This window comes from Mya arenaria, chromosome 13 (genome assembly GCF_026914265.1).
Source record: "Mya arenaria isolate MELC-2E11 chromosome 13, ASM2691426v1".
NCBI lineage: Eukaryota > Metazoa > Mollusca > Bivalvia > Myida > Myidae > Mya > Mya arenaria.
Window position 1 is genome coordinate 50,744,901 of NC_069134.1, and position 230,691 is coordinate 50,975,591.

At 35.1% G+C, this 230,691-nt stretch overlaps 12 protein-coding genes, 2 long non-coding RNA genes and 1 pseudogene across 25 annotated transcripts; 10 read left to right on the plus strand and 5 right to left on the minus strand.

Moving 5' to 3' along the window:
• Positions 1 to 3,248: 3,248 nt before the first annotated feature.
• LOC128214611 (uncharacterized) lies at positions 3,249 to 6,787 on the plus strand. Its single transcript, XM_052921175.1, has 2 exons — positions 3,249 to 3,361; positions 4,365 to 6,787. Exon 2 carries the CDS (start codon positions 4,368 to 4,370, stop codon positions 6,528 to 6,530), a length of 2,163 nt encoding a protein of 720 aa, XP_052777135.1. The 5' UTR covers positions 3,249 to 3,361; positions 4,365 to 4,367; the 3' UTR covers positions 6,531 to 6,787.
• Positions 6,788 to 11,274: 4,487 nt separating this feature from the next.
• Positions 11,275 to 66,449, minus strand: LOC128213981 (mutS protein homolog 5-like). Its single transcript, XM_052920131.1, has 28 exons — positions 66,152 to 66,449; positions 61,625 to 62,379; positions 57,395 to 57,518; positions 51,950 to 52,030; positions 49,124 to 49,189; positions 46,030 to 46,151; positions 45,510 to 45,619; positions 44,746 to 44,781; positions 44,155 to 44,243; positions 40,208 to 40,253; positions 35,794 to 35,932; positions 34,394 to 34,456; positions 33,689 to 33,760; positions 32,748 to 32,804; positions 31,979 to 32,051; positions 31,264 to 31,373; positions 30,825 to 30,914; positions 23,086 to 23,131; positions 20,923 to 20,964; positions 18,490 to 18,586; positions 18,029 to 18,118; positions 17,167 to 17,293; positions 16,655 to 16,804; positions 16,372 to 16,446; positions 14,178 to 14,321; positions 13,310 to 13,447; positions 13,011 to 13,084; positions 11,275 to 11,558 (listed from the first exon to the last, which is right to left on the minus strand). The coding sequence occupies exons 2-28, from the start codon at positions 62,321 to 62,323 to the stop codon at positions 11,453 to 11,455; spliced, it is 3,066 nt and encodes a 1,021-aa protein (XP_052776091.1). The 5' UTR covers positions 62,324 to 62,379; positions 66,152 to 66,449; the 3' UTR covers positions 11,275 to 11,452.
• On the plus strand, positions 26,395 to 29,940 carry LOC128213979 (uncharacterized). Its single transcript, XM_052920129.1, has 2 exons — positions 26,395 to 26,469; positions 26,804 to 29,940. The coding sequence occupies exon 2, from the start codon at positions 26,807 to 26,809 to the stop codon at positions 28,955 to 28,957; it is 2,151 nt and encodes a 716-aa protein (XP_052776089.1). The 5' UTR covers positions 26,395 to 26,469; positions 26,804 to 26,806; the 3' UTR covers positions 28,958 to 29,940.
• LOC128213980 (uncharacterized) lies at positions 37,999 to 39,839 on the plus strand. Its single transcript, XM_052920130.1, has 2 exons — positions 37,999 to 38,128; positions 38,342 to 39,839. The coding sequence occupies exon 2, from the start codon at positions 38,372 to 38,374 to the stop codon at positions 39,284 to 39,286; it is 915 nt and encodes a 304-aa protein (XP_052776090.1). The 5' UTR covers positions 37,999 to 38,128; positions 38,342 to 38,371; the 3' UTR covers positions 39,287 to 39,839.
• A 257-nt stretch (positions 66,450 to 66,706) lies between the features above and the next one.
• On the plus strand, positions 66,707 to 69,258 carry LOC128214773 (transcription factor Jun-like). Its single transcript, XM_052921411.1, has one exon. It carries the CDS (start codon positions 66,923 to 66,925, stop codon positions 67,742 to 67,744), a length of 822 nt encoding a protein of 273 aa, XP_052777371.1. The 5' UTR covers positions 66,707 to 66,922; the 3' UTR covers positions 67,745 to 69,258.
• Positions 69,259 to 72,610: 3,352 nt separating this feature from the next.
• On the minus strand, positions 72,611 to 110,747 carry LOC128214561 (sperm flagellar protein 2-like). 4 transcript variants are annotated; one of them, XM_052921089.1, is made up of 42 exons: positions 110,619 to 110,747; positions 109,542 to 109,644; positions 108,287 to 108,539; positions 107,438 to 107,655; positions 106,797 to 106,890; positions 105,947 to 106,020; positions 104,803 to 105,010; positions 103,841 to 104,029; positions 102,941 to 103,128; positions 101,579 to 101,744; positions 101,335 to 101,451; positions 100,980 to 101,082; positions 100,569 to 100,651; positions 100,238 to 100,280; positions 95,840 to 95,932; positions 93,048 to 93,166; positions 92,693 to 92,796; positions 91,992 to 92,257; positions 91,644 to 91,779; positions 90,814 to 90,955; positions 90,132 to 90,206; positions 89,632 to 89,707; positions 89,153 to 89,176; positions 87,250 to 87,399; positions 86,874 to 87,022; positions 86,349 to 86,476; positions 86,048 to 86,114; positions 85,102 to 85,271; positions 84,288 to 84,444; positions 83,685 to 83,959; positions 82,310 to 82,493; positions 81,469 to 81,661; positions 80,895 to 81,123; positions 79,493 to 79,592; positions 78,381 to 78,488; positions 77,985 to 78,113; positions 77,307 to 77,489; positions 76,783 to 76,908; positions 76,339 to 76,460; positions 75,091 to 75,277; positions 74,267 to 74,392; positions 72,611 to 73,538 (listed from the first exon to the last, which is right to left on the minus strand). In XM_052921089.1, exons 1-42 carry the CDS (start codon positions 110,674 to 110,676, stop codon positions 73,473 to 73,475), a joined length of 5,781 nt encoding a protein of 1,926 aa, XP_052777049.1. In that variant the 5' UTR covers positions 110,677 to 110,747; the 3' UTR covers positions 72,611 to 73,472. The 4 variants fall into 4 exon arrangements, with proteins under 4 accessions (XP_052777049.1, XP_052777052.1, XP_052777053.1 ...); XM_052921092.1 differs by lacking the exon at positions 95,840 to 95,932 and adding an exon at positions 97,811 to 97,876; XM_052921093.1 differs by lacking the exon at positions 95,840 to 95,932.
• Positions 110,748 to 114,690: 3,943 nt separating this feature from the next.
• Positions 114,691 to 148,670, plus strand: LOC128214023 (transmembrane protein 8B-like). Its single transcript, XM_052920238.1, has 14 exons — positions 114,691 to 114,774; positions 128,101 to 128,269; positions 129,057 to 129,267; positions 131,317 to 131,447; positions 133,268 to 133,542; positions 134,520 to 134,622; positions 135,456 to 135,609; positions 137,959 to 138,164; positions 139,693 to 139,847; positions 141,047 to 141,225; positions 142,188 to 142,331; positions 142,586 to 142,711; positions 143,108 to 143,315; positions 143,889 to 148,670. The coding sequence occupies exons 1-14, from the start codon at positions 114,738 to 114,740 to the stop codon at positions 143,975 to 143,977; spliced, it is 2,187 nt and encodes a 728-aa protein (XP_052776198.1). The 5' UTR covers positions 114,691 to 114,737; the 3' UTR covers positions 143,978 to 148,670.
• On the minus strand, positions 115,001 to 125,273 carry LOC128214024 (uncharacterized). Of its 2 annotated transcripts, XR_008257856.1 has the most exons (4): positions 125,159 to 125,256; positions 124,351 to 124,961; positions 115,546 to 115,633; positions 115,001 to 115,370 (listed from the first exon to the last, which is right to left on the minus strand). It is a non-coding gene; the product is annotated as an uncharacterized LOC128214024 (long non-coding RNA). The 2 variants fall into 2 exon arrangements; XR_008257855.1 differs by having other exon boundaries at positions 124,351 to 125,273.
• Positions 148,671 to 152,109: 3,439 nt separating the features above from the next.
• On the minus strand, positions 152,110 to 164,545 carry LOC128214443 (uncharacterized). Of its 7 annotated transcripts, none has more exons than XR_008257919.1 (8): positions 164,293 to 164,544; positions 159,426 to 159,678; positions 158,141 to 158,268; positions 156,870 to 156,955; positions 156,338 to 156,457; positions 154,328 to 154,452; positions 153,877 to 153,989; positions 152,110 to 152,780 (listed from the first exon to the last, which is right to left on the minus strand). XR_008257919.1 is itself a non-coding variant. In XM_052920913.1 (8 exons), exons 1-7 carry the CDS (start codon positions 164,349 to 164,351, stop codon positions 153,927 to 153,929), a joined length of 834 nt encoding a protein of 277 aa, XP_052776873.1. In that variant the 5' UTR covers positions 164,352 to 164,545; the 3' UTR covers positions 152,110 to 152,780; positions 153,899 to 153,926. The 7 variants fall into 7 exon arrangements, 5 of the variants coding, with proteins under 5 accessions (XP_052776873.1, XP_052776875.1, XP_052776874.1 ...); XM_052920913.1 differs by having other exon boundaries at positions 153,899 to 153,989; positions 164,293 to 164,545; XR_008257920.1 differs by lacking the exon at positions 153,877 to 153,989 and having other exon boundaries at positions 154,271 to 154,452.
• A 2,942-nt stretch (positions 164,546 to 167,487) lies between these two features.
• Positions 167,488 to 169,678, plus strand: LOC128214743 (uncharacterized). Its single transcript, XM_052921371.1, has 2 exons — positions 167,488 to 167,639; positions 168,158 to 169,678. Exon 2 carries the CDS (start codon positions 168,249 to 168,251, stop codon positions 169,233 to 169,235), a length of 987 nt encoding a protein of 328 aa, XP_052777331.1. The 5' UTR covers positions 167,488 to 167,639; positions 168,158 to 168,248; the 3' UTR covers positions 169,236 to 169,678.
• Positions 169,679 to 170,705: 1,027 nt separating this feature from the next.
• On the plus strand, positions 170,706 to 173,031 carry LOC128215529 (leucine-rich repeat and death domain-containing protein 1-like). The gene is made up of 2 exons (XM_052922212.1): positions 170,706 to 171,546; positions 172,015 to 173,031. Exons 1-2 carry the CDS (start codon positions 171,406 to 171,408, stop codon positions 172,834 to 172,836), a joined length of 963 nt encoding a protein of 320 aa, XP_052778172.1. The 5' UTR covers positions 170,706 to 171,405; the 3' UTR covers positions 172,837 to 173,031.
• Positions 173,032 to 185,037: 12,006 nt separating this feature from the next.
• LOC128213216 (MARCKS-related protein 1-A-like) lies at positions 185,038 to 194,537 on the plus strand. 2 transcript variants are annotated; one of them, XM_052918776.1, is made up of 3 exons: positions 185,038 to 185,134; positions 185,711 to 185,838; positions 193,021 to 194,537. In XM_052918776.1, exons 2-3 carry the CDS (start codon positions 185,739 to 185,741, stop codon positions 193,155 to 193,157), a joined length of 237 nt encoding a protein of 78 aa, XP_052774736.1. In that variant the 5' UTR covers positions 185,038 to 185,134; positions 185,711 to 185,738; the 3' UTR covers positions 193,158 to 194,537. The 2 variants fall into 2 exon arrangements, with proteins under 2 accessions (XP_052774736.1, XP_052774735.1); XM_052918775.1 differs by having other exon boundaries at positions 185,049 to 185,162.
• Positions 194,538 to 199,948: 5,411 nt separating this feature from the next.
• Positions 199,949 to 201,529, plus strand: LOC128213334 (uncharacterized). The gene is made up of 3 exons (XR_008257714.1): positions 199,949 to 200,008; positions 200,960 to 201,076; positions 201,363 to 201,529. It is a non-coding gene; the product is annotated as an uncharacterized LOC128213334 (long non-coding RNA).
• Positions 201,530 to 221,301: 19,772 nt separating this feature from the next.
• LOC128215345 (uncharacterized) lies at positions 221,302 to 222,289 on the plus strand (annotated as a pseudogene).
• A 7,111-nt stretch (positions 222,290 to 229,400) lies between these two features.
• LOC128212857 (uncharacterized) lies at positions 229,401 to 229,971 on the minus strand. Its single transcript, XM_052918234.1, has 2 exons — positions 229,937 to 229,971; positions 229,401 to 229,770 (listed from the first exon to the last, which is right to left on the minus strand). Exons 1-2 carry the CDS (start codon positions 229,948 to 229,950, stop codon positions 229,452 to 229,454), a joined length of 333 nt encoding a protein of 110 aa, XP_052774194.1. The 5' UTR covers positions 229,951 to 229,971; the 3' UTR covers positions 229,401 to 229,451.
• Between the last annotated feature and the right edge of the window lie 720 nt (positions 229,972 to 230,691).

Genomic DNA, 230,691 nt, shown 5'->3' on the forward strand with positions numbered 1-230,691 from the left:
CATGAAAAATAACAAAGGGCAAAACTCTAAAAATATGGAAGCAAGAGTAACAGTTCTTGTGCACTGCACTTGCCCTCAATTAGATCTAGGTACATATGAAGTTTCAAGTTGATACCACTAATAGTTTAGGAGATATACCCCAGACAAGCGAAAATGGGACGCGGACGCCGCCGCCGCCGCCACCGCTGCCGCCGACAAAAGTAACCCCTATATGTCGTCTTTTCAGGCGACACAAAAATGGTGGCTTATATCTCTATGTTATAGCAATTAAAGAAAGTTGGGTAAAATAATAATGTTAACGCAATCAATCAAAATGGGTATTAGTATAAGAGCAATTAAGGAAAGATCCTTTTGGATCCAAATAGAATGAAAGTTATTGAACTAAAACTATTGTTTAAGCTGTTATACAATCATGGCTACAATCATGGGCATCACTCATAGAAAAATATGATGCTGTGATGATATCATATAACAACAGCAAATTAAAATTACAGAATGGTGCATGGGCGTTGGCCCTGACGCACATACAAACAGGCATCAGCACATCGATAAAAGAAAATAGGAGGGGGGGCATGAAAAGGGAGATATGACAAGGTTATGAATTATATCAAACATTTGAATGATTATAGAAATGAAACAAGTTAGCTCTTCACATAAGTTACCTACACATACCATTTAACCACTATCCATCTATCATAATTTATTTCTAGTAACAGTGACCTTGACTTTGACTCCACCCTCCTCAAAGCAATTGCACCAAAGCTAGCTCTTCACATAAGTTACCTACACATCCAATTTAACCACTGTCCATCAATCCTAATCTATTTTCAGTAACAGTGACCTTGACCCTAACCCTTCACAAGCAATCCAAATCTAGCTCCTCACATAAGCTACCAACACCACCAGTGTCATCAGTATCCATCAATCCTAAAGTTATTGGTCGAACACCATTTTTCTATTTGAAGTAAGTGACCTTAACCCAATACCACTCAAAAGTTATCCCGAACAAGCTATTCACATCAGCTACCTGCACACCAAGTTCCATCAATCCATACTTAAGTTATTTGGTAGAAATCATTTTTCTATTTTGACCAACAGTGACCTTGACAATAAAGCCACTCCCCTAAAAAGCAGTCCCAAGCTAGCTCTTCATATACCTGTAGGCAACCTACACAACAACTTTTCATCTCTGTCAAATTAGGCAAAATTAGTAACCAAACGGTCAATCTTTTTTTTTTTTTTTTTTTTTTTTTTTTTGGCGGCGAATTATGTTTAATAAAGCTGTTGTTGGCTTTACTTCAAAAACACATTTTGTGTAATGATAAAAATATATATATATATATATATATATATATATATATATATATATATATATATATATATATATATTGAAAAAAAAACAGGAAAAAAATGTTTTTGCAGATTTTGAATAAATATGGCTGTTGACTTGTTGTGACGCAGTTCTCCCGCTGGCACATCCGAACAACGACATACGTACGTCATTCTTAAAATCAGGTGTTAATTTGTCACCTTGTGTAAACAAGGATAAAATGTGCCTCTCAAGAGAAGTAAAAAAGTAAAAAAGTAAATCAAGGGTCATGTATTTAGGGTTTTAATTTGAAATTTTGTTACCTAATGGTGTGAAGTATAAATCAATCGAATGAAGGGACTGGAAGTAAATAGTGAAAATTTTAATTTGCCCTAAAACTCAAACCGAACACAATGTGCCATACAACTTTAACTTAAATTCCTTAGTGAATCAGGGGCCATGATTTGTATTAAGGATTAAATGGTGTTATGCAAAACAAATTGTTAAATGGTTGTCATGTCTTGAAGTATTAAGTCAATTGAATAAAGATCCTTTTAGAGTATAGACATTATAAGTAAGTAGTAAGTAAGTAAAAATCCCTACTTGGCCTAAAATTATAACCCGACACATTCTGGCACTAAGTGCCATAAACTTTAACTTAGTTCCTAGTTGGTTCATGGGTCATAATTTGTATTTAGAATAAAATGGAGTGACTGTATGAAACCTCATTGTGTGATGGTTCTGAATAACTGTGTAAAGTATTAAATGCATTGAATGAAAGGTATTCTCATGTTTAATTGAAAATGCAAGCTGACCCTATAACCTTAACAGGACACAGACACCTATGCACACGCCAATGTTGATGCCTACGCTGGGGCTAGTATTAAAGCCTTATTCCTTGAATAGTCAAGCTAATAAGCCAATGTTTTATTCCGTCTGATTTGACTGCCAGCCCAAGACAGTCTCATTCTTATAAGCAAATTTGTTGAATTTATCACCCCCTCCAGATTGGGCAAAGTAAATGGCATAGAAATGTTGGTGAAATATACAAACCGAAACATCCAATAGGGCAACAGAGTGATGGACTCTTAAGTATTTTGGATATGAGGTATGAGTTTGTTTGCAAATGTTTGAAATAGAAGAATATTGTATACAGTGTAGCATTTATATTTGACTTTGTAACCTAGTTTCTGACCCAGGTTACTCAGTTCAACCCAAGCCATGATTACATGGAGGCAAATATTGCCTCTGTTCTTATCAAAGATTTGACCTGTTGACCCCATTTGACCCACTTTAAAGTTTACCAAGATAACATCAAAAAAGAAATTATGACCACAGTTTGAACAAAGTCTGACCAAACAATACTTATATTTGATTACAGAAATATTTGACCTAGTGACCTAGTTTTTGACCTCATGTGACCCTGTTTCAAACTAGTCATGGATTAAATCAAGGAGAATGTTCTGATTAAGATCCATGAATATTGGACCAAATATAAGTTCTTAATGTTTTAAGATTTTTCTAAGGTTTGACATAGTGACCTAGTTTTTGACCCGCATGTGACCTACTTTCACAAGAGATTGAACGGAAACGTTCAGACCAGTTTGACGTTTGAACATTCCAGAAGGAAAAGGATCTGGTGGGCGGACACAGACAACGCCAAAAAATATCTTCTAAAGCCTTTGATTTTATAGGGGATATTATACCAGTTTTCATTGAAAACCTGTTACTCATTTATGACTAACAATTTAACAAGTCTAAAGAATATTGGTGTGCTTCACCTGATGTCTGAAAAACCCGCTTAAAATGAATATATATCATAATTTATTATAAACGTTTGTCCTTGTATTGGTTAACAATTACTTAACGTACAACTTAATCTGTAGAGAAGGAAATAAGGAAGGAAAATCGGAATTTCAAATTTTACTAAACTCCATCGAAATGAAACATTTGTATTCACAACCACTTAAACTTACAAACTTTGGGAATTCCAATACAAGAATCAAGTAATTCGGTTGGATACTATCGTAATAGTACGGATTTAGTTGAAAGGTAAACTTGCAAACTCAAAAAATATTTGCCTTGTGCATAGAATTTATTTCAAATTATACAATATTATGTTGAAAGTATAATCATTGTTGTTCATTCAATTTATTTTCTTTAGGCATCATTGTTTGACAGGATTTAACAGGTGTGTTTTGTTAAAGATGCACTCTCACTCACAAACAAAATCAATCTCAATGAATACAATTGTTTTAATTGAATGAATTAATATAGAAAACATTATGGTTCCTCTGAAATATACCCTGTTTAATTTGAAAGAAAGGTGCAGAAAACACGGTATTGCTACCTTATGAGACGATAGTTTATCACTGTAATTATTTAAGCACTCAAAAATCATTTAATGATTGTGCGTTTTCAGCTATTAAATGCAATGTTTCAATCTTATTATTATTAATTATTATTTTACATAAAGGCATAATTTAGTTAGTAGTTAAAGGTTTATCACTCAAAATGTATGTTTGTTATACATGTGTACCAGTGTATGTACGTCAGTGTCACTTTGTGATTCAGTGTGACAGTACTTAATATGATGAAACTTGACAACCTGACCTGTTTTATATTTATAGACTTAGAATTCCATTATGTCAATATTCTTTCAGACATTAAGGTTTGGAAAAAAATGTTTTAGTAATTCTTTTGATCGAAATGTAACGATAGGTCTTAGTGACATTTGATGGTTAATTTATGTTAAAAATAAATTTCAATGATTTTTAATTGATTAAATTGATACTATTATAGTATATCTGCTTCAAAAAAAGTCCTTTGTAAAAAGATCCTTTTAAAATGACCTTGTCACCTCTTGGAAATAATATATCAACTGTAAGGTATCTCTTCATGTTTGATTTGGTTAAATACATCTTACTCTGTGAGTCATAACCCAAGAGAATAATCAGAATTGTATAAAATTAAGATTTTGATCTTATTAACAAACTCAAACAATTTACAAATCATATTCAAAAATAATATGTATGAATTATATTGTTTTCTCCAGACCATGGACAGAGAGAGTATGCAGCAGCTATCCCTGCGTCTGTCCAGGGTGCTGGAGGACATTGGGGTCAGCAGGTACAACCGCACCAGAAGGAGAAGAACATGGCTGATGAGGGAGATACTAGAGAGGATCTCAAATGAGTTACATGGTTTCAACATCACTCCCTATATCTTTGATAGCCAGACAGAGGGGACCACTACATGGGGGATGGAGTCAGATATAGACTCATTCATGTGTAATAACTACATGCCAGTAATACTTGACTGGAGTGAATGGAGGCAAGGGAGAGTGAATCTTCTTGTGGTAAAGACTGAACAATCTCCACCCCAGCACTGCTGGCTTCAGTATGTGAGACCTGACCTCCCATTACCACTGACAGAGGTGATCATGACTTATGACATGGTGGAAAGTGAGGGCAAAGTGCTGAGGACCAACACTCAAATTGAGACGCATGAAGAAATGAGACAAATGAGCCAGCCTGGAGAGATGGTGCAACATGGTCCGTCAAGAAGCTGGGATGAAATGCTTGATTATATAATTGCATTTCACTGTACCAGCCTTCCTGAAGAATGCAAGTTTCTATTCTGTAGGCCACGCCCTGGTCACTGGCCCAGACCTGACACACTGTCCATGGCAAGGCAGACTGGAGTGTTCCTGGTGCCACAAGGATACACTGAGGATCCTTCAAGACCAGTCAAGTGCCGGTCCACAACATTTCTTGTGCCTCCACAAAACATGTACTATCCTCTACATAAGTGGGAGTGGAGATTTTCAACTTCAATCATGGAGAGACTTCTTGTATTTGATATGAATACAATACAGCATAAGGTGTATGTATTTCTAAAAATGCTTAGAAAATCAACAATAAAGCATGTCGTTGATGACCGTTTCAGCACATTTCACATGAAGACTGCAATTCTGTTTACAATAGAGACATATCCACCAAACATATGGAGTGAAGACAACCTTGTACAGTGTGTGATCTACTGTCTGACCACACTTCTCAGATGGCTGAAGATCAGGTTGTGTCCACACTACACCATCTCAGGGGTGAATCTGTTCACCGGTAAGCTGTTCAAACATGAACAATACAAATTGCATTCCATGATAACAGAATTTATAAACAACAGCTTCCAGTGTTTATATACAATTAAAATGGATAATCTTGGGAGAAGAATGTCATCTGTTATTTCATCCAAAACTAATGGGGTTGGCACTAGGCGTAAATACAATCAATTCCAAATGTTTTTTTTGTACCATGGGTTGGCCACACAGGTAATCGATGAACATGAAATTTTACTTTTCAACGAGATAAACAATTTAGATAAATCTATGACAGAACATTTGGAGACACTGAATTTTAAGAAAAACAATGGAACTGAAATAGAACAAGAGGCAGCTTCCTTGTTAATACCATTAGTGTGTGGAACCCTTGCCTCCATCCAAGCCTCCAGGTGTATCTACCAAGAACAACCTATCACACACAACATTTTCCAGCTGTACCAACTGTCCTTTGACTCAGATCTGCTGTCCAGCAGACTGAAGTTTGCCTCCATGTTGTACTGCAGTGGGCAGTATGAGGCAGCAGCAAACTGCCTGACCTACTGTGAGGGCCTGCTGGGGCCTGCAGTATGGCAATGTTGTGAATGTAGAGGAAGACAGAAAAGACAACCAAACAATGAGTTCATGAAAAAGATTGTAAGCACACCATTCAAGGATATGTTACAGAAGTATAAAACCTCACATGTTATGTTCACTAAACATGAAATCCATTGTGTTCCACTACATCTGGTGTATGAAATGGTCAGAACAGTAGAAGATGAAGACAGGCAACAGAGTCATCCAGCACATCTTTATGCATGGATGAACCACATTGTGATTGACTGTGTCCCATTTCTCAACTACCTGCAGTACCTCACACACAGGCAAATGAACCAACGTCATAGAAAATTGCGGGCACTGAACAACCTTTATTTCTACATATCTTCAAGTGAAGGTCATGGTCATATAGACACTGCCTGGAACATGCTGGGCCACTGTTATGAACTGGAGAACAAGCAGGACCAGGCCTGGTTCTGCTACAACACGTCACTGCAACTCTACCCGAGAAACAATGCAGCCAACTGGCATATGGCTAGGATCATGCATCAACACTTAAATGGCTGAGGTCATAATAATCTTATGAAGTTTGGTGCACCATTCTTGACAAGATGATCATTATTCCAACTTACAGTTCAGTGCTTCATGAATGTTGTTGTACTTTGATGAAAATGATGTGTTTAATTTCACCGAACCATGGTAAAAAGTTGTTGCATGCAGAAAAACACTAAATAAAAGATAATTAAGTTAATAATCTTCTTTTATGCTGTACATTGTTTACAGAGTTTTATTAGTGAAATACAAAATATGTTTCAAACACCAACTTTTTGTGTTCACTGAGGGAAAAAATATTGCCACCCTTAACCAAAATAAACATTTATCATCAGTAATGTATGTTTATATTATTAAAATTATATTTATACAGTTTGGACTAGAAACACCTAAGGTCTTTAGTCCTGGTTGCTGCGCCATCCAGAATTAGTTACCAACAACAGCTGTCGCAGTCACATGAGACAAATGACCCCAATTCGGACTTTTCAAACAGATAGCCATTATGGCAGGCAATTACTCATTTTCCATAAGGTAGTAGATACTGTATAGTTATCAACCATAACTAAATATTATAATAGGAAATGATAAGCTAAAGTTTCCAGTACAACATTTATGCAAGCTCCTGAGAAAAGTAAGTTAGGAAAATGGATAATACGTTAGTAAAATGGATAATGTGAAATTATGATAATGGGCATTTCAATTTATGCAGTAAATTTATTCCTAGCACCAAGTTTGAGGATTATCGGTCAAAGCATTCTCTTTTTATTGATCGGATTTTTTTTTATGCTGACCTCAACATCGATACATTATAGGGGTCATCTGCAAGTCATGACCAACCTCCCTCAAGATTGTGAGAACCTATGGTACCATATGATCAATTGGACAAGGATTTTGTGTTCAAAGTCACTGTCACTGTGGCCTTTGTCCTTTTAACCCCAATTATTTTTCTAGTCAAGGTCACTAAAACCACGACATTCACCTGTTGATTCCCGATGCACATCTTAGTATTCCTATAAAGTTTAAACACTTTTAAAGATACATGCAGCACAAGATTTTGAGATAGATGGCTGGAAAATGTAAAAACAAATATCATTCTACGGAAACTGCTGAAGAAGAGGAAAATAATTATTGTTAAAGCTGAATTCCTATAACTGTTTCATACTCACCACAAATTTTAGTTCTTCTATTTCATATATCTTCTCTGCCCTGTTAGGATCGGTGATGGCAGACTCAGGTATGGCTAACAGATATCCAATCTGAAACAATTCCTAACACATGTAACTTGGTGCAATTTGTACAAAGAATTGAAGGCTTATCGTTCTAGAATAATAAGACTTTTGTCAGCAAAACTAACAAAAGTACAGCAAATAGGCATATCTTTTATAGTTGATCAAGGGCCCATAACCCAACAATATGACATATATGGACCAAGTTTCTAATGCATATAATGTCAAGTGTAACATGTGTACCAAGTTCCATCCATGTAAATTAATATATTTCACTCTTTTTCAATTATTGTCGAGGTTTAAGATTCTGCAAACAAAAACGGACAAGCTAAATTCAGAGCACCTACGACTTACCTGGGGCATATAGAGTACTGAGCACTCGGTTACGTAGTCCTCCAACTTGATCAGTTCATCCCGAGCTACTTTGGTCATCACCTCTGGCAGTTCGCTAATCGCTTCTCTGTAAAGCAGTCATACAATTGATAATGAATTTACCTTGATATTACTGACTTAGTTATTAAATGTGTACCTTAAGATGAATCTTTTTGTACAGAATTGTACAAGAATATACGCATAAATTTAAGCTCCACATTCAGACGCTTTTCACATGTATTGACCTTGACCTTAAAGGTAGGGTCTTGGGTAATGTGCAAAAAAACATCCTCATTCTATGATGTTCACTTCTGCCAAATATTTTTAAAATCCGACCTTGTATTACAAAGATATAGACTGGACAAAAATAAAATGGAAGAATGGACGGATGCATGGACGTGACAAGGCGCAAGATTTCTATATAGGGATTGATATTGTTATTTTACCACTGCACCACCAACACCAAGGCATTACAGATCAACTGTTTAACTTTCATAAGAAATTGGCTGAAGTAGACAAAATGAAGTTCAACTCTCTTGGAAGAATGAGCAATGCTCTAGCTCTCTGGTTGTATGATTGGTGGGGATTCTGATATATTTATATTATGTAATACAGCCTTCAATCATAAGGCAATTTGTCCATACTCTGGTCTACCTGTTCGTCAACATCCGACTTCACTACAAATCTGCCCTGTATACAACACTCCTGGAAGTCTACCTGAAAACACAAATACTTCATGCAAAATTGCGATATGATTGGTAAGACATACGAGTCGTTCATGTCATACTGATAAACAAGTAATATAAGCTGCATCAGTGTAGCAAAGTCTTCATGTTTTCAAAATTCTGAGAAAACCCCAACCTTTGTAAGCAGAATGTATACCCTTCTTCAGAATTATGTGGATATTTGTATTTGTATCCATGTTTTAAAGGCCCATTAGTTGCTGTTTTGGTGCAAGTAAATATAAAACTTTTCTTTGAAAAAAAATATATATCAAAAATTGTTGTCATTGATGAATTTGCAATCTTCATGTAAAATTACAGTTAATCTTCTCCGCTTCGGGCACTGAAAACAAGCATTTTAGAGTTACCCAAGTGGGTAACTGTATTTTGCGGAACGGAACGATTATTTTTTCTAAGATAGCAAAAATAAAGATACCCATATATAAGTCCAGCTCAATTGATGTTTTGTTTTTCGGGAAGGCAATATTGTCTTCTGTGCTTCGAACACATGTTTATAAAGCTGGTCTTAATTAAAGCGCATGTAATCAGTGACCGAAGCCTTGCATATTTATTCTTCGATCTCTAATTCCTGGCAACTAAAATATTTGAATTTAAAGCAAATCTAACACGCTTGTTTTCAGTGAAAATATATTTCATATGAATTCTCAGAGATCTATTTCTTGGTATTTCACAAACAACAAATGGAAAACAAAATATTATATTACACAAATAAAAGAACCTACATAATTATGTCATGAACACTTGTTCTATTTTCGGGGAGATGATATTTTTCATTGCTTCGAAATACACACACATATTTAAAGCTCCCCCGTTAGTCAAAAAAGCTTGGCATTTTTTAAATCTATTTGTGTTTCGTTCCGTTTCGCAAAATACAGTTACCCGTGTGGGTAACTGTATTTTGCGGAACGGAACGGAACAGTATTTTTTTCCTTAGATAGCAAAAAGGTACCCATATATATGTCCAGAACAGTTGATGTTTTGTTTTCGGGAAGACAATATTGTCTTCTGTGCTTCGAACACATGTATAATTATAAGCTGGTCTTAATTGATGCGCATGTTATCAGTGACCGAAGCCTTGCATATAATATATTCTTCAATCTCTAATTCCTGGCAACTCAAAAAAATGAATTTAAACCAAATTTAACACGCTTGTTTTCAGTGAAAATATATTTCATATGAATTCTCAGAGATCTATTTCTTGGTATTTCACAAACAACAAATGAAAAACAAAATCTTATATTACACAAATAAAAGGCCTACATAATTATGTCATGAACACTTGTTCTATTTTCGGGGAGATGATATTTTTAGTGCTTCGAAAGGCCCACACATTTATTTAAAGCTAGTCTTAAACGTCTGGTATTTTTGTTCTGTTCCGCAAAATACAGTTACCCGATTGGGTAACTGTATTTTGCGGAACGAAACAAAAATAAACAAACTCAAAATTAACGTAACATGTTTATTTTCCAGTTAATTGTACATGTATCGAGTTAACAATGACCTGAGTTGAGTAAACAGAACGAAAGCTTCTGTATTATAGATTTCCCCTCACACAAACATTCCCCGTTTTGTGCCCAAACTCTTGTTCCGTTCCGCAAAATACAGTTAGCCATGTTAAACTAATTATTTGGCCTTAATTCAAGCTAATGTTGATCTAAATAATAGTTACATGAAACATTTTATAAACAAGATAACAAATGTGAAGCAACTCCCAAAGATCTCTATTGATAATATATTGAGTTATGACTCTTGACAATCTGAGCAAAGCTAATTAATTTTGGCATGTTATGAGGGCTTCGTTTTACTATTATATTTGTTGTCATATTGATTCATGTTCGAAGTTGATACAATAGATTAAAAGCTGTAATGAAATATCAACTTGGTCTTACTTATTTTGTTCTTTTCTACAACAGACAATGAATATCCAGGTCAAAGGAGAAAGCTGCACTCTCTCAAGTTTTTCAATTTTTACTTTAAAGTTGTACTTGTAGGTTTGTTGGTATTAGCATCAATCAAAATGATTCATTTCTGTGTTATCCTACATTTACACATACATGCCATGTAGGCATTTTCATATTCGCAATAAAACATACATTCATTCGTGACTGATGTAATGCACAGAAAGTAGCTCACACACTCGTATAAGTAGTGTTTAATTTTTAGCGGGATTGTAAAGCTGTTAGCTGATATAGATCACTCTGAAGTAAGTTTCCTGGCCTGTGACAGACGAACTGTGTACTTTTGAGACACCATGAGAAAGCACCCCTGGTGGGGCTTGAACCCACAACCTCTTGGTTGAGAGGCAGACTACTATACCACTAGATCACTCTCAACCTATTTTGCAGCCTCTATTAAACTAAAGAGTATGTATTGACCCGATTTCAGATTTCTAATGTGATACAGTGAACAATTACAATGTAAAAACATAATTTGTTTAATAAGCACTTCAACATTTGTAATGCCAACACGATATACACACAATTTATCTTCACCATTGTTAGTATAAACAATATTGTTCACAGTTTTCCTTTGAATTTTAACAAATTCTAGCAAATAAATGTGTTCACAATTTTCCATTGGGCCTTAACACATATGATCACAGTTTTCCCTCTATTGTTGGAAGCACAAACTGTGATAGGAACGAATTAACGTCGGCTGTTTCCAAATCCAATGTCATAAACTTGCTAACGATCGCCTCACATCTGCAATAAACACACAAAAATAGATGTGTTGTAAATAACAATCATACTGGTACAATTCTATATATCTGGAATTGTTTCATTTAATACACAGTATATATACATGTAAATATATAATAACACATTATTCTATTATGCCCACAAATATACAACAAGCGATCTTTGATGTATAAACAAACAGACTAAGTAACACATAGACTTAAAAGGCACACAGTAGTGTAAAATGGGGGAAATTGCAATGAAATGGACCCAAAACAAAAGCAGCTGCATCACCAACAAAATATAGCTATCAAATCGTCAATGTGTTTGGACCAAATCAGAACAAGCATTGTAAGTGGTAAACTACAACAAACAAGAGTGCCAAGGAATAAATTATAACTTTCGTCTAAAGTTTTCCGTCAAAAATAGGGCATAACTGAATAATTATTAAAGTCAAAGTTATGGACTTTGTTGTTTAATTTGAATTGTCTCTGGCAACATGTGTACCAAGTTTCATTTGGATATTTTGACGGTTTTTTGTACTGCCCCGTCAAGTGTTTTGCTGGCAGACGATGACAATAATGCCAAGGAGTGCTATATATAACTAAGCATACTTTACTGCTATACTAGTTTTGAAAAATGTCATTATAAGGAATATTTGATAAATGTTTTTAAATTATCTATTGAGTTCAAAGTATTCAGTACCAGATGCAAAACTTTGAAAACAAGAGCTGTCACAGAGACAGTGCAGTGCGCTCGACTATTTGCTTTTTAGTGTAAAAATTGAAAAGTTTTGGTGAAACATGCATGGATCACTGTTAGATTAGATTTCAATGCAATACATGATGTGCTGAGATATTAACATAAAAGTGGTAACATGGAACATTTTAACTAGAATTTTTAAGTGTAATAATAAAGGGCCATTATTTGCAAAATACAGTTTTATAACTTGGTTATTCAATTACATTGGGTGGTTGAATACCATTATATAAAGCCTCAATGCAATACATCAACTAGTTGCTAAGATATTATCATACATGTGCTAACATGCAAGCCCTTAACCAGAATTTTAAGTCGCTTAATAAAGAGCAATTATTTGCATTAAATGCAAACAAAAGTTATCTTTCTTGGTTAATTAAGTAGGTTGGATGGTTGAGTGCCATTGTATCAAGTCTCAATGCAATACATGTGTACTTCAAGAAGTTGCTGAGATATTAACCTATGTGTGCTTGCAAGCAAAACCTTAACCAGAATTTTTAAGTCGAATAATAAAGGCCTACTATTTGCATTAAATGCGAAGTAGAGTTATCTTACTTGGTTAAATAAGTAGGTTGGATGGTTGCAAAACCTTAACCAAGATGTGACGCCAACGCCGACTCGGACACCGACGCCGACGCTTGGGTCAGCAGTATAGCTCTCCATATTCTTCGAATAGTCGAGCTAAAAATGGGCCAAGATTTCTGTAACTCCACCGACCTCCTGTACTGTGTGTCTGTGTCTACCGTATCCACTCTCTGCACAGGCTTACACTGGCGAATAAGCTCTGATGCCTGAAATGGATTAATTCAGTCTTAACAAGACGTGATATTTGAGTTACATTGGATGTATTCTACAGAGAGAACACAAACATATAATTCAACACCTCTCCTGATGCTGACCAGGATAGGGACAGCCTGGTAAGCCACATGACAGGTATAGCTCGAGTTGTATGGCCCTCAGCTTACTATCACAAGAGTTTAAAATGCCCTCAAATGTTATATACAACATAACATTACCTCAATACCCCTCCTTATGATAGCTGGGGGAAGACCAGCCTTGGCAGCCACATGGCAGGCATAGCTGGAGCTGGTGTGGCCCTCCACTAACTGATAGAGGAATACTAACTCTTCACCATTATGCAAGCTCTCTAAGGTCTGAAAGAAATGGAACAATGCAACTATTACTCCAATATCAAATGTATCACCCTGGAGAGTGATGTTTGGATAATCTTACTATCTAGGTGCTCTATACATGTCTCAGGTACTCATACAGGGCAATATATGCATCTTTTATGAACTTTTCACATATTTCAGGTACTTTACATGCATGTCATGTACTGAACTAACATCAGTTAATCATCAAATCTGACAGGTATGCTATATGCCAGTTAGGAACCCTATGCACCTGCCAGGTATACTACATGCTTGTCAGCTACTCTACACAAATATCAGACTCTCAACAAGCCAGGACGGTACTCATCCAACCTGTGAGGTACTCTACACAGTTGTCAGTGACTCTACATACATGTCATATATCACGTCATGTACTATATGTACTATATACACTAGTTAGGTACTCACCAGGCATTTGATGAAAGGGGACCTAGAAAGGAGGTGCTGTTGTATGATGTGGTAGAATTGAGTGCTCACAAACACATAAAGACACTGGTCTCCTTGCTCCACCCAGTGGCTGATACTGGCACAACAATGTACAATATACACAGGTACTCACTAGGTATTTAATGAGAGGCGACCTGGGAAGGAGGTGCTGTTGTATGATGTGAAAGTGAGTGCCAACAAACACATGAGGGCACTGGTCTCCTTGCCCCACCCAGTGGCTGATACTGGTACATTAATGAACTATGCACCCCTGTTAAGTACTCACCAGGTATTTGATGAGAGGCGACCTGGGAAGAAGGTGCTGGTGTATGATGCTGTGAAAGTGAGTGCTAACAAACACATGAGGGCACTGGTCTCCTTGTCCCACCCAGTGGCTGATACTGGCACATAGCAGGGACAAGCCATCAATCTGATAATAAAGACTCAATCTTTTACAGGGAAGATGCTACCTAAAGGTATACAAACAAATTCAATTAATATGCACCATTAAAAATGTGAAAAGTAGTTAATGGTTTTTAATGAATGATGAAACAAATCTTTTTAAAAAAAATTAAAAAACAAGACGCCAATGCGGCAACGCCGCATTAAAGCCGGATTTTTTATTTGACGATGCAATTTTGCAAACCTAGGATTTGAGCTAGTGACCTAGTATTTTTAACCAAAAAGACCCATATTTATACTTATCGGAGTTATCATTCATACAAATAACCTGATCAACAGAAACTATTCCATTTGTGTGAGGAAAAATGAACATTTTATAAATACATCAGCTTTTCCAATAAGCTCTGTCCCAGATATCTAGTTTTTGACCCTAGATGACACACTTTATCATCTAAGATTTTGAAAATAAGCATGATATTATACAGACAAATATTCTGACCAAGTTTCATCAAGATATGAAAAAAATCTTGTATATATGACATGAAAATATTTTTCCTAAGATTTGACCTAGCGACCTAGATTTTGACCCATATCAAAAAATATAAGTGGTTACATGCAAAACCTTAACCAGAATTTCTATGTCAAAAAAAGGGGCCATTATTTGAATTAAATGCAAAAGAGTTATCTAACTCGGTTAATTAAGTAGGTTGGATGGTTGAGTACCATTGTATAATGTCTCAATGCGATACCTCAAGAAGTTGCTGAGATATTAACCTATGTGTGCTTACACGCAAAACATTAACCAGAATTTCTAAGTCAAATAATAAAGGGCAATTATTTACATTAAATGCAAATTAGAGTTATCTAACTTGGTTTGTTAAGTAGGTTGGATGGTTGAGTACCATTGTATCGAGTCTCAATGCAATACCTCAAGTAGTTGCTGAGATATTAACCTATGTGTGCTTGCACGCAAAACCTTAACCAGAAATTCTAAGTCAAATAATAAAGGGCAATTATTTGCATTACCGGTAAATGCAAACAAGAGTTATCTAACTTGGTTAATTAAGTAGGTTGGATGGTTGAAAACCATTGTATCCAGTCTCAATGCAATACCTCAAGTTGTTGCTGTGAGATATTAACCTATGTGAGCTTGCACACAAAGCCTTAATCAGAATTTCAAAGTTGAATAATATTAGCCTATTTAATTAATTTGCTTTAAATGCAAACTAGAGCTGTCACAGGAGTGACGAATACCCCCAAATGCCGCCTGGACACAGGAATGGCAAACCATTCCTTTGAAAAGAGGCCATAACTCCAAGGTTACTGCACACTGCATCTTCTTTTATCATGCATGTATTGCATTATTTAAATCTGTTGAGTAATTTAGAAGTTACACTGCTGACAAGAAAAACTAGCCTTTCAAGAGTTATCGTCCGGAAACCGTTTTTCTATTTTAAGTAACAATGGCCTTGACCCCACCAGCCCCAATATCGAACTTGACCTGTATCTTCTGATGTTACACCTGTGTACCAAAAATTGTTCAAATCTGTCAAGCCTTTCAAGAGTTATCGTCCGGAAACCGTTTTTCTATTTTTAGTAACAGTGACCTTGACCTTGGTCCCACCAGCACCAATATCGAACTCGACCTGTATCTTCTGATGTTACACCTGTGTACCAAAAATTGTTCAAATCTGTCAAGCCTTTCATGAGTTATCGTCCGGAAACCATGAAAACCGACAGACCGACCAACCGACCGACAGTTCGACCGACCGACCAACAAGCTCACTCCTATATACCCCCTCAAACTTCGTTTTTGGGGGTATAACTAGAGTTAGTTTGAGACGCCAACGCCGACGCTTGGGTGAGTAGTATATCTCTCCATATTCTTCGAATAGTCGAGCTAAAAACTCTTGATTTCATTACGTTAAATGAAAACCTAAATGCAGAATTGTTAACGACGGCCCGCACAGACCGATCATTCTCCCGCCTGCCCGTTTTCGCCATTCTAAAACACCTAATCTTTCGATGAAAAAAAAAATGCTAAAAAATTGGTCATACAGTAACTTATGGATCCTTACCATGTCTGTTCCCTTGCCAAACTCATCAATAATACACAGAGACCTCCCAACAGCACTTCTCAATGCCTCAGACATCTAAAATGTTACAACAGTTCTTTAAAGATTTCTTAATGAAAACAATGATTTAAAACTATATTCTGCATGACAAAATGAGACAGGACATGTGAAGGATATAACAATATCAAAAATGTTGTTCTTGCGAAACAGAAATGCTAGAAATTGAACAAACTTAAACCATTAAAGTATTAACAAATGGAGAAAGAGAATTCACCCCTATAAGTACCTGGTTTATGTCAATCATGAATGTTGAGAGGCCCACAGAAACACTCTCTAATGAGCGGACTCTTGTAAAAATCCTATCAACCAATCCCAGTCTGGCCTCCTCTGCCGGTATAAAACTGCCGACCTGGGCTAGAAACACTATCAGGGCCACCTGAAGAATAAACAACAAAATTGCAATCCTTAGGGTACAAGGTCATTAAGGTCATACCGGTACTTCAAAGGCCAAACAATAAAGTTCCCACTGTATCTCATGTCCGGTTTCTTGGCATCAAAACTTTAGCCCTTACTCAAAACAATGACCATTTTCTATTTACAAACCTTGTTTGGTCTTTGGAATAAGATCGGATCGAAAATATTAATTTTATCAAACAAGATTCCAAGACAAGCAACTATCCATTGTTTTCAACAAAGTTCTTGACAACTACCCTTAAACTGAGAAAAGGATTTTTCTAATCTATTATGTTTTCAAGTACGGTAATGCCTTTAGACTCTCTTTTAATTCATTACTGTAACCTGTTTGAGATAGACAGATTTTCCACAGGCATTGGGTCCAGTCATGATCTTGACTCTGCCATACTCTGAGTTACTCTGGACATCATTGGGTACAAAAGTACTGCAACACATCTCCTGGATCGGGTGTCTAAAACAATATCAGAGCATTAGTTTTAACTACTTAATTTACAGTGATCATTATTTATAACAAAACTCATTGTGAATAAAAAACAAAGACAGATATTTAATAAAATACATTGGACCCCACAACTGTTTTGTTTGTAAGCCCGGGTGTATTTTAAAGCGCTTGTGGTCATTTTGGAATTCCCAATTTTAGTCAAAATGAGGCATAATACCCAGCCCGAAAGGCACCTAATAGTAAAATAGATCAGTAGCGCTTAACTTATTAAAGTCTCCTACCTTCCAGCCACAACTTAGAGTACACATAGACCGCAGTAACATAAGCGCAGTCACATAGTTAAAAGGACTATTTCATGGTCTGTAAAATGCACTTTTTCTGGACAAAACAATTATAACGAAATGAAGTATGGAAATTATAAGGAGTGTTAAAACTAAGATACCGACGGCTGACACCCTTCAGCAAATGCAGATTTATGCTCAAGTATTGTCTTTGAGGTCCATGAATTCAGCAAAAGGCTGTAGCTTATTACCGTAGTTGATCAACATTATCACAACAATTTTTTTCAATACTTAAATTGTAATTTTTCTGCAATATCGATATCAAAAAATAAAATAAAAATTATTAAAGTATTTTCTGATGCATTTCCGGGAACATAATGCTAACAGCAACAGTTAACATCAGACCTACTAATAACCAAGACCAATTTGGCAATACATCTGTATGAAGAGCTCAACCTCCTACCTTCCTGCCACAATTTCTAAGACATTTTCTTCAGTTATTATTGGCCTCACATAGTTGTACTCTCTGGCACAGGAAGCTAATGACAGCAAACTGAAACCACATGGGGGATAACCATGACCAATAATCAAGAATAATCACAGAGTCAGTTCAATCAATCATCAATTATATAATCAAAATTTTTTCAGCAAGAGAACAGAAATGGTTATCAATTGTAACCCATGAAAAAGACATACAATAGTTAACATTACTGTTATAAGCTGGTATAAATTTGTTGGATACCTGTGGTAAATGAGAAAGAAATCTTGGGCCAATCAGCAAGGCTTTCTACTGTCATACCTCACAGAGTTAAAAGTCAAATACCGTAAATTGTACTTGTATTGAAGTATAGGTTCATCTTAAATGTATAGTTTTTCTATAAGAGACCAATGATTTCTGAAAACCTTATTATTGAATCAGTTTACCAGTCCAGTTCAGCGGCCAGGTCTAGAACACTTAGTAGAACATTGGAGTGTTCCAACACAATGTTCTGTAGTTTGTGCATAATGGCAGTCTCCATGTCTGTAAACAAATGACAGCTAGTCACCAACAATCAGTGGTATCAATGGAGGAAAAACATTCTCCCTTCACACTGCTTGGCAAATGAATTGTGTTTTTGTTACACTTACATGTCCTGGGGTGGAATTGAAAAAGCTCTAAGAGACATTCGATAAAGATAAATAAAAACCTTAAATGACATAAGATAAAGGAGAAAACCACTAAGTGACAAAAGATATAGGAGAAAACCTCTAAGTCACATAAGATAAAGAAGAAAACACAACTAAGTGACATAAGATAAAGGAGAAAACCTCTTAAGTCACATAAGATAAAGAAGAAAACAACTAAGTGACATAAGATAAAGGAGAAAACCACTAAGTGACATACTTGGATAAAGGAGAAAATGACTAAGTGATAAGGATAAGGGAGAAAACCCTTAAGTACCAAAAGATAAAGCAGAAAACCTCTAAGGCACATAGGATAAAGGTGAAAACCTTTAAGTCACATAAGATAAAGGAGAAAACCACTAAGTCACATAAGATAAAGAAGAAAACCCTCAAGTGACAAAAGATAAAGGAGAAAACCTCAAAGTCACATAGAATAAAGGAGAAAACCTCTAAGTCTTATAGGATAAAGGAGAAAACCTCTAAGTCTTATAGGATAATGGAGAAAACCTCTAAGTCACATAAGATAAAAGAGTAAACCACTAAGTGACATATGATAAGGGAGAAAATGAAAAGAGTTACGTAAGATAATGAAGACAACCCTTTAGTTAAATTAGATAAAGAAGTAAACCCATAAGATACATAGAATAAAAAAGAAGAACCTTAAGTGACTTCAGATATTAATAAAACCTTAAGTGGCATAAGTGGCATTATAGATATGAGAAGAACCTTAAAGGACATTAGAAAAACAAGACAAACCTTAAGTGACATAAGATAAAGAATGAAAATCTTAAGTAACTTTAGATAAAGAAGAACCTTAAGTATTATTAGTTAAAAATTAGGATAATATAAAGGAGACGAACCTGAAGTGAAATCAGATAATGAAAAGAAGACATGTTTAGATGGAGATGAAGAACCTTAAGTGACATAGGATAAAGAAGAAGGACCTAAAGTGACATGTTTAGATAAAGAAGAAGAACCTTAAGTTGCAGTAGAAGAAGCAGAAGAAGATGAAGAAGAACCTTAACTGACATAAAATAAAGAAGAAGGACCTAAAGTGCCATCAGAAAAAGATGAAGAACCTTACGTGACATAGAAAAAAGAAAAAAAGAACTAAAGTGACATGTTTAGATAGAGAAGAAGAACCTTTAGTGACATAGAATAAAGAAGAAGGACCTAAAGTGACATGTTTAGATAAAGAAGAAGTATCTTAAGTGACATAGAATAAAAACAGACCTAAAGTGACATGTTTAGATAAAGAAGAAGAACCTTAAGTGACATAAAATAAAAAAGAAGAAGAAGAAGAAGAAGAAGAAGAAGAAGAAGAAGAAGGACCTTAAGTGACATAAGATAAAGAAGGAGAAGAACCCTAACTGACATAAGACAAAGAAGAATAACCTTCAGTGACATAAAATAAAAAACCCTTAAGTAACATTAGATAAAGAAGAAGAAGAACCTTAAGTGACATAAGATAAAGAAAAATAACCTTAAGTGACACAATATAAAGAAAAATAACCTTAAGTGACACAATATAAAGAAGAAGAACCTTAAGTGACATAAGATAAAGAAGAAGAACATTAAGTGACATAAGATAAAGAAGAAGAACCTTAAGTGACATTAGATAAAGAAGAAGAACCTTAAGTGACACAAGATAAAGAAAAACCTTAAGTGACAAAAGATAAAAGAAGAAGAACCTTAAGTGACATAAGATAAAGAAGAACCTTAAGTTACATAATATAAAGAAGAAGAACCTTTAGTGACATAAGATAAAGAAAAAGAACCTTTAGGGACATAAGATAAGGAAAAGGATATCAATAACCTTAAGTGTCATAAGATAAAGAAAAAGGACCTTAAATGACATCAGAAAAAGAAAAAAAACCTTTAGTGACATTAGATAAGGAAAAATAAGTGGCATATACGATAAAAACAGATCCTTTAGTAACATACCTTAATGCAGAAGAGCCTTTAGTGACAATTGATAGAAAGAAGGACCTTAAGTGACATTTTAGATAAAGAAGAAGAACCTTAAGTGACATCATGTGAGATAAACAAGAAAATTTTTACGCCTATAGCATGTATACTGCTAACCAAATGGACCTTATACGAAGACAAAGATGAATCATTATCAGCCCAACACCCCAAACTAAAAAGATGATAACAAGTAAAACTATTGTAAATGCAACTGAATAATCTCACCTGTTATGTCACATCTAGTATCTCCAAGCAACGAATCCAGTTCTACAATATGAGATTAAGATTGTTTTTACATTAAGTGCTTAACAATTATATCATATAAAGCTTTAAACAAGAGCTTCATTATGGAAACACATATTGTGCGATTTTTTTTAATTTATATGTTTCTTCATTGGTCATGGCATACATCTACAAACTGACAATGCTGAACAAAAGTGCTGCCGGGTAAATGACAAGACTCACCTGTAATACTTCAACTGAAAAGGGGGCATAATCAACAATACTAACAGCCAGAGTTATGGGAGTGCTTTTCTTGTTCTTATCTTTTCTGTCAACATGTTCACCAAGTTCCATATATTTACACCTCAACTTCCATTCCTTAAATGAACTGCCTTTCGGCAATTGCGTTTATCAATCGATGAATGCAGCATCTTCGGATATGTTCGGATCGCATTTATTCATCGCATAACAATATACATGAAAACTATTGATCTTGTTATTGTTTGTATTGTGTCAGCAGGTCCCGTAAAATATAAATCAACATTTTAGAAAGTGCTAGGTTATTAAATTTTAAACCTTTTGTTGCCAAAAGTGTTTCAATTTTATGTTTAAAAGTGATTTAAAGTGGTTGATCTTTTCCCGCGTTATTGTGACGTCATTTAAAAAAAATGTTTCTGGTAACAGGCGAGTCGTCCTATTTACAGAATGGGTAAGAAAGGAATACTGAAAGGTAATCTGAAATGAAATGAAGTATTTTTTTAACGTTTCTTGAATAAAATAATGAATTATTGGTGTAAATATAAGGATGAATTGCTGGGTTGATGTCATTATCGGGGATATGAACGCAATTGGGCTCAGGTCAAAGTATGCGTGGAGTCCTCCACACACTTAGACCTGCCCGATGCCCAATTGCATTCATACCCCGATAATGACATCAACACCGCAATTCATTCCTTAAATATTTACATTAACACTTCATTCCTTAACGATGGTAGTTGTTTATCAGTTTCACATTATTTCTGTTTAAAGTGCAATGGCATTTCCATCGATATCGCGTGCCTTTGTTCGATACTTCTGTCCTGTCATTGGGCGCAATAATACTAATGGGCGGGGCATATTTACTACGGAACTATTTTTTTCAATGAAATCGTAGTAAAATTATTTGCAACATGCAAAACTGTAATCTGCAGTAAAGCAGTTAAAATAAAATAAGCAACGATAATATGATTGATTTTAATGTAGATGATTTCATGATGGATGGAACAGTTGAAGAAATATTAAATTACCAATGATGAAGACTTATTGAGGAATTTGGAATTGACATTTGGTAAAAATAAAGCATCTGACAAAACATGAAATCCAGGAAATGAAACAGTAACATATTGTAGTGCACCCAGCAACGTCCATAAGAAAGAGCCCAGTTCAACACAAAGTCTTTTCGCATCCTCTAGTTGGCTTTTCTTCCGCGAAAGTTCAAGTTACCCCACCCACCGCCACTGTCATTTTCACATAGACGTTCCATCCTCATTGAATGATTACTTCCAAAGAAATGACAATGCACTTGCTGATTTGTCCAACACCGTATTCCAACATGATTCATACACCAACTGATTCTTCAAAATAACGCTCAACAAGTAAATAGACTGGAATTTCTCTCCAATTTGAAAACTTGATCGTGACTTAACAAACGCTAGTATCGCGAGATATAATGAGAACTTTGTAGGTGGCAATATTTTTGTTGTTTTCTTATTTTTGTTAATTTTTCATTACTCACGTTGTATTTTTCTAGTTTAAATGCAGTTATAATACGTATTTATAATATACTTGACCTTGAAAATATAGAAAATAAACATATAAATAAGGAACTATTTTTGGATTCCACCCATTTTGAACAGCCCCATTGCATACCAACCCCCAATAAAGTGCAACATGTCGAATTATAATCCTTAAATGAATGACATGAATGGTGTTTATGATTTGGGCAAGGGCAAAGTTTTTGCACTATGATATCGAAGCTGATGGCAAAGCACTTGATAACGACAAGAATGACACAAAAACTATGACAATACCTTGACTAAATTGTTATGAACAACAGAAGAGGTAACAATGAATGAACTGTAAAATAGTCACTTCAAGGCATGCAATTAACAGCAATAGGTTCAATACCCCTGGTTCCTGCACTTCTGTAGTTCAGCACATTGTTCGAGGCAAACTAGAGGATATGTTAATGGGATATGAACAAACAGCTGAATTGTATGGGTTTAAGAGTTCATCTTTAACTATTATACAACCTTCATGTAAAAAAATTAAATCAAACAATTCCAAAACAAAGAAACTGACTAAATAATTCACAAGTAAAATTTGAAACATGGTACATGCTGAAATGCAGTTATGCTTAATTAAAAGGTGTAGGAAAATAAAACGAGGGATGAATAGGCAAACTGACAAAGGTACAATGTAACTCTCTTTTTGCTATGAATGCTTATAAACTGCCAACAATATTATGGCGGCATGATAATGATTTATTGGTGTATGAAGTTTTAAAAGGTCCGACAAAAAAATATATATATATAAAAGTACCAAAAGTTTAAAAATCAGAATCTTGAAAATACTCATTTGCACTCCACTGCTTCTGAAGACAATCTGTGTATAAAGTTTGATCACAAAATGCGCAAATTAAAGGAGTTATGAAAAAAGTAAAAAAATGGGTATCAAAAAAGTAAAAGTGTAATAACTTGTATATCACTCACAAAATAAAGGGTTTTTGCACTACTCCTCAATCAAGTCAATATGGATTAAAGATTGCAGTAAATACATATACAACATATGGACTTTTTGGAGAAAATTAAACTTCCGGATGCCACAGGACAGACAGACGGACTGATGTGCAGACAGACGGGAAAATGTGATTCCTATATCCAAAATAGTGGGGGGCCCACTGGGGTATAGTTTGAGCCGTTACAGGATGTGATATGAGTCCAAAATATTTGCATATCTGACAGAGGGAGCAATTTGCAAGAACCTTTAAATTTGGTAGACTATGCAAATGTGGGCCATAATTAGTATTTAGGATAAAATGGTGTTCTGTAACCAAATTGCAAAATGGATGTCATGTCTTAAAGTATTAAGTCAATTGAATAAAGATACTTTAAGAGTATAGAAGTTATAAGTAAGAAATAAGTAAGTAAAAATCCCTACTTGGCCTTAAACTTTAACCTGACACATTTTGACACAATGTGCCATAAAACTAGTTGATTCATGGTCCATAATTTGTAAGAGGAATAATATTGAGTTACTGTATGAAATCTCATTGTGTGATGGTTCTGAAAAACTGTGTAAAGTATTAAATGAAATGAATGAAAGGTATTGGAGTTATAATTGAAAATGCAAGCTTGCCCTTAAACCTTAACAGGACACCGACACCTACACACGCCAATGTTCTGACAGATGCCGAGCTGGGACGAGTATTAGAGCCTTATTCCTTCAATAGTCAAGCTAATGAACCATTTATGTTTTATTCCCACCGTCTGATTTGGCTGCCAGCCAAAGACAGCCTCATTCCTATAAGCAAATGTGTTAAATTGATCACCCCCTTCAGATTGTGCAAGTAGATGGCATATAAATGTTGGTGAAATATTCAAACCGAAACATGGGATAGGGCTACAGAGTGATGGACTCTTTTGAATGTTGGATTTGAGGTTTGAGTTTGTTTGCAAATGTTTGAAATAGAAGAATACTGAATACAGTGTAGCATTAATATTTGACCTTTTAACCTAGTTTTTAACACAGGTTACCGAGTTCAAACTAAAATATTTTATCAAGGCAAATGTTCTGATTAAGTTTCATGAAGACTGGACTGAAAATATTGCAAAAATATAGCCTCTTAAGAGTTCCTTTAGTTTACTTAGATTTGACCAAGTGACCTAGTTTTAAACCCAATGTGACCTAGTTTCAAATAAAGCCATGATATCATGGAGACAAATATTGCCTCTGTTTCTTCCAAATATTTGACCTTCTGACCAAGTTTTTGACCCCATTTGACCCATGTTAAAAGTTTACCAAAATAACATCAAGGAAAACATTCTGACCACAGTTTGAACAAAGTCTGACCAAACAATACAAATATTTGATTACAGACATGATTTACGAAATATTTGACCTAGTGACCTAGTTTCTGACCTCATGTGACCTTAGCTGTTTCAAAATGGTCATTGATTAAATCAAGGAAAATGTTCTGATTAAGATCTTGAATATTGGACCAAATATAATGAGTCTACTATGTTTTAAGATTGTTTCTAAAGTTTGACATAGTGACCTAGTTTTTGACCCCATGTGACCTACTTTCACAAATGATTAAATTCTCATCAAAGGAAACGTTCAGACCAAGTTTGAACATTATCTGACAATTCCTACCAAGATATGGCTCCAGACAGAAAAATGTGGTGGACGCACACAGACAAACAGAAAATGCCAAAACAGTATATTACTCTTCTGAAACCTTTGGTTTCGCAGGGGATGTTACGGTACCGGTTTTCATTGAAAACCTGTTATTCATTTATGACATTTTAACAAGTATTAAGAATGAATATTGGTGTGCTTTATCTGATGACCGAAATCCCCGATGAAATGACAACATATCATGTTACACACCTGTTTTCTTGCAATTGTTTACAATAACTTTATCATATAACTTAATCTGGAAGGAACAAATAAAACAGAAAATTGGGAATTTCAAATTAAACAATGCACAACCACTTAAACTTACAAATGTCAGGAATTCGAATACAAGAATCAAGGATTTCGGTTGAAATTACTATGGTATTAATATATCAATATCTATAGATTAAATTAAAAGGTTTACTTGCAAATTCAAAAAATCATTGCTTCATTCACAGAATCTGTTTCAAATTATACAATACTATCCATCAATGTAGATCATTGTTAAATCAATTTATGTCAGCATTTTATTTATGCATCAACTGTGTTTGAAATAATTTGACAGGTGTGCTTTGTTAAAGATGCACTCTTACTCACAAACAAGATGTAGCACAATTAATGCAGTTGTTTTAATTTACCCAAAAAGATGAATCAATACAGACAACAACGATTCTTGTGAAAGATATGGTTCTTATGAAAGATATCGTGTTTAATTTTAAAGAAAGGTGCGACTACAAGGTATTTCCACCTTATAAGCCAATAGTTTATCACTGTAAATATTTTAGGACTCACAAGTCATTTGATATCTGTGCATTTTCAGCTATTAAATAAATGTTTAAATCTTGTAATTATTAATTAATATTTACTTTAAAGGCATTGTTTAGTAAGAACTTTGTTATAAGTTGGTAATGATGTATGTTTGTTATGTATGTTCTGATTTAAAATAGAGTATCACTTTGATATTCAGTGCAGCATTACTCAATGTGATAAAACTTGACAACCTGACCTGTTTCTATTTATAGACTTAGAATTCCATTATGTCAATATTCTATCAGGCATAGGATTGGGAAAAACTGTTTTAGTAATCCTCAAATTTGATAGAACATTTTAAAGGTTGGTCTTAGTGACATTTGATGGTTAATTTATGTTTAAAATAAATTTCAATGATTTTGAATTGCTCAAATTTCTACTATTATAGTATATCTGCTTCAAAAAAGTCTACTTTTCATTTTAAAATCACCTTGTCATCTCTTGAAAATAATATATCAACTGAAAGGTATCTCTTCATGTTTGATTTGGTTAAATACATCTTACTCTGTGAGTCATAACCCAAGAGAATAATCAGAATTGTAGAAAATTAAGTTTTTGATCTTGTGAACAAACTCAAACACATTACAAATCATATTCAAAAATAAAATATTTGAATTATGTTGTTTGTTTTTTTCAGACCATGGACAGAGGGAGTATGCAGCAGCTGTCCCTGCGTCTGTCCCGGGTGTTGGAGCACATTGGGGTCAACAGGTACATACGCACCAGGAGGAGGAGAACATGGCTGATGAAGGAGACACTAGATAGGATCAGAAATGAGTTTCATGGTTACAACATCACTGAGTATACCTTTGGTAGCCAGACAGAGGGGACCACCACACTAGGGATGAAGTCAGATATAGACACATTGATATGTAAAAATGACTGGCCAGTAATACTTGACTGGAGTGAATGGATCCAGGGAATGGTGAATCTTCTTGTGGTAAAGAATGAACAATCTCCGCCCCAACATTGCTGGCTTCAGTATGTGAGACCTGACCTCCCATTACCAGTGACAGAGGTGATCACTAGTGACATGGTGGATAGTGAGGGCAGAGTGCTGAAAACCAACACTCAAATTGAGCTTCAAGAAGTCTGGAGACTAAACAGTGAGTCTGGAGAGGTGGTCCAACATGGTCCGTCAAGAAGCTGGGATGAAATGATTGATTATATAATTGCATTTCACTGTACCAGCCTTCCTGAAGAGTGCAAGTTCCTGTTCTGTAGGCCACGCCCTGGTCACTGGCCCAGACCTGACACACTGGCCACGGCAAGGCAGACTGGCGTGTTCCTGGTTCCACAAGGATACACTGAGGATCCTTCTAGACCGGTCAAGTGCCAATCCACAACATTACATGTTCCTATAGAAAACATGTACTATCCTCTTTATAAGCGGGAGTGGAGGTTTTCAACTTCAATCATGGAGAGACTTCTTGTATTTGATATGAATATAATACAGCATAAGGTGTATGTATTTCTGAAAATGCTTAGAAAATCAATAATAAAGCAGGTTGTTGATGATCGTTTCAGCACATTTCACATAAAGACTGCAATTCTGTTTACAATAGAGACATATCCACCAAACATTTGGAGTGAAGACAACCTTGTACAGTGTGTGATCTACTGCCTGACCACACTTCTCAGATGGCTGAAGATCAGGTTGTGTCCACACTACACCATCTCAGGGGTGAATCTGTTCACTGGAAAGCTGTTCAAACATGAACAGTACAAACTGCATACCATGATAACAGAAATCATTTACAGCCATTTCCAGTGCCTATATACAATTGAAATGGATAATCTGGGGAGGAGAATGTCATCTGTTATTTCACCCCAAAATATTGGGGTTTATACAAGGTGCACACTCAATCAAGTCCAAATGTATGGATTGTACCAATGGTGGGCAATACAGGTAATCAATGGACATAAAGTTTTACTTATCAATGACAAGAACAACTTATATCAATCTTTGATAGAACATTTTGAGACATTGAATTTTTTAAAGAACAATGGAACTGAAATAGAACAAGAGGCAGCTTCCTTGTGCATACCATCAGTGTGTGGAGCCCTTGCCTCCATCCAAGCTTCCAGGTGTATCTACCAAGGTCAACCCATCACACACAACATTCTCCACCTGTACCAACTGTCCTTTGACTCGGATCTGCTGTCCAGCAGACTGAAGTTTGCCTCCATGTTGTACTGCAGTGGGCAGTATGAGGCAGCAGCAAACTGCCTGACCTTCTGTGAGGGACTGCTGGGGCCTGCAGTGTGGCAATGTTGTGCCTGTAGTGGAAGACAGGGAACACCACAAGACTATGAGTTCAGGGAAAAGACTGTAAACACACCATTCAAGGATATGCTACGGAAGTATACAGCCTTACATGTTATTTTCACTAAACATGATATCCATTGTGTTCCACGACATCTAATGTATGAAATGTTCAGAACAGTAAGAGATGAGGACCGGCAACAGAGACATCCAGCATTTGATTACAAATGGATGGACAAGATTGTGATTGACAATGTCCCATTTCTCCACTACCTACAGTACCTAACACACACACAACTAAACCAACCTGAAAGAAAATTGCGGGCACTGAACAACCTTTATTTCTACATATCTTCAAGACATCACGGTGGTCATAAAGACACAGCCTGGAACATGCTGGGACACTGTTATGAACTGGAGAACGAGCTGGACCAGGCCTGGTTCTGCTACACCAAGTCACTGCAGCTTTACCCTAGAAACAATGCAGCCAACTGGCATGTACTTAGGATCATGAATCAACACTAAAATGGCTGAGATCATAGTAATCTTTTATAGTTTGGTGCACATTTCTGGACAAGACGATCATTATTCCAACTTGACAGTTCAGTGCTTCATAAATGGTGTTGTACTATGATGAAAAACAGGACGAAAACAGGCTCCTTACTGAAGACAAAAACTGTGCTTAATTTCACCGAACCATGGTAAAAATTTGTTGCTTGCAGAAAAACACTAAACAAGAGCTGTCACAGAGACAGTGCGCTCGACTATACCATCGCTTTTCAGTGAAAAGTTTTGGCGAAACATGCATGGATCACTGTTAGATTAGATTTTAATGCAATTCATGATGTGCTGAGATATTAACATAAATGTGGTTACATGGAAAATGTATTGCAAAATACAGTTATATATCTTGGTTATTCAATTACACTGAGTGGTTGAATACCATTCTATAAAGTCTCAATGCAATACATCGAGTAGTTGCTGAGAAATTAACCTATGTGTGCTTACACGCAAAACCTTAACCAGAATTTCTGTGTCGAATAATAAAGGGCAATTATTTGCATTAAATAAAACTAGAGTTATCTTACATGGTTAATTAAGAAGGTTGGATAGTTGAGTACCATTGTATCGAGTCTCAATGCAATACATCAAGTAGTTGCTTTGATATTAAAATAATGTGTGCTTGCACACAAAACCTTAACCAGAATTTCTAAGTCGAATAATAAAGGGCAATTATTTGCATTAAATGCAAACTACAGTTATCTAACTTCGTTAATTAAGTAGGTTGGATGGTTAAGTACCATTGTATCAAGTCTCAATGCAATACCTCAAGTAATTGCTGAGATATTAACCTATGTGTGCTTGCACGCAAAACCTTAACCAAGGTGTGACACCAACGCCAACGCTGACGCTTGGATGAGTAGTATAGGTCTCCATATTCTTTCAATAGTCGAGCTAATAAAAGATGGAGTAAATAATCTTCTTCTATGCTGTACATTGTTTAATCGAGTTTTATCAGTGAAATAAAAACAAAATGTTTCAAACACCAACTTTTCGAGTTCACTCAGGAAAAAATATTGCCATCCTTAACCAAAATAAACATTTATTATCAGTTATGTATATTTATTTTATCAAAATTATATTTTTTACAATTTGGATAAGAAACCTAAGATATTTAGTCCTGGTTGCTGCGCCATCCATAATTAGTTACCAACAACAGCTGTCGCAGTCACATGCGACAAATGACCTCAGTTTTGGGACTTTTCGGACAGATGCCCGGTAGCCATTATGGCAACCAATTAGTAATTTTTCATCAGATAGTAGGTATAGTTATCAACCATTACTAAATGTTGTAATAGGAGTTGATGAGGTAATGTTTCCAGTACAAGATTTATGCATGCTCCTGAGAGCAGTTAGTTGTGAAATTAAGATAATGGGATTTTCAATTGATGCAATAAATATTCTTAGCACCAAGTTTGAGGACCGTGGGTCGAAGCATTCTCGTTTTATCGATCAGACAAGCTTTTTATGCTGACCTCAAAATCAATACATTAGAGGGGTCATCTGCAAGTCATGGCCAACCTCCCTATCAAGTTTGAGAACCTTAGGTACCAGGTGATCAATTGGACAAGGCTATTGTGTTCAAGGTCACTGTCACACCCCATTTTATTTTCTACTCAAGGTCACCAAAACCATGACATTCACCTGTTGATTACCGGTGCACAGCTTTAAACTCTGCTTAGCATTCCTATAAAGTTTCATCACTTTAAGAGATATATGCAGCACAAGATTTTGAGATGGATGGATAGAAAATATCATTCTACCGAAATCGCTCAAGCAGAGGATAATAATTATTGTTACAGCTGAAAGCCTATAACTGTTTCACACTCACCACAAACTTGAGTTCTTCTATTTCATAGTCCTTCTCTGCCCTGTAAGGATCAGTGATGGCGGACTCAGGAATGGCTAACAGGTATCCAATCTGAAACAATTCCTAACACATATAACTTGGTGAATTTTGTACAAAGAATTGAAGGCTTATCATGCTAGAATAATACAAAGATTTTTGTCAGTAAAACAAAGAAAAGTACTCAATAGGTATTTACATACCTTGTAAATACCTTTTTTAGTTGATCAAGGGCCCATAACCCAACAGTTTTGACATATATGGACCTAGTTTCAAATGCATACATGTATAATGTCAAGTGTAACATGTGTGCTAAGTTCCATCCATGTAAATTTATATATTTCACTTTTTTTCAATTATTGTCAAGGTTTAAGATTCTGCAAACAAAAACAGACAATCTGAATTTAGAGCACCTACGACTTACCTGGGGCATATAGAGTACTGAGCACTCGGTTACGTAGTCCTCCAACTTGTTCAGTTCATCCAGAGCTACTTTGGTCATCACCTCTGGCAGTTCGCTAAATACTCGCTTCTCTGAAAAGCAGTCATACAAATTGTTAATGAATTTACCTTACTATTACTGACTTAGTTATAAAATGTGTACCTTAAGATGAATCTTTTAGTAGAGAATTGTTCAAGAGTATACTACTAAATTTAAGCTCCACATTCAGATGCCATCTCCTGTTCTCTCAAACTGTTCACATATATTGACCTTCACCTTGAAGGTAGGGACATGGATCATGTGCAACACACATCCTCATACTATGATGTTCACTTCTGCCAAATAATTTTAAATTCTGACCTTGTATGACAAAGATATTGACCGGACACAAATAGGATGGAAGAACGGGCAGACACATGGACATGACGAGGTGCGTGATTCCTATATAGGGTGATAAAGTTATTTAACCACTGTACCACCAACACCAAGGCATTACAGATCCACTGTTTTACTTTCATTAGAAATTAGCTGAAGGAGACAAAATTAAGTTCAACTTTCTTGGAAGAATTTATATTAAACAGAACACCCATTGAGCAAGAACATTGACAATGCTGTAGCTCCCTGGTTGTATAATTAGTGGGCTGTCATATATATACTATGAAGTACGGCCTACAATTATAAGGTAAGTTGTACAAACTCTGGTCTAGCTGTTCGTCCACACCTGACTTCACCACAAATCTGCCCTGTATAGAACACTCCTGGAAGTCTACCTGAAAACACAAATGATTCATGCAAAATTGTCAAGACTTATGATAGTAAAAGAATGGTTTTCAGCACACTGATGAACAAGTTACATAATCTTTGATTAACTTTTTATAGCAATTAACATATACATTACAATCAGTTCCATGTATAAACATGAGAGTAAGAATCATTCTTGAATCATCGACGAAGGTCTGATATGGGATCAAACCTTAGGACCATCTTATTCAACGGTGTTGCCATCAATAGATGGTAATTCACTCCAGTAACCAGCCTACCACACAATCATTTAACCAACCAACCAACAACGTTAGTTGCAATCTTTACAATCATCAATTCTCTAAAATTCTCTGAGCTAATATGTTCAAATATGAATGAAGATGCAGCAAATAAAGATGCAGACATCACAGTTATCAAGACACCGATTGACACAATATTTCCACCTAGTTATGTTGAGATGATATAATCTTAATACTAGTTTGACCATATAAACAGCTATTTGATCAGTTAACAAAATCAAACCTGGTGTTTTATTTTTTGGACAGATAAAAATAGTTATTATCATAGTTATTATTACATTACAGATACATGTATGCAGAAGGAATCTGAAGACAAAGTTCCCTTAACATATGATTTATATTACTTAGTTTTTCATTATAATAAAGTAGAAGAACTAATATCACCATTGCACAACATGTACTTACAATCTTGTTGATGAAGTTGGTAATTCTGTGTAAGTCATCACTGAAAGTTTCAGTTATCTGAAAATATGAAGCATTTAACTGATAAGCACAATTTTTAATAGTTTAATTTAACCTTTTCTTGAAATAAAGTTTCCAATGTTACCAATACATCTATCAGGCATCACACTTTCATGTATCGCACGTAAATGTTTATTTAAAGGGGCTGTCTCACGTATGATAAAAAAGCGAAAAAAAGAGAAAATTGTCAAAAACTGAAATAAACTTGGCATCGATGTGTACAATGCATTGAAACCACATAGTTTACAATTTATTTAAGTTTAGCAGTTATTTTGTATTTTTCCATTAAAAAAGATTACTGGGTATGTCTACCAGGTAGAATTCATTCCTTATGCGTGATTGGCTAGTCGAAGTTATCACGTGATATTACCGAGGTAGGTGTATAGCTTAATTATGTCACCCGATTAGAATAAGCCTTTGTAGCTTAGTGAGTAAAACGCTGGACTTCAATTTTGGCAACGCGGGTTCGAACACGGTCTCCGACACAAATTTTTTTTACATTTTGGTACTTTTTTTACAATTATGATATCAAAGCGTAACACATTCTATTAGATAATTGTCCTGAGATTTGTTACAGAAAAAAACATTTTTTGGTGCCATTCTGTGACACATTCCATTTCAGGCAGCGTTTGACACGAACAGTAGTCTGGTAGTTTGAGATTACAGGTGCTTTGCCAGGCTACAAGACATTAAAGTCAATAGTCTTAGTTTGATCCTGCCGAAGCCGTGAATTTCTGGTATACTAACAGTGAGAGGGCGAGGAGACCAAATTGCATGAAAAACATAATGATGTCCCCCCAACAATGAGCTTAATTGGTCAGTTTAGGCAAAGTGTATTTGACTTTGTGTGCTGCTTTAAAATGCTATGTTGGGACATTTTTTACCTTCCTGAATATGTCCACAGACTGTGACTGCATCTTGCAAATTTCTTTGAGACATGTAGCATTGTAGACAGTCTGAAAGCAAAATCATTAAAATTCCTGTAGACCTCAATCGTTTTTTCTCATATTTGCAAACATGCAACATGATATAATATCAATACCACTAATATCAATTCTAAACAATCTTTATGGGACTGAAATGCTACTAGCCTACTTGTTTTCTGAAATACATTTTCAAATATCCTGAGTGATGGCTTATCAAATTGATAATGAATGGGTTGGGTGCAGAGGGAAGATTTGATTGACTTATGTTTTATCTAGCATATGACATCGCCATACACAATTATATCTACAATAACATTCTGCAGCCAATTATATTAAGCTTTAATTTGTTGTCAGCAGGTGACTTAAGGCTATCTTTAGGCACGTTTGCATGCACACATGATTTGATTGGTAAATACAATTTTTTTTAATAATTATTGACCAATCAAACAATTGTTAGCTATCTTTAATCATACAAAAGAGTTAGTTTTATACATATCTGCAGGTGAGTTAAAGAATCAATTCGCTCCACCTATATTGTCAGGTTTTTTTTCATCCTCCATAAATGGAGAGAAAAACATATATACATATAGGATATGAAAAGGATAGCTTTTCAATATACACAGATGTACATGTAAATATGCACAAGCATCTCCTTTTACAAACCTTGTAGAGAGCCTGCCAGTCCCCAATGGAAGCCTGGGATGTCAGCATCCTGGCCAGAATTTTCTGAAAATATACAAATACACAATTACACTATGCTTCATACAGTGGGCAATTTGGCAAGGAAAATTTCGTAGTCATGAATAATTAATGAGGCAGTTTCATTGGTTACCCAAGGAACCAGATGCTACAATATTCTAAAGACAGCCTAAATTGATATGGGTCCACCTTTTCTGTACAATAATTTTGACAACAGTCAAAACCACTCAGCCACAAAGGCCACTGTTCTATGGGGCTATGGAAGAAAAATTAATTGATAAATGCAAGTTCTTTCAGTCAATCATGTCCCACGGTTTTTATGATGTTTAACAGAATTAAGTACTGAACTGTGATTGCCCACGATGCATCATGGACGGAATTTTCTGAAAATATTCAAACTGCAATGTTAGCGCTCTAGTCAGAATTTTCTAAATATACAAATTGTGATGTCAGTATCCTGGTCAGTATTTTCTGATATGTACATACTGCAATGTCAGCATCCTGGCCAGAACTTTCTTAATATATATACATACTGCAATGTCAGCATCCTGGCCAGAACTTTCTTAATATATATACATACTGCAATGTCAGCATCCTGGCCAGAACTTTCTTAATATATATACAAACTGCAATGTCAGCATCCCAGTCAGAATTTTCTGAAAATATCCAACCTATATGGAACTACAGCCAACATGTGTTAGATTACTCTTTCTTTTATAGAATCATAAGGTGTACACTTCACCAGTGACGTACGTTTAAGGACAAAGTCTAATGCACTAGTCAATTGTAACCATTGCCCCCAAGGTCCGGGAAATAGCGGGGACTTTGACTTTTGGTCCAGCCAAGCCCTAGTAAAATCCCAACCCTGCGGGACAAACTGCTGGTCAAATCCCCGCCAAATGCCCCCTCACCCCAGAGACCCTAGGTAAGGCCCATTCCCCGCTATTTTGGGCGCTAAGACAAAACTACCACGTTCACCCGGCTTTGCAGGGCCACCTGGAAGGTAAAAACACGGCCCATTTCCCCGGCTATCCCCAGTATACCCCTGAACCTGAGGGGGCCGTGGTTACAATTTACTGGTGCATTCATTACTCTCATGATCAAACATGGAAATGCCATAACTTCAGGTCTACATGCATATAATATGAAAACATAATGTACAACAAACACAAATGAACTGATAAAAAGTTCAAACACAACAAAGCTAGCAAAAAAAAATATTCATCTCAATTAAATTCTTAGATAAAACCTTTATTAGATCTCAAAATTCATCACTAAGCACTGGAATATTGTGTTTTAAAGTTGAATGAAAGTAAATTTTCCAAATGTCTTGAACAACATTTTAACCTATAAGAATGGCCTACCGATATGTTTTTCATGTTTTTAACAGCGTCCTCCAGTGACAGAACAAGCTCCACATGTTGGGGATTGTTGAGATACGCAATCGCCGTCTGACGAGAATTTATCTTCTCTGCATTCTTCAACGGTCTCTGGAACCATGTCCTATAACATGGGACACTTATAATTTTTCAAAAGCCAAAGTACATATATCTAAATATCATACTTGTTTTGCACCTGACATAAATTTGACTGGATCTCTCAGCTGGATGACACCGGATATTCCTGACATATTTCTGTGTATTATACACAAGAACATCAATTGTCGGCTTTTTAATCCAGATGGGTCTTTTTTATGATAGGGGTAATCAAATTTAGATCGATCCCAGCATTTTATTACTCTTTGATTTAATGCAATTATGACATTTCAAAGAAATGTTACAATTCAATCTTGGAAATGCATTCACAGATGAAATAAAATAATTTAATATTTCATCATTGACACCATTTATTAGATAATTTAATTATCTATAAAAAATGTATTCACATAAAAAAGATTTGGACACAATTATTTGGAGTAATATTGATTTTAAGGTCATACTGCTGTATTCATTTGCTCATTTTCAAATCTCCTGAAAAGTACCTATACAGATAAGGACTGCTTATCAGCCCAAATTCAATACTTGGCAGATTACAATACAATTCAATCATCATACTCCACTAATTGCAAAGCTGGCTTTGCATTTTATTAGAAATGTGGAAAACAAAGAAATTTATATAGAAAGCCTAATTTTTCTTCACTTATTCATAACTTTCCTTCAAATGCAGCATGTTCCAAGACTTCACCATTTGCCACTCATATTCCTCATCCAGTTTATGTCAAATTTACAGACAGGTCATGCAGGCCCCAACTTCTCAAAACATCTTAAGCCTCTAATATATCAGGATTAAGTTAATCTCACTATATTTTATTTGATAAAATTGTGCAATATTTACATTCATAACAGTTTTTGGACTTATAATTTATATTTGTATCAAGATAAGCGATTTTTTATTCAGTCAAATTACAATTAAAGTGACACTCGTATTAAAAACCAATACATACTCATGTATAACAAACATAAATTTTGAATGATGAACCTTAAAATAATTACTAAGTAATGCATTTATGGAAACTATTAATTATTGATAACAATATTGTATTTAACACACAAATATTAAATTACTGGTGAGTGCTAAAAGGATTTACAGTGATCTACTATTGTCTCATAAGGAAGAAATACTGTGTTTTCTGCTCCTTTCTTTCAAATTAAACACAGAATCCTTCATAAGAACCATTGTTTTTTATATTCATTCATCCTTTTTGGTACATCAAAACAATTGTGTTAATTGCCGCAGATCTTATTAATGGGAGGAAGAGTGCATCTTTAAGCAAGAAGTTGGGCAGAATGCAATAAGCTGCTTAAGGTGGTTACAGAAATTGGGGCCAGGTCTGGAAACAAGGATAGCTTTAACTTCTGACTGCCGATGTATATTGTTAATAACAAATGAAATGTTCATGTTCAATTTAACAATAAACATTCTTTTCTGCTGTTGAATGCTGATGAAGTTTTTACGGGATCCTTAGCTTTTGTGTTTCACCTCAAAGAATTGGACCAAATTTCAATATTTAGCAGACATCTAGTCCTTTTTGGACATATTGTTATAGTTAAATTTATTCCAATCGCAGTGTCCATGCATTTTTTTCCAAATCAAGACTTCTTACCTTGGGTCAAAAATATTGATACATTACAAAAAAGACAATTTCAAGCAACATCTTATACTTAAAAAAAATATATTTCAATTTATTCTGCGATTGTGATTTTTTGGTTTAAGCAGTGAACATACCGTATGTATCTTTTCTGTTTAATATTTATATGCGCCTCTAATCTGTTCTAAAATAATGCCATAACTAGCATTCATTTAAGACAAACTAAACTTAACACAATCAAAAAAGTTAACAATCTTATCTTTGTTTAAGATCAGAAGAGTACATAATAAGAACTCATGCTTTGGATAAATTACATTGAAACATCTTTGAAATCTATAAGCCACTAAGTTAAGTCAGAGTCAAAATACTGTCAAATATTTCATAAAAATAATCCAGTATCATATTTAACACAAAGATGACTAAAGGTTGGTTAAACCAATGCCTATAACTCAATCAAAATCATTTATCAATGAATCAAATATTCTTCTATAGAACAAAAGGAGAAATATTTACAAATAATTTAAACAAAGGTTTAAATACACCTTTTTTGGATCTCAGTTGCACAAAATGATTTATGAATAATGCAATGGGCTTTAAAATTTCAACTACAGGTTCATTTTGGGTACAAAAAACTTTAAAAATATTCTCTTGCTAAACACTGAATGTGAGATTTTGACAGAGTTGAAAAATACATAAGAGAAGACTTTAGTTAATCATTCTGATAGCAATGAACTTGTGAGAACTAAAGCAAAACAAATCCAGGAAAATCCAGGAATATTTTAGCTCCATGGATATTTGACACAACCATTTAAAATAAACTTCAGATTTAAACCACAGAGCATAATGACAGTGCAATGGGATGCTACCAATCCTGTTGTTGTCCTGGTGATCCTGCAGCACTACCGGAGGGCCAGAAACTGTGTAGAACGCTTTTCTGCAGTTCCAAACTACCAATTATGAACCAGAGGAGGAGCAAGGTCTCGGGTTGCAGTTACATGGACAATGGGTTTCTAGTCATTGTTGATGCTAACAACCACAGGGTTAAACTGTACGATCAGGACCTAAAATGTTGCTCATTTGTGGATTTGGAATTCAGGCCTTACGATGTATGCTCCATTGGAAGTCAACTGTTTGTGACGTTACCGAAACATCGAAGTGTGCAAAAGCTTAGTGTGACCTTTCCGTTTGTGTTTGTGAAGAGAAAACTTAGAAAGAAATCCACATTTAAGACTGAAGCTGAGTGTCGTGGTATTGTCGGATATCAAAATGATCTCATTGCTAGTGTAAGGTACTCTACACTAACAAATTCTGAAACCACAGAATCTTCTTGGCAGATTCATATTTTGTCTACCAATGGTACAGTCAAAAGACGTTTTGCAAACAATGCAGAAGGATCGCCTTTAATCCACGATGCAAGGTACATTTGTCTGACTCATGATAATAAAGAAATCATCATATCTGAGGCTGAGGACAATGGAGTCAAATGTCTAAATATAGAAACAGGGGAAATCACCTTCAACCAACATATGGAGGACCCAAAAGGAATCACTTGTGATAAAAATAGCAACATCTATGTTTTGGGGAAACAGGGTTCCATAAGATGGATACTTGCTGATAGACAGTGTGTGAAAATACTTCTAAATGGAACTAAGCATGTGAAATACTCAAATGCCCTTACATATTTTCAAGGAACACATACGCTAGCTCTTCCGAGAAATGAAAACAAGATTGACTTGTACAGGGTAAAAAATTCTATACATGACCATTGAACTGTTAAATAGGCTTTGTTTCATTAATACTGCCTGTGCCGCAGTGCGTTAAAGTATACAATATATCAAACAGTAATTTCTATCAGTTATTTTCACTATAAATATTAATAAAGTATGATTCAACAGTGTAGCAAAGCAAACGCCATAATGCTCTTCTCAACTTTAAAGTCTTAAAAAGAGTATAACTCAACAATTATCAAAGTTGGTGTGAGTATTGTCTCTGGAAACATGTGTACCAAGTTTGATTTGGACATCTTGGAAAGTATTCTTGTTACAGTGATTCAAAATTTTCACAACAAAGCAGACGACAATGCTGACAACAAAGCAGACGAAAATGCTGACAACTACACCATGGCAATCACAATACCTTGACTATTATTACACATACACTTCTTATATTAGACCGCGTGATTAGATAACGTTTTTAAAGATTTATAGCTTCATATTTCACAGATCTTTTTTCTATAGAACGATGTTATTATTTTATCTTTGGAAATTTTTTGTTAAAATGAATACATGTTTGTCTTAGTTGTCATTAAAGAATTCAAAATTCTGTTTGCATACATTTTAAATTCCAATTTTAAGTCAAGATTTGTACATATTTGCCAACATTGGCCAGATGTGGGTTCTGTCTGTACAGTTGATATTCAGCTCCAGGAAGAAAGGTAACAAGTTCACGATGTTTAAACATTGTAAACAAGACAACAAAGTTCAACAAAACACATGCAAACTCAACATAACCACAAGGAATTTGATTTCTATTAGTATTTTCCTACCAACAACCTTACTAAACTCTTAACTTCCTCCTTTGTGAACAACATGCAAAATGTCATGGGCTATAAAAGATTTGGTATTAACAAGGAAGTATAAACAAACATGACAGACACTAACATAAAAAACAGAACAAATCTAATAGCTTGCCTTAGCATCCTACTTCCAATCTGGGACTTGGTTCTGTTCATGATGCCTTTGTTTAAAGAGCAAACTTATTAAATAAGTTGACATAAGCACATGTCAACCTAACGGAGCATGTGGAAATTGTTATTATACAAACTGAAACAGAAATTTACATATTGATGGCCTCACTTCCAAATGTCAAAGCTACAAAATCCGAAAATGTTTTCGATACCAACATTTTTAGTATTAAATCTTGATAATTAGATCATACATTATTATTTACAAAATGCTGAAGTTATAATTTTTGTAGCTACAATTTCTGAAGTAACTAGAAATGTGTCCATAGGACACGGATGCCCCCACTTCGATTTTTTGTCCCAGAAAATAAGCCATAATGATTATTCAGGATAATCTGCACATATAGGATAAGTTGAGTTGAGTTGGGTTTTACGGCATCGCAAGACTGTATAGGTTATATGGCGCCATTCATCCTTTTCAAAAATTAGATCGGATAAGATATTTTTTAAGTATTGTTGGGAAATAAAGGGCCCTAACTCCTAAATGATTAAAGCGATTTCCATGGCTATCGAACTTGATCAAGATATTATGGTCACAAACATGTGTTAAAAGTTTGGTGAGGATTGGACAAACAGTTTTCAATAATTAGATCGGAAACAATCTTCGGGACGTATTTTTCAAGTCTTTTTTTGCAAATAAAGGGCCGTAACTCCTAAATGACAAAAGCGATTTCCATGGCTATCGAACTTGATCAAGATATTATGGTCACAATCATGTATGTAAAGTTTGGTGAGGATTGGACACATACTTTTCAAGAATTAGATTGGAAACATATATTTTTGAAGTATTTTTGGCAAAAAAGGGCCGTAACTCCTAAATGACTAAAGCGATTTCCATGACTATCGAACTTGATCAAGATATTATGGTCACAAACATTTGTTTAAAGTTTGGTGAGGATTGGACAAACGGTTTTCAAGAATTAGATCGGAAACAATCTTCGGGACGTACGTACGTACAGACAGACAGACGTACGTACGGACAAGGGCAACCCTATATGCCGCCACTTTGTGGGGGCATAAAAATTCTGAAACTGAAAAAAATGCAGTTTCGGCATTTTGATGTGGGGCCATTGATATATCATTGTGTGTATCAACTATAATACCCATAACAGAAAACGGTTACAATTAGTGGCTCGCCTGTACAGGGCTTGTGATTATATCATGCATAGGACACACTTTTTTACCCCCAATTCGCGTCTTAAAAATTGCCTGCGTCCTTTCTATGCTATTAGAATTTCATCTGTTTTTTTCCAAGTCCATTTCAGGTCGAAAATATCGGACCGGGGAAGAACGCGGTAATAGTAAGTATCTGTACTGCGTCACCGAAAAGAACAACTGACATAGGTAAAATCACGCAAGTGAACACACGCAGAAATATATTGAATGTTTACTTTAAAATGATTTATTGAGAAATAAATTGAAAAAAACACGAGTGTTTACTTTTTTATAAAAGGGACGCTACTCACAAAATCTCGATGTGAGTCAGCACTTTAACTGGATTGAGTTATAGCGGTAACGGAAATCGGGAAAGGAGGTAAATATCAATTAATCGTTGTTTATGATTTTAATGTTTCGATATTTTACAAAACATTTTGTATGTAACTGTTTTAAAAAATTGATTAAGGAATGTGCATAACGCAAAGTAGCATTATTGTCCCTATCAAATCTTTTCAAATGTGCGAAGGTGTGAAAAACACCCGCTGTCTGTCATTAGAAAAACATCAATAGAACAAACTATTGTGATGGTAATACCTTATGGTTGTTTGTTCGCACTTTACCCGATGTGCCTTCCGCTGGCAAGGCTAATTACCGACACTTAATTATGCCGACATGCTTTAATCCGCACAGCGACAAGCCTTATCAAAACAATCATCAGTTTTGTTGCGATTGCAACGGTTGCAACTGTTGACTGTCATTCAGAAGGCATGTCGAGACTATTGCAACGGTTGCAACGGTTGACTGTCAGTCGGAACTATTACGGCATTTGTAGAAGTCTTATAATATGCGTAAATGTTCTCAAAATGTCAAGACATATATCACTGTTGTGTACGCTAAATTACCAAAATACGACGATAATTATCGAAATACACAAGACAGTTATCAAAATATGCCTCATATACAATTTTTTGTTTGTTTTTTACTTCAATATATATGTTATAAATACTTGACCAACCTCAATTTTTCGGCTCCGATTTTGACATTTTTCTGCTGCGTCCTATCTTATATATTAAGGGTTTTTACCCGTTTTCTCAACTATTTTTTTGCCTGCGTCCTATCTATGATAGCGTCCTATACATGATATAATACGGTAGAGATTGCTTTTTTGAAAAATGGCATGTCTCCCCCATTGTGTGGTCGTAGGTGAGAAATAATCAATGATGGACATGAAATTTATACTTCCTCCCTACCAAGTTTGGTGAACCTAGGTCAAACCATTCTCAAGATATTGAGCGGAAATGTTTTATTACATTGGGGGTCGCCGCGACCTTGACCTTTGACCTAGTGACCCCAAAAACAATAGGGATCCTCTACACCTCATGACCAACCTCCCTACCAAGTTTGGTGAACCTAGGTCAAACCGTTCTCAAGATTTTGAGCAGAAATGTTTTTTATATTGGGGGTCGCCGCGACCTTGACCTTTGACCTAGTGACCCCAAAAACAATAGGGATCCTCTACACCTCACCGTCAACCTCCCTACCAAGTTTGGTGAACCTAGGTCAAACCGTTCTCAAGATTTTGAGCAGAAATGTTTTTTATATTGGGGGTCGCCGCGACCTTGACCTTTGACCTAGTGATCCCAAAAACAATAGGGATCCTCTACACCTCACGACCAACCTCCCTACCAAGTTTGGTGATCCTAGGTCATGCGGTTTTCCAGTTATCGATCGGAAACGAACAAAGCATTCTCCTGATATTGCACGGAAATATTTTTTTACATTAGAGGTCACAGCGACGTTGACCTTTGACCTTGTGACCCCCCAAAATATAGGAGTTTTCTAAACCTCATGATCAACCTCCCTACCAAGTTTGGTGAACCTAGGTCAAACCATTCTCAAGATATTGAGCGGAAATGTTTTTTACATTGGGGGTCGCCGCGACCTTGACCTTTGACCTAGTGACCCCAAAAACAATAGGGATCTTCTACACCTCATGACCAACCTCCCTACCAAGTTTGGTGAACCTAGGTCAAACCGTTCTCAAGATATTGAGCGGAAATGTTTTTTACATTGGGGGTCGCCGCGACCTTGACCTTTGACCTAGTGACCCCAAAAACAATAGGGATCTTCTACACCTCATGACCAACCTCCCTACCAAGTTTGGTGAACCTAGGTCAAACCGTTCTCAAGATTTTGAGCAGAAATGTTTTTTATATTGGGGGTCGCCGCGACCTTGACCTTTGACCTAGTGACCCCAAAAACAATAGGGATCCTCTACACATCACGACCAACCTCCCTACCAAGTTTGGTGATCCTAGGTCAAACCGTTCTCAAGATTTTGAGCAGAAATGTTTTTTATATTGGGGGTCGCCGCGACCTTGACCTTTGACCTAGTGACCCCAAAAACAATAGGGATCCTCTACACATCACGACCAACCTCCCTACCAAGTTTGGTGATCCTAGGTCATGCGGTTTTCCAGTTATCGATCGGAAACGAAGTGTGACGTACGGACTGACGGACTACCGGACTGACGGACAGGGCAAAAACAATATGTCTCCCCCAGAGAGGGGGAGACATAATATCATTGTGAGAAACTAGAAAGCCAAATGTCATGATCTCTAAAAAGTGTGCGGCCAGTATGGGTATCAAACCAGAAACTCCATTTCCAAGTCATGTGATCTTACATTGATCTTAGTGGCCCTGATTACTCACACACTTACTAGTGTGACACTTACCAAACAGACTGAGTCCCTCTTTGCCAGCATTATTAGTTCCCAGTTTGTACACAGAGGGATGGGATTCTCTTTGGAAGATCTGCAGGGCACTGAAAATATCAAAGTGCAATTTTCCAGAAAAATTCATGAAAAAATGCATCAGAATTATAGACCTATGGCCAGTTGCACAGTTGTTTTTTTATCCAATCTAGGTTTATACTCAATGGGTAATCCTTTTTAATCCTATAAACTCAGTTAGGGAAAGTTGAGCAACCGGCCATTACAATGCCTGGCTTTAAATATCAGTTGCATGCCTGCTCATACACATTCACTCGGCTTTTGAAATTGAAACAAGCCTATGTTTGCTATTCAAAATGCAGATTTTCTTCAATTTTGGCAATGATTTGCTTACTACAGGGTGTGCAGAATGTTTTAATTTTGACCACTGAAGAAGTATTTCAATTTAATTTGGCATTATACTGAATGGGTTACGTACTAATCACTAAGTCTTGAAAGCTAAGCATTCATTATTACAGTCATTTTTTCATTGTTGCTTTAACAGAGGTAAATGTAATTTATACTTGTAATAGAAATTAATCGAGCAGAAGATACCTGTATGCTGTATCGTCCAAGATCATTTGGCTTTCACTACAATGGAGAAATATCGAAAAGGAGTTAGATTTCAAATACCAATAACCAATGTACAAACTAATTCGAACATAGTCATTAAGTATTCACGCAAAGTTATGGCAAAATTGACATGACACTAGATCTAATTAAGACAAACCTCGATAATGACCTACTTTGGTTAACATAAATATATACTGAATCCAGGTTTATGTGCATTTGTTTTTCCAGGGTTATCATTTGACTAATTTTAAGTAAAATCTCTTCATTGAATAAAAAGTTATGAATATTTATATCAGGGTGATTTGGCGTCATGTCAATTAGTTCATACATATCTAATTTATTTACATTGTAAAGACACCGTAAAGGCACAAATTTAAGACCATCTAAAATATACCAGCCCCAATTTCTCGAAACTCATTAAGTCCCTTATAACAGGATTAAGCTAATCTAACTATTTTTGTTGTTCTATAAAATGTGTAATATTAACTTCTTCAAGAATTTTTAGAAATTATGTAGGAATAATCTGTATGATTATCAGAATAAACCATTTTTAATTTATCAAAATCCATTTTCAGTATGTATTTTGGCTAATTGAAATAAGCGACTTAAGCCTGTTAAGCTTAAGATGTTTCGAGAAATTGGGGCCTGGTGTATATTATATGAGTGGCCAAGAGAATGGGCCTCTGGTTGGGCTCAATCCCATTCCTCGATGACTTGTTGAGCGAGAGATGAACACTAACACTTACAGTGTGAATATCTTTACATCTAGTACCGGCAATTTGGTTCCCATCTCTTCAAGCTCGATGCCGATTCTCATTTTTTCAAGGTACTTCAACAGACCTCCCATGGCTCGAACCTGCAGGAAAATCAAGAACCTTTGGTGATTTTGGCCATTGTGCACTGTTGAGTGCTACTTAAAATATACAAATTCTAAACTGAGAGATACACATGTACATATGCATATTTTATAATTTAGTGCGAATATTTTCACATGAAAGATGGATGTCTTCTTTAAAATGTTCAATTCTAGAGTGATTTCAGAATAGTGTTAACTGCTGAGTGCTACTTTAATAAAAGTGTTGTCTGCAGCACATCTCCCAGGTATTGAAAGTTGCCTTTTATTTTGCATGTATAGATTAATATTGTCAACCCAGTGAGGAAATGGCAGATACAAAAAAGATGCTGTGTAATGATACCAGAAATTTAGTTCCAAACAAGTCAGAAACTGTCAACACATCTCTGAAGGGCTATAAACTCAAAACTCACCATGCACAAGTTTTCAAATGGTATCAGTGATGATATACGGAGAGTTCTCTCCTCATATGTATAGTGAGACGGTATGTAGGGGAGGTCCATGGACAAAACACGTCGCTTACAGATCTCGGCAGCTGGAATTTAGAAATATATAATAAATGGAGATTTCTCTCCTTGTATGTGTAGTGAGACGGTATGTAGGGGAGGTCCACGGACAAAACACGTCGCTTACAGATCTCGGCAGCTGGTATTTAGAAATATATAATTAATGGAGACTTCTCTCCACATATGTGAAGTGAGACGGTATGTAGGGGAGGTCCACGGACAATACACGTTGCTTACAGATCTCGGCAGCTGGAATTTAGAAATATATAATTAATGGAGACTTCTCTCCACATATGTGAAGTGAGACGGTATGTAGTGGAGGTCCACGGACAATACACGTCGCTTACAGATCTCGGCAGCTGGAATTTAGAAATATATAATTAATCGAGACTTCTCTCCTCATATCGAGGGCTCAACGCAATACTGTCGTAACTCTATTTACTATGAGGAGAGAAGTCTTATGAGAAGAAAACACTTCATTTCATACATGTTCATAATTCAAGTGACTGAGATCCGTAAGTGGCATGCACTGTCCGACCTCTCCTTCATTCTGTCAAACTACACACATGAGGAGAGAACTCTCCATTTAAAAATATTGTATCATTTCAGCTGCTGAGATCGGTGGCTCACCCCTGCATACAATCACACTAGGGAGAATTCTCCATTTAAATGTATTTCTAAACTCCAGCTGCCGAGATCTGCGGCTTGTATTGTCTGTTGAACTCCCCTACAAACCATCACACCACACATATTATGCCCTATGTTGGTTACAATTAAGTTAATGGTCGCAAATAAAATAAGGCACAGAAATTTTTTAATATTTCTAAAGTCAGTAGTTAGAAATCCACACAGTTCTTGGCAACTGAAACAACTAAATTAACACTTAAATTCAGCCTTAATCTCATATATTTCAACTCTAATGTTTTTTATAAGTGAAAAATATAAGTTGAATTCAAATCACAAATACAAATGCATAAACTCCAAAGCTTATGTCCATTTTTGGATTTGTTACACTAGTGCAGGGCATCAAAAGTTTGAACAAAATCATGAATTTGAGCATGCCCGAAAAACATTTTACTGGTGGAGGGCATGCAGGCAAGTGGGCTTGTGCTTAGTTCTAGGATTGCAAAAACTTGTGTTTTCATTGGCTTCAGTCATCTGTTGTTTTTACAATAATTTATATACATTCAAAATATTGTAAAAAAAAATATTTTTATTCTCATCATACCCAACAACTTCATGTAAATAATAAAAGAAATGCACATGATCTGATTTTATTTAGAAATTAGCAAGGGACTTAACTGCATTGAGTTATTTCTACATTTTTTTATATCAAACATCAGTGACCTCCCTTTACCCATTCAGTAGCTTAAATGGGTATAAAACTAGAAGCAATTTAAACCGCTCCCTCCCTCAAGGTCGAAACACTCCATGAAACAGCTGGTGTTTACAATATAAATGAGAGGCAGTTACTTTCATGTTTTACATGAAATTCACATTTCTCTTCATAGGCAAAGCTTTATAATGTATGTTTTCATATAATAAAAAGGGAAAGTTTAGGTACAGTATAACAGGATTATATTATATTCATCATCTCTATAGACCATAACATATTATTGTATTATTAACCATTTTTAACAAGTAAAGAAAAATAAGAAAGTTTGAATTTAAGTTTCAAGTATAAAGCACCCTTTTTTAAATCAGTGGTCAAAATTTGCGCAAGCACGCAAGCCCTGTACTAGTATATTGCTTTCTGGACTTGCTCAAGTTTTTGATAATATATAGCACGGCTTGTACAAGGTTGAAAATGGCAAGCACTAAAGATTCCGGCCTATTCACCCAAAAATCTTATTTCAATGACTATTAAATAAATAAGATGTGATCAAAACATAATGATGAAACACATTTTAACATTACTTGGTCTTGACACAGATTCTGGGGTAATATCTGCTGCATAAACCTGGCATTTTGGCATTAATAGCTGTCTGTCTGATTGCCAACAGAGAAAGATAAACATTTTAACAATAAAATGAGCAATGATAAGTACAGACTTTCTTACTGAATCCTGCAGCTCATGAATGGGATATCAATGGTCTCTCTTCTAAATGTCGATGGCCTTACTTCTAAATGTCGAAGCTACATGCAAATCCAATGTTTTCTGTAGCAACGTTTTCTGTATTGGTAATTTGATCACACATTTTTTTTACAAAATGCCGAAGTTACAATTTTTGTAGTTGTACAATTTCTGAAGGTTTGGCATTTTTGCATCTCTGTGATATGTCCAATCATTGTTTGACATTTTGATCACATGATGCAACACTATTTTCTCATTGGACTATTAACTTGGTAGTAAGATGCAGCTCGCCTTTATGATTTTAGTGAGGTAAAAATTTTGAAACAGAAAATATGGAGCTTCGGCATTTTGAAGTTAGGCCATTGATATATAACAATCAATAAGGCCTGAAACAATAAAAGTGTAACATATGCATAACAAAAAAATGAAATAAAATAGGCAAATTTCCCGTGTAAAGCAAGTATTGAATGGAACAACCAGGACCAATTCAAAATTTATGAAATTATAATTATTTAAAATGTCTTTGTTAAATACATATTTTATTATTACTTGTTTTCTCATTTGTTTTATTTACATATTTGAAGAACGTTGAGTATGAACATTTTACATGTTCACTGTAAAAGGACACTTAAAAATGCTCATCTAATGTTCTCAAGCAAAGTGGCTAAGGGGTATTACTCCACTTGTAAGTCAGAGTTGCAGGACTTGCTACACATGTGCTTTTCATCATAGTGAATCTATGTACCAAGTTTTGCGTTTTTGACCTAATCAGTTTAGAGATTTTTAAACAAAGCCAACAACACAAAGGCTTTGACAGTATCTAAAAGTTCTTTCCGAAAACATAAACAGGTTACTGTTTTTGAACTTACAAAAGCTGAAAAGCTATCAAACTTCAGCTGGGCTATAGCCATTGTTTTCCATACTTACAAAAGTCATTGCTGGGTAGAAACTGCAGACTGGAGTTACCAGTCTCTGGACTATCTGAGCCTTCCACTGAAATGGTAAAAAATATGTTCAGCTGACCATCTGGCCCACCCTGACACCCCTTCTGCAATACCTACCCCCCAAAACAAGCAGCTGAAAGACAATAGGGGATGTTTATTATGTTATACTAAAGAGCGTAAGTGTGGTCTTATGTATAGGTGTCTGCCTCTCACCCAAGAGGTTGTGGGTTCGAGTCCCGCCAGAGGATAGTGGTCTAGTGGTATAGGTGTCTGCCTCTCACCCAAGGGAGGGTGATTCAATCTCCACCAGGGCAAGAGTGGTCTAGTTGTATAAGTATCTGCTTCTCACCCAAGAGGGTGTGGGTTTGAGTCCCGCCGGGGTGAGAGTGGTGTAGTGTTATAGGTGTCTAGGTTGTGGGTCCAATCCCCACCAGGGTGAGAGTGGTCTACTGGTATAGGTGTATAGCTCTGGCCCTAGAGGTTGTTGGTTCCATATCCACTAGGGGTAATTTCTCATGGCCTTCTTAAGTGGACACCAGTACTTGTTTCTTGCCAGGAAACGGAGTCAAGAGAGATTCTATGATCTATTAGCTTTTGTCACAATCATGCTTAAATTAATTGGTATTTATAAACTATTATTTTTATGTGAATAAACTGCTTGCTAACAACCGAAAATGGCCTTTGACAATTGGCTCAGGAATCTCCTTCCAAATTAATTTGATCTGATTTGTTTGGTAAATACTTACATTATTTGAAATTAAAGCGTTATTTTCCCAAATTAAACTGACTTTTTGTTTCTTAAACCTTAAAATTCTTCAAAATAATTTATTTGTCACAGAACTAGTACAAAATAGATGATAGTTTACTACAAAAGCAATATGACCTCATCATATACTTTACTATCTCTTAACCATCTACAAATATTAAGATAATCATTAATTATTTCATAGTATAAATGGTTATCATAACTGTTATCAAATTAACTGTCAATTAATCAGAGTCAAATGTAAAGTACATATTTGCAAATAAAATGGTTGCAGTGTTGAAAGGTGTAATGTTCAATTGTCAAAATATAACGTCAAAACTGTCAGCAATTTTAACTTCTATTTAATAGTTTTAACTTCTTTCCTTATTTAAGAATTTAGATGAAAAAAGCATGATGAAAATACTTGTCATTTTTGTAAGTCAAGTACATCCGTCTTATTAAGGAGACAAGAAATTGTCAAGAATTTCCCTTTTTTCTTACATTTTAAGGAAAATACACACAAAATAAAAAACATTTCGACAGCTCAATTTCAATTACTCATAAATATTGACATGTACACAAATGTTATCAATTGAATAAAATCCCGAAAGGCAATAAATGACAAGATAGCTGTTAAATAAGATGGATTTAAATATGTACCATCATCTTACACATAATAAACAACGTAAACCTTGAATACACATTCTTTTCATTTTCTAGTTAGTAAATAAAACTGTCTTTTTGATTTAAGTAGACAATTTTCCTTGTACTTCTGATGTTAATCACCCACAGCAATTTGTACATATTAATTTCATTGCATGTTTTCAGTGCAAGATGACAGTTAAAAATATCCATCAACAGAGCCTGCTTGTTCATTTTAGCAAGCAAAATTAATGAGATATTGTCATTGCGCACGCAAACAAGTTAGAATAATTATTGTGAGATGAGCCTTAAAGTTAAGCAATGATTTATTGTGTTTCCCCCCTTATTTTACAGCCACATTGTAGACGATAAGTAATTTTCATTAGAACATAATTTTTATTGTGTAAAATCTTAATGATTGAGATCGGAGAGTGAGCCCTTCTTAGTCATTATGATTTTACACGTTTATGTTCGAACTTACTTAGATTATAATGTGTTTTCTGCATGCAAATGATGACTCCATGTCTCTTTAAGTTGCAATATTGCAAGTCTTAGTGATTATCAGTTAATTAGCATGGTTCTTATTGGAGGCCGATTGGCAATTTCATTAATAGGAAATGTTATAATCTAATGATGAATTAGATCATACGCACATGATACAGTATGTTGATTGGGTTTTTTTTTAAATTTCAAAAACATTTCTAAGAGCCTACCTCTAAAGGATTCTGAACCATGATCAGGTGTTGGGTCCAGGTTCGATCCCTATTCCAGTTACTGATTATAAACTGAAATCTGCTAAGAAAATAACCAAATAAATGGTTCTGAACTAAATTTTGAAGTATGGCATGTAGCAACAGATATATATTTTTATGCAAGTCCCTATAAATAAAATATCAACTTACAAATAGCAGCTGGTATTAAATCACTCTATCAGTGTTACTGATGTAAATCTACCCATGATGAAATTTATCAAATACTGTTTTGCCTTGGTATTATTTCATACATTTTTTTTTATCTTAATGTTAGCAATCTTAGTTTAGAAGTTAAATGTTTCTTCAGATCCGTTCCCAGCATTTTTTCACCAACTGATTGAATGAAATAATGAAGTTTCATATTAATGGAAAAAGTCCATCTTCAAAATGCATTTACAGATGAAATGAAAAAAAATAATATTTTATCATTGACACCATTTATAAGATAATTTAATTACCTGAAAAAAATATTGTCGCATAAAAAAGATTTATTGCGCGTAATATTGATTTAAAGGTCATACTGGTATATAAATTTGCACTTTTCCAATACCCTAAAACGGGCCCGTACAAATAAGGACTGCTTATCAGTAATTAAGTTGGCTATTGACTGGAATGTCATCAGTGGCCACTTGCCTATAGATGTGCTAAAACAAACCAATACAGTACTTACAGTGTTCACGGAGCACTTTGAGGAGTCTCTCATCTTGTTTGGAGCTTACTATCACCTGGCCGGGCCTCAGCTCCTCTATAACTGAAATAAGGCAAATTGATTAGGACATTGATTAATGATGTTGTTGTTAACTTTTAAACCGGAACTGTTTGATGATGCGCTAACATGTTTGTATATACACATGTACAATTGAATCATGAGTGTATAAGTGAAACTTTCCAATCAATAAGTATTTAAAAGTTAACGACAATGATGTTAACAACGTTGTAAACTTTATTAAAGTTCTGAAAAAAAATGGCCCTTTATCTGCTAAATAATTTTCAATTAAATTTATCATACAAAATTGACCCTGTATAAAGCTGCATTCTCACAGATTGACTATTATTTTTTTTGTCTTGGAATGAGCCAAATTTTGTGTAAATGTCTGAAGAACCGGTGATTCAGGACTGCTGATAAAAGATCAAATAGACTTTTTAAAACTTAAGCTCAAAAATTTATATTTTATGGCTAAAAACGTTCGGCTAAGGCTTTAAGAAAAATGAAGATTCGGCAGCTTTCCAAACAATTGAGATCTGTTTATTGTGTGTTATCCTATATGACTAATTTCAAAACACTGATGCCAAAATCAGCTAATGCTGAGACAAAATATGAAAAAGTGGTCAAATTGGCCAATATGTGAGAGTGCAGCTTTAAAGGTACAGAGACAGTATCTCAAAACCATCGCCAGCAGAACAAAGCTGCTGTGCCAAAGCTTCTCTTTGTCTAAGGGGATTAACCTAGAAATATAATAGTCATAGGTGGCAGTATCAGTCAGATGGTGAAAATATTTTCTTCAGATATAGTTATACATAAAAAGCAAGCTCTGATTGATATTGCCACCTCCGGTTTTAGCCAGAGTAATGAAACTGCAATTGCTTCTTCTTGATGTATTTCATTGTGAACATAATATATACTAAGTTTTAAAATATCTCAATGATTTTCAATGGGGTAATGGTCATCCCAGGCATTGAAATGAACATATGATAAAAACAATGTTGTTGACAACATTAAGTATATTACACTTTAAAAACATATACTAAGTCTAGTTCTTCGGGCTCACTCAAATTTACCATTGTAAGTCAGTCAGGCCCATATTTCTTGAACAATCTTAAAGATGTACTCTCACAGTCATACCCTTTTTTACAATTTTTTATTTTTTTATTTTTTTTTTGTCAATTTTAAATATCTGCAAACCAATGATATAAGATTGCTGACATAAAATCTGCTCGTAGATTTTCATATTTCAATTAGAAAATTAATGTTAAATCGTTACTAACTGTTTAAGAAAAAGGCATAAAACAACATTTTTTTAACTGACATATAAAAGTCTGCGATCTAATATTTTTTCAGCAGTCTAATATCACTGGTTTCCATGGATTTCCGCAAAAATTGGCTCATTCCGAGACAAAAAAATAAGTTGTCACAATGCTCAATCTGTGAGAGTGCAGCTTTAAGTCCCTTATAACAGGATCAAGCTAAGCACACAATTTTTGTTTCGGTATAAATCATGTTATATCTTCATTTTGAAGAGTTCTTAGACATTTAAAGAAAGTTATCATTATGAGTATCACAAAACACTAGGGGGGGGGGGGGGGGTTGTAAAATCAAGGTAAAGTAAGTAATTCCACTATATGAAATAAGATACATCAGCACATTATGCTTACAATTGTTTTAGAAATTTGGGCCTGGCCACTGCAAACAAACATATTTTGAAGAATGGCCTGGCCTACGTGCATGTACTGACATGCTGGTTCATACTTTTATGACCACATGTGTACGCTTTTTTTCATCTTTTGTTCTTAGCTTGAGACAGATTATTCCACAGGTATTTATGTAACGCCATACCTCAAATAATAGATATGCAATAAGCTCTATGCAATCTCCTTTATTATTGGAATAACTCACATTCCTGGCTTTATTATGTGTTATGCATGTCAAATTCCATGTCTTACAACAAAACTTACATTTCTATGAAAATCACTGAGTTTTTGACAATCACATACCCAAGTATATAGGTTGCAAAAGATATGGAAAAGAAATTTAATTATTTCAGATTATCATTAAGAATTTAATACTCAAGTCGTACCAGTTGGATTTAAAAATAAAAAATATATATATTTTTTTTTACAAACCAAACACAAGTTTGCCTCAACAGAAAATGTACAATAAATTATGAAATATATTATTATCAGGGCTTCCGTTAAAGGAAGTTTAGAAGTATATTACTCCCTAGAAATGGGTTAAAACTTCCAAAATTGATTCCTTGGAAGTACAAAAACTTCCATAATTTTGAAGAAAACTCCCAAAGTTGGAAGCTTGGAAGTTCAAAATATCAAAACCTTTTGTCAATATTACTTTTATAGTCGTAATTCAATCAGTTTAAGTGTTTTTAAGTGAAATGAATTATAATAATACAAGTGCAAATTATTTGATTTTAAATATATTTGTTATATTAATAGTTGAAAAAGATATTGTATTATGGAGACTTTAAAACTTCCACATTTCAGTGAAAAACTTCCAAAAGTGACTGACAGGAAGTTCATACTTCCAGTTTCAAATTCTTAATGGAAGCCCTGTTATTATATAGTAAGACCTGCATTGTAAAAATCATTATTCATCATAGTTTATTCAAAGCCCAATGATGAATAAGAATAACAAACAAAATAGTATAACACAAATCCATTCATTATCGTTACCTTGATGATTTTGATATACATTAAGATAATTGTTTTTACATCTTGCCATCACTGTTTCACCAAGAAAATCAAGGAAGCTATTCATTATTGCTGAATGCTGGCACAGACACCAATGTTCCGACAAAAAAAGCACCCTGGCACTGGATTTAACTGCAAGTAGTCATGCAGCACATTGCAATATTATGTGCAGCGAAATTTCAGTCTACCATCAATACCATTTGCATTATTAAAGGGACTTGCTCAGGTTTTGTAAAATGCACTCTTTTATGAAGAAATATTTAGTGGCAAATCATTGGGAGTTATAAAACTAAGATATTTGACGGCTTGAACCCGTCATCAAATATTGATATCAGTCATCAAAATTAGACTATAAGATGAACAAGCCTGAATTCTTATACTATAACTTGGAATACATTTTTTAAACATGCCCTGCTATATAAAATTCAAAATTTGAGCAAGACATTTTACCACTCACTGTGCAAGGCTTGCAGGCTTGTGCTAATTTCAACTACTGTGATATATGCTTAAATATTGTTTTTACAGTCCATGATTTTGAATAGCTTAAATAGTATCCCGATTCAACTAAAGGCTTATAAAGGTTAACTTATCCCTCAACTTTAGTACGAGTTCTTGTAGGTGAGAAGTTTTGGTGTCAGTTATCTATTTTTTCTTGACTGTTCCAGCATGGGTTTGATCCACAAGACTTTCAGCAGGTTTGGGGCTTTTTTTATACTTTTTTTGTATTTTTTTCTACAAATTTCAGTATCAAAGAGTAAAATAATTATAATATTAGTGTCTTCAGGTGCATAACCATGGAAAAAAAGACAAAAAAATTGGTCCTTAAATATGAGCGAGTCCCTTTAACAGAAATCAATGTCATTAAAGTTGAAAGCTTTGAAGTACCCTCAACATTGTTTTCAATTGATTTTGTTTTGGTATTGATTTGCATCAAGATCAAAGGAAAAAGAGTGATTTTTTATTCCTTAAGGGGCAATTCGAAGACAAAAGAATCATTTTTAGTGTTGATCCTCTCAATTAATTAAATATACAAAGGATAAAACATGAGTTTTCTTAAATTGATAGAAAAAAGTTTTGGCCATTTTCTTTTAACTATTTCTAACAAGTTTACATTAATGTGATGATTGATGCACCAGTCAATTGTAACCACGCCCCTCCCCCCCAGGTCCGGGGGTATACTGGGGATAGCCGGGGAAATGGGCCGTGTCTTTACCTTCCTGTTGGCCCTGGGTGAATGCGGTGGTTTTGTCTTTGCACAAAAACCACCGGGGAATGGGCCTTACCTAGGTTCTCTCGGGTGCGGGGGCATTTGGCGGGGATTTTACCAGCAGTCCGGGGTTCTTACCAGGGCTTGGCTGGGCCCAAAGTCAAATTCCCCGCTATTCCCGGACCTGGGGGGGGGGGGGGGGGGGGGGGGCATGGTTATAATTGACAGGTGCATTACGGCACTAAATACATAAAGCATTGATATACATAGCTAAGCAGCACATTTTCAACACTATTCATTTATGATAACTACACAAGTAATATATCAAAAATATACAATAATGCTTTTCCATGATGGGGATTGGGGACTTCATATATGATATAAGATAACATCAATAATGATTTAACAATACGGTTAGTATTACATGTACAATTGGTAGACTTCTCCTTTCTAAAATTTCACCCTGAAAAAGTATTTCACAAAACAGTTGCATATGTGCCTGTCATAATAGTGATATTTTTAACAAGGTCTTATTATGATGCCCCACAACATTTCTTTGCTTGGGGCTGCCTCACAACAAATTTCAGCCCAATGAAAACACATGCATGGGCCATTTTATCATTGAACAATAGACTCTTTGACTGAAAATTTCTGAGTAGTAAAGATAATTTCTTTAATGCATATACCATATTATACTGTGTATAGGACATGCTTTTTCACCCCAGAATTAAACAAAAAAAATGGCCTGTGTCCTATCTGTACTGTTGTTTTTTTGTGTTTTTTTCTCCAATTCATTTCATGCCAAAATTTTCTCAACATTGACGAAGGGTAAGTCCACTGAAGAAACAAAGTGATGTAGGTAAAATCACTTAAGTAAACAGGTAACTGTATGTTGTCAGTTAAGCCAAGGCCATGTCGATTTTGTGAATAAAACTTTCAATTTAGTTTGTGAGAATGTCACTTGATATTTCAATTAAATTCTTGATCTCACGAGATGATGGTTCCACTTTGTTTAAGAAACGTAAATTTTCAGCCCTGAATATGTCCATTAACATAATTTACATGAAATCATGGCTCACTGAGTCTGATGTCAAAATAATGTCAAGGTCAAACTTGAACACAGTCAAGGTCATTACTGACCACATGTAGCCAAGTATAATATGACAGCAATTTTAGAAGCGAAACCTGATTGACTTGATTTTAAATTTTTATCGAGTTATCCTACACTTTTGTGTGTATTATAATAATGGTTGTGTCAAGGTCGTGACAACATGGCAACAAGCGTACCATGTTCCATTTGAATGTTTGTTTTCGTATTGTCAAGGTTAAAGCATTTTGCACTAAAATGACAACACCTTTTACAATGCTTTAAAGGCTAATCACAATACCCGACATTTTTCTAAGAAAAGCAGACAGGCAAATAAAAGCCAAATATCTCCGCCGTTCCATTAAAGTTGATTATTTTAAACATTACAAAGGACCTACCACTGAGGAGAAATTTGAAGGAGTCATCTTCCTGGGCATCTAACATCACATGTATGATGGTTGTGTCAAGGTCATAGTAAGCCACGCCAAGTTTCCCGCCATGCCACAATACTCCCATGTACGCCTGAAACAGAACAAGATATACAGATTTTGGGTTAAATGGATTTTTTTTATACATGATATTACAATGAAAGATGCACATTAAATTTTAAAACGCAGATTAAGTGGTCAAAATTATATTTTGTCTAATGGGACACTTATAACTACTTTGGAAAATTCACAGCCGGTCATTATTGATTTTAATCATGTGAATTGGTAGTTATGATTAGTGGCTGGGCCAGTACACAAAATATAATCTCAAGCACTAAGTAGATAAAGGTATGTAACCTGCATTTACCATAATAATGTGATAATGTGTCATGCGTCACCTGTCCCATTTAACTATATTTTTTCTTTAATAGGGTACTCGTAAACTTAAACCAATAATGGTAACTAATCATGACGTTGGGAACACTTTGATGGCCATTTGCATGGACCTTAACAGTTTTGTTTGACCGCTATTTTAAAAGTTAAAATGGTAATCAAACCGTATACGGTATTAAATAGAACAGTTCTAATTTTATAATATGCAAGAAAAGTACATCGTAAGTCATGTGCTTTTAGATTTAATGATAACAATAATATAGATGGCTCCATAACATTAGAACACTGAGTAAAGATATTCTGACTAAAACAGGATATTTGTACTTAACAAACAAGAATCAATTTCCTCCCATCAGTAAGGTTGAATAACCCGCGTTGACACCAGCAATTGGGATGTGTTTGTTTTCAAGTACTTAAGATGTCATGAAAGTCAAAAATGGTATCATTTTCTAATAATCTGAAAACCATAATTATATACTATTTGGAATAATGTATCCGATGTTCAATAAGCTTTTCGTTTAAATATGCCATTGATTTTAATGTTAAATTTTGATGCCTAAGTGACCCTATATAATTTAGATATCATTTGGAGGCACAATTCTTACTACTGATTACCGAGTGATATGTAACACAATTACCGAAAATACAGATAAAGATAAAGCAGTTTGTATTTTTTGTTCTTAATTTATCTAAATTCAAAAGTGAAATTTTCTATTTTTTAATTTAAAGTGACACTCTTATTCAAAATCAATACGTACACATATATAACAAACATACATTTTGAGTGATAAACTACTTACTAAATATTGCATTTATGGAAAATATACTGATAACACAATTGTAACTGTACTTAAATAGCTGAAAACGCAAAATATTAAATGATTGGTGAGTGCTTAAAGATTTATTGTGGTCTACTATCGTCTCATACGGTAGAAATACTGTGTTTTCTGCACCTTTATTTCAAATAAAACTGGGTATCCTTCATAAGAACCATTTTTTTACATTTATTCTTCCTTTTTGGTATATTAAAACATTTGTTTTATTGACTGGTAAATCTTATTTGGGAGTAAGAGTGTATCTTAAATGTTTCAATGTCAAAACAAGAGTGTTTGCAATAGTTTTGATGGTATTATATTAATATATTCTTTCTCTGCATGGTAAATCCTAAAGGATATGGGGTCACTAGTCATAAAAATGTCACAGTATTATTGTACATCGGATACAGTAAGATTTCCCATTGCTAGAATGCTTGGCAGTGTTTTCCTTGTGATTCATTTACCCACTGTCCCCAATACCCACACGCCTACCCACCCACTCCTAAAAAGACATATCAAAGATCATATAACCCTCGGGCCATTATTACAGAAGCAATTTATTGATACCGGTACTGGTTGAGAAGCAGTTTCCGACAGTTTTTATACGTTTTTATTGAATTATTTATACGTGTTTAAATATCTACTAAAATTGTTCACAATTTAGATAACTCCAGCTCACTAAGCTGCTATTGTCGATATATTTTTCACATGTGTGACGTCACATATAGTGTATCTAATAGGGACGCAAAGAGGGTACTTATACTGTTCTGATTAGCTTGTGGTAAGAAGCAGTTTCCGACAAATCGAATGCCGGGCAGATTTAAGGTGCCTATGGTGTGTTTTTACTATTTGTTTATTCGATATACTAAATATAAGAATGAAATGAGATAAATATTATTTAATTTTTCAACATTAACGTAAAATTTACGACAGTCAATGCATACTCGATATCAGGCAGACACTGAATTTCAATGATATTTTGATTCATTTTTGATAGAAACTTGTGTTTGTATACATTTAAGTGAATGTGGGTGCAAAACAAGCATGACACCAATGTTCACAAATATGTACACAATGATCATCATTTGTATAAGTCAATTTAGGAAAACCTTGTAGCTATTCATAGATATGCAAATTAGGTTCACACGCATGCGCAATACACTGCGCTTGCCGATTCCCCACGTGCAAGTTTGTGTACAAAATGAAAAATAAACATTAAACATTAAATAATAATTAAAGTTACTTACGTGTCTCAGTAAGAATTTCCAACTTTTGATTGCCTAGTTACCATATAGTTGAATTGCAGTACCTTCTTTATGAAGATCTAAAGAAAGTACGCAAAAAAGCGATTTGTCGGAAACTGCTTTCTGTCGGAAACTGCTTCTCAACCAGTAAGTTAAAATTGTACCTTTTCATCAAGTTTTATTCCACAGATATAAAGTGTTAAGCTTTTCAGCAATTGCGCATATTTTCTGATTAACACAAGATCTTTGGATCGCAATTCATCGGGTATTTATATTAATTGAAAAATTGTTTATCTTATTATTGTTTGTATTGTCAGCAAGGCACGAAAAAAAAATTCAACTTCTTGAAAACTGTTAATTTATTATTTGTTAATTGTATTGTTGTCATTAGCATATCAATTTTAGGTTCAAAAGTGATTTAACATAATTTTTATAAACTATGAAGTGATTAATTTTTTCCCGCATTAGTATGACGTCATATGATAAACTGTTTCTGGTCATTGTCAATTCGTTCTATTTACAGAAAGAATTATTATAAGGTTTTCTTAATTGAAAATTAAGTACTTTTTTTTAACAATTACCCCCATAATAACATCAGTCACATGCAATTCGTTTGTTGAAACAATACAAACATTTACATGTAAAAATATTTAAGACAAGATTGGCAAACTGTGACAAATATACCAGTCAAAATTATATAAAAAAAAGTTTAAGTTTGTGTTATTCTAGCAATTCAAGCATCATAACTCAAAACGGGGCATATTGCTGGTTATAGAACTTGGCTGAGATATTCTGTCCATACACATATTGTCAAAGTTTGGTGATGATCAGACAAAAGCTAATCGAGCACAGACAACATAGTGAGCCACAGATGATTTCATAATACATCCCATCTCATTACAGTCCTATCAAAATCTGAACATGCCTTTAGTATTTAAAATGCCCCCTGAACCTATTATAGTATAAGGAAATTTCTTAAATTTCAATTAATGACAGTTAAACAAACCAGACATTATACTAATAAAACATGAGGTCAAAACTATTCTTAACAGAATGCACATGACAATGCATTTTCCATTATAAATCATGCCTGCACATTATGCAAATAAATACTAATTTACATTCACCCATAAATATCACTGGATCCTTGTATTTAACGTTTTCTATCTGCAAGAGCAAATGTTATACACATAGGTTGAATGATGATGAAAATAATATAGATCTCTCTAACCATTGATGATCAATGAATTCATTTTGTTTTCTGTATTAACATATAAAGCTACCTTCATGACAACAAATAGCTTTAAAGCTGCACTCTCACAGATTTACCGTTTTTCCAACTTTTTTTTATTTTTTGTCTTGGAATTTGAAAAAAATGCATAAAAATCTGCTAACCAGTGATGAAAGACTGCTGACAAAAGATCAGATCGCAGATCTTCATATTTCCATTCCAAATTTCATGTTTTATGGCTTAAACCATTTCTAACGGATTAAGAAAAGTGCATAAAACATCAATTTTGGGACGGAAATATGTAAAGCTGCGATCTGATCTTTTGTCAGCAGTCTTTTATCACTGGTTTGCAGATAATTACGCATAAATTTGCTCGTTCCAAGACAAAAAATAAAAAAGTTGTCAAAACGTTCAACCTGTGAGAGTGCAGCTTTAAAATAAGAATCACTTTAAATTCATTTGCAAGTTACTCCTTAACCACATAATTTTAGATTAAATGATAAAATTACTTAAGTACCTGGGTCTCATCTGAAGATTCATTACTTCCATGCATACCAGCATGATGAGGACTCACTTCACCATCTGTAATCTGTTCAGTCTCATCTGACCTTGACCTTGATTCAAAGGTCACAGTGCTTGGCCTTGAACTAGTGGTCCTAGATTTTGACCCCGGTGTGGATGCCGATACAGGCATTCTTCCTTTCTGGAAATACTCTGATGAAGTGGTACCCATACTTGTGCATTCGGAGTATGGGTTCTGGAGTTGTCGAATAGATTCTGTATTGCATGAAGTCATAATGGATGACCCCATCTGGCGGGCAGTTGCCAAAACCATGGGAGTTTCTTGACTTATACATGGTGTTTCCCTGGAGGTGGGTCCCCTGCTTTTTGTACCAGAGCTTGAAGTACAAGTATGACCAGCAGAAATCTTCTGAGGACCAATCCCACGTGACGAGCCAATACCTTTTGATGGTTTGGGGGCGAAAGCAGATCTAGGATTCTTCATGACAGATTCGCTACTCACACTTTCTGACATAGTTTTCCTCATTGTGCCAGGGTTATCAGAGGACCCCGGACCTGCACTGGTCACTGACAAGAATGGCGTTGCTTCCTCTATACTATGGCTAAAAGGTCCTGTCCCTCGAGCAAAAGAGCCAGTGAATTGCAGGTTTTTGACAGAGCCAGTGAACTGCCTTTTTGCAGGTGTAGCTGACATATTGGTTTAATGTTATATAATTCTTGTGTCAACAAAATTTGGAAATAATTCTCAGTCTGAAATTCAAGTAAGAAAAGAATTAAAAACTTAAAAATTAAATCTAAGACAGATATACTATACATAAAGATACTTATCTATTTATGTTTTTAAATTTTGACCTGACTGAGGCTTTGTTTGATTCTGATGGTATTTATCAGAAACAGGAAAGAATCAGGAAACCAGTAGTCTGAGCAGATAAATTACAATGATGCTTAATAGATTATATAAGCATAAGATGTACTTATTTTCACAATATGCTTTACAATATGTAGGAAAACAGTTACTACAAGGGAACACCCATCCCTTGTGATTGAAATTATAGCATACTGTTGTTTTGCGTTTCTTTTGCAAAAATTTGATAACAAGGTAATGGGCACAGTACCTTATTACTTGTTAAGCCAAACAACCAGGATTTTGACAATAGGGGAAAGTTGCGTAGGAATAGTGCTACTTGAGTTCCACATATTTAGAGCCCTCTTCACCTCAGAAACAACCTAATGCAGATTTTCTACACAACAACCTGATTCAAAATAATGCTTTTTGTGAGGCAGCAAAATTCTGGCAATTTTGATCTAAGTGGCGCCCTCTTCTAACGTTCCGTTGCTTAGGATTTGGTTGTATTATGAGCACACGATAGTAACCAGCTTAAACAGAACATGTATCTTCCCATTAAGTACCGGTATGACATTTGTATGAAATTCAAAAACCTTGAGCCATGACATTTTGACACCCGATTTAGCTCCGTTTCCCTCCAAAATACTAATAATATAACTGAAATCCCCTTCCGCCTTGTATATACATGAGGAACCTAATAAATGCCTAAAAAAATAAGTAAACTGATGAAATGAAGACTGTCATTAAAAAAATGAAACTGTTATGGTATTTAAAATTCCACAACTAGGTTGCTGTTGGTTTTGTGTGTGTGTGATTTGTGTATTAAAATAAATTTACATATTTAACTGCTTTGTTCTGTGATTGATTTTTTAAGCAATAATCATATTATAAATCCAGATACATGTAGATATTGTTGTTTGCATTCTAATTTAAAATATGTATATATCAATTAGCTTGGTAGCATACCAGGATAGGGGCAGGTATTCATTAATGACAGGGGCAATCATTCAATTTCCATATCAATTTAAGTGACATCAAAACTTTTCCTTAAGACTACACAGGATTGGCAAAGATATTCATGAAAATTGTTCAGGTATATATATATCAGATACCATTTGCTTAATGCTCAGTTAATTTAAGCTGGCTTTCGTCCAATAAAGTTAATGTATTCTCTTGTCATTCAAATGTTAACACTGCTTTATATGGTAAAAAGCTATATATAGGTATAATTCTAAATGGCTTTACGTTTCATTTATGACCCATAAATATCTTTCCAATATCAATATTACAAATTATGAAATAAAATAAAATATCATCAATTTATGTTTTTCATAAACCCCCTATAATCAGATTTCATATTTATAAAATCAGAGAATTAATTATAATAATTATGAATTCATTACAGAACACAGTGTTAAATTTCGTAAATGTTCAAAAGTCATATTTAAAAGACACTATCACCTTACAACCAGGGTAGGGTTAGCCCAGTGACAATATTATGGCCTATATTTTTCAGACGCCCACCAACACTGTCTGACTCATTATCACATTGTAAACAAGATCAGGCCATGTGCTAAATTTAGCACCAAAGGATTTCCCTTTGCAATACATATTTATAGATGAATATATAAGTAATCTCAACTCTTGGATAAAAATGTAAGATTTTTACTGAAAACAAAGCCTCATTAGCTATGAATTTTACATAAAATAAGCCCAAACTGTTGTGTGTTTTTTCCCAACATTTTTAAAGAGATATATTTTAACAAACTCATGTAGCATTTGTTCTTACGGGGGGGGGGGACATGAGGCCCTGCATGGATGACAATAAATGAAAATGGTACATGTATTGTAATTTGTTTCATTATTCCGATTTTAAAGAAAATCTAAAATTATGTTAACCTCTGATATAGATATCATAAATGCTGATGTTTGTTAAATTATTACAAAATTTAATGCTGAAAGGACAAGATGGATAGATAATTCTTTATGTTATCCTCTGATGAAGAAATTAAACTAATCATACATATAATATGCATACACATAAAAATGACTCTAAAACTAAACATATATACACAAGACATGATAATAAGAATGAATAAAATGTAAATTGAAATATAAATTAAACAAAAATTATGTCAATTAATTGTATGTTTGCCATAATTTAAATGAAAAGTATTACAATAGAAAAAACGGATCGATAAATGCATGCAAAAACTCATTTAATTGTGAAGGATAAATGTTGCATCATTAATTAAATATTATACAATTAATCATACAATATTTCTATTTGTTTTGTTCATCACTTTGTGACAACACTCTATGTCTAATTGAAGCAAAGGCAAAATTAAATAAGACAAAAGTATGGCCATCACAAGATCATTTTAGCATTTAATCGCCACATTTAAACTTTTCTGTTTTTTGTTCGACCTAAAAGAGTTTTCGGAACACAAGTTATTTTATGATTTAATGTCAGAATCTGATAATGACTTTGAACAGAGATACATGGTATTAAAGGTGTATGACAGATTGAAGTCAGGAAACCAGAATACAAAGCAACTATTGAGTTCTTGTAATTTCGCATAAAATTGCTATGCAAAAACTTTATTTCCTACATACAATGAAATTTACACCATACCGTAATTCTTAAATATGTAAAAACTTATATTTCACATTTGATACATTTCTTAAATGGGGTACAAGGCATTGCACAAATTATGAAATTAAAGTTTGTTATTTTTTCTTGGAAGTAAATTATGACAGCCTATGTTTCGACATTTTAAACTCATTGAAAAATACACATTCTAGGGTTTCAATAATAAATCACTTTCTATCAGTGTATTGAACTTCATACAGTGCTTTAAAAAGGATCTCAAAGTTGAATATGACAAACATGCAATGCAAGGGATTTTGATTGAATAGGTGACACTGCCTCCTACAGTGGCCACGTACATATATGTAATGGCCTGACTGTTGTAAATGTCAGAAATGTTATTTATATTTAAAAAAATTAGTAAACTGTAGTTAACTGGAAGTCTTCAGAGCTGAATGAGTTGCAAGTCATAATCGTTGGTTAACGATAATGGTTATTATAATAATTGGAGAACTTTTTCTAAATATTATACCCAAATTATTACATTCCAATATGAAAAGATCATAACCCTCAAGCTACAAGGGTGAAGAAAAAAATTAATGACCTAGACATTACGCAAACACACACAGTGTCACCAAGTGTTAAGAAAAATTCATTAAATGAATAAACACTAAACTTTATACATATGACCACAGCTCACGCCACTGCTTTAGCCAGGCTGATTTGTATTGCTCGTGGAGTTGTTCTAGGAGTGTACGCTGTAGGCCCTGCTTGCTTACAATATATACACAATTGGTGTTGTATATTTAATTTTCATTGAATAAGAGTTAAAGAAGCTTTCTGGTCTGTAGTATTTAGTGGTTTACATTTAGATGATGATGTAACAATGTCATTTTAATGTTGAAACTGGAACTAACAGTTATATACTGATATCAAGATAAATTTACTCCAATATCTAAACTGCATCATGACAAAGCTTTAATTATTTATTTCTTTTATCAGATTTAATCTAGACTTTGCTTGACTTTGTAGCGTTTAGTATAGTACAATATTATCTTTCCACCGTGTAAAAAGTTCACACCCACCATTCATTGAAAAAATGTCATTCATTAAAACGAAACTAGCAACCATTTTACATGTAAAGCAGTACAGCGATTGGATGAGTGAAGGACGGGCCTCAGAGTCAAACAGCATATTTTATATTTTGCACTACTATTCAGTTTTATCTCAAAAAGAACAACTGTCGTTAATTTGTGGGAGTGAATTTTAAGTTAAAACAACTATTAGAAGCGAACTTTCGTCCGACACATTAATGGCAACCATTAGTTTGTGTAAATTCGCTATCTTCTTGTGTTGAACTCTTCTCGGTTCGTCTGGTTTCATATCCGCCTCGTTTCCATTGAATGGGAATTCCAGTGTGACGTAGAGTTGACGTAATGAATGAAAATAGATTTTCCATATATGGAATATGCGTATCCCACAATGCACCGCGTTTCTATAACTACAAACTAATCAGAATGAAGCTACAAAGTCACATGCAAAATGACGTCAATATTGACCAATGAAATTATATAGAAATGACGTATTACTATTTTTAGTTCCTTGAGTCATGTCATATAAATTGTTGTACTAGCTGTGTATTGCGATTAGTCTACGCACCGCTTACAAAGACTTCAGACAAAACTGAGAAAACCTGTGACTCATTTCTCGATTTTTGACTCATCGGATTGAAAATAGTCTGTCGAACTGACATTGAAAGTTGGGAAACACTGTGAGTCAGTGGATTGTGGCAATATTTTTTACTAGAATCTCGTGCTTAAACCGAAAAAGTGGCTGCAAAATTTAAACACAGGACGATGGAGACGACGATGTATAATGACGATAGCGCTGGTCGAGAAAACACGTTTGGGAGTAAACTGAACAGTATGAAGCGCTCAATGACTTTGGATTTTAACTGTTCAAATGGAATTTCAGCCTCTAAGAAACAAAAAATTCAGACTGCTCTTTTACAGTCACCAGATCTGAACATGTTGAAGTTGGCCTCGCCTGAACTTGAAAAAATGATTATTCAGGCCAACGGTATGGTGACAACAACGCCAACACCAACACAGATACTTTTCCCAAAGTTTGTGACGGACGAACAGGAAGCGTATGCTCAAGGATTCGTGGCAGCTTTGGCGGAACTTCACTCAAAGCCGGAAGATGAAGATTACGTTGTTGGAACCACTGCGTCAATGACTTTATCATCAAGTGACGCATTAAGAAACATTTTTACAACGACAACATCTCTTCCAGGATGCTACAACACAGCGAGCTTGCCGGCCAAGTCGTTACTCAATGGTTCGCAAACCATGGTTCATATTAAGGAAGAACCTCAAACGGTGCCTTGTGGTCTCAACTCCCCTCCGCCATCACCAATCAACATGGCTAACCAAGAAGTTATCAAGCTCGAACGTAAAAGAGCGAGAAACCGTGTTGCAGCTAGAAAGTGTCGCACAAGGAAACTGGAAAGAATTGCCCGACTTGAAGATAAAGTGGCAGAAATAAAAGGACAAAATAATGACTTGTCTACCCAGGCGTCGAAACTCAGGGACGAAGTGTGTAAATTAAAGCAAACAATCATTGACCATGCAAACAGTGGATGCCAGATTATGATGTCACATAACATTAATATGTAATTGTGGAATTGTGTATAAATTAGGATATTTTAATTGGATTGGAACGGGTTATGGACCATTGTTTATGTCAAAATATTTGGATAAATGGCCAGAATCCTAGCATAATTTCATTGTTATGTATAATTCTCTGTTTAAAGTTGCACAAAACTTCAACTATAAGGACATTTATGATTTTCTTAATTATTTGTTTATTGATGTTGGCAATAATGTTAATAGTTAACAACATTTTTAGGTGTATAACAATTGATTATTATACCATGTGAATGTTTTTTAACCAAGTTTGTGGAAGCAAGAATTTTTTTCTCAAGTTTCTGTTATTTTTTCGAAATGTTCTATTCAAAGTACAGTATACAATAACTATTAAAACAGAAAAACACATGGTATGATATTCATATAATATAAGTTAATGGGTCAAAGGTATTGACTACAAAATAGCTTAATTTGTGAATGTTTTTGTTGTATGTATCATTTAAAATCGCCAATCATTTCATATACATGACGAACATTCATTCATTACACAGCATAAATGATCATTCTCAGCCATTCGTGTAAAAGGTGCTTTAAATATTGTTAATGCTTGTTTTTATATGTTTTTATTATGATTTTTAACAAGATCTTTTTAAGAATAAAAAATGGAAACTATAAAAACCTCTGTCTGATTTGCTTTGATGATTTTGAACTTTGTTTCAATAATACAACTCAAAGGTGATGATGACGATGATGATGATGATGATGATGATGATGATGATGATGAAAAGGTTAATCAAGATGATGAAAAGGATAAAGATGATGACGATTACGTATTCAAAGCCTCAATTTTATTGATATTCACCTTTCTTCAACTTGAACATGATGGTGATCACAAATAATCAATCACGATAATAAACTTAAAGATCTCGAAACTTTCAAAGGGACTTGTTCACAGGTTTTATGTTCGTGACAACTTCTTTTAAACTTGTTTAAATTGATGTTTTTACCTACTTTGATTAAAAAACATCAAATAGCAAATGGCAGATACTCTTCAAACAGAATTTGTATTTTTTAGCTGAAAATCGTTCAATCTTGATAGCTTTACTGACAACTTTTGGCAAAACATGCCATTTAATGTCGGATTTCAGTATCTGTCTACATTAGCTGTTTATTTGAACTTAAGATGGTGTTTCATCATTGTTACACGCATATAATTCGCTCACATTTCTCAAGAAATAAAAATAAAGATGGCTGACCCTTTAAAACGTGGACAAGTTTCTTAAAAGCTGTTTATTTACTTAAATACAAACATACTACTAATAGGCACACTCAGTGATACAAATTACAGCGTACATGTATATATGATTGTCGATTTCACTTTCACACTCGACAAATTTAAAGTTTCAGTTTTGTGGGAATTTCGTTTTGCCGTACAGTTTTATAATTATCTGTGAGCAATAAATGTATTGCACCCAAAACCAAAGTTGCATATATGTCTTAAAGAAACTGATAAAATGATGTCAATAAACATGTATTAAAATGGGGATACGACCTCAATGTCACATCCAATGTAATTGTACTTAGTCATATACAACCGTGAACGCATTGTTCTAAAGGTCCGGAAACTATTTGTTTCCCAAAGTTTCATATATCATTTCTGGAATCCCCAGCCCTGTTTACCAAGTATTAGCTGTATTTCAAAATATAGAGTATTTTGCGTCACTCCTATTTGCAAACAATAATACACACATGTAGGTCTACTTGGCAAAGTATCAAGTATTCATACTACTTTAAAGTCCTGCGTTGTTCGGGCTGAAAAATACAAGGACGTGTTTTTAAGTGGACTGAATTGATATCAAATGTTGTCCATAACGTTCGCACTAACAGCCTTAATTAAAGCTATAAGTTTAAGTATGAGATAGTTAATATTTTATTGTTTTAGCTTTAAGCCTGATAAGTTTCATATTTGTATGGTTTATGGAATGCGAAACTTATAGTGAAACACTTTCGAACTGACAAACGAGAACTACCGTTTTAAAAACAAACAAACAAAAACCTGAAAGTTAAGGAAGGATAATCAGCGACTTGATTACAATCATTAAAATGTCACCACACTTTGTTAATAGGTTAATGTATATCTGATCATGTTCAGAGCGAATCTGATTGGTAAACACTTTGTCACGATCGAGCATGTGTTGTGCCCGCGGTTAACCACATCATTTACGTCATGACTAACGTCAACGCCGCCGTAAACGCTACGAGGCATACCACGAAATACAGTAGGCCGCAGTGTATATAATCTATGTGTCTAAAGTGTTGAATTATATCATTTCGAAGCCATATAGTTAGAACAACAAGAACAAGTTTGAGGACATTAATTCCTTAACGGTATAATAATCACAGATGTACACTGAGCCGACTTTAGATAACCACAATACATTTACACCTTGGTAAGGTCAGACGAGTTGCGCCCCTTGCAAATATTGTGGCGGCAAAATCATCGAATTTTACCGTCGGGTGGTGAAACGTGTTTATTTACTCAGTATACGGTACTAGATATGAATCATAATTTTGCGCCTTGAATAAAGAAACAATATTGAATTTGTTGTACTTAAGATGTGCTCTTTAATAATACGTCTTATCACGCAGCTTATCGTAAAGATGTACGTCTACTTTTCGCACGTGCGTTTCGTTCTCAGTAAGGGCGTTAGATTTGCATGGGTGAGACAAAGAAGTATTAAAGGACTAAACGAACTTAAGATTTTTTTTACTGCAAGAATGCTGAAATTCCAAAAGACAAACTCACAAATCTTTCGGAACGGTCCCTGGTTTTATTTTAGCCACATTTTTTAATGTTAACGTGTAGGTGGTTTTAATAGCATTTTAGCTTTGTCTATTGCCCCAATCCCCATCCCTACTAAACTATTTTGTCTCTTTGTTTAATAAGGTTAAGATAGTCGTTTTGTCCCATAGAAAATGACGGGAGTTGAGCGCGTCTATCTTACATAAAACTGTTGTGATGTTTTTAAGTAAACACTAATTCGGGTTTCTACGATCATCGACGATCGATTGAAAATGCGTCAACTCTTCAAAGACCTTTATGATTTTGATAATCTATGAAATGTATGTACATGTATATAGATATAGTTGTGGATACTTCGTTGATGGCTCTTCAAACTGTGATACATATATTAGTATTTGTTTCAAAAGAAATTCGTGCACACTCATGACAATCACGCCAGGGACGTCGATCTTTGGACCACGTTTATCCGTTTTGTTTTAGTTACATGTTTATCGTCCATTTAAGGAATGAATTGCGGGGTTGATGTCATTATCGGGGATATGAACGCAATTGGGACCTTCGGACTCCACGCACATTGACCAACCCAATTGCGTTCATACCCCATCGATTGATGAACGCAATTGCCGATAGGCAGTTCATTTAAGGAATGGAAGTTGATGTGTAAATATATATCGATATACGTCGACGTAAACTTGAAGACAACGCCGCAAAATCGGAACACTTTCGGCACTATTTTTGAAATATTTTTAGTTAGACTTGCACCACAACCACAAAATTTTCCATCAGCTTAATAGGATTCAAGACCAATTGGTTGATATAAATGGCATTTTTCAAGATACTACCAATCTGCTTGAAAAGTACTTCATTAACCGCACAATTAAGGACTGCCATTTTCGTCCTCGGAGTACCTAAATATGGAACAGCTTTAATTCGTTATTTATTTTTATGTATTCTTTAAAAAATATTGCTCCATGATTTGTTTAGGTAAATTAATAATTTATGTTATTTCCAGCTTGTTTTTTTTCTGTCATTTTTGTCAGTAAAATTTAATGGTTTCAATAAAAATCAGGCTGTACCAGTATGTTGTGATTGTGGCAAGCATGAAGTTTTTTCCCCGCAGGCCATGTATTGACATTTGAACATGAAAAACTTTAAATGATAGGAGTATTTGAAATACTTACCGGAGAATCGTGTTCCTTGGAACTTGTATCTGAAGCAAGCATCTTTATTGATTAAAATCGTAAATAAACTGATCTCGATCGGAAAAACACTTTTATAATGGCTGTTCCATATTCAGGTACTGTTCCGATTTAGATGCATACTAGTACAATAAAGTTACACGATAAACGTCGAGTTAAAATTAAATTCAACGCACGCAAACAGAAGAGTATATAATAAATCTTATCAAACATAGGTACATACTAGTGTAATAAAGTTACATGATAAAGGTCGGCGTAAAATTGAATACAACGCACGGAAAAGAGCATATTAATCTCAATAAGCATAGCTACATACTAGAATAAAAAAAGTTACATGTCCGACATGTACATAAATGCCTCGAGTTTGTGACCTTGACCTTCGACCAACGACCTTGATGCCGCGGTACGCAACGTACAGTCTTTACTACAGCCACGGCGTACCCATGCCCTCAGTGGAAAGCGTTTGGAATGCATAACTCGTCAAAAAGCACGTAAAAGCATGTTTATCATGAAAAAAAACCCTGTTTACTTCGGCACACGTCCAAGATTTTTGATGTGCAAACTTGTGTGCAATTGACCCACTCCCTCGTGTTGCTGGGTGATTTGTGCATCTCAAAACAGCAGGTATTATTAAGTGTAATGTTCCGCAATAATAGCCCTGTGCTGTTGCAAATGTGATAATCTAATTCAACAACAATGAAAATGCTCATAAAACAATATTGAATTCGCATGTAAAACAGAATATGTAAATATTATTCAAATATTCACAATATTTATGATATTAAAATGTCTGGATTTTTTATGAGGCTTAAAATGTATAAGAGAATGTATGACCCTAGAATGATCTAAACTTAAGACTTCCACCAAAGTGAACGCACAGAAATCACACAGTGCTATTTCTCGACCATTTATTTCCAAAAAGATCTAGCAAGATTTTCAATCATAAACTTATTAACAAAATAGATGACATAAAATTTAAAAGAAATATTATTTTGGACGGATTACTTAATACTTTCCATATATATTGAATACTTGTTTAAGATAAAGAAAGAATAGAATTAGCTAAAAATATCACAGATAATAACATATATTAATCAAATTGCACTTTGCAAATCAATACACAAAAAAACGTGCAACCATCAACAACATATTAAATGCAGGTAAGTATTAATAAATGCAAATTGCAAACAAGCGTCAAATTTAACACACAGATAAGCATTATAATATTAAAATAAAAATCCAACTGATATAAATGAAATCAGTTATCTGTACATAAATGCAAGTCATCTGGTACAAGTTGACTGTTTAGACAGATAAACATTATGTTTTTATGAGGAACTCGGTGCAAACTGTTCCGAGTTCTAAATTTCAACCCATCAACAATAAACTCCTGGCTAATAATGAGTACAATAAAAATAAGAACATATTAGCTATTTTATTTTTATATTCAAACATTGTAATTTATAACAATTTTCTATTGATAATATTTCAACATTTTTGTACTGATATAATTTCAACATGTCTTGATATTTCAATATTTCATATCATAGTTCAACACTTTAGTATTTATATTATTGCAACATTTATATAAATATTCCTATGCTTTATTCAAGTGTTTCCAAAAACGAAATCCTTCAGCAAAAAATACAAAAAATGTCAATTCTATCAAGATCTCTTTTCTTTTAGTTGCTGATATTGCCGATAAAAGTACATGTATGATATCACAGTTATTCATTTTAAGCACAAATGTGTTTATTTATTCTCCTGTTTTGGTGCTTGTGGCGTCCATGTTGTCAGATGATGACAGTATTGTTTTCAGATCCTGAAAAATATATAAACGACAGATTGAGGAATAATAATTCTCTATGTACATGATGTGTTTGTTTTTTTTCTTAAAATTGTACTGAAATCAAAATTGAAATAGTTTCATAACCAGATTGATCAGCCTTTTAAAAATGACATGATTCTATAATCGGAGTATCAGGGTATTGCTGCCTTCAATAATTATAAAGTTTAACTTGACAACATAATCCACTCAATCCAAGTGCATTTGTTAGTCCAGGTATCTCCTCAATTTTCTTTGGTCTAACTCTTATGAACACTCATACTAATTTACATATCGCCAGAATAATAATGTTACATAACTCCCCAACACTTGACAATTATGTTACATATTACAATAATTATGTTACATATCTCCTTATTAATTATGTTACACAAAAATTATGTTACATTTTTACTTAATAATTATGTGGCATGTCTCCTTAATTATTACAGTCGAAACCTGTTGGCTCGATATTGCTTGTCTCGATTTCCTCATTGGCTGAATCTGGATGTAATTAAAGGACCAATTTTGTTTTAGTCTCTGTAAGCATTCCAGCTTGGCTTGATATTCCCGAGACTTGAAGTATTTTGGCTGGTCCCTGGGATATCGAGCAAACAGGTTTCGACTGTATGTTAAATACCCTTTGAATAATTATGTTTAAAATGTAATCGGGGAAAAAATAATCAAAAGTAAATATTAAAAAAAAATTAAAACAAGTTTCTTACAAGAGATTTAAACGTCTTGCAAGCGTTGATAACATCCTGGATCAAGGGATGTTCGACCAAAACTTTAAAGGGCACACTTTCAAGGTTATCATTGCCAAGCTCCTGATAAACACTCGCCAACCGCTCCTGCAAATGCAATGTAAACTTTAGGTAAAACAATCAATATAAGTTTTGCATTTGGGAAACAATGTGTTGGCGAGATGATGGTCACAGCTGTTCCATCTAAAATATGATAAAAGTACATTTGTGACATTATTTATGTAAGTTTAAAGTACATATATACAATTGGACCAACTCAGTGTACAGACACATTTTTTTCTGAGCTTGTAACCACTTTCATAAGGCGTAAAAAAATTGTTTCCACAAACCTGACAGACCCTATTTTTCCTGCCGACCCTACAATTTTTTTTGGCGTACTGTGGAATTTTTCAGTAATTTCCTAAAAAATGTTCATTTACGAGTGGACATGCTAAAACTCACCAATTTGTATTTAAACCTTTCTACAATAGTGATATAACCTTGTTAAAGGTTGGTTTTGAACAGAATGCTGGTTCTCAAAAGAAAGAAGTAATTCCTATCTAACAACCCCTTTTTTGTGAAGATGTTAGTGGAAACAAAGAACTTTTCTTTTGGCCTAAAATTATCTTACAAACATGTTGACAGATGGTATAATCATGCATCAACTTAAAAGTCATCAATCAGAACTCATTTTTCTTTTTTTTAAACACAATGTAGAGTTTTATTAGTTGTATTGCACTGCCTGTAGTTAATTAATGGAAAAATGAACCCCAAGCTCCGAATAAAGTATATTCTCAAATACTTACCCGAGACGTTGCATCCTCAGGGTCAGCAGTGACGGAGTATCTGTGACTGTCACCCTTGGGTGTCTCCCCATGGTGCAGAACACGGTAGAGTGCATCAAGGGGTACAACTGCGTCAATGGCTTCAGACGGGATGTCCTCCGGCGGTGGCATTGGAGAAACATCCTCCAGGTCTTCTGGGATCTCTGGGCTAAAACAGAATGGCATTTTTGACAGTTTATATGCCATCTGATTATAACCTTAACTTTCATAAAAGATATGGATTGGACAAAAAAGTACAGAATAATGAACACATACTAAGATCAAAAGGTTGCTGTGACCTAGACCTTGAATGTAAGGACTTGTGCGCGACACAGCTTCATGCTATGGGGGTCACTTCTGCCAAATAAATTTGAAATCCAACAATGAATGAGAAAGATATGGACCAGACAAAAAGGGTGCAGATGAACCAACTGGGTGAAGTGACAAGGTGCGTGATTCCTATATAGCCCCCACTTCCTTTGTGAAGAGGGGGTATATGATAACTATCCTCATTCAGCAAAATTAAGAATTGACAACAGTTGCACTGCATTGTTATAACAGAGTGCCAATCATGAGAGAAGTCACATTATCGCAACACCAGGCCTTCAACAAGTGACAAGCAATTCCAGCTAGCAGCATAGCAACTAGTTGTTGCTTTGTAAACATTCTTTCTTCAACTGCACTTGATCATTGATTGGTAACTCTTTTTATACAAAAGTGTATCTTAGGGTTTGGGAGGTGATTTAAGGACATGGGGCATGTGGCTGATAGCCGATATAATGTAGCCCCTTCTATACATACCTTAGTGTGTCCTGAGGTTTTGGCAGTGATTTTAGGAGGCGGGGCATGCAGGTGCTAAATGATACACTGTGACTTCTATACACATACCTAAGTGTGTCCTGAGATTTTGGCAGTGAATTAAGGAGGCGGGGCATGTAGGTGCTAAATGATACACTGTGACTTCTATACACATACCTTAGTGTGTCCTGAGATTTTGGCAGTGATTTAAGGAGGCGGGGCATGTAGGTGCTAAATGATACACTGTGACTTCTATACATACCTTAGTGTGTCCTGAGGTTTTGGCAGTGATTTTAGGAGGCAGGGCATGTAGGTGCTAAATGATACACTGTGACTTCTATACATACCTTAGTATGTCCTGAGGTTTTGGCAGTGATTTTAGGAGGCAGGGCATGTAGGTGCTAAATGATACACTGTGACTTCTATACATACCTTAGTATGTCCTGAGGTTTGGGCGGTGATTTAAGGAGACGGGGCATGTGGGTACCGGCTGATACACTGAGAGCCCTCATGAAGCCTTCCTGTGAGCTACCAGCCGCACTAAAGTACAGCAGCTGAAAAAGATGGACAAAGGATGATGAAAAAAAATTCAAACATAATCATTTGTGACTTCATTTACTGATGGTTGTTTAATAAAGTTCAAGATGCATCCTCTATTTCAATTGGCTCCATATTATGCAGGTTTTTAAAGATTATATTTTTTGGTTCTTGAAGTCACTGCAGTTATATAGTAGGTTCTTTAAGTCACTGCAGTTAAACAGGTTCTTTACGTCATGGACAATCTTTATATAAACAAGGACAGAAGCATTTTGCTTTCACGTCATGAATTGCTGTCGTGAAATTATGCGATTGCTTAAAACAGTGTGAGAGCCTTACCATGCCTATGTAGTCAACCACTGGTGGGATTCTTCCATGGTTGGCAAAGATGTCAAACAGAGAGGCCTTCAGCATGGACAGACGGTTATAGCCGTTACTGTCCGAGGGGCTGAACCACAGGTCCATCTAGGGAAATTAAAGGGACAAACATGGGAAAAATTTCAGGTTATATTTCATATATATACATGTTGCAGTACATATACAGTATATTTTGTATCAGGTTTCCGTATAGAAAAAACACATCATTTTTTTTTAATCAAAGCAAATGAAAAAAAAAATGCCTAAAACTGGTGGACCTTTCCATGGTCTGATAATCAACTATATTAAAAATTGAAATGATTTTTTATTTGTCTTTATTCTTGTGCAAAAGTCAATTTTAGGAAGACAATTATATCTCTTCCCTATAACTAACAAATACATCTAGTCCATGAAAATATAAAAATATCATTTTCTATCTGTTTTATAGGTTTGCTGTGGAATTACAACAGTCAATTAAGTAAGAAAACAACCTTCCCCTCTCTTACCCTATCATACTGTTCCCGTGTAACGAATCCAGTTGATTTCTGGTCCATCTCCTTGAATCTGCCGAGAGTCTCGAGCAAGTTGGATTGTGTCGGCGTTGGTATAGGTTGGGCCAGCGCAATCAGGAACCGACGCCAATCAACATACTCATTATCAGATGAGCAGCCATTTGCTATGTCCTGGATCTGCGAGGAATAAAGTGGTATTTTGAGAGCAGTTACTATAATATAAATGTGGGGAATGGGGTGGAATACAGGCTATCATTTCTTGCGTTATGTATTGCATGTGGATTTGTGATTTGTATATAATATAATAGGGTCATTAGTACTGAGTTTTGATCCAGGAGGTTGTATTCGATTCGAGTGTATTTTTGCAGAGTACTCGAGAGTCGAATACCACATTCCGGATCAAAACGCAGTACTAATATCCCTTTTATTATATACATTACTGGTTAGATCACTTAAAGGCCACATGTGTTCATAATAAATGTCATTTTTATGATGCACTATTCTGTTTCATGACGTCATTTTAACATCGCCCAACAATACTTGTTACGACGTGACGTCACAAGAGTGGAATACGGCTGAATACGGACTACCGTATTTTGCATTATGTATTGCATGTGGATTTGCGATTTGTATATCATGTTAACCATTATTAGCCATATTTCGTTCCCTTACCTGTTGGGGCGAAACATTGAGCCAGATATCAGGAAGTTGTTCCATGCCGTGGGTGACAGATACCATGTTCTCAAATGTCTCCAAGAACGACTTGTTTGACATCACACCTGTCGGAGCTGTGGTCGCAAACTGTAAAAGACATTCAAAGATATTGGTGGTTTAATATGAGGAAAATCAAGCAACAAAAGCAATTTTTTAAAAGCTGATTGTTCTAATAATGAAAATGAAGGGATATTTAAGCATTTTAATCATTTATTTGAAATGTCTATAACATAACTCTATTATATAAATAACAAATATATTTTGAAATCAAATACCATGTTTTAGGAAAAATAATACAGCCTTCAAAATAACACAAATAAGTACATTTTCAATGAAATGAGCAAATAACCAAACCTGAGCAAATAAATTCATAAGTTGCGCCACAGTAAAACAGTCAGATGTGGGGGTTTCAATTTCCTTTTCAGGGGGTGGGGGAGACGGGGTCTTCAACACCGCCAGGTCCTGGTGGGGAGAAATATAGAGGTTATTACACATAAATTCATGAGTTGGCAGTAAAAAAAAGTCAGATGTAGGAGTCTTCACTTCCTTTTCAGGGGGTGGTGTAGACATGGTATTCAACACTACAAGGTCCTGGTGAGGAGAAGTTAAAAGAGGTTATTACACATTTGCATTGCTGTAAAACAGTCAGATGTGGGGGTCTAGTCTCTACTTCCTATTCAGGAGTGTACACATAGTGTTTTGAAACGTCCCTCTTTCCTCAGCTATTTCCCTGTCATAACGTAAAACAAGTGTATTAACACAAATATGTGTTGCCATTGTTTATTCCATGTTGTGAACAACAACTGCATAGAAGGTCATATCTATGACTTGCGGGTCCAAAAAGACTCTATACTTGTATAACAAAAAACAAACACGAGGATAAACAATTTTGTTAAACTGTGTATATTGAAGCAATTTAATATCAGCATGGCATTTATGAATACTAAACATTGCAGATGTGTACCAGTACATAAAAAAGGACCTCACTTTCTTAAAGCATTGAATCTATGGTATACTTATCAATTTTCTTAACCCCCAATGACCCAATTACAAATTGAAGATGAGCCAACTTTCATACTTTCTTCATTGAGCACCATATTAAAAAATGTTTTAATAAAAATAAATTTCAATGTTCTTTTAAGGGACTTTGAAAGATTTCATGTTGGTGAAATGAAGCAATTTTATTTATTATCATAAAGATACACCAAACTGTAAATAACAGATGAAAAAAAACATCAATTCAAGCCAAAAGCCAATTATTGCTTTTTGGCAAAATAAAGAATTTTCTGTCATAATTTCAAGTATTTATGAACATATGCCCATTAACAGAAACTTATAACAAAAACTAACCATTGTCAATAGCAGTTTGTTCACATTTTATACTAAATCATTTTTTTTTCAATATCTTGACCATATAAAATGTGAGAGACTCTCTTTAACTCCCAAATTTGAAATTCCCGCCTCACCTCGTTCATAAGGAATTCCTGCTGCTTCAACATCAACTCCTGCTTGATCTTCATCTTGCTCTCAATAGCGTTACGGACAATCTCAGACATGTGGTCGATGCTGAAAGTAAACAAAGAATGTTTTAAAAAACTGTCCATAATGGTAGGCAGAGATTTTCATTCAAATAATTTGTCCTTTACATTTTCATATTAATGTATAAGATACATTTTCATACATTCAATATTGGTGAATATAATACATTTCCATACCTTTTATGTTAGTGTATCAGATACATTTCAATACCTTTTATATAAGTATATAAGATACATTTCAATACTTTTTTATATTAGTGTATAAGATACATTTCTATACCTTTTAAATAAGTGTACACGATACATTTCAATACCTTTTATATTAGTGTACACGATACATTTCCATACCTTTTAGATTAGGGTATAAGATATATTTCCATACCTTTTAGATTAGGGTATAAGATACATTTCCATACCTTTTAGATTAGGGTATATGATACATTTCTATACCTTTTAGATTAGGGTATAAGATACATTTCCATACCTTTTAGATTAGTGTATAAGATACATTTCCATACCTTTTAGATTAGTGTATAAGATACATTTCCATACCTTTTCGATTAGGGTATAAGATACATTTCCATACCTTTTATATTAGGGTATAAGATACATTTCCATACCTTTTATATTAGGGTATAAGATACATTTCCATACCTTTTATATTAGTGTATAAGATACATTTCCATACCTTTTATATTAGTGTATAAGATACATTTCCATACCTTTTATATTAGTGTATAAGATACATTTCCCTACCTTTTATATTAGGGTATAAGATACATTTCCCTACCTTTTAGATTAGGGTATAAGATACATTTCCCTACCTTTTAGATTAGTGTATAAGATACATTTCCCTACCTTTTAGATTAGTGTATAAGATACATTTCCATACCTTTTAGATTAGTGTATAAGATACATTTCCATACCTTTTAGATTAGTGTATAAGATACATTTCCATACCTTTTAGATTAGTGTATAAGATACATTTCCATACCTTTTAGATTAGTGTATAAGATACATTTCCATACCTTTTAGATTAGTGTATAAGATACATTTCCATACCTTTTAGATTAGTGTATAAGATACATTTCCATACCTTTTAGATTAGTGTATAAGATACATTTCCATACCTTTTAGATTAGTGTATAAGATACATTTCCATACCTTTTAGATTAGTGTATAAGATACATTTCCATACCTTTTATATTAGTATATAAGATACTTTTCCATACCTTTTATATTAGTGCATAAGACACATTTCCACACCTTTTATATTAGTGTATAAGAAGATATTATAATATATCTTAACCAATCCCCCCCCCCTCAATACCTTTCCATCTCCTTCAGGTAACGTGCTCCCAGCCAATCATTCATGTCTTTGAATGCTTCATCTGCCTTGTTCTTCAAATCATGCATCACGGCCATCGCGGTGACCTTGACAAGCTCCATGCGAGTCTTACATGCCTTCTCCTCCTCAGCAATACTGAAGAAATACTCCTGCTTCATGCGATCGCGCACATCACGCCTTTGCTGTTCATCCTCCGACACTGGCTCAGACGCTGTAATACAGAGACACAATGTCATGTAAAGATTGAAAAGCATACATTATAATGTTATGATCTATTTTAGGGCAGACTGCAATGACAATTAAAAACATTTCTTGAATTACATTAAAATGGCTACAATATTTCATTACAATACATGTATACAGATATCTGTATGATATACTCATAAACAAAAGACTCCTTTTTTTGAGTCATTTTTTTTTAATTCATGTGTTGTAAGAGTTACGAGTTGTATTAAATATTGCTTCAAACATAGTTTAGTCGTCTGATATTTCATTTTAAGAATCAAATAATTGCATATAACTTTATCCTATAATTCCGAACAAGATGGACACTCACGGACTGGTGTTGGTGCCCCCTCTTCCTTCCCCTTGCCTCCTTTCTTGGGAGAGGGGCTGCGGCTCTTTTTTCCCTTGCCCTTTGGCTTTGCCTTGGTTGCCAAAGCAGCAGCTGCTGCTTCCTTCTGCTTCTCAGCCTCTTTATGGCGCTCCGCTTCCTCTGCGGCTTCTCGTGCGGCCTCCTCCAGAGACATCTACGAAAGGGAGAATATATCAATAACTCTTAAAGGGACTGTTCACCAGATTCGCACCAAAAAAAGTTTTTCTGTAACAAATCTCAGGACAATTATTTAATAAAATGTTTTTCCTCTTTGATATCATAATTGTAAAAAAAATCCAAAATGTTAAAAAACCACCAGACAGGCAAAATCATTTCAGGTCAAGGGTGTTGTTGCGGGCTGGACACATATTCACTAACTTCTAAAGTTTGAGAGTCAGACTCAGAAATTGCTGAAACTGTCACAAAAAAAATATGTTTTACAAATTTAGTTATATTATTTTGTAACATTCAAAAATTCAGTTTTCTGAGTCAGATTCTTAAAATCAGCCTCAATGTGTTGTTGATTACAGGCCGTAGTTGGTTAAGGCCATCCAAACTATTGATTGTGGCCTGAATATTACAGAAACTGCCATTTTGCGCATTTATTATTTTATTATTAGTTTTTAGCTCTTTGATTTACTTTAATTACTTTTCATTTGTCAAGGACACCAAAAAACACAGAAAGGGTCAAGCCAAATGCAAGTCTTAAACATCACCAAACCGAATTCAAAGGTTTAAGAGTGAATAAATTAAATACGTAATTATTTAGATCTCAAGCTCAAAATTAAACTGAATTACTTACTATGGTGCTGATATTGGTTACACCCATCTGGAAAGCGTCAAAGATGAGTTTCTCATCAGGATCCGTCGGCGGAACGGGACTCTCGTAGCCATCATCTTTTTTCTTCTTGTCCTTCGTCTTTGCGACTTCCTTTGATTTTGCTTCTATGTCCGCTGATGTCGGACGTCGAGGGATCAAAGGAATTCTGGGAAATATGCAGTATTTCATCATGAGTAAAGTTGTTTTCTCTGAAATTCTCTTTGAATTTTGGCAATCAAATTTTTGTTAGCTCAAATATAATACATAATACATAACCAAAAACAAAAATACTGGTTCACCAATATTATTATTTATATTGTATATTTCAGACAATTCAGAAATTGAGCATGTGAATGATAAGATTTCATATATATATATATATATACATGTATTTTTTGTATATATTATCATTGTTCTGCTCTTTTTTTCTAAATTCTAGGCATTTTTTTTTCAAGCAGACAAAGATGAATGGACAAATTTTTCAAAGTGTTTTAGGCTTAGTAGATAAGAAAAGCCTTTTGTGCTACAGTTTCAACTGAAAATTCATAAGGCATAACAAAACAAAATACATGCATTTGTTTCCTGTTTCCCAAACAGACCCTAATTTTTCCCACACATACACATTTTTATCATTTATTCTTTTTCCTTTTGGGTAAATGTTTTTGGAAGTTTAATTTGCACCAGAAAGACCCGTAAATGGACTGTTTTAACACAGCGTTCAAGTTCACAATGACCCAGACAAAATGGCTAAAGTTTTAAGACAAAAAATGATATTCAGATACAGCTTGACCTATAAAAATAATCAATCCTACCAGACCCTATTGATGGGGCAAAGAAGTCCAAAAAAACTTTTTTTTATTGGCCTAACAACAATACAGAACTGATCCAGTGAATAAGTAAAGTAGTGAAAAACACAAAATCACAACATGAAAACATGAACGTTCCCCTGCCTTGGTTGGTAAACAAAAAGTACTACTTTCTTGTCTAATTCCCCTTCCTCTGCAGAGCTACAAACATTTAACACTCTGTTATAACCTTCAGCCAGACTCTTTTTGTATTATAACATGGACTATATATACATGCATAGGTACCTCTTTTCAATATGGATGGAAAAGATACTGAAAATCATACATACATTTTTAAAAGTTGTAAGGTCTCATCAATATTTTCTAATATTGTCCTAACCTATAATGTTCAAAAGACCAAAAAAACTGCAGCCTAGCATAAGTGTTTGATTAAGGCGAGTCGATCCAAAAGTTTTATTACAATTACTGCTTGAATAATGACAAAGACATTTTTTAATTTAAAAAAAAAGTCAAACTCGTAATAATGATGCATGTATTTTTTTGGTACATACCTCTTGCCAGGGGGTGTTGGCAACGTTGTAATCTCTGCCGGTTTTTCTTTCTCCTTACTCTTGTCCCTCTTTTTTGCCGATGGTGTCCTTGACCTTGACTTGCTTCCCTTCGGGGATTTCTCCCGCGGGGATTTGCTCCTGCCCCCCTTTGGTGACCGGGGGGATTTTGAACGGGGACGGTCAGATTTCCCTGTCCCTGGTCGATCATCTGGGGTTGGCGTCTGACGACCCTCACTTCCAGCCTTTTCCGGGGATTCTGGTCTCTCCACAGGGAGCTGTTTAATATAAAGGTTCTTGTTTTTAAAGACAAATCAAATATATCTCAAAATTACCAATACTAATATTGAACGAAAATATAAAGTTTCGTTTTGACAGAATGCATGAAACTTTATTGAACATGTGTATAAAATAAACACAGAAAATGATTATAATGATATGGGTATATTTCAACACACTTTTTAATATCACATGATATCTAATTTTTAAAACCCTAACCCTCTATTCACTTTAAAACCAGTAGGTATGCTAAATATACATTGCAGGCATAGAAATATGCTTTTAAGAGTCATATGTAATTTCACAGTAGATTTAATCAATCCTCACCTCAATTAGAGGCAGCCTAATGTAGTTAACGTTGAGCTCGTCAGGAATTTCTCCCTCCATTCCACGATAATAATCCTTCATCATGCGAACCGTATCTTGGAAGCGGTCAACCTCCGTCTGCATCAGCGTGATGTAGAAGTTGCTCAATACTCCCAATCTGGAGATAGAGAGGTAAACAATACAACATTTATTTTAAGGATTAACATAAGGTAAAAATTAATCAAAGCACCAGGTCTTGGGATATAAGGACAGAAAAAACATCTGATGTTTTAGAAGATAGAATTCATACAACATCAGTTGGACTCTCTGCTTAGTAAGGCTTAAATTATCCAATTGATGTGATGTTGTAGTGCACTGACATGAATATTTATGACTGTTACAATAGGGGTGTGTGAAAATAATATTCATGTCTTTTTTTTTGCAATTTTTATAGCTGATATTCAGTCATGTGTCCAATGCTTAAAAGTAAGTTTTTTCCTAAATATTAAATAGAAATACCCAATCAGAAAAGTTAACAAAAATTTTTTTCACAAAATTCTGTTAGTATATATTTTGTTGACGCTAAACAAACACAAATAAATGGCTTAAATGTGTTTCTGAGTATATTCAATCTTCAAGATTACTTTGATAAAATTCCCAAATATGTGAGAGAAAAAAATATGCGAAAATTTAGATTACCAAGGGTATTGGTCTGTTCCGAAAATAGCGGCAAAAAAACACTTGCATCATATCTTTGTAAGATAGCTGCCTTTTAAAACATTTAGAAGTGAATCAGACAATTGTTTTAACCCCAACAATTCGCAGCCACACATACCTGTCATCGAGCCAGCCATCATTTATAACGGTTTCCCGTTCAGACTCAGCCTGCTCCTTGCGCTCATCACAGATGTTCCAGAGTCGTTCACGGAGATCATCAACACGCTGGTGAAGCTCCATTTTTGTCTCTTCATCTTCCCGCATATCGTCAGGTACATCGTTGTATTCCTGTAGGGGGAGGTTACAACATATTATAGTTTTCATTTATTCATTTTGGGAGCTTTGACCATTACATATTATTTGGGACATATCATTAATTATGACACAAATTTTATATCATTGCTAGGAAGCAAGGACACAACATAATTTTCCCCACAAACATAATATAAGTTACAGGGTTAGTAGGTGACCTTATGTGGGATATGGGGCAAAGGTAACCGTATCAGGTAAGAGCATAGCTGGGAATAAAAGTTATTATGCATATATCACATTGACTACCTGTTTACATTGATCAATTCATGAGAAATATTTTATATATCCATTGGCATCAGGTATCAGGAATAAAAAAATAGAAGTCATTTTGGTACGATATAAAGATTAATATGGGTTCAGCGTGAAACAAGTCCTGGACCAATGGCGTTGCGTCATTTATGTTGGAGGCTTTACATTCACTATCAACTGACCTATTGGGGATTGTATGTCAGTTCCAAAAAGATCATGTATATATCTAAATCTCTGCATCAATTTACTTTTACCCAGGTAATCCAACAAAACTTTACAATAAGGCCACAAATAAAACTGCTTAGTTTGGCCTCTCTTGACCCATATTTTAAAGTAGGATGGTAGGGTTTTTGTTTACTTGTTATTCAGTAACAAAGAATAGGAAAAAAATATGACTACTGGAAAGGCTAAAAATCCTTTGGTTTGAGGGAATTTTTGAGTCAGGTAAGGCCATAAAACAATTTAATGTGGTCAAAGAAAAGCATTAACTTAAGTGATTTTACCTTTTGGAATTGGGAGACAAACTCCTGCTTGTGGTCTGGTCTCCTTAAGTATGCAAGGTAGTCCTTCCTGGGAAAAGAATGTTGAAGATGAATATAACTATCAAAAATGACATAATTTTCATTCATGCATTATGGTTAATCATTTTGGTAATTTCGTAAAATTGTTACAATTGTAAAACATGTTTGAACTATGTTTCATACAAAAATCAAACTTTAATTATCAAAAATCCTGATAATGTTGTCATATTTTATGGTGAAGGCAAGCCATTTTGGTGATAATTGTCTTATAAATGCAACCCACCTGATCTGGAAGAAGTATCTGTAGATGTTTTCCCGCTCATCTCTTATCTTTCGGAAGACAAACTTGCCGTCCTGAATGTACATCTTCTCAACAGCTTCCCAGTGATCAGCAAGAATCTTGGCAAGTTCCTGCAAATAAAAGATTTTGAGTATTTTCTGTTTGTTCATAGAAATATCTTTGAATATAAACCTTTATTTTAATTTTTAATGTAAAGCCAGTAGCTGAATATTTGATTTTTTTGCTACACATAGGCATGTTTTCACTGGTAAGTTTTGTTACAACTTTTATTTTAATATAAAGCTTTTACCAACACCATTGTTTTGACAATACCTACTTGTAAACTTTTTTTTTCTTCAAAAAAACAAACCAGCTTAAAATCGTCCAGATTTTTGCAGTGTTTGCAATTTAAACAAAGTGAGGTATCATGAATTTGATTTGCACAGGTCAGGGAGGGTAGTCAGCTCATTTTGTTAAGCTAAGCACCCAATAATCAAGCACCTGATAACCATTGAACCCATCACCCACCTTCTCCAGCTCTTGGTCGACAAACTCCCACTCCTCAGAGCCAGGCTGAGGGGGCGGGGGGCCTGTGGGCTCCTCTGGAACTGGTTCAGGTTCCGGTTCAGGTGTCTTGCCCTTCTTACCAGAACCCTTCTTGGACTTCGGAGATGCACCTGCATGAGCGTTGATAAAGGTAATAGATGTTTCTCAAGAAAGTCTTTTTTTAAAGAAAAACACTAATTTTAATCATTTTTCAATGCTGTGCTAAGACAGACAGGATCCAAATGCATACAAAAAAAAGATATCAAAGAATCTTACATAATCTAAACAATTGATAGAAAAAAGAAAACGCCAAAAAGAGATGTTTTTACAAAATAACAAACAAATATTTCAAACAAACCTCTGCTTTTTTTGCCACTGCCAGAGTCTGATTTCTTTGGGCTGGCCCCTCGTTTGGGTGAGCCACTCTTGTCCCGCTTCTTGTCTTTGTCCTTGGGCGATTTGCTGCGAGACTCCTTCGAGGAGGAGCGAGAACCCTTCTTTCCTGAACCTTGGAGTAAAAGTTAACAAATAATTAGAATATGAAAGATTATATTAAAACCTAGTGTGCTAAGTTAATGATGAACAGCAGTATAATAACTTGATAGCTACCAAAAAAAAATCAAAGCAGAATGTTAGTAATTGTCTTTATCGGTATAACTATATATATAGTGCTATAATTTCTTCTGAATGTGTGGTAATTTCTTATCCCATTCTAAGTTTGTTAACTAAGTATGCATGGTGACCCCATACTATTTTGATATCATTCGAAAGGGTAATATGTGAAGAGCAAAAATATGCAAAAATTATACCCCATATGATATTACAAACAAAATTTTGGAGCCTTTAAAAAATTGCAAAATCGGTCATATCACCACCGATTTATTTGAAATTTTATATCATGAGTGACATCACCATTGAGAAATAACATCATTATATATTTTGATATATAACTAGTGTTATAACTATCCAAAAAGTGTGACATTACATTACATCATTAAAAAATAGTGTTGAAAATAGTCACGCTATATTGGGATGTTGGCAGAAAAGTGTTTATGATATAAATACAATCTAACATTCCTTGTCATTCAATATGAAATTTATTAAACTCAATTACAACAAGAGCACCGCCTGCGGGTGCTGAACGCTCGTCTGATTTTATCCTTTTATGGTTTATTTATTTCATATTGTACATTTGATAGTAAACAGGTATTCCAAAGTTTGAAAGTGATAGCTTTGATAGTTTGCATGTAAGTGACCGAAGCACAAAACTTAAAAAATCAGACTAGCTAAAAATTACAAAATCCAAAAATACTAAAATATCCCCAACCCTCCCCCTACCCTTCCAAATGTGTGACTTAAAAATCTGTTTGATATATTGTTTGTGTTTTTTGTCTGTGGAAAAAAATTGTAATCAATCCAACAAAAATTGAAGAAGCTATGTCCAATTCTCAAAATCAACCAAAATCCATAAATATTCATGTTTTTTACCCCCCAGGTGAGACTCAGCATCTTTAGGGTACAATGTGAAGAAGGGTATTAGATGCGCAAGTTCTCCAAGTTTCAAAGTGATAGCTTTGATAATTTCCATGTGACCTAAATGATGACGACAATCAAGTGACGACAATAGCTCGTCATTTTTTTCAAAAATCAGACGAGCTAAAAATGGCAAAAACAACTTGCCAAGACCTTTTTATCAATTTTATAAAACTGGTTAAATATATTTCGTATTAATTGGCCCCTCATATGAAACCCTCTATATATTCCACCAATCAGTAATCAGCAAGCAATTATAACCTCTCAAGTAATGTCAAATTTATTTTGGGTTACCGACCATCAAAAGTTCAACAATATCGCAAATAGCAAGATAAAATGACTAGCTTATTTTTAGATCAGGGGCCATATTCATAAAGCATCTAAGTGAAAATTTTCAACTGAAAAAAAGAAAACTAACAATGTATTTACACCAAAAATATGAAATATGGCAAGAAAAAGGTCAAATTGATAAATGTCTGAGATTAAATTTGATGAATAGTAGAGAATATTTAAGATATTTATTGTTAAAAAAATGAAAAATAAAAATTCACTAAGAAGCTTTATGAAATACGACACCTGATCCCTGAAGGTCCCTGAAGGTCCTCCGTTTCAATGCATAATACATTATATTTCTAACAATCTTTAAATGTCAATAAATTGATTGGCAAATCACACAAACACCAGCTGCTTGCTTATGTATTCTCTTCAAACAGTGCTAAACTACTCACCGTTAGAGGCAGGATCGAGAGAATCTTAAAAAGTACCAGTATTGGCATACTTAATGCAAAAAAAATATAACTGGTGAATTATAAATATGCATATTGCATGGATAAAAAATCTCTTTTATCTTTAATGAAGACATATTGCACTGAATATGTTTCTTCTGCAATATCTAATGGAAGCAGTGTATATATAGTTTACAATGTTCAATGCACAAGTTCCTTTATCACATCTATGGCACAGTCACATTCATGTATCAACATTGCAGGTTGTCTTTAAGAAACATTCTATCGGACAAATTTCTCAAGCAAGCTTAAATCGCTTATAAGACAATAAAGCTTAGCTCACTTATTTTTTTATGGCATAATTTGTGTAATTTTCCATTTTTAAAGTGTTTTGAGACTTTTGATTAAAAATTAATTTAAAGATAATCATGATGAAATAATTAAAATTTCTTCTTTTAAAATTACTACATGTATACACCAACCTTTCCTGGATGAGGGTCTGCTCGACTTTTCCTCAGGGGGTGGGGTTTTGGGTGGCTCTGGTGCCGGTGCAGGGGGCTGGAATATTATATATCAGTATGAGACTGCTTGTAGATTAGCAATTATAGATGAATTTTATAAAAACAACCTTTAACATCCTTATTTACGTGATTTTGAAAAAAAATCTTTGGCTCATTTGATAAAAAATGAGTTCATCAATGATTCCATTTTTAAACAATAGTGAAGGGGGTCAAGACGGGGGGCCCTCCCGAAAAATCATCCAAGTTTACTTTTTATGTAAATATTGGAGAAAAAAATAAATAAATTACTCTTAAAGTGCACCATTTCAGACTAAAAATTGTTTAAAATTTATTGGGTGATACTGACACCTGGTTTAAAGTCGTATAAACAGTTCAAATGATGAATATCACATTTATCATCATGGTGTTTCAATACTACAAAAAAATCATTATAAATAATCTATGCTAAGAACCATAGTTACTTCCTCTTTCTTCTCCTCAACTGTCTCCGTCTGCTCCACAGGCTGCTGGGAGCTCTCCTGGTCCTTGCCCTGCAGCTGAATATGTAAAACACAAGATAAAAGAACATGCCCTGACCTGGTCAAGGATTTGGATACTAAAAGAAGAAATGCTGTTCTCAGAAATCTTGGATTGCTCCAGTTATAAACAGGCAATGGATAAATACTAGGGAGCTGCAGAGTAAATGCTAATGCTCATCTGTTCATGTTTTCTTTAGTCAAACAAGGGGGAAAACTGTGCAATCATTCAAGGCAGAGTTTTTGGCCTTGCACTAAATGTGCACATTGTATCTGGCAACATCTGTTCCAAGTTTCATAGGAATATATTTCTCTTTTATTAACAGAGGCTAAGGTTTTTGTACAATAATGGCACTGGCAGTAACGACTCCAAGTGTGACACAGTAACCAATAGAACACTGAGTCTTGAACATGTCCCTGTGTTTATTCAAGACAAAGTTTATAACGCAAAGTAGCGTCATTACATAACAAGGTATCATCCCCCAGGTGGTTGGCTAGATGACCTGCTGGTTATGTAACAAAAGGCTATGACAAAACCTTTACATTTTTTCTTCATAAAACAAACAAGCTAAACACAAATGCTATAAAAGTACCATGCATATAAGCTAACAGTTATTTAAAGTCTTACCCTGTTGAGTGTGTCCTCCAGTATCTTCTCCACCTCGAGTTGCACGCTCTGTGAGGGAAGGGAGGCGTCCACCTTTTGTAGAGTACCAAACTTGGTAAACCACTTCTCAAGCTTGGGCCAGCTGTCCAGGAAACCAGTGATCCTGGAAGAGCAGTGTGCAATATGGACTTGAACTGAGGTAGTTGCAAGATTTTTGTATTTACATGTAGCATGTCTTCAGATCATAACGAATAATAGTCCAGACACGAAATGTGTGCTTGTTGTCTTAGTTTCACCTCAAAACGGGAACCTTGGTCTTTCAGCTACATCCTTGATTTAACTCACATTCTCTCTGTGTCCGTGTAAAGTCCAGTTATTACAATATCTTAAAGCGGGACAAAGCTATCACCCCTGTACAAAATAGTGTGGCCAGACCGCCTTCCATGGACGGAAAACAATGCGTCTACAACTTTGGACAACTTCCATGCTGATAGTGTAAGATAAGCTCATCCTAACCACAGCGTAGGGCTTTCTTGTGGAAAAGAAGTCAACCGAGTTTCTGCAGAACATCCTGCACATGGACTAGGATGAACCTATCTTACACAACCAGCCATGGACATGCTTTTTTTCCCAACTAAGTAAAACAAAATATAGCAAAAAATGTTTTTGCTCGAACCTTTTTTTGTGTGTAGTAAAAAAAAAAGTTCCATATGTGGTTTTTTATCTTGACTCACTTAAGCAAGATAAGGATTACCAGCATTGCCAAATATTGGGATCTACCGTACTTATTTGGCATGGGAGAAATTTGATTCTTCCCTGTTTTACAGGAAAAACAGTAACTGTTGTCTTACCTGTGCTGGATCTGTTCCTGGTCGTGTGCCGGGTCCTCTACTTCCACAACTTGCTCCTGTTTTCCCACCCCTGTGGCGCTCCCCTCCGGTGGGGGGTTAAACTCCTGCTGGTATTCCTTCTCTGATTGGACAGCCCCTATTGATGGATTATGTCTTTTATCAATGTATTCATTTAATCATCTTTAATTTAGATTGTGTACAGTAAAACAGAAAAATTCAGGGTTGGTATTCATAAAACACTGTAAGTCATTTCTCAACTCAAGCCAATTTCCTACTGTCAAATTTAAATAACAGTATACATGTTTTTTTTACTCATAAAATAAGCTTTTAAACAAAACAAAAACAAACTTGTTCTTCCTGCAGCCCTTTTTAGACACAGTTCATCATTAGCATCAAACATGATGACAACATCAATCCCGCTCGCAGGGTCAACAGGGGTCGGGGGTGGACGCGGGTCTGGTGCAAGAACAGATTTCTTCTGCTTGCTTGCACTTGGTCCCTTTCCAGACTTGGCTGCAGCATCATAACCACTCAAGGCTTTCTCAAGCATCTTTGCCTGCGCATAATTCATCGGGAAACCATCAATGACCCAGCCAGTGCCCTCTGGTACACGTCTGAAAACATGGGAATACATTTGGTCTTGATTTTCTTTTTTTAACTGAGTCTTCCACTTACCCACCATTTCTCAATCACCTTCATTAACCCCGCTCCATCTCCCAAACAATTTTAATTTGACTGCCACTTTCAGTATATCATCAAGGATTTTATCATCCAATGCCAGACCTTTTATCAGGAGTTTCTAGGCCTTGCTCTTTTGCTCAGTCCACTACCCAACCATGCCCACACCCCCTTTTAAACCCCTCCTCTCTCCTAAGCTATTCTTTCCTGACTGACTCCACTATACCAACAAGAGCTTGGTTATTGCCTGTCTGGCCTCTCTTTAGGAACCTCTGGGCCTTGGTCCCTTGCCCAATCCACTACCAAACAATGCCCATACACCACCGTCCCCCTTTATTAACCCACGCCCCGCTCTCTCAAACAATTCTTACCTGATTGACTCCACTAGAATATCAACAAGAACTTGATCATCCACAGCCTGGCCTTTCTTCAGGAACCTCTGGGCCTTAGCTCCAAGTTTGGCTCTTGGTGTTGGCTAAAAAACGAAAAAAGTTGGCATGAATTTAAACTATGAAGAGTTCACCTTCTCCAGTAGTTTCTACATATTAATAAAGATAACATGTCAAGACATAAACCAAACCATTCTTGGGTTAATGATCTTGAAAAAACTAGAACAAAGATTCATGTCCTGATATGAATGCATTATAACTGTTCATCTATTACAATTAGTATTAAGAAAAAATGCATTAAATTCAGAAAACAGTAAAAGGTCAACTGTTTCAGTACCAATTCCTTTGGTTGTTTTGATCTAACAGGGGTTTTCCTAGATGATTTAGGCTCCTCTTTGGTGACGTCCTGTTGGGATTCCCTTCCCTCACCAGCCTCATTCTGGTCTTCCTTGGGTGCTATAAATAGTAACAGAATTATTGTTTTAAGGGATTGATCATCTCTGGTATATATTTTTGTTTTCAACACCAGTGGCAATTAAAGTAAGGACAAAGGTATTATATAGAATTATAGTTTTAGCTTTTGAATTGTAAACAAATTGTCTTATATATATAATTAATACATTTTAATAAAATTAAATAATAATTTTAATTAATTTAATTTTTTAATTAATAATTAATTTGGAGGGCGTCATTTTAAGTAGAAACAATTCAATTTGCCTGCCACAAGTCATTAGACACCCAAAATAATTTCTTCTTTACTATATGTACCAAGTTACTACATTAAATGACAATGCGTCTTGGAACAACTAACAGGTGCCTGGTACCAAGCATGTCGAAGCATGTATATTGAAACTCACTAACAGCATACCTGCTAAAGAAAAGTAGAAAAAGGCAGATGAGTCTAATGCCTTGCCCAATCAATTTGATAATCTCTAAGCACCATAAATGGTTGACATAACCTAAACTATAGTGATTCATCTTCTGTTTTGAGTTGATAGTAATAGCAGTAAACAAATGCTCAGTGAAATATCTTACAACATGTACATTGTATGATGAAGATTGTTTGTTCACACTTCAATGGCCATTGGTGTATTTTCTCAAAGCATGCAGTTTCAACAAACGTAAGTATGACATATAATTTTCATTTTTTACTGATTGTTTCAGGAAATAAAATTTAGGTTTAGTTTTTCTTGCTGCACAAGTTTATATCAGGAATAAACATAGTTACACTTTTGACCAATCCTTTTTAAGGAAACAATGTAAGTAATCAGAAATAAGACTGGAGAGGAAATTGCTGAAAGAAAAAAGAGCATTATATAACAGGTATATTGACAAATTGTCTACAAATGAACTAAATGGTTACAGCAAAGATGGACCAGAAATTCTGACCCCAAATCTATAATTGTAAGAAATAATAATCTGACAGAAAACAAGCACCAACAATCAGCTCTACCACCTAAAGACTCATATCAATAGGGATAGGGGGAAGAAACATTAGTCAAATAATATGTTATTAAAACACCTTCAAACCCAGTGGTTTAATGTAAAAGTATTCAATTATTTTATTTGAACCTTGCATTTACCAAAGACAATTGTCTGCTTTACTCAATATACATAAAATGGTACTTTTTGAAAGAAAACTTAATCTTTTCTTAAAACATTTAAAAGTATGATATTCAAATTGAAAAAATAAAATTTTATTTTATCATCCCTTAATCCAAAAACCGTAGCGGAGTCATACAAAGTCATTCGGAGTCATACAAAGTCATACAGAGTCATACAAAGTCATACAGAGTCATACATATTACAAGAGCCAAACTAAGCTGTTTAACATGATTATAAATTTTAAAAATTCTACTGCATCAGTTTTCTAATTAAATTACATTTTTTTACTAAAAAGGTGCATTCAATTATTTTTTGAAAAATATGCATGAGGCAAATAATGATGAGACAATATTATGCATATAGATTTTTTTTCCCATCTTAATCATGTATCTTTTTATTAATGAAAGACATATATATATATTGCTAAAAGATATAAAAAGTAAGTTAAGTAAATATAGTTGAGTATGCTCAATCTATTTCCATTAATTTGTTTTTTTAGGAAACAAGATATTCAGAACTCAGATGAACGAAACCAAAGTTGAGTCGCAAAATGGCTCGCTAAAACTGAGTGTAAGTCTGTGCAAAATGAGTATTCAGAACTTCGATCAACGAAAAGTTGCAGAGAAGCAAAATGGCTTCCTAAGAGAGTGCTAGTCTGCGTGAAATGAATCGGCCTCTTTTATATTATGGCAAATATTCACTTACACCTTGAGTTTTAACTTGATACTCGGGCTCAACAAAACAACAAATATTGAAATGTTATAAATATCTACAAGATAGTTAATTTTGACAAAATATGTGTCAATAATTATAAAAACAGGCCATTTGTAACACATTCAGAAATGTTTACTGTCATTCTCAGAATGCAAATACAACTATAAAATATAGATTTGAAGTTGCGTTTCATGAATCTCAAAATGTTATCGAATAATGGCCAAGAGTCCAGTGCTTCAGGCTAGCGTGGTTTGTACCAAATCCTATAGGCCTTTCTTTCCTTTGGGCCTGAAGTTTGTTTTTCTCTACAATCTACAAGACCCTCATGACTAAGCCCCAATATCACGAAAATACTTAAGCCAATTCACAATCACAAACTCAGCTCATTTTTACATATAACATCACAAGTTCATTAAAAATCATATATGTTTTAACACCTTTTAAGAGCCCATTCTATCATCAAATATGATGATTAAAACCCTTGGTCAAGATTTTAATGAAAAAATATTCTATAGCCAAAATAGTGTACAATCCATTATTTTTTTACAATTACCGGTACTCAAGTCCATTTTTGGCTGTAGAATTATTTTTTCTTCAAAATATTGACTTTTTTTTATCAACACATTCCATTAAAAAGTATGTTTTCAAAAAAATAAAAACATGCAAGATTTTGCATCATACTATGCTGAAATATGGTAAAATGAGTTGAGTGTAAGATTGAGATTTGACTGCAGTATTTACATAATATTGGGGCCAGCCCTTTGAGCGTCATTTCACACAGACTATGTAAGTGCAGATGTCCTAGTCTACCTTGGACTTCCGGTAAGGGGACAGGGGTGTTTAAGCCTTCTCCAGTAGGGGCACGAATCTTTATTTGTATGTTAGTTAGCTTGGAGGAGGGATCTGGTACATAAAGCAAGCGGTGTAAGACAGCAACATTATCGGAAAATAATAAACAAGCACATGGAGCACACACATACCATGTGATTTAAGAAAGCCATCTATCATTAAAGTTTCATTTAAGAGTAACAAAATGTTGCGTTTCCTTATTTTAAAAGTTTTCACTGGGAGCTTTTTTTTGATTTAAGCTTAAGAAAAAAATATAATAAAATTGCTATATAACCATAGTAAATTATTGTTTTATTACCTCCATTTAATTTATCATATAATAGTAGTGTCTTAAAGCTGTACTCTCACAGATTGACCATTTTAACAATTTTTTTATTTTTTGTATTGGAAAGAGCAAATTTTTGCGTAAATATCTGCAAACCAATGATTGCTGACAAAAAATCAGATCGTAGATTTTTATATTTCCGTTCGAAAATTAATGTTTTATGGCTTAAACCATTACTAGCGGTTTAAGAAAAAAGCATAAAATATCAATTTTTAAATTTATATATAAAATTCTGCGATCTCATTTTTTGTGAGCAGTCTTATATAACTGGTTTCCATGGATTTTTCGCAAAAATTGGCTCGTTCCAAGATAAAAAAATAAAAAAAGTTGTCAAAATGTTCAATCTGTGAGAGTGCAGCTTTAAGGGTGTTATTCAAAAATGTTATCCATGCAAAATAAATATAATGATTAATCAATATAAATTAAACATAAATATAGTCTTGATGTTAATACCTAAAATGCACTAACACATCGTTGCATCATAATGATGAATGGCTAAGTACCTTAATTAAAAGTCATACGTCAACAGAAACTTAATGCGTACTTCGAACATTTTTCAAAAACATTTGCTTACTCATATATTACTAAGTAGCTAAACTCATTTCTGTTTTGTAAATATTATGTTTTAACTACCAAATATTTGCCTTTTTATTAGCTAATTATCAAAGTATCATTCGATGTGTCAATTCTTTCTATACTGATTAGTTTTATGTATCAACACGACTGCATTACTAAATGCAGTTGAAACTCATTGGCTCAATATCGCTTGGCTCGATTTCCTTGTTGGCTCGAACTGGATGTAAACGACCAATTTTGTTTTACTCCTTGAAAGAATTCCTGCTTGACTCAATATTCATGAGGCTTGAAGTATTTTGGCCGGTCCCTGCGACAACGAGCAGGGAGCCAACGAGTTTCGACTGTATGCAAAATTTCTATAAAGTAGTTGAATTCATAAAGAAAATAATGATTTAATAATGAATCTCACATGTAATAAATGAATAAACGTGATAGTAAATGCTATTGCAAGCAGTAGCATTTTTTATCAAGAATAATGTCATTGTGTCGGCTTAATCTATTTCTTTATAACAATAAAGCAAAAATAAATATAACACATTAATTAATATAAACAATGGTTACAACTAACATCAATTGCAGCCTTCATTCACAACGATAATCTTGGACCTTAAATTAAACATGTTACCGGTAATCTGGAACTTAAATATCTTCATTCTTAACAAGATGATTCATAAAACAGTTGCAAAAAATAATAGAACAAAAACACAGCTATTTTTTATTAAGCATGTTAATATTTAAAAATCTGCAGCTTATTGTATAAAAATGGTTAATTCTTTGGATTGGTCAAAGTTAAAACCAGCCAATCAAATGATTCAAACATACAAACTTATCAAAAGTTAACCAGTCTGTGCGAACAAAACTTAACCATGTTTTATACAAATGGTTGCAGGCAACTAATTTTCTACACAAAATCTAAGGCAACACATACTTGTTAAAAGAACAAGGCTTAGTATAAACAGTGGTTATTTGGAGTTTACAAAAAGGAAAGACAACAATTGAGAAAAAAGGGCAACTACTCTGTACAAAAGTACCTTCTAACTCATCAGAATTATCCTGGACAACCGGAGTATTCTCCCTTGGTGTGTTTTCTTCAGATTCTACGGTAGTTTTATATTTATACGTATAAAATACTACATCACTCAGATGTTACTAAGACATGGTACAGATTTCAAACAAAGTAACAGTAGGGGAGTAGTTCTCGGACATTAAGTGAGTTATTTTGACATAATCTTTCAAAATAACTTCATTCTAAATAAAAATGTTCTTCAATTTAAATATCAGCTTCTCTGCTGGTAAAATAATAACTGGAGAAAAATGACTTATTTTTGTTTGGTTCGGAATAATGTAAACAAAATGTCAAATTTTGGTTTGACAGTAGAAGTTCTTGGGATGCTCTCTAAAATTACCAACAAAACCCGGAATCCTGTCCGTAATGTCTTTTCTAATTTTGATATGTGTAAAAAGTTACTATTATGAGCAGAATAAAAGATTTAAGCATTAATTTGCCATTAATATAACAATGATGATTTTGTTAAGAGGAGAGTTTTAAAAGCAATCTGTATAACGTACATGTCATTTCATTTATGACATTACCTTGTTCATCTGATAAGTATTAGGAGCAGGCGGAGTAACATCTAAATTTGCTAAAAAGTTTTTATTCCTTTAATTTAAATTTTAATCAACATTTTATAGTTATTTTCTAAGATTTGAACTACCCTTAAAATTTACAGCAGAAGTAAAATATGATTATGTAAACAGCGATAAAATTTTTGCATTTACTTAAAAATAATCCTTTCTTTTGGAAAATATTGATACCTACAGATATATTTCAAGCACTTTACTGATAATAACCAGGCGTTTGATATATAACTTCCAAAATGATACGAAAAATTGTGACTCTCTGAGAACTGCAGAATTAACTGTCCAAGATCGACCACTGTCCGAGAACTACTCGCCTATTGGTAAACAATCAAACTTTCATGTATCTTAAGGTGTCCTATGTACAAATAAGCTTTTCCTTTAATTTAGCAATGGGTGATAATGTTAAAATTTGGTGCTTGGTGACCCAATATCATTTTGGTACTGCATGCTGATTAGTTTATAAGTAAAATAAATGTCAAAAAAAATATTAACGAAGTTATTGTAGTTTAAATTATTGTTTTTATTTCATCTGAAATCAAACATGAAAATGGCCTGATATTATCAATCTTCCAAGAACAAAAAGTTTGTAAACAATTGTTTTTGGTAAAAACAAAAATTTTGTCATTTTTTACATCATTAAACCATTTAAAGACATTATGAGGCGACCAGGCATCCAAAATTTAAATACTTGTACTTTAGGCACCTTAACATAATGACAATTTGGATGATCGTTTAAAGGAACTAGACACCAGATGATTTGATACGAATTTGATATGGTTGTGTTCAACACATTACTTACTGATTTATTGCAACGCTTACAACACAAGTATCTTTTGCAGTTTTTGCGTATTTTTCCTATTCGAAATTTACTGAGTTTGTCTACCACATAAATCCCCGTTAATTTAAAAACAGCATCGGTATTTGTTTTTTTTACTAACTACAAGACCTTCACATGTTAAACATACTCTCTATAAAATGGGAAACCATAATGGGATGATTATAAACCAGTAAAGCGACAAAATATTCTTTTTATAAAGTAAAATTATGTATTGTCGGCTTCATGCAAGCTCGTAATTCAATTCTGGGTTTGTTTTGGGGAAATTATTTTCCAATTTTAACAGCCACAGAGCAAACATCAACAACCATCTGATATTGTTTTTAATGTGAAAAAGGGGCATAACTCAACTATTTAAATAAACAGAAAAATACGGCCTTGCTATATATGTGAAAATTATCACTAGCAACGTCTGTACCAAGTTTCATATGAATACTTTAATGGTTTTTGGTTAATAACAAGGGTTCAAGTTTTTGCACACAAGACGAGGTTGACAGCGCAGTGACACCAAGGGTATGCAATTACTTCCAAGGGCAGTAACTCAGAAAAGAGATTGAATAAAGAACATGAGTTACATTTCTTACTGATAAATTAAGATTCAGATGTTTATTTAAATACTAAATGAATAAGGATTGCTATAAAGGGTATAAGATAAAAAAAAAGTAAATTATATGACAAATGTAGATTATCTAACATATTCTATTGAAAGAATTGGAAATTATAAAAAATATAAATAAACAAAATCAGAGAATGCAATCCTACAAAGGGACACAAACAAAATCACTAGCTATCTTTAACTGAATGCAAGATTATTATCAAACAAAACATGTTTATCTCATTCAAACAAACTTTTTTCAAACAAACAAACTTTATCACACGTCCTTAACTAGGAAAAAGGGCACACTCTTTGTTCTCCAGGGCAATAAAGCAGGTTAAAGGCATTTCAAATCAATCAATAAATATCATAGAACAATTTTCTTACCAAGATTTTGGGTCTCAGCCGAGCTCTTTTCTTCTCCAATTTCCTGGAAAATTCGAGGGCTGATATAAAATTTTATTATCAGAATAAACTTCTCAACATATTTTTTTTATAATGGTTTAGATTTTTTATATAACAACTTGAGTTAGAGATATGAGCAATAAACCATATAACACATATACCACTATGTTTCATACAAATATCTTAAACAGTTTGACTATTTTTTTTCTTTCTAAAATTCACACTCTTGAACAGCCTGTTGCTTCCAATGCCTTATACTTTATAAGACAGAGAGAACTAAACACAGCAGTTTTTCAAATAGATTTAAACCTACCGCAGGCATAACTTCTCCAGCTTTGCTGGCTTCTATAGCTTCATTTACAAGATGGTCGACATTCAGAAGCTGCAGACGATGTTCTGAAATTAACAGAAAGATCAGATAGCTGAAGTCAAAATTTGTTCACACAAATGGGCTTTACCATGCAGTCCTCCAGCTAGGCCTTAATAGCAGGGTGGGGCACTCTACTGTCATTTTTCAGCACCCTGTTGCCTTTTATAAAAAAAAAATATACATAATTTTGACACCAAAGTAAAGATAACAGCTAAGGTGTTCATAACAAAGTATTTGTTTTTAAAGAAGTTAGAACATACACAATAAGAACTGAACATTGGCCCTTACAAGGGTCCCATTAAGGCTTATTCATTTGCCAGCAAATGTCTTGCCAAGGAAAGAGATTTCACTCACCATTTGCGATATGTTGGATACAGGAGGACTTGCCAGCAAACGCCTTGCCGAGGACGCATGCTCGTATCGGGAATGGCGGAAACTCTGGTGGTGCAGGGCGAGCCTGAGTGAAGATTTTGGAACAAAGTATATTTAAGGGGCACAATATAGGTCAATGCAAGGTTCCAAAAAGTGTGACATAACGTCACTAACAAATAGCGTTGGAAGAGGAGGCACAATAGAGACGGTTTATGTATTTAGCGCTGTAAACTGGCACATAAGTATTTAGGATATAAATATAATCTCACATTTGTGGTCATTCAATAATAAACTTTTTTTAAAAAAGCTTGCCAAGGCTCGGTTTTGAAAAGGTTACCTGAGCTGGATAGACCATGTTCATGAGCCTCTGTACCACATGGCCTACTATCGGGTTGTCCCGGGGTAGATGGATTGTCTCACTGCCTTCTGGAGGCTGCCATTCTCCTACCATGTTCTGAAATAAAAATTTATTGTAAGCAGATAATGGGCAAACAAATTCCCAGGTTAAAAGTACCGAGAGGGCATTACACAAGTACAGGGCTCCAAGGCTTGTGATAATTTAAACCACTGTTTATTCATACCTTATATTCTATGAAGTCTCCCTCATCAAGAAGGTTTAACCTCTCCTCCTCGATCACCTGCTCCGGGGTCGGCCCTGTGTCCTCTGTTATGGCCTTCTTCTCATACAAGGGGATTCCCGCCTCAAACTGAGCACGCCAATCCCGCATCAGCTTGGCGGGAACTAGGCTGGAAGGACAGAAGATACATAATTATCAGTGTTTTAAATTAGCCCGAATGAACCCAAACCTCGTAAATATTTTGGGTCATGTGATGTGTTTATGTAGTTATTTTGTAAAATAAATAGAATAAATCTGATTTTTTTGTTCCTTGATAAAAATGCTTCACTGTGTCTAGACTAGGGATGGAAACCAGATACCAAATCGGTATCCGGATATTCGTATCAAGTATTCGAATACTATCTGGATACTCGTATCAAATTGTTTTCATAATAAGTAAATTTCCTATTATTTGTCACCCACCTTCTGTTATTTGACATAATTGTCCACTTAATTTATCATTCGTCACATGGCACTTTCACGTTTTCATTCATTCTTTCTGAGTCTTAATTATTTATAATGTTATAATCAAAGCTAAACAACTTATTTTACGTCATAAAACTCATGATGAATACCACATAAACACCTCGCGAATTTGATAGTCACTTCGGCCGAGGTGGTTGCTTGGTTACTGCCACGTGCTTTCGAGTTTGTTATTTATCAGCAGGTTTCATGTTAAATGACGCTTTGATTATTTGATAGTCGATTGTAATTTTATTTCATTACATTGTTTGATTTTAAGCAATACCTACAATTTCTGCGGTGTTTTGTAATGAAGGATATAATTGCAGAAAAGATAAGAAGACAAAATGGATTTGTATTTATTGTTCAGATAGCAATAATTTCTTCATGCATATTCATCAAAAATACGATTGGTCATTAATAGCTTTGATTATTGGACGATTAATTCCTACGGATTAATGATCAATCCGTTTAATATCAACTATTGCCAATTAGTGTCAATTAAGCACATCTGAGATCAACAAGGTCATAGAACTTCACAGGGTGCTGCACAAGGACACAATATCGATTTGTGACAAATACCCGCTTCGCGACAGACACTGTTGATCACCTGAAATATTTCATCTGAAAAGTTTTAAAACAATTGCTATGTCTCTGCTAAGCTATTTCATTGAAATTTTAATTCTTAACGAATATTCGAATACCCATTTTGGTATCCGAATACATGCGTGATATCCGGATATCCGGATACTCGGATATTCGCTTCCATCCCTAGTCTAGACTCAATTCAGAGTGTTTGTAATCATGGGGCCCTGACATCCAATATTCCAACATGTATATATCTGATACTTTAACCCAACCTACTTGTTAGTAAGTTCCCGGTACTCTGCCACCTTGCCGGAGAAGTCCACTATCTGATCAACCACGCCTTGACACATCTCGTAATGTCTGCGGTACTTGGCCTCGGCGCGCTCTGCGGCAATCTTGTCGTGTAGCTCCTTGTCCATCTGCGTCTGCTCTTCGTACTCCTGTTTGGCAAGTCTTGCCATCTCCTGGTAAAGGATTATGTATAAATCAGCTTTTCATTCGTTTAACTTACTTACTCATTTTGTGCAAACTAATTTACCTGTATATCATTTTGCGCTTCAGATGTGAATAAGTTCAATATCAAAGCTTTTCTTAAAAAAAATCTACCAACAACGAAATAAGGACGTGTTTAATTTCACACATGGATTTATTAACTAATGGTTTATTAATCTTAATATAATTGATATAAATTTACTACAAGTATCATTAAAACCATCATTGGGCAATTGTAAATGATCGCCAGATTTAAAAACCAAACCAAAAATGAGTTTTCAAAAACTATATATAATTTATTGTAAAATTAGCAGACCCACTCAATTTTAACCAGACTTAGCTAGTGTGTCAAACAAAAATAATGAGAATTGCTTTGTATATAACACTTTGAAGGCACCCAAGCCCTAATATTTCTATAAACCTTTTAAAATACTAATTACCGGTAGTGATACAGTACTTGTAGAGTACATTTAATAAACATACCGGTAATCAAAGCTCAAGTGGACAGAAAATTGGAAAATAAAGAAACAAAAATAAAACAATTTTTTCAAGTGGTGGAATTTGGCTGATTTTCGAACTCGACTTTTATTTTTTGAGATACTTCATACATTTCCAGTGCATAAGAATGTTTACGGATATATTTTAAAAAGAAGATGGCTGATTCTAAACAATGTACCAACTTACAGCCTCTCTGTTCATAGCCTCCTCGAAGTCCTTCCTTCTCCGTTCCTCGTACATCTGTTCGCGGAGGATACGATTTTTCCTGATCACTTCTTTCTCATGGCGAGCCTGTAACAGTTGTACGGCAATACGACGCTCCTGCTGGGACTGACGCATGAGGCGATTTACCAACATCTCTTCACGATGTGCCTCCTAAAATTAAAAGAATATATTCCCTATTGGATTAGACTATAAGGTAAATATTCAAAACCTTTGCTTTTAACATGTAACTGTTTTTGCCATTGGAAAAGAGATCAATTGGGCCGTATTCCATAACCAACTAAGATCAAGCTTTAGTTTAAGAATAGAATCTGAGTGTTTTGATTGGACAGTAAAATTAATTGGCCAATAGACTGAATGGAATCACTGAGCTATGATTAAGGACAAGGATAAGAAGGATATTGAATGCAGCCCCAGATCATTTGTAAGAATAAGGATAGGAATAATATTGAATACTGTCCCCGAAAACACAACAGTTTCAGTATATCTACTATTTACTTGCTGCTTTTAAGGCAAGGATAGTAAGAAAGGTATTGCTTTGATGATGTTCAACATGATTATGGCGGTAAAAGCTGGTTGAGCATAAAGATCAAACAAAAATATTGTAAATTCCTGTTTCATACTGATAAAAAACAGGCTGTGGAGGGAAATAAGTTGATGTTGGACAAATATTTTATTGGGTACAAACTATATGAATATCATAGTATTGTTGACATACATACACATTCTGGCATTAATAATAAAGTAACACAATACAAGTAAACTGCATCACCTTGTTCACATTCTTTTAATATATTAAAAATAAAATAAAATAGGGTTTGGAATTAAAAATTGTGTTGGTCAGCTAACCAGAATCACATAACTGTTTTTTTGCCTGAGTGTTAACATTATATAACACAAAAGTTTAAAATAGACCACATCCTCACCTCCTGGGCCTCGTGTGCTTTGATTTGATCCACAATGACCTTCCTACGGCGCTTTTCCCGCTCGGCTCTCGCTGATGAATCCTCCTGCAGACGTTTGCGGATTTTGCCAATGTATTCATCATTCGTACGCGGCTTAATGAGGTCCGCGTTCTCTAGGTCACTCTTTTCATCTTCACGAGCCAGGAGATACTCCATTTCAATACCCTCGCTGAAAGTGTTAGGTAATTTTGAACAAAGGTCATGGGTTTTAAACCTTATATAGCAGGCGACGGTTATAAGTGTCCTCCCATTTGTATTCTTTAAATCATTCACTTTTCCCAAAATTTTGAAGCCCTCTCTTAATATGGCATGCCCATTTAAAGCCCGATTCTGTCCCCAATTTAGAAGTAAATTACAGGCAGTTTCCACAACCCTGAGTAAAACCACAATTTAACATTAAACAAACTGAACAACCTTGTAAGATAATTATTTTTATAGTCGTAAAATAGCAGAAGTGGTGTACACATATTTTTTACTCATTTTTCTTAAATTTATATTTATAGATTCCATTATTCTAACTTGCGACCAATGGGACTTTAACATGACCAATCAAAGGTAATCTTTCAAAAGTAAACTGTTATTAGTCAAATCTTGTTGGAATACATGAATAATATATAAGACGAGAGTTTCTATTGTTGTTTTTTTTGTTACTGTGATCAGCCAACCCCTATGGGAAAAAAATAACAGGAAATTTCAAACTTGAAAGAAAATTGGCATTTCTTCATGCACAACAATGCTGCAAATCAGTAAAATACTCAGATTTTTTTTAATTTTTTTGGTGCATTTCACATTTTTACATCTTTTTAACATTTATAGAACTTGACAGTGATTCAACAGAATCAAATCACCAAATAATGTCTTTATTCCATTGATATTAGATAATTAAAGAGTTCATTTTGAACTTAATTAAAAAGGGACACTGACACGTATTGAAAATCATTTATTTAAAAAATAAAAGAAATTCTCCTCCTGTGGACAGAGTTTTCTAAGAAGAATTTAAAAAAATGCTATATTAAAGAGCTAACTTCATGTATAAATTTTTATAATTGTTCATACAATACAGCAACACATGATATTCTTTACATAGAAAAAATCTAAAACCTACTCATCATCATCTTTTGTCGGAGGCATAGACAGCTTCATTCTCTCCTCAAAGTCACTGATGGCTCGCACTGTATCCTGGTAACAGAAATTGATAAAAAAAATCACGAAGCACATATACAAAATAAACACAACAATGCAGGAAAGAAATCTACATGTTTGTTTGTATTTTACAAGATGTATAGTGCAAATGTCACCTCATGCACGATTGATGGTTTGATGGTTTGTAACATGTTTCAGAGTGTTTGCTTTGTTGGTGTTAATGCACAAACTAGGGTTACTCTCATATCTGGACAGTAACAAGAGGCCGAGCCTTAATGTTCAATAGCTAGCATGCAGATAAATTAGAATGCTATTTACTTATACTGCACACTTCTTATTGAACACAATATGTGAGAACATGGTACAATACCGTTAACTCATGCTGTTGGTGCAGTAAATAAAGTGTACTCTAACATTCATGGCTAAAGATGATGTTTAAAAGACTATGAAATTCGAATCATATTTAATGCAGCAGTGAAAGTTTCGCAAATCTGTTTCGAAGCAAATACCGATTTTCCACTCCTAGATAAACTGCATGGGGATTTTTTTCAAATAAGAAACATGACATCCTGCACATCTATGACCATTAGAAGACCACTAACAGTTTCCATGAAAATTAATATCCATTAGAGTTTAAAGGGACGGCATACAGACAAGTTCCGATAGATCGTTGACTGTTGAATATTTGACTACTGCATACATGCATAGCAAACTTACAGCTAATGGTACTATCAAAGAAGCCAGAGCCTTATAATGCATTATATTGAGGTTAGCGGAGTAAACAGCTCGGCTACAGTCCCACATTAACATACCTGGGCAATTTTCCTCCTGCGTCCCGTCGCCCTGGCTTGCATTGCTTCCACGGTCTTCTGGGGTGGAGGCTTAGGTATCTCTACAGTAGCAGCCCTGAGGGAAACAACATTTATTAGTTTTATTCATAAGGTTTTTCCACCTTCTTAAGCATAGGCTGAAATTTGGTTACTTCAAAATCGAAAAAATATATAATTTTTCCAAATTCAAGACATTGTTTTCCCAAAAATTATTAAAAAAGATTTTTTTTTTAAATCATGGAAACATGTTTGCGCTGATGGGATAGTTCTGTTGCTCTTTTAACTGTCTGTCAATGTGTCATTAATATCTTGAATAAATGAACTGAAAGTGTTTATGCACAATTTTTCTCTATTTGAAGAGCTTAAAGTATGAAATTCCCTTAACCGAAAAGGGCAGGTCTTTTCCAAAAATGTCATGATGATTTTGATTTTTCTGTTTGCCTGAAACAACCATCATTACAAATTTGAAATCTGGTTTCCTAATACTGTTTATAAGACGCAGGCATTTTTTTATTGGAAATCTGACAGAAAAAAGTGTGTCTTTTAATCAGTCAATTACGGTACATGCGCTCCAAATGCTTAATGAAGCTTGTTTCATCAGTAAATATGATAATCAAACCTACTGTATTCTAGCAACCATTTCGCTCTGTTTAAGCTTCATGGCGCGGGCTCGATCGATGAGAAGCTTGCGTTCCTTTTGCTGCTGTTCTCGGATTCTCTCCTGCTCGAGAAATCTCTCCCGGAACGCAACTTTCTCCATCTCGATCTGTTTCTCATGGAAACGGTTCACAACGTCCTGGAGTTCCAGGTCACTCTGCCTTGGCGTCATGTGCTTCAGTCTCTGAAGTGTTAAGAAATTCAATTAAAGGAAAGTATAATCAATGGTTTCCAATATCAAAGGATGATATAAAGGCCATATTAGACAGTGGGAGCAATTTAGAGGCATGTTAAAAGGCATGTGTAGGGGCTTGTAAGTAAAAAGCTGCTTACAGATCGCAATCATTTTCTCTGAGATATTTAAATTTGCATTAAATTATATTTTAAGATCTTAGCCTGTATATACAATAAAGGTATGTTTAAAGTATAACAAGAGCAATTATTCCAGCTTGTACAGGTGGATTGACAAGAATTTTCAGTTGGATAATGCATTTCAACTATGTGCTATTATTCATTAGGCAACTGATTATTTGCATGACAACTGGTGACAAGTCAATTGTTGGAGTACCATACACTGCTTGTGCCATTTTGTAGAATAAATTTACAATAATCATATAACAAATTTAGCATTGACTACAAGTAACCCTAACATCTGCTATTGGTTATAATGAAAGCAACTAAAAGAAAATCATTTCAATGGTTGAAATTAAAGTAAAATAACTCACATCAATCTACTTTCATTTTGTAAAATGCAATTGACATTTCCTACGTCAAAATAAAGATGATGAATTCATATATGGTATTTCAAATCTTACATCCTTGTAGATTCCTGATTCCACAGCGTTCAGTTTCGCAGGAGCAGCCGGCCTCATTGTTTCCATGGCAACACCCGTCAAGTTTGACTTCTTCTTGTTGGTGAGGGCGATATAGAGCTGGTACATGAGACGAGTTGCCACTCCATGGGTCTCCGTCATGATGGCTCGAGCAACATTTGTGTCAAATGGGATGGCCAACAAATGAAGTGTTGGCTCAATCCTGGTGAAATTGTTGAGCTTGGAGTCTGATGTCCTGTAATCATTCAGATTTTATATTTTCAGATTGTGTTGAAATTTTTCCGAAATTAGACCAAATTTTACTATCGAATATGAGAAATTAAAAACTGATAGATGATCCTTTTTTTTTTTTAATGCTTGAACAAAAACTTCATAATATTTTTTATCTTAAATAACAACAAGTATTAGTAGCATCACTCATGCATTTGCTTATTAAATTATGTCTGTTTTATTATTTTCGTTAGTCTGTAATTGAATAATCATATTAACCAATTTAAAATAATAAAATAATGGTTTGGGGAAATTTCTTTTTAAAAACATAAAAATTAAAACTTATATATATTTCAATAATTGATTATGAAAAAATCACTGTCAATAGTTACCAATGTTGAACTTTTCCATCATTTTCGATTATATTCAATCATCGGAAAAAACACTTCTCAATTATTTTTTTAAATCAATGCTAAAACCAAATTTACCAAAAACAACATAATGACAAATATTACATCCATTCTATCAAGATTGTTTTTATCTTTATACATAACATATTAAACTCTGATTTGGTTTTATGGCAAGTATTCAGTGTAAAGATAAGTCAAGAAGAACAGTCATGATACAACTTCTTTATAAAAATATACACTTGTAACTCTGTGGTTGTCCAGTTAGCGCAGTGGTTAGCGCACTCGCTTCTCACCTAGGCGACCCGGGTTCGATTCCCGGCCTGGGCGCATGTGAGTTTGATTTGTGGTCACCAAGCTGGACAAGTGGGTTTCCTCCGGGTTCTCCGGTTTCCCACACAACACAAGACCACACTCTCGCGTAAAATCGTGCCAACGAGAGTGATTAATATAATGTTGTAAGAACTTCTTTTACAATTTTTGTAAAATAAATATGTTTAAACTAACTCTGCAGATCAAAAATGTTCAGATGACACATGTTGATGTCCTAAGCTTTTCATATGAGATGGAACTGTTCTTGAAGATTTCAAAACCTGATTGGTTTCAGAAAATTTACTTACTTGCTCTGTGAAAATTTATCAAAATCATTTTGCAGCTGATATTTTTCTAAAACTTCTCCAATCAAAAACCCAGAGGCAAAATCTCTTTCAAATGTGGTTGGGTCTGAAAATAACAATAGACATTTATTAGCATGCAGCAATGAACAATGGTCTTCACATTATGAAGTCATACACATATAAAACTATAAAATATTTCCCAGAAATGAAACACCACTTGCCCAATTTAACATTAATATATGAATAGAGGTCTTAAATATAGCCTCCAAATTGACCATGGATAAATCCAATGCAGACATAATCTGCATTCTACCTTGGGTTTACATCTTGTTAACTGAAGGTCTCAAATTAGATGCAATGACAAAACTGTATTTATTTATTTTTTGAAATTATATTGAGTGCCTTTCTTTGTTTTACACATTTCAGAACCATGGGTCCAGAGCAAAAAATTGTGATGCCCAAGCATAGTTTTATTAAAGAATTACTTGCATTCTGATGGAGCGCATGCTTAAGAAAAAAAGGCCCTCAAGAGTAACAGCTAGTATGCGACTCAGGATTGCGCAGCAAAATGAATCACTACACTACTTATTTACTACTTCCATTTATACATGCAGTGCACGTATATATACATTAAAACTTGGTGTTCTTATCATTTTCATAGAGCCCACGTGGAATTAGCGAACTCTGCTTTTAATTTGACTTCCACTCAAGGAATTGTGCAACCTTTAGCAATCACAATATTTAAACTTCAGTGGTATTTTGCAAGCATAAGGAGCTCAATATAAAACCCTACTGATAAATCCATTTTTTAATCCAAAGGTTGAACACTGGAAAAATTGACCGGGAGAAAAATATTTCTTTTTTCAGGGGTCGGACTTAGATACCATTTAAGAGTTGTCTAGTTAAGCAAAGAGAACATAATATAATATGCAAAACTTTACCAAACAAATGTAGAACAATGTTAAGGGCAACAGATGTTAATACAATTCCATTATATCCGAATGTTGCACAAGTCCGAATTTTCTACATTTTGGACATTTGTTAAAGACTATTTTAAAAAGAATAATACAATCATTTTACCTGCTCGTTGTGATACTTTCAGCTCATCGTTGAGCCATCTACATAGAATATCAGTCATATTGGTCGTTTAATGAGTTACAATAGGGGAAATAATATTTTGTTTTCCCTAGGCATCCATTTTCAACGCGGTGACCAAGGAAACTAACAAGTGCCCGTGTAAAATAATATTGCGTGGTAATAACAGCAAATGATCAGAAAGCAGAAAAATAATCTTACGCAGTGAGCTCCCTTGACAAGAATACCAGTAAATACTTTAGTGCAAGGGAGTTTTAGTATTCTACGTTTTATCTTTAAGTACAGTAGAGTTGTTCTCACAAAAATAGTACGACAAAACAAGACTGGTTGAGTTTTGAATTTAAACTATTGTGATATCCAAATATTCTTGGAATAAAAATGTTAAAAAATAACAAAAATGTATCCTCAAATGAGTCTACCTGGTTTGCGGTTCTGAGTAAAATTTATTTGATTGAATAGAACATAGGTTACTATATGTTTGGTCTGAAATTGATTTTCAAGCCATCTGACGCAAAGTACCGACAGTGTGTGTGCCAAGGATCCTGACAATCACGATAATGTTAATTTTGATGCCAGGTTATTCCCATATAATTATTTGTGTAATATAGTATAAGGCATGTCATTTATTACCAGTGACGTACGTTATGTTAGAAAATTCTTTCTTATATAAAACAAGTATGTCTATGATATCAATACATAACTGCATTTAATGCACCATATATTAAAAACTGTAATAATCACATTTATATGTAGCTAGTAAATATTGGTTCCTACATGTACATCATGGGCAAACTATCCCTATATCAGAATTGAAATGTGCTGTATGATAATTTTTAGAATGCATAATTGAACATGTCAGTAAAATTGATTTGATCCGGAGTTTTAAAAACCTAAGGAACTATATATTCAATCTGCAAACAACTATATAAGCCCATCAAAATATGATTTCATATAATTAGTAACTCCGAGTTACAAGTACTCTGCAAGCGGGTGATATGGTATCGCAACCAAATCGCTTGTTTCTCACTCTGTTTCTTTAACTCTGCTGTCCATTAGCATACGATGTGTTTACATGACATTAATTGAAGAAAGAGAGCTAGTTTGTATTTCAAACAAAATTGAATGTGAAACTTCCTCTTTTATGCTACGTTATACGTTAAAGACTTAAAACAAAGATAACTTTTCTTTTTCTACACCATTTTAATTGAAACAAAGGACAGTCTATGCCGCTTAAAGAGCCCCGCCTTCCTTTTATTACCGGAGTTTGATAAGGTAATTAGTTTCTTCAAACACTACGACAAACCTGTTTCCAAAATAATGTTTAAACAGTGCCTCATCAGGCAGCGGTTTTGCGAAAAGGTTTTTCGAAGTGTTTTAAGAAACTAAATTCTCAATCAAACTCTGGTGAACGACCAAAGGCGGGGTTCTGTAAGCGGTGTAGACTGCGCTATGTTTCATTTAAAATGGTGAAGACATAGTAAAGTTACCTTTGTTTCAAGTCTTTATTCGAAGCAAAATATTGCCTTCCGACGTAGCATTTATGACGCAATTTATCACGTGGTATACCCAGTGTATATGAACATGTTCATACACAATATGGCTTCGATGTTTTGAGTATGACTTTGGATTAAAATTAATGGTTTGTTTCACTGTAGAATACGATTCGTAAGAAACACATCATTATAAAGAGAAAATGAGCAACCTAACAAACGCTTAGGAAGATGAAGAATACGTTTTTGACTTATTTTATAAGTGGGAAAAATCACCTATTTCCAGTATAAATCTATGGAAGCTGTCCCAAAAGTTGGCACTGAATGTGTCATTTTCATATTCTTTAATTTCAAGCAATAAAAATACAGTCGACCGGTCCAAACGATTTCGACATAGCGAGTTTTGACTGTATTGCAAGAAATCACCCTCTGAATACCAAAAGTTAGTAGTTCATATAATAATTTTTTTTTAAAGTTTCTAAAGCACATTCCAGGCCGCATCATTTTTAAACATAAACATAAATTTCCACTACGCTCTCAAAAAGAAAAGGTCAGAAATGTTCATTTAACCATCAAACTCACATACACCAAATCTTGGTAAAATAGGTCAGAAAGGTGATGCGGGAAGAGAGAGAGAGAGAGGAGTGGAAAGGGAAATGGAGAGAGGAGTGGAAAGGGAGATGGGTCAGAGAGGTGATGCAGGAAAAAGAGGGGAGTAAAAAGGGAGATGGAGAGAGGAGAGGAAATGGAGAGAGGAGTGGAAATGAAGATGGTCAGAAAGGGGATGCGGGAAAAAAGAGAGGTGTGTGAAGGGTGATGGGTAAGAAAGGGTATTTGGGAAAAGCGAGAGAAAGAGAGATGTGTAAAGGGAGATGGGTCAGAAAGGGGATGCGGGAAGAGAGAGAGAGAAAGAGAGAGAAATGGAAAAGGGATCTAAAAGAATGTATGGCTACAGTGGGAAGACTGGAATAGGAAGGATAAGGAGGAGAAAGGTGAGAAGATGGTTTAGAGAAAGGGGAGAGGAATCGTGTGCGAGATTGACGGGTTGGTATGAGAATTGTTAGGAACAGTCAGTGAATGAGAGAGAGAGAATTTATCGGTAAGTGTTAAGGAGGGGATTGCGAATCGTGTGTGTGGGGTGTGCTGGAGTAAGAATAAAGGAAATCTGAATCTACTGGACAGTTCTCGTACCATACGCGACCACATACGCATGTCCGACGCTGGCTCTCAGAGCTAGGAGAAAGACAGAAAAGAAGACAGATCTCGTACCATGCACGATAACACGTACGAACGGTGGCTCTGAGAGCCAGGTTCGAAAAATAGCACCGCTAGTTTCCGTACAAATTTATCCCAGATTAGAAAAGCTGGAAAGTTGTTTGTTATCATACGAATATTTGGGTTTAAATGACAAATATCTATATCACTTTCCGTGGAAATGAATATATTATTTAAATGCATATAGTGGCGAAACACACTAACATGTTATTACAACTTATTTTTAGATGTTTGTTTTGAAACAATAATTCATCAAAACTAATTAAGTTAGTTATCATATTTCAGGGAATTATTATATTGTTTTGCCTTCCGGTTTTTGCGTCAGTCAACTAATTTATAATAATATTCTATAAATAAATGTTATATCACTATAACAATGCTTTGCTGTATTCAATGAATAAAAGGTGCGAAAAATGTACACGAATAAAAGAAGGTGTAAACATTGAAGCGATACCGTCGCATACATGTAGGTGGCAGGGATATTGAAAAAAAATATATATAACGGTAATAAAAAAGTCTCCAAGACCTTTCGCCCCGTACACAATCAACCTGAACCTTTCAGTGATGAAAAAACCATTACTGATAAGCGCAAACAAACAAACATATACCGCTGCTTCGAAAAGCTTAAAAATGGTGTACGAAAACTCCTGCGAACATATTTAAAATTTTACAAAAAAAAGGTCATTACATCCAATATTTACACGTGTTTTCGCAAAAGATTTTTACCACAATCAGTGCAAATCCAACATAAGGTAAATCTTATTAAAGAATACGGAACTTCATTTTTTAATAGTGTGGACAGTTAAAGGAGTGTCCGTTATTGTAATACAATTTTAAGTATTTAATTCTCTCATGAAATGGACAAAATGTAAGCTTTTATCAACGAACGTCTTTTTAGTTTCTGGCATTCAGCAACAATATAATGGTAGCGACTGCGAAATAATTACGTAATGGTGTTGAAATATTCTATTATATTAATTGTTAAAAAAAATGACGTTGTTGTTACTGTTTTTGTCTGGGACCAATACTACTACATGAGATGAGCTGAGATGATTATCGTTTAGTTATTGTATAATATTTTTTATCGATACTTATTTTGAAAGATTAATGCTGATGCTGCTGTTTTAAAATTATTATTTTAAATGACAAAATTTGCATTTTGCCTATCCGAGCATATCCCTCAGTCCGGGGTTTCCGGCCTGCAGTCCGGGGAATAAGCCTTTTCCTCATTGGCTCGAATTAAGTAGGTCACCAATTTGCTTGGAAAACCTGATTCTATTCTTAGTACCAGCCTCGTTTTCAACTCGGATCCAGTATGGTTGATTGTTGAAAGTCAAAGATGAATCCAATTAATTTGCTTATTATTTATTTATCTGGTAAGTTGGTTTAAACGTACGTGGTTGCAGATCATATCCATGTTATTGTGCCCTTGAGTGCGCGAAAGTACAAATTTGATGGCTGAATGAAGATGTATGTATTATAAAAATAATTGTTTACATATTATACTGTAATTCATATAAATTGTTTCTAAATAATATTAAGTCTCTACACACCCTTAACAAAAACATAAGCAAACACACACTGCTTATGAGACTCGTTTTATTCGTTTTGGGCAACAACAGATACATGGGGGTGACAACAAAGCAATAGCAAAACAACTAATGCTTGAAAAATCATACTTACAGTACAGTACTGTAGACTAGTCCAAATAGTTGTACGTTTACAGATTTTTTTTACGATTTTTGATATGGCAAATCCTTCATGTATGTAACTAGCCGACGTTTTCGTAAAGAAAGTTCTGATCGACTTGTTGGGGGAAGGTTCAGATATATTGTCCAGGGACTATTAAGGATGTGTCCATTTGTGGCTTAAACAATCATAACACGATGTATCGTCTATATATATGTATTCATTCGTTCATTCACAATGGTGATGATAACAAGTCACAAATCACAAGTCACAAGTCAACATACTGAAAATAAACAATGGAATAGTAGTGAGTACATAATTAATATAATACATCGTATAGTTTTATATATTACTATTTAACAATAACACTTCACAATAATTACTGAAGTCATAATGTGTCTAGAGCTAAAATGATAAAAGAGAATAATATGACCTAACAGTATACAATGAACACTTACAGGCGTGTGGCGCCAAATGTCAAATATATATGTCTCTCAGTCTTCTCTGCTCTCAACCCCAAGACCGTGGTGTCAATGTTCTGTTAAACTGTAAACCAACAGGTTATGAACGTGTGCAAAATGTGCAACAAATAGACGAATGAGAAGTCACTGCTGTTTTGAACAAGTAGTTTACCAGAACCACGAAAATATGTGACTTACTATAAAAATACAAACAAAGCATCCAATACACTCATTTAACCAAATGCAGACTTAAACAATTGAGAATTAATACATACCAGATCACATTATACTTAGGATCCAATCTTAAAAATGTAAAAAAGACAAGATGTCTGTCAAAATGATAATTTGAACTCAAAAAACAAAGTGCGTGAAAAAATGCTGATTTCACAACATCTTATTATTTTAAGGGAATAGGCCAAACGGCAAATTGGCAATGGGTTACACACACCCCTGCTTTGAGTAAAATGACGTCCCGTCATTTATCTATACTGTGCAAGTACACACTACATCACTTCAACTTCAACATATTTACCAATACAAGGTCATTACCTCTTCTACAGAATAACTCGTCGCTACACTATATATATCCAAACGTAAACAAGTATGCCTCGGATAATCTCTAATTTCATCTGGAATAACAATCTATTTCTCCAAACTATTTCAAAATTTCAAGCCATTTCTCAACAAATTCAAATCAAATGCCAGATTTAACGAAAATACATTTTCTTACCGTTTTCTCCCCGCCAAACAAAAAAACGTCCGCGCTTTACTTCATATAAATTTAAAGTTTATTTCAAATTAATGCATACAATTACAAACATAAAACCCGCGAAAACAAAATTCAGTTCCATTTATTTAAAAACACAGTCCACTAGTTTCTGAGCCATGACACTATCTATATTCTTCAATATCCCAGAATTCACTAACTCTTCAAGAGTTTGTATTCTTGTATCTGTTGGGCGTGTTACTACTGCACTCATCACATAATCTCCATATTTGGATGGTGTTTTTTTCTGTCTTGAAGATCTTCGTACCTCAGTATGTGTTTCGTCTTCTAAATCATGTTCTACCTCTATACTTCTCGCTTGACTTTTACTTCTGTTTCTTCTTTCAGAACTTCCCTTTCCTGATCTGCTTCTAGATCGATGAGCTTGTCCTCTTTCAGGTTGTCTAACGTCTGCTCTACTTCTTGATTGGTCTAGTGCTGTCTGATCCTGGTCTACATCCGGCACTCTACCTACATTCTGATCTTTGTGTTCTTCAGTTCGTCTCTTTTCTAGAGTTTCATCTCTGTCTTTTAAAGTTCCTGTTTCCTTCCTATTAGTCTCTTCAATAATCTCTAATTCCTTTCTGCTTGTCTGTTCACTCCTGATACCACTTCTTTCCTTTGTGTTCTCATCGTGTATCTCCTTACGTACTGTGTCCTCTGGAGACTCAGTTTTTCCTACTTCAGGCCTGATCTCTGATATTTCTTGTCTTGTAGCGCTACCTAGTTCATCTTCCACTATTACAATCTTTAAATTGTCATCCTTTCTTGCAAGCTGACGGGCGTCCCCATCTTTATATGTAGGTGGTACATAGTAGTAACTTGCTTCATCATCGGAATCGGATTCCTCTTCTGTGACGTCACACTGTTTCTTTGCATCTCTACTTTCTTCTAATTTTCTCGTTTCTTCTTTCTTTTCTACCTGTACATCGCCATCGTTCACTGTCGATATATCTTCAGGCTTCTCATCAGCAAGGTCCCTATCTATATCGTACCCGTAATCTACTAGAACTAGATGGTTCCTATGCAATGTCTTTTCCTTCTTGGTATTTTCGCTTCTTAGCTTGAACACAGGAATTCCTTCTCTCGGTTGTTCAATCACATCATATATCTCCTCTTCAAATTTGTCTTGAATCTTGTGTTTGCCTTCATGAGCTAAAATCTTCACTAACACTCTGTCACCAACTTTAATCTTCACCGCTTTTGCTTTTAAGTCATAGTACTTCTTTTGCTTGCTCTTGGCTTTCTCCGTGTACTTTTCAACGATCTCACTTGTTTTTCGCATCCTGTCTTTCATGTCAGCAATATATTCCTTGGCAGTTGGGGTATTTGCTCTAACATCTCTTTCTATGTCAAATGCAGCATCTATTGGTAGTTTAGGCCTTTTTCCAAACATCAACTCGAATGGGGACACCTTTGTGGTCTCGTGCGGCGTGCAGTTGTATGCGTACACTAGCGGTCCAATATATTTCTTCCAATCAGTCTTCTGATTTGGTTCTAATGTCCCTAGCATGCCGAGTAGTGTCCTGTTCATCCTTTCCGTTATCCCGTTGCCCATTGGATGATAAGGTGTAGTTCTCGATTTCCTAATGTTAGTCAGTGAACATAGTTCTTTGATGATTTCGGATTCGAAGTTTGCTCCTTGGTCTGAATGTAAAATTGAAGGAATTCCATAATGGAGTAGAAAGTTGTTATATAAAGCTTCTGCTGTAGTTTTGGCCGTCTGATTCTTCGTGGGGATCGCTTGGGCAAACTTCGTATAATGATCGGTTATGACAAGGATGTTGGATATGCCTCCTTTGGATGGTTCCAGTGTCAGGAAGTCCATGCAAACCATCTCAAGTGGGTATGTGGTGGAAATGTTTACTAGTGGAGCTCGGGTGTTCATCGGAGATTTCCGCCGTAGGCATCGGTCACACCTGCTCACCCACTTGTCAACATAGTTTGTCATATTTGGCCAATAATACCGTTCTTTTAGGAGTGCTAATGTCCTTTCTCTTCCGGGGTGTCCAACATCATTGTGGAGGCCTTGTAGCACTTCACGTCTGTATTGTTCAGGTAGTACCAGCTGATCTTTCACTCCGTCCTCTTCATGTACTTCTTTGTACAATACGCCTCGTTTCATCTTAAACCTTTTGAAATGTCTCTTCATGATAGAATCTTCTTTGGTGTTAGTGAATCTTGGTAAAACATTATCTATCACGGCCCTTCGCCATCTCTCAATCAAATTATCTTCTCTCTGCTTCCTTCTTACTTCTCTTAGCTCTTTCTGTGCCATCGTCTGTCCCGGAACCTCCGTTGCATCAATAATGTTGACACTGAATGCAGGTAAAGTATCGTAATATGGTGGTTGTATCATACCACAGATTGCCTTTACTGTTTTCTCCTCAATTTTCACTTCTTTTCTACCTTCTGTTTGTTCTTCTCTGTGCGGGTACCTACTCATACCGTCCGCATCGGCGTTCTTCAGTCCAGCACGGTAAGTAATATCAAAGTCGTATTGAGCTAATGCTGACGCCCATCGCTGACCGGTTGCATCAAGTTTCGCTGAAGTAAGTATGTAGGTTAGTGGGTTGTTGTCAGTCAGAACTTTAAAATGCATCATCTTTAGGTAATCAGAAAATTTCTCTGTAATTGACCACTTCAGTGCCAAATATTCTAATTTGTGTGCAGGATAGTTTTTTTCTGATTTAGTGAGTGATCGGCTGGCATATGCAATCACTTTCTTGTAGTTGTCTTGATCTTGATAAAGAACAGCTCCAAGTCCTTGGTATGACGCGTCTGTGTGCAACTCGAACGGTAAAGTGAAGTCCGGATACGCGAGTATTGGAGGATTTGTCAGTATCTCCTTCAGCTTTTGAAATGTTTCCTGTTCAGTCTGTTTCCATTGCCACTCTTTTGTAGGTTTCTTCGTCTTACTATTCTTGCCCTTCTTCGTCGCAGTTCCTGGTAGAAGGTCTGACAAGGGCCTTGTGATTCGACTGAAGTCTTTGACAAACCTTCTGTAGTAGCCGGCAAACGCAAGGAAAGATCTTAATTCATCTGCGTTGCAGGGTGTTGGCCAATCCTTTACCTTCTGGATCTTCGCTGGGTCAGTTTCAATGCCCTCAGAACTGACAATATGTCCCAAGAAGTTTACTTTTTTCTGGATAAAATAACATTTTTCAGGCGAAAGTTTCAGGTTACATTCTTTTAAGCGGGTGAGTACTTTATCGATTCGTTCAAGATGTTCGTCGTAAGTGTTTGAGAAAATTATCAGATCATCCAGGTAGATGACACAAATGCTCATGTTCATATCTCCCAAGCATTCCTCCATAAGTCTCTGGTAAGTCGCAGGACTGTTACTAAGGCCAAATGGCATTTTCACATACTCCCAGAAGCCTAGGGGTCCAACTGTAAATGCAGTCCTTTCTTTGTGATCATTCTCTACTTCTACCTGGTGGTAACCCGCCTTCATATCAATTGTAGTGAAGTATCGGCTTCCATGCAGTACATCAAATACTTCTTCTATCCTTGGAAGAGCATACGCATCTTTGACCGATCGATTATTCAACTGTCTATAATCTACACACATTCTCAACTTTCCATTCTTTTTCCTGACAAGTACAACATTTGATGACCATGGTGATTTAGATTTCTTAATTATTCCTGCTGCTAGTAGTTGCTCCAAGTGTTGGCGAACTTCTGTTATCATGTTAGGTGGGATTCTTCGATGGCGTTGCTTAAAAGGAGTTTGAAATTCAGGTAAAAGATCTATCCGGTGTTTAATTAAATCACATCTGCCAATGTCTGTGTCACTGGTAGAAAATATGTCGCGGTGTCTCTCAAGTAGTTCCAAAATCTGCTTCCTCTGTTCATCAGTTAAGTGTTGGTCTTCATCTACATGTATCTCTTTCAACACGTCCTTCTTAGTCTCTTCTTCTATGGAGGTAAGTACTTCTTCATCAATCGTCACAGGTTGGAGTTCGCATAGTATGGCTCTTGGTGGTATAGTTACTGTTGTTGTGGTCACGTTCGAAAGGTTCACTGTTATCGGGGTCTTACTCTTCTGCTGGTAATGTATAACTGCTGGTGTCACATCAATGAAATCAGGTAGGTATGCTTCCGTTGATTCTTGTATAAGGGCAGCTGTGTTTCCAAACTCAATTTCTCGATCAGTATATCCAAGTATATCAATGCTTTCGTTTGGTCGTAAAGTTACTTTCTCAGACAACGCGCTTCTGATGACTGCAATACGATTCTTATTTTTCTTTAGGTCGCGTTCCCTCATGGCAAGACAGCGAAAGGATAAGTACCAAGGTGAGTATAGGTTGGCTCGCTGCAGATACTGCTCCCCAAAGTTCTTCTCACATTCTTCTAGAAGTTCTTTTAGAATGTTCGTACCAAGCAGGACAGGTGTATTTTCAGAAAATGGTGTGTCGTTCGTGATTAGAAATAGACATGCATGCTTTCCTGATTTCTGCAGACCCTTTTCAACTGATAGGTTGGCCTCTATATAACCTAGGTATGGTAGTTTTCCCCCATCAGCACACTCTATTCTCAAGATATTCTGGACAGGTAGTAATTCTAGGTTGTTCAGGTAAGAGTCATAAAAAGTCTTCGTTATTGTACTAACGCAGCTTCCTGTGTCTATCAGAGCCCTTGCTGTGGTATCATTTATCTGAATTTCTGCTTCGTTCGTATCACCAACCAACTTAACTTCCTTCTTTGACTTAGTGTTAGTCATGGACTTTATAACAGCGTTCGGGCAATTCTTGGCTATGTGACCCTTCCTATTGCATTGATAACAAGTGGGTTGAAATGATGTTGGTCTGTGAGGAATATATCGCTCTCTTTGTCTGAATCTGTTCCATGGCTTATATCTCTTGTACTGTCTTCCAATGGTGTAAGAAGCTCTCTCTTGATAAATACCTTCGCTTTCTCTTTCCAGTATCTCAATTCTGTGGTACAATTTCTTCACAAGTTCTGTCATCTCCTGTATTTGTTCACTCTTTACTTCGGTATCTCTATCTTGGGCTAGGTTACATGCGGTATGATGTTTCCATTCTTCCTCTTCCTTCATGTCGGCTTCTAATCTTCGCAACTCTAACCTAAACTTCCCATAATCTTTCTCTGTGTCAAGCTTGTAATATGACCTTAACTTCAATTCTTGTCTAAGCCCCTTGTGAATCACTTGTCTAACAACCTCTGTATCTGTCCTTCTCAACCCACCTAGTCTCACCGCTTTATCGAATAAAGTATCTGCCCTTGAGCAATAACTGTTCACATTTTCCCCCTCGTGTTGAGAAATTGAATAAAACTGCCCAAGTATTTCTTCCTTTGATTCTAAACTCCCATAGTCAGCATCTAGCTTCTTTAATATTTCATCAACAGTAGCTCCAATTCCAATTCTCCTTAATGAATCTAATGCCTTCCCCTTTAGCGACCTCCTTATCCCGAGTTGTATTTCTTCTTCGCCATACATGCCTCCCTCCATGAGCATCTCCAGCTCAAACTTGTAGCTTTCCCAGCATACTTCATTTCCATTATCCACCCCACAAAACATGGGTAACCTAGGATGGATGAATGACTCATGATCCCATTCGTATTCACTATCACTGGCATCTTCAACTTCAGCCATTGTCAATGTTCACTAAATAATAATTTACACAAAATGCAATCTAATGGTCTATGTTCACTTCCATCAGGTCACTGTTTATTTATCACCAGGGTATTCTCACCTAAGTTTTCATAGTATTTCCTTTTACAATAATTTACTGTAAATAATCACACATATCTATGTATCAGCATCAATTATTCACAATATTCACTTTCACTTGTACATTTATGGCACAAATGTTCCACCATATCATAAATTTTAATTCATCTCAATGCACTGCACTATTCGCTTGTAGCATGGCTTAACAACCCTCTAATGTCATATGCTTCAATGTTCACTAATGTCAAAATTCACTTATAAAATGATACTTTGTCTCAACTGTATCACTATACACACAAAGTGTCAGTTAACTATCACTATTAGCGAAATGTCCTATTTTCACAATTTTCACATAATAATTCCATCACCACGGACTTTCTTCAAATAAGTTCACATCACTTCATTTTATGACACAAATAATGCACCATAATTCAACTTCAACTAATAACATTCACAGATGTCAACTGAATTGTCCCAAATAGTCTTCCATAGTTCTGATTGTTTATCACACGATATTATCCATCTGACATCATTACACAACATGTACATCAAAGTTATATCATGCATGTGTCTTCACTATCATGACACTAACTGTACACCGTACATTCAATTTCAAAGTTCCATCTTTTGACCATGTATCTTCACATGTAACTTCATTCAATTCCAATAAGTATTCGGCGTCAATTACATATGTCCAATTTCAAAAATAACTTCATAACCCTCAAACACCAAAGTGCCGGTATCAATTATATCAAATAATACCTTCCACAAAGTTGTAGTCAATTCACATGCAAACAACAATAAATTTTAATGAGCCTTCACACAATAATGCTATGAGCCAAAGCTTATTTTACATCTCACTTACAAAGAATATATAGGCAAAGTATTCAGTTATCCCTAAACTAAATTAAATAAATGCATATAAGATTTACAAATTCACATCAAAACTAATCAATACTGCAAGTTGTAAAAGACTATCAGACAATACAACATTTATCTAATAAAAAATATTTCAGATCAATGTAATTAATTAAGTGGACTAATTATAAAATGCAAAAATACTGAAACTATTCAATCTTCAAAATTATTCCATTAATAAAATTTGAATAGAAATCTGCCTTTTTATTCAAAAATATATTAACTGAATTTAAAGTGTGAAAAATAACAATACGCAGCACACTCAATTCCCAAAAATATATAAATATCAACAAACATTTATCCCAATTTTCAACAAATTTTCTAAGTATCTTGTTGTAGGTTTTTTTTTTTTTCTGGTGGTGTTGTTCAACAAGGAATACAGAAGAAATTCAATTCTTCATAATTTCAAAATCATTCACAAAGAATACAGAAGTATGTCAAATAACATCTTCATTATTCTCTGCAACTGTAAATTTGTTCAAATTCTGATACTTCAAAGTACTCTAAATTAATAAATAATAGTACTAATAAATAACTACAGTAAATTATTCAAACTCAAATAAGTATTATAAATTCTAATTGAACTATATTTGACTAATATATCTTAGTTGTAGTATTAAAATGCTAAATTACCAAACACCCTAAAGTATCATAAACTTGTCTATACTGTATGCACTACACTGTGTCTGTAGTATTCATTACATTACTATCTAACAGAGTTCCGACACTGTGATTGACCTACTTCCAAATATGGTAATACTACTACTAAACTGAGCACGTGGTAACCAGGGGTGTGTACTCAATAACCAATGAAATTTTACAACTACTTATGACATCGTGTGATTTTCCCAAATGAAAACCAATCAAAATTGGCGTTGCATAGAATTGCAATGGCGGAAAAAAATATGCAAAGTAACCAGTTGCGAAAAAATAGCCCCGCAATCTAACGAACTGAATATTTTGGTAAAATGCAATGAGATTTGGAGCAAAATATGACTTGGACAGCGAAATGTCACTGAAATCAAATGAATGCAATCCTTATTTGCCAAAATAATCCTTAAGCTACAAAAACTGCACGTAAACAAAAAAATGTAGGTCAATGAGTGGATTGAAACCGGTGTCAACATAGAAATCACCATCAAGTTGACAAATTTTGTAAACAAACAAGTAAAAATACCTGTCAAAATAGCAGCATGTATGAAATGTGAACAATATTTAAATTGTTAAAAGAAGAGGGAGGAATAAGATATTTCTAAATACCTTCACCAATTTGTTAAATCATGCAAGTGCAAAATAGGCTCTCAGACTCAATCACAAATGCTCACTTGCTCAAAATTATTAGGAAATGTCTTTCAAAAATTTAAAATAAATAAAACATGAAATCATACAAAATAATAGTGAATAATTATTATGTACTCACAAATCTGTTGAACCTCGGGATACTGGATTTATTTATATTTTAAACACAAAATGTTTTAGTCTTAATAATTATTAATATTGATATCACTAAATATAAGTCCAAATCTTCACACTTCACTTGATAATAGTCCTAATCTTCACAAATGTGTTTTTAATCACTCTGTCTCTAAATAATGTTCAGCAAAATGAGGTCCTCCTTCCTGTCTGTTTGTTCCAACCAATTGCTTGGGCTCCTCCAGTCTTAAAATGACGTCCGCGGCATTCCACTGGTAACATCAATGAACTGTACATGCCTCTGCCAGGGCCAGGTTGCAATGTTAATGGCAGGAAACAAAAAGTCATCCTTCATGGTTATATGGTATACTAGTTCCTGAATTACTGTTCCACAATGTTACCAGTACATAAAACTGTCTGTTATAAAAAAATCACAAAGCCGTTTATTTCTGTACGACTGTTCATTATTGGTATGTCCACAAAATTCCAAAATAATCCACACTTGTTGGGCGCCATTTGTAACTAGCCGACGTTTTCGTAAAGAAAGTTCTGATCGACTTGTTGGGGGAAGGTTCAGATATATTGTCCAGGGACTATTAAGGATGTGTCCATTTGTGGCTTAAACAATCATAACACGATGTATCGTCTATATATATGTATTCATTCGTTCATTCACAATGGTGATGATAACAAGTCACAAATCACAAGTCACCAGAACCACGAAAATATGTGACTTACTATAAAAATACAAACAAAGCATCCAATACACTCATTTAACCAAATGCAGACTTAAACAATTGAGAATTAATACATACCAGATCACATTATACTTAGGATCCAATCTTAAAAATGTAAAAAAGACAAGATGTCTGTCAAAATGATAATTTGAACTCAAAAAACAAAGTGCGTGAAAAAATGCTGATTTCACAACATCTTATTATTTTAAGGGAATAGGCCAAACGGCAAATTGGCAATGGGTTACATGTACAAATTGTTTAGTATCAAAAGTGGGTAGTTATTCCGATCGGGATTCCGGGTTAAAGCATTTAGCATCTAAAAAATATCATAAAAACAAGAAATATTACCAGATTACGTTATTTTATATCAGTTCCATACATAAAAATGTCATATCCTACGAATAATTATGAGTTTGACGTGTTTTTTGTCATTTCTTGCTGTCAAAACATATCGATATATACATGAAGGGCACCTGCAAGGCTTCAGGGCACAGTTTTAAAACAATCGGAACATTTCGGCCATGGCCGAGTTGTTACGTTTGTATCTAGAGGTCTATCTCGAAGCTTGTCGTAGGTGGCCGAGTTATTACGATTGGGTCAAGTTGTTCCGATGGCATAATTGTTGTCTGTGTCCGTCAACTTTCGTTTTATTGGAAAGGTAAATAATGTGATTTAATGCATTAAATGCTTGTTTTGTGCAAAATAACTTCTCAATTACATGGTAAAATATGAATATCAACCTTAAAAACATAAATAACTTAGCTTATTACAATTTCAATATTTTTCAAATCACACCCGTTTTTTGCACAAACCCGTTTAGACGTTAGGGATTGGAAGAATCCCGTATAACACGTCTATTATTTTAGACTAACAGTACACATATCCGAGTGTCAAATATTCCGATCAACAATTATCAACATGCTCCATTTTACAGATACAAATATGATTTTATCATCTATATAATTCACCTTCTCACCTATATTTTACAATAAAATGAATTTGAATGTTTTAAAAAACTTGATGTTCCCATGACGAAAGTCTCTGTAGAAATGACACGCATACACCCTTTCCTGCCTTTCAGTTATCACTATCACGTGACAAAAACTGCCCAAACCAGTTTTGAAATGGCCACGTTGAGACAAAGGTTCTCCCCTATAGGATGTTACGTGGAGAACTTTATATATTTGAAGTTGATGAATTGCTCCTGAATCAAAACTCTTCATGGGAAATGGCTGGGGAAGAAAGGACTTGAGATATCCAATTTGATGTCAGACAAGTAGGAATTTGAGAAATTACCATCAAAACACAGAGTCTTTTACATTTAAGCTCATTTATCCTTTTCGCAGTTTTCCATTTTGGTCCATTGGTTCGGTTTTTGGAACCAACAACTACGGCATACAACCCACAAACACAAATGATGTATTAAATACCGGCATACAAACCACCTTGAATACTATATTGTATATATACTTATGAAAATCAAGGGTTTTCCAGGTTTTCCATGGTTTTCGGGTTTTTCGGTAATTCCACCCACCCCTATTGGTTTAGTTTTTTTAAATCCATTTTATTACATGTAAATTTTACATACATGTTGCCTTGTCATTTACTTGGGTCCTGCTAGAGGCCTCTAATAGCTAAAAAGAACTATTAACTAATGCACCAGTGAGTTGTAACCACAGCTCCCCCAGGTCTGGGGAATAGCGGGGACGTTGACTTTTGGTCCAGCCAAGCCTGGGTTATATATCCGTCCTGCGGGGACAAACTGCTGGTAAAATCACCGCCAAATGCCCCCCGCTCCCGCTATTTTCGGAGCGAAAACAAAACCACTGCATTCAATCGGCACAACAGGGCCACCTGGAAGGTAAAAACAGGCCCATTTCCCCTGCTATCCCTGGAATACCCCTGGACCTGGGGGGGGGGGGGCGTGGTTAAAATTGACTGGTGCATAAGAGCTACTAAGACATACTGTTAGAGCTACTAAATTTCTGAAATGACGTTAATTTGCATACAAGTTGGCGCCCTTTTCTGAACAACTACAATTAACTTTCCATTTATATCCCTTTTAGGCATATGATAAACAGAAAAAAACTGTTTGTTTGTTTGTTTGTTTTAGTGTAAGATTACAATATTATGTTTTACCTTGTGAAAAAGTATGTGAAATAAATAAGTGTGATCTTGTATACACTGACACAAACAATTATCCTCTATATATGATACTATTTTAAACGAAGAAAGGAAATTTAGCCTAAAGTTGTTTGATGTATTTGCATATAAATAAAAAAATGTTTATGAGAATCTTCTTCAATAACAGGTTGTCAATGGAGGCATAATCATATTGTTATATATAAAATTTACACAAAGGGTAAAATGAATTCAAAGGACTTTTATGTTACGGGTCGAAAATGGCCTGCAAAATTGCATAATATTTTATTATATTGCTAAGACTTCTTGGTGTCTATATATTATGAAACTCAGAAGTTAAGAGCGCGGATATTAAATTTACGAGTATATTTTAACATAATTGATTAAACTATTACTCTTAAACATGCTACATGTACCTCATAAAATTCCTTTTAAAAAAGTTCATAGAAGCTCTCGGTGGTTCCTAAAAGCTCTAAGCTGCATTCTATTTTGAACTATTGGTTCATGTTCTTTGAGAGTGTGTAACAGTGACATTCATAGATGGAAGTTGTAATTATTCTACATATTATGTGAACATCCTCTGACATACATGCCATATTTCTGAGAGGCTTCCCAGGGGGTTTTGGTCTGAATTCCAGGGGATTTTGATATTACACCAGGGGATTTTTATACAGCGAAATTTTGCCCAATATCTACATTTATGACATAAGAATATTTACAATAATTTTTGGACTTAGTCACCATGGTCCTTGATGGAATTCACACTCATAATATTATGGATGCTTTCCAATGTCAACCTTGAGCTTGTTTAAAAAAAAAATCAAAAAATCCAGGGGAATGTAAAATGATCTTAATTTTGTGAAAATTCTATATTTCAGTTTGCTTGGCAAATGAGGTATCCGACTTCACTGTAATCTACCAATATGATGATTTCAGCAGTACTTCTCCATTTCTCCATCAGGTTCCGGAAAATACAAGAACGGCCTCCTGGAGCTTTCAGGCTGAAAACAAATATCCCCACAGCTGTGATAACCTAAATGTTACTGTGTATGGAATGACATTTTTTATTTTGATAACTTTATAAGCACAATATGTACACAACATTTTAAAGCTGCACTCTCACAGATGGAACGTTTTGACAACTTATTTATTTTTTGTCTTGGAACGACCCTATTTTTGCGGAAATCCATGGAAACCAGTTATGTAAGACTGCTGACAAAAAAATAAGATTGCAGATTTTTATATTTAAGTTAAAAAAATAATGTTTTATGCATTTTTCTTAAACTGTTAGTAACGGTTTAAGCCATAAAACATTAATTTTCAAACGAAAATATTAAAATCTATGATCTGATTTTTTGTCAGCAATCTTAAATCATTGGTTTGCAGAAATTTATGCAAAAATTTGCTCTTTTCATGACTAAAAAAAAAAAGTTGTAAAAATGGTTTATCTGTGATAATTTGAAATAATAATAACTTGACTTCATAAGTCGTGCACCACACATTATAAAGTACAATATTAAGTTTAGATAAAATGCTAAGAAAGATAATATGTGGGAAAAATTGGGTAAGAACTCTTTAATACTATATTTGTTTAGTACGCTGGGAAGTCCATTTAAGAAATATGTAAGGTAACCAATAAGAAGAGTTATCCATTACATATGTTGTAAGAAAATGAATCGCACAAGGCAATCTAGTAAACATTTTACCAATTCACACAAACAAAATAAATCAATGAAAAAATATGGGGATATTCATTTCCCGACAGTAAACCGGGGCTGGAGTGAAATTGAGTGTTTAAAAATCACGTCTTCTATGACCATGTATATATTTTCAGTGTATTGCAACATGGCAGCTTACCAGTTATCAATCCACTGGGTGAAATGCATCCGAAGAATTTTTACATCGACAAGAAATGGGCTGTCCAAGCCACGTTCAATGTAACAACAACTAACCTCACAATGGAGTCGACTCTAATCAACCCAAAGCCTGGGCCTTGGTACAGTGTTGCCTACCTGCCTGAGCGAGACGGGAAAATCTTACCCGCTGTAGGTGTTGCACTTTCATTGTTTTTCTTTTGAATTTGGCATTAAAGCTGCATTTTTAACAAATTTTTTTGTGTTGGAACGAGCCAAATTTTGCGAAAATCCATGGAAACCAGTGATACAAGACTGCTGACAAAAAAATTGATCCCAGATTTTTATATTTAAGATAAAAAATTCATGTTTTATGCATTTTTTTTAAACCATTAGTAACGGTTCAACCCACAAAACATTAATTTTTGAACGGATGTATGAAAATCTATGATCTGATTTTTTGTCAACAATCTTATATCATTGACTTGCAGATATTTACGCAAAATATTGCTCTTTCAAAGACAGAAAATAAAATAGTTGTCAGAACGTTCAATCTGTGAGAGTGCAGCTTTAAGAAACTAAAGGACTTTCTTTATTATACTTAAGAAGTTTAATGGATTAATTCTTGAAAATACATTTACATTTAAAGTGCTATAAGTGAATTGACGTACCAACTTGATGTTCAAGACTGATGCATGCTGTTATTGACAGTATCAGCGAAAACTGGAATGATATTTACTGTTATTGGTAGTATGAACAAAAACAAGGATGATATTCATCACTTTTGGCAGTGCCAGTTTGAACGAAAATTACACTTATATTAACTTCTCTTGGCATTATAAAACTAGATAAATATTGACTGTTATTGGCAGTATCAATGAAAGCTAGACTGATAATTATTGTTAATGACATGACCTTTGAAACTAGACTAAGAGTATGAATGAAAAAAAGACTGATCTTTACTGTTTTTGGCAGTATGAACGAAAACTAGACTTATATTAACTGTAATTGGCAGTTTCAATTAAAACAAGACTGATATTTACTGCTTTTGTGCCAAAACTATACTTTTATTTACTGACATTCATAATTGCCAGTATGAACGAAAACTAGACTTATTTTTGGCAGTATGAGCAATGAAACTAGACTGATATTTACTGCTATTGGCAGTATGAGCAATGCAACTAGACTGATATTTACTGCTATTGGCAGTATGAGCAATGCAACTAGACTGATATTTACTGCTATTGGCAGTATGAGCAATGCAACTAGACTGATATTTACTGCTATTGGCAGTATGAGCAATGCAACTAGACTGATATTTACTGCTATTGGCAGTATGAGCAATGCAACTAGACTGATATTTACTGCTATTGGCAGTATGAGCAATGCAACTAGACTGATATTTACTGCTATTGGCAGTATGAGCAATGAAACTAGACTGATATTTACTGCTATTGGCAGTATGAGCAATGAAACTAGACTGATATTTACTGCTATTGGCAGTATGAGCAATGCAACTAGACTGATATTTACTGCTATTGGCAGTATGAGCAATGAAACTAGACTGATATTTACTGCTATTGGCAGTATGAGCAATGAAACTAGACTGATATTTACTGCTATTGGCAGTATGAGCAATGAAACTAGACTGATATTTACTGCTATTGGCAGTATGAGCAATGCAACTAGACTGATATTTACTGCTATTGGCAGTATGAGCAATGCAACTAGACTGATATTTACTGCTATTGGCAGTATGAGCAATGCAACTAGACTGATATTTACTGCTATTGGCAGTATGAGCAATGCAACTAGACTGATATTTACTGCTATTGGCAGTATGAGCAATGCAACTAGACTGATATTTACTGCTATTGGCAGTATGAGCAATGCAACTAGACTGATATTTACTGCTATTGGCAGTACATGTATGAAGGAACAGCTAGACTTATGTTAACTGTTGGGCAGTACATGAATGAAGGAAAACTAGACTTATGTTTACTGTTGGGCAGTACCTGTACGAACGAACACTAGACTTATGTTTACTGTTGGAAAGTACATGTATGAACGAACAACTAGACTTATGTTTTCTGTTATTGGCACTATAAGAGAAAAATGGTCTGATATTTACCATTATTTGCAGTATGAAAGAAAACTTTCTACGCTAAGTATTCATTAAAAAAATACGTTTTTTGAATGCTACATGTAACGAAATGTTATCACTCAATTTGCCTTCTTCAGGATCTGTTTGTGAAGTGTGTGTACAGGCTGCGCAACTGGTTCTCTGTGCGGGTGGAATCGGCACCGCATGAGCTGACGGAGGACACACTACACCAGGTTCGCATGCCGCCTCTCTCAAGCAACTTGTTCAGGTAACTGAGTGTAGGTTTTACCAATGAATATGTGAATTTATTATTGCTGGAACTAAAGGTTCAAACCTTTTTTGCACCCTCTACCAAAACGTGGTTGTATAGTTTCAATAACAAGTCTAGTGGGTAAAGTAACTATTATATAGTATCTTATCAAGGATAACGTTCAAAAACTAATGTGCTAATAATTGTTATAGCATTGAAATTCATATGCACGCTTCTTATTACACAGTTAGAACTCTGCCTGTTGGTTACCGCTCTGATGTGAGAACCGTTAGAAAGGTTACAAAACACCATGTGTATGTATACTTGTACCCGTTGCTCTGTTGAGTTTAACAATCATTTGCTAAATTTAATAGGATCGCTGGTACTGGGATTAAAAACTTTCCACGTGTTATCTCACATGCTGTTCTAAATTTGTACAATGTACATATACCTTGACGACAAGGTAGCCTACACATACACGTACAGGCACATGTAGTGTTTCGCTACCTTTCTCATTATCGAAGGTAAACCAAGAACCACTTTCAGAAAGTAACCTACACATACCCGCACATGTAGTGCTTCGTTACCTTTCTTATAATCGAAGGAAAACCAAGAACCACTTGCTCCAATATGATGAAAGTACTGGCAGCAGCAGAGTAGTTAAATGGCAACGAAGCCATTTTATCAATGAGCGTATGACAAAATATCGGAAGGTGAACAATTTCAATTAAAAATAAAGCGGTATTTACAAATCAAAATGAGAGTTGAGCTAAAATGAAATAAACTGTTCCCAAACTGACCAAGAAAGCTGTTAGTTTCTGAATAGATGTAATAGCTACTATAAATATTTATTCGAAATAGCGATGGTATGATACGGTAAGTGTGATAATAAGATGGTCCCATTATATGTAAGACCATGGCCAATATTCAATATTGATCTTATACTAAGACATGCCTCAGTGATTCCATTCATCCTATTTGTCAGCTAAATATACAGACCAATCAAAATGCTTAAATTCTAATCTTTAACTTCAATCTAAGGTGTTTATTGAATTCTGCCCCATAATTCTGCCTGTCATTAGATAAAGATAAAAGAAACTGTTATTCAGGTTAGAAAGTTCTGTAGCCATATTCATAAAACTTCATTCCTTAACTTCAGTTTCCTTTTCAAAGTCAAATAAAAAGTGAAAAAAGTATATTATTAAAGTAATTTTAGAATAAGAGTATGTATATTCAATAACATCAATGAAAGTAAAGTATTTGAGATATTATTAAGTTATTATATTTAATGACTGTGAGATACTTAAGTTATGAAAATCACAGGAAATATATGTTCTTCAGATGTTTTATGAAAACTAACCTCATTTTTTTAATGATATAATTCCTCTGTCAACATTTATTTATACAAAAATGTTATCATAAAATGTTGTCACTACCTTGGAATATATTTATTATATTTTTTGATATTTAACTTGAAAAACTTTGCCATGATGTCATAAATAAATAACGTTGTAAATTGCATCAGTTATACAGCAACATTTTAGGTTTTAGCACTTTAGACAATATCATTATGTATAATATCAGATTTGCGATCATTCAAGTTGTGTACTATAATTGATAAAAATTCACTGACCTGTTTGTTTTTATCTATTTTAGGAAACTGGTTTAATAAATTCTGTATTAAATCACCTCTCATGTATTAAATTATCTTCTATTCATCTTTTACATTCTTTGATAATTTAGCATTAGTCATTATACTTATTTTAATATCAAATAAACCTAGCATCATATGATGTGTTTATTAGAACTGTAAATTTATTGTCAGATTCTCATCATAGGTTCTTAGTACCAGTAGAGGTCTACAAATATCAGGTGATACTTCAAGACTGTTACTCTAGCAACAACCAGACTGGGTGTGATGTAACCATAGCAACCAGAGGTCTGGGATTTCCAGGACCCAGCAACTCAACTGTGAAAACAAACTGTGAGTGGAATGTAACAACATGTGAGGTTACCATGGAAGAACCAAGTGTCGGCGTGTGGAATTATTTGGAAATCTTTTCGCACAGTACTAATGAAACTATAAATGCATCTGTGGACGTCAGATTTAAAGGTAAAGACATGTTATCAACAATGTACTATTACCAAAATATGTTAAAGATACCATTAGGGAGGTAGATCTTGGACACTTTATGTACAGATAAATTTTTTTATTGAATTGACGTGGCCACAAAGTCCCCAGTTAAAAAAGCGCCAAAATATTGCTAATATTTTTTACCTGTACACTCATCATAGCCATTTTTAGATTTGATCATTGAAGTCAAACGAGTAAAACATAATAATGCTTTAAAATTAAAAATGATAATTTTGCATCATCCTATATTGTGTGCCCTTAAAGTGACACTCTTATTCAAAATCAATGTATAACAAACATCAATTTTGAGTGTTAAACCTTTAACTACTTCTAAATGATGCATATATGGAAAATATTAATTACTGATTACAAGATTGTAACCATGTATATAATAGCTGAAAACGCAAACATATTAAATGATTGGTGAGTGCTAAAAGATTTAGAGCGATCTACTATCGTCTCATAAGGTGGAAATACGGAGTTTTCTGCCCTTTTCTTTCAAATTAAATTCGGTATCCTTCATATGAACCATTGTTTTTGACATTCATTCATCCTTTTTAGTATATTTAAACAATTGTATTAATTGTGGTAAATCTTGTTTGGGAGTAAATGTGCATCTTTAAACAAATAGCTGCTTATCTATTTTGTTGAAGTTGAGGTATTGCTGCAGCCGTGATAATTTGTTGTTGTTCAAAAACTAATTTTGGCCATAACTCTTAAACCACTAAAATGAAACTTGGTAGGCTATGTTTCAAGAGACATAATGGGCGCTTAAACCAAGGACCATGTAACTTTGGCTTTAATAAGTATTGAGTTATGCCTCCTGTTTAATAAAAATCCCAGACAAGGTTTGGCAATCGTCCACGGTGTTCTTTTTCATATTTCCATTTTTTTATTAAAAAACGTGCAGTGCAGAAAGGTTGATAACAATGATGTCATTTATATTTTGCTTCTAGCGTGTAAAACCATAAAGACCTACAAAACCAACGAGAAGGACCTGACCTGTCAAATGCTTCCATTACTTGACAAGTTTACACACAACTCCAAGTTCAAAAACAGGTTTGGGGGTCTATCTTTTACTCCAAGTTCAAAAACCAGTTCGAGGGTCTATCCTTTACTGTAAATTCTGTTTTAAGAACTTTTAAGGTTTGCAATGAAACTTAATATTCATGGAAATGATCAGCTAAAATCATATCCACATTAATTCTTGGCAGTTTACGAAGTTTTTGTTCAAAATCTCTATACAGTATATGTTTAAAAATATTGTATTCTGCTAAAATTATAACTTGTCAGTTGAAATGATTTTTTTTCGTTGATTGTGAGATCTTTTTTATGTCTGCGAAGCCTTGATGTAGAGTCTTGAAACTTTGTATGCATATTACTTAATGGCCACATGATCTGCCAATTTATTTTTGGTGATGGTGAACCTTACTTAAAAGTGAAAGTTCCCAATAGTTGACAAATCTCAAAAAGCAAAATTCTAGTTTGTAAATTTTAAAAAAGAAATTGAATATGAATAAAATAAACCACACAAACACGTAAAGTTTATTATTTTAAACCTTTTGGCGTAATGCCTTCATCAGTAGATATAAACAAACAATATTAACAGGAAGTTACGTCAACGTCATATACCTGTCGCATGTCATTGGCAGCAAAATAAGTGAAGTTGCTAAATACATATGTATATATATGATAAAGTAACGTACAAATAAAAATAATATTATTATGGATCATTAAGTAATACAATAGCCTATTAGAAATAGTGTAGTAAAATCATAATATTATGAAAAAAGAAATTGCAATTTTCCTCTGTAGTACCTGTTGTTGGCTGGTACTAATCTTGTTTTTCTGTATATCAAACTAAAAGCTTGAAAATGATTTTCTATGGTCAGGTATGGTTACATGAACGGGAGTGAGGTGAATGGAGTAAACATCAGCCTGTCTGACGACAAGACCCATATAGTGCCTTTTATTGTGAGTGATGGACAGGATAATGGTGGAAGTCTGGAGGTGCGGGCGGGCATACAAAATGTGGTTAGCTTGCAGGTGAGTTAACAAAAATCTTATTCTCTTTTTGAATAGGTACATGTATTGTATACACGATCATTTTAGTATCACAGTCTTAATTATTTAAGCGATGCTTGGCTGACACACATGGATTGCTTTGTCTGTCAATGCAGCATATACATCAGCATCACACTGTCATTTCTGATCAATATCTTTTGAATGACTTGATCTCCAGTGTGGTATGCAGATTTGTCATGGATTTTGATTGAATAAAAGAATAGCCATTACAATAATTATGCCCCCCTTCGAAGAAGAGGGGTATATTGCTTTGCACATGTCAGTCGGTCAGTCGGTCCGTCGGTAGACCAAAGCTTGTCTGAGTGATAACTCAACAATTCCTGGATGTATGGTCATCAAACTTGACATGAAGGTTGGGCCTGACCAGTAGATGACCCCTATTGTTTTTGGGGGTCATCGGGCCAAAGGTCAAGGTCACATTGATCTTGAATGGTAAAAGGTTGTCCGTGTGATAACTCGACAATGCCTGCACCCATGGCCCTCATACTTGACATGGAGGTTGGGCCTGACCAGTAGATGACCCCTATTGTTTTTGGGGGTAATCAGGTCAAAGGTCAAGGTCACAGAGATCTTGAATGGTAAAAGGTTGTCCGTGTGATAACTTGACAATGCCTGCTCCCATGGCCCATATACTTGACATGGAGGTTGGGCCTGACCAGCAGACGACCCCTATTGTTTTTGGGGGTCATTGGGCCATAGGTCAAGTTCAGAGTGACCTTGAATGGTAAAAGGTTGTCCGAATGATAACTCGACAATGCCTGCACCCATGGTCCTCATGCTTGACATGGACGTTGGGCCTGACCAGTAGAGGACCCCTATTGTTTTTGGGGGTCATTGGGCCAAAGGTCACGGTCACAGTGACCTTGAATGGTAAAAGGTTGTCAGTGTGATTACTCAACAATGCCTGCAACCATGGCCCTCATACTTGACATGGACGTTGGGCCTGACCAGTAGATTGTTTTTAGGGGTCATTGGGCCAATGGTCAAGTTCAGAGTGACCTTGAATGGTTAAAGGTCGTCAGAGTGATAACTCGACAATGCCTGCACCCATGGCCCTCATACACGACGTTGGGCCTGACCAGTAGAGGACCCCTATTGTTTTTGGGGGTCATCGGGCCAAAGGTCAAGGTCACAGTGACCTTGAATGGTAATAGGTTGTCCGAGTGATAACTTGACAATGCCTGCACCCATGGCCCTCATACTTGACATGGACATTGGGCCTGACCAGTAGATGGCCCCTATTGGCTTTAGGGTACATTGGGCCAAAGGTCAAGGTCACAGTGACCTTGAATGATAAAAGGTTGTCCAAATGATAACTCAACAATGCCTGCACCCATGGCCCTCAAACTTGACTTGGAAGTTGAGCCTGACCAGTAGATGACCCCTATTGATTTAAGGGGTCAAAGGTCAAGGTCACAGTGACATTGAAAGCAAACCCGACAATTCCTGGACCTATGGTCATCAAACTTGACATGAAGGGTGGGCCTGACCAGAAGATGACCCCTCTTCACTTTGGGGCTCATCGGGCCAAGGTCAAGGTCACAGTAACATTTAACGCAAACAAGTTAACAATTCTTCTCCCAGTGATATCTCAGCAATGCCTGAACCTATGATCATCAAACTTGACATGGAAGTTGGGCCTGACTAGAAGATGACCCTTATAGATTTTAGGAGTCATCGAGTCAAAGGTCAAGCTTACAGTGACCTTGAATGCGAAAATGTTTCGAGTGATAACTCGACAATGCCTGCACCCATGGCTCTCAAACTTGACTTGATGTTGCGTCTGATCTGTAGATGACCCCTTATGATTTTAGGGGTCATCAGGTCAAAGGTCAAGGTCACAGTGACCTTGAATGAAAAAATCTTGTCTGTGTGATAACTTGTCAATGCCTGCATCCATGGCCCTCAAACTTGACATTTAGATTTTTTGTGACCAGCTGATGACTCCTATGGATTTTGAGGTCAAAGGTCATGGTCACACTTTGAATGGTTATAGTCTTAAACTGCCTCAACGGCATCCAATGTCAGTGACAAACCAGCTGTCATTTCGGTCCATGCATATTTCATTCAATTGTCCATATAATCCTGACAACTTGGCGCTCAGGGGGGCATAATGTTTGACAAACATCTCTTGTTGTAATGTTGTATATCATTGGTTAAATGACATTGCTCTTAACGAATCAGAGTGCAATATGGAAATAAACAATGAAGTTATAATTCCTTTTTTGTTATACCAAATGAATGTCAATTTTTCTCTATAAAAAGACTATATAAATGTAAATATTAGCTTATAACTAATTTAATTTTCAGGAGAACTACTTGCATGCTCAGGTGAATATCTGCGTTCAAAGAGAGGTCCTGCCATATCAAGAAGGGGCCTCAAAGTGTTCTGATGGTTTCCATAGCAACATGACTTCACAAGGAGAAGATCAGGTCAAGGTCATTGTTCCATATCCACAGGCCGGCCACTGGTTTGTCGGAGTGAAGATGAATTGCTACAGAGTTCTCAATGACAGGTAAAGGGTTTAATGTGCAAAATATATGACTCTTAAATTGGAATACAACTACAGTGAAATTTTTTGGTGCAATTTACCGCCTTATAATGGCTGTTTCCCCTTGCAAAACAGTGTTCATTTTTCCTCAAATATCATCATATTTCAATACAGATTGAATAAAAAAAGGAATGTTTTTCTTGAACAATAAACAAAATGTTAAAAAGGCTAGCCTTTCTACAGCATACTGTAAGCATACTAAAGTAAAAACAAGTATAGTTTGGTTTGATTTTAAATTTTACCCAAAATAATTTTTTTTACCTAATTTGGAAGGCACAGGCGATGAAAATAATTCCAAAATTAAATCACTGAACTATCCTCAATAATTGTACCTGTGTTGTTTAGTGAAAGAATACTTGGTACGAAAATCCATGTGCATTTATCTGTCCAGGGTTATCACGTGACTTCTAATCTCCCTCTTCATTGAACGTTTATAAATTGTGTTTAAGGTATTGGTTTATGTTGATATCAGATATATGTGTGAAAACAGTACACTGTCTTTCTAAGAAAAGTAACAACTACCCAACTATCATCTTCAAAAATTTAAAACGTTATGTGCTTCCACTAGAAATATTTGTTTTACAAAAAATAACGTCTTATTAGTCAAATAATAGGTATTTGTTTTTCATACGATTTCTTTTTATGCCCCTGAATGCTGCATATCTACAATTATTTAGAGTGTAGTTGGTTGTATCTGGGCTTTAACATTATCATGCACAGTTGGATTTTTAAATAACTTGGAATTTTATGTTCGGTACATGTAGCAAATGTGTTCGGTGCATACAGCAAATGTGTTCGGTACATACAGCAAATGTGTTTGATACATACAGAAGATGTGTCGCCTACATAGTCAAACTTACAGGTTTCTCATTATGGAATGTTGCATGTATGTTCATAGAGAATTAAGTTGGTTGTGTCTTTGCTGTATCATTGTCATGCAGAGAGGTATTTTAAAATTACTTGGCACAAGTGTTTGATACATAAAGATAACGTGTCGCGTGCATGACAAGAACAACATCCCTACTTTTTAGTTAATTACTCCTCCATACTTGAGGTCAGCCATAATGGGGTCTGGCGTATGTTCATATGTGCTCCTCGTGAATGTAGACATATTGGTATTTGCATAATCCATTTAACTGCCCTGTGCTCAGTGAACATGTTTGCAAAGAACGTTTGCTGTTTGGTTACTGGTATTTGCATAATCCATTTAACTGCCCTGTGCTCAGTGAACATGTTTGCAAAGAACGTTTGCTGTTTGGTTCCCCGCTTGCAGTGTATGCGCTGCATTTCAACTAGGAATGCACAACAGTTTGCTAATGTTAAGTCAAAACATTCCCTACTGAACACATTGCTGGATGGGACTTCGGGGAAATATGTGTTTCATTTTCTGTGACAGCTCTTGTTGGCTTCTGCTTTTGGGTGCAACAGAGCATTATTAACCAGCATATAACTTAATCATAGGGTCTGATAGACTAATTTTTAAACGTTACAGTGACACAGAAGTGATGCCATGTGGTCAGTTGTCAGCACAGGTGAATGTTTCCGTGATGACAGATGCCTGTGTGGGTGGAGGATGTAGCCAAAATGGCCGATGTATCAACTACCTTAATGGCCATGTGCTGTACACCACGTGCAGATGTGTCGAGGGTAAGTAAATGTTTCAATGACAGCAGACAGGGGTGTGGGTGTGGGTGGGGTTGTAGCCAAAATGGCCAATGTATCGATTACCTGAACAGACATTTGTTCTACACCACATGTACTGTAGATGAGTCAAGTTAGTGAATGTTTCCATGACAACAGACACAGTTGTATCACTAACATGGTCAATTTATCAACTTCCTTAATGGCCACATGATCTACTGCATGTGCAGATGTGTGGATGGTTAGTGATTGTTTGAATATCATAGGGATACTGCAGATGGATCTGATAAATTAAATATTCAATGCACAGCAATATATGTGAGTTAACAAACATAATGCTTTTTGAAAATCTTGAAGAGAAATTTGTTGTTATTGTTGGTTATTCTTAAAACCTGTTTGCAAAATGCGATATGGACTGATAATTGACATGACACTTAATCGGTTGTTAACCACATCGTTGTTAACTTTCAAATCCTTACTGCTCTGAAAGTTTGATGGATACATGTGTGATCTGCGGTGTTCCAAACAAGATTTGAGACAACTATTTCAGCTGTATTTGTTTTATTTAAGCACATCACATATTTGAAAGTTAACACCGATATGTTGTTAACCATGTTGTTAACTTTTACAAAGTTCTGAACAGTTGGCCCAATGTTTAACAAAAGAACGTATTAAACGAAATCCTCATGCATTTGTTTGTCCAAAAAGATCTCATACTATGCCTTGTAAATCTCTTATTGGTTTTATAAATTGCAGATATTTATCTAAATGTAACTAGAGGCAGGTTTTGCATCATATCCATTAGCTGCAAATATTTATAGAAAAGAGCTTTGTTAAACAAATTAGTTGCTTTCAAAGATTTTCTTTTACTTTTCATGTACATGTTTCAGGTTGGAGGGGCTTATGTTTTTCTTTACATGTTCTTTATAAATAATTTCCTAATCCATGTGTCAGGTTGGAGGAGCTTATTATTTTTTTCTTTACATGTTCTTCATAAATGTTTTCCAAATACATGTTTCAGGTTGGAGGGGCTTCATTGGTTTTATGGTTATTGATATTGATCTCAGGGTGGTTAGTATTTTGCAAATAAGCTGCAAATATTTATATGAACATGCTACACTGTACACCTTTGTTTATTTGCTTTCAAAAATGTCTTTTTCTCGTATTTACTTAAAACATAAATGTTTTCCAAACCCATATTTCAGGTTGGAGGGGCTTTGACTGTTCTGATGGCTCGGACCTGGAGTCAGACAGTTACCAGCTGCAGGAACTACTTTTATTGACGCTCAGTAACCTTGTGTTCATACCCGCCATTGTGCTTGCCTCATACAGGAGATATTATGTTGAGGCCCTGGTGTTTGCTTACAACATGGTCTTCTCAGCTGTAAGTACAGTGCATTTTCATACGCTTGATAATTTTTTATGGAGCTATTTTTCAAACATGAATTCAAGCCTAAATAGCCATAAAGGTCTATTAAAGGTGTGTGTCCAGTGTTGATCCATGTAGTCAGGATATGTGGCTTTCTTCCATCAGCTTAGTAATACATGATTTATTTTGCTGCTGCACCATGATTTGTTTAGTTTAAACATTATATATTTTACAACGATTGTTAAAAAAGTTATGATAACTTATACTAAGTCACTTTCGTTGACACAAGTTTGCGTGAGAGTGTGGTCTTGCGTTGTGGGGAAAACTGGAGTTCCCGGAGAAAACCTACTTGTTCGGCTTGATGACCACTAACCAAACTCACATGCTTGGCTAGGCCAGGAATCGAACCCTGGTGAAAAGCGAATGCGCTAACCACTTCATTAACTGGACAACCATGATGGGTTTAGCGACTAGAATTCTCCATGCCTCCACTGCTGATCTAAGCGGTCAGTATATGTGACTTTCTGTTGTCTGCTACTGTCGTTTGTTCACAAAGAATAATTAATTTATCATTCTTTCCACAGATATACCAAGCATGTGACGAAGATCGGAAGGAGAAAATCTCTATGTATCTGCTGCTGATCAACTTCATCAGTTTGTGCAACTTCCTGTTGTCTTGTCTGGTACTGCCATCTGTTTACAAATATATTATTTCTTTTCATTGCTATACCATACATGTGACGGAGATCTGAGAGAGAACGTCTTGTCTGCTGCTGATCAAGTTCGTCAGCATGTGCCACTCCCTGTTTTTCTGGCACTGCCATTTGTTTACAAATATAGCATTTCTTTTCACAGCTATACCACTCATGTGACAGAGATCTGAGAGAGAACTTCGTGTCTGCTGCTGATCAAGGTCGTCAGCATGTGCCACTCCCTGTTTTCTGGCACTGCCATCTGTTTACAATTTCTTTCCACAGCTATATCACTCATGTGATGGAGATCGTAGGGAGGAATTTTCAATGTGTCCACTGCCAATCAATGTGGTCAGTGTATGTGACTTCCTGTCATCTGCGACTTCCATATGGATTACCCTGGTTGCCATGGCCAGACCTCCGCTTCAGGTAATTGTTAAATGGAAGCTTAAAGCAATTGTTTGAACGCAAAGTGCAAAAGAAAAAAACAGTTTGATATACGAAAATATGTACATCCATATTTTTGTGTTATTTCAATAAACAGAATGTGACAATCTCCATTAGTTACGTGCCAAACTGTTTTTCACTATTTTTTACTATTGTCTGTCTATAAGTTTTCTGTAGGAAAACCAGTGATTTGTTGAAATACATATATATATATTATGCCTTCGATTAATTTTCAGTGGAAGAGTCTTATCCAGATGGCTGGCCCACTAGCTCTGCTTGTTGGAGTATTGTATCGGAAAACCAGTGCCTTTCTCTTCCTTGTCCCAGCTGGAGTTGGGCTTATCATGCTTCTTATTTCATGGGTATAGAATGTAGAATGATGTTTGCTCTGATTTATCTTGGACTTAAGTATCCAAAAACACCATACAAATCAAAACTGAGATGCTTTGAAGGAATAGAAAGAGGAAACATATTAACCATTACTGTTGTCATATAGTTATAACAGTCAAACAAGCTACCGGTATTCATGGTTTTTAAAACTGTAAACAATTATCTACATTGCGATAAATTCTGTCATTTATGTTTATTAACCATTGAAATATTTAAGTCTGAAGTATTGACATTTTACACTGGCATGTTGGCTGATATATTCTAGAGGTAAAATACATTTAAAAGCTCACTTAAATTACTACCATATTCATTTCAGTTTCCATTATAAATTTTCTTGCTTAAAGAAGTGTAATCCCTCTCTATGTCAGGTGTGCCGATGTTGCTACCGTGGAAAATGTTACCCGAGCAGGAAACGCTACCTTCTATTTCTGGTTCCTGGCCTGCTCCTAGCTGCAGGGGGTCTGTGTATCTTCACATTTGTTGAGCGGGAAGACAACTACCTATACACGCACAGCGCCTGGCATGTGTGCATGGCTCTCAGTGTTTTACTGCTTCTGCCACCTAGGGACTCTAGAGGTAAGGGTCAAGGTCACACTAAAAGGTCATAGAGGTAATATCAAGGTCATTTTTCAGGGACATACAGGTTAGGTCAAGTTACACTTCAGGGTCATAGAGTAAAGGTCAAGGTCATATTTAATGTCTTAGAGGTAAGATTAAGGTCAATTTGCGGGGTCAAAGGTGAGAAAGCCTTTTGAGAGCTCTAATTACTAGTGATAAACACTTAAATCACTTGAAAGGTCACGGTCACACTTCAGTGACAAAGGTCAGAGAGCCTTTTGTGAGCAATAAACACTGAAGCACATGAAATGACTTGTCAAATATTAACCATGTTGAGATGAGTTGTATTTCATACAATTGTTTAAAGTCAAGGCTTGCATGAAGGTCAGACGTCTGATTAATTCGTAGTTGTTAACAAAGATACTCTTCAAAGTCAAGGTCAAACATGGATCAATGGTCTTGGACCTATTTATACATTAAGGTGAAACTTTATTGCCTTTATTCTTGCAAGCTCACCTTGTTGTAGTTTGTGACATTTATTCTTGTAATATTTAAATGTTGATGCTGCTATTCTTTTCTACCATTTTACAGTTCAGTACAAAGTGAAGGATCAAAATGGTACAAGCCCAGGACCAACCTACCAGCCAATCAGCACATTCGATAGGCCCCGTCAAGTATAATGGTCTGCATGGGAGTAGCTAGGCTAAGGGGATGTTTGATGAGCCAGCGGAATTGATAGAATTTAAAAAATTGAGATTACCAGAATTCAGCTCCATCTGCTCAAATTGAGAAGAGGGTGTGTGAAAAGAACCAAGATGGCCTCTTACTTGAACTTATGTATATACTTACTAGGGATGAAAAATTGATAAAATATTCTTGAAATTTGAATGTTTGCCTCATTTGGCAATAATTGATTATGATTTTCAATATCATTTTTTAAAGAAATAAAATCATATCATATTACTTACATTTACTTTTATTAAGGTTTTTATTCTGAAATCTTGTTGATTTTTTACAAAAATTGTAATTTTTACCAATTATGGCTCCCTGGATGGATTTGACGTCCAGTTAGTGTTACTATATTTTTCAAATCATAAGTTATATTTCTGAGTGACGAAGATATTTACAACTGCTCCTTCTCTTACAAACTTTAAGATTGGAATATGATCAAAATAACCACTCTGTTTATTTCCAATCATAGATAATGGTTTTGGTCGGATTTTCAATTCCTATTGCATACTTGAAGTTATTTTTTCTAAATTAACATATGATAAAGTGGCAAAAATCACAGAAAAATGAAAATCAATCAAAATAGTTTATTAGTTTTTCTGGTACGCATTTGCTAATAATTCTTAAAATTTATTTGACTAATACTAATTTTGAGGCTATTAGAATGGTTGAATGTGTGTAACTATTAAATCACAATTCTCTTTTGACTATTCAAGCATTACTATAGGAACTTATGTCAAAGTTGTACGGACTTCAAAATAAAGGAGAAAGGATAGGTGTAAAATTTGACTCCATGAAATATGACTTTGATATAGCGATTATTTGAGATAAAAAATCTACATAAACAGATTTGTTTTTATATAGAAACAGGAGGAAATAATTTGGGACCCTGATTAAAGTTCAACATAACTAGAAAATCGAGATATCAGAATTAGACATAACAAATTTAGACTATACTTGCACTTAAACTCAGAGACATCTTCATGATCAAATCTTCATATCTTTAACTAAGATTGATAATTGTTCAGGATTTATACTTTTTTCAATGCATTTAATTGCTGATTTAAATAATTATATTGATACTGATGATTTTTGTGTCAGATGCATTTTTTTAACAATTTATATATCATTTTATATTATACCAGTGACATTGTTTATTTTGTGTATTTTTTTTACAAGTTGTTTTTATGATGTTATATACACAAGAAGATTTACATTAAAATATTATCTTTTCATTAAAACATAACTACAAAATGAGAAATATCTTTAAAAGAACTAGTTCTTTCCAAAATGTCTCAGAACAAATTCTATTTGATTCTTGGACTATTATAGTTGAATTATTACTGATAAAGCCATTAGAACCAGTTCTTTTCAAAAATGTTTCAGAACATGTTTTTTTTAATCTAGTACTTTTATAATTAATTGTAAATTGAAAAGGATTATTTCAAGATTTGACAAATTTTTCATAGGTTGATATTTTCCATAACATATTTTTATAATGCCCCCTGTTTTTTTTTAAAGGGTGCCAATATAATATTCACACTGTTAATTTTTCTGTGTGTCTGTCTGTAACACAACTTTGTCTGCAATATTACTTGAGAATAGTTTGACCTAGGACCATCCAACTTCACTGAAAGGTTAACCATGACCAGTAAAAGACCCATATTGTTTTGGAGGTCAAAGGTCACACATTTAAAAGTCGAATGAAAACCTTGTCTTCAGAATAACTCTTGAACGGTTTGATCTGTTACCATCAAACTTCTATGGAAGGTTGCCGTAAAGGGGTCCTATTGATTTTGTGTTGTTTCAATTAATACACCTCAATAAAATCATCTTTCAAATGTTTCTGACAAAGTTGGTTATATAATATTCGACAAACATCTCTTGCAAGACTAATGGACACATTTTTTTATATTTTTTAGCACTTGTTTTTAACGTTTATATTTTGCACGCATATTTAACTATTATATTCCAGGTGTAGTTATTTTAGAAATCATTTTTATATATCTACAAAATATTTTTACTCAAGATCACAAAGAGGCATGGTTGTTTTTTTGCATTGTTAAAGGAACATGACACCAGATGGTCCCAAAATCTGCAAAAACAGTATTTTCTCAAAACAAGCTTAGAATAATCAAAATAAACTAGTCTCACATGAGGTCGATAATACAATATTTTACGTGATTAAATAATATTTTATCACTATCTCAGCTGTGTTTACCCATTTAAAAATATCGCATACTGGTTTCCTAGTTTATAGTGTATATATTTAGCATGTGAAGATCCTGTGATTAGTATAGATACACATACCGACACTTTTTTAAATTTACTGGGATTTATGTGGTAGACAAACCCAGCAAGTTTTGCATTGGAAAAATACGCCAAAACTATGAAAGATACATGTGTAGTAAGCAATGTGATACATCAGTAAGAAAGGTTCAATGCATTGTACACAACCATATCACTTTTATGTAAATTTATGACAGTTTTCTTTTTTTTTAATGGCAATGGTATCATCTGGTGTCTAGTCCCTTTAATGACAATGTTAAAATGTCATCACTTTTTATACTGATAAGCATGTTAATATATTCAGGTAAGCATGAAATCAATCACCACTATGAAGTTCAAGTACATGTGTATCACAGTTGTTCTTTAATTTTTTAGAAAACACATACACAGGGGCGTAGCTACCTCTAGGCCATCAAGGCTGTGGCCTACATTTTTTTCCCCAAAAAAATGAAAACACAAATTTGCACATAATTATAAGGTTCTAAAGTTTTATGTATGGAAAGCGTTGTTCTAGTAAATAACAGTTACTAAATATATTTACCAGTTGTTAATATTCCTGCACCCCTAAGAATCTAACTGAAACTAAATTCGGGGGGATAGGGGGGCATGTCACCAAACCCACACAAACGTTGTACTACACACCATTTTTAGCCAAACTACGCCCCTGATACACAAGAAGAACATTCCCTTATATAACCTTGAAGAGATTTATGTATGTATTTTGTTCCAGGCTTTCTTCTTGTTATGTTTTTTGTCTGCATTTATATATTTTTATCTATATATACATTGAAGAGTCTGCAATGTGCAATTATATGCTTGAGAATTGATATGACAATTAATTCTTCATGTTTTTTTCTAGCTTGTCTGTTTTACAGAGGAAACTAGTTGAGCTAGAGTCATAGCCTTGATGTGGTCAAGGGAATCATCTTGGCCAAAACTCATTATTGTTTCAAGATGTTCAAATTAAAAATGTTTTCATGCATAAACATTAACTGTGGTCATTTAAAAAGCGTTCAAAACGTTATCATGAAACTTGGCACAAAGTGAAAGTATACACACGTGTAGCAAGGCCCATGACCCTGGATTTCACCATTGTTGATTTATGCCCCTTCATTGTTTGAAAAAACAAACAAGCAACAAAAAAAACTTTACATAATAACCATTTAAGATACTCATATGCAACTTCAAATATTACTAGTAGCAATGAGCACATTTGTGGCAAGGCCCATTACTCTGGATTGGATGGTTCTCAAGTTAAGCCCCTTGTTTGACTAAAAAATTTACAAGCGGTGAGTGTCGGTGTTTGCTCAAGAGCGCTGTTGGTAACTCAAGTGATATATAACTTTAATGTTCAAAACATTTAATTGGTTTTATTTGTGATTTTTACAATTTTTATTCTTATATTATTGTTTATATCATTGTTATATGAACCACAGAAAATTGCCACAATATTTGCCACAGTTACAAACTTGAAGCTGCACTCTCACAGATTGACCATTTTGACATTTTTTTTTTTTTTTGTCTTTGAATGAGCCAATTTTTGCGAAAATGTATGGAAACCAATTTTTTTATAAGATTGCTGACAAAAGATCACATTGCAGTTTTTAATATTTACGTTTTGAAAATTAATGTTTTATTGCTAAAGGTGTTACTAGCGCTTTAAGATAAGTGAGTCTTTCAGCAGTTTTCCAAACAATTGGGATCTGTTCTATTGTGAGTTACCTTATATGACTGATTTTAGGCATTGATGCCAAAACCACCTGATTCCGAAACCAAAAATAACAGAACAATCAAAGCTGTGATAGTGTAGCTTTAAACTACTACATGTAATGAACAAATATGTGTTTTGGGTGAAATATGTAGTGTATATGTCTGTGTTGAAAAATATTTGACTTTCATGCTCAAAGCATGTAAATGTTTTTGTTTTTAATTTTCAATATTATAAACTGAAACTGTGTTTTTATACCAGTATGTTATATATTGCACAAATATATAGAATATATAACACATGCACAAGTATGTATTTATATTAACATATATAAACAAACAGGTAATAATTGCTTGATTTAAATTTTAAAGGGTCATGATGTTTTAACTATTTTCAATGCATTTCAATATTATAAGGCGAAAGGCATGAAGATACAGTCATAAATCGCTATGTCCAAGTCGTTGAGACCTCTAAAATGCTTCGAGATAATGAACAATCAATAGAAACAAAATATATTAAGAGAATAATTTAACTGAAAAAAAATGTTTAAAAAAAGTTTGACATAACCAGAACATGTAGATAACAGAGTTCAACATAGCAAGATTCAACTGTTTGTATATAATATCTTATGTTAAACATTTTGAACTTAATAAAGAAAATATTCATTGAACCAACATCTATTCTCATGAATTAAAAGCAACATTGTCTTGTTATGATTAAATCAATAACAGGAGATTTGAAGGACCCACACTTAAGCATGTTCTCAGAAAACTCCATAAATGTTAATGTTAATTTGTTATGGCTGATGACCAGATATAATTTTGTTATCATTTGGAAGGGATATGCATATTCGTGACTAACATGTTAAGTAAATCACCTAGACTGACCATAGATTGATGCCAGTATATTGAACACTCAAAGTGACATTTTACTTATGTAATGTTTATCAAACTTGTATAATGTTAATATTTAGTATGTAAAGTCACAGGTTTCCGGTGAACATTTAAATAGCAATAACATGGTAGCTTGTCTTTCCTCTTTGGCATTCCTTTCATATTGTCTTAAAATTCTAATTTCTCTAAATTTTAGTAGAAAACAAGATTTTTTAATTTCTTACTTATAAGCTACCTGCATTTTGTCTGAAACTCTGTGACGTTGTTAGTTGTGATTAATGTTATTGTTTTCCGTTGCCATGCAGAATAAGTCTCATTGAAGTTATATCTTTTACACGTTATCTTATATAAACATGAGCTTTACAATTGTTTAATAAAAGGAATTAACAGAAACTTGTCCCTTGTTTTATTTTTTTGGTTATATTGTGAGAATACTCCATACACACACATGTCCTTGACAGGTCATTACATGAGGATGACCCTGTGACTCATAGTCGCCCAGGGAACACATAATGGCGCAGCTGACTTAAACCCGGTCAGGTGATTCACTACAGCCAGGTGGACTCATGATGGACAATGTGACTGATACTTGTCTTGGCGATTTATTACATTTAACGTAGTATGTAATTCATAATTGCCTTGAAGCAGTCTATATGACTCAAAATGACCCATGTGACTCATACACCCCATGTGCTTTATAATGACCCATTTGACTCCTAATGAACCTTTTGACTCCTAATGACCCATGGCACTCAAAATGACCCATAGAATTCCTTATGGACGACAAGACTCATAATTACCTCACGACTCATAATGGACCACATGACTCATAATGGACCACATGACTCATAATAACCACATGACTCATAATGGACCACATGACTCATAATGGACCACATGACTCATAATGGACCACATGACTCATAATGGACCACATGACTCATAATGGACCATATGACTTATAATAACTTCATGCCTCATAGTGAACCACAGGACTCATTATGGACCACGTGTGAATCATATAGGACCACATGGGACGCATAGTGGACACCATTGGACTCATAATGGTCCACATGACTCATTATGAACCATATGACTCATAATGGACCACATTACTCATAATGAACCACATGACTCATAATGGACCACATCAGACACATAAGGTACCACATGCCTCATAATGAACCACATGCCTCATAATGATCCATGTGACTCATACTGGAGCACATGAGACTCATAATGAACCACATGAGACTCATAATGAACCACATAACTCATAATGGACCACATGAGACTCATTATGAACCACATGGTACTCAGAGTGGACCACATGACTCATAATGGACCACATGTGACTCATATTGGATCACATAAAACATAATGGACCACATGACTCATAATGGATCACATGAAACTCAGAGTGGTCCACATGACTCATAATGGACCACATGACTCAAAATAGACCACATGAGACTCCCTATGAACCACATGACTCATAATGGCCCATGTGACTAATTATGGATCACAAGAAACATAATGGACCACATGAGACTCAGAGTGGACCATATGACTCATAATGGACCACATGACTCATAATGGACCACAAGAAACATAATGGACCACGTGACTCATAATAGACCACATGAGACTCCTAATGAACCATATGACTCATAATAGACCACATTACTCATAATGGACCACATGACTCATAATGGACCACATGAGACTAATAATGGACCACATGACTCATTGATCGCATGGTACTCAGAGTGGACCATATGACTCATAATGAACCGCATGACTCAAAATGGACCATATGAGGCATAATGAACCACGTGACTCATAATGGTCCACATTACCTATAATGGACCACATGACTCATAATGGATCACATGAGGCTCAGAGTGGAACATATGACTCATAATGAACCACATGACTCATAATAGACCACGTGACTCATAATGGTCCACATTACCTATAATGGACCACATGACTCATAATGGATCACATGAGGCTCAGAGTGGAACATATGACTCATAATGAACCACATGACTCATAATAGACCACATGAGACTCATAATGCACCATACGACTCATAATGAACCACACGACTCATAAGGGATCACATGAGGCTCAGAGTGGATCATATGAGTGATAATGGACGACATGACTCATAATAGACCACATGAGACTCATAATGCACCATACCACTCATAATGGACCACACGACTCATAATGGATCACATGAGGCTCAGAGTGGACCATATGACTCATAATAGACCACATGACTCATAAAAGACCACATGAGACTCCTAATGCACCAAACGACTCATAATGGACCACACGACTCATAATGGATCACATGAGGCTCAGAGTGGACCATATGACTCATAATGGACCACATGACTCATAATAGACCACATGAGACTACTAATGCACCATACGACTCATAATGGACCACACGACTCATAATGGATCACATGAGGCTCAGAGTGGACCATATGACTCATAATGGACCACATGACTCATAATAGACCACATGAGACTCATAATGCACCATACCACTCATAATGGACCACACGACTCATAATGGATCACATGAGGCTCAGAGTGGACCATATGACTCAAAATGGACCACATGACTCATAATGGATCACATGAGGCTCAGAGTGGACCATATGACTCATAATGGACCACATGACTCATGATAGACCACATGAGACTCATAATGCACCATACGACTCATAATGCACCACATGGCCGATAATGGATCACATGATGCTCAGAGTGGACCATAGACTCATAATGGACCACATGACTCATAATAGACCACATGAGACTCATAATGCACCATACGACTCATAATGCACCACATGGCTCATAATGGGTAACATGATGCATAATGGATCACATGCCCTATAATGGACCACATGTCTTATAATGGACCACATGTCTTATAATGGACCACATTACTTATAATTGATGACATGACTCAAAATGGATGGACCACATTACTCATAATGGACCACATGACTCATAATGGACCACATGACTCATAATAGACTACATTTCTCATAACTGACCAAATGACTTATAATGGACCACATTACTTATGTGTTAATTACAGTGTTTTAACGTGCATATCGTATTACTTTATATCAAATAAATTGCCAGTTATTAATCAAACAATCAATAAATTTCCCTTCTTTGTTTTATTGACTTCTAGAACAATGCAGTGTACGATCTATAACTTATCAATCAATCAATCAATCAATCAATCAATCAATCAATCAATCAATCAATCAATCAATCAACCAATCAACCAATCAGGTAGGCAATTAATACTGAAAGCAAAGTATAACGCACATTACATTGAAATTAAACATATATTGAGCAATACATAAGACAAGAGTATAAAATCTGCATATTTCTAAATATAAACAATTAAATAGGTTAGTAACAATATTTTTACAACATATTTAAATAATAAAGAAATTTAATACTGATTTGGGGTAAAAATAACAGACAATGTATGACACATCAATCTAGGGGCTTAGTTTCAAGTAATTAAAACATATTAGACTAAAGTTAAACACTGTTTAGGAATACTGTTTCGACAGCAAAACTATCTAGTCAAATAATGAAGTAAAATGTATTATGAAGTAATTAAAATATGCTTTATTCCTTTAGTCACCCCCAAAAGGTCAGTGTTCAGTAAATTACTTTTTCATCACATAAACAGGTCAGAGTTCAGTAAATTACTATTTTATCACATAAAGTACTATTTTTATCACAAACTGGAGTTTTATCTCATAATAAACCAGTTGTTTTTTTCGACTGCTTTCTTTTGACTCAACGCCCACTCTGAAAAAAAGAGAGAAAAATATGCTTAAAATCATTATATATTTATACGTATGAACACACGCATCCTTTTAAGACAAAAAATAGAAGAACTTACAGAACATAAACTGTATGACTACAATACAGTGCTAGTTATATATAGCCGAAAAACGCATTCGGTGCACCTTTGCCATTTTCCATCAAAAACAACCTCGGATTTAAATGGACGGTTTACACTGTCAGAAATCTTTACATTTTACTTCGCTGCAAGTAGACCACGTTTTAATTTCAATTAGCATTTAAAGTTATAACTTTAATCTTGGGTATCTGAATTATATTTGCAATAATACACTTGACTGCCATTAAATTTAAACTCAGTAATACAAAATACACATTCAATTAATACTATTATTTAAAAAATACTAATCCAAGATTGTTTACGATGGAAAATGGCTGAGGATTTCCAATTGAAAAACTGTTTACTGCTGTTAACAATATAATCTGATTAAAGCAATTAATCACACTAAAAATTAAAACATATTAAACGATTCGGAATAAGCGTTCACTGGCAGCAAAACAGGGTACGATTTAAATGCTTTTAATTAAAGCTAAAGTATTTGTTTTGTTTTTTCTATGCTAAATATTGCCTCTCTCAATGAAACAAAAAAAAACTACAAAAAAATGTCAGGTTTTTATTTATTAACAAAATATTGTAGTGTACATCAAGGTAACCAAGCGAGTTTTTTTTATAGCTGAGTATTGTTTTTTGATAAGCCCAACCAATTTTAATTGTGGCAATTGTAAATGAAATCAAATCTTGGGTTATAACGTATCCCGCCACCAAACTCAGTACACTAAACACAGCCACATACTGATATTAGGAAGCAGTGTGACTTGTCACGTACACTTTAGGACTTTATCTGTAGATTTTTTACAAAATGACGATGAAAAATCCTAAAATTGAACGTGGAAAAGTGCACAGAGAAATGTATAAGGCCCAAAAAATACACCTTTTATGACAAAAGTACAGCAAACCAAACAGAATACATGGGAGACAGAGGAATCACCCGTGCTAGGAGGCTAAATATGATTCCTTCCCAAAAAACGTCAACCAAAATACCTCTTGCAATAACTCTACACACTTCTAGCCAGCAAATGTTTTGCTACGCGTCAGAACTGGCGCTTGGAATTGCATTCTTGGATCTTCAGGGTCGGGGAAAGGATTGTTTGAGGCTGAATAGAAAATTAATGCTTCCTAGAAATATGTGGAAACATGGAAAACGTTATAAACGTATGTTAAAGGTGCATGAACGCATGTCGAAATTGGAATAGTTCGAAAAGTGACATTGTGGCATGCATATTATAAGTGAGTTATAAATTGGTGTATTGTGATTTGTAAATTGGTGTTCAGACTGAAATGATATAGTTGTTTTGAAGTAAATTTGGAAAAAGTGGTAGAGTGGAGAAATTAAATTTGGCTATAAAGCGAACAAAACCACTCCACAAACTTTTACCATTGATTCTAGCCGAACGAACTGTGACGTTCCGACAGTTTCGGGACAAATTTATACCTTGCCCCACGAAACGAAATCGGGAATGTCCGTAGAACTCCGCCAAAATGTCGGAGGGTATTGATGAAATTCCTTTTTAGCAAGGTTTTCAGTGGAACCTACACGGGACCCTTTAACCAAGCGTGCTGTTGTAAAAAAAATGTCGAAAACACATTCAGTTCCTAAAAGTCACTAGGATAACCCTTGGATATGTTATTGAATTCTACCTTTAAGAAGTTATACATTATTTATTTTTGTATTCCAACATACATATAGAAAAAGGGTTTGAAGTGATACGTAAAAACATAAGATACATTTCTTTTGTGTGATAGTTAGTCGGTGTGAAGTTAATAAAAGTGTATTTCAAAAGGCATTATGAGGAAAACTGGCTTTGAAACATAATATTCTTAGACATTATTCTTTGTTCGGATACGGTTAGGGAAGCCCTACTTACTCAACGATGATTTTGACCCAGTGTGTACTTTGTCCAGAGAGATGATCGTTGATTAACTGGACATTATTTATAATAAATATTATTCAACGATACCAAGAAAGAAAAGAAAAAGAAATCGACTCAATAAACAGATTACCGTAATTCCAAATAATCGTTTGTAAGTTGTTTGCATTTACCTTAAAGCTGCACTCTCACAGATTTACCATTTTTACAACTTTTTATTTTTATTTTTTTTGTCTTGGAAAGAGCAAATTTTTGCGTTAATATCTGCAAACCAATAATATAAGATTGCTGACAAAAAATCAGATCGTAGATTATTAATGTTTTATGGAAAAAACCGTTGCTAACGGTTTAAGTAAAATGCATAAAACTTCAATTTTTGAACTTAAATATAAAAACCTGCGATTTTATTTTTATCAGCAGCTTATTTAACTTATTTCCATGGATATTCGCCAAAAAAAAATCGGCTCGTTCCAAGACAAAAAAATAAAAAAGTTTTCAAAACGTCCAATCTGTGAGAGGGCAGCTTTAAGAACATATATGGTTTTAGGAAAATATCAAAATGATTGTGAGCGAAGCTTCAAAAAGCGTGAGTATGTTATTTTTAGTTGATAAAACACTTGTTAGTTATACATATTGCATGTGAAAATAACTGTTAAGTATTATATGACTCTCTTAAAAGCACTAGGGACAAGTTACTCGTGTAGTCCCTAAAGGCTAAGTGTTTTTTTTTTGCTTTATCGACAGTGTCGCAAAACTGTAACTCCTCTTGTCCCAAAGGTAACAGCTATTTTTGCTTTATCGACAGTGTCGCAAAACTGTGACTACTCTAGTCCAAAAGGTTACAGCACGTTTTGCCTAATCGAGAGTGTCGCAAAACTGTGACTACTCTAGTCCCAAAGGTTACAGCACTTTTTGCTTTATCGACAGTGTCGCAAAACTGTAACTTCTTTAGTCTCAAAGGTTACAGCACTTTTTGCTTTATCGACAGTGTCGCAAAACTGTAACTACTCTAGTCCCAAAGGTTACAGCACTTTTTGCTTTATCGATAGTGTCGCAAAACTGTAATTTCTTTAGTCGCAAAGGTTACAGCTCTTTTTGCTTTATCGACAGTGTTCCAGAACTGTGACTATTCGAGGCTCAAAGGTTACATCTCTTATTGCTTTATCGAATGTGTTCCAGAAGTTCTATTCTAATCCCAAAAGGTTACAGCTCTTTTTGCTTTCTTGACAGTGTCGCAAAAAAAGTTCTACTCTAGTCCCCAAAAGTCTCATCTAGAACTGACTTCTTAGTCTAATGAATCCGATAAGAATATACATACGTAATACAGCGTTTTGCAGACACGTGTTTCTATAAATTCATCAACAGATCATGTACTAAAATTTGGAGTTGTTTTCCTTCTCCATAGCATTTATTCAATAGAATAAGTAGCATTTAAAATTGTGTGTTGAAACATTTCGAATATTTCAGGAAAAATGGTCCAATTTTCCAAAGCAAACAATGAGCATTAATTATTTTTCCAAAATCGCAACGCTCACTACAACTGCTTCTCCAAACCCTATCTCCTGTCCACTTACCACTGGGCTGCTGTCTGCTTGGAACCATATAGCGGGATTTAATCTCGCCCACCCTCGGGTTAATCAGGTGCCCGGCCGGAACTTCGTCTGCCTTAACACCATCCGCCCAGCGTATGACCCCTGCAAAAGACAATTTAATTGTAAATTTCAATCTAAATATAAATCAACGATGATCGATCGAGGTGGCATTTCTTCTCACCTGCAAAGGAAAATATCGATTCATAGTTTCATCATCATCATCATCATCATCATCATCATCATCATCATCATCATCATAATAATAATAATAATCATCATAATCATCATCAGCAGCAGCAGCAGCAGCACCAGCACCAGCACCAGCAGCACCACCAGCAGCACCAGCGGCATCTCATCAACAACATCATCATCATCATCATGATCATCATCGTGATCATCATCATGATGATGATCATCATCATCATCATCATCATCATTATTATCATCATCATCATCGTCCGGTCTTGTTACTACATCCAATATCCAATAGTGAAAAATTCAAACATGTTCCTACCATCTACGAAGACAATTCTGGCGCCCCCGGCCTGAAGAACCTCTTTGACGTGACGCCAGCTGCCGCCCGCACGCCCGTGACGTAACCTGCACGTGATGGGGTCATGTTAGTAAATTGACTGTGATATATATAATAAAATAAACATAATCCCTTTCGTTACTTAAAAGCTGCATAGTATCTTTGATATAAATATTTGTGACAAATGATATGTAAATTTATGTAAAATATGGTATTTTAATCATATGCAGCATTTTTATACCATTTATTGCTCATTAAATAGAAATTTTACAAAAATAATTGAGATTTGCAGTTTTGAACGCAGATTCAAGACGTCAGGTACACAAGTATCAACATTTAAAGGGACTAGACACCAGATGGTCCCAGATCGGCAAGTAGAGTATTTCCTAAAAACAGGCATAGAATTGTCATTATGAGCTAGATTGATGCCGATTATACATCATTTTACATGATTAAAAGACTGTTTGTCGTTGTCGCTGTTTAAAAATAACGCATAATGGTTTCCCAGTTTATAGAGTGTATATTTAGCATGTGAGCGTCACGTGATTAGTTACATATACCGACACAATTTCAAATTAACTGGGAATTACGTGTCAGAGAGACCTAGTAGATTTCGATTTCGAAAATACGTAAAAACTGCCAAAAAATACATGTGTCGTAAGCGATTGGAAGCATCAGTAAGTAAGATTCAATGCGTTGTACACAACGATATCAATTTTATGTAAGTTTTTTTTTTCTCTTTTTCTTGCAACAGTAGCATCTGGTGTCTGGTCCCTTTAACATTATCGCCAATGGCTCTATAAACATACAAAGCTTATTTGTAAATAGGATATCTTAAAATATAAATTCCTCTTGACTGAAGGCAAGATAAGTGAGTCAGCAAAACTGTTTTTGAAGTAGCGGATCTACAGGCAATATATGATATAGTCGAGTATATAAAATGAAAATTAATAGGAAACCTTATTGACGTCAATTAAACCTACTGGAGGTAGTCTTACTGAGGGGCCGGGATTCATAAAACATTTTAAAAAATCATGACATTTCCTTAAGTTCAGTATCTGACTTTTCATATGATATAATCACTTCAAAATATATGAAATACTTTATTTGCATAGGTAGACATAATATATGTAAAAATACACTTGTACTTTTATTTTAATTTGACAACATTTTTTTTTTAGAAAATTGACATAAGTTCAGAAATTACTTAAGATGTTTTATGAATACCGCCCCTGCTGGACTTCCTGGCTTACCTGGCGGGTCCAAACTCTGGGTAACTGGCTGACGGAAACTGTTGTGAAACCTGTTGGAAGTTCTTGTGGAAATCGTCATACCCAGCTCGCTCATTAAAACGAAGATGCACGGGAACAGATTCGTCTATCTGCACGGGAAAAAGGGGGCGGTGTAAATGTTGCAATTATGAATACATGGATATTTTTCTTCTTGGGTTAAGAACTTTCCTTATATAGTTTTAATAGACGACTACAACGAAAGAAAAAGAAGAATTAGAAGAAGAACTAGAATTAGAAGAATAAGAATTAGAATTAGAAGAAGAAGAATAAGAATTAAAAGAATAATAATTAGGAGAATTAAAAGAAGAAGACGAAGAATTAGAATTAGAATTAGAAGAAGAAGAATTTGAAGAATAAGAAGAAAAGAAGAATAGGAAAAAGAATAATTAAAAGAAGAAAAAGAATTAAAAGAGAAGAAGAAGAAGAAGAAGAAGAAGAAGAAGAAGAAGAAGAAGAAGAAGAAGAAGAAGAAGAAGAAGAAGAATGATTTGTTAGTACATTTTTTTTAAATAAAGTAATAAAGTGAACATAGTGTGCGATGTCTTTTTTGTTTGAACTTAGTACAAACAGATTTTAAAACCAATTTGAATTGTAATTATTTATGCAACACTTATCTTAAAGCAATCAATTAAGCTGTCTGAATGCGAATGTTTATTGATATTCTGTTAGTAACGTGATAGTGTCAAATAAATGACGACCTACTTTCTCTCCCATTTAAGCATTAATCAAGTATTATGAATAATGAATGACAGAAGGATTACATGAAAATATACAAAGAACAACCAAATACACGCATGTTAACAAATAAACTTCAATTGCATTGATTTTTGTTCACATATATATTATTGATATTTTATTCTTGTATAAATCAATGTGTATCATTTTTGTTTTAAAGTACCTTTAATGATTGTTTTTAATCAAGTTTTAATAATAATACTAATGTAATTCAGCTTAATAACCAAACACGGCTAATACACTAGCGGAATTGAGGGGCATGCACCCCTAGCCCCAACATCTGAACCATATATAGATGGGATCGGGGAGAGGTGGCGCATGTCAAAATTTGCACCTCCTCTAGTTCAAAATCCTGGACCCGACCTTTACCAGCGTATATGAATCCCGCTTTAGTTTTCTGGCTAGTAACAAGTAGAGAGACCAAGAGAACGCAACCCTCGTGGGGTTCGCTACCACGAGCTCCTTGTTAAAAGGTGGACGTTTGTATATTTGAATTTTAACGAGTACTTACCGATGCGTTCTGTGCAGTGACGTTGTACACTAGCGGATCTGGCTGACCTTGACCTTCATACGGGGGCATCTGATCCATTGACTTTGACATCTGCCCGTAGCGGTCTCCGGCGCTGAATGACGGGTTCCTTCGGGGAGGGAAGGCGGCGTTTCCTTGCATGGCAATCTGGAACGTCTGCGGTAGCGGCTCCTTTCGGTACACCTGTGCGGACCCCTTCCGGTTCATCCATTGTGACATTAACGAATAGCTCGTGCTGTGAAAGGAATGGGAGTTTGTAAACTGGTCTTCGGGTGGTTAAAACGATGATATATGTTTACGCTGTTCTGTAAAGTTACTGTTTGTTCTCTGTTATTCTCAAAGTGATATGGGCTTCGTTCCATTTCAATATTTAAGTATCTGATATACAAATAACCAATACTGACTTGTAACCAACGTTATATGATGTCCATAGGCCTCAGTATTTAACACTAACAATAGCTCGATAAAATGATCTTATTTGTGAGTCGAGCATCTTAAAGCTGCACTCTCACAGATTGACCGTTTTGACAACTTTTTTTATTTTATTTTTGTCTTGGAATGAGCCAAGTTTTAGTCTATGTCGGAAAACCGGTGATATAAAACTGCTGATAAAAGATCAGTTCGCAGATTTTAATATTTCGCTCTAAAATTAATGTTTAATGTTTAAAAGCGTTACTAACGCTTTAAGAAAAGAGAAAATTTCGGCATCTTTCCAAACAATTGAGATCTGTTATACTGTGTTGTTATACTGTGTTGTTATGTTGTTATACTGTGTTGTTGTGTTGTTATACTGTGTTGTTATACTGTGTTGTTATACTGTGTTGTTATACTGTGTTGTTATACTGTGTTGTTATACTGTGTTGTTATACTGTGTTGTTATACTGTGTTGTTATACTGTGTTGTTATACTGTGTTGTTAAACTGTGTTTTATTCAATATGACTGATTTAAAAACACTGATTTCAATCAAGTAAATCCGGCATAAAAAAATGTTGTCAAATCGGTCAATCTGTGAAAGTGCAGCTTTAATGTGTGTGCCTTCTTATTCGCTTGGACAGATGTTTTTTTGTTCCATTAACTGATATTTTGAGATTGGCTCTGCAGTCTTACACCGTCTAGATTTGTTGTCATCGGATTGTACAATCAGAACGGATTTAGTTGTTAGACTTACTGGTGATTTATCATATCAATGACTTATTATAACGCTGATATGTTATATCAACGATGTATGATATCAATGATTTATTATAACGCTGATATGTTATATCAAAGATGAATGATATCAATGATTTATTATAATGTTGATATGTTATATCAAAGATGAATGATATCAATGATTTATTATAATGTTGATATGTTATATCAACGATATATGATATCACTGAATTATTATAATGCTGATATCTAGTGATATGTTATATCAAAGATGTTAGATATCAATGAATTATTATAATGCTGATATGTTATGTCAAAGATGCATGATATCAGTGATTTGATATAACGCTGATATGAACTAACAAAGATTATGATATCAATGATTATTTAAAACGCTGATATGTACTATCAAAAATGTATGATATCAATGATTTGTTATAACGCTAATATGTTCCATCAAAGATGTATGATATCAATGATTTGTTATAACGCTGATATGTTCCATCAAAGATGTATGCTATCAATAATGTGTTATAACGCTAATATGTTCCATCAAAGATGTATGATATCAATGATTTGTTATAACGCTGATATGTTCCATCAAAGATGTATGCTATCAATGATGTGTTATAACGCTGATATGTAAAATCAAAGGGGTATAATATCAATAATTAATTATAATGATGATATGTTATATCGAAGATGTTTAATATTAATAACTTGTTATAACGCTAATAAGTAATAAAAGATGTATGATATCAATGACTTGTTTTAATGCAGGTACGTAATACAAAGATGTATGATATCAATGACTTGTTATAAAGCTGATATGTATTATCAAAGATGCATGATATCAATTATTTGTTTTATTAATGGTTTGCAATATTAATAATTTCATTTTTATATTAATTATTTGTTCAATTAAGTATTTGTAGCACCAGCTATTTGTGAAATTATCGATTTGTTACCCGAATGACTTGTAGTTTAAATGATCTGTTATATCAATGCTAAAGTAATATCAACGATCTGATATAAGTATGATTTTTAATATCAATTATTTGTTATATCAAAGCACTGTTATATCAATGATTTATAAAACTAAAATTTGACATCCTCAAAGATTTGTAATATCACTGATTTGTAATATCACTGATTTGTTATCTCAATGATATGTTATCTCAATGATATGTTATATCAAAGATCTGTTATCTCAATGATATGTTATCTAAATGATTTGTAATATCAATGATCTGTTATCTCAATGATATGTTATATCAAAGATCTGTTATCTAAATGATATGTTATCTCAATGATTTGTTATATCAATGATCTGTTTTATCAATGATTTGTAACATCAATGATTTGTTATCTAAAAGATCGGGTATATTAATGATTTGTTATATCAAAGATCTATTATATTGATGATTTGTAATATCAATGATCTGTTATATGAATGATTTGTTTATATCAATGATCTTTTATAAGAATGAATAGAAAATCAAAGATCTGTTATATTGATTATTTGTAATATCAAATATGTGTTATAAGAATGATTTGTAACATCAATAAATTGTTATCTCAATGATCTGCATATCAATGATTTGTTATCTCAATGATCTGTATATCAATGATTTGTGATACCGATGACTTGTGATACCATTGATCATTCATATCAATGAATGGTAATATTAATCGTTTTTTCCATATACCCTAAACCTTTAAATAATAAAAGTCTGAAGTCAATTGTCTAACCATATGGAAATACGTTATTTGTATGGTGTTGTAAGCAGCTTTAACGGATGCCTAATAATGAGGAATGAACGATTAGTAAAATAGCTGTTAAGAAAGGAATAATAAAATGGTTAATTTGATATATTGGTTTATTAAAGCAAACATCAAATGAAATAGGTTTTACTTCAATTGAATGAATCAATGTATTATATAAACTTCACCACAACGCGTCACACGAGACAAGTTTCATAGACAAAAATGTCAAGTAAATTCTTAGCGTTGGTCTCAATGCGTGTATTTATGTTTTTTATTAAGTAGGTGAATACTTTCAAATACACATCAGACAATGCTTAAAACTCTTTGTCTGAACCATGATCATTAAAATGAAAGTTGTATGTTCTTTGTGAAAGTATTCTTCCACAACTTAAGAGTCATTCTAATCCTTGCAAGCACATGAAAGAAGATTAAGAACTTAATAAATACAGAATTGAAGGGCTTATTGAACAAGGATTAGGCCACGATTTCTGATCGATTGCATGTCGTATTTGCTCTGGCGATGCACATGGAACTTAGGGAAATTAATGAGCTGCAGCAGCATGAAAACAAACGTTTGATTTAATCCCGCCAAGATTGGAATCAAAGGTTGAAAGAACCAGTGATAACGACCTAGAAGTTGACTTATCGATGAAATTTGTTACATCTAATGTGTATTTTCTTGTGCTCAAAAATAAAATGTACTATGGTATGCTATGATAAATGTATTCTTAAAATAAATGTCAATATAAAGCTTATTGTTATTTGATAATTAAGCCCCATTTCCACTGTCAAACCATTGTGGCAAATGTTTCCAACAATACTTGAACTGTTTCAAACAGAACTGAATCTGTTGGAAATACGATATTTTATTAAATGTTTCCGGTGGTTTATAGATATTAATCAGTGAAATAAAAAATGATATTTCACTGTTTCAAACAGTAAATATCATTTTGATATTTTCACTGTTTTGAATGTTTAGCCCGCTATCAATTCCATAGCATATATCAACACACACAAGGCTGGTACACAATGTCAGCGACGTCATTTCCGAAGTGACGTTACGTTCGCATACACTGTGGCAACGCGACTCGTGCAATATAGCTTTTTGTGAACTATATTACGATCTTACACTTACACAAACAATTGTCCTCGATGTAATACCAAGAAAATGGTAATATATTTAAAATTAAGATATTTATTGGTACACCTTACGTTGCCATAGCAATGATAATGTCACATATTATACAATATAATAACTTAATCATATCTGAAATACTATATTTTATTGATTGAAAATACAAACCTATATGTTAAAACAAAAATACTTTTCTTGTAATTTATATATGAAAATTTGAAGAAATTGATTTAAGTCCAGAAATGGCTCAAGATGTATTATGAATACCGACCCAGCTACTCTAACTTCCATATGGCACATAGGGCCATATTCATGATTGGTTTAAGTCATTTCTTAACTTAAGTGGATTTCTTAAATATTTCATAGTCAAATTAAAAGAAATATATATGTGTTTTAACATTTATTTATTTTTGAAAAAAATAATGAAAATAATGTATTTCAGAAAATATTAAGTTTTTATATCATTTGACCCATGATATACTTATATTAGGAAAGTGTTTTTAAAGTTAAGAAATGACTTAATATGCTTTATGAATACCAACGTAGTACAATTATCGTTTGTTTAGTTATAATACATGCATTTCGTATCATCGATTATATCACTTAAAGTTCTGACCCATTTCTTTAAATTATTTAACAAGCATGACATAGAAATGAACAATACTCTTTTAAAACAACGAGTACGTGCAATGCGATCAAGTATAGTCTTATAGTTTACAGCATATACAATGACAAACCATTGCAGACGATAAGACAAATATGTAAAATCATGACAATGTCATGTATATACTCACCGAAAACGGTTGTCAGCCCGCTGTGGCTTATAGGTTGTTTTTCTAAAGTCCATAGACATTTTTATATTTTTTGTTTTATTTTTCTATGTCACACAAAAATAAATAAATAAATAAAATCTACCCTACACCCTGTACCACCAAAAAGGGTTATTAAGTCTGATCATTTGAGTACGCAGCTTATTTTATATACCTCTGTATTTAAAATCCATTTAAATATTTTCTAATCTCTACTTAGGATCAATGAATCAAAATTTGCGGTTGTGCCTTGTAGCAGACGAGAAATCAGATACACCTGACGACACATAATGGAACATTCTTGTAGTCTTGGAGAGACGCGCCGGGTTAAAATGTCCCCAGCAATCGTCCGCTAAAGACCTATCATTAAAGTGACTCGATATAAACGATATATAGGGTCAGACTGCATTGAAATATATAACTTCATGAGAAATGTGACTAACTGCTTATTACAACAGTAAAACATCAACAAAAGTGCGCTAATGTTAATACATTCTTTTAAATGTTACCGACAATGTTATATTTTGCCGAAAAGCTTTAGTTACTGTTCGGTTTGTGTTTTATATAAAAGTATGGCCCTTTAAGCATAAGAAGGCATTATTCCATTTAGAGAGGTTAGGCTAGAAAATGAAATGGCCGTGTGTGACCCCTGACCTTCATCTCGTCAACCGAAGTTTTAATTTGAGGATCATTTAAAAACAATGCATACCCCCCCCCCCCCCCTCCACCACCACCACCACCACACACACACGCGCGCACACCAACCATTATTATATCTCGAATACCAATCCAGCAAAGAAAGGGTCATGAATCCTTATATGTCTAAACCATGCTACAATGTACACATCATGTATGTCCATCTATATGCAGTAGCTACAAGGTCACCGGCATTTGGACGAGGATTAGTTAAACGTTGCTATGGTAACCGGCATTGTATTTTGAAAAAAAAACTCACGTTCTCGTTTGCAGCTTTATGACACGTGAAAGGTCGTGAAAATTGGTTATCACAATAAATGATTTTCATTTATCAAAATCAACTTAAGTATGTATTTCTGCTGGTTGAAATAAGCAACTTCATTCTGACTACCTTAACAAAATCTATGTTTGGTCTTATCAAAACCATTGTCACGAGTGGGGAAGACGGTAGGCAGTGGGTTTTTTTACGTTTCCATCGACAGGGTCCTGTTGATATCATTATTACCTCACGTGTGAATGACCATTTAAGTATTAACTTTATATATTTAATAACGATTGTGGAAAAAGTTATGATGACTCACACTAAGTCACTCTCGTCGGCACGACGTTGCGCGAGAATGTGGTCTTGTGTTGTGGGGGAAACCGCAGTACCCGGGGAAAACCCCACTTGTCCGGCTTGGTGACCACAAACCAAACTCACATGCGCCAAGGCTGGGACTCAGACCGGGATCGCCTTGGTGAGAAGCCAGTGCGCTAGCCACGGCGCTTACCGGCCAGTTTTGCATTTGTGGCTCAATGTAAAAAATACTACGAGTATGAAATACAGACCAATAAATGTTGATAGGGAACACCAGGTTATTCAATATGCCGGGTATGTCAGCCAAACAAAGCTGTCATTTACTGGTCATCTAAGGGTTAATGTGTGAAATATAACCAATAAAGTAACTGTTTATCAGGCAAAAACTAAATATTGTCGGAGATTACCTTTCATGTAATTGTCATCGTTGACCGATTGACCTTAACTGCCTTTTACTTTTTGACTCATAAATGAAGACGGTATTAAGTATGGGTTGAGATTAATCACTCAAGTACGGCACAGCCGGACAAACGCATTTATTTAATGCGATCCAATTCTCAAGGCATTCTCATGGCATTTATGCATCTATAATAATATCAGCCATGATAATGGTCTATAACAGAGGGCAATACCTCCAAACAAGCAAGCTATTGAGCTGAATCACGATAACTTATATTTCAACGGATCAGACAAAAATGATTTATGATGTAATATCGAGTATCAGGCTTTGCTTTAAACAAGGAATGATATATCTTCAGCGGAAAATCTTGTTTTTTTAAAGAACACATGGGAGACTTGCTTTGAGATTATACCCAACGAGATCAGAGTTGCATTTATCTCAAATCAAGGTCTTTAAACTTGAGAGTATTTAAAAGGTCATGAACACGTAATTCGATAACAGTTGGAAGTCATTTATATGCAAACTACGTAGGCACTTTTTCATACACTTAAAGGGACACTCTTATTCAAAATCCATACATACACATGTATGACAAACATCAATTTTGACTGATTAACCTTTAACTACATACTAAATAATACATTTTATATATGGAAAAGTTTAGTTACTGATAACAAGATTGTACTCGTGTATTTAATAGAAGAAAGCGCAAAAATATTAAATGATTGGCGAATGCTAAAAGATTTCCCGAGTTTTACTATAGTCTCATTAGGTAGAAATACCGTGCTTTGTGCTCATTTCTCTCTAAATTAAACTGGGTTTCCGTCATAAGAACCATTGTTTTCGACATTTATTCATCCTTTTTGTAAAATTAAAACAATATTAGTATTAATTGTGGTAAATCTTATTTGGGAGTGAGAGCGCATCTTTAAAGGGACTTGCTCATAATTTTGTAAAATGCAACTTTTCTTGAATGACGAAATAAAGTGTGGCAAACTATTAGGAGTGTTAAAACTAAGATACTGACGGCTGTCAAATGTTGAAATATGCTCAAATATTGTCTTTGAAGTCCGCGATTAAGAAAAGCGTTAGAAACGCGATTCAACAAAAAATGATTTAAGGTTAAGTTATCATTCTGTTTGTGTATGAGTCCATGTAGGCGTGAGGTTTTGTTGTCAGTTTTCTAATGTTCCTTGAGTGTACCGTCATCGGGTTAGCAACCCACTAAAAGCTGATTTTTTTTATAATGTATGTGTATTTTTTTCTGCAATTTCGGTATCTAAGAGTAAAATAGTTATAATTAAAGTGTTCTCTGATGCATTACTGGGGAAAATGGTGCCAAAATACGATCGAGTCCCTTTAAGTCAAATTTGAATGTATTCTGTCATTAGATATTCCTTAAGCGTCTTATTTTGATTGAACTAGATCGAATCGAAGATCGATCTTGTAGTATATAATATACCCTATACATAACTATCTTAACCCTGTTTTGAAATACCTGATTTTATACTTTGTACATAATTTGAAGCGTTTATCATGTTATTAACTCAAGTGTAAATATGTGTGTGCCAATACGAAATTCCTGAATAAGAATGAAAACTATTCCTTAAATATTTCAATCTTTTAACTTTAAACGTAAAAGAAGGGAAATAGATTAAGGTAAGTCTTGTTTAGTTATTTAACTAACCTTAGTATATAGCATGTACCGAAAGTTTCTAACTAAAAAGTACATGTATATACATTCTTTGTTCAATCATTCCATATTGGCACTGAAAGAACACTATTAGTATTCGCCAGTGGTGCACAATGGAGATGCTATATAACCACATTACAACCAGAATTAATTTAAGTATATTTTGTTTTTTCAATTAGTTTTCAACATATTATTATATCTTTCTTTAAATACACGAAATTGCACTGACCCTATAAATGTGTCATTTCTTCATTAAGGGTTAAGAAAAGGTTACGGTTTCAGCTCATTAAAATGCGTTTTACTATCATAATGTGTTAAATGTACTTGAATCATTTAGATCAGATGATATTTTTACCTAATATCTTACATAAAAGGTTTAGATTTCACACATTGATAAGTATTTGTATTCGCAATATCGACATTTCGTATGATTAAATGCTATTTTTGATTCTTCTTATCACTTCTCAATCTTGTTTTATTATAGGCAAGATCATCATGTAGAACGCACGGCCTAAAGAATTAAACTTTAACTATAAATAGTCCCAGTTATGGGCTCACAGACGGACGGGTAAACAATGGGATGCGGGCAGTCAGCAACACATGTTAGTGACATCGGTCCAGGCGCCGTAAATGGGGTCCCTAAAGCTAAACCAAAGAAAGGTAAAAAGGATCAAAACAGACCTGCCGAACCAGAGTCAGAACCAACGAAACCAAAGTCAACCTATGCCAACTTTCTTAGTAGCCATAACGCTAAACTTAAACTCGAAACCGAGTCAGCTCTTCGAGGGGTGGCCTTTCTAAACAACGGTTTCCTTGTTGTCGCAGACTACCATAACAACTGCCTGAAACTGTTTGATGCCAGTTTCCAGTATCTCACTAACCTAGAGTTCTCGAGCGCGCCTTGGGATGTTTGCTCGGCTAAAGACGGGGAAAACCAGTTGTGGGCAACGGTACCTTACACACGGCAGGTCCACAGAGTGGCATTGGAGTATGTCAATGATAAGCCAATACTTGTTGACGTGGAATCGTTCAAAGCTCAGGGATTCTGCTGGGGTGTCACTTGTTTTGACGGGGGCGTCGCCGTCAGCGTGAAAGTCTCCGTGCCCCCTAACGCTTGGCCCAAGCCGCCAGAATTCCAAGTACACGTGCACGAGTACGACGGAACCTTTCGGCGCTCAATACTCTACGACCCCGAAACCGGAGGTGCTTTCTTTACGGAGCCGAAGTTTTTGAACGTTACTTACGACGATCTGTTTCTTTTAGTGTCAGATTATAAGCTTAACTCAGTGTTTTGTGTAAATAATGAAGATGAACTCATTTTCGCTTACGCCGGGATGCAAAGCCCGAACGGCATCGCGATGGACGAGAATAAGGATCTTCACGTGACCAGCTTCTTCGGGAACCAGCGCGTGCACAAGGTAGGCGCCAACGGGAAGTACAAGGACGGTCTTCAGGTGGATGAGGGGCGGCCCCTGTTTCCCCACAGCATCTGCTACCGGAAGAAAGACAGAATCATCGTGCTTACCACTGAACACTCGCTGGAAGTGTATAAACTAGTTTAAGTCTGTGATAATATTGTTAACTGACACTAGGCAATTATTTAAAGATGTTTTGTTTGAAGCGGCCCAACCGAAACTTTCTTTAGTGGGTCAGTAGACACCAAGTCACTCTTGAACCATTTTAATGACAACATGTTCTAAGTTGGGTCAATTATGGTGAATCGGTCGGGCCATTTCAAACATAATTTTTTTAAAGATGATATTCTTCGTATGATATCCATTATTATCTATGCATTATTATGAAGTTACGTTACATGTGTACATGCTACCATTGCCATACTTGCATTTGTAGGTACTGCAATCTAGTCTAGTTAAGCTTTTCCGCGTTTGCCTGGTTTTCTTTAATCAGGTGGCCAACCGATATTAATGTATTTTGCTAATATTATGTAAATTATCTTATGTGTAAGTAGTGAGGGTATTTATTTAATAAAAGGGAGATAAACATGCGTTTATTGCGCATTGATCGACTAGCGCGGCCATGCTGGATTACCTCCCTGTCTTAGACTAGTTGTCTGCCTCGACTAATCTCATTTTTGTCTGCCTCCCCACTAAGCAAAACATATGTTGGCCAGTCGAGCGCCTCGTTTTAACCTCTGTTACGCCGATTTGTTTTGGTTATAGCAGAACATAAATTACGATGATGATGATGGTGATGTTCATTTTAAAACATAAGGTCCTTTAAAAGTCCATCGAAAGTTACCGTCGTTGACATCGTCGTCGTCGTATTGATCGCCACCATCACCACCGCCGCCACTGCAACCACCGCCATGATCATCATCATCATCATCATCATCATCACCACCACCACCACCACCACCACCATCATCATAATCATCATCACCACCACCACCACCACCATCATCATCATCATCATCATCAGCAGCAGCAGCAGCAGCAACAGCAGCAGCAGCAGCAAAAAGACTAGTCATAATTGGTATGACAATGAGGAAAAACGCAATTCTCAGAAGCTAATTTGTTTCTGGTTTAACAAAAAACAATTTTCTTTAAAAGAACTCGTTAGCAAAATGTAAAAGCATTTTCTGGAGTTCTTTATGCGGTCAGTAATTGCACACCCCTAACGTATTAATTAGGAGTGGAACTTATTTCATTAGGACATATTTTAGTTATAGAATCGGTTTGAGGTGCGTATTTACCTATGTTAATATTGAAAGCGAAGTCGCAAACCTTTATGTTTAAATTTGATGGGAAAGTAAACGGAAACCACTTTATTATCAGCTTTCCTATTGAATGTTCAGTTTGCAAATCTATTTAATTAGCTTTCTATATACCAAAAGCATTAAAGATATGGCTAAATTTATCCTGGTAATTTGTTTTCTTTCATCGTATAAAATAACAACCATAGGCGCTAGAGTAGATTTAGAAAACTTTGGTATATTTTCAATCAAAAAGATAACAATTGCTTTTGAAAATGAAAATGCAAGTGGTTGAAACAAAACTTGGATACGCGAGCAGTTGAAAAATGTGTTATTCTTTTAGATGTGTATAACATTTTTTTAGCAAAAGACGACCCAGTCACCGGACTGAGTTGCATGTCTGCTATGATTCGGAAATAACGCGAAATTACGTTTAAAACTTGTTAATACGGAAAGTACGTTTCAAACTTATTGATACGGACATTACGGTTAAAACTTATTGATACGGATATAAAGTTTCAAACTTATTGATACGGAAAGTACATTTAAAACGCTTTATACTTAGAGTAATCCCAATATAAGAAATGTTCACTGACTGAAAAAATAATCTTTAGACAGTATCTAGACTTGACGGTTTCTCTGCAAACGGTGACACGGAAATAACTATACTGGAACTACTCTTTACACATTTCACTGACTGAAAAACATAGACTAAAACGGTTTTCTTTAAAATAATTCTGAACTAACGTTATTGGAACCGCATGATTGTCACTTACTGAAAAGAAATCAAACATCACATAGATTTAACGGTTTCTCGGAGCATCTATGATGTTTCTGGAATGACGTTCGTCGAACTACTTTATACAGACATTTCAAAGACTGTCAAGATGTCAGAGGAAACCTAGACTATAAAGGTCCACGAAAATGATTCGTGAATAACGTTATTCCGTAATTAAAACATTTAATACGCACATAGTTTTTCCTATCTTGAAAGGAAAAAAACCCGCAACTCAACAGCAATGATTCGTTCAAGTCGGATGTCGTTTTACGATAAGGAGATTCTGAAAGAGCTCCGTCTGCTGGTTGAGACGACGGACCCTCTCTACAGGGGCCAGAAGAAACTGAAACTCCGGGGGAAGGACCTGCAGTCCGTTCCTCAGGTAGGTATTGTTTTATAAACTATCCGAAATTACATAATTAAACCAAAAATATAATAATTTGTTATAGCTAGATCATATTTGATTGTGTCATATTGAAGATATATTTGAAGAAATAAAGTTGGTTAAGCCCTTTAAAATGATTGTATATCAATATCGAAGTAGTGAAGTAAAAACATGGACAGTGATGCCAGGTACGTCCAGGTTTCCTGGTTCATTGTTTGGGGTGAAAAACGTCCTCGATTCGGTAAGTATAAACATTCTTTTCTTTATGGTAAAGCAATTTGTTTTAGAAACAACCCTGTGCACCGAATGAAGATCAATTTTCACCCCTAACAATGAATCAGGAAACCTGGACGCACCTGACATTACTGCACTTGAAAAATCAACAACCATGATTAAAATATGATGATTAACAGAAAACCATAAAAACGCGTCCACCTGGTAAAGGGACACCACTCTATCTTTCAGGTGTTATTCACTATGATGGATCTGGAGGTCCTTGACTTGAGCCCTGCTCGTGAATCCTGCCTCGCCTTCCGGTTACCGCTGGTTCCCCCATCCATCGGGAAGCTGATAAATCTAAAGGTGCTGCAGCTGGACACCAATGAGTTGCGCTCTCTTCCAAAGGAGATAAGCTTACTGCATAGTTTGGAGCGTCTGTCGCTTAGCAACAACTTCCTTGACACCCTGCCGCACGGCATAGCGCGGCTGAAGAAGCTGCGGAGCATCCATATGGCGAACAACAGGTTTGAGGCATTTCCGTTGGAGGTTTGCGAAATTGAGTCGCTGGAATTTTTGGACCTCAGTGACAATCATCTGGTTTCCATACCAGAATCTATTTCGAAACTTGACAACCTTAGAACTCTTCTTCTGTGCTATAACAAAATTATACAACTTCCAGAATCATTGTGTGACCTGGCGTACCTTGAATGCCTTTGGCTCGGACACAACCGCCTGAAATCTTTGCCCCAACATTTTCACAAACTCAGACGCATAGAGTGGGGTCTCAGGTACTCCTCAAGCGTTTTGGAGTACAACCCTTTGGTACATCCGCCGATAGAGATCTGCCGATTAGGACCGGCTAAAATTAAGGAATATTTCGACGACTTGAACGCTGTAAGGGAGATAAATACGCCGGATTTCGAGAAAGACGAATACCATGCGAACGAGACGGAATCAGAACTAGGGGAGATCACCGCGGATACTCCAATCGAGGATGTGATGAAGAATTTTAAAATTAAGGTTACCTCCCCTGATGGCATTGAGGACGAAATAAAAGCCGAAGACTGAACTATCTTGACGAATATAACTGTTATTTGACTTAAAAGCTTGTATTATAAGCATAGAAAACAGTTCGGACAGTCCGGAACATCGCATATATCTCATATAACACTATAAAACGTAAACCAATTCTGATACCTTAGGCATGGTTTAAAAAGCCAACATCAATGCCTTATAGTTATAGTTGTTGTAGTTTAAATAATAATAAAATACGTACCTAAAGTGACACTCTTACTTAAAATCAGTATACACATACTTGTGTTAGTAAAAATAATGTGCCAACCCATGGTTAGGAATATGATACAACTGGACAAATTATGGTTAGGGCTAGTGGCACAGGGGGGGGGGGGGGGGGGGGGGGGGGGGGCTTATATCAAATTTAACTTAAATAAGAGAGGACAAAAAGCTGATGCCCTTGCAATGCCTATATTATTCGAGCAATATAAAGATTCTTTATTCTGCTTTGGTGGCCCTGTTCTTCACTTATGCACATCTAAGAACTACTTTAGTTTCTAAAGTTTTTACTAGGCTAATTTCTAGAATATCACGACCCTTAAGCACGATTAAATATCTGGTGAAATTTTACGTGTGATCGTTCATTCAGCAAGATTTAAAAAAAAAAGAATTGAAAAATCGGTTAAACGTAACCACTTGGTCACAAAGGTGGTCATGCGTTTATTTAAATTCACTCTCGGGCGAGGCCTATTCGGCGAGTGCTCCGATAATATTGTTAGTCCTAGTGGACTTTGGGAGTATGCGCAGACAGAATGTAAGGGTGGTAAGAGCTATACTGGTTCTTTAACGTTCAGCAGTTTGTAACACTATCACTTTGGACCCCCCATTTAACGTCCCTCCCGATATACGTTTAGTATTTTTGTTTGCGGCTGTGCAAGGTGCGGCTGGGAATCGAACCTGCGACCCCAGGTTTAACCATCAAGTGTGTTACCACTAAACCACGGAACCACCACAGATCATGCGTTGGAGTAAATGTAAACTAATGGTAGACGAAATAGACCAGCTTTTTCACCGATGATTTTAGTTTTTGAGTTTAAAAAAATATTCAGGTTCAAAACCTACATAATTTTGTACATATTTGAATATTGAAATAAACATTTGTCATACGGTTAAACACTGCTTTGATTTATTGCCATGGGTTAAAAAATCCATGTAAAACTGTGAATTTACTTTCGAGTTGATGTTATCTGTCCTTATAGGATGAAGAAACCCCTCTCATTTTGACTACATCAACCCGAATCCCGCGTAACAAATAGTTTTAATACAGCTGCTTTTGATTCTGCGTAATTATTAATATGCCCGTGGACCCTTGATACACCGTATAAAGCCCGTGAATGCCGCGTACCCAAAAGGAGTATTTTTAGCCTCTGATGATTATAAGTATATTTAATGGCTTATGGTAAATGTGCCGACACACAAAAAGTACTTCGTGGACAAGTCTTATTGCCGAAACACAGCCAGAATTCGTCTTCCTTTATATTTTGGTTATATCAACATAACCATGCTTTTTGGACAAAAGATTTTCAAAGATAACACACCATGAAGTTTCGTAAGTTGTGCTGAACCATGTTGGAGAGTGTTTGCTTTGTTTTCGACTATACATTAACCCTTCCACTGAAATGGAAAAGGAGGCGGAGCTTAACCATGCAATGACTAACTTACACGAACGCTAGTTATTGAACGCTGTCATTGACAACAGGATACAAGAAAATATATTTAAATTTCTATTGCTCCGGTGGCGGATTTAATTACTATTACTTTTACAATCAGAGAAAACTTTTCAACACAATTAATGAAATGGTCGAATATCTGGAACGCTTTCACTTTTGAGTTCAAAATGGTGACCGCATGCGTATAAGATTATCATTCGTCTTAAATAAAAAAAAACATAAGTTGTCATAAATACTTAATACAAAGGCATAAAGGTAAAGCGATTGGTACTTTATTAGTTAATTTAAAGAATGAAGCAAATCACATTTGAACAAAAACATATAAACTTGATTTGACGATATTTCAAATAGATAAAACTCAATTTTAATATGTATAAGAAGCGAAAAACTTTCATACATCTTTTTCTTATTTCATGTTTAGATGAGCCATGTAAAACCAATCGTAACAACTCGGCCAACTCCGGCATACTTCGGATGACCATAACTAATGTCCGAGGTGTTCCGATTGACGTAAGACATTGCAAGTATATCATGGGAATCATAGACAGATATTTAACCTTAGTAATCTTATTTATGACGCGCCGGGAGATTATTCTGATAATCTCATAATTGTATTTTACAGTTTATGGTCACAGTTTCGATGACAAAACAGTCACTGGTCAATAAATTATGATCATCTCGCTGTCAATGCCAAAATTGAGTGAGAATCATGTTATACATGAAACTGTGAATATACGGAAATAAACTACTTTTATAAATATTTATTTAAAAGCTGACATGTATTTTAATAATATTGATCAAGATGATACGCCTTTGATCAGGATGACCTGGTGTCGCCAGTTCTGTTTTTTGACCCAAACATATTTAAAATAAACATTCTGTGGTTTTTAAATATCATGACTTATAGTGAATGAAGTTTGATGAAAGCCATACTTTAAAATGTCTGTAGTGGCCTTACAACCGACTAAAAATGCCTCTTCGATATGAAAAAACGACCCATTGAGTAGGCACAAAACACTTGCGGATCCAGGGGGTGCACCCGGCGCTCCCACCTTATTAATTCTTTTAAGTTTACTTCTTATTTCAGTATAGGAAAAAAAGTAATAAAATACGCCGAAAATGCATCATTTTGGCCTAGAGAGTGTTACAATTCTTTTTTAGCAATACCCCAACCCTACCTGCCAACACTTTAAACCAAATGAGTTTCGTTTCTCAGAGAGGGGCGCAAGTAAAAAGCTTACGCCTCTAAGTGATGTCCTCTATAAATCCTGGATCTGCCCCATGCAATAGTTTTAGCACTGTCTTTATCTTTTTGAAATGTAATGTAAATAGCCCTTAATGAAAACTCTTCAGTAACTAAACTTCATCATTTTAGTGATAACGAACACTGAACCAAAGTCCGAACACATCATCTTATATTTGGTATATATCGACAAAAGCGTTAAGAAATGGTTTAAGACTGTTATAATGTACTTCTAAAATGACGCAGTCACCGCTTCAACTGATTTAATTCAATTACGACTCACTGCTAATTTACTGAAATAAATGTATTGGAAAACTTGAGAAATAACGCCTTCTCGTTGGAAAAAATGAAATGTTGAGCACTAGTACACATAAGTGGTCAACATTCTATTTTGTCCAGTGACAAAGTTAATGATTTAATAAAGTGAAGCGATAAATATCGCAGTGGCTGGCCTATTTTTTGGTAGTTTACACAATACAATGTAGACCACTAAACGCTTCAAATTTTAAGTTTGTACTTTAACAAGATAAATGTTTAGGCCACTTATTTGTGTAAGTGTATACTAACAACTTTTAACAATTTCTAAAGGGTGATGTTAAAGATGGCCAAAGTTCCTTTTCTTTCAAACAATATGTATTAATAAATGAAACGAAAAGACAAGCAGTTTATTATATACTTTTCAAAGTTAATGGTTATGTAATTTTATCCTAACAACGAGTTTCTTGTTTTTATATATGCCTTTAAACTATTTCTGAATTTCGAGAACAACAATGGATCAAATGTTTGTGAATGCTTTCGGATTTTAATTTATTAGAGCAAGGTTTGTGCCATTGAATGAACTTTTAAATCAATCCATTTGCATTTGAACATTGAATAATTTAAAGCCTGTTTAAGCCCGTGCGTGTAGTACACAATCAAACAGAACTACATTCCTCTGATAAGTAAGTAGAAATAAGATAAAACAATACTTATGACCCTAACTTCTTCATCTTCAAAAAGGTACAAGAATGGATCTTCACATATGAACTTAATCGGCAAATTTAAGGAGGTGAAGAGCATACTATAGGCTTTACAGGCTTAAAGGGACTATACACCAGATTGGCACCAAAAAAAGTGGTTTGTTTTTTTCTGTAACGAATCTGAGATAAATTATTTAATAAAATGTTTTACTTTTTGAAATCATAATTGTAAAAAAACACACCAAAATGTAAACAAAAATCGACTGGAGACCGGGTTTGAACCGGTGTCGCCAAAATTGCAGACCAGTGTTGTGTCCACTGTGCTACGAAGCCTTACCCTAGATCTTTGGAATATTGAAAGAGACACTCTTATTCAAAATCAATGCACACACATGTATAACAAACATCAATTTTGACTGAGTAATCTTTAACTACTTACTAAATTATGCATTTATGGAAAATATTAATTACTGATAACAAGATTGTAACCGTGTATTTAAAAGCTGAAAACGCAAATATTAAATGATTGGTGAATGCTAAAAGAATATACTGTGATCTTCTATCGTTTTATAAGGTAGAAATACCGTGTTTCTGTACCTTTCTTTCAAACTAAACTCGGTCTCCTTCATGAGTATCATTGTTTTCGACATAATTCATCTGTTTTGGTAAATCAAAACAAATGTTTTAAATGTGGTAAATCTTATTTGCGAGTAAGAGTGCATCTTTAAGCTATATACCTAACTTTGTAATATCACGTGATAACGTCGACTAGTCAAATCACGCATAAGAATGAATTCCACTAGGTATACATACCTAGTAATCTTTTTTAATGGAAAAATGCGAAAAAACTGCGAAAAAATAAATTAATTGTACACTATGTGGTTCTTAAGTTTGTTAGTTTCAACACATCGATACCAAGTTAATGTCAGTTTTCGACAATTTTCTTTTTTTTTTCGCAATTCCATCATACGGTGTATTATAGCCCCTTTAAGACATAACCTTCTCTCCTTGTAAGCATCTTAAAGAGCAAGTTATTGGTATGCAAGATCATCACATTGTTTAACTAACATATTCTTATTGTTATAATAACAATGAGCTTACAATGATAAAGTGAAGTAAATGTTCTGTTCTGTTCTGTTCAATAAGAACATAATTATTTCAGAAGAAGTAATGATTATAATCGATAACAGCACAAATAACAATTAATGCAAACAAGATCATGTTTATCGAACGATAGAAATCCGAAACACAAACTCCAATTACGAACAAACTCAGCGTAGCAAATAATTAAATTCGGAATTGATTGCAGAAAATCCCTCAATTAATTTACATTTATAGATTTTGCTGACTTAACAGCATTTCCTGGTCTTCAGCAAACACTATTGAGCACAGAAACCAGGCCAAACACAAAATACAATAATCATTTGCATTGGAATGGTACAGAAGCCGAAACGAGAATAAGTGACGAGAGTGAGGGTGGTGTAGTGACGAGAGTGAGGATGGTGTAGTGACGGGAATGAGGGTGGTGTAGTGACGGGAGTGAAGGTGGTGTAGTGACGGGAGTGAGGGTGGTGTAGTGACGAGAGTGAGGATGGTGTAGTGACGGGAATGAGGGTGGTGTAGTGACGGGAGTGAAGGTGGTGTAGTGACGAGAGTGAGGGTGGTGTAGTGACGGGAGTGAAGGTGGTGTAGTGACGGGAGTGAGGGTGGTGTAGTGACGAGAGTGAAGGTGGTGTAGTGACGGGAGTGAGGGTGGTGTAGTGACGAGAGTGAGGATGGTGTAGTGACGGGAATGAGGGTGGTGTAGTGACGGAAGTGAGGGTGGTGAGGTGACGAGAGTAAGGGTGGTGTAGTGACGAGAGTGAGGGTGGTGTAGTGACGAGAGTGGGGGTGGTGTAGTGACGATAGTGAGGGTGGTATAGTGACGAGAGTGAGGGTGGTATAGTGACGAGAGTGAGGGTGGTGTAGTGACGAGAGTGAGGGTGGTGTAGTGACGAGAGTGAGGGTGATGTAGTGACGAGAGTGAGGGTGGTGTAGTGACGAGAGTGAGGGTGGTGTAGTGACGAGAGTGAGGTGGTGTAGTGACGAGAGTGAGTGTGGTGTAGAGAGTGACGGTGGTGTAGTGACGAGAGTGACGGTGGTGTAGAGAGTGACGGTGGTGTAGTGACGAGAGTGAGGGTGGTGTAGAGAGTGACGGTGGTGTAGTGACGAGAGTGAGTGTGGTGTAGAGAGTGACGGTGTTATAGTGACGAGAGTGAGGGTGGTGTAGTGACGAGAGTGAGTGTGGTGTAGAGAGTGACGGTGGTGTAGTGACGAGAGTGAGGGTGGTGTAGTGACGAGAGTGAGGGTGGTGTAGTGACGAGAGTGAGGGTGGTGTAGTGACGAGAGTGAGGGTGGTGTAGTGACGAGAGTGAGTGTGGTGTAGAGAGTTAGGGTGGTGTAGTGACGAGAGTGAGGGTGGTGTAATAACGGGAGTGAGGGTGGTGTAGAGAGTGACGGTGGTGTAGTGACGAGAGTGAGGGTGGTGTAGAGAGTGACGGTGGTGTAGTGACGAGAGTGAGGGTGGTGTAGAGAGTGACGGTGGTGTAGTGACGAGAGTGAGGGTGGTGTAGAGAGTGACGGTGGTGTAGTGACGAGAGTGAGGGTGGTGTAGTGACGAGAGTGAGGGTGGTGTAGTGACGAGGGTGAGGGTGGTGTAGTGACGAGAGTGAGGGTGGTGTAGTGACGAGAGTGAGGGTGATGTAATGACGATAGTGAGGGTGGTGTAGTGACGAGAGTAAAGGTGGTGTAGTGACGAGAGTGAGGGTGATGTAGTAACGAGAGTGAGGGTGGTGTAGTGACGAGAGTGAGGGAGATGTAGTGACGAGAGTGAGGGTGGTGTAGAGAGTGACGTTGGTGTAGTGACGAGAGTGAGGGTGGTGTAGAGAGTGACGGTGGTGTAGTGACGAGAGTGAGGGTGGTGTAGAGAGTGACGGTGGTGTAGTGACGAGAGTGAGGGTGGTGTAGAGAGTGACGGTGGTGTAGTGACGAGATTGAGGGTGGTGTAATAGCGGGAGTGAGGGTGGTGTAGAGAGTGACGGTGGTGTAGTGACGAGAGTGAGGGTGGTGTTGTGACGAGAGTGAGGGTGGTGTAGAGAGTGACGGTGGTGTAGTGAAGGGGAGTGAGGGTGGTGTAGTGACGAGAGTGAGGGTGGTGTAGAGAGTGACGGTGGTGTAGTGACGAGAGTGAGGGTGGTGTAGAGAGTGACGGTGGTGTAGTGACGAGAGTGAGGGTGGTGTAGAGAGTGACGGTGGTGTAGTGACGAGAGTGAGGGTGGTGTAATAGCGGGAGTGAGGGTGGTGTAGAGAGTGACGGTGGTGTAGTGACGAGAGTGAGGGTGGTGTAGTGACGAGAGTGAGGGTGGTGTAGAGAGTGAGGGTGGTGTAGTGACGAGAGTGAGGGTGGTGTAGTGACGAGAGTGAGGGTGGTGTAGTGACGAGAGTGAGGATGGTGTAGTGACGGGAATGAGGGTGGTGTAGTGACGAGAGTGAGGATGGTGTAGTGACGAGAGTGAGGGTGGTGTAGTGACGAGAGTGAAGGTGGTGTAGTGACGAGAGTGAAGGTGGTGTTGTAACGAGAGTGAGGGTGGTGTATTGACGAGAGTGAGGGTGGTGTAGTGACGAGTGACGAGAGTGAGGTTGGTGTAGTGACGAGAGTGAGGGTGGTGTAGTGACGAGAGTGAGGGTGGTGTAGTGACGATAGTGAGGGTGGTGTAGTGACGAGAGTGAGGGTGGTGTAGTGACGAGAGTGAGGGTGGTATAGTGACGAGAGTTAGGGTGGTGTAGTGACGAGAGTGAGGGTGGTGTAGTGGCGAGAGTGAGGGTGGTGTAGTGACGAGAGTGAGGGTGGTATAGTGACGAGAGTGAGGGTGGTGTAGTGACGAGAGTGAGGGTGGTGTAGTGACGAGAGTGAGGGTGATGTAGTGACGAGAGTGAGGGTGGTGTAGTGACGAGAGTGAGGGTGGTGTAGTGACGAGAGTGAGGGTGGTGTAGTAACGAGAGTGAGTGTGGTGTAGAGAGTGTCGGTGGTGTAGTGACGAGAGTGAGGGTGGTGTAGAGAGTGACGGTGGTGTAGTGACGAGAGTGAGGGTGGTGTAGAGAGTGACGGTGGTGTAGTGACGAGAGTGAGGGTGGTGTAGAGAGTGACGGTGGTATAGTGACGAGAGTGAGGGTGGTGTAGTGACGAGAGTGAGTGTGGTGTAGAGAGTGACGGTGGTGTAGTGACGAGAGTGAGGGTGGTGTAGTGACGAGTGACGAGAGTGAGGGTGGTGTAGTAACGAGAGTTAGGGTGGTGTAGTTACGAGAGTGAGGGTGGTTTAGTGACGAGAGTGAGGGTGGTGTAGTGACGAGAGTGAAGGTGGTGTAGTGACGAGAGTGAGGGTGGTGTAGTGACGAGTGACGAGAGTGAGGGTGGTGTAGTGACGAGAGTGAGGGTGGTGTAGTGACGAGAGTGAGGGTGTTGTAGTGACGAGAGTGAGGGTGGTGTAGTAACGAGAGTGAGGGTGGTGTAGTGACGAGAGTGAGGGTGGTGTAGTGACGAGAGTAAGGGTGGCGTAGTGACGAGAGTAAGGGTTGTGTAGTAACGAGATTGAGGGTGGTGTAGTGACGAGAGTGAGGGTGGTGTAGTGAGGAGAGTGAGGGTGGTGTAGTGACGAGAGTGAGGGTGGTGTAGTGAGAAGAGTTAGGGTGGTGTAGTGACGGGAGTGAGGGTTGTGTAGTAACGAGAGTTAGGGTGGTGTAGTGACGAGAGTGAGGGTGGTGTAGTGAGGAGAGTGAGGGTGGTGTAGTGACGAGAGTAAGGGTTGTGTAGTAACGAGAGTGAGGGTGGTGTAGTGACGAGAGTGAGGGTGGTGTAGTGAGGAGAGTGAGGGTGGTGTAGTAACGAGAGTGAGGGTGGTGTAGTGAGGAGAGTAAGGGTGGTGTAGTGACGGGAGTGAGGGTGGTGTAGTAACGAGAGTTAGGGTGGTGTAGTGACGAGAGTGAGGGTGGTGTAGTGACGAGTGAGGAGAGTGAGGGTGATGTAGTGACGAGAGTTAGGGTGGTGTAGTGACGAGTGACGAGAGTGAGGGTGGTGTAGTGACGAGAGTGAGGGTGGTGTAGTGACGAGTGACGAGAGTGAGGGTGATGTAGTGAGGAGAGTGAGGGTGGTGTAGTGACGAGAGTGAGGGTGGTGTAGTGACGAGAGTGAGGGTGGTGTAGTGACGAGAGTGAGGGTGGTGTAGTAACGAGAGTTAGGGTGGTGTAGTGACGAGAGTGAGGGTGGTGTAGTGACGGGAGTGAGGGTGGTGTAGTAACGAGAGTTAGGGTGGTGTAGTAACGAGAGTGAGGGTGGTGTAGTGACGAGTGACGAGAGTGACGGTGGTGTAGTGACGAGAGTGAGGGTGGTGTAGTAACGAGAGTTAGGGTGGTGTAGTGACGAGAGTGAGGGTGGTGTAGTGACGAGTGACGAGAGTGAGGGGTGTAGTAACGAGAGTTAGGGTGGTGTAGTGACGAGTGACGAGAGTGAGGGTGGTGTAGTAACGAGAGTTAGGGTGGTGTAGTGAGGAGAGTGAGGGTGGTGTAGTGACGAGAGTGAGGGTGGTGTAGTAACGAGAGTGAGGGTGGTGTAGTGACGAGAGTGAGGGTGGTGTAGTGACGAGAGTGAGGGTTTTTCTAGCCAAGTAATTCTGATGAAATTATTCCTGGATTCTACAAACGAAACGGACTCGAGGATGAATCAAACTAGGTGATCGCAGCTTTCCTAATACTCGAGTTAAAATGTATGCAGTTTTAAACTCTTAATTGACTTAACAAAATTTATTTGTGACAAAGAAATGCTCAAACTTTCATTTGTTAAAGTTTCAAGACAAACATACAGTAAGACAGGAACACTGCTGCAAAAGAATTCACACACCAAGTCCCACAATCTCGAAGGGTCTGAATCCTGAGTTAAAGCTGCACTCTCACAGATTGACGGTTTCGACAACTTTTTTATTTTTGTCTTGGAACGAGCTCATTTTTTGCGAATATGCATGGAAATCGGTTATATAAGACTGATGACAAAAATTAGATCGCAGATTTTTATATTAAAGTTAAAAAATTGATGTTTTTTTATATTTTTATTAAACTGTTAGTAACGGTTTAAGCCATAAAACATTAATTTTCGAATGGAAATATGAAAAGCTGCGATCTGATCTTTTGTCAGCAATCTTTTGGTCATTGGTTTGCAGATATTTTCGCAAAATTTTCTGTTTCCGAGACAAAAAATAAAAAAGTTGTAAAAACAGTAAATCTGTGAGAGTGCACCTTTAAGACTGAAGACTCAATACTGAGTGTCTAGTTTCTCTTGTTTAGCACCTTCATCAAGGGCGGTGATGGTGAACATTGATGTATGTATTACCACCTATGTTCTAACATCAGTCGTGCACGTTTTGTGGAAAGGTGCTATTTTTTAATTACAAATCTCAGAGCCTCAGTCTAGACTTAGTCTTGATACTGATCGTATTACGTTTATGTTTAAAACATGAGCGCAGAACAGTAAAGATGCATTTGAGCGAAACATGTACTCCGTAATAAAACAAATTAGCAATCGTCAGCCAATTTGGTGTATTGCTGTAGGTATAAAAGAAGTCCTTTACTACATTAGTTATTTATATTTTTATGGGATTCTTTTGTTTCTCCTTTGTTTCACGTTCAATGCATTTGCTGTTCAAAAGTACTTGTAAAAAGCGATGACCTTGATGACCATAACTGGCCTGAAAGATACTCCTATTTGGAGCACCTCGGCCAATTTCCATCGAAAACAATCTTCGATGTATTTGGACGGTTTACAATGTCAGGAATATTTACATTTTACTACGCTGCATGTAGATCGCGGAGTGATTTCAATACAGCAGTTAAACCTTAGGACTTTACTGTTGAGGATATTAAGTATGCATGCAATAATACACTTCACTCGCAATTATTTGAACTTAGAAATACAAAACACACGTAAAAAGACTACAATTAATTCATACTATATTTATATTTCAACTATTAGGTGCATTGCAGACGCCCGGAATTGTGGAAACTCCGCATAGCTTTGTATTTTTCCATCGCCGGATGTTACATAACGCCCGGTGTACATGTATGGTGTTAACGAAGTGCCGCGTATCCCGGTGCCGACAATGGTATTTACACGCCGCTTTTAGAAATGCAAACGCGACATGTTTGCTGATGTGCAGACAAATGATTTTTACAGACATTATACATAATTTCAATATCCTAAATGACGTCGAATGTCGTTCCATTAACAATGGGGAGCTTGTGATTGAAATGCAAATATTAAAAAATTAAACAGGTAGTGAACCAGGATTGATCCTTTTCTGCACCTTTGTTATGTTAGGCCATCATAGATTATTTATTTGTCACTGAAGCTAGCATGTAATAATAATGTCTAATTAAAATCCCCACACAGAAATAGATATTAAATGACAATTTCACATCAGGGTCGGTCACTTATAAAAATCTCCACACAGCAATATATATATATTAATTAACAATTTCCATCAGGGTCGCTCAATATAAACACGTTTTCTAGTAAGTGGTTAGCGCACTCGCTTCTCACAAATGCTTCCCGGGACATGTTCGCTTCCCGGCATGGACATTTGTGAGTTTGGTGGTGGCCACCAAGCCGGGCAAGTCGGTATTTTATAACCTATAGTAGGTGAAAAGCGAGACGTTGTTATTAGCTTTTTTATTCAATGTCACTTAGAAATTTTTCGTTTGCACCCACGACATTTTTTCGTGGACGACCTAGAATGAGCACAGTTACCTAGAAGGTACGTTATTTCTACATTACAAGTGCCAAGATGAAGTCCGTGATGCAGTCAATCGGAACACCTCGTCCATTATCCAACACAATTTTTATCCCGAATCTTGTCGGAGATGGCCGAGCTGTTAGATATAGAATGCTACACATTCGTGAAAAGCTGGAAATGCTGTTGGTTTTAGACTGAAGTTTGTCTTCTTACATAGAACTATAAAAGGACATTAATCAGTGGATTGTAACCCAGATCTGAAAGTGCCGATGCAATCCGTGAAACTAAAAGTAAAAAAAGTTGGCCCAATTCCCAGAAATATATTGCTTGTTCTAAGACAATGCAAGCAGCGCTTTAATCAATTATTTACAGCCCACGTCATCGGGTTTCCGATGTTGTTTGCCATTCAATACTCGTCCTATCCTAACGCACATTTTATGGCACTGATTAAATCGAAATATCATGAAATGATTTTAGCGTTTTGCAAATGGTAAAAAGCGCACTTTCCGGAATAGCTGCAGGTTTACATTAGCTAGCCGATGACTTGATAGATACTAAGGATTACCTTAAGCGCGCCTTTATTGAAATAATTTCCACGCTAAGGTAGATGTTCTATACAAACGAGATTGATGTAAGCAGAGTTAAGGTCGATAATGATGCTAATAAAGCAAGCATTATGTAGGGATTAGAAACAATAAAATCCAATGTTAAATTTATTAAATATACATAAGCACTAAACATCGGTAAATCAAATATGCTATATTTGTCAAACATATGATATACATGCACACGAAGACAACAGCCCTGGTTTCCAGAGTGACCGTAAACATTGTCGGGGCAAAACAAAGCATTGAACCACACTTGATGTCTGCCGCGTATACTTGTTTATCACTCAAAAACTTGATACTGAACGGCCGCGATAAACACGAATAAGTATTAGGACAAGTTGGAACGATTTTATGCACTCAGAGTTAATCCTTACAACGAAAAAAGCTCAGCTTATACAGTTTTGTAGTTCATTGAATATCCGGCGAAGGAGGACTGTTTTATTTAAAAGTCCGGAATAAAAAAGTACACTCAGCAGTATATTAAGGAAATAAAGAGAACATTCTCATAAATTAATGATATCAGATTTTATTGAAAGCTAAATTTACTCAAAGACAGGATTTCTTGTTTAAGGATATTTTAGAAAAAAAACACTAGAAAAATGGGCTGTAACGGAAGCAAAAGTACCGACGCGCAACAGAGCAGCGGCCAAGGGAGCTCAAGTGAGGACAAACCAGCTGAACCAGCGCAGCAAAAAACAGGTAGGTCATTGCATAATGATTTCTTCTTTACTTTTTTTATCTTTAAAAAAAATGGTTTCCGTGTCAAATCTAAAAGGAGTTATAACGATTTGTCTGGTGTATCATGTATAATTTCATCATAAATGAGTATTATTGTAAGTAAATGCTCTTTTGCCGTGGGTGTAGGAAGTCTAGACAAATTGAAATTATAGATATATAATTATACATAATTGTTTTTATATTTTATTTGGATTAAACGAAATTTCGGAACGTAGTCCTATTGCCCATGTTTTCTATGATATTAAATTTACGAAATTGGTGCCTCAAAATGACTTACATGATATCTATTATTGTGTGTTATTATCAATGATTGGCATGTTCTCTCTTATTGCTATCTTTAAACCCGTCATTTTACAGCCTGGTTTCTTTGGTCGGTTAGACAAAGGGACAAAACTTTTCGTCTATTTATTATGAAGGTACAACAATACGCTGAATATTCCTGTAAATTGGAGCATATGATAGTTGACACGTACACATAGGTTTTATAATGTATACGACGTAACGATATTATTATATGACGTCATAAGTTGATAGATACCCATGAAACATAACACCAAACCAAAAAAAAAAACGTTCAAGGTATTCACATAGAAAACCTAGTCACCAGAGGCAATGTGCAAAAAGAGTTACAAGGCCCATAACTCTGGCTTTGGTCATTTTTCACTTATAACTCTGATAATATCCGCTTGTGGTTGTATTGTTAGCTGACTTTGTATGTTTTGTAATGTTTAAAAAAGACCCATATCTATATTTTGAATAACATGAAGCTTCGGATATAAAACAAACACGAGAGCGTATATACGTTGGCATAGAGGTGACAAAAACGTGTTCTTGTTTATCTCGTTAAAACGACTTGCGAATCTCGATAAAACGACTTACTAACTCGTTAAAGCGAGATAAGAAAGTCGTTAAAACAAGATAGGTTAGTCGTTAAAACGAGATACGGAAGTTGTTAAAACGAGATAAGTGAGTCGTCAAAACGAGATACGTAAGTCGTTAAAACGAGATGCGGAAGTCGTTAAAACGAGACACGGAAGTGGTTTAAACGAGATACGTAAGTCGTTCTAACTGGAAAAAAATACCCGAATGCCACCTCGATGCCACCGTAAATATCTCAGTATGCAACTGACGGCGGTTCAAAAGTTGGTGGATTAAAAAAGATAGTGTAACAAATTATCAGGATTTCATGGATTGTATATCAAAGTGAACGAGGCCATAATAACGACTTTAGTGCCCCTTTATTTGATTTACATAACATTTGAAGTGAAACACGATGTGATGAAGTATCCTTGTAAGTTTATTATTTCATTGTGTGATCGTTATCTTTGAAACGTGAACGAAAGAATAAGTAATATCCTTTAAAAAAACATCCGAGTTTAAAAAAAATATGAACAGTCTACATCAGTTTACATTTTTGGTCTTTCTAAAAGTAAGTTTACTGATAAGCCTTTACATGAAACTTACTAATGCAAAGGGTGTTTTTGTTCTTCATTAAAGATAAACATGGATATTTAAACTAGTATCAGATCACTGTGCATTCTGGGGCAATAAATACACCAAGGGGATATTTACATCAAGGGGAATATACATCAAGGGGAATATATATACCGAGGAGAATATATACATCAAGGGGACAATATAAACCAAGGGGAATATAAACATCAAAGGGACAATGTACTCCTAAGGGAATGTATACACAATGGGGAAAGTATACCCCCAAGGGATATATATACATCAAGAGGACTATATGCCCTAAGGGGAAAGTATACCCGAATGGGGACTATTATACATTAAGGTTACTATATACACCAAGGGGAAATTATACCCCAAGGAAAAAATATACACCAAGGGAACTATATGCATCAAGGGGAATATATACACCAAGGGGAATATATACATCAAGGGGAATATATACATCAATGGGAATATATATACATAAGTGGGAATATATATACATCAATGGGAATATATATATACATCAAGGGGAATATATACATCAATGGGAATATATATACATCAATGGGAATATATATACATCAATGGGAATATATATACATCAATGGGAATATATATACATCAAGGGGAATATATACATCAATGGGAATATATATACATCAAGGGGAATATATATACATCAAGGGGAATATATACATCAATGGGAATATATATACATCAATGGGAATATATATACATCAAGGGGAATATAACCATATATACACCAAGAGGAATGTATACATCAAGGGGAGTTTATATACATCAAGGGGAATATATACACCAAGAGGAATGTATACATCAAGGGGAGTTTATATACATCAAGGGGAATATATACACCAAGGGGAATATATACATCAAGTGTAACATATACATAAAGGGGACTTTATACACCAAGAGGAATAAATACACCAAGGGGAATATTTTCATCAAGTTGAACATATACATCGTGGGACTTTATACATCAAAGGGAATATATATACCAAGGGGAATATAGTCATTAAAGGGAATATATACATAAAGGGGACTATATACATCAAGGGGAATATATACATCAAGGGGAACATATACACCAAGTGGAAAGTATACATCAAAGGGAATATATACACTAATGGGAATGTATACATCAAGGGGAATATATATATACCAAGGGGAATATAAACATCACGGGTAATATATACATCAAGGGGAACATATACATAAATACATCAAGGGGAATATATACATCAAGGGGGATTAGCACCTTGCATGCTTTACATACACCCTTTATACTTTGAAACTTTGTCAGTTCACATTTTGCATAAGATTTGTAGATAAGAGAAAGTATTCAAACTGCCATACAGAAAACAATTAATCATTACAATTCAATGAATAATAACTTTTAGAATATTGGATTTCAGTGCACATTTTCATGTGAGATGTATTTAATTGCAAGTACTCTATTAAGCGTTATTTATTCTGTACAGAATTGATTATGTTAATTCGCATTTGTTATAACATTGTCCGTAATTAAAGGTTCAATTAAATGTCACATTGAGCACAGACATGGATTAGAAAGACTAAGCCATGTTATAAGAATATTAAATGTATTGAATCAGTTTTAATATATTGATAATGTTTAGTTTAGTTTTAATCTATTTTTATAACCAACTGGGATGGCACACACAGATTACATTCAGTATTTCGTAATAAAAAAACACATTGTAAATTAAACGAAAATAATGACAAAGTACATTTTGACAAACGGATTTTTTATTCATGACAGCACTTCATTAACTGACATTTAATGTATAACAAAATGTGTGGAATCGCACGGATTTAACCTAGGTAGCTTGATAATAAGAGCGCAATTTAATGCCGTACTGGTGGTCTTAGATCACAGACAGACAGACACACAGACAAACACACATATAGAAGTGTATAGTGGAACCCCGTTGGCTCGAACTTGGTTGGCTCGAATTCCTCGTTTGCTCGAACTGGATTGAATGAGCGATTGCTTTATACTGAATGTAAGCATTCCCGCTTGGCTCTAAATTTCCGAGGCTCGAGGTATTTTCGCCTGTCCTTGGGAGTTCGAGCCATCGAGGTTCGACTGTATGTACAAACAGTTTCTTGAGAAAACATAATATGTATCGTAATATAATTTATAGTATTCACATAGTCGAAATGATACATGACATGAGCATAGAATGGAGATAATTAAGTTAGTAAAAAAATACAACTAAAGAAAAATATTAATATATATATATATATATATATATACAGTCTAACCCCGTTTGGTCGAACTCGCATGGCTCGATTTCCTCGTTTGCTCGAACTAGATGTCAAGGACCGATTTCTTAATACTGAAGGTAAGCATTCCCACTTTGCTCGAATTCCCCAAGGCTCGATGTATTTCTGCCGGTCACTGAGATGTCGAGCCAACGGGGTTGGACTGTATATATTGGGAGGCTACTTTTAGCTATAACTGACATGATCTTAACTATGTAATTGAAAGAGTTCCTTAACAAAAATGCATTGGATAAAAACTTTACTTATATTTCTGATTATACATTTGTTATTCGATCTCATCAATTCATTAAACTTAAATATACTTGGGTTTCTTATAGACAAAGTCCTTTCTTAAAATATTAAACACAGGACATAATTATTATGACAAATGATATCTCTTCTTCAATATCATCTGAATTACATTAATTAGAATACAATAACTTTCAGCTATATCAATCTATTACAGCGGTCCACCCAGACTTTTATCATGAAACGAAAAAAACAGTCTTAACAACAGCCAGACTTCCATTGTCACATACTCTAACACATTATTCATCTATACAATGCATTCCTATAAAAATGAAATGCAATTTGTCTAAATATAAAACATCCTTTATTGTAAAATCCACTGTGAATTGAAACCATGTGAAGTTTGTTTTTTCTCACAAATGTTCAAGTTCTTCACATAGCTCTGATAGTCTTTAAAATGTTGGGTTTGCTAAAATTCAATTGAAATAAGGAGAAAACGCCGCTTTGTTCAGAAACTAGCGATAATATAATTAGCCTCATTTGATGTGAATATTTTAAGTTCTTGTTAAGAAGCATTATGCTACTTTTTGCCATTCGAGCAAGAACATACTTTTGGTCATTATACGACGTCACTGACGGATATAGGGGTGGGTGGGGCACTGGGGGTGAGATGGAACACCAAAATCGCTTACCCCTCCAAGCTATGTACCTGTTCAGACTATTATAAGCCAATTCTCATGTAAAAAGCGCCGACAAGCCCCACACCAAACCCTCGCAAAAATCTGAATCTGACCCCTAAATATGAACGGGCATCATGCTCAATTTAATTTTCTCTCCGTTTTAATAACCCTAGCTATTTACAATATGTTCCAAGAGCTATTAAGGACGTTTGAGTAATTAAGTGGATTTATGACAAAAGTATATGTAAACAATTTAAGACCCGTTCAAATTACACTTTGAAATTGTTCAAATATATAAACTTATAAAGACAAAGTAAGTCTATATTATGTGTGACCTAATGCAAACATTGCGATCCCTTTAGTACCGCCACAGGTCGGCGTTAAAGGTGATATATTTATCATTTGACATAGATTGACAAATATACTCGTACCATGCAAATTTCTTTCAATGTAAGAGTTGGATGACCTGAAGTAAAATCTTGAGGATTAAGAATGGGCGTAGTGAGCGTGATGTACTCGTTCCATGAGGATTGATCGATAGATTGATTGATTGTTGATTGATTGATTGTTGATTGATTGTTTGATTGATTGACTTATTGATTGATTGCTTGCTTGATTGATTGATTGATTGATTGATTGATTGATTGATTGATTGATTGATTGATTGATTGATTGATTGATTGATTGATTGATTGATTGATTGATTGATTGATTGATTGATTGATTGATTGATTGATTATCGCCCCTTCTTTTGTTTTGTAAGATGCATACTGCACGATTAAATTTAAATTATTTTTTATATATATTTATAAATTTAGCATAACGATCACACAAATAATAAAAGTAACATCTACATAAACGGATACTTCATCACTCCGTTTATCACTTCAAGTGCCATATAAATCACACATAGTGGCACTCACGTCGTTATTAGATTATATGGACTTGTTCACTTTGATATACAATCTATCTAAACCTGATAATCTGTTTTACTATCTTTAGAATCCATCAACTTTTGCACCGTCTTCAGTTTTTTTTTCTCTCGATGATTTTGTATACATATTATATATATACAGTGTGGGTATACTACGTGATAAATTGCGCCATAAATACTACGACGGAAGGCAACAGTTTGTTTAAAATGAATACTTAAAACAAAGATAACTTTTCTTCTTCTTGACCGTTTTAGATGAAACAAAGGGCAGTCAATGCCGTTTGAAGAGTCCCGCCTTCAAGTTTAAAAAAGTGATTAGTATCCTCAAACACTCCGACAAGCCTGTTTCCAAACTATTGTTTGTTTAGACAGTGCTCCATCAGGCGGCGGTTTTGCGAAAAGGATTGTCGAAGTGTTTTCAGAAACTAAACTCTCAATCAAACTCTGGTAAAAGACCAAAGTCGGGGCACCGATAGCGGCGTAGACTGAGCAATATTTCATTTAAAACTTTGAAGTAATAGTAAAGTAAGCTTAGTTTAAAGTATTCATTCAAGTAAAATATTGCATTACGACGTAGCATTTATGACGCAATTTATCACGCGGTATACACACACTGTATATATACACGTTTTACAACCGCGATTTTTTGCTATTAACAGTATTCTTTTTTAAATATGCATGTATCTAATCATAGGCAGATACTGATATAATGCACCAGTCAATTGTAACCACGCCCCCCCCCCCCCCCCAGGTCCGGGGGTGTACCGGGGATAGCCGGGGAAATGGGCCGCGTTTTTACCTTTCAGGTGGCCCCGCTGTGCCGGGTGAATGCGGTGGTTTTGTCTTCGCTTTAAATATGGGAATGGGCCTTACCTAGGATCCCTGGGGTGCAGGGGCATTTGGCGGGGATTTTACCATATGTTCGTCCCCGCAGGACGGGGATTTTAGCCGGAGTTTGCTGGACCGAAATACAAAGTCCCCGCTATTCCCCGGACCTGGGAGGGCCGTGGTTACAATTGACTGGTGCATAACAAGATGCCAAAAACCCTCCGTCAAAAAGGGGCACAACTCTGTTATCATTAAAGTCAGAGAGCCTGGCTATACAGATTTGCACATTGTCCCTGCCAGCTAAGTTTTTAAATAGATTTTCTTGAACGGTCTTTGAGTAATGACAAAATTGAAAACAAATGCATGACGTAAACGAAACCAAAGCTATCTCAACAAGAACTAATGATTCGAACAAGCATTGATGAATCGCCGGCTAATGCATTTAAATTTACACAACCGTATAACAAACCACTTGTCTATTACATTGCAAGTAAAACAATCCTCGTTTACGTTAGCTGTTAATTTATTCAGTATCGTGTTTTATCGGAGTCTGAACAGATATAATTAGAAGTATGCATTAACATGTGGCCAACACGTGATAGATTGTTGTGTCTGCCTGTATTGCGCAGGTGCCAATAATATTCCATCCCTCATAAAAACAAACTATGAATCTTAATTGTGTATTTTCAGAACAAAAACCAGCAGAAGAAAAGAAAGCGGAAACGCCAAAACCGGAACCGGAAGCAGACGTTACTCCACAGAAAGCAGACGACACAGCTCAGGAGACGACAGGCGATACGCAACAGGAGCAAACGGCAGAAGAATAGAAACAGCAAATTGAAAAGCTTAACTTATAACTGTATATACTTTTGTTTCGACATTCCTGTTCATTTTCATGATATACATGTGATGCGTTCTTAGTACTCTTTTTATATTTAGTAGTCCACAGAGTGAATGTCTTATACCATATAATGTTTGCATCCTTTGGGACCACAAGTTTGTTTCATAATCTAGAGTACTGGCTATATGTGCATCTTGGGTAGTCGTCTACCATGGATACTCGTGGGTTCCAAAGATTTTGTAGATCTTTGTACTTCATTACTTGTGTTTTCATACTGATATTCAATTCGTTATTTCGTACTCTCTAGCCGTATGAAATAGTGACACATCTCTGCAACTCTCAAACAGAAATAAAAAAAATAACAATGTTGTTATTTATAGAGCGTTACATATACTTTTTAATTTTTATCATTGTTAAATATAGCCGTCGGAAATGAAATGAAACATTCACGCATCCTCTGTTTGCTTATTGACCATCAAGACTAAAAAATGAGAACTTTAAAGCGAAATACAGTTTACTATGCCGGCACCATATCCACTAACGCCCTGAGTCAGACTCCCAAATGGATCGTGCAAATTTTCATTCGGAGCTCCTCGGCCATTTTTATAGAAGACGACATCGGATGTATACCTGTAAATGTGTAGAAATAGTTTGTAAAATTTTAAATTATATCATTAATTAAATGTAGTGTTTATTGAGCTAAGTTTAAATTGATAGCCAGTGAAGTGTATTATTGCAAACATAATTAAGATTCCCAAGAGTTAAGTCATTAAGTTTGACTGCTAAAGTATATTACTACGCGATCTACTTGCAGCGGACTTAAATGTACCGATTTCTGAGTATGTAAACCGTCCACATACATCCAAGGTTGTTTCGAAAAAAATGGCCGAGGAGTTCCGAATGGCAAATCTTATTTTATCGTAACAAATACTGATACTAGACTATCGTAATTTAAATTTGTTTGGCAAATTAAAGAAAAAAAAAGAAATCGATATTAACCAATAAATAAACGACCTTTTTATCCAATTTTATGAAAATTGTTTATTATTTAATTTATCAATTTGTATATGCGAGTCTGAGTCACAAATTCAGACTCAAAGCGTTCGTGAATATGGGGCCTTGTACTTATTATAACAATTTATTATTTTTGTTCCACCAGGAGTTGGCAAGATTGTTGACATTTGTGTTTCTATTCCAAATAATGTTGCGTGTTGAGTTTGTTACTTGGACGTGTATGATATTGGCTATTTTTGTGAATCGTGACTGTGATAGCAATACTATTTTGACATGGCTTGATAAATAATGCAATGAATGATGCTTCTATTTTTCTTAAATCATTGAAATAAATGGTGTCTTTAAATCTGAATTATCTATATTGCGTTATTGTTGTTTCCGGTAATTTCAACTCTTTAGTGCTCCGACTTGCATCGTCGGCAACCACGGTACTTTTTCCGTTACACTTCATACACAACGAAGCATAGCCTAGCGTGTATCGGGGATATCCGAAGACGTCCGACTCGATGACATTTGAACGTATTACAAAGCGAGGAATATCAGAAGTTGAAGAGAACTGTGCATTTTTAATGCCAAACTCAACACATTGTTACTTCCCTTATTAAAATCTATTCTACTTGTCAGGGGAGATAACCGCGTAAGAAATTGCTTTAATACATCTTTCTTTTCCTCCTACCAGTTCCTAAAGGTAACCTTACTCCACACATAGTTGCGTCCCCTTCCTGTTCGCAAAAAGTATATCACGTGATGGTGGTGGGTAAGCTACACAAGTGTGGGGTGCGTAGTCTATTGGTAATACACTTGACTGTCAATCCAGGGATCGCAGGTTCGATTCCCCGTCGCACCACTAAATAAATACTTCTTCTGGGGGTACGTTAAATGGAGGTCCCGTGTGACAGTGCTATACACTGGTGCACAATAAAGAAACAGGGTGGCTTTAACCAGGGTTACATTCTGACAGTGCACTATGCTCCAAATACGTCAAATGACTTACAATCTTATCTGAGCACTCGCCGAATGGGCACGGCCCGAGTGCGAATACATATAAGATTACACACCACCTAAGCTTCACACATGTATAACAAATGTGTTACAAAGGTGTCATAAATTGTTCTTTTTTACATATTTACAATCACTCATCTAATAGAATTTTAAAGCGATATAAATAATACTCGACTGTAAGAAATTATAGCATCCTGTAACCGGAGTTGTAACTGAGTAGTAATTAGAGCATATTGCACCTCGAAATGTAACCGAGTTGCAATAAAAGCAATGAATGGTTTATGATTTCAAAAACAGGCTGAACATGCTGGATCTACTTGATCTACTTTTCATTGTTTTCATTTTCACCGAGTTGTTGGTCTGGATACACTGGTAGTCTAAAATAATAGACGTGTTATACGGGATTCTTCCAATCTCTGACATCTAAACGCGTTTGTGCAAAATCAGGGGGGTTTGGGAAAATATTGAAATTGTATTTAGAGAAGTATTTTATGTTTGAAATAGATAATACAGGTTTATATTCATATTTTACCATGTTATTGCAAAGATATTTTGCACAATACAAGCATTAAATGCATTTAAACACAGTATTTACCTTTCCAATAAAACGAAACTATGCTGACACAGACAAAAATAATGCCAATCGTAATAACTCGGCCATCTCCGGCAAGTTTCGAGACAGACCTCGTAAATACAATCGTTACAACTCGGCCATGGCCAAGATACAAGATACAAGAATCTTTATTTAAAGTCGGGTATGTGTTAACAAGAAACATTAGCTCAATGAGCTATTTTCCGACATGAATAACAGACATACATTACATATCAAATAAAAATAACAATGAGCATGTGACCTGGAAATAAAAGTATATATGTTAAACTGAACACATATTGGAGCATGCATACAAATACAAATAGGAAAAGCCAGTGCACATGCGCACGGTTCCACTAGTTGATATACCACTGTAAAATGGTTAGTTGTTTCTAAAGTATAACTTAAAGGGTAATCATATACATTGAAGTAGCAAAATTGTAAGTAACAAAATATACAAGGGAATAATAGCTTTGTACATCGATGTGTAGTTTGTAAAATAACAACAACTTTTAATTAATCTGGCATAATTGGAAAAATCCTTTGAAAGTATTGCTTAGAGGAGGTATGATATGTATCTAGCATGATAGGAAAAATCTTTTGAAAGTATGGCTTAGAGGAGGTACGATATGTATCATGTTATGTTGATATTACACCTATCACTGTAGAAGAATGTTAATTGAAAAAGTCGTAACACCTAAACAAAATACTTGCCGAAAGAAAAACACAAGTAGTTTTATGTGTTTGACAGATCATACTTAGATGTAATTTAATTTAGTAAGTTGTTATTTTAGTCAAAGAAGTCCGCTGAAATCTTTTCTGGTATTTGAATGCCATATCTTGTCCAGTGGGTGTAACCCATCCCACTGAAAACAAAACTCCTTTTCCGTTAAGACAAAGGATAACAGATATTCAGTGAAACATCTTATAGTTCTCAGTTTCTTCTACAAAAATTAAAGCAAAAAGGTATTATTTACACATTGAACATTAACAAGAGGAACCTGTCCAGGTGCGGATCAGTCTTCTAAATACCATGTAGTTTTGGGAGACCCTTATTTCCTTTGGGAGGCTGTTCCATACCTGACTGGCCTCAAAGCGGAAAGAGTTTTTCCCATATTTAGTTGTTCTTACTGATGGAACGTCTACACAGTTTTCATATCTCAGATTAAAATTACATGTCTTAAAAGTTACAAGGTTTTGAACATATTCTGGTGAGATACCATACAGACATTTGTAAGTTACAATAGCAATGTATCTTACCCTGCTCAAATGTAATGTTGTAAATTGAACTCTATGAAGAAGATTTTCGTAACTTGAGGTGTAATCATTAAAAACATTTTAAAGCTCTGTATTGAATCTTTTCCATTTTTTTCTGTGTTGATCTTGCCACAAAAATGCCAAACGACAGGACAGTAGTTGAAATTGGATCTGATAAAATATTTAAAGATATTGAGCTTAGTATTGGTTGTCAAAAATTTGCTTAGTCTTTGAAGAATATTCAATTGTTTAGCAGCTTTTTTGCACATTTTATAAATCTGGGCATCAAAATTTAATAAACTATCTACCTCTAAAAGTTTCACTTGCTCTTCATAAACAATGGTGTGATAAAGTATATTGAATTGTTTTATTTCTTAAACAGAACTGAAATTGCCTGAAATTTGTCAGGGTAAGCCTGCTTTTGATTGGAAGTAAACCAGTTATCAAAATGTTACTTTCTTCTTTAAGAGTGGTCTTAACAATATCAGGATTTTTATCGCACACAGAAAGAGTATTGTCATCTGCATAATTATACAAAGCTGCATTATTGATAAAGTAGAAGATGTCGTTTAGGAAGATGTTGAAAACTAAAGGCCCTAATATTGATCCTTGTGCTACGCCTCTCAGGATGGAGTCCCACTCACTGGTAATTTGATCAAGTTTGACACGTTGCTTTCTGTTTGTAAGATAGCTGTGCATAAGTTTACATGCTGGGGCTGAGAGACCGTATGCATTAAGCTTATCTAAGATGAGATCATGGGGCATGCAGTCGAATGCTTTTGAGAGGTCCAGTAGAACTGCGCCTACATATTTGTTCTCATCAAGGGCTTTTTCCAGTCTTCCACCAGCCTTAACAGGGTAGTTTGACATCCAAATGATGTTCTGAATGCTGCCAGGAAAGGATGGAAAATGTTATCAAAATGACTAATCAGTTGTTCACTTATGACCCGTTCATATAATTTGGATATTGATGGTAAAATACTGACTGGTCTATAGTTCTTTTCAATAAAGGGGTAATCTTTCTTGAATATAGGGGTAACTTGTGCTAAGACTATTTGGAAATGATCCTTGGTTAATGATTTCATTGGCTATGTTTCGGATGGGAACCTGTAAAGTATCTTTAACGGCAATGATGATTTTGGGAGGATTCAGATCTATACCAGTTGCTTCTTTTGGATTTAACCTGTCAATGTATTTTCCAATATCTTTATCGGTGACCGAAGTAAAGTGAAAGTTAGGTGACATTAGGCAGTTTTCCTTTATTTTGTCAAGACTAGGGTGTTTATCTTTAACCTGAGTTCCAGATATTCCAATATTTTTAGCTATATAAATGTAAAATGATTTCCTTTCATTGGCCACCAGCTTTTGATCAGAAACCAAATTCCCTATGTTGTCTTTGAGTAGTATTTAGTTATCTGATTTATGTGTAGGTTTCTGTGAGAGAAAGGGTTTAATTGTCGGTCGGAAGTCCTTAGATTTGGATCCTCCACTACACCGTTCTTGGAAATAAACAGCTATTGATTCTCTTTTTACCTTGGTTTTGAGATTTCTGAACTTAGTGTAGTTTAACCAGTTTGCCATGTTCTTATTTCTGTTATAGGTGTTTCTTGCTTGACGGGTGGGTTCCTTTTTGGGGTTTTCTGTTTTACTGGGGCATGCTCGTCAATAACTTGTTTCAATAGGTGTTCGTGAGCCCAATAAATATCGTCCATATCCTCATGCAATATATGAGCGAGATGGAACGGTACATGAGAAAGATGTCCATAAATCATTTGTTGTCAAAATTATTGTATGACCTGAAAGTGACCTTCTTTTTTCATAAATGGATCACATTGTTCTCTTAAACTGGCAGCTATGAGGTTGTGACAGTCGCTTAGGCCGCAATTAAAGTTTACAGTTTTACACATGAAAAACTTTGCATTGGTGTGGGCTTGTGGGTTTCGATTTTATAAAATATTAAGAACAAAGTTTGAACTGAAAAATCATCTTAAGAAAACGTATTACATAAATACAAGCGAGTTATGCAAGATAACGCACCAGAAATCACAACATGCTATGTGAAAATGGGCGATGGAGAACTATCCAAAACGAGAATAGAAAATGCACACGCTGCACGAATCGTAACGAATACCACTTGGCCTGATTGGCGCCGCTCTGAAGAGCGCGCCTATTATGGAATGGGAATTTATTTTAGTTAGTGGTAGGAGCGGTTTTTAAGTTGATTGAAAGTTGGGTTTTACTGTTATTTTATTATGATTAAAAAATGCAAATGGATGGCGATTGCATAGGTGTTAAAAATGCTATTTGTGGTTGAATAGATTGTCTTCAATTTATCTTCAAAACATTATATTTGAAGAACGACAAATAAGTTTAATAACTGTTCCCGTTTCGTTTACGTTTTCATGTGCCGGAAATGTAAATATTCGGAGGAGTTCCGAATGAAATGTAAAATGTGTGGACCGGTAATTATGTGAATGGGAATAATTATGTTTTATGTTGTTTTGTTATGTTTACTGCATTAATAAACAATGAGTTAAGCTGTTTTCTTTAATTTAATCGATATTGGATTAAATCATCACCTAACTTTATATTTTAATGTGTTGAAGGTGACATTAGTAAAATTGTATTACGATTGCCCCCGAGTTGTTTTATTTTTAGAACACTACACATATCCGGATGTTGCTATTTTTAGAACCAGAAGGTATTTCCCCGCTATTCATAGGTCAATAATGGAATTTCTACATCGTCGATTGATAGTTGGAAACTCGGTTTTGTCATGTATATACGTTTAAAATAAGTAAACACTAAAAGTGCACACTGACAGTTGATTACGATACATCTAACAATTTGAGTCATTACAGTAAAACATGGATTATAAGTGAATTATACGCGTAAGAGAAGATTTTCTGTCAAAAAAACTAATGTCAACAATCAGCATGGAATTGGGATATTCGTATCAAAGGGCTATTCATGTAAGTATCCTTGAGTAGTTGTGTAAGTTTATGTGTTCAAAAATGTTTTTTTTTTTTTAATTTCTTTGGAATTCTTAAATCATTTTTATTTGCTAATCGTTAAGACAGCGTTTTAATATTTCTATATGTACTATAAATATACATGTTACATACTTTACATCTACTTATAATGCACCAGTCAGTTGTAACCAAAGCCCCACCAGGTCCGAGGAATAGCTGGGACTTTGACTTTCTGTCCAGCCAACCCCGGGTAAAATCCTCGTCGGACGAACTGATGGTCAAATCCTCGCCATATGCCCCGTACCCCAGGGAGCCTAGGTAAGGCATATTCCCTGCTATATCTGGCTCAAAGACAAAACCACTGTATTCACCCGGCACTGCGAGGCCACCTGAAAGTTAAAAACACAGCCCATTTCCCCGGCATATCCCTGGCATATCCCCAGACCTGGAGGGCCGTGGTTACAATTGACTGGTGCATTATGTACATGTTACATATTTTTAAATGTATTTATGTACATCATTTATGTATATGATATGAGTATGTAATCTTTTATTTGATTGTTTTATCTTAGAAAAATATTAGACTTAAAAATACCCATTATTTGTTTACAAATAAAAATATTAGACTTAAAAATACCCATTATTTATTATACCCACAAACTGCATATTTTCAAAATAAACCTGTATTAAAAGATGTACATGGTTTCGGGCTGGAAGCCACAACAGCTTGGACACAAGCGACATTCATTTGCTTGGTGTAGGTCTATTTGAACGCCATACTGTTGTGAATCATTATCAACCATACGCACAACATCTACACATTTGTGCCTACCAACCCTTACTCTTGGCTAAAACGGATATTAGTGCAGAATGTATAATTAATACATGTGCATTTGTATTTTACGGTTGTAGTTTCTGTTGGTTGATAATCAGAAGTCTTATTTCTTTCAGGCAGGAAAAGGACTGAATATTACTATTATATGAAGAATTCCAGCCTGCATTAAATACTTTGTTGGATCATTGAGACAGATTTGACATCCATGTCTATCCACATCTGATAGAGATGATGTGAGTATTTCATATAAAACATATTTGAGTTGGTGTTTGTTGTTTTATAAACTCACTGTTTTCAATAATCCAGTGGTTGTGGTGGTGGTGATGGTGGTGGTGATGATGAATTTTATTGATAAATTTAGTAATTTTCTTTATATTATATACATGTATGTATCAGCTTATTGTTGTTGTTTTTAAATAATGTTGAGAAATATTAAACTGTTTATATTTTATTTTGTATATGTATGGCAGTATTATTATCTATACAAATTAGTTAGAAAGTACTTTTTTTCTTTTACAGCACTAAACATTCTAGATGGGTAAAGACCTGTTAAATCAGCATTGACTCAGCATTGAGTAATTTTCATCTGTGCAGACACTACAAGTACAAACGCATGGGAACAAACCAAACTTCAAATGTTGAAGAGTGAAGAATTATTGTGAAAAGTTCTAAATGTTAGAATACCATTGACTAAATACAACAAATAGACAATGATTACCAACAGAGACTGTTTACATGTTATAATATTCAAAAGACATTAGTTGAGAACTTTCACTCTGACATTTTTGGAGGGGCATTACCGCCTACTTAGTGTTCTTGTTTCTTTACATATTTTAATTTAAAAGTACATTCATTGTTTTTAAATCTGAATTCTGAGTTAGTATCATAAGTAAAATTTATTTATTTGAATGATTACATTTTATGAATAAGTCCAATTGAGCTTTTTACAAGAAAAAGGTTGATTTTTAAGCATTTCATTAGTTATAAAAATGTATAGTTACATGACATTATGTATATTTTCTTCAAAACTGAACGGTAAACTATCATAAATTGTCTTTTGAATTGTTCATTAGACATCATAGAAAATATTTAAATGATTTCAGCAGGTTGTCTTATTATTTACTATTTTTTATGAATTTATAAAACTGCTATATATTTTCAAACATCGAAATACTGCTCTGTTCCGAAGACTCACAAGATCAATCAAAATGAATTGTTTCCATGTGTATCAATAATATGTTCGGTTGAACGTAATTTTTCTGTTAACTGAAGTTTATTTTACCAGAAACTGTTGTGTTTATTTCATAATCTCTGATGATGTGAAAAAAAATCAAATAAAGACAAAATATTTTTAATTAACAGTAAAAAATCTTCAAAATTTGGATAAAAGTCCCATAACGTACCATGATAATGACTATGTTGTCCGTAAAAGCTTTATAAAAGTGTGTATTACTTATACCTTAATTCAGTTCAAATAATTATGGCCTTTAAGGATTTGTGTTTTCATAATATAGATTTCCTGTTATATTGAGCTTTGTCAATTTGTGTTGATGTTTTGTTTTATGTACAATTACTACTTCTTTTTCCTAACTTTTGTCTCATTTGTCAAATTGAATTGTTACATATTTAAGTGAAAAAACACACACACTATTTTTTAAGATGCACTCTTACTCCCCAATAAGACTTATGATAATTGATATTATTGTTTTCATTTTTCAAAATGGGTTGATAGATGTCAACAACAATGTTTCTAATGAAGGATCTTGAGTTCAATTTGCTAATAAGAATGAACTTAAAACATGGTATTTCTGCCTTGTGATACTATAGTAGACCACAGTAAATCTTTTAGCAATCACCAATTGATCATTTAATATTTGTCATGCATTCTGCTATTATAAACAGGGTGACAAGCTTGTTATCAGTAAACGATATTTCAGTAAATGCATTATTTAGTAAGTAGTTATTGTTTTTTCATTCAATTTGATGTGTGTTATATATACAATTATATGTATTGATTTCAAATAAGAGTTTCACTTTAAAGATGCTCATTTAAAGATAATGAACAGACACACATAAACTAGACACATTTGATACTAATTATACGAATGATTATTGTTTTATACATAGGTGACCTCTGATTTGTTTTGGAGATATTCATAAATGGGTGTTATTCTTCATTGTCTTCAGTTTCTTATACATTTAAGGATTTTTATAATTGCTTTTCTGGTATATATTACAATGTAATTTAATGCAAATGAAAACACACTTTAAACTGGACACATTTGATACTAATGATATAAATGATTATTGTTTACATGTACTCTGATTTGTTATGAAGATATTCATAAAGGGGTGTTCTTCATGTTATTATACATGTTGGACTTGATTTAGTATTGCTTTTCTGGTATATATTCATTTAATGCACAAAGAAATTATTTTAAGTGTTCAGTATTACTTTCACACATTGTTTACTATTATTTTTTTTGCATATTTGGCCGTTGAAAAAAATGCCATTGTCCAATAAGACACATGCTGTTTTTGTGTTAATATCAACTAAAACATCCATTTTCTACTCTTCTTTACTATGTAAATGAAGAAGTTAACATTAGTATTATTAAACAGCTAAAAACAAGGCATGTTATGTTATAAATGCATTTCATCTAGTAAACAATGTTCACTTTTTATATAACAGTTCAATAATTATGTTCTATTTATGTTTGCAACTTTCGGACGAAATGATAATATTTATTAAAGTACTACACAAATTGTTAAATTGTTATTTCATATCACTTCTTCATGATGAATGAGGTAACTTATTCTTCCCTACAAGTTGTCATTCCAGCATGGTGATGTTGCCCCCTCCCCTTATATGATTAGAACTGCAGTGTACATGAACAATAACTCTATTTCAGCGTATTGCAAGAGTTATTCCCTTTGTATCTTTTCCTGTCCGGAGCATAACTAGAAAACTACTTTTTTTGGAATTTCATTAAACATCATTCAATGGTATTTAGCACAACGAGAGGAAGTGCAGTGCACAATGACTATAGCTGTTTTTAAGCTAATTACATAATTATTGCCCTTTGCCGCTTTTTCTTGACCAGGGCATTACTTTAAAACTACTTATGGTATTGAAATAAAACTTGGTATATGGGTATGTGGCAATGACAAAAAGTACAGTGCACAAGCACCCTAATTCTGTCTTGTTCATTAATGTACCCCACCCCTAATGAAATGTTCAACTTGAAAATCTTCCATTTCAATGCTTTTGCCTATGTTGTCATGCAGAAAGCTACAAACATTTTGAGAATTTCATAGATGCGGTTCAATGCACCATAATATGCTTGTTGGCCTTGACATTTCTTGTTTTTCAACATATAACAAGTGCATAAACCATTAAACGGCGCCCTTTGATGCTTTGCATCAATGGTCTTTCTTGTTTATTTTTAAACCCGTTTTGTTATGTTACACCGAATTATATAAAATTTCTGTACATTCTTACGGGTACGAATGGCAATTAATTCAGGAAACTATCAATTTCCATTTAACATATTTTAAAATCATTTCGCACTTAGTGTTATTTTTTTATTATATGTAAACGTTTATCACCCGTTTCTAGTAATTCTCCCATTATGTATAGTTATAGGTTAAAGTTTATTTATACATTACATACTCCGGAGAATTTGATAATCTGCATAATGTTGATTATACTGATTGAAAAGTTTCTTCTTGACATTATTTTAATTCTATTTGTAATTTGACAGCATTTGAAACTGAATTTATAGTTCCTTTCTGACAGTTCTAAACTCAATGTACACTTTCTTAATATTGGTATACATTTTTTGCCTTCATAATGACTAGATTTTATATTGAATTTATAACTTTAATTGGTTTTGGCATCAACTTGCAAAGAATGAGTGATGAAGATTCAATTCCAATATTTAAATAACGTATTCGAATCACTTAAACACTTATTTCATTCACATTTTTCCTTGAGCTAAACATTTTGCTTCGTTCCTTGCCGTTTGTAAGATTATATTCTCGACGCCTTTTATTCCGATCACTCTATAGAATATATTCAATAGAGCGAGACGTTTTGAATGGCCTGTGTAAGAAGGGTGAAATACAAAGAATAAGCAAATAATATATTCTGTTTTAAATTACACTTTGGATATTTTCCAACCCAAACGAAATAAAGAACACGTACTTCGTTCATATAACGAACGGCTTAGATTTTGCTCACGTTAAGATGATAAAAACACTATCTGGAAAAATGGAGATTAAGATTGATAGCATAAAACAAAGGTATATGATATAAAGAAATTCAATGAAAATTTGTAAAAACAGACTAATTTGTGCGAATTTTTTTTACAAGATTTTGAACGGAAGTTAAAGTTAAAAGGTCATAACACTCAATTAGATATTAAGCTGGAGTGTGACCGGTATCTCTCGAAGTTGCTTAATATTCAAACATATATAGTGGCAGTCTACGCCTACGAAAGGCGAAAAGTAGACAAATATGTAGATCTGTCAGGTAAACGTAAACCGAACGAAGAATGCCAAGGTTGGGCAGAAATTCATGAATGTCGTGGTGAAAGTAATGCAGTAACTCTCAACCCAGGTGATGTTAATGTGTCTAGTACTGTATCAGGCAAACAAGAAGACAACAGCAAAGCACCAGATGGTGATAAAGTTCGGGGTAGAAAACGAAACGGAAGAACTGCAATAGAAGGAAAAGCAACGAACAAAGAAGAGTTAAAAGGAAAGGAAAATAGTAAAGAAGAAGAATATGATGATGTTTACGATGACGATGGTCAGACTGAACAGGAAAAAAAAACAAGAAGAGAAGAGAGACAATCTGGAGGAAAACAAATAGGTACAACCACACCTATAGCATTTTGATGGAACAATGACCCTTCCAGAAAATTCTGTAACCTTAATAAGGTATGACGATGTGTCTTTCAATATGGATAACTGTACCGACGTCAAGATTTATAGGAAGTATTTTGTTGCAACAATAAAAGGTGAATTGGTAAAAGTTGATTTAAATAGTGGAATTATTCTCTCCAAGTTGCCACTCAAAGGTGCCGGTAAAATGTGCAAGATAAAAAGTACTAAAAAGGTTGGTGTGATTCAGCCTGGGTGCATAACAATCGTGAAAGTAAAAACATACTTGAATTTAGTTTATAAAATAGACACAGATGTTAGCTACAACACGCTTTGCCATTGTGTCACTTATCAGCAGACTACTGATACTTATCAGCCGAAAATCGAGTTCCGTTTCTTTGCTTGTAATAGCATTTGGATTGGACCGAAGGAGTTTTCAGACAATGTAAACAAAATAAGACCTTTGCGAATCAGCAATTCTGGGTGTAGTCGACCATACAGTTTTAAGGGTGAAACTGAACACATAAAGCAAATCAGCAGAGCAACCTGTATCGAGGCATTTAGCGAAACTGAAGTTGTGATTGGAACAATAAATGATGTCCAATGCTGGGAAAATATCAGAAACGACTGGTCACTCAAATGGAAGGTAGCAGTTAAAAAGAATGTCTCGAGTCTCGTTTGCTATGAAAAGCGTGTATATGTGTGCATTCAAGAAGACGAACGTGTCATGTTATTGGACAAAGAGGGAAATACTGTGTCAGAGAATGTATTGGACGCAGACTCCTGTGTACCGAAGATAATCGATGTTTTTGACGACCAATTGGCCATTATTAGTTTCGATTCACACGGTTAGAACAATAGACTATATCTTCAGACCCTCAAATGAATTAAACAAATGACCCTTGAATAAAAACATCTTGAAAAAGTATCCCTTCGAAGTCACCAACTGCATCCAAAGTTTTAAAATCAGCCATTTCCGTTTGAGTGAAGCCGACAGGAATAGAATGGGCAACACCATACCAGCACCCTAAAAGCGAGCTCATTGGCTTCTATTTTGAAGATCCATTGAAATTTTTTAAGTGATCCCGTTGAACCAGAAAATGAATCACAACACTCTGAACGAAATGAGGACCGCCCCACAGCGCTTTAAAATACATTGTGTATATACATTGCATATACATTTACAGGTATGCACACATATAGAAGGAGATACATGGGTGTTTTTGGTTTGATTTTAAATGATCGTTGAACGAAATGAAATTTGCAACGCTGACAACCAAAATAGAAATGTTTTATGAATATGTATGATTAGTGTCTACTTTGTTGATAAATATTTGGCTGAGTGTAAGGTTATATCCCCCCCCCCCCCCAACAACCGCCCAAGTAAATTTTCAATGTTTTATTTGATAGTTGTTTAGTGTTCTCCTATATCGTTTTTTCTCTTCTTTAATGATTAGTTGTGTAGGCTGATTTTTTGGACAGTAATGCATTTTTTCAAATAACCTTTAAGTTGTCCAGTACGTTCGGAGACCGTACTAAGACCAATCAATCATATGTTTCTGGAATGTTTAAATAACAAATCGATTCTGCAAGAAAAGATGCCTGTCATTTATTTGATAAAGAAAGTGAACCGCTTTACCGGGCAGTTCGTATCAAAACCAAGTGACGTTGTGGTCGATTTTGCTATTGTTTTTATAAACATCAAATAACATATCTTTGAAATACTATATTTTTGGGGGGAAAACAATTGCCATTTTGAAATAAATTACGGCAGCGAGGGTTTATATTCAATGGAGAATGCCACCATTTAACATTATTGAGACTGCTTGGGAAATGTGCGAAGTTGTAATCAAAAAGCGTTTTCTTTGCTTAAAGCAGTTTTACTTTCGTCATGTTAGATCAACGTTCATTTTTGTTTATTTGATGACATATTTTATGCTTCAATGTAATATATTGATATGTCTGCAGTGTTTTTTATTAATATTTTGTATGGATATAGATATTAAACTTTTCATTGCATTGTGTTTGACCAAGCATTATATGTATGTTGATTAAATTAACCATATACCTAACGTACTTCGATATGCCAGCTATAAGAAATATAAGATTAAGTGTATATTTGCTACATTTACCTTTAAATATGTAATGAATCTGAAATACTTCCGGTTACTCATGTCGAGTAACCGAGGTTATCAACAAGTGAAATGTTAGTTGTTATTAACCGAAGGTCAACGTAGGGTCAATTCGCATGAGTTGTTTATCGCTCTTCTAAATTTCTATTGGTCAAGTAAATTCTCGCTTTACAAGTAATAATCCTTTGTGGTAAAGCTTTCTTTCGAATCAAGCCATCGTCAGTACAAGGTGTGTTAAAAGTTATGGAATTAATTTCATCGTCATTTAAAAAAAAACACCCTACCCCCCTGCATATTTTAGGCAGCCGAGCAGTACGCTTTATATACAAACATTAGCATCAGACGCATTATATTATCATTTTTCGATGTAAATAGTTGCTCTCTTCTGTTGTGTTGTTCGAATATTTCAGTTTTGCCATTACCATCGCTCTATTGAATGACGTAAAACCGGGGAAGCTGGCGACCCAGTGCAGAAAGTTCAATGTGCGCAACGGCCATTAGAAGTTGCCAGACGAATACCCCGAAGAATCAAAGTCCGGCGAGGCTCCCATAGACTATATGAAAAAATGTATTTTGTGTCTCCTAAGCAGAATGTGTAAACTATCATGATACCTTGCTTTTGTTGAAAGGGTTTGTACGTTGAACACCGCGTCAATACCCGTTGTACTAAGTACGCCATACTTCTATTGGTTAGCGCTCGGCAGCACCATTTCTATCCAAATCTTAAGCAAATTTATCATTAACCATTTTAAAGTGCTTTCCGAACATTGCTTTTCCGTGACGGAATTCACTTACATTTGCTAAAGAATGAATACTTGTAATTGATAGTTGATACTGATTTGCATATTTGCTGAGCTGAACTAAATTGTATTGTTTAACTGCTGCAATAATTGATTGCTTATTTTCAACCCTGAGGCTTTGGGGTAGGTCGCCATGGAAGACGCCAAAGTTTGGCAGGTGACCAGTTGGCCTTTAATCGGGTCAACATTTTCGGACCATTTTATTTCAAAAATTCATTTTGGGTCAAGTGAGCCCAAAATTAGTTTTTTGCGCTATGGCCATTTGGGCCTAAATAATTTGTGCTGTGGTCAATTTGGCCCAGATATTTATATATGTGAAAGGGGAGTCTGGCTAAACATTCCAAACCTTTTAAATGTAAATGAACAAAAATAAATATGATGAAATGGACAGCTAAGTTGTTTTTCTTCGTTTAAGAAATTTAATGTGTAACATGGAAATAAAGTTAAGAAAGCGTCGCCTTATTCAGGTTTAGGAAGAGTATGGTGTCAAATTAAATTGGTTTTGGTCAACTTTGTTGATTACATAGCAATAATTGTCGAGCACACAATTTTATAGTAAATTGTCCTTATTAAGTCAAAATTATACTTTTGGTGAACACGTAAACAGATACAATAAGACGTGTTTGAGCTAGATTGAAATAGTTATGTGCATGTCGTCATCAACTGATCACATTCAGTTCATAAATAGATCAACAATTTATCGACTTGACATGCATATTAAGGAGACGAAATCAATACAGTAAAAGTCGAAGGGGGAATAAATCAAATAATCAAGTCTAGTTAAACATTGGTTTATCTGTCACTTGATGTAGATTTCTGTTGTGTTTATAATATCATATGTTTAATAAATTGTTGTTAGTTTTTTAATACATTTTTTTCCCGACTGACGTTGATGCAACTACGATCCGAATATCATTCTTTAAATTGTATCGTTATATTAATGCTTCTTTGTGCTCATACTTTTGTACATTGTTATTACAGCTGATGGCCATGGGCCTAGTTCTAAAATAAAACTGTAATCTTTCTTAAGACCCCACTGGGTGTGTCTTGATTTTAACATAACTTACTAAACACTCCACTGGTTGTCAGTTTAGCACAGTGGTGGTGAGCGCACTCGCTTCTCACCAATGCCCCGGGTTCGATTCCCGGCTTCGGCGCATGTGAGTTTGGTTATTTGTCAACAAGCCGGACGAGTGGGTTTTATCCGGGTACTCCGGTTTTTCCCACAACACAAGACCACACTCGAGTGCAACATCGTGCCAACGAGAGTGACGTAGAACAAGTTATCATAACAGAGACATTTATTGCTCAAGCTCTTTGGTATTGTGTAAAACATGAACATTTTATTGATTAGATATCAATCCCGAAAGGGAACAGAAAGAATTACTTCAAAATGTCAAATGTTAGTTCCACTGCTCTGGTCGATCAATTCAGAGAAGGACCCGGTATAACATCTTACAATGTACAAATGTATGCAATTGTGGTTTTATATGTGTTTTGTGTGATCCATAAACGTAAAATAAATAAATTTGACACAAATAATTCTTCTTTTGTTTCACTTTATTTTTCAATAATAAGTTTGCTGTTTTCACGACGAAATATCTAACAAGACCGTTCAATTGTGGATGTAAACTTCGTACAATCCAACTCAAACGTGTTGGGATTGGTGATATTTTTTTGTAATTCGGATGAGTCGACTGTTTTCACTAGGTCCCGAAAAAATCGACATAACGAGGTTCGATTTTTTATATTTTAATTACGTATTCAAATCACTAAAACAGAACTTCCATTCACATACTTCATTAGCTGGATACATTTGGTCCGCTCCTTGTCGTTTGTAATATAATATCCCCGACGGTATATTCTCCCGATCAGTCAACACAATATATTCAATTGATCGATAAGTTTTGATTGTCCGTTGTACAAATGGTGATGTACAAAAAATGTGCAATTTGAATCATATCCAAGCTATACAAAATAAGCTACAAGTATTTGGTCATATAACGAACCGCTTAGATTTTGCTCATGTTTAGATAATTAAACACTATTTCGAGAAATGGAAACTAAGATTGATTGCATAAAACAAAAGGTATATGATATAAAGAAATTCAATGAAAATTTGCAAAAGCAGACTGATTTGTGCGAAAATAAATTACAAGATTTTGAACGGAAGTTAAAGTTAAAAGGTCATAACACTCAATTAGATATTGAGTTGGAGTGTAACCCGGATCTCTCGAAGTTGTTGAATATTAAAACAGATATAGTGACAGTTTACGAAAGGCGAAATGTAAACAACGATATTGAAGATCGTGGTGAAAGTTATGCACTAGCTCTTAACTCTGGTAATATTACAATATCTAGCGCTGTATCAGAGGAACAAGAAGACAAAAGCATAGCATACGATTATGATGAAGTTTCGGGTAGAACTCTAAAAGGAGAACGAAGAAAAGAAGGTGAAGACAAAAACAAAGAAGAGGGAGAAGTAGAGGAGCATAGAGAAGTAGTAGTAGAAGAAAAAGAAGAAGGAGAAGAAGAAGAAGAAAAAGAAGAAGAAGAAGAAGAAGAAGTAGAAGGAGAAGAAGGAGAAGCAGAAAAAGAAGAAGAATATGGTGATGAGTATGATGATGATGATGATTGGACTGAAGAGGAAGAGGAAGCAGAAGAAAGGAGAGAATGGGTGAAGGAAAAGAAAGACGAAAAACATCTATGTATTGACCCCCCAACGCATTTTGATGAAACAAGGACCCTTCAACCAAATTCTGTCACCATAATAAGGTGTGACGATGGGTCTTTCAAAATAGATAACTGTACCGACGTTAAGGTTTTCAAGAAGTATTTTGTCACAACAATAAAAGATGAATTGATTAAAGTAGATCTTAAAAGTGGTACGATTCTCTCAAGGATGGACCTTAACAGTGCTGGTAAGATGTGCAAGATAAAGAGTACTAAAAAAGTGGCAGTGATTCAAATTGGGGAATGCATCGCAATCGTAAAGGTGAAAAAAGACTTGAAACTTGTTTATACAATAAACACTGATGTTAGTTACAACACGCTTTGCCATTGTGTAACTTATCAACAGTGCCCTGACACTTATCAGCCGAAAATCGAGTTCCGTTTCTTCGCTTGTAATAGCATTTGGATTGGACCAAAAGAGTGTATAGACAATGTAAATAAAATTGGGCCAGTGCTAATCAGAAATTCTGGCGGTAGTCGACCTTACAGTTTTAAGGGTGTAGGTGAACACATAGAGGAAATCAGCACAGCAACCTGTATCGAGGCATTTAGCGAAACTGAAATTGTGATTGGAACAATTAATGATGTCCAGTGCTGGGAAAATATCAGAAACGACTGGTCACTCAAATGGAAGGTAGCAGTCAAAAAGAATGTCTCAAGCCTGGTTTGCTATGAAAAGCGAGTATATGCTTGCATTCAAGAAGACAAGCGTGTCATGTTATTGGACAAAGAGGGAAATATTGTGTCAGAGAATGTGTTGGAAGCAGGTTCATTTGTACCGAAGATGATCGATGTTTTTGGCGACCAATTGGCCATTATTAGTTTTGATTCACACGGTTGGAACAATAGACTCTATCTACAGACCCTTAAATGAATTAAACTACTGACACTTGAATGAAAACATCTTGAAAAAGTATCCCTTCGAAAAGCACCAACTGCATCCAAAGTTTGAAATCCGCCATTTCCGTTTGAATAAAGCCGTCAGGAATAGAATGGGCAACACCATACCAGCACCCTAGAAGCGAGATCATTGGCTTCTATTTTTAAGATTCATTGAACATTTTTAAGTGATCCCGATGAACCAGAAAATGAATCACAACACTCTGAACGAAATGAGGACCGCCCCACAGCGCTTTAAAATACATGGGTGTTTTTGGTTTGATTTTAAATGATCGTTGAACGAAATGAAATTTGCAACGCTGACAACCAAAATAGAAATGTTTTATGAATATGTATGATTAGTGTCTACTTTGTTGATAAATATTTGGCTGAGTGTAAGGTTATACCCCCCCCCCCAACAACCGCCCAAGTAATTTTCAATGTTTTATTTGATAGTTGTTTAGTGTTCTCCTATATCGTTTTTTCTCTTCTTTAATGATTAGTTGTGTAGGCTGATCTTTTGGACAGTAATGTGTTTTTTTCAAATAACCTTTAAGTTGTCCAGTACGTTCGGAGACCGTACTAAGACCAATCAATCATATGTTTTTGGAATGTTTAAATAACAAATCGAGTCTGCAAGAAAAGATGCCTGTCATTTATTTGATAAAGAAAGTGAACCGCTTTACCGGGCAGTTCGTATCAAAACCAAGTTACGTCGTGGTCGAATTTGCTATTGTTTTTATAAACATCAAATAACATATCTTTGAAATACTATATTTTTTGGGGGGGAAACAAGTGCCATTTTGAAATAACTTACGGCAGTGAGGGTTTATATTCAATGGAGAATGCCACCATTTAACATTATTGAGACTGCTTGGGAAATGTGCGAAGTTGTAATCAAAAAGCGTTTTCTTTGCTAAAAGCAGTTTTACTTTCGCCATGTTAGATCAACGTTTATTTTTGTTTATTTGATGACATATTTTATGCTTCAATGTAATATACTGATATGTCTGCAGTGTTTTTATTGATATTTTTATGGATAAAGATATTAAACATTTCATTGCATTGTGTTTGACCAAGCATCATGTGTATGTTGATTAAATTAACCAAATACCCAACGTACTTCGATATGCCAGCTATAAGAAATATAAGATTAAGTGTATATTTGCTACATTTAACTTTAAATATTTAATGACTCTGAAAAACCATAGTAATAATTGTCGACCACACAATTTTATAGTAAATTGTCCTTGTTTAGTCAATATCATACTTTTGGTTAACAAGTATACAGATACAAATAAGACGTGTTTGAGCTAGATTTAAATATTTATGTGCATGTCGTTATAAACTGATTAATATTCGCATTCATTTTATAAATAGATCAACGATTTATCGACTTGATATGCATATTAAAGAAACGAAATCAATACAGTAGAACGTCGAAGGGGAATAAATCAAATAATCCAGTCTAGTTAAACATCGGTTTATCTGTCACTTGATGTAAACTTCTGTTGTGTTTATAATATCATATGTTTAATAAATTGTTGTTAGTTTTTAATGTTTTTTTCCTAACCGAAGTTAATGCAACTACGAACCGAATATCATTCTTTAAACTGTGTCGTAATATTAATGCTTCGTTGTGCTCATAATTTTGTACATTGTTACTAATACTGATGGCATGGCCATGAGCCGGTTTTGAAATAAAACTGTTAACTTACTTAACACCACAGTGGGTTTATCTTGATTTTGAAATAACTTACTAATACCCCACCGGTTTTATCTTGATTTTAATATAACCTTCCAAACACCTCACCGGTTTTATCTTGATTTTAATATAACCTTCTAAACACCCCACTGGTTTTATCTTGATTTTAAAAAAACTAACTAAACACCACACTGGTTTTATTTTGATTTTCATATAACTTACTAAACATCCCGCTGGTTTTATCTTGATTTTCATATAACTAACTAAACATCCCCCTGGTTTTATCTTGATTTTAATATAACTTACTAAATACCCCACTGGTTTTATCTTGATTTTAATATAACCTTCTAAACACCCCACTGGTTTTATCTTGATTTTAATAATACTAACTAAACACCACACTGGTTTTATTTTGATTTTCATATAACTTACTAAACATCCCGCTGGTTTTATCTTGATTTTCATAGAACTAACTAAACACCTCACTGGTTTTATCTTGATTTTAATATAACCTTCTAAACACCCCACTGGTTTTATCTTGATTTTAATAAAACTAACAAAACACCACACTGGTTTTATTTTGATTTTCATATAACTTACTAAACATCCCGCTGGTTTTATCTTGATTTTCATATAACTAACTAAACATCCCGCTGGTTTTAACTAGATTTTAATATAACCTACTAAATACCCCACTGGTTTTATCTTGATTTTAATATAACCTTCTAAACACCCCACTGGTTTTATCTTGATTTTAATAAAACTAACTAAACACCACACTGGTTTTATTTTGATTTTCATATAACTTACTAAACATCCCGCTGGTTTTATCTTGATTTTCATATAACTAACTAAACATCCCCCTGGTTTTATCTTGATTTTAATATAACTTACTAAATACCCCCACTGGTTTTATCTTGATTTTAATATAACTAACTTAACACTCCACTATTTTTATCTTGATTTTAAAATAACTAACTAAACACCCCACTAGTCTTATCTTGATTTTAATATAACTTACTTAACACCCCACTAGTTTTATCTTGATTTTACTTGAGTTTAATATAACTTACTGAACACCCCACTGGTTTTACCTTGATTTTAATATAACTTACTTAACACCCCACTAGTTTTATCTTGATTTTACTTGAGTTTAATATAACTTACTGAACATCCCACTGGGTTTACCTTGATTTTAATATAACTTACTAAATACCCCACTGGTTTTATCTTGATTTTAATATAACTAACTTAACACTCCACTTTTTTATCTTGATTTTAATATAACTTACTGAATACCCCACTGGTTTTACCTTGATTTTAATATCTACTCTCGTTATGTACAATGGGCCTTGTCTTGTTGATTATCTGAAAAAAAGCCTGCAACTTATCTTAAAACAAACATGAATTTATCATTGAGGCATGTGGACTAAAACTAATAAATGTTGAAGTTACAGTTGTCTATCATTATAAGGTATCTATGTCACCTGATTATTTCTTAGAGTAAGAATAAATCATTATCATTTTATACTGGGATCAAGTTATTCACATATGAATTGTAATGACGTTGCATAAATAACTAACACCAGTTACCAATATAGCAATCAAATTCCTTCCATTCCTTCCCAGAAGCGAGTTGTCCGATTTACTCTTATAGGAGTTATGTTATCCCTTTAAGACTACAAGACATCAGGAACAAGACCCGTAGCCAAACAATTTAGGATGACCCTGTAAATACGCACACTGTTAAAACCCCAACAGATATTAGACGAGAGACGCAGAACATATTCAACGTCACTTATCGATTGTAACATTGACCAGGAGACGACAATGCGGGACTAGCAAAACTCAACAGATCGAGGCAAGAAATGTATTCTCGATCAAATTCTACAGTGCAACAATGAAAATCTTGTGTTGCAAACACATGTAGGACATTGACGATGGGCCTGTTAAAAGGTACACTATCAAAGCTCAACATACAGTAAACGAAAGACACGCCTCTTAACGTTGTATTGACTAAGGAAAGACTATAAGTACATTAGACATTCCAGAGGTCCATGTCAGAACGGTATTCACGATCAAATGATGTTGCTACCGTCCTCCAAGTGAAATTGTTACAAACACTTGTCCTTCAAGAATAAAATAGCAAATAAGGGGATATTAGGATGGCAATATGACAAATGTATTACATCTTATATGTTATCACTTTTTCTATCTAGGATTCTTCAGACTGCCAAAGTTAACATAAAACGATAACCGTAGTATTGTCGTAAAACAGTTATAGTCCTAATTTAGACTTATTCAATATGCAAAATTATACAATAACATTTTCCGTTTATTCATACACTTGCTCATTGATTTAAATCTTTATTTCAAAATAGATTTGTATCCAACTAAAATCGGACATCTCAAGCAACTGGGTTATGTCATTGATAACATAAATCCGGTAAACATGCATTTTAACTTTTATCCACGTTCAGCGATTATAAATATCACAAAACTTGAAACACTTGATTTTTATTTTGGAAGTAATATGTTTCCTAGGTTCTGTTTAAAAACACATCTATATAAATGGAATTGATATATAAAAAGTGATAGCCACTTGCACGTACAGTGACATTTGTTTATAACGATACTTAAATATAACGAGTTTCTCTTTATATCGACAATGTTATCTGATCCATTCATTTTATTTTAAATAGTAAGCCAGCCTTCTTAACTGACAATCCGTCAATATCCACAAAGTTCAATCGAAGCATTCACTTTTGGTTTCACAGAATAACAAAATGTACAATACAAAGTTCCACTAAAGCACGGTTATTTTGAAAACTCTCGTGTGTTGTTGCCTGATGTATATATGTTTTTATGCGAGATGAACCAAATAACTCCAACACGGAATATACATTATTAAATAATTAAAACAAACATTAATGTCAAATGAACACTGGATGATCGTTTTACTTCAGTATGCACATATTTAAGGTTGTCCATAGTGCACTTGCTTCTCACTAAAGTGACCCGGGTTTTGATTCCCGTCCTTGGAGCAATGTAAGTGTGGCTGGTAGTCACTTAGCCGGACTATTGTTTTTTTCCGAATTCCCCGGTTGTCCTCACAAAACAAGACCACACTCTCGAGCAATATCGTGTCAACAAGAGTATATAAGCAGAAGTTAATTTAACTTTTCTTCACAATCTTTGTAGAATAAAAAAAGTTTATACTAAATGTAAAAAAATAAAAAAATAAAAAGCAAAATAAAAAGAACAAGAGGCAACAAAGTGTAAACTATAACATTGGATAAAATAAATCATTCTGAATAAAAGAGGGGAAAAATAAAAGTAACAAAAAAGCTTAGAATGGGCATGAATTATTATGGTTGGTCTGTCCTATTATACCAAAAGATTATAATTTGCTTTTTCATGAAGATACTCCCAAAACTTTACAGTAATGAAGCTGTTTGCTAGACAGTGGTTTACGTCTCTTCGTCTAGACAGCATCCATTGGAATCATAAACACTGTGAAACACTCACATAGTTGAACATATTTAATGTGCCTACTCTGCTCTGTGTATAATTCATGCTTCATTGATGGCATTACGTATCTATGTATTCGAAGGTCCCTTCTTCATCCTTTTGTAATTTGGAGACAGAAGAAGGTGCAACACTGTCACATCTAGTAGTAGTACACTTTATACTAGTAATTGGTTCTTGTAATGCCACTTTCTTGTGCTCACGTGGTTGGAGGGCCGTTAAACTAGTTTGGACGGTCTTTGTTGGTTTAGAAGATTCAGATTATTTATGAGTATGCTTGTTCAATGTGAATGCTGAATACGGCTAAACGTCAATCAGAATACATGCACGGTCACTTCAATAATTCATAAAAATGTTCAACGAAAATCCTTGTTATTAATGTTTTTGCTATGAATTATTTCAATATATCTCTCATGTATAAACTTAAAGTATGCCGTCGATGCAAAACAAATCTATATGTGTGTGCGTAAGTGAATTGTTTTCCAATCATTGAAGTCAAAGCTGGTAACAGCTAATGTGTCTCCATAAACATCAACCATCTCCGGAACATAATCGACATCCTCATTTAGTACATTTGCTGACACAATTTTACCCTCCTCATCAATTAGCATCACTCTCTTTTCCTCTTGAATGCATGCATACACCTGTTTCTTGCAGCACACGAGGTTCGAAACCTTTTTTATGATTGGAATTTTCCATTCGGGTGACCATTTATCATCAGATTTCTTCAAACACAGAATTTCTTTCGATGTTCCAACAACAAGTTTATTTTCGCCGAACGCGTCAATGCATGTAGTTCCTCTGATTTGCTGTAGTTGGAGAGTTACACCCTTAAAATTTGGAAGCCGAATTGCCTTAGCATACTGGCTTCTTTCAGGTCCAATCTTATCCACGGTATCAATATATTGGTCCGCCCCGCACATAGTGCTGTGTACGGCAAAGAACATGAACGCCACCTCGGGTTGATAATTATCAGGATACTTTTCATAGGTGGCGGAATGACAGATAGCTTGATAGGTTTTATCTGTTTTTATCCTATAAACAATTTGCATGCTTTTTCCAACATCCACAATAGCAATGTACTTGCCAATTTGAATAACAGCAACTTTTTTTGTCCCTCTAATCTTGCACATATTCCCTGCTCCCTTTAGGTAAACTCTATCCGAAACATTTCCAGTTTCAAACTCCACTTTGACCAATTCGTTCTTCAATGTGGCAACAAAGTATTTATCGAAAATACGTACGTCGGCGCAGTCGTTTATTCTAAAAGATCCATCCTTGCTTTTGATTATGCTCTGTTCTGATAGCTTTGGTTTGGCATCTTTAAATGCAAGTTTTTTGAGATTTGATATGCCATCTTTAACCATTTGTGACTGCACACAATCTGAACCTTCTTCAGTTGTTGCTTCATGTTGTTCTTCATTCGTGCTATTTATGTTTCCTTTAAAGTGTGGGACACACTCATTTTGATTTATTTTTTTGTTTTGAAACGCTGGCTTGGATTCGTCAATTTTTCTCCCTGACACTTCATCTGTAGGCTGTGTATACACGCGTTCAGTGTGTTGTTCCGTTGACGCAGAAGAAAGGTTCGTTGGTTCAGGGTTTGTCATTAAACTTTCAATAGCTACGGTATCCGTATTTGTTTCAATTAACTTTGTTTTATCACCGTCATCTTGATAGTATTGTTTGTTTGTTTCGTCGATCTCTCTTGAACATTCGACATGGTTGTCCTCTCCTTGCATCTTACCAGTTTCACAACCAGTAGAATTTGGTGATCTAGAGTTGGAGTTGTGTTTGTGGTTTGAATTTGGCATCATACCATCAATACGATTCGATGTAGACACGCTCAAACTTGACGGTAGTGGAACATGAAGCGGAACCATATCGACTCGTGTATCGTCGAGCTCTTTGGCACGTACTGTTGGCAAAACAAAAGATCTTCGAACGGGTCTCAAATTGACTGCCGATTTGGATCGATGAAATTGAGTGTTCATCGTATTTCCAGGACTTCCAAACACTGGTACATCTTCTTCTCCCCGTGAATTTCTCTGATGTTCAGTAGTGTTAATCACCAGTTTCACTAAATCATCTTTGACACGTAATAATTGCAAAAGACCAGAATTACATTCCATTTCAACATTTTCTTTCGCCTGTTCTATTTGCTTTTTGCAAAGATCAGTTTGTAAACGCAAAGTCTTGTTTAATTTCTCTATGTCATTAAGTTTTTCTTTTATTTCTTGAGTTCCCTTAAAACGTATATTTTCCATTTTGGTGAGCAACCTATCTAACTATAAGATAATACTTTGTAGTATACAAATTTATGAACATTTCAAAGATAAGACAAGTAAGTTTATAGTTTATCTCATTTCAACCACTGCTTTACAAAGAGATCAATAATTGGCAAATCAAGACTGCTTCAAACTATAAATTAAATGGGAAAAGTATATACAGAGCGTAGGCATTTCCATTGATCATATTTATTCACTTCCTCTTTCCTCAGTCAATATCAAACTTAACTGACCTCAGTGAACAATAGTACCTATAAAAACACTTTTGGTTCTCTCATTATTCGGTGTCAAAATAATGTATGAAAATCTTAAATCAAATTAACAAGATTGTCTGTTTAAACGTTTCGGAATGACATATTTTATTCATGCTAACATAAATTTTTAATGTCATGAAATGCATTCTATTTAACGTATGTTTTCCCTTTGGCATTTTAAACTAGTAGACTACTTTGATAATATACCATTAAATGCATTTAATGCCCACATGTTCAGAATAATAGGAGTAAACTTAAATACTTCTTAAGACCATTTCTTTAACAAAAGTGATTCATTTGGCTTATCTTAACCGATGTCAAATCTTTCTCGAATTGACGAAAGTGTGAGATCAACATATCGTAATTTACAAAATTACAACCTTATCGTTAACAGAAGTTAGCTTAATTAGCTGAAACAGTTTATCTGAAGAAATCACTAATGTATTAGATTAAAACACATTAATCTAATACATTTGCACATAGTTATGCCAATCTTTCCCGAATAATGACAATGCGTACCAGTCCTTCAAATGTAAAGTGCAAAAAATAAAATTTCAAAAGACGGCCGGATGTTTTACCGAAGTCGGTTGAAGAAAGTATTGCCCAAATGCTGAATAAAGGGATCTCGATAACAGTAGATAATTGCGTCTTTATTGTTTTCTTTCCTTCATTGGCAGTCATTTCAAACCTGCTAGCATACGTAAAAAGGCGACAACTACAAGTTATTTCTGTTAGAGCCACAACACGGCTAAACAGAGTTCTGGTCGAATGACTGTCAAGCCCAAATATACGGTTGTCTACCACAAAACTACCTGTAGTACAGGCAACAGTCACTGTTACCGGGCTTTACACAGGCGCCTTTACATCCTGACACCACTCCGAGGCAACATAACCAACATCTAGCTTTTGACCAGACCATTCCTGCTCAAACAAATCGCCCTTTTCAGGTCCCTCTTCTACAACAAATCCCTGATAATGCGCTCTTATTCATGGTCAACTTTCTCATTATCAACACCACATTCCCGATCAAGCACACGCTCAATACCACATGCATGTATTTATTATTATTGCGGTATAGGATTATTAAAGTACTATTAGGTATAGGTCTGGTTACTCGTGCGTAAATCAGGAGTTTTCCTCGTGCATTTACTAAACTGAATTGGTTATTCGACGCTCAGACGGGATAGAGAAAACATTGCAAAATTGTCAAATCTCGAGTTTTTTCTTAATCTTTGGTATTCACTTCGGGAAGATGTCATTTGACTCTGCGGGAATAAATGACCAAGATCAGCTTGAGTTTAGCCATAGGCAGCTTTCGTCTATTTCCTTGGGCCAGTCTATCCAGCCGGAAGACCGTAGCAGGAGACCGGAAGTACAACGTGGCAAGGAGCCGGTTTGCACATCTCGTGGCAGGGACCCGGAGACCTTGAATGATAGAGACCCTGGAGCAAGTTACAGCGGAGATAAAGGTAGGCTTGGGCCCTCGGGGGATAGAGAAGGAGATTTGTTTGGAGCTTTTGATTTATTCAGATCTTATTTTGACACGAAACTTTCAACATTAAAACAAGAGCTAACGAGTACAAGTTGCAAACAAAAGGAAAAAGATAACATTCCTTATTTCAAGAATACCTCCTGCAAAATTCAGTTTCAGTTCAATACTGACATTTCAAACTTGTTACACTTTATCGTGGATTCTGACAGCCTTGATTCAAATAAAGAAAAAGCTAAAGAAGCGCTAAGGAAAATTAAACATAGAAATTATTCGTTTGGCGGACAATTCCCCTGGGGGCTGGGCCACAGTCAAAGAATATGAAACCCCAGAATTGGGCTCTGATAGCGATGACGAGCGTAAAATCAAAAGGACTGAAGCCAAGGCTGTCAGAAAACTTAAAAAGGGTAATCCTACAAATGCTGATTCTCTTTCTTTTTTCCCTGATCGTATGGAGCGGAGGCCAGCACCAGCGGCAACCTTTGGATACCCGGGACGTTCTTCCGGTGCGGGGCCCATCTTCCCCTCACGGCCCATGGCTACGGGCATGCGGGATCTTTTTCGGACCTACAGTCCCTATCAGGACCAGTATCAACCCCAGCAACCTTATTCTAGAACGCCAGATAAAGTCATCTGCTTCGCATGTGGAAAGCGGGGTCACTTCCGGCGCGAGTGCGAGTGGCTATCCAGATTTAACCAGTCAGCCAACCGTGATGTCAAGCCCACAGGAGCAAACTCAGCCACTAAATAATGAGTATTTATTCAATATTTGTAATCAAGATCATTGTTTTGAGTTTGAATCTGATGTACACTATTGGAAGACTATTGGCACAAACCCTGATATAATAGATGTTATTGAAAACGGCTATACTATTCCTTTCATTTCAATGCCGGAAACATCGTTTTCAAAAAATAATCAGTCAGCTCTTTCAAATATTGAATTTGTTAAAGAATCTATTGATGACATGTTGAAAAACGGTTTTATAGAACAAACAGATTTTCCACCTCATGTAGTCAGTCCTTTAAGTGTTTCTGTAAACAAATCGGGTAAGAACGACTTATTTTAGATCTCAGAATAGTAAATAAATATATATGGAAGGAAAAGATGACATTTAAAGATTGGAAAGTAGGAGTCGAATATTTTGAAAAAAGACTCGCATTGTTACAAATTTGATTTGTCTAAAGGTTATTATCATATCGATATATTCCCAGAACATAAAACATTTCTGGGTTTCAGTTTAGAAGGAAAATACTACTGCTTCTCTGTGGTTGCATTCGGTTTGTCGAGCGCTCCTTTTATTTTCAGTAAGGCATTGCGTATAATGGTTAAGTTCTGGAGATTCAACGGTATCAAAATTGTTATGTTTCTTGATGATGGGTGGGGGACCAACAAGAGTTGTGATTTAGCTACACGCGATGCAATATTTGTGAAAGATAGCCTCAATCAGGCAGAGCTTATTATAAATGATGAAAAGTCAGTCTGGTTACCGGTTCAAAATCTAGAGTGGATTGGCTTGTTGTGGAATAGCATTGACTACTCTATTAGCATTCAATCACGTAGAATTGAAGATTTTAAAATGTTGCTTTTGGAATTTTTAAATTCTCTTACTATTGTTTCTGCTAGGAGTTTAGCGAAGTGCACCGGGAAAGTAATTTCTATGATGCCGGTTATCGGCAATATTGCACGGCTTATGACTAGATTTATGTACATTCAAATTTGTTCAAGGACTAGTTGGGATTTCCTATTCAGTTTAGAAATAGACTGTCCGTGTATTTCTGAGATTAGATTCTGGCTCGAACATGTAGACAATTTAAATTACAGAAAATTGGGTAAATGCACTGCTGTAGATACGCTAGAAGTGTATTCTGATGCTAGTAGTTTCGCATGTTGAGCGCATATTGTCAATATGCCACGTTTTGTATTTCACGACATGTGGCCAGAAGATGACAAGGATAAAAGTTCAACTTTCCGAGAAATGAAGGCTGTATTTTTGGCACTGAGAGCGTATGGACATTCTTTAGCAAATCATAAGGTGAAATGGTTCTCAGATTCTCAAGTTTGTGTTCATGTTATCAAGGTTGGCAGCCCCATTTTAGAGTTACAGGAATTAGCTCTGAATGTGTTTAGACTTTGTTTACAAAACAAGACTGATCTCGATATTCAATGGGTCCCGAGGGATTTGAACCAGATTGCTGATGATATCAGTAAATATAGGAATACTGATGAATGGGAGGTTACACCTCAGTTTTTCGGGTATATGAATAGGATATGGGGACCGTTTACAGTGGACAGATTTGCTAATTATAGTAATAGGAAAATACATAGATTCAATTCTAAGTTTCATGATTTTGAAACTGAGGCAGTCGATGCATTCACACAAAATTGGGCCAGTGAAAATAATTGGTTAGTCCCGCCTATTTATCTAGTAAATAGAGCTGTATTTCATTTAATTGCTTGTTCTGCACATGGAACTTAATTAGTTGTTCCTAAATGGCCTAGCGCAGCATTTTGGCCAACTTTGTTTGAAGCAAACTGCCAGAAGAGAGATTTTGTATTGGAGGTTTTGGAGTTTGATAAATGGCAATCAATATTTGATAGCAGGAGTGATAGCGTATTTAGTTCTAGACGTTTCTCTAGCAAAGGTCTAGCTATTCGTCTTTAATGGCCAGTATTTTAATGTATACTAGACTGCAGAAGTAAGAAGTAAATTGTGCTTAGTTGTGTTTTGTTTAGCTTGTGTGATGCACACGATTATGAATTATGGAGAGGAAATGTATAACTTTTCGTGGAAAAGTATATCAAAGATAGTAATGACTATACATGACTCAGCATTGAGTTGGAGTTGTTTACACTGGTTATGCTTAATATTGTAAGTGTTTAATGCTCATGAAGGAAGCGAAAAATATTTTAAATTTGTATTTGCTAATTGTAAAACAGCGTTTTCTGTATATATACCTTGATGTTTAAAAAGCACCGTTTATAAAGATCATGATCTTAATATCTATTTTGGCATAAAGGACGATGATAAGTATAAGACAGATAATTGTGAAAATACATGATATGAGTGTGTGTGTGGGTTGTTTCCCCTACGTTATCGGCATTAATTTCGTTTACTCGGCCTGTCGAGCCGGAGTGCACATTTGTACCTGGTACAAATGAAGTCGTGTACTGTACACGAAGATTATAAGAAATATGTTTTGAATGGTATATGTGTATGTGAAAGGAAAAGTTAATAATTATACACAAAAAGGTGTTATTATGTTATTATATTATACATTTGACAGATGCATTCAAGGTTGGACATTGGAGGAATTTTCTCAAAGAATGTCTGCCCGATGATCTCAAAAAACATCATGATAATTTACAAAAGCTGGTGAAACTGTCAAAATCAGACAACACTTACAAACAATACAATTGTTATTTTAAATCGTTTTGCCAGTGGTGCAAAAAATATGAATTTAAACCGCTTCCAGCTTCCGATTATCATGTTGCACTTTTTCTTTCATCCATGAAAGATTCTTCACCGTCAGCGTCAAAAGTGAACGCCATTACTTATAGTATTTCGTGGGCTCATAAAGTTTCAGGATTTTCTGACCCTTGTAATACAAATCTAGTAAGTTTTACCAAAAATGGTCTGTTGCGAGATTCTGGCAGGCCGATTCAGCAAAAATCTGAAATTTCTAAAGAAGATTTGCTTAAACTTATTGCTCATTTCGGAAATACAACCAATATCTTGGATTTAAGATTCATTTGCATGTGTTTAGTAAGTTTTGCAGTTTTTTTTTTAGATTTAGTGAGCTTTCACATATTAAAAGGTCTGATCTTTAGATTTTTTCTGATTGTGCAGAAATTTTTATTTCTTCTAGTAAAACATATCAGTGCAAAGCTGGCGAAAAGGTAATCATTTCTAGAACAGGAAAATGTTCTTGTCCAGTTTCTTTCCTTGAGAAATTTCTGTTTGAAGCTGAAATTAATGATAAATCATGTGATTACATTTTTTGTAATATCAGATATTCTCGTAAATTGAATAAGCATATTCTTTGCCCGGGAAAAACCTATTTCTTACAATAGAGCCAGGGAAATTTTGATAACAAATCTAAAAGCTGTCGGTATTGATAGTAAACAATATGGTTTACATTCGTTTCGTTCGGGTGGGGCCACAGCAGCGGTTGCAAATGGTGTATCAGAGAGATTGCTTAAAAAGCATGGACGTTGGAAGTCCGACAGTGCTAAGGACAGATATGTTAGAGATTCGATACAAGTCAAAATGAGTGTATCGAAAAATCTAGGAATTTAGATTATTCATTTTTTTCTTTGTATTTGACAAGTATTGAAATTATTTCATTTATGTTGAAATCATGTTAAGGATGGTTTGTTTACAAATATGACGAGAATGGTATTTAGTGTATTTTAAAACGAATAATGTTATACGAAGTATTCGTATGTTTATGTAAAAAGAATTCTTTTTCTTAGTCACTTGCGATGATCTGTAGATCTTTAGTTTAACTGGAGCAAATGTATAATTTGTTTTGTTTTGTTTTAAAAAAACATATAGTTAAAGATTCCCTGTTCTTTTTCTTTCGATTAAAGTATCCCGTCTGTAGCACACCTACACATGTGTTCATTTTATTTTATTATCCTTAAGGTAAATAATAAATTATTTCTGTTTGGCATGGAATGTAATGAAATAGAAAACATAAGTATGGTTTCGTTTTCTTGTATTACGAAACCCATTTCAAAAGGTTTCAGGAGTCAGTCCACCTCCCTTGAGATTGATTGCAAACTGCGTTTTGGCTCATGGCATGTACATCCTTTCAACAGCAACCCTCTCAGTCATTCCATTCCCCGTTGTCCATCCCACCACCCCAATCACGTGGCAATTAATTCTATTCACTGATCTGCTGGAATTTTCAGCAAAAAATGTCGAATTACCATGACAAAGTATAAACATTCCAATTGGTCAAACATCTTTTGTCACCCTGTTGTTCCCTTCATCCGTCAGACAAACTTTAAAGTATGCCCTGTTACGCTATTTAAGTACTTGCACAAGACCACATATTGCCGCGTCCACTTTTCGTGCACTGTATTTACCTACAGGTCACCACACCCATTTTCCGGTCTTCCTTTCGGTCTTGGGTGATTTCCTGTCACCTTGATCCACACAGGTCCGTCTTCCTATTTTTTCCGCATTGACGAACAACATCAACATGTCCATTCCAATATGCAAAACCAAGGCCGGCGGAGGTCAAGCGCTTACAAAACTAACTTTAGTTCTCAGTTCTACCACTTCCAATCTCAGTTTCAGAGATACATGTATGTTCATGCACCATTCTTTCCCACTTGTAAGGTCGGTTTAAGTTAGCAGATCATATTACCTCTATTTTTTATCCGTCTTGAGCTGGATCTGACAGCTCAAGGCAGCTGATCTACTCATAACATTGTCATCGCCCAGCGCATTGTATGCTGTTACCAACTGTTAACATAGCTGTATTATTTCGTCATCGACGGTTTAAGGTGCCGCGAAGATCTGTTCATTTATGTTTTACTAACGTTATTTCATGTTTTAGCATCACCATGGTTTTACTACCGGTTTCAGGCCGTGGTGCTGTTTTACATTTATGTCACTATTGTAGTTCTTAGCTTCCCATGGTTCCACCGACGGTTTATTGCCGATGTATTTGTTTTCATTTATGTTTTATCTCTACAACTGTTATATTTGCTTAAATATTTTGTGACTTTATAGACGATACAAGGCCGCGTCATTATGATGTATCTGACACGGGCTTACAAATCCGTCAAATAACAAGATGCCGTGTAAATTTTAGTTTATTAGGATAGTACACCACGTGATGTTTATCTACAGTGAGTTGGTCTTGTGGCCGCGAAAACGGACTTCTTTCTTTTCTGAAATGTCGAAGGAAAATCACAAATAATGCTTTTTAGTATCTTATCAATAGTCCGCCAACAATTGACCTTAACAATCACACGCCGAGAAAACTAATCGCTCTGCATAATTTTGACAAGAAAAACCGGCCAGAAAATCTAATCAATTGTAATCTTATCTTTCAACGATAGTTAATTCCCTTTCTGTAGTGAATGTCAAAAGCTCACTTACAACAGAAATAAATTTTCTCTTTGTCGGTGCAGTTCTAATCATCCAACACTTGAACAACCAACATAAATCTATTACACATGTGTAGATTGTTTGTAAACACTCGTGATCTTGAACTATGACCTGTTATTATACAGTTGTGTATGACTTGCGGAATTATTGATACATCGTTAGATAATGTTTGGTGACTGATAAATTCCCCCGCCTTGCCTGATAAACTTCCTCAATCCGCGGCACTAACCTAGTATTCTCTATTTATCTAATGTTGCTTTGTGATAAAAAACAACCTTTTTCCGGAAGGATTTTAAACCGAATGAGTGGTCTAATTACTGACAGTTTAAGGCCGCAGTTTATATCACATGCCATTGTTACCTAATATGTATCATGAATTTTTCTCAGTTTTGATCTCAAACTGCAATTATGCCACATTTTTATCGTTGCAAAATTGTTGTACAATCCATGAAGGTTTGAATGCCGCAATTGGATTTACATGCTATTGTTTGTTTGTTTTATGGCATTCACCTGATGGTTCTGGGTCATACGAATGTATACACATATGTCGTTTGCCAATTTCGCGTGTGATCGAGTTGCCATTGTTTTAATATTAATCACACGCACGCACGCACGCACGCACGCACGCACGCACGCACGCACGCACGCACGCACGCACGCTCGCTCGCTCGCTCGCTCGCACGCACGCACGCACGCACGCACGCACACACACACACATATATATATTGCCTTTTATGTTTTTTGTATATATTCATAGGCTTGTTTATGTATTTAATCAAGATACTTTATTTGCTTAAGAGCGTGTCCACCGGGGATGAACAAACAAAGTCACGAGACCACAAATGCAAACGCATGTGATGATACAACGGCAATGTATTGCTCTACCCGGCACAATGTTTATATCACTGAATATATTCTGTCAACTGTATGTATACGTGCTATTTTACAGAAATAAAGACAAAATCATGATCGAAATGTTCTTCATTTATTAAATAACTGTACATCTTAGATTAGTTTTACACAAAAAGGCAAGTGCACAAAAGGTCATGTACATGCATACAAATATGTTTAAAGAAACATCAAATCATAGGAACTATACAACTATGTCATGACGTCATAATAACAAGGAGACATTTTTCTGCTTGTTGCAGCTATACATTGAATAAAATGATTGACAATAAAAGCGATCACAGATATTCAGATAAAATCACACATAAGTAATCAAATAACATAACGAATACTAGTAATTAATAAACAATACTTTTGTTATGATCTGCCTGAGATTCTACTTTCTCCCACCTCAGATATGTAGACCTAAAAAACTGGCCGTGCAAGCAAAATATTTCTCTTGACGACGAGCAAAGATAAAACAAGTACCCGTATGGAATTATTATTTCTCGCCTCAAATGGCATTATAGAAAAGTTTTCGCGCTCAATTCAAGAAATAATGTTGTCCTTTTTTCAGAACTATTTAAGAAAAGATTTGATTATTTACATAATTTGAATCACTGCGTGCATATCTATGACTACCACGAATTATTACATATCTATACGCACATTATTTTCACTACGCACAAAGCATTTCTACATTTTTTGTTTAACTGAAGTGGGGGAAAAGCATCTACCATATCCGTAAGATAGGTTCATTCCAACCCTCGCGCAGGGTGTTCTGCGGAGATTTGGTAAACCTCGTTTCCGCAAAACACCTACGCTCGGGTATGGATGAACCTTAAATTTCGGCCATGAACTATACTTATAATCTAAAATGTGATGTTTTATTTGTTGTGTTTAATGCCTTGTGCTTGCACCACAAGGTACTTCTGTGCCGATAACAGTTCCCACATTCAGCGCACTGGTTTGATTTCTCGCCAATGTCACAGTTACTTGGTATTTGGACAGCATTTTTGGCCACTCGAGGTGCCTGATTCGAGCGATTTGATCCCTAGGGTGATCTATTTCCACCTTCATTGAAATTCCACACATGTCGCACGTGTAGCGTGTTGTGCCATCTTCTCCTCGCCAATTCCTGTTCAGGTCCGTCTGTGTGGTGGACTCCTGCATGCATTTCGGGTACAGAAACTGCTTATCGGATCCATGTGTGGTAAACCTGAATAAATACATATATGCCATTAAAAAGTATCTCTATTTGTAATTGCAATAGTTTGTTAACCTTTAATGCAAATGCCTAAGCTTATGACTGGTAGATACTTGCTTAATTATAGAGAAGTACTATAATAATATTAAACAAAAATGCTATTATATAATACACTTACATATGCCGCGCCATGCTCGCCGTTGTGTTTCTGACAGCATGTGAATGGGTCTACATCGTCATTTCATTGCTTATGCATTTTCAGCCCCGATGCCGTTTTCAACGCATTTCCAAAAACGCGGTAAACAAATGACATCACTGAAACAGACAATGACAATCGTCAATATATATAGCCCGGAATTGCCATAACTGGGTTTTCCCATGCCGGTACAAATAAAAGGTGAATTTCGAGATATTGAAATTCATGTAACGGTCCAATGACTCTATTGTTTCCGAAGTAACGTGTGTATATTACAACGGTTTAATTTTGTTTGTACCGGAGGATTAGGTTGGAAAGACCAGAATTTCTATAATTCCGGGCTTAAACTATTAAGCGCCACTTGATTTACTTCGCAAAATATATTACACAATTTTTAGTTTGTTAAAAGAATATCATCTGTTAAAGCCTTTTCATCAAAAATGTGTCTCATGCAAACACACGCTTATATATAAAAATCTTATCTAGCTTAGTAAGACTACATAAAGCGTTTCACTTTCCCTAATGCTTATGACCGTAATAATAATAATAATAATAATAATAATAATAATAATAATAATAATAATAATAATAATAATAATATAAAAATTCAAAAATCTTACCGCAATAGTAAAGGATATAAGAAATAGAAGAAATAAAAAATCTCAGTTTTAAAGGCTAATGACAAATACGTTAACTCCTTATTATAAGATGCCTACGTGCTTTTGCCATTTTAGGTA

Bases quoted from the DNA above. Each gene is read 5' to 3' on its own strand.
- LOC128214611 (XM_052921175.1), top strand. From the start codon at position 4,368: ATGGACAGAGAGAGTATGCAGCAGCTATCCCTGCGTCTGTCCAGGGTG.
- LOC128214743 (XM_052921371.1), top strand. From the start codon at position 168,249: ATGGGATGCGGGCAGTCAGCAACACATGTTAGTGACATCGGTCCAGGC.
- LOC128213980 (XM_052920130.1), top strand. From the start codon at position 38,372: ATGGGATGCTACCAATCCTGTTGTTGTCCTGGTGATCCTGCAGCACTA.
- LOC128215529 (XM_052922212.1), top strand. From the start codon at position 171,406: ATGATTCGTTCAAGTCGGATGTCGTTTTACGATAAGGAGATTCTGAAA. The intron at 171,547-172,014 runs GTAGGTATTGTT...TCTATCTTTCAG, and splicing joins ACCTGCAGTCCGTTCCTCAG to GTGTTATTCACTATGATGGA.
- LOC128213979 (XM_052920129.1), top strand. From the start codon at position 26,807: ATGGACAGAGGGAGTATGCAGCAGCTGTCCCTGCGTCTGTCCCGGGTG.
- LOC128214443 (XM_052920913.1), bottom strand. From the start codon at position 164,351: ATGTCTATGGACTTTAGAAAAACAACCTATAAGCCACAGCGGGCTGAC. The intron at 158,269-159,425 runs GTAAGTACTCGT...TTTCCCGTGCAG, and splicing joins TCACTGCACAGAACGCATCG to ATAGACGAATCTGTTCCCGT. The intron at 156,956-158,140 runs GTAAGCCAGGAA...CATCACGTGCAG, and splicing joins CCAGAGTTTGGACCCGCCAG to GTTACGTCACGGGCGTGCGG.
- LOC128213216 (XM_052918776.1), top strand. From the start codon at position 185,739: ATGGGCTGTAACGGAAGCAAAAGTACCGACGCGCAACAGAGCAGCGGC. The intron at 185,839-193,020 runs GTAGGTCATTGC...GTGTATTTTCAG, and splicing joins ACCAGCGCAGCAAAAAACAG to AACAAAAACCAGCAGAAGAA.
- LOC128214561 (XM_052921089.1), bottom strand. From the start codon at position 110,676: ATGACTGATATTCTATGTAGATGGCTCAACGATGAGCTGAAAGTATCA. The intron at 92,797-93,047 runs GTACTGAAACAG...TTCGTTTTTTAG, and splicing joins CAAAACAACCAAAGGAATTG to CCAACACCAAGAGCCAAACT. The intron at 76,461-76,782 runs GTAAGGCTCTCA...CATCTTTTTCAG, and splicing joins TGGTTGACTACATAGGCATG to CTGCTGTACTTTAGTGCGGC.
- LOC128214773 (XM_052921411.1), top strand. From the start codon at position 66,923: ATGGAGACGACGATGTATAATGACGATAGCGCTGGTCGAGAAAACACG.
- LOC128213981 (XM_052920131.1), bottom strand. From the start codon at position 62,323: ATGTCAGCTACACCTGCAAAAAGGCAGTTCACTGGCTCTGTCAAAAAC. The intron at 34,457-35,793 runs GTAGGCCATTCT...GTATATTTTCAG, and splicing joins AAAACATGAAAAACATATCG to AAAATTCTGGCCAGGATGCT. The intron at 18,587-20,922 runs GTGAGATTATTC...ATTTGTTTACAG, and splicing joins TACTAGATGTGACATAACAG to ACATGGAGACTGCCATTATG.
- LOC128214023 (XM_052920238.1), top strand. From the start codon at position 114,738: ATGAATCCAATTAATTTGCTTATTATTTATTTATCTG. The intron at 133,543-134,519 runs GTAAAGACATGT...TTTTGCTTCTAG, and splicing joins TGTGGACGTCAGATTTAAAG to CGTGTAAAACCATAAAGACC. The intron at 142,332-142,585 runs GTAATTGTTAAA...ATTAATTTTCAG, and splicing joins TGGCCAGACCTCCGCTTCAG to TGGAAGAGTCTTATCCAGAT.